The sequence below is a fragment of the Lampetra fluviatilis genome, chromosome 3 (assembly GCF_964198595.1).
Source record: "Lampetra fluviatilis chromosome 3, kcLamFluv1.1, whole genome shotgun sequence".
In the NCBI taxonomy this organism is placed as follows: domain Eukaryota; kingdom Metazoa; phylum Chordata; class Hyperoartia; order Petromyzontiformes; family Petromyzontidae; genus Lampetra; species Lampetra fluviatilis.
Window position 1 is genome coordinate 30,596,829 of NC_136277.1, and position 242,096 is coordinate 30,838,924.

The following is a 242,096-nucleotide window of genomic DNA, read 5'->3' on the forward strand; positions in this document are numbered from 1 at the left end:
TACTCATTCGAGGCTGAGTCGACTTAGGGGAGGCCCAGGAGAGGTTCAAATATTCGTCGCCGATGTTGGCCGTGAGCGGGAATCGAACTCGGGTCGCCGGGTTCGTAGCGCAGTGCTAACCGCGGCACCGCCGCTCCCCCAATACGCACACCACATATATAGACAACCACCGTTCGCCACTAAGTGGCGTTGACGTCATCACGGCGCTTGTGCCACGCTAGGTGCACTTTGACGCCACGTGAAGTGTCGAAGGCCCGCTGGCAGGAGGTCACGGAACAGACCCATGTGCCATGGGTTTGACCGACCGAGATGACTGGCAGATGCATCAACCGTGCTCCCAGACTGTGCCAACTTTCTGCGTTTTAACCGCCCGGCGCTCCGCTCGATGTTGTGAGCGTCACTCGTCAGCCCTCCGCTGCTGCTGAAGGCCGACTATCTCCATCTCCCCCAGCAGAGTCCTTCACGAACCTCCTCCTCCTCTACTGAGGCCGATCTTGACAACTGCTGGTACCGGTCATCAGCAAGTCCAATCAGCTCCACATCCTTCTGTACCACATCAGTCAATCTCTTCTCGAGCCCGTGCCGCGCCCGTGTTAGCCCCGTCTATCCGGCCAAACAGAAGCATCTTGGGCATGCGGTGGATGGTTGGGCATGCGGGCTGCATGATGCAGCCAACGCAGCCTCGCTTGCCAGAGGAGCTCTCTGATGGGACTTTGTACAGATCGCTCAAGGATCTGCGAGCTCCTCACACAATTCGGTCCGGTTAAATATAGCTATGGGATCGTAGGCAGGCCAGCCTCAATGTTTCAAACCGGCGCAGATATACAGACACGCGTATTGACACACACGCGTACACCCCATCCACACACACACGCACACGCGCGCGCGCAATTACACGCGACGCGGTCATGGCAGTGATGGTTACACAGCGGTCATGGGAAACTGTAACCCCACAACAATAGGTGTCAGTTGTCAGAATGTCTCATGTGTAATTATCCACTTTGTCGTCAGTTTACCGGGGGCGGGGGGGGCAAGAGGGGCGGGGGATGGGAGGGGGTGAGAGATATTGGTGATGTGAGCAGCAGCAGGCAGCTTCTTGGAAAATTGTTTCAATTTTCGGCCTCGCGGGACCCCGAACGAAACCCGCACTCTCTCCCCGATGCCGTATCGCCGGGCAATTAAGCCAATTAACCTCGAGTTAAAAAACAAAAAAGTGCGAGCAATTTCCTCTGCTTACTCACACAATTAGGTCAAACTAAAGCCCCTGCGTTATTTAGCAACGCGAAATCCACGTGATGTGCGCGCGCGTGCGCATGTGTGCGTGTGTGTGTGCGTGTGTGTGCGCGCACGTATGTGTGCGCACGTGTGTTGGGGAGCGGTAGTGTAGCGGTTAGCGCGCTACGCTATGAACCCGACGACATGGGTTCGATTCCCGCTCACGGCCAACACCAGTGACGTATATCTAAACCAGTCCTGGGTCTCCCCTAGGTCGATTCAACCTCAAATGAGTACCTGGTACGGTGTGTAAAACATCGCCACTGGAGAGACAAAGGCGGTCGGGCGTAGTGCTGGCCACCCACCCCCTCGTGTACCGTTCCGGCCTTCATAGGTGCTCGCTAACAGCACTTGCTCCTACAGTCTGATAAGGCTATACGGGGGATCTTTGTCTTTGTTTGCACGTGTATGTGTGTGCGCGCGCACGTGTGGGATTTTGCACGCACAGAGCTTTGTAAATTCTGCTACGATTATGATGGGCCATTGCCCGAAACGTCGCCTATTATATATTTCCGTGGTCGCTGGGGGACTGGACGGTGTGGTTAGTTAATTTGGCCACACTCCACCACGGTGCGGGGGTTGGTAAAGGAGCCGAGGAAAGACGCGGGAGCATAGATGTACAGTACAACGATTGTGTTTTTTTCGTTGCCGCAAGACCCTCCCTTTGACCGTTCACGAAGCCCCGCCGTAGCCTATAACACCTGCTATGCATCGTGGGCTGGCGCATCAACGCGCTATCCAGGCTCAATTGCCGGGTACCTTGCGAGATCCGACGGACGAGATCGGGTACATTTCGACTGATGGTGGTCACATGCACGGCTCTTTAACACACCCGCACACCCCCTTCTCCCCCCCCCCCGTTCCCTCCTCACCAGCGCCCCCCCCCCGCCTCCCAAATAATTCAACCAGCTCTAACCCCTGCACTCCATCACCCCCACTGCTGCCACATGGCGTGCGCAATGTGTGTGCCTTATATTTACACAAACCCATCAACAAAGGTCAGATTTATCGCTTGGATGCAATAATATCCCCAGCAACAAAAAAAAGCCTCAGCAAGCTCCATTGGGGGCTATAAGCAAAACACACGCACACACACACTACATACACTACACAGAGACAAAGATCCCCCGTATATCCTTAACAGACTGTTGGGGCAAGTGCTGTTAGCGAGTAGCACCTATGAAGGCCGGAACGGCACATGGGCGGAGTGGGTAGCCAGCACGTTGGCCCGGGCCGATCTTTGTTTCCCGAGTGCGCATTTGAGACCGAGTCGACCAACCTTATGGGAGACCCAGCACCGTTTCAGATATTCACCAAAACCGGTGTTGGTGGTCCTGAGCGGGAATCGAACTCGGGGGGGGGGAGGGTGACGCGCCTCTCATTGCGTCCGTTTTTATTTGTTATTCCGCGTGACGCTTTGTGACTTGCTGACCTGCATGCCCCTACTGGGAATGTGTGATAAAGAGCTTCAGAGCTCATCGGATTCCTCCAGTCTAAGTAAAGATTCTAATTCTGGGATGAGCGTCGTGCGGTTTGTTTTGAAAGGCGAGTGGCCTGGGCTCGAAACGTGAAACTAAAACTAAACTATGTTTTCCCATTTAATCTAAAACTTAATATTTTTGCAAGTGAAGTTTATTTAAAAGCAGAAATGAATATACAAATGGATCAATTGGGGGGGGGGGTCTCAAGACATATGGGGCACCCTGTATAACTCAATATGGATCTATACAGCGTCTAATAGCGACTGCGTCTTAACGCATTTCTTTGAGAAAGAGGCAATCAGTCAGAGAATAGGAGGAACATCTTAAACTATAACAACTCAACTTTCAACTGTTTTTATTTTACCAGGTAAGGCCCACTGAGCTATGTAGCTCTTTTTCAGAAGCGACCTGGCCACAAATGACAGCTCAACGAAGTGGCTTATCATCATCACGTGGAAATGTACAGTGGCAAAAAACACTCTAAACGCGTGATGTTGATTATAAATGTGGAGGGGAAAAAAAAACGGAGGACCCGGAGAAAAATCCACGCGACCACGGGGAGAGAGAGAGAGAGACACGCAAACTCCAAATATACAGCAGCAGGCGTCAGGAGTCGGGGTCGAACCCAGGCCCTCCTGTATACCCGGCGAGGTAGTTAACATCACCCCACGGAGATGTCAACCACCTCGCCGAGTAGCAAAACATCAATCCGTGGCGTCAACGGGCAACCAGGCCGTGGTCAGAAGCGAACACACAATAAATAAATAATAAATAAATAAAGCGCAACAAGGGTAAAAGCAAAGCTTCGGTGTGAGGTGGCGATGACGAGGTGCGGACGTGCCGAGAGCTCTTCTCGCTCATGGAGGGGTCGGTTGTTGGCAAGTTGGTGAGAAGTTCCGGGGTAGTGTGGACGCCGCTGGAGCTTTGCCCTTTTAAATCCATCTGGGTTGAAAAACTCGTTGTTTTTTTGAGAACCGCTTCTTGTGTTTGGTTCGTTGTCCTTCCCCCGCAGCCTCCGATTAGCACGGTTGGCTACGTGCGGTGCGAAAGAAGTTCAACATACATACTGTACATACGTAAACAGTCGGTCCGATACTAGGATCTCTGACAGCGTAACTTTTAAACCAGATGTATGTAACTCACTCCCCCTTCTAAATTGTGGTTTTCCCTTTCGGCTTACATTAATAAATATATTTACGTATCCATATGATCACATGAGCGTTACTTAATTGTGTCCATATGATGAGACCAACTCGTGTGCAGGTGCCAGATGATCGTGTAAATAACCAACCTCCAAAGGAGTCACGAGACAACAGATGGACAGACCGGCCCCTGCTTGGGTGATTAGACAATAGACTGGCTGACCGGTCTCTGATTGGGTGATTCGACAATAGACTGACAGGCCGGTCCCTGATTGGGTGATTAGACAATAGACTGGCAGACCGGTCCCTGATTGGGTGATTCGACAATAGACTGGCTGACCGGTCTCTGATTGGGTGATTAGACAATAGACTGACAGACCGGTCCCTGATTGGGTGATTCAACAATAGACTGATAGACCAGTCTCTGATTGGGCGATTAGACAATAGACTGGCTGACCGGTCCCTGAATGTGTGATTAGACAATAGACTGACAGACCGGTCCCTGATTGGGTGATTGACAATAGACTGACAGACCGATCCCTGATTGGATGATTAGACAATAGACTGGCTGACGTGTCTCTGACGGGGCTTTCAGACGACAGACAGACAGACCGGTGTTTGATGAGGTCGTTGGAACTGGCACGAGTTCTCACCTGGTTTAAATAAAGGAACTAAATTGATGTTTTGCCAACACTATCAAAAACGCACATTTCCCCCCTTTCCGCCGAACTAAATGGTCGCTTTTATGTACGCTCTGTACACACACACACGCGCGTGAGTGCGCGTGTGCATATATTATAAATATAACTTTCAGGAATTTCTTGGAGGTACACAAGGCAGGCCTCGCAGCTCTCCGGATGAACCCATGCAGGGCGTGAGAGAGGAGGGGGTGGTGGTGCTGAGTGCCTGTTGGAAAAAGCTGCGGGTGGCGGACACGGCGGCGGTGGTGGTGGTCGTGGTTGGTTGGTTGGTGGTTGGTGGTGTTTGGTGGTGGTGGTGGTCGGTGGTGGTCGTCGTGGTGATTGGTGGTAGTGGTTGGTGGTGATGGTCGTGGTTGTTGGTGGTGGTTGGTGGTGGTGGTTGGTGGTGGTGGAGCGGTGGCACAACGGTTAGCGCGCCACGCTACAAACCCGGCGTGCCCGACTTCGATTCCCGTCCAGCGGCGAACATCGGTGACGAATATCTCAGCAGGCCCTTGAGCCTTACATGAACACCTCGTGTGCGGTGTGTAAGCATCAGCGCTTGGGGAGACAAAGGCAGCCGGGCGTGGTGCTAGCCACACCCCACCAGTTTCCAGCCTTCATAAGTGCTCGCTAACAGCACTTGCTCCAACAGTGAAGGCGGGAGGGTTAGCGGTTCGCGGTTAGCGGTGGGCCCAGGGGTTTACGGCAACTGTCGTTGATGAAGGATGAGACGCAACACAACGGCGACCACACACAACAAGGCCACACCACAACCTTCCCGTGGCGCTCCTCGCCAGCATTCACAAAGCGTCGCGAGTTACACGCCGCATGCAATAACACTTGCTTTTTTTTCTTCCCCTGCATCTACGTTTATTTATTTTGATCTTTCTGCCTTTCCCATACCGTTACTCCATGCACCATCCAGCTCCACGCACACACACACACACACGTATGTATTTATATACGTATAATCTGCACCGAATACGTATTTTGCTTCAGCTCGCTTTACAAATATTGTTGAGTGCAAGGGCATGTGTGTGCACGTGCGTGGTGTGCGAGCGAGGGTAAGCGTTAGGGGTTACGTTGGGAAGGAGGGAGGGTGGCTTTTTGGGTTTCGTTGGTTCGGTCATTAAATGCTCGCCTCTGGCCATAATGAGCGAGCGTCGTCACCTTTGAGTTTGGTTTCTGAGTCGCAGCCAGAGGCGCCTGAGCCATGTTTTGAGAATAAATGTTGACTCGTCTTTGTTTTTGTCCAAAGCGGTGTCAAAACGTAAAACAATAATTTAAACTTTTGCCGTAATCTGTGAAATCAATTCTCATCTGACACTCGTGGAACGATGGCCAAGTTTCGTAATTCCTTCCTAGCCCCCATCTCTCTATCTTTCTGTCTGCCCACCCAGCGAAATATGTTCAGGTTTTCCTCGCTTTGTGCGGTAGTAGATGGAGCGCCACGGCGGTGAGACGTGAGCTACCTCGCCTGGTATGCAGGCGGCCATGGGTTCGATCTCGAATCTGGCTCCTGTATATATTGAATGTGTAGGGCTTTCTCCTCGTGGTCGCGTGGATTTTTCTCTGGTTCCTCGGGCATTTCGAGGATTTGGCTGCTATACATTTCCACATGATAAGCCACTTTGTTGAGCTATCATTTGTGGCCAGGTCGCTTCTGAAAAAGAGTTATATAGCTCAGTGGGCCTTTCCTGTTAAAAAGGAAACTCGTTTATAGTTTAGATTTATAGATGCGTTCCAAGAAAAAGGTGCACACAGCAAAAATGGCGTAGCGTGGACCTCATAGTCACCCAACCACAGTGCACCGCACGAGACAGCTGCATGCCGAGTAGCGCACACAGTACACACACACAATGTTGTTCAATGTCCGACCGCATATAGCAAACCGCATATACCGAACTTTGGGTAATCGCACACACACCGAACCCGAGGGAAACGTGTCCATGCGGCTAGCCTGTGATCGGAAGGTAACGTGCGGTGCATTGGGTAAAGCCTGGATGCTCCGACCACGAGCTCTGGCCAGATGGAAGAGTAGGCCAAGTAGCTTCTCGAGCAGTGTTTTACACTAATTTTCAGAGAGGGGGGGGGGGCACTTTCGCCGATAAGACATCATCAGTGTGAGGGCCGCCGCACCATTTGAAACCATTGGGTTTTACACAGCACGATGGGGAGGGAGAGGGGTGGGGGGTCACCATCTGTGTATTGTGGGGGGGGGGGGGGGTATGGGCCGCATTCAGCGGCCGCACTAAAGGCCACCAGTGACCACCAGTGGCCGCTGCTCGCAACGGGGGCCTCCAAGTGGGGGGCAGCGCTCGGGCGAGCCCCCCCCCCCCACCCCCGCCCTATCTCCTGACCGCGGAACCGGCGACTCCTTCTTGTGCTGATGCTCGTTCTCCTGCGAGTAGGGAATTGCAGGGCTGCGCCTTTGTCCTTCGCGTTCTGCCAAAATACCGCAAGGAGTGCGTTTGTTGCTTTCTAGCAAATGTTAGCGGGGGCAGGAGGGGAGGAGGGGAGGGGGGGGACTGCGCGCGCAGTGTAAAATAGCCATACTTCGCCGCGTTAAACGCGACGTTTGATGAATTGGTTTTGGCTACAAACCTCGCGAGCGAGCACGGGTAAAAGGGGGGTAATGCATTCCAGGCATGGGACCGTGCGCTTGTCGGTAATAGTTTCAACAGTTCGTTTGTTGTGAAATAAAATAAAGAGGCCGACCCTTCGTTTTAGGAACATCTATCAGCGTACCGATAATGTGGAAAAGACGGCTATTGTCAATGCGCTTAGGTGGGAGGGGGGGGCATTGTTTTGGCTGGCGCTAATCGCCAGGTAAGGCCCCCACTGAGCTGTACAGTTGTTTTTTCACAAGCGACCTGGCTATCACAAATGATAGCTCAACGAAGTGGCTCATCGCGTGGAAATGGATAGCAGCCAAATATTCTAAACGCGTGATGTTGACCTGGACAAAAGTTCACGTGACCACGGGGAGAGAAAATAAGCAAACTCCAAATACAACAGCAGGCGTCAGGGTTGGGATCGAACCCACGACCTCCTGCACACCAGGCGAGGCAGTTAACATCTCCTAGCCACCGTGATGATGATGATGGTGATGGTGCGTTGTGTTCACTTCTCTCTTGGTCCGGGTTCAGCACTGGCTGCGGCTTCGGCAGCAACTCGGTGGATGTCATTGCAATGGTTCGTCCACCCGTAGTTGAGGACTCGGTCCAGCCGACTGGCGGTTTCGTCTCGTCCGCATAATGTAAGTCACAACCAAAGACGAAGATTCCCCCTCGTATAGTCTCAACAGACTGTCGGGGCAAGTGCTGTTAGCGAGCAGCACCTATGAAGGCCGAAACTGCACACGGGGGGGGGGGGGGTGGCCAGCACCACGCCCGTCCGTCTTTGTCTCCCTAGTTGGCGATATTTACACACCGCACCAGGTACTAATTTTAGGCTGACTTGACCTAGGGGAGGCCCAGGACCGGTTCACAACCACCACTGAAGGTCACACCAATTATATTTATACTTCTTCTCTCGCAAGGGTTCCACGGTGGAATCCCCCTCGCTATCGTTAACTTTTTCCAACTTCTGAAAAACCATGCCCTAACGTGTTAACTCTCACACGGTATAGTCAACATGTCACTGGGGCTGTGTGTTGCTGGCCGCTCGGCGTTGTGCTCAGCAATTGCTTCGTTTTGTTGCCTCCAAAGAGAGATGCGCCCTCGAGTGAACGCGGCGCGCTGTTGAACAGAGGGCATTGGCTCGCCGCACAAGTTAAGGCTTGGGCTCTCTGCCGTGCGGATCCGTCTCTGCTGCTGATGCTGCTGCTGCTGATGCGCACAGCAGCATCAGCAGCAGAGACGGACGGTTGGTTGGGACGAGCCAGGGGGAGGCGAAGCTGATAACTCCGAACGGCCCGAATGGCCCGTCGTTACGATCATTGCAAACGCCTGTGCGACCCCCACCACGCTTGGCTTGAGGGCTGCCCTGCTGCCACTGTGCAGTTGCGGCGTGCGGATGATATTGCTGGAAAGACAGCCGAGCCTTTTGATGTGGTTTTGTTGTTGTTGTTGCTGCAGCAGCGTTGATGGTTGGTGGTAAGAACAATAATTTCAACTTGGAACCGCAGCCGCCCAGGATTCTCTCGCTCTCGGAGACAGGGCTGGAACAACTCAGAGGCGCCAGGAGGAGCAACCACAGACAAGCGGGAAGGCAATCAGCCATGCGCTGAGCCTGTGCCAACAATGTCCCGAGCTCTGCGGTCCTCTGTATATGTTAAATACGTATGTTGAACTGCGATAATCAAAGGTGCGGGGTGAGGACAACAAACTCAACACAAAAAGCAGTTCTACATAAATTAGATTTCAATCTACATGATGTAAAATTGCATAGCTCATACGGCTTTCTAATATCCGAAGGGAGAGCGTTCCAGACGGCCACAAAAGCGCATCTGAAAGTGCGCGACGCGGTGACCGCCGTCTTTGTTCGACGGCTAGCAGCCAAAAGTCGCCGCTGCTGCGAGCATGAGCGGAGTTCGCCTGATTGATGGTTCATGCTCCTCGACGAGAAGGGTTAGCGGCAAATTCGTGAGAATTTTCACGTGGCAAGAAACCGGTCAGAGGATGGCTGAGAGGTGGCAGACGCGGCTTGATGTAGGAGGCCTTCATCCAGCAGTGGATTGACCAGGGCAGGTAGTAATAATGACGATGATGATGTTGTTGTTCACCTCCCCACTCTCTGGCGTGGAAGAGGAAGGACGAGGTATTTGTTTTGGAGCAGGGTTGTGTGTCGGTGGTGGCAGGGTGTGGTTGTACGGCGTTTCTAAAAACGGGTCCACTCAAATAGCAGGATGCGTATGCCGCAGAAAGCTCTTTCCGTCCGACAGGAGACCATTCTTCGACAGTGTAACATGCAGGATGCTTTCTCAACCAATATTATCTAACACGTTAAATTAGTAAGGTTTGTCACTTAAACAGAACATGCTAATTCCAGAACATCTACATTTCGGTTACTCGAATTCGAATGCTAGAATTGTAAATATTTTGGGTTTTACTCTCCAACACACCAGTGTGCTGAACTAGTAACGAATTGTAAATTTAATTGTATTTTATTTTATTATCTTTTATTTTTATGTTATTTTCTATCCACGTGACTTTACCGAAAGAACCAATAATATTAATTCCTGCAGTCACAAAAGTTTTAAGTAAAAATGTAACCGCCTCTTCGGGGAGGGTTTCCACATAACCATAAGATATTTTAACAAACTCCGAGACAAGAAAGCTCATAATAAATTTTAATTTATTATTTTATCTTTAGACGTGACTTAACCGAAAGAACCAAAGAATAATTCCTGCAGTCACGAAAGCTCCAAAAATTAAAAAAAATTCAGATTCATCTGATCGAGTCATATTTCTGAAGAGATGCCGCGACTCTTAGGTAATACCCACCTCATTCACACTGCTGCTGTCACATCTTCCAATGCCAAACGAATTTTGTTCAGAGCTAGCTTGGCCCTGATCTCTGAGATAATTAGACTGCTCCGCACTGAACTGGATCATGTAGACAATACACTCTTAAAATCACACTTAACATTTACAGAAAAAAATGTCTACATCTGATTGGGAACATGTAGATAACATGACCGCTTAATCAGCCGCTACAATGTCAGCTAAATGTAAAGATAGTCTTATTTCCAAATTCAACCTCTTTTCCAAAAAGAAACCAGATCCACACATTAAAAAGTTATACGTTGACAAGGTTGTTATTAATCTGAGTAATAGCCCAATTTCCGATGGTCTAAAGTCGGTTTTGGCTAAAGGATTGAACTTCGCAGTCACCCCCAAACACATACCAGTGGATGACTTTATTGCTCATGTCGATGTAGCTCTTAATGGTTTGGGACACATCGCTGCAGACGTGACAAGATCTGAAATCTCTTCAACCCTCAAAAGCGCTAAGATACCAGTCAGCAACATCAGTAAGGAGGAGCGCTTTGAGTTATCTCAATTAAAAAAGAGGGAAGATATTGTCATCCTCTCAGCCGACAAGGACAATGCCACGGTCATCATGGGAAAAAAAACGTGTACAATAACAAAATTCAGGACCTACTTAATGATGGTAGCTACACAAAAATTAAAAGAGATTCCACCAACTGCCTCGTTACAAAAACGATCAGTAGCATCACTGATTTAGCTTCATTAATTGAACAGACCAAACGGTTTTCCTTAAAAACCTTCTGCTGCTAGACCACCCAAACTATATGGCTTACCAAAAATCCATGAAGAAAGTACACCCTTTCGTCCCATCGTCTCCCCCATTGGCTCACCCACCTACAAACTGTCCCGATATGTCTGAGACCTTGCAGTCATTAACTGGTAAGACCACCTCTTCTGTTCTTAACTCAGCTCACCTGGTATCGTCAATTAAATACATCTCACTGTATCCAGGTGATTTGCTCATTAGTTTCGATGTAGTTTCTTTGTTCACCAAGTTCCTGTGCCCGATACTATTGCAATCATTGAAGGTTTGGTCCTACAAGGACTGAATGCTGATGTACCAGCCCTGGTGAGACACTGCCTCACCAATACATACTTCACCTGGAATGGAACATTCTACAAACAAACTGAAGGCACCCCAATGGGCTCTCCCTTATCTCCGGTTGTGGCCAACATTTTCATGGAAAAATGTGAGACGGACCCTATCCAGGCTTCCACTCTAAGCCCGTCCTTGTGGAAGAAATAAGTGGATGACACGTTTGTCATCTGGCCACATGGCCGACCGGCTCTGAAACAATTCCTCAACCACATCAATTCCATACACCCAGCAATCAAATTCACCATGGAGGTAGAAAAGGATGGCATGCTACCCTTCTTGGATGTCTTAATCAAAAAGAGACCAGATGGCTCATTCAGCCACTCTGTCTACAGGAAAGTAACCCATACTGACGCCTACCTAAAACCTGATTCCCACCACCATCCATCCCAGAAGAATTCCCTCATCAAAACGCTACACCATAGAGCTCAATGTATCTCCGACCATGAACACCTGACCAGTGAACTCAAACACGTACACCAGGCTCTCAAGGCGAATGGATATTCTGACTACACAATCCGCAAAGCCATCACCCCAACCGTGAGGAAGGAGCCATCTGAAAATCCAATCAAAACCATCACCTTGCCTTAAATAGCAGGGATAACCAAAAAGATTTCCCAAATTTTGAACAAACACAAGATATAACACAGTGCATAAAATTCGTGACCTGATCCCATCTGTGAAGGACAAGATTCCTGACATGCAATATTCTGGCGTCTACCAACTAAGCTGTATCTGCGGCAGCAGTTACATTGGGGAAACTAAGTGACATGTCTCGGACCATGTTCGTGAACATAAGGCAGATCTGAAACACGGCAGGATCAATAATACTGCCATAGCTGATCATTACTATAATGCGGCTGGCTCACACATATATTTCTTCTTATTTTTTTTATCTTTTATTTTATTTTCTATCTACGTGGCTTTAACGAAAGAACCAAGATGATGTTGTGGGTTTTCCTCTCCAACACACTGGTGTGCTGAACTAGTAACGAATTGGCCACATCTTCGACGACAGTCAAACCCAGACTTCTCACTTTTTTTCTCCCGCTCGGTGTGGGTGTTTTTTTTTTCTTCTTCTGTTTGCACAAACACGGATACAGCCACACCGTGGGTCGATGTAGGCCTACGGACTTAAAAAAACAGTCGATGGATAAGTTATGTATGTCGCTCCCTTCACGCTTCCAATTTAGTTTAGTGCACGGAATCATTGCGAAAAATTGGCACATCCAAAGGTAGCAACAGGGACATCTTTTGTGGTATATAAAATTACATATATACAGGGTGCTTAAAAAAATTACACTTCCGAGAATTTGCAACAATACCACGAGAAATATGCCTTCGGGCTCTGGAGACCACCTGGAGAAGATCAAGGCACGTGTTGTCAATGATGGCGAAGAAGTGGAGACTCTTTGACTTTTTAAAGCTATTAACATTTACATTTGTTATCATGTTACATTGTTCTATCCGTTATTTTCCTATTAAAAACGATAGACCCATATAAGTGTTACAATTGTTTGAAGCACCCTGTATATATTTACACGGCTAATAGGAGTGATTAATCTCGTACATCACCCACTCTAATTGGCCACTTAAGGAAATTGGAAGCGCCAAGGTCGTGCCACCTCAGCTGGGACTGACAAGTTAGATATCTGATCTGGACCGCATCACAACAGAATGTATTCAGAATGAGAATATTTATTTTAGACTGGAGGAGGAATCCGATGAGCTATAAAGTTATATTTCGCAGATGTCCAGTACGCTTTATTGTGGGAGCGTTATTACTCAACCATCGCTCGGTGGGAGGTCGCCCATTCTCCTCTGCTGTGCCCATTGTCAGGACCCCCCACCCCTTCCCCCAGACAGCTGTGCTGTCGACTCCCTGCTCCTACTCAAGTCCAGTGGTGAGATGTTAACTCCCTCGCCTGGTATGCAGGAGGTTTTGGGTTCGATCCCAACCCTGACGCCTGCTGTATATTTGGAGTTTGCGTGTTTCTCTCTCTCCCCGTGGTCACGTGAAATTTTCTCCAGGTCCTCCGGTTTTTCCCCTCCACATTTAGAATCAACAATGACGCGTTTAGAGTATTTGGCTGATGTAAATTTCCACGTGATAATAAGACACTTCGTTGAGCTATCATTGGTCATAGCCAAGTCGCTTCTGAAAAAGAGCTACATAGCTCAGTGGGCATTACCTGGTAAAATAAAACAGTTGAAAGTTGAGTTGTTATAGTCTAAGATGTTCCTCCTATTCTCTATTCTCTGCCTGCTTGCCTCTTTCTCAAAGAAATGCGTTAAGACGCAGTCGCAATTATACGCTGTATAGATCCATATTGAGTTGTACAGGGTGCCCCATATGTCTTGTGACCCCCCCCCCCCCAATTGATCGAACCAAAGCGTTTTTATTTTTTCTTTGTCATTTCTGCTTTTAAATAAACTTCACTTACAAAAATATTAAGTTTTAGATTAAAGACATCTAGACCACCCTGTACAACAGTCCTGTGTATTGCAGAATTGGGTTTCTTCAGGCATGTGAATCAATTACAGGGTGCGGTGTAATTAAAAAAATATGCATTAAAAACACGAATAAAAATCTAAACAAACTGCAAGGGCTTGTTTTGTCTTTCCAAAATACCCAACTTATAAAAACGTGCTTCCATGAACACATTTGTAATGAAATATAATGCGATATAACAACCGCTGTAATATGCGATTCAGGATAATAGAACGCAATTTTAAATGGCATACACACAAAATCAATCTATGAAATGCAGCTCTGCAATTGGCTAGTGCCGATCTCTGCCCCCCTCCTCCTGTGCCCCCCACCTCCCCCCTCTTCGCCCCCCCCCCCCACAACCTAGCAAACGACGTCCCCAGCGCGGAGATGCGGGTAGCTCCGCGCTGGAGACGTCGCCTCTCCCTCCTCCTCCCTCCCTCCTCCAGGACTCGTCCGCGACAGGGCGACTCTTCCATTGGCCAGACCAACGGACAGACGTCCCTAGCGCGGAGCTACACCCCCCCCTCCCTCAAGCTCCGGAGCTACCCGCAGCTCCGCACTGGGGACGTCTGTCCGTTGGTCTGGCCAATGGAAGAGTCGCCCCGTCGCGGACGAGTCCTGGAGGGGAGGGGGAGGGGCGGAGGAGGGGAGGGGCGGAGGGGGCGGAGCAACCAGAGCTCATCGACAGGACGCGCGGAAGAATTCTCGGGGTGAGCGCTTTACCGTATTGGCTTTACCGTATTGGCGGGAGCGACGACGCGACTCTGCGCGCACACAGACACGGACGGCGGGTGCCGCTTGAACGCTGCGAATGAAAACTCCTAAACGTTTGTGCCGTCGATGTGTGAAAGAACGACGACGATTTCAGAGTGCACTCGTTAGCGCGCTTTAGGCCGAAGCCTTACGCGTTTCCTGATTTGGCTGCGGCCGAGGGCTCGAGGGGATCCTTGGGTAGCGATCGGGAACGCGACCCCGTGGATGCAAAGCCGTCAACCCCTTAGGGGCCGTCCATAAATGACGTCACGCGATTTTGGACGATTTTTTACCCCCCCCTCGTCACGGCGTCAGAAATGTCTGACCCCCCCCCCCTCTAGGTGCGTGACGTCATTTATGATCGGCCCCTTATCACAGACCAATTCAGATCTTATTGGTCACCTCGTGCCCTTGTATATACAAAAAAAGTTCCATCACAAGGGAGAAACACAAATAGATAAAAAAAATACACATTTGCCGGTATTGAAACGGCTGTACACCGTATGGACCTGAAAACTAGATTTCCCTGTAAAAGAATACAGGGTAAAACGTGTGGGTTGGCAAGTATTTATTTTATTTAATTCGATTGGAGCTCGTGGTCGCGGTTGCGAGTGTAAATTAGCGACTTTTATTTGAAGGAGTTTCTCATGTTTGCGTCTCAATGTGCGTCTCGCACGTGCGTGATTTTGGACGACCCTCAAATATGACGTCACAAAGCTCTGCCCCCCCCCAAATAAAACATGCTTCAAATCGCTTTAAACTATTGTCATTGTAGTGAGTATTTAATGTGGCGCTGCACTCTGACGTTGTAGGAGAAAACATTTATTAAAAAGTCAATTTAATTAAGTAGAACGTGTTGTCTATATTTATTTTAAGTTGCGCATTTTGATGTGGCGTCACATTTCTCAACCCCCCCCCCCCACATCGTCACAAATGTCTGACCCCCCCCCCACCCCTAGGTGCGTGACGTCATTTATGGACGGCCCCTCGCACGTGCGGTCGTTCTGTCTTGTACCGGCCCTCTCTGTGTAAGCGGTCTTGATAGCAAGTGGTTAGCAGAACGGCGCTATTTAACATTGATTCCACGCCACGGCTGACATCAATCGTGAATGATATCTGATCTGGTTATGCAGCACACCCCCTTACCGCTCCTCCCCTTATATAACCTTCCCTGACCAGCGTGGTGAAATGTTATTAAGATTATAATCTGGCTGCTATAAAGTTACACGTGATAAGCCGCTTCGCTGAGCTATCATTTTTGGCCAGGTCGCCTCAGAAAAAGAAGCTAATATTGGGGCTTTAACTGGTGAAAAATACAAAGTTAATACTTTTTTTAGTTGTTTGCTTACCTTTCGTATACTTTGCAAGCCTGTCGTGTATTTGTATTGTAACTTTCTGACCCGTCCCTACTCGACGTCTGATAAAGAGCTTTACAGCTCATCGGATTTATTCAGTATAAATATGCAGATGAAGTGTGGTCAAAACAGCCCCCAAGACTAACAGTGTGGGGAGACAATAATCAAGCAGTGGATTTTCCAAGGGCTGACTCGTGTTACGCTTATTGAGATATATTTTGAATTAAGATCTATTCAGATTTAGCACTCTGAATACTTAAAATATAGACAGTTATCATCAAGATAGAGACAGTTTGTTTATCTTGTGTATTCAATAACTATTAACTTAATGAAATGCATCAATGTAAAATCATTGTCAATTATATACCATTACCCTGCTTTTATGTACTGGCCATCGTTCCTTAGCGGTGCAAAATGTCATTAAATTGCATGCTTTATGGATGTTGACACTTAAAACGCGGCTTTTCTCGTCTAAACTGCAGCGGCACATGCTGAAGATAATTAAGGAGTGTTAGGAATACTTGCTTGTAATTGGAAACATAACAATAACGTGCACTTTCCTCCGCGCGCTCATTGCTGAGCACCGACAAAGGTTCTCCAGGTTGCACAGTTTACACTGCTTTCAACTCGCCCACGACTCTTTCTGGTGTGGTGACCTTTAAAACAAATTGTTTTGAGTCTCAATTGCGCGGAGCATCTGCTGCCACTCCTTTTATTTAATTTCGAGAACGCGGGGGGGGGGGGGTCAAGCGGCTTTTCATTAACGAGTCCATTTGTTTCAACGTTTTTTTTTCTCTCCTGGTAACTCAAACATCCTTTGACCCTTTATTGCAGACTTGGTGCCACTCGCTGGGAATCATCCGATCCCGGCTCTCTTTTTTTTACCTTTAAAGAGCGGAATGACAAACTGCCAGAGCCCAGGAACGGCCTCTTTTAGAGAGATAATGGGAAAATGTCACATCGCGTGAGGCTCAAGGTGTGCGCGTGCCTGGGGTCTGCAAGGCGCACGTGATCTTCGTTGAGCACGGGGCCTGGAGAATAGAGTAACTGCCGTTAATTTATGATGCGGCGGTGCCCTTTGCTTCCTTTTTCTGCCATCTGTTGTCCTTCAGCAGTGAATTTAATGAACTTGAGTCTTATATATATATTTTTTTTCTTTCTTAGAAGGAAACTTGTCATCTAGGGGGCCTCTAAATTATAAACATTCACCCTTCCAGCGCTGACTTGTGTGCCATGCGCCTTGCGCGACGATACAAATGTTGCCTTTTAAAAGGCTTTTGACAGATTCTCATAACGAATGCCAAGATAAAGAAAAATCAATCCACGAAAGTCCGTTCACATTTCACGTTGGTATTGATGACACATTAATAACAATCGGCATGCATTCTTCCAGCCATTTGCAAAGTCCCCGTGCGTTTCCCTTGCCGGTTAAATATAGGGGTGCACAATCTGATGTGCGCTTTATTTATTATTATATAACAAGATGCAGCATATGAGTAGTGAGTTTCCACGTCGGAAGGGGAAGCGTGCCATGGGCGTTGATTCGGACGCGTTCCCAGGCATTCGTAGCGTCAGATGCCAAGACGCAGTTGGTGATCGCCCATATGCTTCAGTCCGTAAACATTGATCGCTGCGGCCGAGGGTACGACATTTAACTTCGCCCGGCGACAGAGCAATCTTTCCACCCGTCCCCAGCGAGCACAGGGCGTCCTCGGGATGCGTTTGACATTTTTCTGATGAAAAATAAGAGCCAGACGTGCCAGCTGTGGGCAGGCCGCCGGTCCGTGCCTATTGTCCGTGAAATAATTTTTAAAAACAAAAATGGGGTAAAAAAAAACAAATAGATGATATAGCTTTATTTTTGTACTATTATCATCAGCTCAGTTTTGTTTTCTTTACAACTTGTTTTGTTTTAATTGGTTCAAATTTACACTGCGTCTCATTTGTGATCTTTAAATGTCACAAATGGTGATGTTTGCAGTTAAAATTTTTTTGAATGATTTTGACACGTAACGGGTGGAGCAGTGGTTGGTGCACCGCGCTATTAACCCGGTAAACGTGAGCTCCATTGCCAGCCTTGGTTAATATCAGTGGCGAGTTGATATCTGAATACGTCCTAAGACACCCACTCTACCTACCCGGATTAACGAGCGCAGTGATATATGTTCAAATAATCCCCCATACAGCAATTAATCAAATTGTTTTTGCTTGTTTCATTCTGTACCCAAAGTTAACCGACTTTTGGCCTTGTGTGTTGAAACCTATCCCCTTTCGCACAGATGCTGAGGACCCTAAATCACCCAGGGGTAAAGTGTGCCTTTGTCTCTCTTCGGTTCGCACACCGACGCGCTTTCTACCTCCCGTGGTGTTTCGAACATTTATGGTGCATTTTATACACAGCTCACTTGGGCTGTGTGTTCACACACATCGGTGGAGGTCATAGATTTATTACGGGCTGTTGCACTGAGCTGTGCGATAGCCTTTCCCCCTCAAAACGTCTTCTCTGTTTAGTCCATTTTTTTTTACTGTAGCAGAGACGCACAGCAGACCGCAACAGAAATTTTTGGGTTTTTTTTTTTGCATCTTAAAGGCTTCATCCTGTCTTGCCGATGTTTTTTTGTTCATTTGGTCTGCCGTTTGTTCTGCTGTTTGCGCAAAAGAATGAGCAGGGGCACGGGTCGAAGGATGTGACATTGCCACGAGACGATGCCATTGAGATAGCACGGCTTTGAAGACACGCTCTGCTTATAAACTTACCACCCCGCCAGGAACTGACTCAGAAGTGATTCGGATATGTTTATGAGCAGCATTAGGAATTTACGGTGCGGCAAAATAAAATTCAAGCGTAGAAGAAGCGTTATTTTCAACGGCTTAAACAATCCGTGACCGAAACTACTCATCGTGACTCTTTTTAGTTTTTGCAACTCCTTGTCAGTCTACTGTTGGATGAAGGCCTCCTCATGCCATGTCAGCTATGGAGGTTATTTAATCATTCATCACGGGTTGGTGAAGGGGGAATTGAATCTCGATACTTTTTTTTCGGAAGTTTGCATTGGGATATTTGACCAATTCCATGAATGACTTTTTGGTTTCATATGGGAGTAAACCAGAGAACTTGAAGAAAACCCAGCAGGCATATGAGGGGGTGATAGCACTACCAAGTGGACACCGAACAGCCCTCTGACTTTTTGAAGAGGAAGACCCAGGATTGGTTTAGATATGACCCAGTGTTGATGTTAGCCACGGACGTGAATCGAACTCGGGTTGATTGGTTCATAGGTCAGTGCGCTAACCACTCCACCACCGCTCCATTCTAAAATGCTGATGCACAAATGGCTCGGCTGTTTATTCTACTGCAACTCACATCCTCCCGCCATGATTTATAGCCGCATGCTTTCGTTTTATTTCATGTGTGTTGTGGTGCAAGAGCTACGCGTGTGGTGCAAGAAAATACGCTCTCGGTATCTGCGTTCCCACCGTGGGAGCCTTGCGTGTGCTCTTTGCACTCTGCACGACGCTGCAGGTTCGTTGAACGTGGTGCTGGGTTTGGTTCGAACCTGTTTCCCATCTGACGAAGGGCACATGTCGGCCTTGTACCGAGCCGCACGATGCTCCTCATGCCACATGTTTCTCTCCTGGAGGAAAAGAAATATACGTCTTGGCCGTGTTGAGCATTCGCAGTGCAGTGAGTGGGAAAACATGGGCCATGTTTTGATTTTGAGGGTTTTTTGCCAATGTATAGTCTCGGGTTTTTCGATGGCAATGGGATTTCGTGCTCCCGAAGGAAAAACAAACTTTTTTTTGTTTCTCAACATAAAAAAAATGTACGCACACTTTTACACTTATCAATCACGAAACATATGGAGACAGTTTTATTTGCAACGCGTTGAAGTGAGGAAATTTTTTCTAAGCAAAATTCTCCTTTTTTGATGTGGCAAGTAGTGACATCAAAAAGAGTTCCAAAATTCAAGATAAATTACGTAGGCGGTTTCCAATGTTTGCCTTCAGGCAAAGATATTTTCTTTGCAATAATATCCTGAACTAATTGCTTAATGTGGCTTTCCTAGTCGAATACTGTCAATTTGTTGCACACAGGGGCTTTTTGTGCAAAACAAAGCAGCTATATTTTCTAAAGCCCTTTTAGTACAGGCCGGATTGACTGGCAGGTGTGCCAGTTCTCTATTTCGGTGCAGAGTAAAACAAAGACAAACGTGGACACACAAAGATAGAGGTCCCAGGCTGTTGGGGAAAGTGCAGGGCAGCACAATGGCGTGGCTAGCACTACCCCCAGGCCACCTTTGTCTAACCGCTGACAATGTTCACACACCACGCCTGGTACTCATTTAATGCTGAACCAACATAGGGGAGGCCCCACGACAGGTTCAGACACCACTTTGCCATTGATGCCAGTCACGGTCAGGATTCAAACCCAAGAAGCCGGTTTTGTAGTGTAGCGCGCTAATTACCGCACCGCCGCTTGCCACACGCACACATGCTCGTACAGCGCAGGACGTCCATATGGCTTTTTTTTGGGTCGCTGTAGGTGGCTACATGTTTTGCTTTTAAAAGCCGAGCCTGCTCTTTGCGAGCAATTTCACAGATCATTTCCCCATTCTTTGAGCGTCATACACACGGGAGTGGTGTTCAATCACTGCGTCCGTGTTTTATTTGGAACACGCCCTCGTGAAAATGTCTCGGCAGTCGGATTGAAGGATAAGGTTTGGATATGAACGCCTAATAATGTGTATGAGAGTAAAGGTCGACTTGGCACCAACGCTCATTGCAAAGCAGACAAAGCCTCAATCTTTCAAGGTACAACAATAAGCTTGATTAAATTTTTCACAGTACATTCCCCCCTTCCCCCTGCTCCATATACTCTCTTACTTAAGTTCTTGCCTCTCCTTCCCCTCCCCACATAAAAGTACACAAACTTCGCTCATGGTCCCCACTCGGAGGGGCAGCAGCGATCTCAATCTCCTCCCTCCTCGAAATCCAGGAACACGGCGTTCGCGACTTTTGTCCACGGAATTTATGTATTTCTGCATACCCTGCTCACACCCCTCCCCCCCCCAACGTTCGTGCTCTGTACCGGGCTCCTACTGAAATATATATATTTTTTAATGTATTCGCGCGCCCCCTTGCCTGATGCAATACGCCGACACGAGAGGCACTGAGATTTCAACTGTGACCAGGGATTGATGGGATTCGATTCAATTAAATAATCCTTTGATTTTCATCCAATTCACCCCCCCCCCCAGCAACCTCATCTCGTATTTATTGTTTCATGGGTTTTTTTAACGCCTTATTTGCATGTGTGTGTGTGATTTGCGTTAGCATATCATTTGCTGGTGAGATTGACCGTGATGACGATCGTCGCTTATCGCCTGTACACTTTTCTGAGACGCCCAATGAGCATACACATCTTTATTTGCAAGAAATGCCTGCCTATAATAAACAAACAATGTGCTTTTGCACGCACAGGAAACAAAAGTTTTGGTTCTGGGCTGAAAAAAAAATCGTGTAGGTTTTTTTAAATTTTCTGAAAAGTGTTAAAACAACCCAATAAAAAAACCAGAAACCTGTGAAGTAAAAAATAATAATTTAAAACAGCGCGAGGAAATAAAAAAAACCCGCATAAAATGTTTTATTCGACAAAAATCGTAAAAAAAATGTTGAAAAAAAAACCAGGCACCATAATCTCAGAAAATAAATGCGGAGGGGGGGGTGGGAAGGGCCCCTCAAGAACACGGAGCCCTGTGTTGCGCTCTAGGCTTCTGGTTTTCATTGCCGTGGGCGCGGTGCGGGCGCGCGGCTGGCAAACGCCGTACCTCGCCAGGCTCGGGTTCGCTGCCCCGTTGTCAGTCTCGCGCCCGTACGCTCGTCTCCTTCGATCGACCCAGACGTATCTCGTCTGGAACTTGACGTCGCTGCTGACGCCAGAGTACCGTGTCTCATGCGAGTTATTAACTACCTCGCCTGGTATGCAAGAGGTCGTGGGTTTGATCCCGATCCTGACGCCGGCTGTATATTTGGAGTTTGCGTGTCTCTCTTGCCGTGGTCATGTGGATTTTTCTCCGGGTCGTCCGGTTTTTCCCTCCGCATTTAGAACATTTGACTGCTACACATTTCCACATTATAAGCCACTGCGTTGAGCTATAATTTATGGCCAGGTCGCTTCTGAATAAAGAGCTGTATAGCTCAGTGGGCCCTACCTGCTCAGCCCGTATATATTAATCCACTGGTGGATAAGTGCATTTCCACACCATGCGGATCGTGGGGGGAGGGGGCATTTGACCGGACTTCCCAATGCTGAATGGCGCGAGGAACATTGATATTGGAGCATAGTGCAGTACAACTTATTTTGCTGCACTGCCCTCTGCTGACAATGTAGTACTGCAGCACCACATTTATGTTTCGTGGTCACCCATCAAAGCACTATCCAGGCTCAATTCTACTTAGCTTACGAGGTGATGAGGATGCTGATGATGATGATGATGATGAATAATGACGATCGTTGCAGCACACGATGGGCGAGGAGGGCGAGGTCATCAGGCTGCACCTGTCATCTGACCCGGGGAGCACTTACTACGCCCTCGTGACCTGGAAGAAGAACAGCCATCAGGGATTGAACCTGAGCCTCACCGACTGCCGGACGGCCTGGACAGGGGAAGGTTCGGCCTCACCGCTTGATGTTTGCGCATCTCCTCCTTCTCCCCCTGACGCAGCGATCGATCGCTCTGCGGATGCAACTATGCCACCCGTCACTATTGCGTGCCAACAAAACCCACCGATTTAAAATCGGTGTCTTTCCCTCCAAGAGCAGCATCGACCCAGCTTGTATTGTAACATTCTCTTTGTCTTTTAGCTAAGCTCACCCGTGTGGTTTGTAAGCAGCTCATGTCCCCATGGCGAGTATGGTCCACGTATAGGAAGTGTCCCAACCATGTCACCTGTGGATGTTTCAGGACTACGGTAACTTTTCCCATACTGACTAGTTAATCAACCAACAAGCTGACAAGCAAGCCTGTAAAGAGGGCCTCTTGCGTAGTCATTGCATTTAACTGCAGAAAGAAATGTGCGCCTAGGAAAGCACACTGACACGCCCGGAAACATCCGTATCACAAACAGATAGCTTATTAATCTACTCATTACCCACAGCAACATCGGAGAAGACCATCTCGTTATAACTACAATGACCTCTGCCTCGCTTACTGCAGAGACAGCAGTGCAGTGGGGCTCTCGTTCGTGCAATTCGACAATTGACTCGGGTATCGAACCGTCGGAAGTGATCGAGTGCCCGTCGGTGGTGCGCAATCCGCAGTGACCGGCTCCAAACTGGAGGAGGAGGCGTCGGAAGCCGGGCTGTCGCTCGTTGACTACGTCGCTGAGCTCCGGGCCGCCCTCCTGGGCCACTGCTGGGACTCGTCCCCCAACGGAGACGTCTTCCGCTACGACCTGAAGCCCCCCGCCAGCCCCGGGCGCGCTCGCCGCAGGTGTTTCTCCATCTGCAAAGTGCACAGCGACGTCACGGTGAGGCTTGCGCGTCGAGCGTTGCGATTTTTGGGGAATGTTCACGATTATTTTTGTTGACGGTGGCGGGGGGGGGAGCTTCTCTGTTGGCACCTCGGAAACTCCGAGCGTAATTCCCCACCCCCTCCCCTTTGCTCTTGTAACCAAGTATATTATTACTTTTGTTTTGCTAGATTTTGAACCTGCATTTTGGATGCTTTAAAGATGCGGGTAATCTTTAGAGTTATCGGCTACCTGGTTTTTACTTGGGCATATTACGTCAGCCAATTTAGGACTGCAATTTCAGAAAATATTTTCCCCGCCTTTCTTGCTGGGTGACAAATAGTCGTAAAATACCACGCGTGTTGGAAAGTTCCCGATCACACGTACTTATCCAAGATGGGATGGTGGTGATGGTGCACGCGGATTCGTGCACGCGCCATCGATCTATTCCATATCTAAGCCAAATCTTCTAAACATATGGTTAATCATCTTCAAAGTGACACTGCAGACATATTGCTGGAATGATTTTTTTTCTATATTTACAGAAAGTCTTCGCTTAACGCAGGAGATGCGTTCCTGAAAGTGCCGTGTTAAGCGACAAACATGTTGAGAGAACACTATTTCTCCATAAATAACGTGACGACAACGTTTGTCGAGATGGCGGGACAAATCACTGAGTGTACGCCGCCACGGTTCTGTGTCATTCATCGTGCTCTGACTCCGCTCAGCCATGCAGCTCAAGAAAGTGGTTCACCGTCGACCGCTCAGTAACCGCGTTATAACGGTGCGCGTTCCACGTTTTGCGAAGACTGTTCCCGAATGGAAGAACCGCGTTAGAGTGAAAGAGCATTGTAATGTAAACACCGCTACGCGTTCAGCGAGGACTTACCGTACACTTCTCTGTGCCGGTGGGAATTGGTGCGCGGCCGACTGTGGCAGCTCCTGGCGCTTGATGACTGGCCTCTAAAAATGCCAACACGTAAGCCCCCCTAAGCCTCTCTTTGTTTTAGGCGCCAGGCTTCGCATGTTCTGTGTTGACTATCGGTACATTTTTGGCACGATAGGAAGGTGCGTTTTTAAAAGTTGATCATTATACATTTTTCTTACAGGGTCTTTGTTATGACAGACAGTTGTTTCAACTTATACACTTTTCTTCCCTTTTCGATAATTGTTTTGTTGTCCTGACCAATCGTCTTGGGGGCAGTGGCTATTATCACTGGCTAGCGACATCTGAACCCTGTACCATCAACCCGCACTGACCACGTTTCACACAACAGGTGATGTACCCACCATAGGTAGGTGTCTATAGAACGAGACCTGCTGGTCTTTTTTGAGATGTCTCCCGTTAGAATCAGAATCTTTAATTAAACTGGAGGATTCCGATGAGCTATCAAGCTCTCTTTCACAGATGTCCAGCAGGGGTCGGTCAGAATGTTCCAACAACAAACAATACAAATTCACGATAGGAGTGCAAACTATAGGTAATGTAAACAAATCACTTAAAGATTGTATACAAATTAAACGAAACTCTTTTTACCTTACCATGTAACGCCCACTAAGCTATTAGCTTATTTTGCAGACGCGACCTGACCACAAATGATAGCTCAACGAAGTGGCTTATCACGTGGCAATTTATAGCAGCAAAATAATCTTAAATAATCGAAACGCATGTTGATTCCAAATGTGGAGTGAAAAACCGGAGGACCCGGAGAAAAAAAATCCACACGACCACGAGGAGAGAGACATGCAAACCCCAAATATCCAAGCGTCAGGGTCGGGATCGATCCCCCAACCTCAATAAAGTGGCATGTCGCAACGCATCTCTACGTTACGCTCGGGTCAGCCGATGCCACCCTACACGTACAGACGAGACAACGGGTGGCTTAAATTAGGGTTGCTTTCCTCTGGCATTGCTTCCCACTGCTCCAGTAACAGCAGCTCACGAGTCGAACATCAAAGCGTTCCCTTTTTCAAATTAGCGGTGGGCGGTGTTCATCTTCGTTGGTGGTCCCTCGTCCAGTGGTGTTAAATTCCACATCCCTATGGCAGGGTCCAGTCGCTTCATAGCAGAGCTACTGACTTCCCACCAACTACTGCTGCCTCAGCAGGTGGTACTTATTTTACCCACCACAGAGGAATGACGATGATGATGAACATTTCTATGAAATCTCCCTACTGTTCTCTCACACGGGGTAATGCGCTTCCCCCCGCGAGACTTTCGACATTTGCAATATAATGGTAATATACGCAGCGGCGTATCGATCCACGACGATGGCAAAGACGAACATCGTGTCGATAACGGTTACGCCCGATGACAAACTTGCACACCCTCGCGATCACGAATGCAGATTTTCTTACCACGATGGCGACCGCTCGGCACGTCAAACACTGACGGCGTGGCTCGCTATCGCCGGAGAATCGGGAGGAGGAGAAGATACAGGTGCGACGGGAGGGGCATCCCCCGAGCCTTGTTCACATATTTGTTTCGGCCAGGACCGGGCCGGCCCGGCAGGAAATTTGCGTCCAGGATTGTTTGTTTGCCTTGGTATGTGCAGACAGAAAAGAGCCTCCAAACAGACGGGTTAAGAAAAATGGGGAGAAAAAAAAACCACTGCTACAGGCAAGTGCCTGTCCTCTCGTATTTACCCTGCTTCCGTTGTATTTGCAGTCAATACACAATGGCCGTGTTGATGGTGTGCATTCTGCGGGTTTGTGTGGCCGGGAGCCGATGGTCCCCTCCCGTCCACGCCCGCCCAACGACGCCACCCAACCCCAATGGGCCCTCCGCTGTCCAAACAGCTGTCTGTGGTGGTGGCTGGCCGGCGATGGGCGGCAATCGCCTGTGGGGGGGAGGACACCTGAGCAAATATCGGGTATTGTGTGTCACCGTGCGAGCGATTGCCAAGGGATCCCCACTGAGAAACACAAAAAAAAATTCTTTGGCGGAGGAGTTGAGCACTAATTTTGGGGCGGTGGTGTAAATTTGCCTGGCCCGTTTCCAAGGGCCTGGCCGGACCGTAAAACTGTCGCGACTGGATTTGTGACGCGGCCTTAATGATGGACCACGAAGCACACTGCATAGTCTGAAACTGCCGCTAAAACAATGCCTGCCCTTGTTTGCTTTTTTTGCTTTAATTAATGATTTCCTTCACATTTTTTATGTTGCGCGAATTTTCGCACAATTGCTTGCACACAACAACTGCGTGTGTTGTTAAAAAAAATAGCCAGCCTAGCAGGTTTTTTTTCTAGTGGTCCTGAGCCGCAACTTGAAGCCAAGTTTTCAGCCACCTTTACAGCTGTAGCCCACACTGAATTCATCTGGGTGGCTCAGTGCTGAGACATTCCATGTTTTAGACTTACATTTTGGCTTTCGTCTGGGCTGTCATTTTCCAGCCAAATATTTTAGGTGTTTACGTTGTCCGTCGTGCATGCGCGCGCGCGTGTATGTGTGTGCGCTCGCGTGTGCACAACAGTGTGTTTCTCTTCAGAAAAAAAAAACTAAACAAATGTAATTCATCAGAATTGTCACTGGAAGAATTAACCAGACCTGGGAGTGCAATTCGGTGATCAACGTGTGCACGTGTAGCTTGGTGGTCGGCGTGCTCGCAGATATTTGTTTAGTTGTCGTTATTGTTGCCCTTCGTAGTTTCAAACAATAGTTTGAAACATATTTTGTGAATTTGTATCTCCGCCGCTGAATGGAAGATGTGAAAGTGGTTAGGAGGGGGACAGCAGCAGTTGCTTACAGACGGTGATGGGCACATGTCATGGTTTATACCGGGTTCTCAAGTGCGGGGAACTCATTGTGCGAGTCCAGTCACCATCATTGCGCAAAAAAATAAAACCGTTAAATTAAATTTTTCACTCAGTTTGGCATATTCCAATCTCTGAGAGTTCAACATTGTACTTTTTATCAACTCGAAGCCCTTGCAACATAGTGCAATCGTTCTAGATTTAAAGTTTTCGTGACTGCAAGGATTCATACTCTTTGGGTTTTTTTCGGTAAAGTCACCGAAAAAAAACAAAGAGTATAGCGCAATCGCCTGGTCTTCGGAAGGTGATGTCATAGAACTACATCTGAGATCCCTTCTAGTGACCTCTTATCCACACAAGGGATCCCGCACTTTCCCACGCACCCTGCTATGCAGATGTTTGTTGCTTGTTGATCAAACAAAAACCACGTGTCTTTTATTTTTTATTCTCACGGCTGGAATATTTGCCAAATTAAGCAACAGCAGAAAAATCTCAAACGTAAATACGATGGGCGGTTTTAGTCTAGTCGTCGGTGATTAGTCTGCGATCATTCGTTGATTCCGCTCTAGCAATCAGTTTGATCAGGAAACCTAGCCGAGAACGCAGGATGATGGCGGCTCCGGCCCAGCGCTCGGTTTGCCCGAGCCACCTGGCCACCTTCTACGAGCGCTTTTGTTTTCTCTAGGTCGCTCTTTCTTGAACGGAGCGATGATGAGAGAGAGATGCAACGGATGCAAAGATCGAAATCACGCTCTCTTCTCCGTAGTTTGTCCCCGAGGACTGCTTGAAGCTCGGCAGAGTCAGACAGAGACCCCACATGCCGCCTTGCAAAATCTTGGCCCATGCTTGGATTTTAATTGCCATCTTTAGACTCAAGGCTTGTGTCATGTGGCTGCTGGCACGGAGTAATATTGCGGGCTTGATTTTTTGCGCGTGCGCGCGCGCGTGTGTGTACGTGCCTGCTAAAGTTAACTTTAGTCTTGCTTTTTTTGGAAACGGACTTGTGTCTTTGTTTGTCTGCCTTTGTACGATGACATCTGGTTGCTGATCCCTGCATTGCAGTCTTGTCAGTATCTTTGTTTCGTCTGCTTGCATCATTAATCCTTTGAAGATCCTCGCTCCGGTATAACCAAATCGTAAATCAAACTCTGCGGAGGCAAGGAGCATTGAACTCCGGCTGAAACTACGTGGGGTCCAAATCCTTACATCCCTAAGGCGCATGCTTTGCAGGGTTGTGAAACGATATCCGCTAAGCTGGTAACCGTTTTCAGAATCGAGTGCACCGATTGACACGCACAGAACGTTCAAACGGCACGACGGCCCAAGCCACTGCGCGGCACATTTGGCGTTTCTCAGTTAAACGGAAAAGGTGCAGCCTTGCAATTACTCGCTCGCTTACTTGCGCCACTGCCGTTTTTTTTTTACTTTGATAATAAATGAAAAACCTCGATATTTCAAGAGCCGCCAATGCAAGGTGGATGCGAGACGGTGGTCCGAAATAAATAACGCCACAAGGCAGGAGTCTTTAAAGAGCCGCATGCTGCTCCACAATCGCAGGTTGCCGAGCCCCGAGCTGTGGTGTGTAAGGCTGTGGGACATGATCCCTGGAACCATTACAGATGTTGTGTGTTTTTTTTTCTTGTGCAGTCACCTAGTTTTTACTGCCCATTGCTCAGCTAATATAGATGATATTCGTGACTCATCAACATAGCTGGCTGCTGACTGTATCTGCTGATTGCCGCCATTATTTACTCACGTAATACAACATATGACATCAGGAACAGTAAATTGGTGGTGGTGGTGTACAAAATAATGTTTGAGTTCCGTGAGTCGAGAAAGTTTGGAAACCAATAGTCTCTGCTGAAATACATGCATGCACATCTATCCGCGTGTGTGTGTGTGCGCGCGTGTATGCTCCGTGTGTATATATGTCTGAGTTTCACAGAGTGTAGGTAGTCACGCTGGAACTTTGTAGACTGCAGAGCTGATTCGTAGGCTCAGGCTGTTTACCGACTTTACATTGCCACACAGCGGCCATACAAATAAAGTCACAGATTAGAAACCTGTGCTAAGAGCGATGATATGTCGTCTATATTACGCCGTTGGTATACATCTTTTACAGCAAGGCCTCGCTCAATATCCTGCATCACGACGTTTGGCCAGTTCCATTTTAAGGAGCGTATTGCAAGGTTAGGACATGCCGCGGTCCAGGGAGATGGGATCACGATCCCATTTCCTCCACTGCCATTGCTTGGCCACCTTCGCAGGCCTGTGAGAATTTTGTACCTAATCTGGCCCAGTGGCACAGTAATCACAGTACATGGCTCGCAGTTGGGAAGTTGCGAGTTCACATCCCACTCTACGGTTTTTACTCGGTGATTAACTGGTAAATGCTGGCTGGCCATTGTGTTCCATTGTCTTTACCCCAACTCCACGTTTTGAAAATTAACCATAATTATTGTCCAGGTAATTTGAAAACTCGAGAGAGAAAATTATATCAGTGGCTCTTGCATGGTTATGCAAAGGGAAGTGAAATGATGCAATTGATTTGGTCATTGTTTGCTGACAAAGCTGGACGTGAATTCTGTTTTCTAAATTCTTGTACCGTATGCATGTTTTGTTTATCATGGCTTTTGTTTAGATTGATCGTAGTGTTGTAATGGAGAAGTTTAATGTGTTTGCTTCACGTGTGTTTTACAGCTTTCATGTTAGCACGTGTATTTAAAAATGCGCTACGGAAACAAACTTCAATCGACTGATTTTTTGTTTTGTTTGTGTGTGTGTGTGCGTGCATGCACGCACGTGTGTGTGTGTGAGTGAGCTATATGAGGAGCGGTAGTGTCGCGGTTAGCGGGGTGCGCTACGAACCTGGTGACCCGAGTTCAATGCCCACTCACGGTCAACACCAGTGACGATTATCTGAATCAGTCATGGGCCTCCCCTAGGTCTATTCAGCCTCAAATTAGTACCTGGTGTCATGTGTAAACATCACCACTGCGGAGACAAAGACGGCCGGGCGTGGTGCTGGCCACCCACCCCCTCGTATGCCGTGCCAGCTTTCATAGGTGCTCGCTAGCAGCACTTGCCCCAATAGTCTGTTCAGGCTATACGGGGATATTTGTCTTTTTGTCTATATAGGGAGCTCACACACATACATTTGTTAGGAGGCATGAATGGGCACAGCACAGGCTCGTGGAAAGATGGGCAGTTGTGGTACAGGAGGACGTAGAGCTGAGTGGACTTGGCAACCGCTGACATCAGTGCTGTCAAAATTAGCCATGGTGGAAAAGGCCCGTGAAAGATTCTACTGGGTGGCTGTTTAGCAGATGCCCTCCAGCAATAATACGAGGCAGAAGAACGGGCGCTCGGAACAATAAGCAGAGCATCAGGCGGCAGATGACCCCTTGACCTGTTCTTGCCAGCAAGCCTTCGACCCTCCACGTGGTCTCAACATGTATCTAGCCCAGTGCGAGCACGTGTGTCAGCGATGTCGCTGCCGACTTATCGGTGAACGACTGTCTGACGCCGCAGTGGCAAGATGTTTACTACCTCGCCTAGTATACAGGAGGTCGTGGGTTCGATCCCGACCCTGACGCCTGCTGCTGTATATTTGGAGTTTGCATGTCTCTTTCCCCATGGGCGTGTGGATTTTTCTTTGGGTCCTCCGGTTTTTCCCTCCGCATTCAAAATTCACACGCGTTTAGAGTATTTGGCTGCTATAAATTTTCACGTGACAAGCCACTTTGTTGAGCTGTCATTTGTGGCCAGGTCACCTGTGATAAAGAGCTGCATAGCCCAGTGGGCCTCACCTGGTGAAATAAAAAAAAGTGTTTAGTGCGGTAATGAAAGACTTTCGAGGACAAAGCGCATGTCGGATAGCTGCTACGCGAACCCCCACGCGACAAAACGTGCGATTTCCCCCCCCCCCGCCCTCACCGCTCACTCGTCCGTCTCCCCCCCCCCCCCTCTCAATCGCACCGCGGCGCCGCAGTTCGAGCTGGGCACGGTGGAGCTGCGCGAGCTGGACGAGCCGGTGACGTTGGTGCGGCGGCTGCTGGACCGCGGGCTGGAGGGCGGGCGCCGCCTGCGACAGCGCAACGACGACCTGCAGCGCGACAACGAGCGGCTCGCCGAGGAGCGCGGGCGCGCCGTCCAAGAGTACGCGCCAACTCTCGAAACACCTCCTCCCCCCCCAACACTCCCCCCCCCCCCCCCCACACGCGCGTGCCCGCGAGTATCTTGTCTACGCGTGCCCTGAGCCAAATTTAGCGCAATTCCACGTTCCTTTGATGGGGCTGAGTGTTTCCATAGGACGGCCGCTGTTGATTTTGCCACAAAGTGGTGCCCATTTTATCGACACCCACAGCCAGGGTTTAAACCTCTGACCATGAACCACTCGCTCATATGCTGAGCCACTGTTGTCAACTCTTATTTGCGCAAACGTTAACCTCGTTCAATCGAGATTTTAAGTTTTCGTGACTGCAGGGATCCATACTCTTTGGTTCTTTCGGTAAAGTCACGTAGGTATAAAATAAATTAAATTAAATCACGACGTTTCAATCGCAACATAAGCAATACAGCAGGACAACTGCTAGTTATTTTATTTTATACCTACGTGACTTTACCGAAAGAACCAAAGAGTATGTTAACCTCATCTTCTTGGTTCTTTCGGTAAAGTCACGTAGAATGGAAATAATAAATAATAAAAATAAAACATTATTTTATTATGTTTTATTTTTATTATTTTTTTATTTCCATTCTACGTGACTTTACCGAAAGAACCAAGAAGATGAATCCCTGCAGTCACAAAAGCTTTAAATCGAAATTCATGTTAACATCGTTTTTGTAAAAGGTAGAGAATCAAAGGTTTCTTTGAATCAATGCATACTATAATTCTTCATGAATTAAATCCTGCACCCTTTCCTATCTCTCATCTCACTCCACTCTCCACTCCGCACTCTCCTACCGCTCACCTCTCATCCCACTCTACTCCCCTTCTTGCGCTGTCTCTGCTCCCGCAACCAAGGCGTTCTGTCAAAATCTCCAGTCAACCTTCGCTCATTGGCAACTTGCTGATTGCCTTAGTGGCAAGTTGCTCGTTGCCTCCTTCCAATTCCCTGCAACTTATTGCCCTGTAGGTGGGTGTCTCATGCACACCGTATCACTGTGTGATCCACAAACCCCAACTCCCAAGTTGCCTGCATTGTGGGCGTTGCAACCACGGCGATTTCACCGAGCACTAAAATAAATAAAATATCCCCAAAAAAGGTTTTGTGATAAGTTCCTTATGTTCTGCACAATGTGCATTTAATAAAATCCCGGGTAACTTTGGAGAGCGAAAAAAATAATATATATACATTGAAACTTTCCAAGCATAAATTTCACACAGGTGTCTCGTTGTAATATCACAAACGCTGAGCGAATCGTACGATGGAAATTTAATTTGGAGCTCTCTTTCGCTCATATTACCAATTCCCTAAAAAGAATAATTTTGGGACAGGGCCCAGGGTTAGGGTGGCGTTTCCACGGTCCAGCCGCTGGCAGCTCGTGACTGTTCCCCCCCCCCCGCCGCACATCATCCATCATCGTTACCGCTGACCAACCAGCCTGGGAGGTTGTAATGACAGCGAAGGCTGAAGGCTGCTGGAATCCCTGCGTGTCACCCCACCAAGCGCACTCCCGATTCATTACACACCACCTGCGTTGCTGTACAAGGGCCCCGTTTGACGGAACGTCCGAGTGAGGGGATGTCGAATTTTGAGCGTTGGTTTTATGTGTTTTTGTATTTTTTTCTGTTTCGCCAAGCATGTGCGACGTGGGGTTTGAGCGCAATGTGCGGTGTCGTCCGCCGTCGCACAAATGCTCGCGTACGCACTTGAGTGTTTGTGTGTGTCTTTGTGGGGAGCGGCAGTGGAACGGTTAGCGCACCACGCTACGAAACCGGCGACCCAAGCTCAGTTCCCGCTCACGCCCAACACCAGTGACGGCTATCTGAAGCGGTCATGGGCCTCCCCTAAGTCGACTCAGCCTTGAATGAGTACTTGGTGCGATGTGTAAATGTCGCCACTTGGGAGACAAAAGCGGGCTGGCAGGCGGGCATTGCGCTGGACACCCACCCCCTCGTGTGCCGTGCTGTCCTTCATAGGTGCTACTCGCTCACGGCACTTGCCCCAACAGTCTGCCAATGGTCTTTGCCTTTGTGCGCCTTTGTGCGTCTTTGTGCGCCTTTGTGCGTCTTTGTGTTCCGTCCCGTCCAGGCTGAGGGCGTCCGTGGACAACAAGGATGAGCTGGAGAGGGACCTGTACGGAAAGTTCATCCGCGTCCTCAACGAGAAGAAAGAGAAGATTCGGCGGCTCAAGGATACCCTGGATAAGCACGCCGCGGCCCAAGTGCCCCCTCCCTGCGCCAGGTCAGTGTCCAGCCAGGGCTCGCCCCCCGGGGCACAGGTGATTGAGTTGTGTAGGTCAATAAGAAGGAGTATAGTCTGGTCAGATGATGGGTCGAACCAGGTCAGGGCTTAGCTGGCTGGGTTCCTTCAGCGCAGGTAAAACCTCCGGTTGCGTGAGTTTAGTGTCCGGAGATAATATTATTGCACCTGTTGCCCCCCGGTAAGCAAGGTTGTAATTGAGAGACGAACCAAATGTTTTTGTGTTTAGAATCGCTCGCAAGCAACTTTGCAGGCCCTAATGTCTCTTTTGTTGACATCTGACACTAAAGTTTCATGTGCGTGTCAAAATAGTAAACATTGAGTGTGTTGTGTAATCCACGGTTAACAAAACTCATTAACAGGACCGGACTGCTGATGAGAATCAGAACTCGAAGCCAGTCCAGAGATTTCCTGCTGATACTAAGTGCAAATTACGATTTGGATTAATATAGTTTATCAGGACCCAAATCGGATTGTCACTCAATATTTAATTTTTTTACAATATTCCTTCATCACCGATGTTACAAATATTTCCCTTGCAGAATAGACAGCGAATCTCAGTGGGTTGTTGTCACCTGGTTAAATAAAGAACACTCGAACCAATCAATAGGTAAAGGTCCATTCACCGCGCCACACATGTTTTTAGTTCAACATCCTTTAGGCCTTGTGGTGGATTAGTCCTTCCTTTGAACGTTTTTTCAAGCAGGGACAAACTCTGGATCAATTTGAACTCTTTGAACCTCATCAGCAGAGTCCAGAATATAAGGTGCCGCAGGTCAATGGCCTAAATTGGTGCTTTCTTTAAAGTTACTTTTGCGTGAGGATGCGTGCTCAACTCTCGTCTCTCTGTCAATGTATTTCCCAAAATCCACGGACACAGCTCCGCTAATGGGTTACACCGGGTCAGTCAAGCAGAGGTGACTTGGTAATCATTGCAAGCCGGTCGGGTTTGGCGAGGTCGCGAGTTGCCCGGGCAATGGGCGTGAGAATTGTTGGCTTATCACTTCCGTCCCTGCGAGCGACGGGCGACGCGTTAATCCCGCGGCACGCGCCGAGCGACGATGATAACGGCGGCGTCCGTCCCACCGGCGCTTCTGTTGCCGTTTTCGTCGAAGCACCGGCGGCGTTGTTGGTGGCAGCTCTGCGGCCCCGGCGGCAGAGGAAACGGACGAGTTTGACTACGGGGGCAGCACCGACGAGGAGAGCCAGGCCCCGGCGACCGGAACCGGCCACCGGAAGGCGGCGAAAGCCCCGAGCACCGTGGCCGTAACCCGGCAGGAGGGCGAGCGAAGAGGTGAGTGCTGCTGACAGATGCTCGCTGGTTTCCCACGCTTTCTCACAGCCCCCCCCCCGCACCCTCCCCCCCCGCACCCCCCCTTCCACTTCCCGCTCTACCAAACCTGCGTGCACTTAACGCTCCCTCACACTCGAGGCTCTGTAATAAGTGACCAGGCTGTTTGTTCACAGTGTGCGGGTGGGGGGGGGAGTAGCAGGGTGGTGGGGGGGGGGCAGTGCAGTACCTGATGAGCAGATGTTGGATTGCTGGGGACTGGCAAGTCTAATAGAGGGAGTTTGCTATTTGATTGGGAGAGTCATTAATTGAGGTGGTCTAGTGGCTGGGGGAGTTTATAATGGCCGCATCAGAGCAAGGAGTTCGCTCTGCACAGATCCCGGGTTCAGTTCGGAGGCTGAGCTGCGCCTGATTGAACTGGATTTCTCAAGCATATCGGGTTGATGGTCTGTAAGCCTGGGCAATGACTGCACGGATAAGTCTTATTACATATGATTTGTAAATTAAGCCAGCATAATCCAGCTCTGAGAATATATATTTATTTTTCGTTTAATCTACACGCGGCAAGCATTTTGCTGGGCATATACAAGGTGATGCCCTGAGAGAGAATAACAAGGGCATATCGAAGTGAATTAAGATGCAGTTAATCGATGTTGCGATGCGGTTCCATTCTCGCTGTGCAAACGTTGTATGGAAATAGTTTTCTCCCGTGCCACGACGTCGGATTGCGTGACTGCAATATATTTCGGGGAGAGAGCGCATTTTCTAAGGAGTCCGTAATTGACGCTGCCTTCACGCGCCGTCGCATTTGGCAGACTTGCTGCGTGCGTCTTAATCTGCCCCAAAACGGGGGCCAACAGAGGCCCTCTTCATCACGTGCCGCGGACACGTGGAGATCACGGACTAAAGGGAGACCTTGACCTTGTCAGGGGGCGGTGGAGAGTTTGAGGCTGCGCGGTTCAAACAAAAGAAGAAAGCGGCGGAGGCTGCGGAGGCGTTACCGACGACGTGAACTTGCCGCGAAATAGAAAGTAGGTCCACGTTTCCGTCCGCCGCCCGCGGGGGATGCGTGACGGCTGGCCGGCTTGTGCGTCTCATCCCATCGCCTTCCCGCGGTTCAAAAGTGCGCGCACAGGCGGCCCTTTGTTCGTTTGTGTCGGGGGCGGGACGGGTCCTAGTCCGCTGTCATGACCCACAGTGAGCTGGTGGCGGGGGGGGGGGGTCACGGCTGACAGACTTTTCGGGCGTGCGGGAGTCAGGGAGGGTCAGAGGGAGGTCGACCGGCGGGGGCGTGCGGCATTATTCTTTGGGCGGCAGGAGATTCTTGGAAGGAGAACGCTTTTGAGTGTCTGGGAGGAAGCTTTTCGGGAGGTCACGGTGGAAAAAATGGACAGAGGTCAGAGGAGCGATCGGGACACGACGAAGAGAAGCGGCTGATGTGCCCTGAGCCGCGGTTCGGCTTCGTTGAGATTAATCCTCACGCGTCTCAAAAGGAGCCGTCAATTTTCCGTCCAGCTCTCCTGCAGAAGAACAAAGCGGCGACCTGAATCGTGTGAAGGTCAGCGACGTAAGCACGGCATTGAAAAAAATATCCCCTCCGGCGGGATGATCATTGCGCATCGAACGCGGCACTTGCTGCTCAGCCCCTGTGGCGGCTGCGTTCCTTGTTCTCCGACACGAGCGCGTGATAATTGTGGCATTGTAAGCGAGCGCGGTTTAAGGTTAAAATGAGGACGGCGTCGGAATGAATTCCCACTCGCATTGTCCTGTTTTCTGTCAGCTCTCAACTCTCACCGTTTTTATTTTTTTTCCTTCCCCCCTCCCCTGTAGCGGTCTGTCTGAATAGGGTTTCCTTCCAACTAGCGTGGGGTGAGTCAAACATTTGGATTAAAACAATTTATTCTGTTTCCTTCTGTTATTTGAATAATTTTTGTTGTTTTAGCCACCCATTTTCCTGTGGCTATAACCCAAAGCTGTGTTTGCAGCATTATCACATTCTTGGATGTCCCTCTTGGGAACCATTAGGTTATTTTCTGTTCCATTGTATCCAGGTTCAAGGTGTATGTATAGACACACACACGCGCGCGCGCGTGCTCATGTTTGTTTTGCTGGGATTATGAGTTCAATTGCCCATCTGGGGTGGGGTCTGTGGCCCTCCGCTGCTGGAACAATGCTCGCACGGACAACACATCGCCCTCAGACGGGGTGCAGCTGGCTTCCTTCGCCGGAGCTGCGTGACCCCCATTTCTTCCCCATCGCCGTGTTTTGTGACAATGGGGGTCACTTACACGCTCCGAAAAACAACGCCAAGCAAAATCGCACTATTTGTCGCAGCCGATGAAAATCGTCCACAGGAATTAATTTCAACATTAAAGTTAGCGTTTTTGTGTTTTCTTTGTTTCCCATCTACGTATCTGTTTATCGCTGTCTCTGCCTCACTCGCCTCGATGCATGAAGTTGCGCCAACCTCGGCGTTTGCAGACTTTTACAGACGCATTTGCTCCTTTCTGAGTTCCGCATTTTCATGCCGCTAATTTATATCGCAGAAAATATCCCGCAAACGGCATTGCCAGTCGTCCCTGCTGCCGAATTTGTCCACCGCGTTGCAGTGCGGCGTGGGGCGACGGGCCCACCTGTGTTTTGCGTTCACATGCGAAAAGGGGGAGGGGGGGGGAAGTGTCTAAAAAAAAATATCCCACAACCGCCCTGGAGGTTTGCACATCCCAGCGGACGTCAGCAAAGAAAATATTCCGCGTGTTTTTTTTACCTGACTTGCTCATGGCGAGGAGAGGGGAAAGAGGAACGTTCTCCCCAGGGATTAATTAAATAAGAAAGTACGTTTCTAATTGTTTACCTAGACGGTTTTTTTTTTAGACTGACAAATGAGAACATTAGTCGGGGAGCCTTTGCCACTGTTTACGCTTGGCCCGAGGTGCCCGAACGTTTCCGCGGAAAGCGAAACAACAATGATTCCGCAGACGGGTCAGAATGCGCTGCCAAGGCTGGTGCGCACAACAATAGACATTGCCGCAAAATTATTTAACGAACTCTTCTCTCGCTTGGCTACCCCCCGAGGTCGTTGCCGGCGACACTGCGGCGTGATTTACTGCCTTGGCGTTTCGCAGGTTTTTATTTACGGAATCGCCCCTGGCAACCGATTTTCCCCTCTCTGTTATTATTATTAGTTGCCTTTTAAATGATCGTAATACAAATATTTTTGTTACATCTGGTATTTAATTACTGGAAATATCCGAGGGGGTCGAAGAGGTCAGAGAGAAGAGGTTCCGCTCGCCCGCAGCCGGCGGGGACCCACGTGCCATCGCGGTGAGGGTGAAACTACCCCCCCCCCACTCGCGTCTGGGATATCCTCCCGCTTCTTCCTGCTCCTTACACCCCCTTTCACCCCCGACCCAGCCCCCCCCCCCCTGCCGTGCTGTGAAAATTAACGCCGCAGTGCAGAAGTACAACAACAGCCTCTTTTCTTCCCCAGATTCCCCGCGGCTCGTTCAAGGCTCATTTTCGCACACTCGCTTCTCCGGAGTGACGTTTTTCACTGGGGGGGGTGAGGGGAGGGGGGGAGATTGATTTATGATTTATTTTTGCGTGTCTTTTTGCATTACCCGCAAGAACTGTTCCTAAGTGAAGTGTTCGTAAATGTTAGTTGGCATGCGATGGCGCGTCTATCGGAATCGTTTATTATTACGCTCGCGATGCGTGGATTGAATCGCCCGTGCGTAAGAGTCGATCATTTTATATTCCTGAATAGCAGTTTGCTGGATATCCTAAACTAAAACTATTTGTTTATTTTATTTTACCAGGTAAGGCCCACTTAGCTATATAGCTGTTTTTCAGAAGCGACCTGGCCACAAGTGATAGCACAACGAAGTGGCTTATCATGTGGGTCGGCATCGAACCCAAGGTGAGGGAGTTAACAACTCACCACCGTGGCACCCATACACGCATACCTCTTGAGCAGGCCCAGCTGTGCTTATATCTGAAGTTGTGCTCTTGCATCAGAAATTGCCTCTTTTGTGTGTCCCCCCCGCCACACCCCACCGGTGTAACGTTAGCATGCGTCGCTTATATCAGAACTGTACTCATGCACAGTGTGCTTTTATACAGCTTCTACAGTAATGGATTAATGCGATCCCCACAGTCGTTAAACGCTGCTGAGTTCACCACAATGTAAAAATAATAATCAGGTCTTGAATCACAAACCCCTTAATCGCGTCAATTAATCGAATCGCCGAGGATGAATCGTTGCAGCCCAACAAGATTGGTATGTTATGAATAATAGAATTGTGATGGTTGTTATAATCGGATATTTAGGATTCATGACGATTATCAAAAAAATTCAAATATTTTCCGCTTGCAATTTTGTCCGTATGAATCAAAAGCAAACCAACAAAGGAGAAATCGCAAAACAATGCAAAGCGAGACGCTGATAGAGAGTCGTGAATTGCTCACACGCCCGCATAACCATTAGCGCCAAGTACACTTTAGCGGCACCGTGCAAGTCCTTTTTTTTCCCTGCTTTCCGTGGCGCCTGTTAAACACGTCTTCAAACGCGTCCACCGATAAAAAGTAATAACAGGACCCCATGGCGTAGGGCGCGAAAGCGAGGCGGCCACCTGTGCAGGTGGACGTCCCGGGGCTCGCGATCGGAACGCCCGACCACCGCACCCGCGGGGACGTCTTTCCATGGAAGCTGAGCGACGGGTTGCGCGCCCGCTCGCATCTCGTACTCCAGAAAGAGCCGTCGAACCTGAGACTTCTCACGTCCCACTAGGCCCATCGCAATAACCAATGACCACGTGCACACTGGTCCACTGCAATAACCACTGGGCCAGTACAATAACCAGTGGCTCAGTACAATAACCACTGGCCCACTGCAGTAACCACTGGGCCAGTTTCCACAATTGTGGGCTCTGTGCGCAGAGCCTCCAGGGATTCTAGATTTGAAGCTTTCGTGACTGCAATGATTCATATAGGCCAAGGTTTGTACACGAAGCCATACAAATATACAAACACAGACATAATTTCAACCGTGATGATGGGTACAAACTCAGTAATCACTGGAAAGATGTTATTAACCACGCAAAAAAGACTTAATTACACTTTTTGGACCATCTTATCTGACAGGCACTATTTTAATTTACTTCACCGAGTGTTAACATCCCCAGTTATTTTTAACAGTACTCTCTTCATTTTTCAGCCTGCATTGGTATAAACATGGGCATTTTCGTTCCTTTGTTCTATCATGTGTATCAGACCTCCCCTCCCCCCTTTCTGCCCATTGTGTTGGCGTGCGCAGCAGCCGCGTCCAAGCCGTCGCCAAATGTTTTGTTGGCTCCCTCCCCCTCCCACCCCCCTCCCTCCCGATACGTTCCATTCATTGGCTACCACATTCTGATGAACTCCCCCCCCCTCTCCTCCCCCCCTTCAAACTTGCTTATAAGGGATTACATCTTGAATCATTGCTTCACTTGATGCAGCTAATCTGGCTGTGACGGTCCCACCTGATGACGGAGACTTGTGTTGCCTCCGAAACGTCGTGAATTTTATTTTTATTTTTTGTTTTGTTTTATTTTACTTTCATTACTTTTAATGTTTTACCTACGTGACTTTACCGGAAAAAACCTGAGAATAAGCCTCCAGGGAATTCCTGCAGAGAGGAACCCAAGTGCACGGCCCATCCTCTGCAAAGTGCACTTTAAACGGCCTGTGATGTCATCGTTAACAAAAGTGAGCGGCCGCGTTCCAAAACGACATCTGAGATATCCGCGGTAATATTTTAATTGCAATAACATTGCCTTCTCAGTTGCGTTTAATATGGTTGTAAAATTATCCATGGATTGGCATTATTTGCTTTGCTAGTGATTCACGCATCAAAGTGCACATATCAGTTTTGATGATTTCTGACACATGTATCTTGTACGTAACCGATCCATGGAAACCCTGCTGCCACCCATGGAATCCTACATGATGCACCACATCATCATAGGCCATGATCAGTCCTCTGCTGGATGACGACGGCCTCCCCGAGCAACGTAACGATCCCCTCTAGCCCCCCCGCACAAGGCGTTCTCGTCGATCCGTGTCCTCTCTCCCGGGGCGCGCTGCCTCCCTTGGCTGCCACTCCGTCGTTATTACCGACCACCGGCAGTGTCGCCACGAGGAAGGTGGGCATCGCTTCTCAGCGTGTTCCACGCTCGATGCAACATTTGTTTAAACTCTCAAGCGGCTCCTGGGACTCGGGGAAATAAACACATCACAAGCACGGGCTGTTTTGTTGTCGCGCAGGTTTTTTTTTGTTTTGCCCTGCATTGCTCCCGGGGGGAGGAGGAGGAGGAGGGGTGGGAGTTTCGGTGGCCGCAGTCGGATGAGGAGCAGCCACCAGTGACCCCTAGGACAGGTTTCGCACCATTTTTCTTCTGCCCTTTCCTTCCCTGGGCCCGGCTCTTGATCCCAACGGAGAGCAGACCACCCTGGCTGCGGTGTCGCATCTCAATATTTACACATCTAACAGGACCGAAGAAGCGGTGGGTGGGGGGCCGTTTGGCGGACGAGAGAGGAAAAACAAAAATTAAAACGAACGCGCCACATGGTTTAGAGGATTCACAAGCTGCCGTTGTGCATCTGTGCGATCGCAATTAAAAGAGCGGCACGCGTGCCCCGTGGCCAGCGCTCGACCCATACCTCCCCCCGCCCCTGTGTCTGTGTGAGGCCCGAGACGCACACGTGTGTGGCCCACGTGCGTGCGTACATGCGCGCGTGTGCGTGTGTGTGGGCGCGCAAGCCCGAGCATCCCGTGCCCTTGTGTGAACGACGGACGGACGTGGGGGGGGGGGAAGCGCGCTTGGCAGGTCATCGCGTAACTCTACAAGTCGTTGGACGCGATGGGTAATTTTTTTTCCGCGTTAATCTTTCCGCGAACTTCGCCCACGCCTTTCATCTGAGGGGGCGTCATCCCAGGACACTCTGTTCTCTCCACCGCCTTCGTCTTTGACGAGGTGACCCCTCGTCACCCGCTCCGATCGAGCTCTTGCCGCTTCTGTCCTCCGCAGGTGCCGTCACGGCTTTTGACCCGTATGACGACGACGACGACGACGGCGCCAGCGTCGGCGGAATGGACGCCGGCGCGGGCCCCACCAGGAGGCAGCGCAAACGACGGGGCCATCAGCAAGTGACCGCGACGGAGACGCCAGCAGCGGCGGTGCTGCCGCCGCCCGCCAAAGCCAAGCCGGCCAATGAGTACGTAGAGGAACGCGTCCGTGCGTTCCTTGCATTCAGTGTGTTCCGTGCGTTCCGTGCGTGCAGTCTGCTCAGGTCTTCAGTTAGGTGGGCAGGCGGGGGGAGGAGTGGAAAGAGTACACAGTGAAATAAAATAAGATTCGCGAAACAACCCACTCGAGATGTTCTCTCTCTCTCTGTCCCACGTGATGGTCCCTTGGCATCCTCCTGTTAGGCTGCGGTCGTTCTGCTCCTCGGGATGCGATCGCCTGGAGCGCAAGTTGGGTCCGACGCACCTGGCACGGTTTATGTTTTCCAGCGTCTGCCCACGACGCGACACCCCTAATAAGCTGGCCCACGTTACGAGGCCACTCCGTTCATACTGGCTCATCGTCCCAACACAAACAGCAGCGAAAGCATCTCATCTTCCTCCCTGTCTCTTTCTGTCGTGTTTACCGTTACCCAGATTTTCTGCTGAGCTTGCAGCTGACGACAAAAGGTCACCATATGGCTTTCATTATTAGATTGTCCGGTATTGAACCTGCTTAATACCGCGTCTCTTCTGTTTATATCGGCCTCCCGTATTTGTTGTTGTGCTCAAGGCACATCTCGCGGCCGTGGGTGCCATGGTGGCGACATGTTAACTACCTCGCCTGGTATAGAGGAGGTCGTGCGTTCGATCCCGACCCTGACACCTGCTGTATATTTGGAGTTTGCGTGTCTCTCTCCCCGCGGTCGCGTGGATTATTCTCCGGGTCCTCTGGTTTTACCCTCTCCACGTTTAGAATCAACGTGCGTTTATACCATTTGGCCGATATACATTTCTACACGACAAGCCACTTGGTTGAGCTATCATTTGTGGCCAGGTCGCTTCTGAAAAAGAGTTATACAGCGCAGTGGGCGGTACCTGGAAAAGATAAATAGTTTAGTTTAAAAACTTTAACTTCGCCAGTGGCTAACGTCCCCCTCGCGATTGCGGGGGCTCCGGCGCACGTCGGCTGCTGGCAATTTCGACTCGAGGCCTCTTTAACATCGCTTCACTTCGGATTAATTCCATCGGTGCTTTATATATTCATTTTTTTTAGCAAAGTCTGCTTTTTTGTTGTCGCGATATTGCAGGTGACAGATGATGGAGATTCATTAAAGAATTCGGTTTTGGTCTTCTGCCCCCCCACGCACACGCCAACGCCGACTCTCACCGTGCTGTTGAATAACTTTGAAAGCCAGGTCCTCTCAGCCTGAAGTGTGCTTTTGCGCAAGACCTCGTGGGAACAGGTTTTTAAATCGGTCTGCATTTTTATTTTAAAACACGCACACCCCGTGTGTGTTTATGCTAAGTCATAAACTTGCCCAGAAGCTGGCTGACACAAAGCACGTCACCCCCCCCCCCCCAGCCAACGTGAAATTAGCCGTGGCGCTTATGCGGGCGTAAAGCAAACAAGCAAACAACTGAGGGGGGCATGGACCGAGAAGGATTGTGGGAAGAATGTGCTTCCCATTAGTCTGAGGAAACCGCCCCCCCCCCCCCCCCCCCATTTCCCACATGGCTGTTCGCGAAGCATCGCACACCTGAAAACGGTAAACGAGAAACGACGGCAGATCATTTGCGTTTGCCGACGATGTCTGTTGGACCGGTGATGTCATTTCCAAAGGAAACCCACTTAACGTTCCCGTCTCTTTGAGTCACTGTGAAGGGTAACAGGTGACGACAGACTGATCGCAGCCTTTGATTTGCCCGAGCTGTCGCAAGTTTTCCGATTCTCTGCCCCAGCGTTCATGCTCAGGAGCCCCTTGTTTTCATAGAGCCGGCGTATCGGCCGCTTTTTCCAAGCTGGAGCTAGGTGTTCTTTCTTTCTCTCCTAGCCCTTCACCATCCCACTGCTGGCAAAAGGCATGCCCCATGACGTCTTCCACCCCTCAAGATCTCGGGCCACCTTGATCATTTGCACTACTCCTAATCTTCGGATCTCGCGCCGCGAGATAATGCTCTGTCTTCCTGTCCTGATGTTATCTATTAGATTTGCTGCCAAGCTCTAAATGAATTGTTTCACTTTGCAAATGACATGTGTTCTAGTTTTAAGTATGGCATTATAATTTATAATCGTTTTATTCCATCCTCGTTCCATTAAAAACTCTCCTCTCCCTTGCTCTTTACCATACTTGTGACTGTATCACTTGTTCTTGAGTTAGGGACCAGGATAATGCCGCCTAGACCATTTGCTGGTAAACTACAAGAATCCGTTATTTTTATTTTCAAACCCACTGTTAATTTTCTCTTCGTTACGCTTTTTCAATTCGCACAATATTCTATCCAAGTACCGTTCATTATCATTCGTGCCAACGTGTACAGGCTGGCCAAATTGGCCACTTGCACACTGGCGCAGTGCAATAACCACTGACCACATACACACTTGCCCAGTGCCTTTACTACTGGGCCAATGCAATAACCACTGGCTCAGTGCAGTAACCACTGGCTCAGTACAATAACCACTGGGTCAGTTCCCACAATTGTGGGCTCTGTGCGCAGAGCCTCCAGGGAATTCCTTCAGAGAGGAACCCAAGTGCACGGCCCGTCCTCTGCAAAGTGCACTTTAAACGGCCTGTGATGTCATCGTTAACAACAGTGAGCGGCCGCGTTCCAAAGCGATGTCTGAAATATCCGCGGTAATATTTTAATTGCAATGACCTTGCCCTCTGAGCTGTGTTTAATATGGATGTAATATGATTCGTGGATTGGCATTGATTCCTTTGCTCGTGATGCTCGCATCAAAGTGCGTGTGTGAGATTCGATGATTTACGACTCATGTATCTTGTACGTGACCGATTCTTTAAAACTCTGCTGCTGCTGCTGCCACCACGAATTTCTACATGATGCACCGCATCATCATCAGCCACGATCAATCCACTGCTCGATGAAGGCTCCGTCCGAAGCACTCGCCCACCTCCCTTATGAACTCGCGATGCGACAAACTGATTTCTTCGCCGCATTTCCCCAGTGGGCGTGCTCTCTGGCCTGGTTCCCTCCCTTTGGCTGTCACTCCTTCGTTAGTCTCGACCACCGACCATCGTCTCCTCGGGCAACGTGCGCTGCCCAAAACCCACTTAGTGCTGTCAGCGGGCAACATGATGTCTCCAATGGCAGCGTGTTCTCTGATGTGCGAGTTCCTCTGGCTCTCTCCTGCATCTCTTCACGCTTCTTTGTGCGCTTTTCAGGAAGCTGTTCCTTTTTCTTTGTGAACGCAGACGACTCGATTCGCGAATCGAGTTGTGACCCCCGATTCGAGACAATCCCTCAATATGCGGAGGAGAATTAATATTTTTTAAATTATCAACAAATACAAACGCGTCTGCCTTTTGCTTGAAGCAAATGAGTATCAATTAAGACTGCCATCAAAGCTGTCATCTAGACATGATGGTCACCTGAATTGCAATGCATGCTGGGTCAATAGGCAATCCTATGCAAGGGGAAAACATATCTTGTGCACGCAGTACACACAGACACACGCATACATGCACATACAGACACACGCATACGCACGTGTACACAAACACACAGAGGTCCCTTTATGCCCCGATGGGACGAACCCTTACACGAGGTCAGGATCGGTTTTCAAAAAAACCCGTGTCACGCTCTGCGCGGCTCGGCACTTATTTCGTCCCAAGTTCAGCTCAGGTAAAAGTGGGGAGCCCAGAGTTATTAGGGCTCTCTTTGCGCGAACAGGAGTTGATGTGTCCGTGCAGCCCAGATGTATAGTAATAATAATAGAAAGAATATACAGCCCTTTGTCAATCCACTGCTGGATGAAGGCCTCCCCACGTTTTGTCGAGTTTGTAGCGGTCATTGGGCCGCACCTTATCTTTCGGTGTTTAATTTTCAACGACGACGGCACAGAGACACATTATGAACAGGAAGGGGGAGGGGGGTAACACGTCCTCCAAAAGGGGCGATGCAATCGCGCACGATGCTCGTGATCCCCAGCTGTGGTCCAGAGCGACAGAGACAGACGGTCGGGAGAGGGAGCGGAAGGAGAAGAGCAGAAACCAGAAAGAGGAGGATAAGAAAAAGAAAAAATGGATTGTGGACGAAAAAATATTTTACCATACTTATAAGTAGAAGAAGGAGAATGTGTCTTGATTTAAAGCTTTCGTGACTGCAGGCATTCATATTCTTTGTGTCTTTCGGTAAAGTCACGTAGATTGGTTCAAAGAAAATAACAAAAACTACGACGTTTCGATCACAACACAAGCGGTCGTCATCAGGTGGAGAAGATGATGACAATCTCTTGTGTTGCCATCGAAACGTCGTAGTTTTTTGTGATTTTCTTTGAAGCTATCTACTTGACTTTACCGAAAGACCCAAAAAATAAGGAGAATATGTATTTATACTGGAGGAATCCGATGAGCTATGAAGCTCTTTTTCACACATGTCCAGTGTGGGTCACTAAAGCCAGGGGACAGGGCCTTCGGACAAGTTCAGTTATCACTCTCACCTTGGCCGGGAATCGAACTCGGGTCGCCAGGTTCACGGCGCAGTATACTAACCTCTGCACGACGAACGCTGAACCCCACCAGCTACTACATGGCTGCATGTTTAAAAAGCAAAGAATCCCCCAAAAGCTGGAGAGATTACGTTAAAGATGCAACAGTGGGCTCATTGATTGTGCGCGCGCAACATGCATCTGCGTTGGTGACAGCGACATTTGGACAGCAAACTGCTACCATACCTGGAAACAGGCCGCGGGGGCAGCATGAGAGAAAGGGAGAGAGGGGAAAAAACGTTCAAGAAAAACAAACCTCTGTTCTTCTCGAGTATGTGTTCTCTCCCCCCCAAGCGAAGCCCCCCTTCAGTGTTACAATAAATGCACTGTGTATACATTTCAGCGTGACGCACGGCGTTTAAACAAAAAAAAATTAAACCCAGAGCGCAAAAAAAAAAAACGAAAGAAAAAAATCACCAATCGCTGATCGGTCCGCGGAGGCCGCTCACTCGGAGGAGTTGCACGCCGCGCAGACACGACATAATTGTTTCCAGCCTTGGGGGGGGGGGGCAGCCCTTGTGACCGATGGCCCCCCCTCGCAACCACCGCTGCCATCCCTCCCTTAACACCCCGTCCCTCTCCGCCCCCTTATCCCCCCAATCATCTCCTACTACCCCCCCTTTTCCCGCCACCCATCTCTGAAGTGGGGCCTGCTTCAGATTGATCATAGCAGGAGTCCCTTTGACCTGAGCTAGTCCCACGCCACCCTCCCCCCATTGCATGACGCCCACGCTCCCCTTCTCCTCTCGCTCTCCCTGCCACCCCCTCAAAATCCCTCCCTCACTTCTCTCTCCCATCTCCACCTCTCGCCCTCGTTCGTTGAACTGGGACTCGAGTTTAGGGGCCGGAGATTTTTCACCGCGGAGTGTGACCGGGCACGGTTTGCCGAGCACGTTCTCTTGTTGACATGGCTGGGATGCCCGTGGGTGCGTGTATGTGTGTGCATGTGTACGTGCGGTAGTGTAGCAGTTAGCGCGCTGCGTTATGAACTTGCCCACCTCGGTTCGATTCCTGCTCACGGTCAACACCAGTGACGTATATCTAAACCGGCCCTGGGCCATCCCCTAGGTCGACTCAGCCTCGAATGAGTACCTGGTACAGTGTGTAAACATTTCCACTAGGGAGACAAAGGTGGTCTGGCCTGGTGTTGGCCACCCACCCCCTTGTGTGCCGTTCCGGCCTTCATAGGTGCTCGCTAACAGCACTTGCCCCTACAGTCTGTTAAGGCTGTACGCGGGATCTTTGTGTGAGTGTGTGTGCTGCGCACGTGTGTGCTTCCAGAGAGATTTAATAAAAGTTAGTGCAGTTCCATGTGATAGAGGCGTAAGGGTGCCAGGGTTTTTTTTTGGGAGGTGGGGTGATGTGGTGTTGGAGGTGACAGGGTTCAACCAGTTCATGGTAACAGCGAACGTTGTCTGTGCGTGTGTATATATTCTTTAGTGATGGCCACTTGGGATTTTTAGGTTTTTTTGCAATCACTCATTGAATAAGTAGAAACTTTACTTCATTTAAACTCGGGGAGAACCTACAGAGACTTTTTGAATGTAGACATGGGAAATAAAGTAATAGACTGCGTATGTGAACAGAGACTTGAAAGAGCATCTAAAACCTGATAGGAAAGCAAGTAATTCAGCAATGCAATTATGATGATGTTCAGCGTTTTGTCAATTCAGTGCTGGATATGAAAGCCTCCGCAGACCATGTCAATCATGGGGGTTGTTAAGCCATACTTCACGCTAGTTGCCGATGAACAGTTCAGATATCCCTCACCACCAATGTAAGCCTTGGCCAGGAATCAAACTCATTTCGCTGGGTTCACAGCAGTTCACCGGGTTCATCGCACAACATGATCGCCACTTTGACACCACTCCAGCCCATTCAACCGTAATTTGGTCTAAAATTACAAATTAGTTCCATGTTTTTTTTTTGTTTCCCCTTTTATCACAGCCACTGCCGAGTTCGAGTGATATTCTGGACTTCATTTAAGTTGCTTGTCTCGTGAGGACAAAGTGGCCCTTACGATTAAACACAGCCCCGAGCAGCAGCGACTGCCACAGGTGCGTATCACGTGACTTCCCCTAAACCAGCACGTGAGTCAGCATAGAAAACCATGACCCACATTTGAAAAAACAGGGCAAGTTCAATAAAAGTGTGTCAGTAAAAAAAAACACCCACGCACGGCACCTCTTATTGAACGGTGCTGTTGTACACTTTATTGGAAAATGCATTCGAATTTTACAATATATATTTTTAGCGGGGCTCCCTACATCCCCTCGTTTTAAGTTTGGTTTGCATTAGCGGGCAGTTACTTCTCCTTGCTGTTTCTCATTACTTTACATTATTACAAGCAACTCCTGCGATACATTATCCCATTGTAAACGGTGGAGGAGGGGGGCGTGTAAGGTGGGGTGGGGGGGGGGAAGAGGAGGAAACCCAGTTAATTGCTTCAAAGCCCTCCGCTTGTATCTGGTGAACGCACTGCGATCACTCAGCCTTTGTAAGAAAAGAAAAAAGGCCTGCCGTTACAAAATGTGCCGAGTGAATGCCTGCGGTGATGATGAGGGTCAGGCTTGGCATTGACGGTTGACCACCGTCGTCACCATCGTCGTCGTCGTTGCCGTGAAACTTTACTTACGACGTGCGGGGGTTACGTCCGGTTCGGATGTCGGCAACGAGCGAAATCTGAACCGAGCTTTGGGTGCCCCCCCCCCCCCTCTTCCACCAAGCCGCATTGACCAGCATGGTGAAGTATGGTGGAACAAACACCCCGTGACCAACACGGCATCGGGAGACATTCATCCAGAGGTGACATGATGAAGGGCGATTATTAAGATCGGTGTTAACCTCGGTGTTGCTCTTTGGCGTTACGGTTATCGCCAGTGTTAACCGTAGTCTTTGCATTGTCCCTCGTATGGATGTGTACAGCCCCTTGCCAAATCCACTGCTGGATGAGGCCTCCCCGTGCTGTGCGGGCCGTAGGGGTTAATTGACCGCATTTCACCGTGCTGGTCGGTGCAGGTTAGTGGAGGCGGTGAGCATAGGGGTGGAGTACAACAGCAGATCTCGTTGCACAGCCTTCTGCATCCCACCACTTGGAGCCCCAAAGTAGTCTACAACAACCTGTTTATGCATTGGCGGTCGCCTATGCAAGCGCTATGCAGTCTCAACCCCGCTTAGCTTCCGAGATCTGACAAGATGGGGCAGGCTCTTTGCACTTATCGCCAAGTTCATCGCGAATCTTTTGGACGGTATTTTGTTTTACATTGGATTTACAGCTGGGTTCAGTGTTATTGTTTATGTTGGGGATATGGATTATGTTAGGACTTGAGAGTTAGTGTTTGCATTGTCGTAAGTGCGAGGCCAAGCGTTGGCGTAAATCTCTGCCTTGTTAAGTTTATGGTGGAATTGCCTTGTGTTGTGTGTTCCTGTTCGACAGTGCTCTGGTTCGTGTTAGCCTTGGCATCGGTGTATGGTTAGCATTAGGATCGGGGTCGGTGTTAGCCATCGGGGGTTACTGCTAGGGTCGCACAGTTTGTGGCATAAACTCCGGCAACACCGACTCGTGTTTCCAGCATCCGTCTTGGCGTTCTCGTCAGTCTCGTCAGTATGTGTTCGTGTACGTTGAACTTCTTTTACACCGTACGTAGCCAACCGTGCCCAAACGGTGGAACGCATCGTCAGCTCGCGTCCACTGCGGGTGACCTCCCAGGGCACGACTGGGATTCGCTCGTTCTTCTCTGAAGTCAGCCTCCGTATTTTTCAACTCGGACATCAGATTTATAGTTGCTACACATACAAAAGACAGATTCCGCATGCCTCTGTGTGCAGCGGAGCTTCGTACACACTACGCAGCCCTCGCATCTCATAACCAATCTTATTCTTCCCAGCCAAAAGTCCCCAATATTGCATGGGGTCGACCGCTCGGATTCCCTGCGTCTGTGTACATATACTCCTCCCTCGACACATCCACTATCCTCACTTTCAATTAGCACGGTTGGCTACGTAGGGTGCGAAAGAAGTTCAAACATACATGCATTTCGCTTCAGCGCATTCCTCTATCGTACCCCCGGTCTCCCGCTACTCCTTCTGCCGTGCACCGGTGACACAGGTCAGTGCTCTGGCTCATTAGATGATCCTCGTCCCTTGAGTTCTCTCCTGGTAAAAACACAAACAATCTTGAACCTCAAGTTTAATTCCCATAGCCCTTCCCGTTGCATCTTGGGCAATTGATTCTTGCGGTTGTTCTCAGAGTTAGAATGAACCAAGCGAAACGTAAAAATCCGCTTGTAATGTCGTGGTTGTTCCCTGCAGCCGTTGGTGAGCAGGCTGAAGCTCGGCTTGTCGGGTGACACGGCAGGCAGGCAGGGAGGGAGTCTCTGTCCACTGAACACCGGCCGGGCATCCACCTACCCCCTACCAAACCCTCCGCCACGTTGGGCCCTCTGCTGAACAAAGACCCAACATGACAAGCGACCAGCAACAAACAGCACTTTTAAAGTTGTAATCATGATGTCATCATGGCCCAAGGTTTGTTGACGCCACCCGCGCCTCGTCACCGCTTTCTAGCCTCTGCCAGATCCTGCCCGTTGTTGCACATTAGACACACGCCTTCCCGAGATCTGCCCGAACAGTAATCCTTTGGCAGAGTTGGTAAGGAGTCAACACGTTTCTCTTGAATTGAGCAAGAAATGCAACAACAAAAAAACGTGGGAAATGTGACGATGGGAGGGAATTCCAAAGCGGAGCAGTGCGATGGGTAGACGCAGAATGGGGATGCGTTGTAAGCTGACGTGTGGTAGTGGTTGAACACTGTGTGGATGGGACGAGGCAGTCCGTCTGCAAGACTGAGTCCTCAACGTGTGCAGAGGAATTTAACGAGTGAAGCTCACGGGAACGGCAGCCATGGTAATCGCAGTGGCCGTGATAGCCTGGCTGCCTACGGCATCCTCACCGGCCGTGTTGCGCGCAGCACGAGAGCCCAGGAGCGTCGCCTCCTTCCCGTTGCGAACGATCTCCTGGCCCACCGCGAAAACCCCGGGAGGGGGCAGGGGGGGGGGGAAACCCCCCCACGCCCGCGCCGCAGCTGGCCGGCTCCGACGCTCGTTCGCTCGGGACTGCTCTCTGTGTTCCGTTAGCGCCACACGCGCCGCAAGTACGCTGCGCGGCCACCGCAGGCTGGGATCAATTTCCCACCGTCGTCATCTACCGTGCATTTGCAATAACGGGAGGCTGTGTGTGTTGTTGTTGTCGGTGATGACGGCAGTGGTGAATCATGCGCAGCCTCTGTGCGTCCACTGCCGGCTGCCAGCGCGGGCTGCCGCCGCGTTTGTTACTAGCCGCGCATGCTTGCGTCTCCATGGCTACTGGGAACCGGGCTCTGCCGTGTCCAGTAATTGGGGCAGTACTGGCCCAGGATTGGCGGCAGTCGAGCTTGTGTGGCCTTGGGGCCCCAGTTCTCAATGCACAATAAGGATCTGTGGCTTTGGCCTCCTCCTGTTCAAGCCCTACCTCCCCCCACCCCACCCAGACTCCCTCCATCTCTCCCCTGTCATCTGCAGCCAGTAGATTTAGGCTCCGGGATGAAAGCCTCCTCACCCAGTGTCGGTCGTTTCCGGCTTGTTTAACCATCCTTCACCATGCTGGTCAGTTTGGATTGGTGGGTTTGTGGTGGGGGGGGGGGGGGGTCAGCGATTCTCAAACCTTTTTTTGTCAGAAGGATCCTGTGTTGGATTTTTTTGGTCATATTCCATCAGTGAGAAGTTTGGCTTCACGCGGGGAAGAAACCGGAGAACCGGGAGAAAATCCAACGCCCAAAAAAAGGCGCGACATTCGCTGACCCGCCCATACTGGACGTCTGTGAAAAAATATATTTTCGCTCATCGGATTGTCTACATGTATGTTGAACTTCTTTTGCGTACGTAGCCAGCAGCGCCAATCGGAGGTGCGGGATGGGGGGGGGACAACAAACTAACACACGACAAGAAGCAGTTCTAAAGAAATGACTCCTCTATTCTAAAGAAAGATTTTGATTCTCCCAAACATTCACTACCATCACATGGCCACACCCCACAGCCCCACACCTACACCACCTGGCAAACCCTGGCGGTGGCCACCCATCAACAAACTCACCGGGCATGGTCTCGGCTTAGCTCGCGGGTGATTTGGCCACAGGTGAATGATTATTTTACGCCCCGGCGATGCTTTCCTCCGTATGTTGGTATGAGGCTTTTCGGGGGGGGGGGGGGGGAGGGAGTCGATGTCCGTCGGCCTGCAGCTGACGCAGAGTGCGGCTGCCAGGTTTGCTGACCGCTGCATTCAGGGCCGGTAGCGCCTGCGACCCCGCGTGCCGCAAGGTCGGTCTCTTGACCAATGAAGCCCTTACACGAGCAGGGAGCTCGGCCACCTTGAAGGGTTTCCTTTCTCCCAACCGGCCCCTCGCCAACCGCTCCGATCCACCGAGGAGGGATCGCTCGGCGCCCCCAGGGTGCGATTGCGCACATCTGTGGCGAGTTGTGTCCTGCTTTAAATGCCTCCTACCCTGTGGGATTCTCAAACCTTGTCCGATGCGGGGACTGTCTGACCATCCGAAGCTTTAAAAAAAAAACGTTACCTGTTCGTGCTGCCTGGCATTTACAGATGCGGAGTAGCAAAGCTTCAAATCAAGATTGAGTAGCATAGTGTCGCCAAAGTTATAACCTGATTATTTTTCTAATTGCACGCTTTTGAAAGGTTTACTGGAGAATGACAATTTATGCACAGGCACCTTTGTTTAAGGAAGGTTCATTTTAAAGACGTAAAGTTTTGATTGCTTATTTATGTGCGCAAAGAGACCCAGAGTTCACCCAAGAACTCTGGCATCAGCTTATTGGGATAAAAAAACAGACAAGGTATTGTTATTATAAAACTCGTGCACACACACACACCACACACACATGTACATGTACACATGTACATGTGTGTGTGCGTGTGCGCGCGCACACGTTAAAGGAAGAAGTTCCCCCCCAGTGAGCGATGTTGTGGTTGTATATTTAGTGGCGTTTCATTAATCACAGTCGCCATAGGCAGTCGATAAAGATATGTTCATGGAGGGAGGGAGGGGGGGAGGGTGGCGTTGGCGGAATATTGTCTGCGACAAGCTGCCGTTGTGTTTCTATACCGTACATTTCCCAGTAACGGATTTACAGAATTGAATGCGATAATAGCACCTCCGATTAGCACGGTTGGCTGCGTACAGTGCAAAAGAAGTTCAACATACAATCTGAATTTAACACGATTTGCACTCTTTATCCATGTCCCCAATGCAGTGGGGCCACACACTCGTCACCTTCTTAACGCCGCATTTTCGTATCTTTCACGGATGACACCAGAGTTTGCGTTCTGTTGCGGTTTGCGAGGGCCGTGAGGCTCTCAGGTTCACGTGTGCTGGAGGTCGCACGTCCCCGCTGACTCTCCGCCTCGTTATTTGCGATGCCAAGGCAATTCAAGGAATAAAAGTCGTTAACTTTTTTTTCCTGGCCATAAATATCCGCATTAACGGGCAGGTAACGGTTGTAATCGATTCATCAATTCAAGTCGAGAATTGCTACGGAAGATACTTCAAAAATACTTCAAGCAGGCTTTACTCTTTCTGGCAATTAACCAAAATTATCGCCAAAAAGGGTAAAGCTTATTCATATTTCACAATTTTTATATTGGCAAAAAAAAATACCCTATTCAAGTTGGGGGGCATACTTTCTTTTTCTCACAAGGTCTGCTCATTAGATTGTTGCACGACAGTCAAACCTACGCATATATTTTTGTTTATTCTCAGAGCTATAATATTGACAAATCAAGTGGGGGGGAAAATCAAATGTAATGTCATGGTTTCGTTTGCTCTTGCTGCTCACGGTCATTGATGACCTCGGCTGAGACAATCAACCCTCTGCTACACTTTAGAATAAAAGGTGGCTACCCAGATTCGAACCCAGGCATTCAACAGTGCCGGTTCACCTATCTGGCCACCTCTGAGCCACCTTGCCACCTCTGCAACAGTTGGGATAGTTAAATAGTTGAATAGAGCCACCAGCAATTCCTTTTTGCAAATGTCGAATTGTTAATGTTGTCGGTGTGCTGAAGTCGTAACTAATTGGCACGTTTTGTTTACGTGACAAACCTTAATGATTGTGGATAATATTGGTCGCGAAAGCATACGTGTTAAACCAATAAAAAAAATCTTCGGATGGCGATTGCCCCACGGGCAGATGCCAGGGCCGGCGGAGGTGCAGAGGGATTTACATCGAGCGAGGATGTTTTCGTAGCGCTTTTAAGCTGTATATTTATTTATTTATTCCCACTTCTGTCGTCGTAGTTTGACGGATTAGCAGGCATCACGTCAAATGGAGCTTGTCTCCTCGTCCGGTCGGCATACATCATCCATCAATCGCTCCCCGCAGGATTACGGGTCATAGTCCTGGAGCAGGTCCTGGGCAGCCATGAACCTGCCAAAGGGTCAGACCCAGCAAGGGCCGGGTTGGGGATCTGATTGGGGGTTGGGGAAAGGGTGGTGGTAGTGGTGGTAGTGGTGGTTTTGAGGGCAGCCCAGGGTCAGCCCCTTCTTTATGAGTCCCTTTTGGCTAAATCCAGGTCTCGAGCAGTGGGTGTCAAGTGTCAACGGCGCAGTAGGAAGACTCTTCATGTCCAACAGTAGGGGTGTTGTTAATTAGGGCCCTGTGTCGGCAGGAGGCCTGTGAGACGTGGCACAGAAACGCAAGGCAGCGATGGGCAGCGATGGGCGCCGGCTCTCCTGGAGAGACCTGCAGTGAGAGGCTCACGATAACCGTCGTGTCCCACGGCGATCGTTGGCACGAGCAGAATTTCATTTTCTCTAAATCATTACGTTGGGTCGAGTGAAAACATTTTACAAGTTCCCAGCGTTCTTCCTCGCGTCACGAATACCCTCTCAAATTAAGAGCGTATCGCCACGCATAACAGGAGAATAAAGGCCACATGGCCAGAGACAGAGATTTATGGCCCGTGAGCCATACGTGTCGGCCCTATCAAACGGCCGTCTGTAAATTGACCACGAGGCTGGTCTTCATTAGGAGGTAACTTTCTCTGAACAAAGGAAGTAATTCATAAAAAAAAAACAGAAAAACCCACGCCCACGAATCTTTTAACGGTCCCGCAATTAATGGGACACCGTCACGAGAGGTCTCGGAGGTTGAATCCGAAGGGCCGCGCGTAACCGCGTCGCTGAACATGCCCCGCTCTCGTCGCCGATAACCCCGCTGCGGCTCCGGCTCCAGCGTCGGAAGCCATCGAGTTGTAATTTTTTATTCGCGGCAGGAAGCTCATTAGTGCGCCAGGGCCCGGCCATAAAAATGCCTCCGCCCCCGGCGCTGGGCGGCAGCAGGCAGCTTCGCTCACCGGAGGGAGAGATCACAGAGAGACAGAGAGAAGAGGAGGAGGAGGGGGGGACAGCACTCAGGGGCCGGTTGGGCGACGCGTGTCCGTCCGTTGGGAGACAGCAACTTCGTCGAGCTGTCATTTGGTCCATCGCCGTCCAGTGTTCACAGACGCGCAATTACAGCGCAAAGGGAGATGCACAGTGGGGGGGGGGGGTTCTCGGCTGGCTTGTAATTGTCCTCCGCTGTGCCCGTAAATCGTTCATTCGTACCTTTTTATTTCCGCCCAGGTGAGAGCCAATTGAGACTGTAAGGGTTTTTTCGAAGAGAGTTATTTGACCGACATGTTTGATGTTTGATTGGGAAATCAATTGTGCCAGCGGTGTTTGATAAAAGAAAAAGTAATTTGACACCAAGAAAGTCCTTCTGCACCAGTGTACGGTGTGATATGGCCAGCCTTTGTCACGCAGTCTTCTGCGGACTTCGCTGTTTTATGCCAAAAACTTGGCAGGCGCAAGGCCCTGCTCCATGTCTTTTGGAAGGGCGACTAGATTCAAAAATTGCTGTGAAAAGAAAATGACATTAATTCAAATATGGGTCGCAAAAGATTTATACGGTTTATTGCTTCTAGAAACTTCAGCAAACATGGAATATACGTTATTCATATTTGTTTACAACAGACTATAAAAAAACACCATTAGACATTTAAACAAGCATATTTTGGTGAAGCAAAACATCGTTAAGCATTCAAATATGAAGATACATTTTTGTTTGGCTGTGATGGAAAACTGCTGTTTGAGATTTCTTTAGTATTTTTCTTTCTTTTTTTTACCTAAGAGGGCTTGTTTGAGTTTATTTTAACTTTGATTTAAAGCTTTCGTGACTGCAGGGATTCATATTCTTGGTTCTTTCGGTAAAGTCACGTAGAAGGGAAATAATTAAAATATATATATATAAAACCAAAAATTCTCACGACGTTTCGAATGCAACACAAGCAATCATCATCAGGTGTGAAATCCACGGTAAGAAAATGTATTTAAGCTATTTAAAACTTTTTTTATTTTACCAGGTAAGTCCCACTGAGCTATATAGCTCTTTTTCAGAAGCGACCTGGCCACAAATCATAGCTCAACAACATGGCTTATGTGGACATTGATAGCAGCCAATACTCTTAAACGCATGTTTCCAAATGTGGAGGGAAAAAACCGGAGGACCCGGGGAAAATTTCACGTGACCATGGGGAGAGACACATGCAAACTTCAAATATACATGTGTCCGAATCGGGATCGAATCCACGACCTCCTGCATACCAGACGAGGTAGTTAACATCTCGCCACCGTGGCTCCCTTGATTTGTTACACGGATGATCCCGTTTAGCTAGTTGCCCACTGATTATTATAAAAAGGTAGATCCGTGGTGCGCGGGCACAGCAGCAACAACGAAAACAAAAGATAAAAACATCGATTTTGTCGAGAACAAATGCAGGGTCCTTAAAGAATATTTCACAACTAACAGTTTATTTGACGGACGTAAATTAAACACAATGCGAATCGAATTTGTGCAAATGTTATTCAAGCAAGAGACGCCATAACAGTTACAGGTACCGGTGCATGTAAGCTTGATATTTTAGTCTAACAGTGATGTACCTTGCTGATCTCGTCAAGGAGGATAAACCATCACGCGAGCAACGGTCATCCTCCCAGTGGCTTTTGGCTGCTAGCCATTGAACAAAGGCGGTCACTGCATCACGTGCTTTCAGATGCGCTAGCTGCAGCCGTCTGGAATGCTCTTCCGATATTTGGAAGCCACTGGAGCTATGCACTTTTAAATCTAGATTGAAAACTCATTTCTTTAAAACACCTTTTTGTGTCTAGTTTGTTGTCCTTCCCCCTCACCTCCGATTATAACGGTTGGCTACCTACGGTGCTAAAGAAGTTCCACATACATACCTACAAATTGAAAAAGACAGTGCAAACATGTGGGAGCAAGAGGTGCCAGTAAACAGGCTTGGTGAATTTTATGGCATCAGTGTAACCTCGGCAGTGTGGAATTGTAGCGCACTCATGGAGTGGAACTTGTTTTAATTTATGCCTGCGGTATTAATGTTTATCACGTCGGGAGACAACAAAAAAAAGAGAAATCTGCAACACATTGTGTGAAACGTTGAGCCACTTTCTGGGAAACGCAGTCCATATTTTCCCGCGGGTCATCGTCTTCCCATCGCTGTTGCCAATCTGAGAAAATCTGTAAAAGCAATCGCGGCCAACGGAGAAAATAAAAAGGCGTCGTTGCTTTTTATTTTATTCGGGCGGAATTGACGAAAGCGCACAAAGCGTGAATGCGCGCGCGCTTTCCTCTCCTTCTCTTCCTCTCTGGGGTCGATTCACGAACCCGGAAAACTTTGGTTCAATCGTGTGCCTCCGTTGGACGTTTATGAGGTCCTGGGCCTTTCCTCCCCACCGCCCCCCCCCCCCCCCCCCCGTCGTGTCCCGAGAGAGACACCCCTGGCGAATTGACTTTGAAAAGATTAAAGTGTTCACGGTGCCCTTGAAGGGTGGGAAAGACGCTCGCTATAAAAAATATATGCCTTCGGTATTAAAAAGTGGAGACGTCTCCTCCGCACGCGTGGGTGGGTGGGCGCACGCCGACAGATCATTGAAAATGCGACTATTTTAGAGAATCGGTTTCTGAATGTATTTATATTTATGTTCAACCACGTGAAAATACACCTACTCTCAACCGCAAGCAGGCTGGGCAAACATTTCATTCGGAGACAAGAAAAAAAAAACCCCAGAAGAGACAGCAAGCGCAGTAAAAACACGGTGCATGCACGCACACCTACACGCTTACACACGCACGTGCGTGCACGTACACAGCTAAACTACAAAAAACTGACTCGCCGATCACACTCGGGGAAATGGCCGGCGTTCTGCTCTCTGCGTTCAAGGTGCCGAGCGACTTCCACAGTCATTTTGGCGGTGATTTATAATGATGATCGTAATGAGGGCCGGGGTTCCAAGTTCACCGTCGCGCGCCATGTGCTGCCCTATTAGCTCTAAGTGTGGGCACGTGGGTGTGTGTGTGTGTGTGCGCACGCGCGTATGCGCGCGCGCGCGTGCACGCACGGCCATCCTTTTGACACTGCCCAGATGTCCGTTTTTAAACAAGGCCACGCGGCCTTTGATCACTGAGAGGCTGCAGCACGTGTGTGTCCGACGCAAGGCCAACAAATCCGCGGATCCTACTGAGGTCGCTCCACGCCGTGCTCCGGCTGTTCGTCCGTGTTGTCCGGCGACAATTGGCTTCGCTTCGCTCCGCGATTCTCTCCCTGCCCTTCTTCCTCGCGTCCCAAAAGCTTATGGTTTGGGTTTTTTTTTCTCCTTGGCTGAACCTCCTACAACCCCTAAATCCTGCCTCATCCCGTGTCCTCTACGTATGCAGCTGTGGTCTGTCAGCCGCTGTCCAGAATGAGTGGTGGGGTGCGCGTGTGTGTTTAAAGGAACATGCAAAGTGAAATATGAAGTCCTTGTCCCATAGATTAGAGGCTCGATGCTTCCCCACTCGCCTGACGCGATGAACTTGTCGCTATTCAGGTTCGCGATTCAATCCATGATTTGATTCTCTTCATATTGTTTTGGTGGATGAGTGTAGCAGCCCATAGAGGCTTGCAGGAGTTATAGTATATATTCCATACGACATACATGAGCAGGCATCGCCAACAACCTGTGCAGTACATCTTTGTCCCTTTTTTCCCCTTCTCCTCTCCAACTTTATTCCAGTGGTGCTGTCAGCAGCATGTCAAATGCGGTGTCCCTTCGGAGCTCTCCATCACAAAAAACTTCTGCTACTACTATAATCGTCATCATCACCTATGATCAATCCACTGCTGCATGTAGGCCTCCCCATCAGCGGCCACCGCCCTGCCACCGCCACATCTCACAAAAGCCTACGATGCAACAATCCACCCGGTACCTGCACTCAAACTGATCTCATCGTCGCTCCGCCTTCTCGGGGGAAGCCCTCTCGAACGCGTTCCGTTCCTTGGCTGCCGCTCCGTGAACCGTTCTAGACGGTCGTCGTCGTCATCGTCCATCATCCCTTCTCGCGACGTTGCCCTGCCCAAGCCCGCTTACTTTCACGCTCGCCGTCGTGCAACTTATCACACGGCTCGCATTTTCCGTCGACTCGGAACCGCGGAATCGTCTGTGTCGAAGAGGTGCGGCCGAGTACAGGCGACGAATTATGTGCGTACGTTGAACTTTTTTCGCACCGTACGTAGCCAACCATGCTAATCGGAGGTGCGGGCGAAGGACAACAAAATGTAGTCTCGTTCTTTCCAAACCATTGCAAGCGTGGGGGGGGGGACCCTTTCTGTTTTTTAACCCCCAAACAATAAAGAGTGACTCAGCTGAAGCTTTAGCGAATTCGCAAAGCTTCTATTATTGCATTACCTCTGGCAGAAATGTTACAATGCCTAAGGATAAAAGATCGATTCGCCCCGCTGCCTCGCATTTGCCCCTCGAGATGGGAGACGCGCAGCGAGCGGACCGAACAGCGTGACGCACGGCGGCGTGAATTTGCGCAACGGGACCGGGCGGAGATGAATAATGCAGCGACGGGGTGGTGATGGGTGGGAGGCGGGTGGGAGGCGGGCGGGGGGCGGGGGGCAGCTCGAGGAGCCAGTAAGATGATCGAGGAGATCGGGAGTGGCGGCATCTGGATTGCACATCGGTGGGGGGGTGAGAGGCACGGGGGGGGGGGAGTGGAAAGAGGGGGGGCCGAGGACGTGGCCTAGGGAGCGACATTGGCCCCTGTCGGCCCGGCCCGAGTGGACCATTTTACTTTCTCCAGAAAGTTAAATTGCCACGCCGTGCGTCATCGCGCCAGCTTTTCGCTGCTCTAACGAGGGTCGGGGTCGTGGTTATGCGTGGGGTGGGGCGGTGGCGCACTGCGCTGTGCTGCACTACGAACCCGGCGACCCAAGTTCGATTCCCCCGCCGTGGCTAACCGGTACTGCCTGCCCCCCGACCTGCTGTCACCGACTCACACTCACCAGCGTGGGTGGTGAAGCACGGTGAAAACTAGAGACGAAGCAATCGTTAATTTGAGGTTATTCGGCATACTATACCGTGAGAAGTTGAGCCTGTTCAGAGAAAGTGTTTTGGCAAGCAGTAATTGATCAAAGTGTTTTGGCAAGCAGTAATTGATCAAAGTGTTTGGCAAACAGTAATTGATCAAAGTGTTTGGCAAGCAGTAATTGATCAAATCAGTAATTAATCAAAGCGGTCTTAAAAAGTAACCTTGTATGTATGTTGAATTTCTTTCGCGCCGTACATAGCCAACCGTCCTTATCGGAGGTGCGGGGGAAGGTCAACAAACTAAACATAAAAAAAACTGTTCTAAAGAGTTTTCAATCTATATTTAAAATTCAATTTTCAGTTCAGTTCATTTATTTGGTATAGCCCTGTGAGCCATTCGGCTCTTGAATCGGGTGCAACCGCAACAAACAAAAACATGAACAAGAAACATCTTAAAGTGACTATGCGCAAACAGAAAAATCCGGGAGAACAAAGTGACAGAGCACGATTTGAACGAGAATATTGGCCCAAGTGAACCCAAGCCCACACTGAGCCAGTGATGCTGATGATAATAAGAGTAATGGTAGCTGCCTCCAAAGATACCACTGTTGTAGCCAAAAAGTAACTTGACTCCAATTCTCTCTGAAATTCAAACTTTTGTTCCCACTCCTGGTGCCCGTGCGACGCGTCGATAACAAAACGTCAAATTGTGTTTTAACGGCACGGCCGGTGCGATCGTCCGCCCGTATTGACCACGAGTCACGCTCCTGCCCTCTCATCCTCCGCACGGGACGATCCCCCCCCCCCCCCCCGACATCGATCACATTCCTTGCGCCATTTGGTTTGGCTTTTGCGATTCGGCCGGGCGGCTTCAAAAAGAAAGCACCCGCCGCACGTCACCGCCAAGTGTGGAGGATGCGTAGCGGACGCGACGATAATTTGTACAATCGTACACCGCCACGATCCATTGCACCGCCCCTCCCCCCGCCAGCCCACCCTGGCGGTCCCTCCTTCCTCTGCCCCCCTCCGCCCACCTCCTCCCCCGCCACACCTCGTGTTGCCACCTTTGCAGTTTAAGAAACTGTCGCTCGTCATGCAAAGAAGAACATCTCGCAAGACAGCCAGAGGGAAGAACTGCATGTGCATGCATTGTCTTGTGTGGTGAATTGTTTGATGCAACTGATAACAGCCGCCACTCATAGTCCATCCGGGGAAGGCTTGCAGACTTCCACGGCGCAGCAGCTGTCCCGAAAAGAGGACGATCCTGGGGAAACAACCAGTACAGGTGGCAACCCTAGCCACATCTCCTGCCAACCCGCTGTGCGTGCGTATGTGTACGTGTGGTCTCAATCCCCAGTGGCGATGTTTACACACTGCACCAGGTAATCAATGTGAGGCTGAGTCGACCTAGGGGAGGCCCGGGACTGGTTCAGATAATCGTCACTACTGTCGGTGGCCATGAGCGGGAATCGAACTCGGGTCGCCGGGTTTGTAGCGCGGTGCTAGCCACCCACCCCTCCGTCGACTATCGTTCCGGTCTTCGTAGGTGTCACTTGCTAACAGCACAACACTTGCCCCATAAAAGTCTGTTTAGGCTACACGGGGGGTACCTTTGTCTTTGTACGTGTGGTGTGGCCAAGCGGTAGGTCAGTTCCCGTCTTGTTCACGGAGTTGCAAACGGCAGGAGCTGGCACAGCGAGGCCCCAGCGAGTGCTCATAAACCCCACCGAATTATTCGTTCTATGGAACCTCACGCACGCTCACAAGCCCACACGCGGCGCACAAGGGTGAGAGCATTGGCGTTTGTTGCCAGCGCCCGGGCAGTATGGGACACTGCGTACCGTCCGCAGTGTGTGCCCTCTATAGTGTTTACCATCTATTATAGTGTGTACGGTCCACCTCGTGTACCGTTCACACTGCGTACGGTCCGCAGTGTGTGGCATCTCCTAGTTGGCTGATGGTGGGCCTCTTGCGAAACTCTTCGTCGCAGTCTTTAGACGCCAACTTGAATTTGTTTTATTTGCGGTGTAAAAAAATATAAATTGATCTCATTTCTAAATATTGACGGACGGCTACTGCCGCCGCCGCCGGCACCGTAACAGCCGCCGGCATCGCCGCGGCGGCAAACTCGGCTTGGGGGAGAGACCCCGACAACGCAAATCGAATCAACTCGCTCGGAGACAGGCTCCCGCACCCCCGGCGTCAGGCGGGACGCGGAACGGGCCTTGAGCGAGTGTGTGAACAACGACGAGAAAGAGAAAAAAACAATAACCCATCGCTCGCGAGCTTCGGGGGGGGTGCTGATGTAATTTCACTGGCGGCCTCCGAGGTGGTGTTTACTTGGCGCGTTGAGATTATCGCACGAGCGAGCCAATGCGCGAGAATAAATCCCCAAACGTGCCCGCTGGCAGCGGCAGCAGCAGCGGCCGAACATTTTGTACGTACGTACGTTGAACTTCTTTCGCACCGTATGTAGCCAACCGTGCTAATCGATGGTGCGGGGAGGGACAACTCCGTCAACAAACTTTTACCTCCTTACCCCCGCCCGCCCGCCGTCGCTGGCAGCACTTCGCTGTTGCTGCTGCTGCTGCTGCTGCGCCGTTTGTATTTTAATTTAGTTTCTGTATTATTGCATTTTTTTGTCATCTCGAAATCCAGTTTGTGCACCGCTGTTCGACCGTTCTCCCTCACTCCTCGTCGTGCCCGTCCTTTTTCCCCCTCTTTGTTCCGCTCGGCCTTGTTTATTTTCGCGGAGACTGAGCTCTGCACTTCTGACATAGCGCCCCCCCCCACCGCTTCCCGGCTGTAGCGTGGTTGGGGAGACCGCGAGAGAGTGAACGTAGCATGCGTCGTCTCCCGCACGGCGTGGGTTCATCGCAAGGCGTGGGGCGATTGCACGTATTTTTTTACGCTGTGGGCGGCAGCACATACAAGACACATAAACTACGATAAAGTATTTTTTATTTGTTTTACCAGGAAGGCCCATTGAGCTACGTAGCTCTTTATCAGAAGTGACCTGGCCACAAATAATAGCTCAACGAAGCGGCTTATCACGTGGACATCCGTATCAGCCAAATACTCTTTAACACGTGATGTCGATTCTAAATGTGGAGGGAAAAACTGGAGTACCCGGAGAAAAATCCACGCGTGCATGGGGAGAGAGAGCATGCAATCTCCAAATATACAGGCGTCAGGGGTTGGGATTGAACCCACGCGCTCCTGTATACCAGGCGAGGTCGTTAACATCTTGCCACCGAGGCGCCCTTTGGGCCCCCTCAGTGAGTTGGTATTCGCGTGCCTCGTCTGATACTTCACATGGGCCGGCCTCAGCTCGTCTTTATCCCCTGCCCCCCCCCCACCCCATTAACTTAAAATTGGTTCCCGGCATGCCACATCACCGGTAGCCGCTTTCGCCAGGCAATATGGCACGAGGCGGGCATGGCAGCGAGGAGGCCAATCGCGAGCGAGCGTTCTTGATCACATGACTTATCCGAAACGACGCGCGGCGTGTGTTGGGCTCACCGGGCGATGCGTGTTCCTCACAGCGAACGTGGATTTTAGAAAAATAATCCGCTGCGCGATTGCGCGCGTCACTTCCAGAGGGCCCGAGGGGTTCAGTTGTAAGAGTGAAACAGAACCGATCTGCTGCTCCGTGTGTGTGTGTGTGCGTGTGCAATTGTACCACTGGTTTTAATCGGCAAATGAATGATTTGCTCTGTTGTTACAAAGCTATACGCAGCACGTAAGTCAGAGAGTGATTCACGTGTGATTTAGCATGGAAAATAATGAGCTCATGTGTACGGGTAATGGGTGTGGCGGTGGCGTATTTGGTTGGTGTACCGTTTTACGAACCTGGCAACCTGAGTTTGATTCCCAGCCATTCCTGACGGCAGTGATGAGTGAAATCTGAACCGGTCTTGGGCCAACACACACTCCGCCACCTCCCACTTCACCAGTCGCCTCGACCTGGATGGTGAAATATGGTCAAGCAAGCCTATTGCTGGAGGAATGAAGACATGAGTTGACCCCTAGCAAGGGTATAATTTTGCGACCTCCCAAACAGTGGGTCGCAATTTCTAAACCATGGTGCCACCAAACCAGAATGGAGCGTTAACTGTGTTACCCGCCAACAGCGGTCATACTACGTAGAGACTGGCACCCACCATAGGAATGTGGAATTTCAAAATGACCACTCGGAATGGAGCTCCCTTTCGGGGCTTTTCCAGTAGGAAAATCTCAGAAGGGGGCTCGCTCGGGGGAGCTTTGCCAGGAGGGCCCCCGAGGAAGGGGGTTCGATTGGGGGGGCTTTGCCAGGAGGGCCCCCTAGCCAGGGGTTGGCGCTCGAGGTTGGATGCTGCCACACGCTCTCGGCGAGCGTTCCCACACTCGACTCGGCGTGGGGGCGGTGACTCTTTACGCGTCCTTCTGAACTCGCCCGCTGCCCTTTCCCCCCAACCTCCCCCCCTCCCCATCCACCCTCCGACCCCCCCCGTAGGTCCAGGCCGACCCGTAGGGGCGCGGCTCAACCGGAGCCCACCACCGCATCCCGCCAGAGCCTCCGGAAGGCCGTACGTGGCGGCGGCGGCGGCGGGAACAGCGGCGACACCTTGGAGCAGCTGTATGACTTCTAGGCGCGCCCGAGCGACGGTGAGCGATGATGGCCTTCAGGTTTAAATCTCGCCTCTTAAAAGCCAAGCCCTCGGAAACGCTTGGCATATCTGTAACGCCCACGTAATAGCAACGCGCGGCCCCGCTAAGACGTGTCGGGTTCCTTGCATTAGTGTGCACGCCGGTGTTTTGCCGCGAGTTACCATTGGCGCCCGCTTGGTTTATTTTCTTTTTTTGGGGTCGGTGGTGCAGACGACGATTATGATGATGACGACGACGATGATGGCGATGATGAATTTGGGGTCGAACGAAAGAGCTCGTAACGTTCGAGCTGCGCGGCGACATTCCTCTTTGCGAGCCTCGCGTCGGAGGGGTAGCGGTTTGTTAGGGGTGTGTACAGCCGGCGGGGTGGGGGGGGGCGACGTAGATTGCGAGACGCAAGGTAAATGTAATTCTGCTGGCTGAGCCGTGGTGCTGTTAGCGAGCACCTATTAAGGCCGGCGTGAGGCACAAGGTGGCGGTGGTGGTGGTGGCAGTGACGGCGGTGGTGGTGGAGTCGGCACAACACCTGCCCCCTCTCGCTGCGGATGTTCACGCATAGTGCCAGGTGTCCACTTAGCGTCTGAGTATATCTACAAATGCCACAAGCCGCGATAAATTACCAACACTGACGACTGGGTTCGTAAGGCAGTGGGATGATCGCTATACCACCACTCGCCTATCTAATGACCATCGCCAATGAGCTATCCACTGCTGGATGAAGGACTCCCCCCACACACCGTTTTCTCCTTTGGCTGCCACGATCGTTAGCCCAACTCCCCTCCACGTACGTGAATGTAACTCTCGGGGGGTGAGGAGGGGTGGCGCAGTGGTTCACGCACTGCGCCACCGACCTGGCGACCCGAGTTTGACACCCGGACACGGCTAACATCATCGACAGCTGCTGCCTGAACAGGTCCTGGGGCTCTCCCTTCACCAACCCGCTCAGAACCATGATGGTGAAGTATGGTCAAAAAAATCCCCCACTCCGCCCCGCCCACCGTGACCAACAACGAAGCCCTTCAATCAGCGTCAGAATCACACGTCTGCAATTCAACGATTAAACATTGGTATCCACAGTTACATACTTTACGTGCACTCCCGCGGGTGCAGTTTGGCATGTTTACATATGAAGAGAATATGTTTTGTCGTGAGTCATGTTTCTGTCAGGCACGGCCACCAGCGAACTCCGTGTGTGAATCGTTTGTCTTCTGCCTCCGCTGTGACCATGTGCCCCTCCCCCGGCGTCCCTCCCCTACGCTCCCCCAGCCCCCTCCAGCTCCCCCCACGTGTGCGCCCACGTCTCTCCGCAGCCCCCCAAGAGGAGTGTTGGGCGGCGGCGCGGGTGTTCAGCCGCTCGGGTGACGGCGGCCCTCGGGAGCGCGCGCCAGCGCCCGTCCATCGCCATCGTCGCCGGCAGGTAGCCGGCTGAGGGCTACGGCGACGGGAGAAGACACGAAGGGTGGCGGGCGGGCGGGGGGGGGCACCCTTGTGGGGGGTCTGACTGGGGTTCTTGGCACGGGTGTCTGAATGAGGTTGTCCCTTTATATGTTTCCCCACCCACACCGCCTACCGCCTCTTCATGTCTCCCCCGCCGAAGGCTCCCTTCTCCGGGTTCGCGTACCAAATGGTGCCCGTGGGTGGCGGTCGGGGGGGGGGGGGGTCGGTAGAGCGCACGCTGCCTTCGGCCTTGCCGCACGGCCAGCGGGCGAGCGACGTTTTGTTTCCCGTCGGCCGACCGGATCAACCTCTCTGTGTGTTTGTGTGAACGAACGAGGGTGCGTGTGTGCGAGTGTGCGTGCGTGCGGAAAGTGTGCGCGTGAACGAACGAGCGTGCGTGTGTGTGTGCGAGGGTGCGTGCGTGCGGGAGCGTGCGCGTGAATGAACGAGCGTGCGTGTGTGTGTGCGAGGGTGCGTGCATGCGGGCGTGCGGGAGCGTGCGTGTGATTGATGGAACGTCGTCTCGGTTCTCCGCCGGAGGTCCAAGCCGGGGCAACGTAGCCCTCCCGTGAGCCGTGCGATCTGGCAACACCGCCGTACGGTTTTATTGGTGGAGCGCCACGTTTTATGCACACGCGCACGTACACGCGCGCGTACACGCACGTACGCACGCGCGCGCACGGCCGACTGCACGCGGTGAATGAATTGGCAAAGTTCATCTGTCAGCAAGCAATAACGTGTTCTTAACCTGCCCTCCCACTAAATTGTTCTTGATGGAGAGGAGCCAGTGTTTGTCTGAGCGCGGTCTCGCTGACGGTTATTGTGATTATTACTTTGCGGTTTTTGCTTTTCTCCAGGAGAAGTTGGTTCAATGTCGACGGGTGAGAGGGGTGAGGTCGACATAGGAGAGGGGTGAGGTCGACCGACCGATGAGACGCGAGGTAGACGCGAGGGCAGCTCCAAACCTGGCTAGGCTGAGCGTCTGCGTGCCCCGCTGAGCAGCGGTGCCGCTCCACTTGCGCTGGCAGGGCACGCCAGACCGCCGCTCCCCACGTGTCCCCAGGGGAGGGGGGAGGGGGGAGGTGGAGGAGTTCAGAGGTCACCGTGGCTAATCTTCCTTATTGCTGGCGTCGCAATGACAGGCAGAGGCGATCCGTGTGCCCTGCCAACTGGGCTCATTGCCTTTGTCTGCACGCCGAACGTGCAGACTGAGAGGGGCTTTTAAAATGCGAGCGGCTCGCTGGCATCGTGGCTCCCCTGGCATCGCGTTGCCTTGGCCTGCTGGCGCGTACCCGCGTGTGCGTCTCTTTCACTTCTACGCGAGACGGTTCGTCGCACAGCACTGGCGGCCGTGGCCCATTCTGCGTGACGTTAATGAGCCAGGGTTGACACAACAGTTTTGACCAAGCCGCTAATTTCGCACACTGAGACGGAATTATTTCTCTGCCTTTCTCGCGACATTAGACGCGCGGTTTTCGTGTTTCTTCTTCGGCGGTATGGCCACAACTGACGTGTTTTCTTCACGTGGCGAGGTTAACGTCTCTTTCGCAGCGGTGTCATCCGTCGCCTGCCGTACATTGCTGTTGGTGTGAGCGAGCTGCTAATAGTTGGTATGTGAACAAGACCTGGACATTGCCGAGGTGAACTGAGCCCAAACCGCCATAGCTGGTGTATTATGGGAACATCAGCCCCAGGAAGACAAAGGTTGCTGGCCGTATTACTGGCCCACTTGTAGAGGTGCAACAATTGACGTGCCGCTCACGCTCGCGATTAATCATGGTCAGGAATCATCCGTCGCGATGTTGATTGTTGTTGTTTTTTTACATCGTGGTGAGTGGTAGCAGCCTCTCGTGACAACAGGGCTCCCCCATGGACCCCCATCGCGCAATACAACATGTACAAATAGAAAATCCTCGATTCTTACACGCGCAATGCAGTGCGTCGTTATCGTGAGCTTTCAGAATTGAAACCAGTCGGTGAATTGACACTTCGTTACAACACTGCTGGCCAAAACCGCTGACGCGTGTGCCATGCCGGACTTAAGCTAAACTAAAACTATTTTTTATTTTACCAGGTAAGGCCCACTGAGCCCTATAGCTTTTGTCAGAAGCGGCCTGGTCACAATATGATAGCTTAACGAGAAGTATGCTTATGACGTGGAAATGTATTTAGCAGCTAGATACTCTTACACGCATGTTTCTAAATGTGGAGGGAAAAACCGAGAGAACATGCAAACTCCAAATACACAGGGGTCAGAGTCGGGATCGAACCCACGACCTCCTGCATACCAGGCGAGGTAGTTAACATCTCCTAGCCACCGTGATGATGAGAGAGAGAGACGAACCCACGACCTCCTGCATACCAGGCGAGGTAGTTAACATCTCCTAGCCACCGTGATGATGAGAGAGAGAGACGAACCCACGACCTCCTGCATACCAGGCGAGGTAGTTAACATCTCCTAGCCACCGTGATGATGAGAGAGAGACGAACCCACGACCTCCTGCATACCAGGCGAGGTAGTTAACATCTCCTAGCCACCGTGATGATGAGAGAGAGAGAGACGAACCCACGACCTCCTGCATACCAGGCGAGGTAGTTAACATCTCCTAGCCACCGTGATTTGTCACACGGATGATTCCGTTTAGGCAGTTGCCCGCCTATTTTACAAGGGAGACCCATGGTGTGTGAGCACAGCAAATGTTTATTAATAGGTGCTCACAAACAGCACTTGCTCCCACGAGCCTCATGAAGCTCAACAAATTCACCTTCCCTGTGTTCTCATCATCGGACGACGGAACGTATCGCAGAGTTTCGCGCATGATTTCCGTCGGGGAAGAAAATTGATCTGATTATCGCGTCGACCTAAAACCAAAAAAACACGACAACCTATCCTATTAAAAGTTCCGTACATGTTTCCCTCGCTTTCTGCGGATTCGGTTTGTGCGATTTCACGCTGTATATGCAACTCACCTACTTCCCCCCCCACCCCTCCAAAGGTTCGCGACATACGGTTTGAATTCACTCATGCGGCTATGCGGTCGGACGTGGGACAACCATTGTGTGTGTGTACTGTGTCCTGCGTGCATACTGTGTGTGTACTGTGTGTGTACTGTGCGTGTACTGTGCGTACTGTGTGCGCTATTCGGTAGGCAGCTCTCTCATACACAAAGATCCTCCGTATAGCCTTAACAGACTGTTGAAACAAGCACCTATGAAGGCCGGCACGGCACACGAGGAGGTGGGTGGCCAACACCACGCCTGGCTGCCTTTGTCTCCCTCGTGGCGATGTTTACGACACACCGCACCAGGTACTCAATTTGAGGCTAAGTCGACCTAGGGGAGGCCCAGGACCGGTTCAGATAATCCTCACCGGCGTTGGCTTTGAGCGATGCAACATTGTTCGCGTGTGTACCGTGCGTCACTGTGGGTTCGGTGACTGCGCGATCCACGCTACTCAGTTTCGCTTTGTGCGCCCTGCTCTCGTGAACGCGCCTGTCTGGGCAGGGCGGGGAGGGGGGGAACCGGGCCACGGCAGGGAGAGAGAAAAAGTGCGTTTTGAATGTTGTTCCAGTAAGTGGTAATGAGGTGGACAAAGAGCACCGTTGTTAGGCCGGCCCGCTGGGGTTGGATCCGGGGGGTGTGCGGCTGCGGCTGCAGGAGGTGGTGGCGGTGGTTGGAGAAGGAGCCGGGGGAGGAGGAAAGGTGTGCGATGCTCGCCGCCGCTGCCGCCGCTGCTGCTGCTGCTGGACTTCGTGGCCAAGTGCTCTGTGAGGCTGGGGGTTGGGGGGCTGCGGCGGGAGGGGGCCGTTGGGGGGGGGGGGGCTGCCCGAACTTGGGTTGCGGTGCCGAGCGCCATTTCTTACAAACCCAATAAATTAGCAAAGTTTTCCCACCACCACCACCGCTGCTGCCCCACACCTGCTGCTCTCCCCCCCCCCTCCCCGCCGTTACGCGACACGACCTCTGTCACAGCGGAGGGAATCACCACGCCGGAGACTGTCCTTCACCAAGGAGATGGAACCACCACGAGATCGGTTCCCGCGGTGCAGCGGCTGGATATGGAGCGTTGCATCGAGGCTTGACCGTGAGGGGTTGGCGACGGCTTGCGGAGGACTTATGGGGAGATCATGGCTGCTGATGATGACTGTTATCGTCGTATCCTAATTGTGTAATCAGAATGACGTGATGAGATCAATAAATGTCCTGGAATTGTCGCTGCCGGAAGTGTCGTCGCTCCATCTGTTCAGTGGACGTCATCAAAATAACTAAACTACCCCACGGGTCACTTGAATCGGCCTCGCACGTTCCAACGACCTTGTATCTGAGATCATCTTCTGGAAGATGCCTTCGTAGAACGACTTCTCATTACCCTTTAATTGCCCGTTATCTACACTAGGTGGTGTACCTTCCCACATGCCCTGCGTGTACTTCCGATATTAGGAAGCCGCTGGAGCAATGCACTTTAAAATCTCGGTTGAAAACTCGTTTCTTAACACGGTTGGCAAAGTACGCCGTGCGAAGGAAGGTCAACACACACACAGACTCACACAGAGACCCATAGATTGTTGTCCTTTCCCCGCGCCTCCGATTAGCACGGTCGGCTACGTATACGATGGGCGAAGGAAGTTCAATATACAGGCTGTACAAGGTGGGCCAAAGGTCAGGACACACAGGGTTATATTTATTCCAACAACTAACATGGGGTTAACTCGTTTATTTTAAGGCTTGTTCCAACCGATTTACATTAATGCATGAATTATCTTTTTTAATACATTAAGGATTGTTTTTTTTTGTAAAGATAACTCGTGTCAGTCGGAACGGTCATCAACCGTGTTTTGTTTTCTCTTTTCATTCGGGGTTCTTGGTCGGGTTTGGCAAAAACGACGGACTTGAGGAGGCCCCCTACAGGAAGAAGAAAAATAGATATTGATAAGAGATATTATATAATGATATTAGATACAATATTAAAATAAAGCGCAAACAAGTACAAATATTGCAATGCCAGTTAAAATTAAATGAAATAACCCGGTATGTGGCCTGACCTTTGGGTCATCCTGTACAACTAGTTTGATGCTGCTGCTCCATTGGCAGCAGTGCACAAGTGTGAACAACAAAAACGTAACGCTGTCGTCAGTAACACAGCCTTAACAATGGCCCTTCTCATCGACTGCATATTGGTGATTGGGGGGGACCTCCTCGCAATGTTTGGATACGTTTTGGCTGTACACTTTATAGTATGTGCGGTGATAAACCAGCGAAACCCCCCACACACACTAGGGGAGTACACCACTGACATCACAAACTGGTTAGTGGACAACCTGCTTGCTGTACTGCTTTCTCACTGGCCCCTTATAGGTGGTGAGGTGGATGTCTCGAGCAAAATATGATCGTAGCATTATCCACCAACCCCTCTGCATTTACACGTGTGCATGAAGTGCCTTGAAAATTCATCCGATCCAGATTATTTTCCCCACACTTTCGTCACTAACACTGCCGTCATAACCCTTCTCATCATCGATGATGATGAGTGACAGGAAGAAGTCTTGCATCAGATGACAAAACACTCGTTAGGGGGACATCGAAATTGACTTGAGAAAGGTAACCGTGGCCTTTGGAAGGACACAATCACTGCAAGGGATGGGTAGCCGATGGTGGAGCCTGATGACGGAATGGCAGCCAAAGGAGGAGATCAACAAAGAGGGGAGATGGAGCGATGAGGTCAGCGAGGTGGAACGCTGCATCGTGACACCGTGAGGGGATGAAGAGGACTTGGGGAGGACTGCATAGAGCAGTGTCTAAACCATGGCTACTGCTGCTGTTGATGATTCACAACTCTCAACTGCAAAAAAAAGAGAATTAAACTGATGAATGTGAAGAGAGATTTCTAAACCCTAGTGGAATACGAATACAAATCAGAGGTCGGGAGTGGGGGGGGGGCGGTTTGACCTAGAACAAAGTCAAACGCTCACGCATAACTCGCCGGTATTATCCCGCGATTCTTTCCAATTTAGATCAAGTTCTCAATTGACTCATGTGGCGTGGCGCGTGCGCGCGCGTGTGTGCGTGGGATCACAGCGTACTCAGGCCAAGGGCTGTGACTAACCAACCAGCCAGCCGAGCGGACTGACTCACTCTCGCACGTACGCGCGCGTAAGTGGGCACGTAAGGCGGGCATGTACGGCGGGCACGTACGGCGCGCACGCTTTGGCGCGTGTTTTGTTCACCTTAATTATTTTGGCCCCGTCTCATCTGACGAGAACCACGTGCTCCTCCGTTGGGCCGGTTCAAAGGGCTCGTCGTGGCAGAAGGCTCGGGAGGTGGTCACGCCCGCGTGTGTGTGAGTACGTGTGTGTACGTGTGCATGTGTACGTGTGTGTGCGTGTATGTGTACGTGTATGTGTGTGTATCTCTGTGTGCCAGCGTGTGCACGTGTGTGTGCGTACGTGTGTGTCGACGTGTGTGTGTGTGAGAGTACGTGTGTGTGTGTGCGTACGTGTGTGTATGTGCGTACGTGTGTGTGTGAGAGTACGTGTGTGTACATGTGTGCGCGTCTGTGCGATAGTGTCGCGGTTAACGCTGCGCTGCGCTATGAACCCGGCTACCCGGGTTCGATTCCCGCTCACGGCCAACACCAGCGACGATTATCTGAACCGGTCCTGAGCCTCCCCTAGGTCGACTCAGCCTCAAACGAGTACCTGGTGCGGTGTGTAAACAACGTCGCTGGGGAGACAAAGGCGACCGGGCGTGGTGTTGGCCACCTCACCCCCTCGTGTGCCGTTCCGTGCCTTAATAGGTGCTCGCGAACAGCACTCGCCCCAACAGTCTGTTACAAGGCTACACAGAGTGATCTTTGTGTGTGTGTGTCACGGTCGTGTACACGCGGCCAGGGCTCTGAGCTCCAAAGCTGAAGGCAATTAAGCCCCCCCCCCCACCGCGGAAACGCGAGAGGCCATGAAACACAAATTACAGAAGGCGACAGCGCTTCGCGAGTCTAATTGTTTGCAGGAGCGCGTTCGTGCGCCGAGCCTGGGCGCATTTGAAATGGGGAAAAAGCGATGGCAGAGTGGAGCTCCGTGAAATATGGAGCGTATTAATTATGATAATGTCAATTAGGTGTGTCGTGCCCAAAGCCGCCGCCGCCGTAACCCTTGTACCCGTATACGTTTCACTTTCAGTTTCTTTGAGTTTGGTGCCGTTCAGCGTCAGTTGCCCCCCGGGGCTATTTTACACGGGAGGAGCCCAACAGCAGCAGCAGCAAAAAACAAAAAACATCACCATTGCGGAGAACGCGTAAAGCATGGGGGGGGGGCCTTAAGGAATATTGCGCAACTCGCATTTTGCCCATCCAACGATGGGTGTGTTGCAGTAAATCTGAAATTTGCAAGCGAAAAGCACAGACCGCGACGTGATATATTCATTGCATCAATTCGTGTGCAATTTGTAAGGGCGCGGTGACACAGAGCGATTTCATTTAAAGGTTATAATCCCTTGTTCATCGTGCCGTCCTTTTTACTTTGATGTCTCAACAGCGTCACGGAGATCACGTGATGACGTGAGGGTTCTGTCTTTGTAGTGAGGGTTGTGAGTTGACGCCGAGGAGGGGGGAGGAGGCGCCTCGCCCCCCCCCCCATGTGGAGTGACGTCACCCGCTATTAATGTTGGGGGGGTGTCCATTTGGAAGACGTCGCCTCTTTATGATTATTAATGTGGGGGGCTGTTCGATGTAGAGTGAAATAGCTCTGTGTCACCGCGGCCTTACAAATTGCACACGAATGGATGCAATGAATGTCATGTCGCGGTCTGCTTTTCGCTTGCAAGTTCCAGATGTACTGCAATACACCCGTCCTTAGACGGGCAAAAGGCTGGTATCGTAATGAAGAGCGTTCTGGACAGCAGCAGAGGCGCATCTGAAAGCACTCGAAGACGAGAAGTTTCAAACAACGCGCAGAAATATATTCACCTATTATGATGATGATGATTAGAGTATTATGAAACGCTTCCTTTATTCAAGAGAGCCTCACTAAGTCTCAAGGCTCCTTTTTTTCAGGAGGGTCATGCCAGGCTTTCGGAGCAGAGGTGCAGCCTGTCCATCGACACGTGCATCTAACCACCTACGCAACGGCACCGCGTATACACATATTAAAAACAGTTTAACACGTAAGCTTTCGAGACCAGTATTAGTCATAATAAATAAAAATTGTGTTAGATCGCGTTATTTATAAATGTGTCGCAACTCTCCACCACCCGACACGGCCAATCAGTAAAAAACGCGTCACGTTGACAAAAGACAAATAGTTCACTACTTTATCCCACCGGTGTGTTGAAGAGTGAAATTACAACATTTACAATTTGAGTAGTACGACGTTTCGCTGGTAATTACATCCAGCATCTTCGGGCGATTTGCCAGAAGAGTGAAGCGTTTTATTAACTAATACACAACACATTGCAATTCCGTACAGGTGAGTCACATGCTAAGTGGCTGATTACCGATCTATTACATAATTGCATCCCCCCCCCCGCCTCTGATCTCGAAACCTGATGGGGTTCAACAATGATGATGACGTCACCCTGCTGCACGATTTAAGACCGGAAGCAGGTGGATGGCTTCACTATTCTGGCAAATCGCCCGAAGATGCCGGATGTAATTACCAGCGAAACGTCGTACTACTCAAATTGTAAATGTTGTGAAATCACTCTTCCAACACACCGGTGGGCTAAAGTAGTGAACTATTTGTCTTTTGTCAACGTGACACTTGTTTTTTCTGATTGGCCGTGTCGGGTGGTGAAGGGTTGCAACACATTTAAAAATAACGCGATCTAACCCAAAATTATGTATTATGAAATCTTAAAAACGTCTACAACTTGTATCTTCGGTTTAACACGTAGTTATCATAGTAGTAGTATGACTTTCGCGACCAATATTATCCATAATAAAGCTTGTTTGGTTAGATCGTGTAAATATGAATGTGTCGTTAAACCCGCCACCACCCGACACAGCCAATTACTTGTAATTGCTGGCGAAACGTCGTACTCGAATTGTAAACGTTGTGGGTTTACTCTCCAACACACCGGTGTGCTGAACTAGTAACGAATTGGCAACGTTTTTCTAGCGCGACAAACCTTACTAATTGGCTGTGTCGGGTGGTGGCGGGCTTAACGACACATTTATATTGACGCCATCTAACCCAAACACCTCTAATTACTAACTCCATTTTCGCTCGGAGGTCATGGCTATGCCGCTGCTGCACGCGGGCTCTAATCCAGCACTGTGGAGGCAGCAGCGAGGTTTGGAGGATCACACACACACACTCGCACACATGCTGTGAAACTCTCTTCACCCAGCAAGAGTCTGCAAAGCGAATGTGGTGGGGCTCCCACCAGTTCCATCTGTACGGGGATCGAGCGTTGCCTCCTCGCGCGCGTGGGGTTTTTTGTTTTTTCCCAGTCAGCTCCGGTTTACGCCCCCGTGTATAAACAACTCCTTGATTGCCCGAGAACAGCTTCGTACATGGAGGACCGCAGAGCTCGGGCGATTGTGAGTGCCGGCTCGCCGCGTGGTGGCCGCTGCTTCCTCCTCGCATCTGAGTCGTGTTCTCTCTCTCACTATCTTCGTGAGTGAGTGAATTTGTGTGCGGTGCGTTACGAGTGAACATTATTGTAAATTTTTACTATTATACAGTCCATGTATACAATGTCAACTAAAAAATGTATACGTGAACGTTTTGAATGACTTAGTCGTTATCCGAATGGACACCACATGTTACCATTGGATTGTGTATGGCACCCATCATCGTATTTATAACACCTCCGTCATCATTACCATCCTGGGTGTGTGTGTGTGTGTACATAGGATGAGCCGGCCTACAAATTATTACCAGGCATGGTGCGTTTTCAACATCAACAGTGGGGGGGGGGGAGACAAATGCGGCCGGGCGTGGTTCTCGCCACACCCACCCCCCACTCGCGTGCCCGTGACGGCCCTAACAGGCACTCGCTAACAACATCCCTTTGTGCCCGCGACGCGTGATCGCGTCCTGTTTGTTGTTCAACTGAGCATCACGCAGGCCATGATGAGGAGCCACCGTGGGTGGGTTTAGCGATCTCGCGAAAAATCGAGATCGTGGTATCGATCGTAATTGTGTTTTCAGTTGGGGGTGTGTCGTTAACCCACCACCACCCGACACAGCCAATTACACCGGTGTGCTGCAGTAGCAATTCATTGGCACGTTTTGGTTTACGTGATCAACCTTACTAATTGGCTGTATCGGTTGGTGGTGGGTTAACGGCACATGTATATTTACGCGATCTCACCCAAAGCAATCATTATTGGCAAAAATTTGGTCGTGAAAACCGCCTGCGTGTTAAACGTGTTATTGGCTTCGTAAAAAAAACACAAGTGGGCGTTGGACAGACGCCTCTCTTAGAAGGGCACGACGGCCGACGGTGGAGACTGGCGACGGATCGACAGCCAAAAGAGGGAGGGAGCACGCCCAGGGAGGACCACCTCGGGATTGCGATCGGAGCGGCGAGATGGATGGACCGCGTCATCGCAGCGCCGTCAGAGATGGTCACGGCTTGGGGAGGGGGGAGGGATGTCCACAATCCAGCGGTGGAGAGGCCGCGTCCTGTCACGATGACGCAAACGACGATTGCCGTCAATTGCGAGTTGCTCACAACAACAACAACAACAACAAAACAACAACAAAAAACGACGTTGGGTTTACAAACGCAGAGGCTCGCTCGCTCGTCCCAGCCACTCGCTCGCCGACGATGTCCTGTGGGCCCCCGTGTCGCTCTGCCATCGCTGCCGGCCACGTGGACTTCGCTCGTTGACTCAGTCCGCCCGCCCATGCTGATGAACTCGATCCACCCGACTGACCGTTGCGTCTCCACCGCCGCCCTTTGCTGAACCGCGACCGCACTGCGCGGGTCAAATCAGCACATCCACCACTCTCACATTCCCCTGTACATTGAGCAGCCCCCTCTCCTCCGTAACCTCCCGCCGCTCCTCTCGGCGTTGTAGACTAAGACTACCTGGCCGTTATAAATCTCCGCGCGATGATTACGACACTTTGTTGAGCTATCATTTGTGAAGGCCCGGTCGCTTCTGACAAAATACAAATCAGCTATAAAGCTCGGTTGGGGGGGGGGGGGGCCTTAACATGGTGGAATAAAATATAGTTTCGTTAACATTCAAAAAAACTGAACCTCGGGGCCGTTCGCGCTGAGGCCGATGCGAGGTGGCGAGGTTCGTGTGTGGGGGTGTGGGGAGTTGGAGAAAGAGGAGGGGGGGGGGTGTTCTCCAGGGTCGCTTTTGGGAACAAAGAGCGGTATTGAGGAGGGGGAGGCGGTGGTGCCGCGTGTGGTGAGAGCGGCCGCGTTTGTCAAGAGGGGAGCAGGTGAGATACAATGAGAACCCTTGTCATTAGCACACACACACATACTACGACAAAGATCCCCCGTGTAGTCTTTGCAGACTGTTGGGGCAAGTGCTGTTGGCGAGCACCTATAAAGGCCGGCACGGCACACACGAGGGGGTGGGTGGCCAACACCACGCCCGGCCGCCTTTGTCTCCCTCGTGGCGATGTTTACACACCGCATCAGGTACTCATTTAAGGCTGAGTCTTAACACACACATACACACACCGCATACCCGTACACACACGCGTGCACACGAGGCCCTACGCTCGCACACGGGGACCTGCCGAACACAGCGGAGCAATGCTCCTCTGCAAGCCGTGTGGTTTGCGTGCGGGGAGCGGTGGCGCAGGGGTTAGCGCGCTACGCTGCGCTACGAACTCCCCGGTGACCCGAGTTCGATTCCCGCTCACATCCATCGGCACCAGTGACGATTTATCAGAACCGGTCCTGGGTCTCCCCTTGGTCGACTCAGCTTCAAATGAGTACCTGGTGCGATGCCTAAATATTACCACTGGGGAGATAACGGCGGCCGGGCGTGGTGCTGGCCACCCACCCACCCCTTCGTGTACCGTGCCGACCTTCATAGACGCTACTGCCTAACGGCACTTGCCCCAACAGTCTGCCAAAGGCTAAACGGGGGGATCTTTGTCTTTGCGCGCGGTCAACAAGTTTCGAGGATCACGCTCTTGATTTAGAGCAGTCACAATCGTCACGATTGTCGTCAGCCCTTCTGTCAGTTCCCAATCTGCACGGAGGTCTCACGTCGCTCACGATGGTCATGATCGAATGGTTTATCCACTCGCGGATGAAGCCCCCAGCAGCCCCTTGTCCCCCAACTCCGCCGGGTCGGTTGGGTGGAGGAGAGGCGTGACGTCGGCACGCACCAACTCGACCTCAACGCCGTGGGATGCGCGTGACGTCATCACGCAGACGTACGCCGTGACGTGGCCACCCAGCGCGCCCAGCCAGGGCCAGCCCAGCCAGGAAGGCCGCCAACCAGCCAGCAAAACTTTTTTTTCTCTCCCGAATATTGTACAGGCAGACCTCACTTAGCGCGACTCCATAGAACGCTGGGTCGTTCATAGTGCTCTTTGTCCTGGAGACATTTTTCGTATGTACAAAAATCAAATTATTTAAAAAAAATCTTAAAATCTATAAAGCGCTGGCCGAGGAAACGTACCCACCCCCTCCCCCAATCATCCTCTCAGCCAATAACACCGACGCACGCTTTGAGTCAGCCAGACCAGATCACCCCCCCCCCCGACCCGCGATTCGATTATCACGATTCGTAAAGTTGGACGTGTGCGTGTGTGTGTGGGGGACGGGGTGCTGCTCATCGATAGAAACACGCGCAACGGATGAACGCTCCCAGATTATTTTTTTCTTTTCTTTTTTAAACCACCTGCCTCCTCGTAAATGCAAGTGAACACGGAGCGACGAACGTGGCTGTACCTCACGGGCCGAGGGACAGAGATAGGTCACGTCACGCGGTGACCCCAGCGGCCGCGTTGCGACGCGATAATATTGCCGGCAATGACAGCTCCTGTCGGCTGCGCTCATTAGTTGACATTTATCAGCTGCGCTAATTAATTGGCGTTTATCAGCTCCGCAGGGAGTTTACGTAATCGTCGCTTTACGAGGGCGCAAGCGATGATTTGTCCGTGACATTTTTTTTGTCAATAGTTTTTCTTTTTGGTGATCAGAATCAGAATATGTATTCACGCTCCTCCGGTTGGCTACGTAGGGTGCGAAAGAAGTTCAACATACATATAAACATACAATCCGATGAGCTATAAAGCTCTTTTTCGCGTTGGCAGCGGTGGTGCAAAGCCACAAACAACAAACAGCACCTCAATAACCACCGTTGCGGCCTTAAAAGGATTTATATATATAATAGGCGACGTTTCGGGCAATGGCCCTTCTTCATAGGTACACAGGTAGAGATGCCGGACAGGTTTGTCTCTCTCGGTGACGATAAAGCGGTGAGTGGAGGGGGGGTGGTGAGGGGGGTGAGCGGGGTGGGTGGGTGGATGGTGGTGTTACAATGGAAGGAGGTTTCTGAAATAATTCATTCGACAACGAAGCAACGCGTTGCGCCTACGCTCGCTCGGCCTAGAGGTCACATGTACACGCGACTAGTCACCGTGTGCACGTGCCTAGAGGACACGTGTACACGCGCGCACAGCTCCCTCGGCGAACGCACTGCCGGGGGTGGGGGTGGAGGTGACGGCATTCCCCGCGCCGTGCGGCACGCTACGGTGGGAAGCTTCATTTGGACAGACGAAGCCGCGCCGATCCGCGCAGTGCCGGGGGTTGCTGAAGGAAGACGGTGGGGGGGGGGGGGGTAACACAGCCGTGGGAGCATAGAAGTACTGCACAACGGTGGATTGTTTTGATGCTCCTTCCTCTAATGCCCACCACTGCGTCGCTCCCCGTCAGCCTGCAACGCCTCCTGTGCGTGGTAATTGGCCCATGTTTCGTACAGGCTCAAACACCCCCCCCCCCACACACCGCGCTGAGCCTTCTGAGATCTTAACGGGATCGGGTACAATGCGGAGAGACGGAATATCCACGGGTCGGGATATATCACGTACAACAAGAAGAAAAAACAAACCAGTCCATTAAGTGAGCAAGCTTAGACCCGTGTGTAAAAAAAACACACACACACATCCCTACAGGCATTCGCCAATCCCGCTGGTAGGCCAGAATAGCGTTAAACGCTTTTAAAATATTATATTCCTGGTTTCGAGATCCGTTGCCAATGATAATATTTCGCTGGCAATCTTTGGCAAAGGGAAGGGGCGTGGGGGGGGGTGAAAGAACCACGCAGACTTAGGCATTGGTGCTGGAGGGTTCCGTGGTGAGTTGGGCTATAGAGTTGGTGAGCTGTGTGATGAGTCTAGTATCGGTGATGGTGAGCTGCGTGGTGAGTTCAGTATTGGTGTCTGTTGGCTTGTTGGCTTCCTATGAAACGGCACTTGCAGCAGCTGATAGCTGCCCACAGTGGCAACGAGAGGGCACTGGTAATGACGTCTGGAACAAGGAGCCCTCTGTGTATTTTGCACGGCTCGCTCTGCTGATGAGGCCTGGGAAGGCGAAGCCGATGCCAGAGTTATTGCGCTTAATCAAATGTTCCCGGTTAACATAAGCGAAGGCCGATAGGCTTCAATAAAGATCGTATTCATTTGAAGCTTTCGTGACTGCAGGAATTCATACTCTTTGATTCTTTCGGTAAAAGTCACGTAGGTCGAAAAAATAACAGATCACGACGTTTCGATCGCAACACAAGCAATCGTCATCAGATCGTCATCGTCATCACCTGATGACGATTGCTTGTGTTGCGATCGAAACGTCGTGATCTATTATTTTTTCTACCGACGTGACTTTACCGAAAGAACCAACGAGTAAAGGTTGTTTTGCTGAGGAGTTATGGAACAGCAATAACTAGTATCGCCCATAATATCGCGCTATGGATACGGCTCGTGGATGCTTTGATCCAGCGGTGGACTGATGTTGGCTAACGATGCATGCATTCTGAACTTTTTTCGCACCGTACGTAGCCCAACGGCGCCAATCGGAGGCGCCGAACCACGATGATGAATCATCAGCCGGGGTATGAAAAAAATAAGAATCGGGGTTTACCTTTTCTGGCAATAAAACAGTTGTCGAGATGTCAAACACCAAACCTTTACCCAAGCAATCATCAGCCGGGGATCAATCCACTGCTGGATGAAGGCCTCCCCACGCTCCTGCGAAGCACCCAAATGCTGTTGCATTCCGCACTGCAGCCGAATCCATCGCTCCGTCTCCGCGTGAGATTTCCCTTGTCGGCTCGCTCGCTCGCTCTCCCTGCCGCCTGTCCCTTACGTTGTCAATTTGCGTTACTTTATGTTCGTCTGACGCCATTGATTTATTTAAAAAAAACTAGTCACTTATTTTTTGCAAGCAACATTAAATCTCAAAAGTCTCCCTCCCCCCCGCCCCCCGCGTCTCACCCAACCACACCCAACACTCCCCCACCTCGCAACCACCCACCTACCCAACCACTCACCCACCCACCTCCCTCTGCCTCACTCATTCTGCTCCCCTCCTCACCCTTATTCTTAACACCCCCACCTCTCTCGCCCCCCCGCCTCCCCCCTCTCAAGCCACCAGTGGAACGAGTGAGTTTAGCGAGCAATCCAACACACGCCCCATCTCCCACCCACCCACCCACCACTCTTCCAACCCCCTCTCTCCCCCCCTCTCTCTCAAGCCCCTCCGCCCACAAATTGCCGTGACCTCCCATGAATAAGAGGCGGCTCGCCTGTAGGAGCGTGGCCAGTGCACTAGCCCTGCCAGTCCCCCGCCAGGAGAGACAGAGAGAGAGAGAGGCCAGAGTGGAGACCTCCAATTGTGAGCGCGAGCGCGCTGAGAACCGACGAACATCGCCCGACGAGAGAGAGATAGAGAGACGCGGAGAAGACAAAGAGAACGAGGGAGACAAGAGGAGGGAGAGACACGAGGAAGGATCCACGTGGGAAGGTGGACTGGCACGGCACGGCACGCGCGCGCACGCGTCCACGACCAGGGCTCGAGAACGCCCGAACATAACCCGGCAAAAGAAAATCGGTAGAATTCAATAATTGAAATTTCTCATTTTTTTTGTTTAAGTCCAGCGCGCGCGTCCCCTGCACCAGCCCTGCGTCTGCCCCTCTCTGCTTCTCGCGTGACCCAGGTGAGCGCCTCTGTCGGGTGCATCTGTGCGGCTATGATGGTGATGGTGCTGATGATTATCTGTGACGATGTGCAACAGTGAATTATTCAACCAGGTGAGAAAGAGCCCATTCAAATGAGAGTATTGCAAAGGAGGCATTGGCTTGATTGCTGATGATGGGGGTGTTGGCATGTTGGTGAAGTCGTGGTGGTGATAATTGATGGCGTTGTGGTGGTGGCAATGGTGAAAGTGGTCGTGATGACAGTGGTGGTAATGATGATGATAGCGACAAATGACCATAGATGAATGAATGAATGGAGGATGATGGACAGCGATACTATTAACGACCGGTGCTAACTTTCACGTGCGTCAATCAAAACAGCCGTTCGTCTCCACCGATTGTCCCATCAATGAATCATTGCCACGGCCACGCGCCTCGTCGATTGACGACGATTGCTCATTCGCGTTGGAGGTGGCGCGTGTCTCGGACCGCAGGGCACCCCCGGGGGGGGGGGGGGGTCCCTCGGCCGCTAACGAGAGGCGCGTCTCATTGCGATTTCACGGGGCAATTTGGAGAAGCCCCTTCACATCTGGAGAGAGCGGAGCACACTCAGGATGCAGCCCTCTCGATTCCGTCCAGGCTCTGCCGCTTCGCAGCGTTGAACATCTCACGCGGCCCAATAAGATCACCCCCCCACCCACCCACCACCACCACCACCCCCTACCCACATCTCGCGCCAAGTAGGAAAGAAGACGCGTGTGTAGTGATGCGTCTACAATGTACACACGTGCCGAATTCTCCGCGTGTGATTCAAATCGAACTAGCAGCTCGCGCGTTCTTTGGCCGTTCCCGTCCATCGGTGCCTCCATCCCTGCTGATGTGGCGCCGTGCCAGCCAGCCAGCCAGCCGGACAGACAGTGACACGTGTGTTTCTCATGCTGTATGAAGTTGCGGCTACGTCTTTATAATCCGGTAGATGTGTGCGTGTGCGATCAAATTGCGATCGCTGTATTGGACACCGGATGCACTTTTCGGGTGCGTCCAACTCTCCGGGGTTGTCTTATGATCCATAAAATACGATCATGAGGACGTTAGTATTGCTATAATCTACAGTAGAAAACCCCGATGTTAATAGTAACTTTCAACAATTTTCCAATTCCACTGCTGGATGAAGGCCGCCCCACGCTCCGTCGGTCGTGGGGGCTGTTTGACCATACTTCACCACGCCGGCCAGTGTGAGGATTGGTGAATGTGGTCGAAAGAGAGAGAGGGGGGGGCGGATTCCGAGGACTGCCCAGATACCACTCGCTGCCGTTGATGCGAATCCGAGGCCACGGATCGAATCTCACGTGGCCGGGTTCGTAGCGCGGTCACGCCAACCACAGCGCCACCGTCTCCCCACAGTATATCTCTCGCTCTATATATAGGCACACAAACACACACACACACTACACACGATGAGATGTGCAGATTAAATTCCACCGCGTTCCTAGCAAAGAACCCCCCCCCCCCCCCCCGAATTTAATTTCGGAACGAAACAAAGGAAACGTTAATTGGGCGGTGTTTGTTGGCCCGATCCGCGCGTAACGAGGAAGCCGTGCGCCTGTTTGCTCTTCTCGGGGGTGCTCCGATTTCAAAATTTGAAATTAAAACCAGGACGAAACGAGGATTTGTAGAGCGCGCAATTGCGCCCACCCACGCCGCCTCCCTCCTATCACAGGATGCGTTGAGTAAACCACAGCGGTCAGATAGATGTGTTCACTCGTACAGGGAGATCCACTCAGTCAGGCATGGGCAATAGATATGAGCGTGCATTTCTTGAGCTTGGACTTGGAAGGGGGGCAGGTAGTTGACAGCTCGGATGCCTGGGGGAGGGATGGGGGGGGGGATGGAGCTTCCAGGCGATTGGGTGCAGCAAAATAGAAGCAGCGACCTCCCCACTCGTTGAGTGAAGGCTGATTTGGGGGAGCTTCGAGAGAAAGCCTGGGTTGCTGGAGCGGAGAGCACGCGGAGGGGATTGGAGTGAGATGAGAGGGGAGAGGGAGGAGAGTGCGTGGAGGGGAGTGGAGTGAGATGAGAGGGGATAGGTAGGAGAGTGCGTGGAGAGGAGTGGAGTGGAATGAGAGGGGAGACAAAGGAGAGTGCGTGGAGGGGAGTGGAGTGAGATGAGAAGGGAGAGGGAGGAGAGTGCGTGGAGGGGAGTGGAGTGAGATGAGAGGGGATAGGTAGGAGAATGCGTGAAGAGGAGTGGAGTGGAATGAGAGGGGATATGTAGGAGAGCGCGTGGAGGGGAGTGGATTGAGATGAGAGGGGATACGCCGGAGGGTGTTTCACCTTGGTGAGGGTTTGTGAAGTCTGCAACTACTAGGCAGGAACAGTTCACATCGCCGTGGCCTGGAATAGAACTCGGATCGCTGGGTCCATAGGGCGTTACGACAACCACTGGCGATGGCTTTGAGAGGCCTTAACCCAGCAGTAGATAGACCATGGCTGATGATGATGATGATGAATACTCTACCGCCCACGTGTGTAAGCGCTGCTGACCGAGACTCGCACGCACGTTGCCACAATTCATTGGTGATTGAACGAGTCTCAGTGAATGGGTTGGGGTTGGTGGATCAAGCACGGATTTAAGACTACTATGGCTGGAGCGCTGGCGAAGGTTGGCGAGATGTTTGGGGAGATTGTGTTTCTTTTTTAATCCAGCAGTGGATTGGTCATGTTTGATCGTGATGATGATAATGATGCCCACTCGGCTGGACAAATAGTTGGTTGTCTGTAGTAGGCAGTACAGCAAGTAGGTTCGTGACACGTCCTGACTGAGAGGCCGTGGTGCGGACATCGTTTGAGCACGTGTCCCCGCGCATGCGAAGTGAATCGTCATAATCATTGATTCATCGTTAAATCAAAATTTTCAAGCATCAAGAATCATCTCATCATCATCGAATTATTAAATCATCATCACATCATCTTTATTAATATTGCACATATTGTAAGTATGTTGAACTTTTTTCGCACCGTACGTTGCCAACCGTGCTAATCGGAGGCGCGGGGGAGCACGTTCGTTGCTCGTTGCAGAATTCCGCGGTTCCAACCCAGCGGCCGCTCCGATTAATACTGCTGCGGGTGTTGTATTAACCGCAGTAGCACTTTGCGCCTATTTTTTCATCGGTGGACTTTTAAATATCCCCCTGGTGTCATTCGCAAGAGTAGGCCATTGGGTGCCAGGCGCCACGGCGCAAAATGTGGCAACGTTCGAAAGTTCCCCGCAAATTTTCCTAAATTGGGACCTCACGAACACACACAGCCGCAGCAGCAGCAATCAATGCCCCCTACTGGCAGATCCATGCACCCCAGGTCACTCTCGCAAATTCTTTCGTATGGAATTGTGAAAAGCAGCAGTGTTTTTGTCTTAACGATCGTCATAAATTAATGCAAAGGTTCCTCATCCAGTCCAATGAGGTGGTTGACGCAGTGTGGATTTCAGCGAAACCGCCAGGATGTGCATGGATGGAGCGTTCGTCGGTGCATTCGTCGCAAGTGAAACTTCCCCATCCCAGTCTCGTCGCCTTCTCGCCGGTGTCAACAAAAAATCAACTCGAATTTTCCGTAATAAGAGTAATAAAAAAACGCTCGTTTCCCTCCGCAATTTGAAATCAGCGCGCATTTCGAGCAGTGGTTCTTAACCTTGACTGCAGCCTTCACCCCCCCCCCCCCTTGGTTCTCAGAAGAGGCATCTGGCAACCCCAGGTTAAGAACCACCGGTTTAGAGTTGTGTTGTGCTGCTGTGAATGGCCTCACACGGTGAGCCGCCTCGCTGAGCTCTCATCTGTGATCGCCAGGGTCGCTTCTGAATGAAGAACGTCATAACTCAGTGGGCCTTACCTGGTGAAATAAAGCAAAGAATAGTTGTTAGTTAGACGCACTCACCCGCACCTCTCCCACTCCCCCCCCCCTCTACTACCCGCCTTGTGCCCTGACCGCAACACGAGGAAGGGGATTAGGGGGTGTATGGGGTCATGGGGTAGGGCTGGGGTCTCGGCCGCGTGTCGGTGTTTGTGTCGGATATTAAAAACGCGTGCATACTCGTCCAATCCAGGCAATCGGCAATCAAAGTAACAAGAAGAACCATGTTTTTTCGCTTCTTCTTTTTCAATTTTCCGCACGAAACGCAAATATTTCAAGAGCCGCGCAACGCACGTGGCGATTACGAGACGCTGACGTTCCTTCAATAAATCACCGTCACGCAGCGGTCCTTGAAGAGCCACACGCGTTTCCCGAGCTGCAGGTTGCTGACCCCTGGTGTCGACCCCCAACTTTGGATCCCTCTCGTGCCCCCTTCATCCTCCTTCTCCTCTCCGACCCTGGCTCTATCTCCCCCTCCCTCCACTGTGGCTTAACAGACGCGTCGATTCATCGATTAGTATCGATTATAAAAGCTCACGTCGCATCACGTGCATGGGGCAGCTTGCGCAACGAATCGCGCATACAAGTACGGTGCAGAGACTCATCTACTTACGAACACTCGACTTACGAACTTTCAGAGATACGAACAAAGCTGTCCGTATGTCCAGTTGCCTGTTCGGACCGAGAGTCGTAAGCTCAACCGCCGTGCAATAGACGGCGGTGGTGGAATCTACATCTGCAGAACACGAAGAACCTGTGGCATCTATATCTACAGAAGATTATGCAACTTTTAAATCCATTCCTCGTGTTTAGTGTGCACGTCGTACAACACGTTTTAGAATGGACGGGAGTAAAGTTGGACTCAGGAACACATCGACTTACGAACAGACCTCTGGAACCTAACTCGCTCGTAAGTGGAGGAGTCCCTGTATTTATTTCAGCCTCGTGTGCGTACGTGACGAGTTTTTATGACGTCAATCCGCCAGCCACGAGAAGCCGCTACATTCATCGGAGTGTAGAAAACCAAAAAAACGAGAATCATCTGCGTCTCGACCGTCCGCCAGTAGAGGGCCGCTACGTTCGCCACAGAGCTGCGGGGGATTTCAATCGACGTTTCAATCGAATCGGGCCATCTAACGGAATGAGCGGGGCGTGAAACATGACAGACGCGTTGAGTGCTCCACAGCCTCCTGCCTCCTCTCCCCTCCCCGCCCCTTGCGGAACCTCTCCACCTCCTCTCCTCTCCCCCCACGCCCTGCCAGGATCCTCACCCCGACAGCCACCGGGCTGCCGTGTCGTCATCAATCTGGCTGACTCGATAGGGCACAGTCACCGAGCTCGGTCGTGACGCGTTCCCTTCCCGTAATTATCACCCCCCCCCCACTCACCCCACTCCCCCCACCCCTCTCTCGACCCCCCCCCTCCACCGTTCCTCAACCCCCCCCCCCCCCACCATCACCATTACCCCCTCATCTCGACTCTTGCATCCATCTCTCCCCCGACCCGCGGAGCCAGCCGCGCGTGTTAAAGTGCGAGGTTTGCTTGCGGCTCCACTGAGCAGCGGTGGTTGCTGGTCAATTGGGGGGGGGGGAGGAGGAGGAGGCTAAGGAAAATCCCACTCCCCCCTCTCCCCCCACTTTAAACGTATAAACTCCTAGTGAGATGACATGACGTCAAAGTGAGTTCTCGCTTCAATTGAAGCGAGGCTCGTCTCTTTACATGCGCTGAGCCAGCGGGTGAAAATTCCGCAACAAAGTGGTACTAACTTTATCGACCCCTAACCCTCCCATATTGATGATTGGCTGAGTCGATGCCCTAGCAGGATTTTATTTGCAATCTTGGCATTGCGAGCCACCGCCTGGCCTGTGAGATGACAGAAGAGACATCGACAAGCGGTCCCCCCCAAGGGCAACAATCACAACTAAGTACACGCGAAGGTCCCCAAGGAGCTCAAGGGAATTTAATATCGCTCTCTCTCTCGCAATCCCCATCTCCTCTGTGATTTATTTTCGCTCGTCTCAATCACATATCGCGAGCTTTTGTCCACATTTCTCAAGACTCCCTACATTTCTTTCGTCGCAATGCATCACTGCCTCGTGTCTACATCTCTTCTGTCATCTCACTGCGAGTGTGTGATATCGAAAGAGGCCCCACCCCCGCCCGCCTACCCTCCCCTCCCCCCCAAAAAACAATTGCTGCATCCAGTGGGCCAGCACCACCACCACCACCGCTGGTAGAGAAATGCGCCTCTAAATCCTCACACGTTTTGTCCCGAGGCCGATGTTTGCCTTGTGCCAACATTTGCGTGCATTTCCAGGACCCCGATTGAGTTGACCTAATGACCCCTGCACGGGAGGGGGGGGGGTGTGAGGGATGTTGGGAGGGAGGGGAGGGGTCACACTCTGTCCACATCACGACGCCAGGCGACGGTGCCGCGGTGGCGCAGTGGTGGTCTAAGATGTCAAAAGGTTAAAGGCGCAGCCCTGCAATTGCGCGTGCCCATACCACTGCTGGCGGGAGGGCCTCCACTTAGAGCAGTGGTTCTTGACCTGGGGTGCACGCACCCACTGGGGGTGCGAGACGTGGCCAGATATTTTTTAGAAGGTAAATCATCGAAAGACAAATTAAGCACGGACACGTGAGTGCAACTTACTTTGTTGCACCAAATGCTACGTATTTATTAACATTATTTTTCTTAACGACTGAGAATCAAAGGGGTGCAAGGCTGCAGTAAAAGTTAAGAACCTCTGACTAAAGAGGGAGCATCCAGACTGTCGAGAACGCATCGCTCTAGGGTGTTTATTATTTTTGTTGCCTACTTTACCACGCTGGCCGCAGTGGTTAGCACGCAGAGAAAACAAACTCGTGAGACGTAAAACAAAGGCACGAAAAGCGGAACGAACCCACTTGCTGTACTGCCATCTGCTAGCTACCTCACATCCCAGTTACTTCTATTCACTGCCACTGTGTTCATCCACTCTTGGATGAAGGCTTCCCCACATCGTCAAGTTACCGACCTTGCCTAGTATACAGCAGTTCATGGGTTCGACCCTGACGACTGCTGTATAGTTGAAGTTAGCGTGTCTCTCTCTCTCCCCGTGGTCGCGTGGATTTTTCTCCGGGCCCTCCCGGTTTTTTCCCTTCCACCATTTAGAATCAACATCACGCGTTTAGAGTATTTGGCTTGCTGTTAATGTCCACACGACAATACGCCACTTCGTTGAGCTATAACTTGTGATATCCAGGTCGCTTCTGAAAAAGAGCCATGTAGCAACAACGGGCCCTTACCTGGTAAAATACAAAATATAGATCTAATATACATTTAGGGATGCTTGACCATATTTCACCGTGCATACTTTGGGGTCAGCGTGGTATGGTGATGGTGGGTGGGGCGACGGGGGGTGAGAGAGAGCGGGGGGGGTTTACCCAGCATCGGTTCAGATAACATTCGGCACTGGCACGAGCTCTGGCCGGGATTCGGCCTCAGATCGCACGGATTATGAACCAAGTGTACCTCCGCTAAGGATGCTTATTATGCTCACCACAAATTCCCAGTGCTCCCACGCACGTGCCACGCGGCCCCTTTAAAATAATACGTAATTGCCCGTAGAGCTCGCAGCATTCAAAGCCTCTAAATTGGAATAATTTTCCTGTCTAGTTTTCTAGGGATTTTTTTTTGTTGTTGGCTAAACGCGAACAATGAGAGCACTGTTGTTACGACCCCAGGACTATATCTCCAATTGGCAACTTGCGTGGAATGTAACGAACAATAAGCTCTGTTGTTTCGACCTAGGGACCATCTCTAGAATTGGCCACTTGCGTGGACTGTAACGAACAATGAGAGATCTGACTATTTCACAGCTCTTGTTAGGAGTTGGCCGTTTCTTGTGTGCCGATGGCTCGGGTGCAATTCATTAATTAGTTTAGCAGCTGCGTGCATCGCCGAGTCTCGAGACTCAGTCGCAAGCAGGGCCACAGGAAGACGTCTTCACAATTATCGCCAGTCGCCTGATGAAGCTGGTCGTTGTTGTACTCACCAGAGCAACGTCAGAGTACTCGAATTGTGAATGTTGTGGGTTTAGTCTCCAACACACCGGTGCGCTGAACTAGTAACTAATTGACACGTTTTGGTTTTGGCGACAAACCTCACTAATTAGATGTGTCGGGTGGTGGCGGGATTAAATACACATTTATTCTTACGCGATGTTACGAATTTTTTTTATTATAGTGCCACTGATTTAAATGATTGGCCTATGCCTTTTAAAAGTTATATATTGCTATATATTTGTACATTCCTACAGATTGATATCAGGGAGTTTGACTTTCAGGACAGACGTGACGTTAAATAATGACCAGCACAGCGATAGGAGAGCAGCAACTTCCAGCGTGCAAACAATTGAACAATCAAACACGGCAAAAACGCCACCCGGCAATTTGAAATGTTACAAAATAAATTATTTTCATAATAACCTCTGATAGTGTGGTCGGGGTTGTACCGCGTGTTGTTCGGCACATGGAACGAAACGTCGGACATCGTGCCAAACACACACGCGGTACAACCATCGGGGAGAGATACAGCACAACGGCGAATTCCTCCATATCAATTTGAGTAAGTATTACTTTTTTCCACCATTGGAACCTCATTTGCCATTAAAAAATGATAATTGTTTTTTTACCCTTCTATCTGGCAACAAAACTGACACCTTTTTTTACAAGGAGTCATGTTTGCATAGACCACAATACCTGCAGTCATAATGCAAACAAAAAACACAACTCTAATAATGTATGCACTGTCCTTGAAGTTGATTGGTTCAAGGACAGTGCATACATTATCAGAGTTATGTTTTATGTTTGCATTCCGACTGCAGGTATTGTGGTCTATGCAAACATGACTCCTTGTAAAAAAAGGTGTCAGTTTTGTTGCCAGATAGAAGGGTAAAAAAACAATTATCATATTACTTTATTATTTTTTGAGGTTATTAAAGCCATTCATGCTGAGGCTGTTTGTTGTCACCCCCCCCGGCGTTATTGTACCTGTGCCATCGACGTCACGTGACGAACAATCCGTTTGGAATTCTCACGGAAGTGTAGGTGCAACGCCGCGCGTAAAAGAACGGCTCTTGCGGAGGCCACGGAACTACATCCGAGAGCCCACCACGTGACCCCCGATCCACACGCTAGGGGGCAGCACTTTACAAAGTTCGTCTTAGTCGCAGAACCAAATGTACGATCATTATTGTTTTTCGATTTAAAGCTTTCGTGACTCCAGGGATTCATCTTCTTGGTTCTTTCGGTAAAGTCACGTAAAAGGGAAAAAAAATAATAATAAAATAATTCTCACGACGTGTCGGCCACAACGCAAGCAGCCGTCCTCAGGTGAAGAACAGGTCTGTCGGAAAGACAGCGTGTCTTTCCGACAGACCTGTTCTTCACCTGAGGACGGCTGCCGAAATGTCGTGAGAATTATTTTATTATGTTTTATTTTTATTATTTTATTATTTCCCTTCTACGTGACTTTACCGAAAGAACCAAGAAGAATGATTGTTTTGTGTGCAGTCATTGGTGACCATCGGGATGACCCGGTTACACCACAGGCAGCGGCTGGAACTTGGATTCGAACCCAGGATCTCAACGGTGTTAGCTCCGCGCTCCGACCTCTGAGCCACCCGGTCACCTCCAAATCATGAATTATTAAAGGTTATAATTGTTCTTTGTAACAAAAAACTAAATTGGCTCCAACACGTGCGCCCTTTATGTTAATTACTCGCAAATTATATTTTTTGCATAATTGCCAAATTTGACTTCCATTCAATGCCCGCAAGTAAAGTATTAGGGTGGGGGGGGGAACTTAACCCCCCCCCACTCCCCCTGTCATCCCCCCCCCCCGTCCTTGCCCTCTTTCTATCGACACTCACGCGCGTGTGTTCGCGTGTTCGTGCGCAGCGCGCTTGCCAACTCACTGTTGGCTAAGTTGACTCCCCACGCCGTTGCTGCGGGTCATGGTGGAAGGTGGTGGGAGGGGTGGGGGGTTATCTGACCATACTTCACCACGACAGTCAGTGCGGGTTGGTGAAGGGCCTGGGAAGCCATAGGCGGTGGGGCATCGTGAAATACAACAATGGATTGTGATTCACTGCCATCAGCTGTCCACCGCATCGCCCCGCGGTATAAACAATGCACGCTGTAAAACTTTGTGGCAAGTGGGGGTAGTGTGCCTGGTATGGACAGGGAATTCACGATTAACAGGACACATTTCCCCCACTTGTTCCCCAGTGCAGATGCACCGCCTGCACACTCGATAGCGATACCCCCCCCTCCCCGCTCCTTTCCCCTCCCCGACGTTCCTCTCCTCCTCCTCCTCCTCTCCCAGGGCCGCGTCTGGGCTGACCGTCACCATTCCTCTTGAAACGCGACACGGACGGAGGGCGACGGGAAACAAGCGCAATTTTGTTTAATAATGGGGCCGAGATGAAATCTATCCGCTTATCCGACCGCTCCCGCCACCGTTGGTTTGTTCATTGGGCACAGATGTGGGGGGGGGGGGAAGGAGGGGAGTGATCAGGAAGAGGGGGGGGGTACAAAGTTTACATCAGCGCAATTACCGCCAGATCCCCTAAGCCTCCGGAACAACGCGACGCAGCTTGCGTCTGGGCGCGCGTTTCATTCTGCGTGGCCTTAAACCTCCTCCTGATCTTCCTGATCTTCTTCTTTCCTCGTTCTCCTGGCCGGGCCCGAATGTCCTCGAAGGAGATTCGACTGGTTTGTAACACAACACAGAGGGAATGTATCTCTTTGTTTTAACGCCCCGGGGAACCCGTTCAGATAATCGTCACGGGTGTTGGGGGCCGTGAGCCGGCTTCGAACCTCGGGGTCGCCGGGTTGGTCCGTAGAGCAGCGCCGCAACCGCTGCGCCACCGCTCCCCGACACGCACACGCGCACCCCACCCTGGCAGTGGTGAGAAACATAACTTTTTTAATTTTTGGGGGGGAAGAAGAAAAATATTTTTTTAAGAACACAAAATTATTTGCGCATAAGCAAGCGTCGTGTTTTGCCTCGAGTCAGAGTTGGCGCTAACTACCTCGTTGCATGTCTCGTGGTCTCAAATGGGCTCTTACCTCGTTATAAAGGTCACATATTTGTCCAAACACATGCGCGCACATATATCACTAACACATGCGCGGGCACGCACAGACTCACTCACACACACACCACACACACACAGAGACTCGCATATCCTGTGCAACGAGCAGCCAAATGGCAAAAATTCTGTCAGCGTGCATCTATTGAGCCCGTTACGGTGCAGGAAGGGATGAGGTGGGGTGGGGTGTGGTGTGGCCAGTACCACGACTGACCACCCTTTGTCTCCCTACCGCTGATATTTTCACGCCACACCAGGTTCTCATTTAAGGCTGAGTCGACCTAGGAGAGGCCCAGGACCGGTTCGGATAATCGTCACCGCTGTTGGCCGTGAGCGGCAATCGAACTCCGGGCGCCGGGTTCGTAGCGCAAGCGTAGCGCTAACCGCTGCACCTCCGCTCCCAATACCCACACACGCACGCACACGCGTGCGTGCACGCAACAGACTCTTCAATCTGCCATCAGGAACGTGTTTTTTTTCCCCCAAGCTCACTTAACTCTTAATAACAGTTTGAATAAAGTTAACCTGCGTGTGTCTTGTTCCCACCACCCAACCACCTCTCTCTCTGTCTGTCTCACGGTGACATTCCCAGCACCCACCCACAACTCTCTCTCTGTCTCACCGTGCCATTCCCAGCACCCACCCACCTCTCTCTCTCTGTCTCACGGTGACATTCCCAGAACCCTCCCACCTCTCTCTCTCTGTCTCTCGGTGACATTCCCAGCACCCTCCTACCTCTCTCTCTGTCTCTCGGTGACATTCCCAGAACCCTCCTACCTCACTCTCTGTCTCTCGGTGACATTCCCAGCACCCACCCACAACTCTCTCTCTGTCTCACGGTGACATTCCCAGAACCCTCCCACCTCTCTCTCTCTGTCTCTCGGTGACATTCCCAGCACCCTCCTACCTCACTCTCTGTCTCTCGGTGTCATTCCCAGCACCCTCCTACCTCACTTTCTGTCTCACTGTGACATTCCCAGCACCCTCCTACCTCACTCTCTCTGTCTCTCGGTGTCATTCCCAGCACCCCCTCACCTCTCTCTCTCTGTCTCTCGGTGTCATTCCCAGCACCCTCCCACCTCACTCTCTCTGTCTCACGGTGACATTCCCAGCACCCTCCCACCTCACTCTCTCTGTCTCACGGTGACATTCCCAGCACCCTCCCACCTCACTCTCTCTGTCTCACGGTGACATTCCCAGCACCCTCCCACCTCTCTCTCTGTCTCTCGGTGACATTCCCAGCACCCTCCCACCTCTCTCTCTGTCTCTCGGTGACATTCCCAGCACCCTTCTACCTCACTCTCTCTGTCTCACGGTGACATTCCCAGCACCCTCCCACCTCACTCTCTCTGTCTCTCGGTGACATTCCCAGCACCCTTCTACCTCACTCTCTCTGTCTCACGGTGACATTCCCAGCACCCTCCTACCTCACTCTCTCTGTCTCACGGTGACATTCCCAGCACCCTCCCACCTCTCTCTCTGTCTCTCGGTGACATTCCCAGCACCCTCCCACCTCTCTCTCTGTCTCTCGGTGACATTCCCAGCACCCTTCTACCTCACTCTCTCTGTCTCACGGTGACATTCCCAGCACCCTCCCACCTCACTCTCTCTGTCTCTCGGTGACATTCCCAGCACCCTCCCACCTCACTCTCTCTGTCTCTCGGTGACATTCCCAGCACCCTCCCACCTCACTCTCTCTGTCTCTCGGTGACATTCCCAGCACCCTCCCACCTCACTCTCTCTGTCTCACTGTGACATTCCCAGCACCCTCCCACCTCACTCTCTCTGTCTCACGGTGACATTCCCAGCACCCTCCCACCTCACTCTCTCTGTCTCACGGTGACATTCCCAGCACCCTCCCACCTCACTCTCTCTGTCTCTCGGTGACATTCCCAGCACCCTCCCACCTCTCTCTCTCTGTCTCTCGGTGTCATTCCCAGCACCCTCCCACCTCACTCTCTCTGTCTCTCGGTGTCATTCCCAGCACCCTCCCACCTCACTCTCTCTGTCTCTCGGTGACATTCCCAGCACCCTCCCACCTCACTCTCTCTCTGTCTCACGGTGTCATTCCCAGCACCCTCCTACCTCACTCTCTCTGTCTCTCGGTGACATTCCCAGCACCCTCCCACCTCACTCTCTCTGTCTCTCGGTGTCATTCCCAGCACCCTCCCACCTCACTCTCTCTGTCTCTCGGTGTCATTCCCAGCACCCTCCCACCTCACTCTCTCTCTGTCTCACGGTGTCATTCCCAGCACCCTCCTACCTCACTCTCTCTGTCTCTCGGTGACATTCCCAGCACCCTCCTACCTCACTCTCTCTGTCTCTCGGTGTCATTCCCAGCACCCTCCCACCTCACTCTCTCTGTCTCACGGTGTCATTCCCAGCACCCTCCTACCTCACTCTCTCTGTCTCACGGTGACATTCCCAGCACCCTCCCACCTCACTCTCTCTGTCTCTCGGTGTCATTCCCAGCACCCTCCCACCTCACTCTCTCTGTCTCTCGGTGACATTCCCAGCACCCTCCCACCTCTCTCTCTCTGTCTCTCGGTGTCATTCCCAGCACCCTCCCACCTCACTCTCTCTGTCTCACGGTGTCATTCCCAGCACCCTCCCACCTCACTCTCTCTGTCTCACGGTGACATTCCCAGCACCCTCCCACCTCACTCTCTCTCTGTCTCACGGTGTCATTCCCAGCACCCTCCCACCTCACTCTCTGTCTCACTGTGACATTCCCAGCACCCTCCCACCTCTCTCTCTCTGTCTCTCGGTGTCATTCCCAGCACTCACCCACCTCACTCTCTCTGTCTCACGGTGACATTCCCAGCACCCTCCCACCTCTCTCTCTCTGTCTCACTGTGACATTCCCAGCACCCTCCCACCTCTCTCTCTCTGTCTCTCGGTGACATTCCCAGCACTCACCCACCTCTCTCTCTCTGTCTCTCGGTGTCATTCCCAGCACTCACCCACCTCACTCTCTCTGTCTCTCGGTGACATTCCCAGCACCCTCCCACCTCTCTCTCTCTGTCTCTCGGTGTCATTCCCAGCACCCTCCTACCTCACTCTCTCTCTGTCTCACTGTGACATTCCCAGCACTCACCCACCTCTCTCTCTCTGTCTCACTGTGACATTCCCAGCACCCTCCTACCTCACTCTCTCTGTCTCTCGGTGTCATTCCCAGCACCCTCCTACCTCACTCTCTCTCTGTCTCACTGTGACATTCCCAGCACTCACCCACCTCTCTCTCTCTGTCTCACTGTGACATTCCCAGCACCCTCCCACCTCTCTCTCTCTGTCTCTCGGTGTCATTCCCAGCACCCTCCCACCTCACTCTCTCTGTCTCACGGTGTCATTCCCAGCACCCTCCCACCTCACTCTCTCTGTCTCACGGTGACATTCCCAGCACCCTCCCACCTCACTCTCTCTCTGTCTCACGGTGTCATTCCCAGCACCCTCCCACCTCACTCTCTGTCTCACTGTGACATTCCCAGCACCCTCCCACCTCTCTCTCTCTGTCTCTCGGTGTCATTCCCAGCACTCACCCACCTCACTCTCTCTGTCTCACGGTGACATTCCCAGCACCCTCCCACCTCTCTCTCTCTGTCTCACTGTGACATTCCCAGCACCCTCCCACCTCTCTCTCTCTGTCTCTCGGTGACATTCCCAGCACTCACCCACCTCTCTCTCTCTGTCTCTCGGTGTCATTCCCAGCACTCACCCACCTCACTCTCTCTGTCTCTCGGTGACATTCCCAGCACCCTCCCACCTCTCTCTCTCTGTCTCTCGGTGTCATTCCCAGCACCCTCCTACCTCACTCTCTCTCTGTCTCACTGTGACATTCCCAGCACTCACCCACCTCTCTCTCTCTGTCTCACTGTGACATTCCCAGCACCCTCCTACCTCACTCTCTCTGTCTCTCGGTGTCATTCCCAGCACCCTCCTACCTCACTCTCTCTCTGTCTCACTGTGACATTCCCAGCACTCACCCACCTCTCTCTCTCTGTCTCACTGTGACATTCCCAGCACCCTCCTACCTCACTCTCTCTCTGTCTCACTGTGACATTCCCAGCACCCTCCCACCTCACTCTCTCTGTCTCACTGTGACATTCCCAGCACCCTCCTACCTCACTCTCTCTCTGTCTCACTGTGACATTCCCAGCACTCACCCACCTCTCTCTCTCTGTCTCACTGTGACATTCCCAGCACCCTCCTACCTCACTCTCTGTCTCACGGTGACATTCCCAGCACTCTGCCTATCTCCATGCTTCTTTGGGCACATTTCAGGTCTCGCTCAACGTTTGTCGGTCTCCACGTTTCCCGTGTCTGATCGGTGCCCTCGCGGGTACCATGCCCTGATTGCAAAGCTGTCTTATCGCCGTTTTTTCAATAAGAAATCCCAATTCTAAGGATGTAAATGGCAGCGCGTGTTTTTTAAATAACGCAATCGGAATGTTGACAAGTCGAATCCTGGTTAGGGATGGACCCAGACCGTCATCATCGTAGGGTCGATAAAATTCGTACCACTTTGCGGGAAACTCAAAAGCGGTTGTCCTATAAAGAGACTCGTCCCCGTCCACGTAATGTGGAATTTTCCACCCAGAGCTGTAAACGTGAAGTAAACCTTTGCCTTCTTTCGTACTTTTTTTGCTCCAATTCAGGTTCTCGGATGGCGGGTCCCAGGATGAAGCCTCTCCATTCTCCCCACGGCGCGAGCGGCCGGCCCCGCTCCTCTGCCGCCCTCATCATGGCCGTCGCCACTGTCGGCGTGGTCATCTTCAACGTCGCTGCCACGGCGGGTGAGATGCGCCCGATCCGCGTGAGGAAGCACGTGCATCAGCAGCGCGTGTTGCATTGAGTTGTGTGTATGCGTGTGCGCGTGTGTGTACCTAGTGCCTTCATTAGGTGCTCGCTAACAGCACTTGTCCCAAAGTTCGTTAAGGCTATACGGGGGGGGGGGGGTTCTTTATATTTGTACCTGCCACGGTGTGTAAAACGTCAGTGCCGAGAAGACAAAAGCAGCCGGGCGTGGTGATTGTCCACGCAGAATAGGCGCTCGCTAACGGCACTCCATTGGCTACACGAGGCAAGCATCAAGTATGTTACGATGACGTCGATAAAAAATCGATTCCCTGCACCGAACAACACGTCCATCGAATCGATCATGGTTCTAGCCCCCCTCCCCCCCATCGAGCCCCATCATCCCGTTTAAAAGTCTACAACCAATCGTGCGGCAGAGGCAAACCTTTGTCTTTGTCTCGGCCGTCACGTGTCCACGCATACGGGGGGGGGGGGGGCGATGTGAGGGGGGGGCGTGTGCGCACGTGCGCGCGCGCGTGCCTGGGCGCGAGCGAGACTGGTCACGCGGAGTGACTGTGACGTCATCACCACAGTGCCACGTCACCGCTCGCACCGCCTGCCGCCGCGTTTTGCAAATTGCGTAAACGGCCGCCGGAGCGTTCTGGCAATTATTATTTCTTCATCATCATCATCCTGATTGTTGTTGTTGTTGTTAAGAAGTTTGGTTGCAGCTGTCGCTGTAGCGGGGCGGGGAAGGGGTGCTCGCTAACAGTGCTTGACCCTCCAGCCTGTGAAGGCTATATGGGGGATCTTTGTCTTTGTTGTCATGAGTGCGGGTGAGACACGAAGGCGGAGGAGGGCGGATTTTAAGAAACCTGCCCCAGCACTTTGCAAGCGGCTGCGTCGGCTACTTGAATGGGTGCGCTGTGCGACCTCTGTGCATTGGAAGCCCAGCGTGGTGGTGCTGGTGGTGGTGGTGCTGCTGGTGGTTGTGGTGGTGGTGCTGCTGCTGCTGCTGCTGAGAACCCATTCACACCGGCGGCATCCCCTCGTCCCGCTGCTGCTGTTACTCGAAACTCCTACGGACCTCCGCCTCGTGGTCGGGATCGCTTTACTCGGCGGCAAGCTGACGCGGCCGCATTGGCATGACATGAGACGCATGCGCGCGCGCGCGCCCGTGACACGCGCCGCGCTCCGGGGCTGCTGCTGCTGTTGTTGAAACAGCTGGCGCATTACGCGCGTGCTCACAAACGAGCGGCGAAAATTATTTGGGGGGTGGGGGGAGTAGGTGGGGGGAGTAGGGGGGCAGGGGCACACAACTACATTGACAAAGATCCCCCCCCGTGTAGCCTGTTGGGGCAAGTGCTGTTAGCTCGTAGCAACGTCATGAAGGCGCGGCAACCGCGGGTGTGTGGTGGTTCTGATGCTCACTACACACCGCACCAGCCACTGCTTTGTTTTTTCACCTAGAGGAGGCCCCGGACTTGCACGAAGACTTCGTCGCCGATGTTGGCCGTGAGCGAGAATCGAACTCGGCTCGCCGGGGCTCTGTTGCGCTGACCGCCGCGCACCACCGCTCCCCACGCATCCAGAACGCGTCCAGCGCAGCGTATACAAAGACAAAGACCCCCCGTATAGCCTTAACAGACTGTAGGGGCAAGTGCTGTTAGCGAGCACCTACGAAGGCCGGCACGGCACACGAGGGGATGGGTGGCCATCACCACGCCCGGCCGCCTTTGCCTCCCTAGTGGCGATGTTTACACACCGCACCGGGCACTGATTTGAGGCTGAGTCGACCTAGGGGAGGCCCAGAACCGGCTCAGATAATTGTCACCGGTGTTGGCCGTGAGCGGGAATCGAACCCGGGTCGCCGGGTTCGTAGCGCAGCGCGGCGCTGACGCCGCACCGCCGCTCGCGCTCCGCTGAGTTGTTGTGCGTCAACGCGAGCGTGGCAACGTCTTGGCAACGTCGTGGAAACGTCGCGGTGCTTTTATTTAATTGTTGCTGCCGGGAAGCAGAGGGAGGCACGCGCGCACGCACGCACGAGCCGCCGCCACCCACGAGAGTGACGGACGCAGAGCGGTCGGCGGCTTGGCGGGGATTATTGCAAACACGTGGTGGCCGGGCGCACATCGCTCGCTCATCGGCCATCGTCACGCAGACATCGCTGATGAGAAGAAGAAGAGTAGAAGAAGAATAGGCTGTAACCATTCCCGGCAATGGTGCAGGTGTTAAGGTCCTTGTTTTTTTCTCATCATCATTTTGATATCGACCAGACAAAATGGGGGTCTCGTTGATATCGAAATCGCTGTCTCTGTGCCTTGGTGATACACTCCATCATCATCATCATCATCACTACGATAATCATAATCGCCATCAATACATTTGTAATCCGCGCATTCTGTCATCGATGATTATGGTCATTGGTCGTCATCATCACGACCTTGATTCAACTTGTTTTCATCGTAGTTGATGACGATAATGATGATAGTCGTCATCATTATCATCATTGACTCAATTCTACTTCGTAAACAGAGAACGCTGACGATGACTGAAGGGCGAGGCGGATAACGCAACGATCTGTGTTAACACGTGCTATGATGGTGATGGATGGATGGTGATTATTAAGACCATCACGAACATGTTACTGATGATGATAACGACGATGATGCTTTTGACGTTAAAGATGCTGCGAATGATTCCTCTACCGCTGATGGTGATGATGATTGTTGCTGCTTCTGCTACCGCCACGGTTGTTGCTTCTGCTGACGTTGCTCCTACTTATGATGACGACGCCCACCATCATCATCCTCATCATCATCTTCGTCTCACCACCATCGCCCCCTTTCTCCTGCAGCCTCGGGTCACGTGCCCACACCGAAGGCCATGAAGGTTCGCGCGGCCCGGCAAGCACCGGTGCGCGGCGTCCTCGCGGGGACGGTGACCCTCCCCTGCAGCTACGCGCACAACCCCCACGACGACGAGGAGGAGGTGGCGGCGAGCCACCCTCCTCCCGACCGTGACCACAAGCACCACCACCACCACAAGCACCACCACCACAAGCACCACCACCACCACCACGGGGACGACCACGTCGACCGAGGCACCGTGCCACCGACGCCGGCCGGCACACACTCGCGACCGCGCGTCAAGTGGAGCAAGTTGGGCGCCGATGGACACTGGGCGGACGTGATCGTGTCGCAGAACCTCCACTCGCGCGCGGGTCCCGGGTTCGAGAGCCGCGTCTCCCTGCCGCGGTTCCTGGCGCCCCACGGTGGCGGAGACGCGGCGAGCGGAGACGCCTCGCTCGAAATCTCGCTCCTGCGCGACTCCGATCGTGGCACGTATCGCTGCGAGGTGATGGCCGGCATGGACGACGAGAGGGACGTGGTGGAGCTGCTGGTCGATGGTGAGCGGTGTGGCCGTCGTCGTCACCCTACGAGCAATTGTCGTCATCGATGTTGTCATCATCATCGACGTCGTCATCATCATCAGTCGTTGCGATGTACCTTGTCTTACCCTTTTAACATCACAATCTCCCTCTCACGCTCATCATTTATCCTTCCCATCCACCCCTCTCTCTCTCTAGCTCCCTTCTCTCCTCCATTTCTTTCCTCTCCATCCATCCATCCTTCCCCCCACTCTCTCTCACTCTTACATCTCTTTCCTCTATCCTCCCCCACCCACAGCCCTCTCCCCTGTATCCCCTCCACTCTCCTCTCTCTCTTACATCTCTTTCCTCTATCCTCCCCCACCCACAGCCCTCTCTCCCCTGTATCCCCTCCACTCTCCTCTCTCTCTTACGACTCGACGCTATGTGCCTCCCTCTCAACTCTCTCCCCCTCCAATCTCCAATCCTCTCTCTCGCTCTCTTACATCTCCTCCCCATGGCTGCCTCCCCTCTTCCCCTGCCCCTCCGCACTCTCGTCTCACCAGCGCCACTTCATGTTTCTGTTATCATAGAATATTTTCCGAGCCCCCATCCTTCCGGACCCCCCACCCGCACACCCAACTACCCCTCCCCCCCTCTCCCCCCCTCTCCCCCCCCCAATCATCATTCCATTTCTCCCACACCAACGGGGAAAGGCAGAGGGCAGCATTTTTTTTTCACCGGGTAAGGCCCGCTTAGCGACGTAGCTCTTTTTCAGAAGCCACCTAGACACAAATGATCGCTCGACGAAGCGGGCTCATCACGTGGACATTTACAGCAGCCGAATACTCTAAACGCGTGATGTTGATTCTAAAATGTGGAGGGAAAAACCAGAGGACTCGAAGAAAAATCCACACGACCATTGAGGAAAGAGAGAGAGACACGCAAACTCAAAATATACAGCAGCAGGCATCGGGGTCGGGATCGAACCCACGACCTCCTGCATACCAGGCGAGGTAGTTAACATCTCCTAGCCACCGTAGTGCACAGCCTCTCCCTTCCCCCCCACCCTGCACACCCAACTCCCCCCCCCCCACCAACGACGAAAGGCGGGGTGGGACAACATTTTCCAGAGCTCTGCCCCGGGACAGCTCCGGCTGGAACGAAGCAAGCCCCTGTCGTCTCCCCCCCCGCGTCTCCCTCCCGCTCCAGGTGTGGTGTTCCACTACCGCTCGGCGCAGAGCCGCTACACCCTGGACTTCGCGAGCGCGCAGGCGGCGTGCGCCCAGAACGGGGCGCGCCTCGCCTCGCCGCAGCAGCTGCAGGCTGCGTACGAGGACGGCATGGACCAGTGCGACGCCGGCTGGCTCTCCGACCGGAGCGTGCGGTGAGAGACTCGCTTTGCATCACGGCGCGCCGCCCGTCCGGCCAGTGGGCGACGGGTCGCTCGGTTGGCAGAGTCGTGCGTCTCTCAACTCGCCTGCGCTTCGCTCCCCCCCCCCCCTCGCAATGCCGCGTGCCTCTCACCTAGCGTCACCTGCACAGCCACGTGGCATGTCCTTAGTCTGCAAAGTCACGCATCGCTCGCCGAGCCTCGCCTGCAAAGCCACGTGGCATGTCGTTCGCCTGCAATGCCGCGTGTCTCTCACCCCTGTCTCTTCACCTGTTCAGCCACGTGTCTCTCACCTACGCCCGGCATGACGAGCCACGTCGCTCATCATGGCTTTCTCCGAGCATTGCTCGGATCTGGAACTCCCTCCCCGCCATCTCCCTTTGCAGGTCTCTCGATCGACCGACGCGGGCGCGCGTGAACTCGCAAGCGTCTTATCGCACCCTCTCTAATTCGGCGCCCGCTGTTCTCCCTGGTGCCCTCAACCCTCCACCCCCCCCCCCCCCCCCGTTGCCACCCGCCTCTCGCAGGTATCCCATCATCCGGCCGAGGCCCGGCTGCTACGCGGACAAGAACGGCAACCCGGGCGTGCGCTCGTACGGGGAGCGCGCCGCGCACGAGACGTACGACGCGTACTGCTTCACCGAGAGGCTCGCAGGTTTGTGCGCGCCCACGTACGCGCGGGTTCAACTTCTTTCGCGCCGTGCGTAGTCGACCGTGCTAATAATCGTGGGTGCGGGGGAAGGGCAACGCCACTCCCCCGAAGTCCGTAACGACAGCAGCCAGTTCGCCACTAAGTGACGGTGAAGTCACCACGGCGCTTGTGCCAGGATAGGTGCGCTTTGAGGCTATCGCTTGAAGCTGTTGTCAGGAGGAGGTCACGGGAACAGACCCAGCAGATGGCATGGTGTTGACCGACTGAGATGACTGGATAGATGCACCATCTGTGCCCCCCGTTGTTGTTGTTAGAGGGCGACTGACTCCAACTGTCCAGTAGAGGCCTTCACGAACCTCATCCACTTACTCTCACTCGCTCTCGCCTCACCTACACACACTCATCACTCGACACAAACACACTACGATAAGAGACAAAGATCCCCGGTATAACTTAAACAGGCTGTTGGGGCAAGTGCTGTTAGCGAGCATCTATGAAGGCCGGAATGGCACGCGAGGGGGTGGGTGGCCAGCACCCATGCCTGGCCGCCTTTGCCTACGCACCTCGCCAGGTACTCATTTGAGGCTGAGTCGACCTAGGGGAAGGCCCAGGACCGGTTCAGATAACCGTCACTGGCGTCTGTGACCGTGAGCGGCGATCGAACTCGAGCCGCCGGCAGTGCCGGATTAAGCTAGTGCGGGGCCTGTAGCATATGTTATAAATGGGCCCTAAATTAAAAAAATATGCATAAATATGAAAACACAATTTTTTACTTGCACAGTAAAATTATTGTATTCTTTAATTTGCTATACAGACAGATAATACGACAAATCGCTAACCTAAAAGTTGAAGGCGGTATAGTACTATAGTAATAGAGCAAGTGCAGAATCACTGATCCGGAATTGATAGCTTGAAAGCATTTAGCGCGTGGCCCTTGAAAGTGCGGGGCCCGTAGCTACTTCATATGCAGCTACTTGTGCTACTACGATAATCCGGCACTGGACGCCGGGTTCGTGGCGCAGCGTCGCGCTACCCGCTGCACCACCGCTCTCCCTACACACGGCGCCGCGTATCGACGCTCGCGCTCTCCCACCCACCCACCCCGTCCCGCCCCTCCTAGTCGAGGTGTTCCACACGACCTCCCCGGGCCGCCTGACCCTGAGCGAGGCCCGCAGCGTGTGCGAGGCCCTCGGCGGCGGCCTGGCCACCGTGGGGCAGCTGTACGCCGCGTGGAAGTTCGCGGGCCTCGACCGCTGCGACGAGGGCTGGCTGGCGGACGGCAGCGCGCGCTACCCCATCGTGTGGCCGCGGCAGAACTGCGGCGGGCCCGTGCCGGGCGTCCGCACCAAGTACCGATACGCCAACCAGACGGGCTTCCCCAGCCCCAACTCGCGCTTCGACGCCTACTGCTACAGAGGTGAGGGGTGTCGCGTGTGCGCGCGCGTGTGTGTGTGAGCGTGTGTGTGTGAGCGCGTGTGTGTGAGCGCGTGTGTGTGCGCGCGTGTGTGTGCGCGCGTGTGTGTGAGCGCGTGTGTGTGAGCGCGTGTGTGTGTGCGAGCGTGTGTGTGTGAGCGTGTGTGTGTGTGAGCGTGTGTGTGAGTGTGTGTGTGTAAGCATGTGTGTGTGTGTGAGCGTGTGTGTGTAAACATGTGTGTGTGTGTGAGCGTGTGTGTGTGTAAGCATGTGTGTGTGTGTGAGCGTGTGTGTGTGAGCGTGTGTGTGTAAGCATGTGTGAGCGTGTGTGTGTAAGCATGTGTGTGTGAGCGTGTGTGTGTAAGCATGTGTGTGTGTGTGAGCGTGTGTGTGAGTGTGTGTGTGTAAGCATGTGTGTGTGTGTGATCGTGTTTGTGTAAGCATGTGTGTGTGTAAGCATGTGTGTGTGTGTGAGCGTGTGTGTGTAAACATGTGTGTGTGTGTGAGCGTGCGTGTGTGTAAGCATGTGTGTGTGTGTGAGCGTGCGTGTGTGTGAGCGTGTGTGAGTGTGTGTGAGCGTGTGTGTGTGAGCGTGTGTGTGCGTGTGTGAGCGTGTGTGTTTGTGAGCGTTTAGGGGGCACCTGCGTATTTTGCGCTCGCGTGCCACTGCCGAGCACAGTATCACCACGTAACTTGCAATTTCAAAGTGGGTAAATAGTTTGGCAATAAATGAACAACGACAAAAAGTGGGTAAATAATCGCAAGTTAATGCATTCCCCCCCCCTCGTCGAATTAATGCCGCGTTCCAAATGCGTGTCAGGAAACCAACCCACTCTGCCGGAGCCAGCGCTGGCCTCTCGGGCCGAGGAGACGCAGCAGGCCCAAAACGTGGCCCCTCCAACTCCTCCTGCTCAACTCGCCAGCGACCCCGACCAAGACAAGGAGGTGACACCGCCGATGAGCTCCTCCTCTTCGAAGGAGGAGGTGGAGGAGGTGGAGGAAGAAGCCAGCGTGCAGGCACAAGCACCGCCACTCGCGGTCGAGCAGCAGCAGGAGGAGGCGACATCGCCACGAGATGAGGTCACAGATCACGAAGAAGAACATTCTGCTACTTCAGAGCCATCATCTCCGTTACCCGAGGAGGAGGAGGAGAAATCACCTGAAGTCGTGCTAACTGGTCATGAAGAACTGTCGTCCGCGACACCTGAAGAGACGTCGCCGGGACACGTGGTCGCAGATCATGAAGAATCTTCATCTCCTATACCCGAAGAATCGGCATCTCAGACACCTGAAGAACCATCACCTTTGACACATGAGAAGATATCGCCAGATGTGGTCACAGATAATGAAGAACCGTCACGTCTGACACCTGAGAAGACATCACCTGAGGGTGAGATAACGGGTCATGAAGAACCTTCCTCTCTGACACCCAAAGAATCGGCATCTCAGACACCTGAAGAACCATCACCTTTGACACATGAGAAGATATCGCCAGATGTGGTCACAGATCATGAAGAACCATTACCTGTGACACTTGAGAAGACGTCACCTGAAGGTGAGGTCACGGGTCATGAAGAACCTTCATCTCTGACACCTGAAGAATTGGCACCTCAGACACCTGAAGAACCATCGCCTCTGACTCCTGAGCAGATATTGTCAGATGTGGTCACAGATCATGAAGAACCGTCACCTCTGACACCTGAAAAGACATCACCTGAAGGTGAGGTTACGGGTCATGAAGAACCTTTATCTCTGACACCTGAAGAATTGGCATCTCAGACACCTCAAGAACCATCACCTCTGACTCCTGAGAAGATATCGCCAGATGTGGTCACAGATCATGAAGAACTGTCACCTCTGACACCTGAAAAGACATCACCTGAAGGCGAGGTCACGGGTCATGAAGAACCTTCCTCTCTGACACCTGAAGAATTGCCATCTCAGACACCTGAAGAACCATCGCCTCTGACTCCTGAGAAGATATCGCCAGATGTGGTCACAGATCATGAAGAACCGTCACCTCTGACACCTGATAATACATCACCTGAGGGTGAGGTCACGGGTCATGAAGAACCTTCATCTCTGACACCTGAAGAATTGGCATCTCGGACACCTGAAGAACCATCACCTCTGACTCCTGAGAAGATATCGCCAGATGTGGTCACAGATCATGAAGAACCGTCACATCTGACATCTGAAAAGACATCACCTGAAGGCGAGGTCACGGGTCATGAAGAACCTTCCTCTTTGACACCTGAAGAATTGGCATCTCAGACACCTGAAGAACCATCGCCTCTGACTCCTGAGAAGATATCGCCAGATGTGGTCACAGATCATGAAGAACCGTCACCTCTGACATCTGAAAAGACATCACCTGAAGGTGAGGTCACGGGTCATGAAGAACCTTCATCTCTGACACCTGAAGAATCGGCATCTCAGACACCTGAAGAACCATCACCTCTGACTCCTGATAAGATATCGCCAGATGTGGACACAAATCATGAAGAACCGTCACCTCTGACACCTGATAAGACATCACCTGAAGGTGAGGTCACGGGTCATGAAGAACCTTCATCTCTGACAACTGAAGAATTGGCATCTCAGACACCTGAAGAACCATCGCCTCTGACTCCTGAGCAGATATCGTCAGATATGGTCACAGATCATGAAGAACCATTACCTGTGACACCTGAGAAGACGTCACCTGAAGGTGAGGTTACGGGTCATGAAGAACCTTCATCTCTAACACCTGAAGAACTGTCGTTCCTGACATCTGAGAAGACATCGCCAGGAGATGTGGTCAAAGATCATGAAGAACCATCACATCTGACACTTGAGAAGACATTGCCAGAAGATGTGGTCACAGATCATGAAGAACCGTCACCACTGACACCTGAGAAAACATCACCTGACGGTGAGGTTACGGGTCATGAAGAACCTTCATCTCTGACACCTGAAGAACTGTCGTTCCTGACACCTGAGAAGAAATTGCCAGGAGATATGGTCAAAGATCATGAAGAACCATCACATCTGACACCTGAGAAGACATCACCTGAGGGTGAGGTCACGGATCATGAAGAACCTTCATCTCTGACACCTGAAGAATTGGTATCTCAGACACCTGAAGAACCATCGCCTCTGACTCCTGAGAAGATATCGCCAGAAGATGTGGTCACAGATCATGAAGAACCGTCACCTCTAACACCTGAGAATACATCACCTGAAGATGTGGTTGCAGATCATGAAGAACTGACACCTTTGACATCTGAGAAGACATCACCTGAAAGCGAGGTGATGGGTTATGAAGAACCTTCCTCTCTGACACCTGAAGAATCAGCATCTCAGACACCAGAAGAGCCGTTACCTCTGACACCTGAGAAGACTTTACCTGAAGGTGAGGTCAGGGGTCATGAAGAAGCTTCATCTCTGACACCTGAAGAACCATCGTTCCTGACACCTGAGGAGACATTGGCAGGAGATGTGGTCAAAGATCATGAAGAACCATCACCTCTGACTCCTGAGAAGAAATCACATGAAGATGAGGTCAGGGGTCATGAAGAACCTTCGCCCCTGACACCTGAAAAGACATCACCTGAAGGTGAGGTCATGGGTCATGAACAATCTCAGATACCTGAAGATCTATCACCTCTGACACCAGAGAAGGCATCACCAGGAGCTGTGGTCATCATTAATCATGAAGAACCATCACCCTTGACACCTGAAGAATTGTCGTTCCTGACACCTGAGAAGACATTGTCAGGACATGTGGTCACAGATTATGAAGAACCTTCGTCCCTGACACCTGAGAAGACATCATCTGAAGGTGAAGTCACCAGTCATGAAGAACCTTCATCTCTCACACCTGAAAAACTGTCGCCTCTGACACCTGAGAAGACATCGCCAGGAGATGTGGTCACAAGTCACGAACAAGAAACTTCCACGCCACCTTTGCCATCATCTCTGATACTCGAGGAGAAGACATCACCCAAAGATGACAGCGAACATCATGAGCAAGAACCTTTCCCCTCAGAACCATCACCTTCTACACCCGAGGACGATAAAACATCACTTGAAGACGAAAATCCTTCTTCAGAGCCACCATTTCCAATATCAGAAGAGCAGAGGACACCACTACCCGATGACGATGATGACGATTCACCTCCTCATTCAGGGCCGGAGGTCGTCATTGCGGGCGATACGCCGGTGGAGGCCGAACCTCCCGTCGAAACGTCGACGGGCCCAGAAACGGCCCTCGTGGACGTGCTGACTGAAACGGAGCGACCCCATGACGAATCTTCTCCTCCTCCTTCATCTTCGGACGTGGCTGAACACACCGAGGCAACTCCCTCGGCAGCGTTGGTAGAAGAGGCAGTCAGCCACGTGGAGGGAGACCTCGCAAATGACGAGGTCGAAGCTACGACCGTCAAAGCTCTGGGGAAAGTTGAAGCGCCAGGAGGCGATGAGCCAACGCCGGCGGAGCTTCCCGAAACCTCGAACTTGGCGGGGGGAGTAGAGTCGCCCGGTGAAGGCTCACCAGTCGCTCAGCCGGACGTGCTTATCTCCCAAGACTCCGGGGTGGAAGAAGAAACCACGGCAGGGCCTTCGCATGCCAGCTTGCCGGCGTTGGCCGCCAGCACGGACGGCGAAGGTAGCGGCGTCGCGGTCGAAGTGGTGGACGGGGACGCAACGACCGAGCTGCCGGAGGAGTCGAACGCCATTGTCTCACTCGCCGAGCACCAGCAGGAGGATGACTCCGGCGATGCTGCTCCCGCTCCCTTGCCAGACGAGGCCAAGGGCCACGTGGAGGAGATGGTGGCGCCGACTCTGTCAGCACTGATGACGACCGTGCAGAGGCTGCCTGAGTCAGTGACCGCGAGCGACGACGACACGACCGAAGGCTCGGGAGGCCACGTCGACTCCGCACCGATATCGCCGCCAGTCGTGGTCAAAACCGCGGAGCCCGAGGCGGACGAAGAGGAGGGGCCGGTACCGGCGCCCGCGTCCGAAGTGGCGGCGGGGGCGACGGCGGCAGCGGCAGCGGCACTTTCGGAAGAATCGCACGAACCGGAACGATTTGCGCCGGACGCCGACACGGAGGAGGCGCCGCTAGGCTCCGACGCCGATCACCCCACCACGGCGCCGGCCGGTGCTCACGCAGCAGCGGCCCCGGCGAGCGGCGAGACGCATGGTGCCTTCCCCACGCTGAAGGAGCAAATCGCAGCGCAGGCCCGGCTGCTGGACCCCGGCCGAGACGACTACGCCGGTTACGCCATCATCGCCGAGTCGACCGCTGCACCGGTGGACGGCGATGAGGGACGCCATCCATCGTCGCCACCAGAGACGCAGGACATCGACGAGGGCTTCGTGCAGGTGCTGCCATCCGTGGCCGTCAAACCCACGCCGTCTGGTGCCACGTCTTCGCCGGCCGCTCACGTAGAGATGCCAGGAGAGGGGCCGGCCGGGAGCGAGACGTCTCCGGACGAAGCTCAGGAGCCGTCCACACTTCCCAGCGCCCTGCAGGAGTCTGCCCCCGAAGGTAACCGCCGCCCCCCCCACCCGCATCCCTCTAACCTGCCCCCTCCCGCCCCCCCCCCCCCCCGTCCACCGCAGTAAAGGACTGGCGTTGTCAAATAACGAGGGCGGCTGTCTCAGTGGTGCGGTTGCTGGGCAGATTCTCGCATCGCAGGAGAAGGACAGGTGGCCGGCGGTTTGGGGGGGCGTTTATCCAGCAGTGGATTGACCATGGCTTCTTATGATGATCGTGGTGGTGACAGTTAGTCGTGTGCGGTGGGGTAAAGTGTAGGTTAGGTACGCCCACCTCCTTAAGATGTTCGGCAAGACGCGTGACAGATTGGGCCATTTAATTAGATGGGGGGGAACTGCACAACACGAATGGGCGCACACGGCGTAGGCTTGCGACCTGCTTGCCCGACCGTCAACTTTTGCATCCGCACGTACGTTGACAATTGATTGGACCACAAAAGTTGTTGCCTCTGATAAAAAGTTAAAACGACAATAAAAAAAGACCGCATTTCAGCAACGGCATGCTCCATCCATCGCGGCGATCGACTCGGCTCTGCCGACGCGCCCTGGCGTCGTTCTCGCACCGCGACGCTTATAGGAGAAGGAGCGAAACGTCGGACATCATTGCCCGAACCAGACGCGGTACGAGTCGGTGCGGCGTTGTAATGTTTGGTGAGGGAGAGTTATCCTTTAGTTTGTTTTAGTTTTCTGGGCATGGGCGGGGTGGGGGGGGGGGAGGTTGTTTTTTATTTTTTCCCAATTATTGTTTTTTTGCTTTGGAAAACCGCTCGTTATTATTTTTAATTAATGCGCATGGCACATCTCATGGTGGCTGTTTGTTTCAATCTGTCAGCCGAAAGACCGAGAGGGGCTCCGCATAATCCACGTGGGAATTTAATGTTTCTCCTTCTGCAAAGCGCTGTCAGTTCTCTCTCCAAATAAACGGCTCCCGGCGCTGCCACGAACGGCGAGCCCTGCCGTCGGTTCACGCGCCGACCTCGAGAGGGAGAGGCGGGGGGGCGGGACACTTCTGAAATCTCAGTCACCGGATAAACGAAGCGTCGGCGTGGCCATCCTTGTGGAGCACGACTCGTTCGCGACCGCTGTTTTATTCGCCGGTGAACATTGAATCGGCGTTTCCTGTTCCGTAGGTTCCGGAGACGTGGATGGGACGAACAAGGAGGCCGAACCTCAGCCTCCGTCGTCCAACGAGTCCAAGGAGTCTGAGGAGCTGTCTCCTCTTCTGGAGGCTTCGCACGGCGTAGAGAGCATCGTCCTGGCAACCCCTCCCACCCCGGTGGAGCCTCTTGCCCCAGAAGCTTCTGCGGGGATCGACCTCAACAGCGACGTGGCCACGCTGCCACCCGCGTTGCTCGCAGAGCCGGCGAGCAGCGGCGGCGACTCTTCTTCTTCTTCCGAAGAAGAAGAGAAGCCGGTGCCAACTTCACCGTCCGGGGAGGAGCAGGAGGAGAAGCAGGAGGAGGAGCAGGAGGTCGCATCGACGGAGTGGTCCGGTCTCCCTGAGCTGCAGCCGGGTCCCCGCATCTCCCCCGTCGCCGATCTGCCCGACGAGAAGCGCGCGGGCGAGGGCGGCGAGGGGGGCGACAACGATGATGACGCTTCGAGCGAAGCCTCCACAGGCAAACCCGAGGTGACGATGCCAGAGGACGGGATCATAGTCACTCCTCATCCGGAAGCCGCATCGGAGGCGTCTGGCGCAGAGTGGCCACACTTCGCGGGAGAGTCGGGGGCCGAGGGAGGCGAGGGAACAGACGTCGCCACGGCCGCAAGTGACGTGGAGACGTCGCCCGAAGGCAGTGGAGAGTCGTGGACGGTGGCGTCGCCGCAACTCGAAGATCCTTTCGTCGAGCCTCGGGTGGAAGGCGCCGCACCTGCCGATGACACGGACGTGGGCGCCCTCGACAGAGAGCCGTCCCAGGCGTTGGAGGTAGCTTCGCTGACGCCGGAGACACCGCAGGGCCTTTTCATCTCGGCTAACCCTCCCGCCGAGAGGGGCAGGTCACACGCCGATGAGGAGGAGGAGTCGAGCGGAGAGGGGGCCCTGCCGAACGTGCCGCTGGTCCTCATCGCGTCGTTCACCACCCCCGTTCCCGCGGCGCCGATGGAGCCGAACGGCAACAACGGCAACAGGAACGAACCCCAGGAGGCGGTGTCACCCATCCTGTCCCAGATCAAAATCCCCGACAAAGAGCATCCGGGCGAGCAGTACCCGCAGAGCGAGCAAACGGAGGGGCGGGCCGACGGTGAGCGCTCGACCAACGAGCCCCCTCCCCAAACGTCGGACGACGTTTTCCCAGAGGGAGCGCCGCACGACCAGCGGCCGGCCAAGTGGGTAGAGGAGAAGGCCTACGAAGGTTTTGTAGAGGAGGCGGATGAGAAAGAGGCTGCAGAGGTCGACAAAGAAGCGGACGGACCCGCCGGCACCGCGCCGACTGCTCGCTCCGACCGGGAGCCGGGTGGCGTTGATGGCATCACCGTTCCCGGCGAGCCGGAAACGACTCCGGCAGAAGAGCCCAGCATCTCCTCTACGCACGGAACGTCCCCGAACGCGGCCGCGAAGCTTCCCGAGCACGCGCCCGCTGACGACAAAGAGGAAGAGGAGAAGGAGGAGAGGGGCGATGGCATCCCGTTTGGAAGGCCAATTCCCGCGGACGAAAACAACGCACTGGCGAACGAACTGCCGGGAGAGACCGCCCTAGCTTCCGCGGTCCCGTCGGCTGGACAGCTGTCTACTCAGTCGAGCGTAGACAGCGACGACGATGGCGAGAATGAAATTGCTGCAAACTCACCGGTCACTCCGGCCCCTCTGGGGGACTTCCACGAGCCCTCGAGCGTCGACGAGCGGCCACAGGGAGCCGAGACGGACAGCAACGCGCCGGAGGAGGAGAACTTTTGGAACTGGCCCTCCGTCGTCGACCCCGAGGCCGGGGTCGACGACGGAGGGGCGTCTGCGGAGGCCGCGGGCGTCCCGGCATCTGACACGCCGGCCGTCGGAAAGGACGAGGGCGAAGAGTCGGTGGAGCCATCGTCAGCGACGACCGCCACCGGGCCTCCGGTGTCGGGCCACGCCGTGGGGCCCTCGGAGGAAGACATCGCAGTACCCCATGCCTTCACGCCATATTCCATCGTCGAGTGGGAGGAGGACAGCTCGGTTGCCGGCACGCCATTCCCCGACGAGAGCCTGGTTCTCTCCCTGCCGGGTGAGCGGGGCGGCGTTCGAGAGGGCAGACACAGCGCAACCTCACAAACGACCCGGCGAAGTCGGTCACCCTCACTCGGGGGCCTCTCACGCGGCATCGGAGCGGTCGGCGCTGCTGGCGAACGTCGAATTAATCATTGGCACCATATCCCTCTCTCTTTCTGTCGCCTCCGCTAGACTGCGAGCAGAACCCGTGCGAGAGCGGCGGGCGCTGCGTGTCCTACGAGGGGCAGCACCACTGCGTCTGTGAGCCGGGCTACTCCGGGGACCGATGCGAAGTCGGTGAGTCGATGGGGGGGGGGAGTTTAAAAAAAGTTAATAAGTGAATTATTCTATTTAAAATACATCACAGTGTCACTCACGCGACTCAGCGGCTAGAGGCTGCTACGTTTCCTCTGATTAGCACGGTTGGCTACGTACGGCGCGAAATAAGTTCTACATACACACATACTCTGAGTTGAAACAATTGATTGAACGGGCGGGTGATTGTTACTGCGCTAGTTTAATAACAATAAAGACAAAAGCCCGATCGCCCCTGCAGACACAGAGCCTTGACCTCGTAGCACTTAGAAGAAGGCAAGATTCACTGTTGGACCCGTTACCAACAATGAGTCCAAATCAACAACCAAGGGCAAACTCGCGGACTATCGGTCCAATCGCCAACGAACAGGCCAATCGAGAACGATCGATAACTATCGGTCCAATCACTAACGATTGGTCCAATCGCCAACTATTAGTCCAGTCGAGAACAATGGGGGTCAATCGTCAACCGAGATGTTCATCTGGCCGAGCGAGGCACCGGGAATGGCGTCGCCACGTGGGGTCCCCCCGCGCGCGCTCGCACGGCGTGCACGCGCAGACGATCACTCAGGAACCGATCTCGCTGCGTTCACAGAGGTGGACGAGTGCGAGTCCAACCCCTGCCACAACGGCGGCACGTGCGTGGACCACGTGGCCTCCTACTCGTGCCATTGCCTGCCCAGCTACGCCGGCAAGCACTGCGATGAGGGTGAGTCCGAGATCTCTCGTGGGAGATTTTCTTTTTTCACAAAGACTGGCGCGACTTGAGTCCCCGCGCGGAAGGTGACGTTGAGAACAAACAAAAAAAATGCTCTATCGCCCCCTGCCCCTAACTCCCGTGAACGCAACACGCGTACCCGCAAGCCTTAATCGCTGCACTCGAAACCTGGGACTCGGGGACGGCACAGCGAGCCCGGGCAATGAATCGGACCGCTGCCACGTGGAGCGCGAGCGAGATTTCTGGCGCCGCGTGACCTCGGGACTCGCCAGGGGTGAGATTGCGCTCGACCCTTGCGACGGCGATCGGCACCCCCGCCCGGGACGCCGTAGCGTGACCAGGCCGTGATTCTGCAGCTATCCACATGACGACAAGGCACTCCGTTGACCTATCATTGCGTGTGGCCAGGTCGCTTCTGGGAAATAAGTTGATACCTCCAGTGGGCTTTACCGGGTAAGACAAAAACAAGTTTGGTATTGTTTGTACTTTTTTAAGAGTGATTTTGTATTGTTCTGACCACGTGCCCCTACTGGACATCTGTGCTGGGGAAAAAGTTTTATAGCTCGTAGGATCCCTCCGGTATAAATAAAAATTCTGATTCTGATGAGCCATGGAGCGGAGGGGGAGAAGGGGGGGGGGTTCACTCGGGCGCGGATCATCGTGACTAACGCTGCCGCCGCTGTCTCTTCTCTCTGTCCCTGTTCGCTGTCTCTGCTCTACTGTCTCTGCTCGCTGTCTCTGCTCACTGTCTCTGCTCGCTGGCTGTCTCAACTCTGCTGTCTCTGCTCGCCGTCCGTCCCACGCTCACTGTCGCCAGACACGGAGATCTGCGAGCCAGGCTGGCAGAAGTTCCAGGGCCACTGCTACCGCTACGTGACGGAGCGTCGCGACTGGGAGCGCGCCGAGCGAAGCTGCCGCACCTTCGGGGCCCACCTGGCGAGCGTGCACTCGCGCGAGGAGCAGCGCTTCCTCACCAGTACGCCTCCCCGGGGGGTCGGCGGGGGTCAGTCGGGGTCGGGGGGAACGGGAGAGGGGCGCTCGGTGTGTGGGTCAAGGAAGGGGTGGCACAGGGCGGAGTGGTGGTGGGGGGGTCACAGTGTGGGGGGCGGTAGTGGTGTTGCGGTCTGTTGAAGGTCACACGTGGGCATTTTTGTCTCTTGCTGTGTGTTTGCTGCACTACTGAACCCGGCGACCCGAGTTCGGTGATTTGTACCTGGTCCAGGGCCCCCACCAAGTCGACTCAGCCTCAAATGAGTACCTGATGCGCTGTGTAAACATCGCCACTGGCGAGACAAAGGCTGCTGAGTGTGGTTTTGCCCCCCACCTCGTGTGCCGTGCCGTTCTTCACAGGTGCTACTCGCTAACAGCACTTGCCCCAACAGTCTGTTAAGGCTATACGGGGGATCTTTGTCTTTTTTTGGGAGGGGGCGGTCACAGTGGAGGTCGGCGGTCAGGGGGTCACAGCCACCGCCGATAGGCTCTTCACACGGCTAGCGCGAAGCCAAGCCGCCACTGCCCGCCAATGGAAACGCTCGCTACCCCGCCCGCCCGCCTTTGTTTCTCTCTCTCTCGACAGGTCTCGGCCAGTACCAGTGGATCGGCCTCAACGACAGGATGTACGAGAACGACTTTCACTGGAGCGACGGAAGCCACCTGGTAAGGGACTCCGTCTAGACGGACTGCGCGCGCGTGAGAGGCAGCGAGCGGGGAGAGGGGGGGGGGAGACACGTGCGGGGAGCGGGGAGAGGGGGGGGAGTTGAGGGGGAAGAGGGGGGGGGGAGACACGTGGGGGGAGCGGGGAGAGAGGGGGGGAGTTGAGGGGGAAGAGGGGGGGGGGAGACACGTGCGGGGAGCGGGGAGAGAGGGGGGGAGTTGAGGGGGAAGAGGGGGGCGGGGAGACACGTGGGGGGAGCGGGGAGAGGGGGGGGAGTTGAGGGGAAAGAGGGGGGCGGGGAGACACGTGGGGGGAGCGGGGAGATAGGGGGGGGAGTTGAGGGGGAAGAGGGGGGCGGGGAGACACGTGGGGGGAGCGGGGAGAGAGGGGGGGGAGTTGAGGGGGAAGAGGGGGGCGGGGAGACACGTGGGGGGAGCGGGGAGAGAGGGGGGGGAGTTGAGGGGGAAGAGGGGGGCGGGGAGACACGTGGGGGGAGTGGGGAGAGAGGGGGGGGAGTTGAGGGGGGAGCGGAGAGAGGGGTGCGGGAATGCACGTGGGGGGGGGGAGCGGGGAGAGGGGGGGGGAGTTGAGGGGGGAGCGGAGAGAAGGGGGGCGGGAAGACACGTGGGGGGGGGGGGGAGCGGGGAGAGGGGGGGGGGTATTGATGATGGTGGTCGTGGGCCCAGGTCGAAATTTCGGCGACGGCTGGAAGGGTCCCCGTCGCAGCGGCAGAACTAAGTGAGGGGCGTGGGGTGGGGGGAGGGGTGATTGCCCCCCACCCCCCCCACTACTTGATCCCCACAAATGGAGTACTGTCTTATTGATATTTGTTGAAATTCAGGGGGATGAACGACACCGAACATGGCCTCAATCTAGACAACTACTAAAACATTGCGAGTGTGTTCACATTGAGCTGAGCCTACGCGTCAGGCGAACGGCGACGAGTACGATGATGTTGGCGATGATGGTGTTGATGACGACAAAGTTGATGGCGACGATGATGTTGACGATGATGATGACGATGTTGATGATGTTGATGATGTTCATGGTTTTGATGACAAGGATGATGATGTTGATGATGTGCATGGTTTTGATGACAAGGATGATGATGATGTAGATGATGTGCATGGTTTTAATGATGTCGATGATGATGGTGTTGACGATGACGACAAAGTTAATGACGATGTCGATGTTGACGATGATGATGACGATGTTGATCATGTGCATGGTTTTGATGATGTCGATGATGATGGTGTTGACGATGACGACAAAGTTGATGTCGATGGTGACGATGACGATGTTGATGACGTTGTGCCACGTGGCTGCGCCAGGACTACGAGAACTGGAGGCTCAACCAACCCGACAGCTTCTTCGAACCCGGCGAGGACTGCGTGGTGCTCATCTGGCACGAGAACGGGCAGTGGAACGACGTTCCGTGCAACTACCACCTCACCTTCACCTGCAAGAAGAGCGCAGGTAAGCAGGCGCGCGCGCGCGTGTGTGTGTGCGCGCACGTGTGTCTGCACGTGCACGTGGACGTGTATCACCGGCCTGTGAACACGTGTATCACCGGCCTGTGAACACGTGTGTGCGTGCACACGTCCGGCGGGCGGTGTGGGTTCGCGGTAGTGTAGCGGGTTAGCGCGCCGCGCTACGAACCCGGCGAGCCGAGTTCGATTTCCCCGCTCGCGGCCACCCACCGACAACCAGTGACGATTATTCTGAACCGGTCCTGGACCTCTGCTTAGGTCGACTCAGCCTGAAAAGAGTAAGTACCCGGTGCGGTGTGTAAGCATCGTCACCGGGGAGACAAATGCGGCCGGGGGTGGTGTTGGCCACACCCACCCGCTCCGTGTGCCGTGTCCAGCCTTCACAGGCGCTCGCTCGCTAGCAGCACTTGCCCCAGGAGACAGCTAAAGGCTATACCGGGGTGGGGGATATTTGTGTCTTTGAAGACGCGTGAAGTGCGCGTGTGCATGGCAAGGGCGTGGGACTGTCCACCCAGCATCTTCCTCGTGCCTTGCCGGCTTTACAAAGGTGCTCACTCGCTCACATCACTTGCCCCAACGGTCCGCTGCAGGCTATCCGGGGGGGGGGATCTTTATCATTGCCTCTGTCTGTGCCCCCCCTCCCTCCCCTCCCGCCTGGCTGCCAGTGTCGTGCGGCCCGCCCCCCATGGTGCCCCACGCGCGCTCCTTCGGGGCTCTGCGCGGCCGCTACGAGCTGCACGCCCTGGTGCGCTACCGGTGCCGCGAGGGCTTCGTGCAGCGCCACCAGCCCAGCGTGCGCTGCCGCGATAGCGGCCACTGGGACGAGCCGCGCATCACCTGCGTGCGACGTGCGTGCCTCGGCCGACGAGCCGCTCGCACACACGCACGCACGCACAGCCCACGTGTCCCCCAAGCAGCCCACACGCGCACGCACAGCCCACGTGTCCCCACGCAATCCACGTGTCCACACGCAAACCACGTGTCCCCACACAATCCACGTGTCCACACACAACTCTCATAACGGTCATGGGACCTCCTTTGCCAGTAGCAAAATACGAGAGAATGTTTTCCCCTTTTTTCTGGCAACAAAACAGGTGTTAAGATGTTAACACACCAAACTGAAACCTTTCACGAGGAATCATGTGTGCATTAACCACAATACTTGTGGTCGGAATGCAAACAGAAAACATACTCTCATAACGATAATGACCATCATGACGATGATGAGTTGACCATGACTATGGTGATGACAATGATGATGTTCCAGCCCCCCCCCCCCACAGCAGGAACCACTCACCCACACACCACGTGTCCCCCACCCACCCCTCTCATATACAACCCACTTCTTACGCACCCACCACACAAACCACGTGTCCACCCCCACCACCTTCCAGCCCCCCCCCCCCCCCCCATGAAGGATGACAATCATGACGATGATTATATTAACTCATAACGATGATCATGACGACACACGATCTACGTACGTTGAACTTCTTTCGCACCGTACATAGCCAACCGCGATAATCGAAGGTGCGGGGGAAGGACAACAAACTTAACACACGCAAAAAGGAGTCCTAAATAAATGAGTTTTCAAACTAAAAATGATTTCATGATGATGATGACCATCGTGACCATGGTGATGTTGATGATAGTGGTGGTGTCCCCCCCCCTTTCCCCCCACAGCCGGCACGATCGCGAGGAGCACGAGCCAAGGTCGTGACCCCGCGGCCCCCCACCAGCACCTCGCGTGGTCGCGCCTGCCGAGGCGTTCGCCGCACCGGCACCGCTTCCTGCACTGAGCCCCCCCCCCATACCCCACGTGCCCCCCCCCCCACCCCACGTGCCCCCCCCCCCACCCCCCGTGCCCCGCCCTCACCCCCCGTGCCCCAGAGCCTCAAACTTCTCTCACCCCCCCCCCCCTGCAAACCCAATCACGACGGCTTCCAGGCTACAAGAGGAACGCATCGACTAAAATCATCGATATTTCCTTTTTACGACACGTCCGATTGAAATCATCGATGTTTTTTAATTGATCGATTTTTATCGATCGATTCCTAGGAATACGACACGCGCAAATGAGTTTCGTGCGTTTGAGAGTGGTGCATGTTTAATGTTCGCGTGCTTTTCGTATCTCACAGGGAGCGCGTGACCTCTTCCTGCCGCCACTAGAGGCGCTACATTCACGACGGTCGAGAATTTTTTTTTAAATAATTTAATCGTGACTGATAATCGCTACTATGCAATTCAACGCTGGGTGGGGAGGCGGGAGGAGTGGGAATCGTTACACGCCTGCTAAGATATGCAACGGACGATGACGCATCGATTCACATCGATTATTCGGCTCACGGACACACGCATCGAATCGCGCGCGTTCGGATCTGCCTAAAGATTATTATTTTACGATCCGCAAGCAAGAATGCGTAAGGAGCCGGTGAAAAAATGAGACTAAGAAAAATATTGCTTGATTGAATTCCTTTCATCCCGAATTGTGACATTGTCAGGGCCCTTGCATCGCGGCGTCGTGAGCCGTGGGCGCATGGTGCTCGAGAACATTGGGTGCCAAACATTATCAGAGTTGTGTTTTTTGTTTGCATACCGACCGCAGGTATTGTGGTCAATGCAAACACGACTCCTTTGTGAAAAAAGGTGTCAGTTTTATTGCCAGATAAAAGGGTAAAAAAACAATTATAATATTTTACTACTGGCAAAGGATGGTTCCAATGGTGGGTGCCATACTCTTTGGTTCTTTCGGTAAAGTCTCGTAGGTAGAAAAAATAATTAAGATCACGACGTTTCGATCGCAACACAAGCGTTTTTTTTCCTTTTCCGCCTGAGGACGATCGCTTGTGTTGCGATCGAAACGTCGTGATCTTTTATTATTTTTTCTACCCACGTGACTTTACCGAAAGAACCAAAGAGTATGGATTCCTGCAGTCACGACAGCTTCAATCTATATTGGGGTGCGGCACGTAATTTGCAGACTAGCACGGAGGGCGAAGTAGAGAGCACGACATGTCCAAAGCGCAGAACAGACTCGCGGTTGAGACGCGACGGATCACGAGGGATGAAAATATCTGGCAAATAGTTTGTCGTTTTACAGCTCAGCCGTCGCTGCCACGACGCCAGTGATTTTCAGCCAACGCCTGCAGAATGTCCAAGTTTCTGCGTCGGGAAGAGCTTCGGTTTCATTCGTAATCGCTCAGCAGTCTCGTTTAGCGAGGGAACACTGAGAGTTTTGAATTTTCACGGAAATTTCTTCAGTCACGTGTATGGAAAGAGTACCCGGATATACCAATCGGTTTCGGGTTTTTTTTAGTGACGTCGTGAAAAGTGAAATGTTCACGAATGGAATTCGTCAACCATCTTAAGTGTGGCAGGACCCTCCCGATAAACATCCCTGAGACTCAGATGAGGCTCTCCTCGGATAAATGAAATCACCGTATTGTCCGGATTATAACACACACTTGTTTTTTTTTATATTTCTTTATTTTAAAGAAAACGTTGGTCACCGTGTGTGTGTGTGCGCGCGTGTGGGAGTGTCAGGCCATATCCTCTAGATCTGAATAATACGGCAATACCGCAACACTGGGCCGATAGCCCATCGATAACCAGAGGAAGTGACACGTGACTGCCGCTTTATGACGTAAAGAGAACGTGTCTCGTGTTCACGGACGAAGACAGCTTTAAACTTCAATTTTTATATACCTTACCGTGGCTGTGAGTATATGTGTATGAATATTTTTATATATATAAATACACAGTATATATATTTTTTTGAGAGAGAAGAGGAATGGGAAAAAAAAATAAGTACATTTCATTGTTGTAAATCTGTTTCTTTTGGAAATGTCAGAGCACTTATCATGCTTGTCCGCAGGAGGGCGCTGTGTCGCTGTGTTCGACAACGTGAACCCTTTGTCCAGACTTAGGCCAACGTGGCCAAAAGTCACCACCAAGAGGGTGGGGGGGGGGGTTGATTGAGATCTCGTAGAATGTATTCCAGCCCCCCCCCCCCTAATTCCCCTGGACCCCCCCCCCCCTCGCCTTACTCATTCCCCCGTCAACATGGGCGGGCTGGGGAAATATTTTCAGGAGCTCAGCCCCGGCTAGCTCCGGCTGAAAGGAAGCTCTGTTTATTACGGACGGAGAAGAAACACCACAAACCCATGGCTGTTCCGCTTTGTTTAGAGGCGTTTTGTTAGAAAGAGAAGAAACAATAAGGTGGAGTGGTGGCGCAGTCGTTAGCGCACTGCGCTACGAATCCGGATACCTCGGTTCGATTCCTGGTGGCTACGGCTCACATCCGTGCCGAGCGATATCCGCGGCTCCCACACCCCCCTCCTTTTCCCAATTCGTACGGCGTGTGTAGGCCATCATCCAGCAGTGGAGTGACACTAGACTGTTAATTGATCATTAACTTTTAAGGGAAGTGAAATCGACCTGCTCGAAATGGAATGCAATTTTTGTTACATCGTGTTCAATGGGGTCACGTGATTTCCACAGCCACTAGAGACCGCTATCTTCATCGCGGTGCAAAAAAAGACCTCTTTTTGAATGGCGAATCCTGAATTCATATTGAATCGTGGGGGAGGATGAACCGTCATATCCCTTCGCCACGCGATTTATTTTTGTTACCCTGAAGAAGACTAAGTGGCTGAAACGTCGGCTTTTTTAATCTTCCTCTCGGCGAAATGACTCTTTTTTTAAGTTGAAATGTTGGGGTTGTTTTTCGAGTCCAGTGCAAAAGGCCCCTAAAATATCGGGACACGTGTTAAGGGGCATCGTGTAATGTGCCTGTACGTTGCGTGTACGTGATCATGTGTGTGTATGTCTTTGTATCTTTGTCTTTGGGATGGGACCGTTGGAGCAGTGGTTAGCGCACTGCACTACGAACCCAGCTGGGTTCTTAATACACAGCCTAACATCAGCGACTTTTGATGTAAACTGGTTCTGTGGCCCCAATAGGTCGGCTCGGCCTTAAACGAGTACCGAGTGCGGTGTGGAAAAACATCAGCAGTCGGGACACAAAGGCGGACGGGCGTGGTTCTGACCACATTGCTCCTTGATGTTCCGTGCAGGCCTTAATAATAGGTGCTCGCTAACAGCATCTTCCCCAACAGCCTCATGCGGCGGTACGGGAGATATTTGCCTTTGTGTGTGCGTGTGTGTACGTGCGTATACGTGCGTGTGTGTACGTGTGTGTGTACGTGTGTGTACATGCGTTTACGTGTGTGTACGTGTGTGTGTGTGTGTGTCATTTGTTTTGGTTAAAGATATATCTCACGAGGTTTAAGTGTCGGTATGCATAGGATGTTGTTACAAATGAACGTACGCGTAACTTTCAATTGCGTACATCTGTGGATATATCGTGGCGTTGTGCGGCAGCGGTTGGTAGCGCACTGCGCTATGAAGCCGGCGGTTGAGTTCGACTCCCAGACACGGCGACGTGAAATCTGAACAACCCCTTAGCTATTCTTCACCAACCCGCGCTGACCAGCGTGGTGAAGTATGGTCAAACAACCGCTACCCTCCTCCCACCCACCCCCATTGCGCTTGGCGATGGGGGTGGGGGAGGGGAAGGAGTTGCATCCAGCAGTGGATAGACAAATGAGTGTAAATTAATTTCAAAAACGGGCTTTTAAAATAACCTTTTTAACTAACACGTTACAATCGTTCCACGTGTGATGTTGCTGAAGGCATCACAGATAATAGTATTATTATGATCAGTGTCCAAATCTCAACAGCCAATGAGGAACCTAAATGCTTGACTAACTCTTTATTAGTTTTTGTTATGATTTTGCTTCTAAATGTTATTAAACAAAATAAGAGGGTTGCAGCGTGGGAATAGCTTTTGACTTTTGTTTGGGGAAAAAATTGCTCTTTAAAAAATATATAAGGCATGTAAAATGCATTAGCGTGTATATTATGTATACGGCATGTTATCATAATATCAGTATTATTATATATTATATATATATCCGCTTTAATTAAAATGCGCTTTTACCAAAGAAACCCATCATTTGCCTATAGCTGCCGGTTCGATATTGGGGTGAAATATTAATGTTTATATAATTCAAACGACAAAGTTGGACGAAAAACAACAACAAAACTAAACTATGTGCAGTCTATAGTTCCAATTTTGTTCATGCCTTCTGCTTTTCTTGAAATAACGTGTACATTATCTTGTAAGTCTGATATCCCCCCCCCCTACCCACATGCACACCCATTCTCGTACCGCCTTATATACGTTACAAAGCAAGAGTCATATTCCTAATCGCCTCGTCTTACACGTCATGCCTTACGTTAATGTGTATGGTGTATTGACTGCAAGACGCACGCTCTGAAACGCACATGCTGGGCAACGCATGAAGTCTGTAGCACTCTCCTCCCCCTAATATCCACGTTAAAATCGGACAATATCTTGAGTACGTCTGCCGGATTGGCCCTCCCAGACTCCCCGTGTCATTCGTTCAAATGCGACAACTCCGGACCGGTTTCGCCCTCTACAGGGACTCATCAGCGGGGTTTTGTCTGGACTGGTTTCTGTTCTCGTTGCGACTCTTCGGCAGTCGGCCTAGACATGGTTTCATCTTTCTACGTCTTATCAGCAGAGTCGCATGGACCAGTTTTTTGCCTGCATGTGTCTCATCAGCAGTCACATGAGCCAGTTATGACATACACGGGGCTCATCCAGCAGAGTCGCGTTGACTTTTCGTGATGAGTCTCAGAAGGGTGGAAACCAGTCCATCGTTTGCCTCGTGTAATTTGCGGAAGTCGTCGTGAGTGAAACTACTGCCACATGTTAAGATGACGTCCCGACCCAACTGTGGTGCACGGCGGCGAGAAGATGATGGATTTTGATGCGGTTTGAAATCGTCGAATGCAACGTGCTTTGGTCGATTTGGTGGGCAAGGGGGGGTGGGGGTGAATGAAATTATCATTCATTATTTTATGTTAGTTCATTCATTCAGTCATTCCTCCGGGACGCTTGTAAAAAAAATAAACGAGATGTTTTAGCTCACAAGATTTGTGTTTTTTTTCCTGGTTAAATATTTTCAATAAACAAAATCAATTGGTTAAAATGTTTGTTGTTATTTCTTTTTTGCCGTCAGATTCATACGTATTTAAGCGAGGCCCCGTTCAGATTCAAAGCGTCGTCTTGCCGTGGACTACGAGCGTGTTCGCGAGCTTCGTGGATGGGTGTGATCACGCTGTTTTCGTGACGAGTCGCAGACTGCACTTGTTTACGCCATGGGACTCGATAAATAATTAAGTTAAACTAAAAATCAATTACATTTAAAAATGCCACTCGCCAATGGTATCCCAAGCAGAGCCCTCTCAGCGTCGATCTTGACTTAAAGCTTTCGTGACTGCAGGAATTCATATTCTTTGGGTCTTTCGGTAAAACGCCTGAGTCACCGGGTAATCAACATCATCAGCAGCAGCAGCCATGCTCAATCCGCTGCTGGATGGAGGCCTTCCTAACCCGTCGTCATCTCTCGCGGTCGGTCCCACGATGCAAAGCGATCGGCACGGCACCTTCTGCGCCCAGCCGATTTTTGTTTTGTTATCGCTCCGTCTCTCCGCCGGCGGTTGACCTCTCTCTCAGACACGATCGAAGGGCTCACAAAAATCGATCAATAAAGTTTATTCAAAACCAGGTGGGACAGCTGAAGTCACATTGATTCATCTATTCGACGAGATACAGCTCTTTTTTTTCCACTGGCCACATCCGAGCCGAGCCAGCAGGAGGCGCCCCCGCAGCACGGATGGTTTTCACAACTGGCGATTCCGCAGTGCTGTGCCGCAACCTAACTATGCTAATCTGGCCCCAAGGGCAAATGTTGAAATTCTGCATCTAGGTCAAGCAGCGCCAGCACGGCCCGTCGTGACGACGTGCTCACCGAGCCTGACGGTCAGCCGGCACACGAGCCGAAGGCGGCGTGTAACGTTGTCATCACTGACCCACAACGCGTCTTCGAGTGGACAAACAAAACCTGGGGGGCCCCCGGCTCCTGAAGCCGCGCAGGGCTGGGGCTGGCTCGGCACGGCCCCGTCGTGGCTCGGTTATCGGGGGTAGTGGAGAAAAGAGGAGGGAAAAAAGAGGCTAAGAGACACCGAGGTGGCCGGGAGTCGTGCGTAAACATCCTGTCCGCGTCCCTTCGCGTCTCAAACAAACCAACAACAACAACACAACGCTACTGCTGCGGGGGACAATGCCACGTTTGCGTTTAAAACTTCACAGTAAAGTAGACGGCTACGCGCGCCTGTTAAAAACACGGCGAACGACGGGAATGACAACACTGGCGGCCGCCAGGCCGTTTGCGGCATTCCGCCTCTCTATCTCTACAGGAACAGTTAGGCACTGTGGTTGAGTGTTTGCGGTGGACGATGGGGTGAGAAGCGGTGATGTCTGCTACGGGATTTGTTCATTGGTGGGGATCATTTGAAATGGGTGCGAGGGGGTGCGACGTGGCTGCGAGTGTTTCTGGGGGTACAGAGTGGGGCCGAGTGTTTTCGGAGGTGCGGCGTGGATGTGAGTGGTTTTTTGGGGGGGTACGGCGTGTGGTTGCAGGTGGTTTTTGGTTGTACGTCGTAGGTGCGAGCAGTTTTTTTTGGGGGGGGTACGGCGTGGGTGGTTTTTTAGGTGGTATGGTGTGGATTAGGGTGGTTTTTGGGGGGATACGGCATGGGTGAGGGTGGATTTTTTTGGGGTACAGCGTGTATGGTTGTTGGGGGGGGGGGGGTAAGGCGTGGGTGCAGGTGGTTTTTGGGGTGGTATGGTGTGGATTAGGGTGGTTTTTGGGGGGGATACGGCAGGGGTGAGGGTGGATTTTTTTGGGGTACGGCGTGTATGGTTGTTGGGGGGGGGGTAAGGCGTGGGTGCAGGTGGTTTTTGGGGTGGTATGGTGTGGATTAGGGTGGTTTTTGGGGGGGATACGGCATGGGTGAGGTTGCATTTTTTTTGGGTACGGCGTGGGTGGTTTTTGGGGGGGTACGGCGTAGGTGCGGGTGTTTTTGGGGGGGTACGGTGTGGGTGCGCGTGGTTTTTGGGGCGGTACGGGTTGGGTGCGGGTGGTTTTCGGGGGGCGAGCGAGCGCGCCCACTCAGAGGGCAGTGTCCTCGCTCTCCCGCGAGCTGTCGAAGAGCTTGGCGGCCGTGGCTTTGCCGTCGTACTTGGGCTGGTTGCCCCGGAAGTCCTCGGGCAGGATGTCGGCGTCGAACTCGGCGTAGTACTGCACCAGATCCTCGCCGTGCACGCGCACCTGCGGGAATCCCAAAAACAAAGGATCCCCCCCACGGTGTAGCCTCCGCAGGCTGTTGGGGCAAGGGCCGTCGTGGGTGACGGCACCGCAAAGAATGGTGGCCGACACCACCAGCGCCCGGCCGCCTTTGTCTCCCCAATGATGGATGATGTTTTTGCACACGTCACCGCGTAAGGGGCCGTCCATAAATGACGTCACGCGATTTTGGACGATTTTGACCCCCCCCCTCCCCTTCGTCACACGGCGTCACAAAAATTCAGACCGCCCCTCAAATTTGACGTCACAAAGCTCTGCCCCCCCCCCCAAAAAAAATTAAACATGCTTCAAATCGCTTTAAACGATTGTCATTGTAGTGCGTATTTAATGTGGCGCTGCACTCTGATATTGCAGGAGAAAACATTTATTAAAAAGTCTATTTAATTAAGTAGAAAGTGTTGTCTATATTGATTTAAAGTTGCGCATTTTGATGTGACGTCACATTTCTCAAACCTCCCCCCCCTCGTCACACATCGTCACAAATGTCTGACCCCCCACCCCTAGGTGCGTGACGTCATTTATGGACGGCCCCTAACTCGTTTTATGGCTGAGTCTACCGAGGGAATTGCGGTTCGGATAATCGCCACTTAAGCTGGACCTAGCCGGGAATCGAACTCGGGTCGGCAGGTTCGTAGCGACGTGCGCTCGTCACAGCGCCACCGCTCCCCATTACGTCACACAAAGATCTCCCATATAACTTTAAACAAGCTGTTAGGGGCAAGTGTTGTTAACGAGCAAAGATAAAGATCCCCCGTAGCTTTTAACAGACTACTATGGCAGGTGCAGTTTAGCGAGCATCCCACTCTGTCTCACACATAAAAACAAAGGTCCCCTGTATAGCCTTTAACAGACTGTTGGGCCAAGTGCCGTCTCGTACAGAGGCAAAGATCTCCCATGCAGGATAGCCTTCGACAGCCAAACGCCTCCCACGATCCTCTGCAGTTCTGGATTGGGTGTTAAGAGATTTCAGTCACCCTGCGCCTCCGATTAGCGCGTTTGGCTACGTGCGGTGCGAAGGAAGTTCAGCATGCACACGTACAACACGCGATTGGGGGCAAGTGCTGTTGGCGAGCACCTATGTTGGGCCGGTGAATGTGCGTACACGCGGAACGTGGACGCACATTCACCTATGCACCTATGTTGTAATTACGACGTCCAAGCGGAACGTGGACGTCGTAATTACATTATTGCAGTGACGTGCGGTGAGGTCAATGGCTGGGGAGGCACTGGCTCGTGTCAGAGCCAGATTCACACACTGAGGGGGGCGTGTCCTCGCCGAGGGGGCGTGTCCTCACCGAGGGGGGCGTGTCCTCACTGAAGGGGGCGTGTTAGACACGCCCCCCTCAGTGAGGCAGATGTGATAGCTGCCTCCCCTGGTGATTTTTCATTGCAGTTTCATGACGAGACCAGCGAGCCTAAATATATCTATACACATACGTGAAAAAAGTTACCTGGAGTAGGGAAGGCGAGGATATGAAATGAAGGGGTCTACAAACATTACATTGGTGACATACTGAGATAGTAACAGGCACGCGCTTATTCCCCGCGCTCCATCCAGTTACTGAGGGGTTGCGCAATCAGAGGGGAGGCTGAGCTCGTCGCTGCCTCACCTCTCGTCTCTTCCTGTATTTGCAGCGGAGCTCCGCAAATTTGGCCATTTTGACGATACAATTATTGGAACCGTACAGAAATGACATTTCTAACACAGATCAGTGGAAAAATCTTAATATTTATTTTATTTGATTATTCTTTTTTTTTACTTATCGTAACAGCTATTTTCATTGGAGTATGGCAGGTGAGGCTCTGCCTCCCCTGCCTCCCCTGACCGCACGTCCCTGGTTGTCAGCTCAGCGGGTGCCGGTACAATCGGTCCGGTGGGGCCCCAATATTTAATTTGTCTCGTACGGTCACACCCCGGCTTATTATGTATCTCTCTGCGGCTCCTCCTGCCCTAATCACATCGTCGTTACGCTCACGGTCTCGCACATTTAGCGCTGTGGGGGAGGAGGGGGGGCGCTCCATCCCCGCAGAAAATGCAGCAACGACTGAATGAAAGCATTTTCATCCAAAATTTTAAATTAAACCTGATCTTTTAAATACTTTACTGTGGTTTTTTTTTACACTGCTGTCGAAAACATATGGTGGTTGTCAGGGGGGGGGGGGGGAGGTCCAACTCGTCGCTTTGGCCATCATGGGCCACGGAACCCCCAGGGTGCCCCCAGGTTCGTTACGCCGCTCCTAGACCCCAGCACTTACCCTGTCCAGCAGCTTGGCCTTGAGGAAGGGCTTCACGATGTTGTAGGTGGTGGTGAAGTACCACGGCTGGTTAATGAAGTGCACGGCTTTGAACCGCGCGGGGAAGGAGTCCTGTACCGCACGGCGGCGTGTGCGAGGAGGAGGGGGAGGAGAGAGGTGTTGATGTGCGATGGAGGTGTGTGGAGGTGGTGATGATGGGTGGAGGTAGGTGGAGGTGGTGATGATGGTGGTGGTGGTGATGATGTGCGATGGTGTGTGTGGAGGTTCTGGAGGTGGTGATGGCGTGTGATGATATGTGGAGGTGTGTGCAGGTGTGGTAATGGGGTGTGGTGGGGTGTGATGATGTGCGTTGGTGTGGGGGGAGGTGGTGATGGTGTGTGGAGGTGGTGGTGGTGGTGTATGATGGTATGTATGATGGTGTGTGCTGGTGTGTGGGGGTGGTTCTGTTGTGCCACAGTTGGGTTTTGCGCGTTGAATTGCGTCGTGGGTATTTAAGTGCCCCTATCGGTGTTCACGTTACACGTTTATCTTCAGTTTAACACGTAGGCTTTCGTGACGAGTTGTATTCATAATCAAAAATGTTTGGATTAGATCGCGTGATTTATAAATGTGCCGCAACCCTCCACCACCCGACACGGCCAACCTTGCTTGACCAGGGTGAGAACTCGGGAGACCAGGATAGAGTCTCATTAGCAAGAGAGCCCTGGGGGACAATGATGCAGTCTCTGCAGCCAGTATGCGGCAGCTGGCCTGTACCACAACACATTCCGGTGATGCCAATGACAAAGAGCATCCCAGCTCCGACACCGCTGAGTCTGCCGTCTTCCTAGTGGCGTAGTTACGATATTTTCAGCAGCTCAGGTTGGTGCAGCAATCGGTCAGGGGGGGCCTACAATGTTTGATTTGTCTCGCACGGTCCGCAACCCAGGCTATTATAGATCTACGGATTCTCTTGCCCTGGTCACATCATCGTTATGCTCACGGTCTCGAACGTTTAACGCTGTCGGGGGGCGCGCAATCTTCGCCTAATATATAGCCACTACTGTGCCGTGCTTAACTCGTTGCAATAGAATCAGCGCGTATCCAAATTCAATAAATATCCCTGAAACGGAGTGCTATGTCCGATTGTCATTTTAACTCGAGTTACCGTCGTTCAAAGCAACATACTTTTCGTTACGTTACATTTACGTTTCTTTACTCTGTTGCTTCCAGTACTAAAACTGTTGCAAAATATATCTCATCGTGATTGTCTAGAGGAGCCTCCAACTCGTAGCTTTGGCCACCAGGGAGCGGGGGGGGGGGGTGGAAGGCGGGGGGGGGGCAAGGCACCCGTGGCCCCCCACGCTAGTTACGTTACTGCGTCATCCCAATTGGATGCAAAACAACAACAACAACAGCAGCACGGCCAGCCTAGAGACCTGCAGCATGTCCACCATCTTCTTGAGCTCCCAGGGTTTGATGCCGGAGGCCTGCTGCATGCTGAAGCCGGTGAAGTTTTCGATGATGCAGAAGCCGTTGATCTGGGTCTCCTCGTTGACCAGGAGGTCTTCCAGGATGATGCAGTATGCGCGCAGGATCTGCGGAGAGCGACGTGAATGAAAAAACAACAACCATCAACAAACTCAACACAAATAAGAAGAGAGAAAAAATATAAAAGAGGAAGGGAATGATGCGAGATGGACGCTGTGGTGGTGGTGGCAGTGCCATAGATCAGTTCAGACGTTAATGGGAGCGGTGGCCTAGCGGTCAGCGCTACGCTACGCTTCGAGCCCGCGACGACCCGAGTTAGATTCCTGCTCACGGCCAACGCCAGCGACTATTATCTGAACCGCTCCTGAGCCTCCCCTAGGTCGATTCAGCCTCAAATGAGCACCTGGTGCGGCGTGTAAACATCGCCACTACAAGGGAGACAAAGGCGGCCGGGCGTGGTGCTGGCCACCCACCCCCTTGTGTGCCGTACCGGCCTTCATAGGCGCTCGCTAACAGCACTTGCCCCGGACCAACAGTCTGTCAATGGTTATACGGGGGATCTTTGTCTTTGCCATACATCAGTTCAGAAGTTTATTTCCCGAGTTTTGCTGCTTGTCGTACGGCTTGCTGGTGTTGATGGCAGCGCGACGGCTACAGTCTCACATGCAGGTGGGCAGTGGAGTGGCATCGTCGTCTCTGTGATGTCGCCTGCGTGTTTGTGGATCGGGGCATTGCGTCATTGCACGTTGCACGTTCTCTGTTCGGGATGACCGCCATCGCACACGGGAGAGTTGTTGATTTTCACATTTCATTTCACAAACTTAATTTCACATTTCATTGCACCGACTTAATTTCACAAACTTCAAATCTAGATCTTCTTGGTTCTTTCGGTAAAGTCACGTAGAAGAGAAATAATAAAATAATAAAAATAAAACATAATAAAATCATTCTCACAACGTTTCGGCCACAACGCAAGCAGCTGTCCTCAGGTGAAGAACAGGTCTGTCGGAAATACAGCGTCTGAATGGGCACCACCATGCTTGGCAGCGTATATTTAAGCTGGGTTGGAGGGGGGAAGGGGCGCCTTGACAAAGGAATTTGCATATCAAGAGGAATTTAAATCGAAATTCAAATCTAGAATTTAACATTTGTGCAACAGGTATCCGCATCTACTGCCATGGTTTGTGCAGTGGATGCGGTTTGGGGTGGATCATGAGCTTAGTGGAAGATCAACCCCAGGGTAAAGCCCATTGAGCTAAGAAGCAGGCAGACAACATCAACGCATTCCACGATTACAGGCGTAAAATAGAAGCAATTATTTCGTAAAATTGCATTCACGCTTAAAGCGTAGCGATATTAACAAGAGAGTCAGTTTAAAGTAAACTCCCCCGCACAGCCGCTAACCGGACTGCTCCCGCTGAGATCAAACACCGGTGGCTCGAGTCGGCCGCAGTGGCCAATCACCTACCTCGTCACCTACCTCGTCTCGTCACCTACCTCGTCACCTACCTGGTCATCTACCTCGTCACTCACCTACCTAGTCACCTACCTGGTCATCTACCTCGTCACTCACCTACCTCGTCACCTACCTGGTCATCTACCTCGTCACTCACCTACCTCGTCACCTACCTCGTCACTCACCTACCTCGTCACTCACCTACCTCGTCACCTACCTCGTCACTCACCTACCTCGTCACTCACCTACCTCGTCACCTACCTCGTCACTCACCTACCTCGTCACCTACCTCGTCACTCACCTACCTCGTCACATACCTCGTCACTCACCTACCTCGTCACCTACCTCGTCACCTACCTCGTCACCTACCTTGTCACTCACCTACCTCGTCACCTACCTGGTCATCTACCTCAACCACCTCCCTTGACGACCTACCTCGTCGCCCACCTCATCACTCACCTACCTCGATAATCACCGACCTCATCACCTTCCACGATCACCTACCTCGATCGCCTACCCCGATCACCTCCCTCCGCAAACACCCACCACGTCGCCTACCTCCATCGCCCATCTCGTCGTCGATTTCAGCACCTGCGGTGGGTGATCGCCCCCACACCTCGTCGACCGCCTCACCTCGTCGAAGGTGATCTCCTGGTAGTCCCAGTGCTCGATGTTGAAGAGGAGCACCACGCGGCCCTCTTTGTCCCTGGAGGGCAGCACCCCCGGGTAGCCGGCCTCGATGGTGCTGCGCAGCGCCTCGGGGCACAGGTTCTCAAACAGCTCCGGATATTGCTCCCTGAAGTGCACGTAGCCTGGCACGGGGTGCAGATCGAGGGGGGGAAGGGCGGCACTCGTGTGGAAGGGCAGTCGGTCACGTGTGCGTAAGAGGGGGGCGTGATTACGCAACGGCAGTCGCGAGGGCATTGTAAGGGAGTGTTATGGGAAAGGTAATTCATTTAAATTACGGTGGTTAGGAGATGTTCACTACCTCGCTTGGTATACAGGAGGTCGTGGGCTCGATCCCGACCCTGACGCCTGCTGTATATTTGGAGTTTGCGTGTCTCTCTCTCTCTCATCATCATCACGATGGCTAGGAGATGTTCACTACCTCGCTTGGTATACAGGAGGTCGTGGGTTCGATCCCGACCCTAACGCCAGCTGTACATTTGGAGTTTGCGTGTCTCTCTCTCATCATCATCATGGTGGCTGGGAGATATTCACGACCTCGCCTGGTATACAGGAGGTCGTGGGATCGATCCCGATCCTAACGCCAGCTGTACATTTGGAGTTTGCGTGTCTCTCTCTCTAATCATCATCACGGTGGCTAGGAGATGTTAACTACCTCGCCTGGTATACAGGAGGTCGTGGGTTCGATCCCGACCCTAACGCCAGCTGTATATTTGGAGTTTACGTGTCTCTCTCACCCCGTGGTCGCGTGGATTTTTTCTACGGGTCCTCCGGTTTTTCCTTCCACATGTAGAATCAACGGGCGTTCAGATTATTTGGCTGCTGTACATTTCCGCATGATAAGCCACTTCAGTTGAGCTATCAGTTGTTACCAGGTCGCTTGTAAAAAAACAACTATATAGCTCAGTGTGCCTAACCTTACTCGGTCAAATAAACAAATTGTACATCTTTTTTTAATCAGGGTTTTATTTCGTACGGAGCTGTCCGGGGCTGAGCTCTGGAAAATATATCCCCTGTCCCGCTCTCTGCTGTCGGGGGTGGGCACGGGGAAATTCCTTCACTGCCGTGAGCGATTGACACATAAAGCCGGACAGTTAGAGATGACCACGGTAGACCTCCATCCAGCAGTGGATATGGCCAGGTTAGGTATATGCACCTTATGGCGGGACCCCGGGGTCCCATAAGCCCCCGGCTCTCGCACAAACTGCGTTGCGACGTCATTTTATGTCTGTTGAAGGCGAACGACACGGCAATCTATTCCTCTTGACGGGCTCTACACGATGCGCTAATTGAAGTTTAAAAGTTTTGTTTCTTCTGCGCATTCTTGCTCGCTGCTGCGCTTGGGCACGACGTGACAACAGAACGATCCGCGCCAGGCGGGTCGCGGCGTTTGTGTGCGCGGTGGGACGGAGTCGTCAAAAGTAAATAGATTAATTACGATTTTGACTTCCGTTTATTCGGGACCCCGGGGTATCCGCCACGAGGTTCATGTGTGTGCTGCATGTGTGTGTGTGTGTGCCGCGTGTGTGTGTGTGTATTGATATCGCTAATGTACGTGTGTCAGGCTTTGTGCGTTAAAGAGACCACGTGCGTCTCTAATCGGATCTCGCATCTGCCCCAGAGATGGCTGAGTGGGCGGGGGAGTTGGTGGGGGTGGGGGGGAGGTGGAGGGGGATGTGGGGGGGGCAGTTGGTGGAGGGGAGGTGGGGGGGGCAGTTGATGGGGGTGGGGGTGGTGGGGGGGCAGTTGGTGGGGGTGGGGGGAGGTGGGGGGGGCGGCTGCACCCCCCCCCCTCTCCTCCCCACGTCGCACCAACAATTCCGTAATTAGAGAGTTGCTCATTACGAGCCCAGCTCATTGTGGTACGAAGAGGTGTGTAGAGATGCCACCAAAGACAAAGATCCCCCGTATAGCCTTCAAACAGACTGCTGGGGCAAGTGCTGTTAGCGAGCACCTATTAAGGCCTGCACGGGACACGAGGGGACGGGTGGCCAGCACCACGCCCGACCGCCTTTGTCTCCCCAGTGGCGATGTTTACACACCGCACGAGGTACTCATTTGAGGCTGAGTCGACCTAGGCGAGGTCCGGGACCGGTTCAGATAATCGTCACTGGTGTTGGCCGTGAGCGGGAATCGAACTCGGCTCGCCAGGTTCGTAGCGCAGCACTGACCGCTACACTACCGCTTTGCCAACACCTACCTACCTACACACACATACAACGCCGTATTACTCTCTCTGTTAGCGAGCGCCTATTAAGGCTGACACGGTGCACGATGGATCGTTGTGTTGTGGCCAGCACCAACCCCCGGCCACTGCTATCGCTTTTGTCTGCGGCTTCTCGCGGGCCGGGCTGCCTGATAATGATGGCAATGCTTTGTGTCTTGTCTCGATGAAGCAAATTTCTTCATGACGAAGCGCCCTTTGCGCCGAGGCTTCTCAGAGCACCTCCCTCCCGCCCCCCTCCACCCCCTGTCCCTGTGCGGAATACACCGTGGGCAAGGGAGCACGTGCCTCCACGTACCCTTGACGAGGTCGTACGCGCGCGGAACGTCGAACTTGCGCGCGCGCACGAAGCGCAGGAGGAAGGCGTCGTCCTTGGCACGCATCTTTGCCGCCACGGTCATGCAGAAGTCCTCGTCCGTGTCGGCCCTCTCCATGATCATCTCGCGCAGCTCCTGAACGGCAGAGCCGCGGCGCTCGTCCGTCTCGTTCAGCTCGTCGCGAGCCTGCCGCCGACGGTACCGGCGTCATCAGCGTCATCATCAGCAGCAGCGGCAGCATCATCAACAGCAGCATCATCAGCATCATCATCAACAGCAGTGTCGTCATCAGCAGCAGCAGCATCATCACCAGTATCATCATCAGCAGCATCATCATTATCACTAGTCGAGTATCGTTATCATCAGCAGCAGCGGTATAATCATCAATCATCAACAGCAGCAGCAGCAGCATCATCAGCAGCATCATCATCAACAGCAGTGTCGTCATCAGCAGCAGCAGCATCATCATCACCAACATCATCATCATCATCAGCAGCAGCAGCAGAATCATCAGCATCATCATCAGCATCTAGCATCACCATCATCAGCAGCATCAGCATCAGCAGCAGAAGCAGCATCACCATCATCAACAGCAGCAGAAGAGGAAAAAGAAGCACCATCAGCATCATCGCAAGCAGCGTCTTCAACAGCGGTGGCATCAGCAGCATCAGTAAAATTGGCAACATCAACAGCAAGCATATTTCACACATCCCATCGGCCGCACGGCGTTCTGATGGGCGCATCTCATCAGCAACATTGATTCATTACAAGCAAACTCTGCACCGGTTTCGGCATTCGATATCTCATCAGCAGAGCCAGGGACTCACTTCAAGAAATGCCAGGTTGAACTGCATGATGGTTACAGGCAAGGGCCCTCCTCTGTAAGAAATGTATCCCGACCTCGAAGCAAAATCACGCCACCATGGGCGCCACGGTGGCTAGGAGATGTTAACTACCTCGCCTGGTGTACAGGAGGTTAGGAGGTCGTGAGTTCGATCCCAACCCTGACTTCTTCTTCTTTAGTGCTGCCTAACGGCGTGTGCGACTTCACGATGATATTGGTCCCGGTCTAGCACGGCGTGTAGAGTTTGTGCTGTTGTTAATTGTAGCCATGTTTTGATGTTACTGAGCCATGTCGTTTTTGGCCGTCCTGGTCGTTTTTTCCCTTCGATTTTTCCTTCCAGGATTAGCTTTAATAGCTGGTATTTGTGGTCGTTTCGGGCAATGTGGCCTAGGTAGTAACACTTCCTGCTAATGATGGTCTTCAGCAGTTGCCTGTCAGTGCCCATATCTTGCAGAACTTGTGTATTGGTGGTTTTGGCTGTCCATGGGATTTTCAGCATTCTTCGATACAGCCACATCTCGAAAGCTTCGAGCCTTTTTGTTGCTGTTGTTGTCAGTGTCCACGTCTCAACTCCGTACAGCAAAATTGACCAGATGTAGCATTTCAGTGTGCTCAGTTTCAGTGATGTACTCAAGTTGCGGTCTGCAAGGAGTGTTTTCCATTTAATAAATGCTTGCCTTGCTTGTTCAATTCTGCTCTTGATTTCGACTTCATGGTTCAACTGATCGTCAATGATTACACCAAGGTATTTAAATCGGTGTACTTGTTCCAATTTTTCGCTACCAAGCTTGATTGTTATTTCGCTTGTAGTTCGGCTGACCTTCATAACCTTTGTTTTCTTTTTATTAATTCGTAAGCCCCATATTTGACTCTCTGTGGCAACCTCGTCCAAGATTTGTTGTAGGTCTTGTTCCGAATCGGCCAGCAGTGCAGTGTCGTCGGCATACCTGATGTTGTTGATGTATTGTCCATTGACTTTAATACCAATGTTTTTATCTGCTAGTGTTCGATCAAAAATCTGCTCCGAGTAGATGTTGAAAAGACTGGGTGAAAGTGGGCAGCCTTGTCGTACACCTTTTTGTATTGGTGTTGGGTCTGTCAATTCGTTGTCATATCGGAGTTGGGCTGTTTGCTTCCAATAAAGAGCAATGATGAAGTTGATGTCGTTTTTATCTAGTCCCAGTTGTTTTAATAGAGCTGCTAGTCGGTCGTGGTCGACTGAGTCAAAGGCTTTCTCGTAATCTATGAAGCAGATGTACACTTCTTTCTGATGTTCGTAGCATCGCTGTAGTAGTATCTGTAGACAGAAGATTGCTTCTCTTGTGCCTAGTCCTTTGCAGAAGCCAAACTGTGTGTTCTTCAATGCATTTTCGCATGTGGAGCGTATGCGCTGTTGGATCACCTTCAGGAAGACTTTCAGCACGTGGCTCATCAAGCTTATCAGTCTGTAGTCCTCGCATTTCCGGCTTGTTGCTTTCTTTGGTATGGCCACAAAGATGGATTGTAGCCAGTCGGATGGAATTTTATTGCCATTGTATATTTGATTGTACCAATTAGTCAGTTGTCGTATGTTGTTACTGTCTAATAGTTTGAGCAATTCTACATGGATTGTGTCGGGCCCGCACGCTTTGCCTGACTTAGCTGTTTTGATTGCATATTCTACTTCTGATGTTAAAATGTGTAGAGCGTCTTTCGATATCTGTTGGTCTTTTTCTGCAGGTGTTCTAATGGCGCCATAGAGCCTGTGTATATAGTTTGTCCAGGTGTCCATTTTTTCTTGTTTATTTAGGATTGGTTGGTTGTTGTCCGCATACAAGGTAGCTGTTGGGGCTGGTCTGTAGATGTTACCAGCTTCTTTGAGCTTCTTGTGCAGAGTAAAATTGTCATGTTTTTTAATTAGTTCTTCAATCTCGGCGCATTGTTCTTCCATCCAACCCTGACGCCTGCTGTATATTTGGAGTCTGCGTGTCTCTCTCCCCGTAGTCGTGTGGATTTTTTCTCCGGGTCCTCCGGGTTTTGTCCTCCACATTTATAAGAATCAACATCCACGCGTTTAGAGCGTTTGGCCGCTACACATTTCCACGCGATAAGCCACTCTGTCGAGCTGATCATTTGTGGTGGGCCAGGTCGCTTCTGAAAAAGAGCAACATCGCTCAGCGGTGCCTTACCTGCTAAAAATAACACACATTAAAAACGAGTTTTTCAGTTTTATCACCACGAATTACACTCCTGAACGCGATCAGCGCCTGGCCGCGTCACCTTCTGCAGGGTGTGCGCAGGGACTTTGCTGCAGGGCCCGAAAACGGGCCCGTGGTCGCGCGGGGTCAGGCGGTCCATCTTGGAGCGGAGGGCCTGCTCCTCCTCCGAGATGACTCGGAACGAACCCATCTGGGCGGACACGCGCGCACGCATCAATTCCGTACGCGCGCGCGCGCACAAGTTAGCCTAAGGCATCACGTGTGCACAGAGATGGACACACAGAGGGACGCAGAGACACACACACAAAGACCCCCCCGTATAGACTGGTGGGAGAAGTGCTGATAGCGAGCACCTATACAGGCCGGAACAGCACACGGTGGGGGGGGGGGCAACACCACTCCCGGCCGACTTTGTTTCCCCAGGATCGGATCAGATAATCGCCACAGGTGTAGGTGGTGGCCGTGAGCGCGAATCGAACTCGGGTCGCCGGGTTCGTAGCGCAGCGCGCTAACCGCTACACCACCGCTCCCCATACCTCGAGACACACACACGCACGCGCGCGCGCCTAGGCACACGGAGTCACGACACCCACCCACACTCACTCAGCCGTACGTACGCGCGAGACATTTCAATTAGACTCCGCGGCGGCTGGGCGCTCCCTCCCACGCGTTCGCGTCGAGATGAATAACGCGACGCCACGCGCCCTCTTCCCTCCCCAGGAGTGCACGCTGGGGACTCACCACCTCGGACATGGTCGTCTGGCGCGACGGGAGGCCGCGAGTTGCCGCGAGGAGTCAGGCGCCTGCGACAAACACGGAGCAAGCGAGAACGACTTAATCGCATGCGCAACAAGACCGCCTCTCTTCGCCGTGTGTGTCTCTTTCTCTCTCTAACTCCGTGTCTCCTGCGTCTCTGTCTATATCTGCATGCATGTTGGGCTTCTTTCGCACCGTACGTAGCCAACTGCGCTAATCGGCGGTGCGGTGGAAAGACAACAAACGAAACACGAGCAGCAGTTTTAAAGAAGCGAGTTTCCAATCGAGATTTAAAAGTGCATAGCTCCAGTGGCTTTTGATGTCTCTTACTGCGCCTCATAGGCCCTGTCTCCATTTCTGAGTCGCTTTCTCTGTCCCCTGCATCTTGATGCCCTCCTGCCTCAAGTGTCTGTGCGTCCCATGTGTCTCTGTCAATACCTATCTGAGTCTCATCTCTGTCTGCCCACCCCCCCCCCCCTTGTTCGATCTCTTTGTCTCTCTGCCTCGAGTCCGATTCCCGGTCGCGGCTATAACCATCGGTAGCGAAACACGTCAGAGTCGGTCCCAACATCTTCCCTGCGTCATCGACTCAGCCTCGAAACGAGCACCTGGCGCGGTGCGCCAACATACGTCAGCACTGGCGAGACAAAGGCGGCCGGGCGGGGGCTGCTGGCCACCCCCCCCCACCCTCTCGAGCAGATGCCGCGACCCTCAATAGGTGCTCGCTAACACCGCTCGCCCCAGCAGCGCGCGTACGCAACGCTTACGGTGGCACTCAGCGACGCGCGCGTCTAGCACAGAGAGCGCGCTCGCGCGTTCCCAGGAGACGGAGCGGGAATTCGGAACAAACCTCGCGGGGCGGAGCTGAGCGGCACGGCGCACTGGCTGTTGTTAGGGTTACCCCGGGGACATGGCACGGCGCGCCGCTCTGAATGGGGGCTCATGCCGATCGCCTCTGCGCTTAGCGCGCCGTTGCTCCCTATCTCCCTCCGTCTCTCCTCTCTTGCGCGTGTGTCGTTAACTCTCCCGTCACTCTCCCTCCCCATCTCCCTCCGTCTCCCCTCTCTTGCGCGTGTGTAGTTTACTCTCCCGACCCTCTCCCTCCCCATCTCCCTCCGTCTCCCCTCTCTTGCGCGTGTGTAGTTTACTCTCCCGACCCTCTCCCTCCCCATCTCCCTCCGTCTCCCCTCTCTTGCATGTGAAGTTTACCTCTCCCATTGCTCAGCTTCAAACTCCGTCAGCGCCTCTCGTTACCTCTCACTCGCTCTCCCTCCATCTTTCCTCTGCGTGTGTAAGTTACCCATCTCTCCATCTCCCTCGCTCTTTCTCTCTCTCCATCACACTCCGTCTCCCCTACTGCGTGTGTGTGTATCGTTACCTCTCCCTCGCTCTCCCTCCATCTCTCTTCTGCGCGTCTCGTTACCGCTCTCTCTCTCTCTCGATCTTGCCTCGAGCGGAGGCCCTTCCCCCAGCAGTGGAGTGAGCATGACATTTCAGGGGCTGCGACTTCACCCTACTCCAGCTACTCATCCGCAAGCCTGTCACCGTCTGATTGTAGGGTTAGGGAGTCTGTTGATGTCAAAGTTTCAGCCGAGCGAAGACTTTATTAAAGTCTAGTTTTGTTTTAACTCTGCCAAATGACGTATGGCCGAGTTGCAATAATGATCTGTCATGGCGTCATCCATAAATTATATCCCCAGGAGCTCACAAACCAATGGCCTTGTAAGTTAGATTAACCAGATTCGTTTTTGTTGGTGCTAATTTCTCAATTGTATTTTGGCCATTTCAGCTGCCACGCGGCGGCCGCAGTAATAACGCAATACCCCGATTTACGTCGGGGATGCGTTCCTAAAAAGTACTGCACGTGGGGAGACAGCGGCATGCAGGTGGAGCAGGATGACGGTGATGCAGATGGTGGTCTTGATAGTTGAGTGTGCGATTAGGATGATGATGATGATGACGACGACGACTGTGATAGTTCAACGTACATAATGATGGTCATTTTTTAAATCTACATTGCAAACTCGTTTCTTTAAGACTGCTTTTTGTGTTTAGTTTGTTGTCCTTCCCCCGCACATCCGGTTTGCTTTGCACAGTGCGAAAAAGTTCAACATCCATACGTACATCATCATATGTATGCAAATGATTGTGATGATGATGATGATGATGATTTTGGTCATCATCATGACAGGCATGTATGCGAGTAGGATGATAATGACGAGAATGATTAAGTTCATGATGGAATGTTGAAATGAAGTGATGATGATGACAATCATGATGATGATGACAATCATGATGATGATGACACTCGTGATGATGACAATAATGATGATGGCTATCATGATGATGATGACAATCATGATAATGGCAACACTCATGATGATGACAATCATGATGATGGCAATCATGATGATGATGACAATCATGATAATGACAATCATGATGATGATGGCAATCATGATGATGATGACAATCATGATAATGACAATCATGATGATGATGACAATCATGATGATGACAACCATGATGATGGAAATCATGATGATGATGACAATCATGATAATGACAATCATGATGATGATGACAATCATGGTGATGATGACAATCATGATAATGACAATCATGATGATGACAATCATGATGATGAAAATCATGATGATGATGACAACCATGATGATGATGGCAATCACGATGATGACAATGTGCAGGTATGTACGACACGACGACCTCCACGTTAATGGCAACGATCGTGATACTCTGACGTGGTGTGCAAGTAATTGATGATCACGACGACGGTGATAATGACCGGCATGCATGCAATTATCATCGACACAAGATGACACTGATGACGTATGCAATTATCATCGACACAAGATGACACTGATGACGTATGCAATTATCATCGACACAAGATGACACTGATGACGTATGCAATTATCATCGACACAAGATGACACTGATGACGTATGCAATTATCATCGACACAAGATGACACTGACGACGTATGCAATTATCATCGACACAAGATGACACTGATGACGTATGCAATTATCATCGACACAAGATGACACTGATGACGTATGCAATTATCATCGACACAAGATGACACTGATGACGTATGCAATTATCATCGACACAAGATGACACTGATGACGTATGCAATTATCATCGACATAAGATGACACTGATGACGTATGCACTTATCATCGACACAAGATGACACTGATGACGTATGCAATTATCATCGACACAAGATGACACTGATGACGTATGCAATTATCATCGATACAAAATGACACTGATGACGTATGCAATTATCATCGACATAAGATGACACTGATGACGTATGCAATTATCATCGACACAAGATTACACTGACGACGTATGCACTTATCATCGACATAAGATGACACTGATGACGTATGCAATTATCATCGACACAAGATGACACTGATGACGTATGCAATTATCATCGACATAAGATGACACTGATGACGTATGCAATTATCATCGACACAAGATTACACTGACGACGTATGCACTTATCATCGACATAAGATGACACTGATGACGTATGCAATTATCATCGACACAAGATGACACTGACGACGTATGCAATTATCATCGACACAAGATGACACTGATGACGTATGCAATTATCATCGACACAAGATGACACTGATGACGTATGCAATTATCATCGACACAAGATGACACTGATGACGTATGCAATTATCATCGACATAAGATGACACTGATGACGTATGCAATTATCATCGACACAAGATGACACTGACGACGTATGCAATTATCATCGACACAAGATGACACTGATGACGTATGCAATTATCATCGACACAAGATGACACTGATGACGTATGCAATTATCATCGACACAAGATGACACTGACGACGTATGCAATTATCATCGACACAAGATGACACTGACGACGTATGCAATTATCATCGACACAAGATGACACTGGCGACGTATGCAATTATCATCGACACAAGATGACACTGACGACGTATGCAATTATCATCGACACAAGATGAAACTGATGACGTATGCAATTATCATCGACACAAGATGAAACTGATGACGTATGCAATTATCATCGACACAAGATGACACTGGCGACGTATGCAATTATCATCGACACAAGATGACACTGGCGACGTATGCAATTATCATCGACACAAGATGACACTGATGACGTATGCAATTATCATCGACACAAGATGACACTGATGACGTATGCAAATATCATCGACACAAGATGACACTGACGACGTATGCAATTATCATCGACACAAAATGACACTGATGACGTATGCAATTATCATCGACACAAGATGACACTGATGACGTATGCAAATATCATCGACACAAGATGACACTGGCGACGTATGCAATTATCATCGACACAAGATGACACTGATGACGTATGCAAATATCATCGACACAAGATGACACTGACGACGTATGCAATTATCATCGACACAAGATGACACTGATGACGTATGCAATTATCATCGACACAAGATGACACTGATGACGTATGCAATTATCATCGACACAAGATGACACTGATGACGTATGCAATTATCATCGACACAAGATGACACTGATGACGTATGCAATTATCATCGACACAAGATGACACTGATGACGTATGCAATTATCATCGACACAAGATGACACTGATGACGTATGCAAATATCATCGACACAAGATGACACTGACGACGTATGCAATTATCATCGACACAAGATGACACTGATGACGTATGCAATTATCATCGACACAAGATGACACTGATGACGTATGCAATTATCATCGACACAAGATGACACTGATGACGTATGCAATTATCATCGACACAAGATGACACTGATGACGTATGCAATTATCATCGACACAAGATGACACTGACGACGTATGCAATTATCATCGACACAAGATGACACTGATGACGTATGCAATTATCATCGACACAAGATGACACTGACGACGTATGCAATTATCATCGACACAAGATGACACTGACGACGTATGCAATTATCATCGACACAAGATGACACTGGCGACGTATGCAATTATCATCGACACAAGATGACACTGACGACGTATGCAATTATCATCGACACAAGATGACACTGACGACGTATGCAATTATCATCGACACAAGATGACACTGACGACGTATGCAATTATCATCGACACAAGATGAAACTGATGACGTATGCAATTATCATCGACACAAGATGACACTGATGACGTATGCAATTATCATCGACACAAGATGACACTGATGACGTATGCAATTATCATCGACACAAGATGACACTGATGACGTATGCAATTATCATCGACACAAGATGACACTGATGACGTATGCAATTATCATCGACACAAGATGACACTGATGACGTATGCAATTATCATCGACACAAGATGACACTGATGACGTATGCAATTATCATCGACACAATATGACACTGATGACGTATGCAATTATCATCGACACAAGATGACACTGATGACGTATGCAATTATCATCGACACAAGATGACACTGATGACGTATGCACTTATCATCGACACAAGATGACACTGATGACGTATGCAATTATCATCGACACAAGATGACACTGATGACGTATGCAATTATCATCGACACAAGATGACACTGATGACGTATGCAATTATCATCGACACAAGATGACACTGATGACGTATGCAATTATCATCGACACAAGATGACACTGATGACGTATGCAATTATCATCGACACAAGATGACACTGATGACGTATGCAATTATCATCGACACAAGATGACACTGATGACGTATGCACTTATCATCGACACAAGATGACACTGGCGACGTATGCAATTATCATCGACACAAGATGACACTGACGACGTATGCAATTATCATCGACACAAGATGACACTGATGACGTATGCAATTATCATCGACACAAGATGACACTGATGACGTATGCAATTATCATCGACACAAGATGACACTGATGACGTATGCAATTATCATCGATACAAAATGACACTGATGACGTATGCAATTATCATCGACACAAGATGACACTGATGACGCATGCAATTATCATCGACACAAGATGACACTGATGACGTATGCAATTATCATCGACACAAGATGACACTGATGACGTTCAAAACGACGAGTAACCTCTCGTGATCGCTCTCACCCAAAATGACAAGTGATTTCCTCTCTCCACCTCTCTCTCTCTCTCGCTCTCTCGCTCTCAGTCTCTCTGTTTGCGAGACGACCACGTGGCTGGGCCCAGGAGGTTACCGGACTCCGTAGGCGAACGGAACGTCTGGGCTGGAAGAGTGACGCGACGGGGAAGATTCGTTCCAGAGACCTCCGACTTTGTAGGACCTGCCCTCGTGATTGTGACGAGTTTGGGGCGTAGGGGGTCGTGGGGGTGCGTTGTGGTGGGGGGGGGGGTAAGGTGCGGAGGCGGAGGGGCGCTTTGTTTTTGGTTTGGTAGAAGGTGGTGGGGGGAGGTGTTGGGGGTGGGGGGCTCTGCATCATCCAGTCACTGCGGGGATTATCCCATCACACGGCGCGAGGAGGGGGATTTGCCCGCGTGACGTCAAGCACGGCACGGCTGGGCTCCTTACGGCATTGCCACCTCCTCCTCACACCTCCTCCTCCTCGTCGCGGGGAGGATTTGTCGCGGCGCGGTCCTCCGGGGCTCTCTGTAAATGGCCACAGGTGTTGTTGCGATTTGTAATCGGATAATTGCGCAAGGTGCCAACTTGGTAGGAATTTGTGTGAGATGGTTAATGGCTTGCGGGGGGCGGGGGGAGGGAGGGAGGTGGGGGATGAGGCCTTCATCCAGCAGTGGATTGATGATGGCCTATGATGATGATGATGATGTTAATGTCTTCATTTGAAATTGCCTACCTCGTCGTGGGTTCAATCCCGAGCCTGCCCGCCTGTATATTTGAAGTTTGCGTGTCTCCCTCTCCCCGTGGTCGCGTGAATTTTTCTCCGGGTCCTCCGGTTTTTCCCTCCACTGTTGTAAATTTCCACATTTTAAGCCACTTCGTTGAGCTATCATTTGTGGCCAGGTCGCTTCTGAAAAAGAGCTACATGGCTCAGTGGGCTTTACCTAGTAGAATAAAATAAAAAATCCGGTTTAGTTTTATAGAATACAGGCGGATCGCCACGTATATTTACGCGCGACGGACGTATCCTGCGCACCACATATCCCGCACGGTCGGCTACGTACGGTGCGAGTTGAGGTTCAACATACAAAGATCCCCCGTTTGGCCTGAACAGACCGTTGGGGAGATTCTACTTTAGAGCGCTCTCTACGTCACGTGGGAGGTGGTTAGCAATCATCAGGCGCGAGCAACGACTTAATTCGCCTTCAAAAGTGTAACGTCGAAAGTGGCCAGGCGTTCGTACGCACGGTTCACCGAATTCCAAACAACAGGTAGCTTTAGAATGGCTCGTCGCACTGCAGATTGCTCGTGCAATCCTGAAGATGCTGACGTTTCAATTCAATTTAGAAACGTCCGTTTAAAGTTATGTTTACATTTAATTTAAAAGCGTCCGTTTAAAGTATACATTTCCACGTGATAAGCCACTTCATCTTCTTGGTTCTTTCGGTAAAGTCACGTAGAAGGGAAGTAATAAAATAATACAAATAAAACATAACAAAATAATTATCACGACGTTTCGGCCACAACGCAAGCAGCCGTCCTCAGGTGAAGACTCTGTCTTCTCGACAGACCTGTTCTTGGGATTTTTGCACACAGCGTTGGTGTACGGTGTTTTTTCTGCAATATTTTGCTGTCTTTTCTTGGATTTTCTGTTTGCACTTAGTCACATATTCACTTTAAGATGTTTTTTGTTCATGTTTTTGTTTTTTGTTTGTTGCGGTTGCACCCGATTCAAGAGCCGAATGGCTCACAGGGCTATACCTAATAAATGAACTTGAACTTCATTCGTCTCTTGAAAGAAAATTAACAAACAAGCAAAATTGCGTGACACTGCGTTTGCCAGTGGTGCACAAAGCAAAACAACAATAACTGATGGGTCATTTGCCTTATGCTATGAAGGTGGCCCATTGCCTGAAACGCCGCCTACCATATATATTTGTTCCCTATACGAGACAGCTTTATTGGCAAATGTGTTGCGTTTCTAAATAAGACAACACGTGTTGTTCCCGCGTGACCTTCGTGTGCACCTACATGCCCGTGTGTCACTCCACTGCTGGATGATGAGAGGCCTCCCCCATGCCTGTTCGTGTATGTGGCGGGGAGCGGTGGCGCAGTAGTTGGCGCCCTGCATTACGAACCGGCCATATTTTGAACCGGTACTGGCTCTCCGCTGGGTTGACTCGGCCTAAAATGAGTATTCAACAATGCCAAGTGTAAACATCAGGACTTGGGCGGGGGGGGGGACAAAATCAGTTCGGGCGTGATGTTGCACTCACACCTCCCCCGTGTGTGTGTTTACCGCTCTGCCCTTTATCGGTGCTCGCTAGCTGCACTTACCCCAACAGTCTGTTTGGAGGCTATCGGGGCATCTTTGTCTCTTGCTGTGTGTGTGTCACAGCGCGGCAGTGCAATGGTTAGCGCGCTGGCTGCGCCACGAACCCGGCGACCCGAGTTCGATCCCCGCTCACTCCAGTGACGATTATATTGCACCTGGTCCTGGGCCTCCCCTAGGTCGACTCAGCCTCAGATGAGTACCTGGCGCGATGTATAAACATCGCCACTGGGGAGACAAAGACGGCCGGGTGTGGTGTTGGCCACCCACCCCGTCGTGTGCCGTGCCGGCCTTCATAGGTGCTCGCTAACAGCACTTTCCCCAACAGTCTGTTCAGGCTATACGGGGGATCTTTGTCTTTGTGTGTGAGCGTGTGTGTGTCTGGGGAGCGGTGGTGTAGCGGTTGGCGCGCTGCACTACGAACCTGGTGACGCGAGTTCGATTCCCGCTCACGGCCAACACCACGGTGACGATTATCTGAACCGGTCCTGGGCCTCCCCTAGGTTGACTCAGCCTCAAATGAGTACCTGGCGCGATGTGTAAACATCGCCACTGGGGAGACAAAGGCGGCCGGGCGTGGTGTTGTCCACCCACCACTTCGTGTACCGTGCCGGCCTTCATAGGCCCTTCTCATTTAACAGCACTTGCCCCAACAGTCTGCTAAAGGCTACACGGGGTGTGTGGGGAATCTTTGTCTTTGTCAGAGACGCGGCGCGCACGTGGCCCCGCGTGACACACAATGGGGGGGTGGTGGGGGGGTCACGCTGTGCTCTTGCCGTGGAGTTCGCGAACGCCACAAAAAAAACACCAATTAGATGCGGGGCTCCCTGAGCCTCGCTCCCTGAGCCTCGCTTCAGCAGAGGCATTGACCGGGACGTGTCCCCACTGCTCCTCATTACCGTCATTATTATCTCACCCATCCCCCTCTCTCTGTCTCTCTCCGCCTCGCTGGGAACGCGGCTCGCGCACAGCGGAAGATGATGGCGAGTGACACTGACGCTCAACGCTTTGTGTTCGCAGGAATGCTGCCGTTATCCGTTGAATGGTGGTCAGCCGCTGCAGGACTTTGCGATCCAGAGGGCCTCCTCATTAGTTTTTCATCGAGATTAAAAGTGCATTGCTACCGGCGGCAGACTAACGCACAGGGGAAGCTGCCACTGAGGGTGCCCCTAGGCTAAACCCACACAGCAGTAATCATCGCACGCTCCCTACTGGCAGCAGACTAACGCACAGGGGCAGCTGCCACCTACTGCGACTACCGCTGTTTCCCCCCGCCTCCGATTATGCACGGTTGGCTACGTACGATGCAAAAAGAAGTTGAAACATACAAGTTAAACAAGTCGAAACATACATGCGTGCATAGGAGGCCATGCTGCTGCTGTGTAGTCTAAGCCTCCTCCTGTACGATCTCTCCGGTGCGGCTGTTGAATCAATGGGCACATTTATTCAATTACCCCTCCACCACCGCCTCTGTCCACCCGAAGAAATAAATGAATTCACCCCAGATTCGGCAAGAAGGGATGATGGGCGAAGGTGAAGAATAATAACGGAGGATTGGAACCCTGTGTATGTACCATTTCGAACTACATTCGCGACCGTGCTAATCGGTTTGCAATGCCAACCGAACGGCGCCCGATAGGACCGCCACCGAGGAGACGGAGCGACGAACTCAGTTCCCGCGCACGTGCTCGGTGAATTCTTACATCGTGGGATCGCGAGGGGTGATGGCGCTGCCTTTTGTGGAACAGCCATGGCTTCCGATAACGATGCGAGTGAGTCAATCGGCGAATCGGATGTGGTGGGATTGACACCCGTGACTACTGCTGCCTCTTGCAGTGGATCCCGAGCCGAGGTTGAAGATTCGGTTGAAATAGCCTCGAGATGAATGGGATCTCGAGAGAGAGAGGCCCTCTCGAGGGAGGCCCTTTCAGGGCTGCACCTTTACCTCTGCAGTGGTTTGCTGAAGTGGAGACTCGGCTCGACCGCCCCATTTAGCACGGTTGGCTACGTATGGTGCGAAAGAGGTTCAACATACGCACATACACAGTACGGGAGAGTCGTGTTGTGCGCGCCAAAATCTTGGAGTGACATGGGAAGGAAGGAAGAAAATCTTAACAAGAGCAGTCGGATATGTAGTCCGTATTTTGAACTCATTTCGCAGCGCACGTAGCCCACTGTGCTAATCGGAAGTGATGGAGAAAAGGCGAAATAACAATCGAGGTAAGGCCACACGACCCACGGAAGCGGACATCAGAGAGCTACCCGTGAGATCCCTTATTTCAGGTGCTCTGCGGTCCACTTTGCAAGTTGCGTTCATTCCCAGCGCTGTGGTTGGACCAAATTAATTGCAACATCACGTTTGACGTTGTGGCGTTTGATGTTGTTGTTGTGTGCGGTGATGAGTGACCGGGCTAAGGCCATCACCTCCCTTCACCTGGGAACGAAAATCAAAGATGCCCCCCCCCCACCGTGCAGCCTTAACAGACTGTTGGGGCAAGTGCTGTCAGCGAGTAGCACCTATGAAAGCCGTCACGGCACACGAGGGGGTGGGTGGCCAGCACCACGCCCGGTCGCCTTTGTCTCCCTCGTAGCGATGTTTACTACACCGCACTGGGTACTCTTTGAGGCTGAGTCGACCTAGGGGAGGCCCAGGACCGGTTCAAATAATCATCACCGTGGTATTGACCGTGAGCGGGAATCGAACCCGGGTGGCTGGGTCCGTAGCGCAGCACGTAAACTTCAACACTGCCGCTCCCTGAGAACCCACTAGTATACAATAACAACCAGGTTTCATCCCAGGCAGTGGCTCAAATCTGGATTTCGAAACCCAGGTTCAGCTCTCTACGCCCTGGGCCCTTCCCCATCCCGCCGCTGTTCATGATGCACGTTCGTTAATCAGCTGGCTTGGCGAGTGGCTCTACGTGGTGGGGAGCGGGAGGGCCGTGCAGCAAGATCCAACGTTGTACTATACTTCCACGCTGCCGCGTCTAATGCCCCTAGCCTTCACCAAACCCGCACTCGAGCGGCGGTGAGACTTCGTACGGTCAAATCACCACGGTGGCTAGGAAATGTTAACTACCTCGCCTGGTATACAGGAGGTCGTGGGTTCGATCCCGACCCTGACGCCTGCTGCTCTAAACTTAATAACCAGGCTACAGTCTACATTATAGACTGCCAGTACACTTACGCCGATTAAGAACCAGGTTACAGTATTTCTTTTTTCTTTTTCTATCTATGTGATTTTACCGAAAGAACCAAGGAATATATATTAAACTCGTTTTTATTTTACCAGATAAGGCACACTGAGCTATACAGCTCTTTTTCAGAAGCGACCTGGCCACAAATGATAGCTGAACGCAGTGTCTTATCATCATTTGGACATTTATAGCAGCCAAATACTCTAAACGCGTGACGCTAATTCTTCATGTGCAGGGGAAAAACCGGAGGACCCGGAGAAAAATTCACGCGACACGCAAACTCCAAAGGTGCGACTCGCTGAACAGCACTTGCCCCAACGGTCTCTGCAGGCTACACGGGACACCTTTGTCTTTGTTATCACTTGCAAAGAGCGATGTTCCATCTCGAAGGGGATTATCCAGGTAAAATATGTTACGCCACCCCAACGCCCGCGAAGGACGTCAAGACAAGCGATGTCTTTGTTCCTTTCGGGGCAATTAATCCCTCCCAGCGTCGGCCACCACGTGATGGCCCTCGAGCACAATTTACAAACTTGGAAGCGCATTTATTTTTTGTGTTCGAGATTGTTCACGCGCGATTACCCAACCCGCTCGAATGTGCCGCCCGATTACAGCGGCGGAGGCAATTAGCGGTGCATTCCGCACGTACGAGAAAAAAAAGGGCTCGTTGTCCGAAACGTTAGTCTGATTGTATATGCTACGTTTGTATGCTGCTGCAATCAAAACACACACGATACGTGGTCTTTGTAGCAGCGGTTGTGTACGTGGTTGGCGTACTGTGTGTGACGCTACGAAGCCGGGAAACCCGAGTTCGAATCCCGACCACGGCTAACGTGGTGAAGCATGGTCAAACAACATCGCCAATACTTCATCAATCAGCGGATTTACACCAATGTAAATTAGTATAGTTACTCATTATTATTATCGGGATCTCGCCGAGTTGATGAGTTGAACAAGAGAACTCCGTGAACCGAATGGATTGGACTTGGGGACCCTACAAATCGAAGGCCTGGACGCTACTGGACATCTGTGAACTGCTACAGGACATCTGTGAACTGTGCAGGACATCTGTGAAAAAAAAGCTGTATAGGTCATCGGATTCCTCCAGTATAAATACAGATTGTGAGTATGATTGGTCTCACGCAATCGGCAGGGGTCAACCTAAAGTTCTACATCACTTTAAAGTCTCACGATACCTCCCCCCCCCGCGATCGATATACGATCCCCTCCCTCGGTGCACCAAGTAATTCGCCTCCCGTCGGAGTGCGACGTTGAACGCCGGAAAGCACTCCGGCTCTCCCACCGTTGGCCAATCCACTGCTGGATGATGAAGTCCTATCCTACGCTGCGCTTACCCACGCGTGGGATGGTTTGCCATGCTTCACCCACGGTGCGCAATGGCGATGGTGGCGCGAGGGAGTGCCCAGGACCGGCTCAGATGCGACTCGCCACTGACGGTGACAGCCGTGGTGAACCGAGTTCAAGTTTGAGCGGTCCGTGGTGCAGTGCGCTAACCACTGCGCCACCGTTCCATCCACACACGCGCACACGGGTACATCTACAGGTTTCCCTCGCTCCGCGCGGGTTCGGTTTGTGCGAATTCGCTCTGCGCGGTTTAAATTCACTCGCGTGCGGCTATGCGGTCGGACGTGGAACAACGTTGCATGTACTGTGCATGTACTGTGTATGTGCTGTGTGCGCTGTGCGTATGCACTGTGTGTACTGTGTATGTGCTGTGTGCGCTGTGCGTATGCACTGTGTGTACTGTGTACACCACTCGGCACGCATCTACCACATACCGCGTACAGCGAGGGAAACCTGTGGAGTGCAATTTGTCTGTATTGAATTTCGTCGAAATTATATAAGGGGACTTGTAACGCGCTGGGAACAGGCTGGCTTTGTCCACGCAGGCCTGATTAGAGACGGGGGGTGACACACGGATTAATCTTCGCGTAAACCACTTAACGCGTTATGGAATTGACCAGAAACTCACCAAACAACATCCGAGTTTTGTGAGCGGCAAGGGGGGGGGGGCTCTCCACTGCGTTTCCAATTGGCGTCCTCGAATGTCCGCTTGCAAGCAGGCTCCCCGTCGTGTTAAAGATGTGGAGCTGCGGTAGCGAGATGTTAACTGGGGCTGAACGATTTGGGGGAAATATCTAATTGCGATTTTTATTACATTGCGATTTGTTTTGCGATTACATTTTTTTTTAAGTCAAGCTTCAGTTCAATATTCACCGTGTAATAGATTAAACACATGTGATGGAGCATTACCACATGATACCATCAAAATATGAACTGCTTTATATATTCTAATGCAAGGATGAGAACTTAAAATATATTAATTGCTTCCAAAATGTGTTTGTTAAAAAACATGTATTGAAATAGAATCAAACATAGAACAATTGTTAGGTTAAATAAAGAAAGTTATAATTTTAAAAACAATTCCAATAAGTAAACGGACTTTAAAATCGAAAAAAATCGCGGCCTTCGCGATCTTCTAATGGCATTGTTTAAAATTGCGATTTCGATTTGAAATCGATTAATCGTTCAGCCCTTGTTAACTGCCTGGACTTGTGTACAGGTGTTTCGTGGGTTCAATCCCCACCCCTGACGTCTGTATATTTGGAGTTTTGACGTCTCTCTCTCTCCATGGTCGCGTGGATTTTTCTCCGGATGATCACGTGGCCAGGTCGCTTCAGAAAAAAAGAGCTATATAGCTCAGTGAGCCTTACCTGGTTAAATGAAAATATAGCCCAGTTAGTTTTAGTAAATTGTTGGTGAGCGCGATGGACTTGCAGTCCAGGTCGACAATTCTAGTGCATCTCTTGGCGCGGCAGTTGCAACGAATTGAACGTTTTCATTGGCCCGTTGGATGGATGAACCCTGACCCCTGGTGGCACCTCTGGGTAGCGACTTATGCTCAGCTCCACGCACCGAAACGCAGTGGGGACTCTCTCCAACGTCCCGTCCTCCTCCTCCACCCCACGTCTTAATAAAGTTCACTGGGCCCTCGATATCTAGAGGCCGAAAACATCTTCCCATCTGGCACCAGCCGCAAAAGCACCGAGCTGTACGATTCTTAAATTAGTTACTTTGGGCGTAGTAGGTGTCTGTACGGATGTTGTGGTGGCGCAGTGGTTTGCCCGCTGCCCCTCACCACGGCTAACATCAGTAGCAAAGTTTTTTTTATCCAAGGCTGCCCCCCCCGAAACACTACCCCTCCCCCAACCCACATAGTCCAGTGTATGTTGAACTTCTCTCGCACCGTACGTAGCAAACGGTGCTAATCGGAGGTGCGGGGGAAGGACTAGATGGTGTGTGATACTAATTTTCAAATATACAGCTCCGCCATCCAGACGACAGAGCCAATCAATCAAGTTGGCATGCGGGCAAACATGCCAACTGATTTGGGGGTTATTCAGCGAGCCGGGGGGGTTGAAATGCAAGCAAAATTACTACAATTTTGTCCCGACATTTCGCTGGAGATTACATCCAGCGTCATCAGATTTTAACAGAAGCAATCGTATATTTAAAAAAAGGTAGTTTAACTCGAATCGGATACAAATCTGCATGTAGACCTCAAATTTCACATGACCCGCCGAATCCATCACATCTTTAGATTCGTGCCAGGTCAGAGGTTTGTACCTCCAAGATAAGCACCTTGCAGTCGGTGGTGGAACAATGAACGCATTGCGTTCATTGTAAAGAAATGCACATCACACACGCACACAAAAACTGGTCTCTCACACGGCGACTAAAAAGTCCAGACCGTTTGTTATTGCGCACACGTCACAGATATGAAGATTTGTCAAGCGGATAATGTTCATGACACTTTCGCACAAAAAACTGTCGTTGCAAAGTTTTCTTGCTTTAATGGCAATAATTTAACTAAATAATATCATTTTGTTAAATCAAGCAATTCCTGATTCTCAAAACTCATCATCAGTAAAGTCCTGAACTTTGCCACGTTTGGCGAATTCCACCAATTTATTTAAAAATATAAACACACCAGTCGATTATATCTTTACTAAGTCTTGTGCTTTCTTTTCTTGGCAGTTTTGGCCGAGCGTTCATCGCTCCGGGCGATGCTCTTCTCCTCCGAAGAGCGTCCCGCTTTGCGCTCATTCGTCTCTCCCGCCGGCGAGCCTCGCCTCTCCACGTCGTCCTGCCGCTCTCTCGCTCTCTTTTTCTTTTTCTTCTTCTTCTTCCTCTCAGACCTGTCCACCTCTTCCTCCACCTCGTTATTGCTATTGCAACCATCCCCGACACCATCAGTCCCATCTCTGGTATCCAACTCAGCAGCATCACCATCACCACCGTCACTCTCAGACCTCACCGCGGACTCATTCCGCTTGCTCTTCTTGTGCGGCTTCGCGCCGTCACGGTGGCCGGCGTCCCGCGCCGCCACCACGGCCGTTCCAGTCTCGTCCGGAACGATGCCGCGGCCGGGAGACCCTCTCTGCCGCTCGCCCGCCGATTCGCGCCTCCTTTTCTTCGGTCGGCTTCGTGCGTCGCCGCCGCCGCCGCCGCCGACTCCCGGCTCCTCCGTCCCAGGCCCCGGTCCGTCCGCATCTGCGCGGTCGTTGTCGTCCGGCGGCTCGCGTTTGGACTTCTTCCGTTTCCCGCCGCTCTTCAATCGCGCTCCGCACGCAGCCGCAGCCGTCGTCACCGTTGCTGCGGCCGCTACCACCACGGTGTTGTCGCTCGCCGGTCGGGGCGACCCTTGGTCGGTGCGCGCGCTGCCGCCCCCCCCCCCAGCGGCTCAGGAACTCGCGCTCCTGCTGCTCCAGCCTGGCCAGCTTGGCGCTCATGTTCACGCCGTGACGGGCGCCCCTGCGAGACGGGAAGGGAGGCAGAGACACACGTGGCAAGGTTGGGCAAGGTTGGCGTCACTCTCAAGTCGTCGGACAACCAAGCAAATGCACACAAATTGGATTCGGACACCGCTGTCGATAACGTTTGGCTGTAATCCTCTCAACATGAGTTTTTTTTTCCTCCGAAGTATTTAAATGAACCTCATGGCGGTACCGCGGGGTTGCATAGTACCCCGGCTCTCGCACAATGTCGGTGATGCAGTCATTTTTAGTCTGTTGATGGTCGGCGATGCGGCAATCGACTCATCTCGACGAGCTGTACACGATGCACGATGGTGCGTACGAGCGTTCAGGGTTTCAGCGCAATCGTCCTCGCTGCGTTTCGACATCGCGGAGTGTGGCACTGATTTCGGATTGATTGGTACCCCAGTCGCGGAGTTAAGTACACCCCTGGAAAAAAGTAGTGTCCCAGAAATTAAATATTTAATTGCCTCGGCCATTTTGTATTATTTGGTACCCTGGGGTACCGCCATTAAGATTAAATAGCGGTATCAAAAGAAATGGTCCTTTTTGCCCTGTTTTTTTTGTCTTCCAGGTGTTGGGCAAAGTCTTTGCTCACCGTTGCTGCTTTTCAATATAGCCAAGTCCTGAACAGCAACGCAACTTTTACAGCAAAGGGTGGTGGTACGTATCGGATCATCTTAACGACAACGAAATCTCCTGCGCATCCACGCATTCATCCGTAACGTTGGAAAGCGTTCACAAATGCCCGGAATCTAACGTCCGCTTTTTAAATTGTAAACTCCACTTCTCGGGTAGCACAACGCCGCACCCGGCCCCACCTCTGCAAACTCACTTGTGTGCCGTCCTCCCGCCGCACGCTCTCAACAGCTGTTCGTCCGTCATCCTGCGGAGTGAGACGACGAGGACGTTAGAAGCGGCGCCGATCGCAAACCGCGAGCGACACGAAGGTAACGCAATCAAGATCACCCGTCACGGACTACGCAAGCCGGACGCAAATCAAACAACGCTCCCGATGCAGTGCTCTTGTGATTACGGCCTTTGTCAATCCACTGCTGGATGAAGCCCCCCACCCCACCCACCCATGTAGGTGGTGGTGGCAGTTAGATCGCACTTCATGCAAGTCGGTGAATGGGGGAGGCTCACACCAGTTCAGATAATCGCTCAAGTTTACGGTGGTTGGGTATGGAACTTAGAGGCCACTACTGGGTTCGTAGCGCAGTGCATTCACCACGGCTCCAGCTCTGTCGTATCGCCTAAAGTGTGAATTAGCAAAGTTGATCGTTATCCCTTATTTAACCAGAAGATGCAGTAATTTTGATTTCAAGCTTTCGTGACTGCAGGGATTCATATTCTTGGTTCTTTCGGTAAAGTCACGTATTGTTTTATATTTATATTATTTTATATTATTTTATTATTTCCCTTCTACGTGACTTTACCGAAAGAACCAAGAATATGCAGTAATTTGTTAAGTCGATTCTAATGTTTACAATGCAAGCATCAAATCGTGAAAGGATCAATTACTTTCAAAGTAAATTCTAAGCGAATGTTACCTTGAGGATAATGGAACGACTGAGACCACAAGCACCAAGGCAATGCAAACGAGACGGTGAAGTACAACTTAAGACGACAATTCGGCAAAAAATCTAAACCGCCGTTCTTGGGCCACGTTTCAATCTCATGACGGAACCAAGGCCAAGCGTGGGTAGGGTCTACCAGGGTACAAGGCCTGAGGGTGTCAATAAGGTGCACCTATCCTGGCACAAGCACCGTGATGATGTCACCTCCCTAGTGTGTTTACTGTCGAACGAATGAAGCGAGCACCAAACCTGGTGGTGGAAGACAGGTCGAGTTTGGCGTCCTCATCCTCCGAGCTGCTGGTCTCATCCTCGGAGCTCTCCTTCTCATCGCGCACCTCCTCTCCCGAAGTCAGCGTAGCGGCCTGCTCGACGGCACAGGCGCGGCGGGAGACACGTCACGCACCACCTGTAAGGGTATGACTTCACCATCGCCGTCGTAACCACCAGCGGTGATCAATCTACATGATAAGGTCGCACTCATTACACGCAAAGTGCTTGCCACAAATGAACCACAATGAGCGCATCACCCCGTGTTGGCGAACGGCCCACGCACGGAAAGGGCACGTCCCAGAGGTACCTCTCGCCGTCACGCAAAGGAACTCCTCTGGTCCACAGTAGAGGGCAGCACGTGCTCACCCGTACATGAGAGTAATGTTCGTTGTGCGTCTGCCAAACCGGTGCGCAGAACCAAACTAAATGCGATGGGATTTTTCTGTGCGGTCATTGGCGACCGGGTCGATGCCGTAAACTCGTGCCATGGTGGCGAGATGTTCACTACCTCGCCTGGCATCAGGTGGTGGGGGTTTGATCCCAACCCCTGATACCCGCATATTTGGAGTTTGAATGTCTCTCTCCCCGTGCTTGCGTCGATTTTTCTCCGGGTACTCCGTTTTTTCCCTCCAGAAACATGCATTTCAGAGTATTTGGCTGCTATATATTTCTACGTGACAAGCCACATAGTTGAGCTATCGTTTGTGATCAGGTCGCTCTTGAAAAAGAGCTATATAGCTCAGTGGGCCTTACCTACTAATATAAAAATGGTTTATAAATAGAAAAAACTTGTTTTCATTAACCCGCTGCATTCGACAACAAACTTTTAATACCACAGGCGGCCGAAACCTGGATTCCAACCCAGGCTCTGACCTGCGAGGCTGACCTGTTCACCTCGCAGGTGTCGTACCTTGACGAAGTTGCCGTAGAGCGCGTGCGTCGTGCTAAGGTGCGCCTTGCGCGGCTTCCGATTGCTAATTGGCTCCTCCACTCCGTCAGCGCGATTTCCCATCACCTTGGCACCTTCCTGCCGAGTGGCGTTCATTGCGTCAGCAGAATTAGTGGCGAAAGGATTCAGTCGTCGCAACCATTTTTATTTCATTTAAGCCGCCGACGGCAGCTCTATCCACCTACAAAAGCGAAAAAGCTCAAATCTGACGAGAGATTAAATTTACAAAGATACAGGCTAAGAAAATTCAGATAATTCATTAATGTTATTAGAGACAACCGTGCAATGAGGCTGTCCAAAAATGGTAATGGAGTAATTTACACAAAAATATTTACAGTGTTCATCAATTGGCCGAGCTGATAATATACATGCGGCGGAACAAATATCACGCCGACTTACACTAACATTTCATAGCTAACAGTGGACTCAATGTTTTGACCACTTCAGTCGACTAGACTTAAGAGGGCGACTAAAATAAATCCTGCGACTAAAATTTCGTCGGTCGTCGTCGGCGACTCGAATTAAGACAAAAAAAAAACGCTGACCAAATAAAACGGTTGCCAAGGGAACGGCCACAGTTATGGCCAGCGAGGCGCTCATAAAACAGGGCGGATGGGCAAGGTCAAGGGCAGACCAAGGCAAAGTTCACGGAGGCAAGTCTGTCAAGATGGACCGCCGCCCAAACGTCCTCCCCCCATCACGCAAACCAGGTGGCGAGATTTTATCGCCCTCAACCCCTGACGCCTCTTATTTTTTTGGAGCTCGCGTGTTTCTCCCCGTGTTCACGTTTTTTCCCCTCACGTTTAGAATCAACATGCGTTTAGAGTATATTTGGGTGCTGTAAATTCCCACGTGAAGATAAGCCCCTTTCGCTGAGCTACCATTTGTGGCCAGGTCGCTTCTGAAAGAGCGCTACAAATATATAGCTCAGTGGGCCTTACCTGGTAAAATAAAAAATAGCGATATCGTTTAGTTTTAGTTTACCTCTGTGCCCTCCACCTCGATGCTGGCCGCTGCCTTGTTGAAGACGTGGTCCCACCAGTGGAAGGTGAACTGCTCCGCCATGTCATGGCCGATCTACGCACATGCACACACAACATCGCCGGCGAGTTTCAGAATTCTGCCGCGGGTGGGTAAAGGGTTTGGGCTCACTCGATGGATCGGTGAAGTATGTTCAGAAAGCTTTTACGACGGGACGGATGGGTAAGATGGATGGCGTGGCGTGCAGCCAAGCGGGTGTTGGCCTCTTGCCGAGCTCACCCCGGCTGTGTCGTGCTTCACCTTCACCTTGACGGCCTCGGCCCGGCCGTTCTCGAAGCGGCCCAGGCCCTTGCCTGTCTCGGGGAAGACCAACAGGGAATTAAACACAACACGCGCGTTCGTTTAGCAGCACACGCGGCACTCTCCCGCACCCCACATCCTCCTGGCCACACAAAGGCCGTCACACGGATGCGCTAATGTTTACAGGGCGCGCGCATTCCGACGGCAAAAGTGGGCGATTTGGCGACGTGGGTTTTTCGCTCAATGAAAGTAACCCACGGGCGATTTTTTGCAACTCTGCCAAATTTGGAGCGTGACGCCGGCAACACGTGCCCTTACTTTTGGGTACAACGCGAAGGCATTTTTGACGTCCACTGCTAAGCAAACGGCGCGCATTTTTTTATTGGGGTAATACACCGCGGTATTAACCAGGATAGCCGTCGAGATTGAACCGCGAACGGCTCGGCCACGGGTCAAGCAGGGGGCATAGTAGGGTCAACTTGTGCCTCACGGCAAGAAGGACCTGGGTTGGATTTGTGTTTGTTTGATTCGGGTCGTCCTTCCCGTGTGGAGTTTGTAAGCTCTCACACTGTTCTGCAGGATTTCCTCCGCCATCTTCAGTTTCCTTCCACAGCAAAAACATAGAATTTTGAAATTGGTGTCGGCCAAACTGTTCCGTTGTAGCAGGACCCTCCTGAACGTGAGGCGCTGGAGTCGTAGTGGCTTTCCTGGGTAAATAAGTAACTAGTTTACGTTGCGCGCTGTGCCATCTCTTCATCCAGTGTTCAGGACGCAGATTATTTTGAACTGCAGCAGATTAAGAGTCCACGAGATAACAGAAAATGCAAATAAGCATGAGGAGTTTGCCAAGAAGTCCTGGTGCAAAGTGACAACACATTGAGTGGTAAAAACGATAACGACCCTAATTTAGCAACATGCACAACCAAGAACGGATAACAAGAGTAATGTGCATTTCTGTTCACGCAAAAAAAAGGCAAGATTACGCAATCATCATCGCCTAAAGCACACGACACGGGCACATAACCTTGACACTTGGAGAAACCAAAATCTCTCTCTGCTGCACAAAAATATATATTTGTGCAGCCGTTGACAGAAAATCACCCGGACCACACATTCTGACAGAGGTAGTAAAATTATACAATGTTGTTTTAATTAACTTTCCCACCGGGGAGTACTAATGTGGCAGGATTATTTTTTTTTTTTAAACATTCTAGGACATCAATATACTTTGCATGTGTCAATTAGATGCGCCGGGTGGTCACGAGACGAATACATTTCCACGCGAAACTCGGCACCGGCCGCGTGCCAGTAAAATGGCCTCGGGGAAGTAGACACCGCAAAACTACTTCGGAGCGCTCTCCATCCGACGGCTCTTTATTCCACGCTTGGGCGGCGCATCCTCCCGACTGGCCCTGCCCACTCTCTCCCACTACACACGGCCATGAGACGCGGATCATCTCATCATCTGAGCTGGAATACATCCCAAGTGACGGGGTTTTTTTCGTACACGGTGCAGCAGAACGACATCGCTGCGCTGTACTTACGTGCGCCTATAACGCCGTCGTCAAGCCCCCCCCCCCCCCCCCAGTGACCGGCGCGGTGAAGTATGGTCAGTGGAAAGGGGTGGTAAAAAAAACCACGTGCGAACCTCGTGTCCAGCCGTGCTTCAGCAGCTGGGCCTCGGCGAAACGACGGCCAGAGCCGCTCTCCCGTGTCTCCATTGCACACCCCCCCCCCTCCTCCTCGTCGCGGTGTCCCTCGTCTCCGGTGTGCTCCCTCGTCTCCGGTGTGCTCCCTCGTGTCCCTTCTCCTCTGTCTCGCTGCGTCCCTCTTTGTATCCCCGCGGCTCCTACAAACGACAAGGCCCGGGTCGCACTGTACCACGCCGGCTCCACGTGGAGGGGGTAGAATCGGTGACGTATACCGGAACACAAAGAATCGATTCCTGTTTGTTTGTGTTTAATGGAAAATCGAAATCGATTCTCCAGACTCCGTTGACGTGCAACGCAATTTTTTTTCGATTAAAGTGGAATCGATTCTGCGGTACAGGATTCAAAATCTTTCTTTTGCTAATTTCGCCGCCTATTTTTGCTCTGTGTTACTTAAAAAATGTTTAGCAACCCGAATTTATTCCTTGTCATCATTGTGTTCATAAAATGAAATACACTTATATATATAATAAAAAATACATCTTAATTCCTCAGTACTTAGAAGGTAAATATATCGTTACAAGGGTAATTACTGTGTAGGAAATACATATTTTTTGTCACGAATAATCTGGCCACTGTCATGGGCAATGTTGAATTTCCACTAATTACTCAGAACCCTATGGCAATTTTCTTCGTGAGTAAAACGTTGACCTACATTGCTAATATTAGCCTGGGGTAATGAATTACGTAAATATTACTCAGTATCAGGTATTTGCACGCAAATATTACTCTCATAGTATCAAGTACTGTAATTACACGCATTACCCGTATAGTATCATGTAATTGTACGCAAATATTACCAGAGGTGGGACAAAGTCATTGTTATGCAAGTCCAAGTCGAGTCGCAAGTCATCAAATTCATGACTCGAGTCTGACTCGAGTCCAAGTCACATGACTCGAGTCCACACCTCTGAATATTACTGTTATAGTATCAGATAATTGCACGGAAATATTACCGCTGTATAGTAATTATAAGGGCGAGGTAATAAATAACATGTGAATGTAATCTGCATTATCGCAACTGTTCAAGGTGTTTACAGGTTTCTGTGATCCAATACATTTAAGTGTAACGCACTGAAGAACTATGAACAAAACAATGTTGACTATGAGACCTCCTTTACCAGTGGAAACATATAGTAGTAGGTTTTTACCCTTTAAACTGGTAAAGCTGTCAGTTTTGTACCAGTTTAAAGAGTAAAAACCTACTACTATAAAACAATGTTGCTTTCAGAAAAGTGTATCAACCTGTTCAGATGTTTGCCTCCCATTTGAGTTTCATCGCCAATCTTGGACTCGTAACAACAACAACAACCCTTTTGTTGAATCTGCTTGTGGTTGAGGGGAGGACCTTCTCAGGCTGGTCAAGTGTGGGTCAGTGAATGTGGGGAAACATTGGTTGGGAGAAGAGCAAACCTGTCAACCCATTATCAGTGCCCCATCTTATTACAGACCAATTCAGACCTTATCGGTCACCCCGTGCCCTTATAAAGCTCAACGTTCATCCTGCAAAGTCCCATCACAAGGGAGAAACTCAAACAAATAGACAAACAAAAAATGTGCAAGGTATTGAAACGGCTGTACGCCGTATGGACCTGAAAACTCAATTTGGACAAGAATACGGGGTAAACCGTATGGGTTGACAGGTACGAGGCATAGCACAGGACAACAATGTCAGCTGTAGCACCGATGTAGCAGCCTATGACATCGGGTTTTTATCCTAGAACGTTCCAGACGGCTCAAACCTTTGCTTTAAGCCACTGACCTCTCACGAGAGGGTGGGCGAACTGCTGAAGATTTGGCCATGGTTACAGCTAATTTTAATGCGGGACAAAACACATTCCCTAGTTGAATTAAAATACGTGTTTTATTGTTTCTTTGCGCAAACTGTCATTTGTTGAGTATCTTACGTGTCAAATTGTTGTTTTCACAGTCTTTTTCGTAATGGAGGATATTAAAATGAAAACGCTTAGCCCATAAATAAACATTTAACCATGTTGAGGTCCACTGACCTTCAAACAATGATCTTGCTGTATATACTGTATTCTTCAAGCCATTAACTTAATTCCAGCAAACACAATTTATATTGATAAATTCAATTTGTAATAAGTAATATTTAAAAATACTTTTTAAAAAACACGCTTTAATGAAATGTACCGTACGAGTAATGGCAGAACTCCACGACTCCAGGAAGTGGCCCCGAGGCTTGCCATAACGTAAGGGGGGCCGTGGTGATTTACAGCCAACGTCAGTTGAGCGTCGACAATTAGACCCAAGCCGAAATATAACATATAAAAAAGATTGTTGAAAAATATTTGTTTTTAATGATAGAATATAGTATTGTCATCAGTATGATATAAGTATACCAAGTTTGCAGTCGATACCATATTGGGAAGTAATTAAGATTATTATGCAGGAAGGCACCACTCAGACTCTTCTGTGTTAAGCAACTTTAATCTCTAAACAAAATGATAACACTCTAATATGCAAACTCTTATGATAGGAATCTCAACACAGTCCTCCTGGAGATGTCCTCCTCATTGATCCGCACATTTAACCCTCAATGATCAAATTTGTTAAACTGGGTAACAACAATCGGTTTATTCCTCAGAGGAAAGCGAGCATTCACAGCGATGGGAAAACGTCCTTAAAAATCAATGTGACAATATTCATACAAACAGTAATAAAGGAACATGTGCCTAAAGCAAGAGTAGTTATCAATTAATTCATTGGCAAAATTATGCAATTAACGAAAACGAATGACTAAAATACTTCTACACAATCGTATTCATGTAACTCGACGGGCAGCAATGCTTTTCATGATCAGCTGATATTTAACGCACCACCTTGGAATGGCAACCCTTCTTGAAACACAAAGATAACTTTCGATTTAAAGCTTTCGTGACTGCAGGGATTCATCTTCTTGGTTCTTTCGGTAAAGTCACGTAGAAGGGAAGTAATAAAATAATAAAAATAAAACATAATAAAACAATTCTCACGACGTTTCGGCCACAACGCAAGCAGCCATCCTCAGGCGAAGAATGAAACACCCCAAGCTTGGAGCGTATATTTAAGCTGGGTTAGAGGGGGGGAGGTGGGAAGAAGAGCGCCTAAACAAAATAATTTGCATATCAAGAGGAATTCAGCATATGGAAAATGCGTAGGAGGTGGGCGGGGGGGGTTCCAAATCAATACTATGCCCGTGCATTATGCAGGATTAGCAGCATCAAAGGGGGGGGGGAAGGGGGGGGAGCATTAACAAAGGAAAGGAATGTTAATAGTATGTAGCTGTAGTTACTAAACAACCACGTAAAAAACTACAGTATAAACTGCATGACAAACTAAAGTATAAACTACATAGCATCATCAGTAAACTTACTATACTCTACAATAAGCTGAGTTACTAACAGTAAGTAATACATGAAAAATTCTACGTTGTAAAAAATTATATAATAAGCTTCCATCTAAACTTTATTCTCTTACATCACACGCGTCTATACCGTACTATATACTTCCATAGGCAAAACCAACATTAAATTACATACTGTATTGCTATAAACCACCCTATACCTTATACATTTTTAATATAACACTATGTATTATTCTACCCACCCTAATGTGTATCAAAATGGTTTATTACGTCCTTCCAGTGATTGCTAAGCCAGAATCCATCTTCTCGGTTAAAATTGTCTCTGTGTTTGTAAATGTGGATCGCCTCATGTACGAATCTCTCATGATAGCCAGATGGCTTGCAGAGAACCTCTGTCTTGGAGAAGTCAATGTCATGTGAGCCCACTGAGTTGTAACAGTGATCTGCCACGGCTGAGGTGTTTGTCCTACAGTGTTTCAGGTCAGCTTTATGTTCACGGATGCGGTCCGAGACATGTCGTTTGGTTTCCCCAATGTAACTGCTACCACAGAGGCAACTTAGTTTGTAGACACCAGGGTACTGTATGTCTGGAACCACATCTTTTACAGACGGTACCAGATCACGGATTTTATGTACTGTGTTGAATCGGACCTGGATCTTGTGTTTAATCAGGATTTTGGAGATCTTTTTTGTGACCCCAGCAATGTAGGGTAAGGTGATGGTCTTGAAAGGCTCCTCAACAGGATCTTTCTTGGTGGTTGGAGTGATGGCTTTGCGGATTGTGTAGTCGGAGTAACCATTAGCCTTAAGAGCTTGGCGTACGTGTTTGAGTTCACTGGAAATGTGTTCATGGTCGGAGATGCATTGGGCTCTATGATATAGAGTCTTGATGAGAGAATTCTTCTGGGATGGATGGTGGTGGGAATCCGGTTTTAGATAAGCATCCGTGTGGGTGGCTTTCCTGTAGACAGAGTGGCTCATTGAACCATCAGGTCTCCTTTTGATTAGGACATCCAAAAAGGGTAGCTTGCCATCATTTTCGACTTCCATGGTGAATCTGATGGCTGGGTGTATGGAATTGATATGGTCGAGAAATTGGTCTAGAGCAGGCCGGCCATGTGGCCAGATGACAAAAGTGTCGTCTACGTACCTCTTCCATAAGGTCGGGCGTAGAGTCGCAGTCTGGATGGCGTCCGTCTCAAATTTCTCCATGAAGATGTTGGCTACAACCGGAGATAAGGGGGAGCCCATTGGGGTGCCCTCAATTTGCTTGTAGAAGGTTCCATTCCAGGTGAAGTATGTATTGGTTAAGCAGTGTCTCACCAGGGGGGGTACCCCAGCATTCAGTCCTTGATGAACCTTGAAACCTTCTGCAGCCAGGCCACCAAGATTGTACGGCTTGCCAAAGATACATAAAGAAGATACACCTCTTCGTCCCATTGTCTCTACTATCAACTCCCCGACTTACAAACTGGCTCGTTTTTTGTCCGAAATCCTACGGCCTTTCACTGGAAAAACCACCTCTGCAGTACTAAACTCTACTGACCTGGTATCAACAATCAAGGGGATTGCCCTGTCCCCAGACGACCTGCTTGTCAGTTTTGATGTGGTTTCCTTGTTCACCAAGGTGCCTGTGCCTGACACCATCGCAATCATTGAAGACTTGGTTCATCAAGGACTGAATGCTGGGGTACCCCCCCTGGTGAGACACTGCTTAACCAATACATACTTCACCTGGAATGGAACCTTCTACAAGCAAATTGAGGGCACCCCAATGGGCTCCCCCTTATCTCCGGTTGTAGCCAACATCTTCATGGAGAAATTTGAGACGGACGCCATCCAGACTGCGACTCTACGCCCGACCTTATGGAAGAGGTACGTAGACGACACTTTTGTCATCTGGCCACATGGCCGGCCTGCTCTAGACCAATTTCTCGACCATATCAATTCCATACACCCAGCCATCAGATTCACCATGGAAGTCGAAAATGATGGCAAGCTACCCTTTTTGGATGTCCTAATCAAAAGGAGACCTGATGGTTCAATGAGCCACTCTGTCTACAGGAAAGCCACCCACACGGATGCTTATCTAAAACCGGATTCCCACCACCATCCATCCCAGAAGAATTCTCTCATCAAGACTCTATATCATAGAGCCCAATGCATCTCCGACCATGAACACATTTCCAGTGAACTCAAACACGTACGCCAAGCTCTTAAGGCTAATGGTTACTCCGACTACACAATCCGCAAAGCCATCACTCCAACCACCAAGAAAGATCCTGTTGAGGAGCCTTTCAAGACCATCACCTTACCCTACATTGCTGGGGTCACAAAAAAGATCTCCAAAATCCTGATTAAACACAAGATCCAGGTCCGATTCAACACAGTACATAAAATCCGTGATCTGGTACCGTCTGTAAAAGATGTGGTTCCAGACATACAGTACCCTGGTGTCTACAAACTAAGTTGCCTCTGTGGTAGCAGTTACATTGGGGAAACCAAACGACATGTCTCGGACCGCATCCGTGAACATAAAGCTGACCTGAAACACTGTAGGACAAACACCTCAGCCGTGGCAGATCACTGTTACAACTCAGTGGGCTCACATGACATTGACTTCTCCAAGACAGAGGTTCTCTGCAAGCCATCTGGCTATCATGAGAGATTCGTACATGAGGCGATCCACATTTACAAACACAGAGACAATTTTAACCGAGAAGATGGATTCTGGCTTAGCAATCACTGGAAGGACGTAATAAACCATTTTGATACACATTAGGGTGGGTAGAATAATACATAGTGTTATATTAAAAATGTATAAGGTATAGGGTGGTTTATAGCAATACAGTATGTAATTTAATGTTGGTTTTGCCTATGGAAGTATATAGTACGGTATAGACGCGTGTGATGTAAGAGAATAAAGTTTAGATGGAAGCTTATTATATAATTTTTTACAACGTAGAATTTTTCATGTATTACTTACTGTTAGTAACTCAGCTTATTGTAGAGTATAGTAAGTTTACTGATGATGCTATGTAGTTTATACTTTAGTTTGTCATGCAGTTTATACTGTAGTTTTTTACGTGGTTGTTTAGTAACTACAGCTACATACTATTAACATTCCTTTCCTTTGTTAATGCTCCCCCCCTTTCCCCCCCCCCTTTGATGCTGCTAATCCTGCATAATGCACGGGCATAGTATTGATTTGGAACCCCCCCCGCCCACCTCCTACGCATTTTCCATATGCTGAATTCCTCTTGATATGCAAATTATTTTGTTTAGGCGCTCTTCTTCCCACCTCCCCCCCTCTAACCCAGCTTAAATATACGCTCCAAGCTTGGGGTGTTTCATTCTTCGCCTGAGGATGGCTGCTTGCGTTGTGGCCGAAACGTCGTGAGAATTGTTTTATTATGTTTTATTTTTATTATTTTATTACTTCCCTTCTACGTGACTTTACCGAAAGAACCAAGAAGACAAAGATAACTTTTTGGAACAATCTTATTAGTCCCGATATGCGTGTTATGTGTGTGTGTCTTCTTTGCCACTTGTTGACTTGGCGGCTTACGCGGTACGGCGTTCCTTGTGCTGAAAAAACCTCGGGTTCTCAGCAGGAGCTGCTGGGAGGGTGTATGTGTGTGTATACCTGTGTGTGTACGTGTGTGTGTATTGAACACACGGCGCTCTTGCCTGTGCCAACACTCTTCCTCTTCTTGGTTCTTTCGGTAAAGTCACGTAGAAGGGGAATCATAAAATAATACAAATTTAACAATACAATTATCACGACGTTTCGATTGCAACACAAGCAATCATCATCAGGTGTGAAACCCACAGCAAGACATTTTTAAAAAAGTGGCGTTTTTTTCTTAACGTCAGCACCACGGACAGCAACTGGCGGTTGTTCAGACGGACGAGTCCATCTATGCTCGGAACGGAGGAGGGGGCAGAGAAAGAGAATGGAATGCGGTCTGAAAGTCACCGTAAGCGTGAACACAATCAATTAAGACCCGAAATGGTGTATCAAATCCTTCCAATGATTGCTAAGCCAGAATCCATCTTCTCGGTTGAAATTGTATTATTTCCCTTCTACGTGACTTTACCGAAAGAACCAATAATATGAATCCCTGCAGTCACGAAAGCTTTAAATCGAAATGTACTCTTCCTCTTGGCGTTTCCAGCTCTCCCCACTGCTGGTTGGTTGAGTTGGCACGATGCTCGCCGTCGGCGGTGCGCGATGATTCCGTCGTCAGATAGCGCTCGCAACTCGTCCGCTGGTCGCTGTCCCTCACTCTTGTCTTGGTTCCCAGCTGGTGCTTGTCGGTGTGTGTGTGGGTCGAACCCACGACGCTCTTGCCGGCGCTGACACTCTTGCTCACAGGTGGCTGGTTAGGCTCTTTCCCCTGCTCTGTGCTCTTTTTAAATCCTTTATATTAAGTTCGCTTGCTTGCGTGCGTGCTTGCGTGCTTGCTTGCTTACGACCGTGCAAATCTTTCGATCGTTTTTTAACCCACTTCCCGTGATCCAATCGAGCTGACATTTTCCACACAGACTCGTTGTGCGTGACAATTAATTTTCGTGAACATTTTTTTCAAAAATTTTACACTGTTTAGGGGGAAATAAATAAATATTTAATTACCAATTGCTTAATGCTGGCAGACAATCATCTGACCCATAGGTGGCAGCCATCTCAAGCCAGAGGACGAGAGGACTCTAGCCGCCACGTATATAAAGGATTTATAGTGAAAAACTTTGTTTTTACGGGTTAATTTTTTTATCGTGCACCTGCCAGCTTCACACGGACACCCGCCCTTACTTCAGGGCTACGCTGGCTCAGGCTCTTTCCACTGCTCCAGTCTCTCTCCTTTGACGTGCAGCTGCCGGCTTCGCACTGGCATTCAGTAATGCCTCTGCCACCCTTCCTTCAGGGCTTCGCCTTGTGTCGTTGCTCAACTTCCGTGCTCTCCGCCCCTTCCTCCAAGAGGGCTCCTGCTGTGAGCTGCTCGTCGCTGGCTGGTTCACTCACTCTCACAACTTGTAAATTGTATTCGCACACCTCTTACACAACTCTGACAGCTTAGTACAATACAACTTATCGCAATCATTGACTCTGCAAGCGACTCAAAACATCAGGATAAATGTAGAGTACAACTTTCAGCGATATTCTGTCGCTCCATGCCGAACTCAGCACCTAGCATCACCTCGCCCTTCTTTTGTTGATCTCGAGGCCATGCCCCGGAGCCTGCCCGCCGCAGTACTGACTTGCATGATCTGTGTCCTTGCTTAAGTGTGAAATTCTCTCCCCTCTCTGCGCGTCTCTTGCGAGAGAAAAAAAACAGATGCCCTCTGACACCGTTCTCCTCCCGTGGCCGCTGCCCCCCCCCTTTTGACCTTTGATTGGCTGCTTTCGATCACCATGTTTCTGTTTTTGTTTGAATTCCCCCCCCCCCCTCTGCCTTCGTGGTGTTTGCTATATCGAGGGGAGACGCCCTTAAATATATATTTTATTGCTACCCTGTGTTGTGTCAAATTGTTGGACAAAAGCGGCCGGAGAGGCTCTGAATCCGTGGAATACATATTATCTGGTCTTGTGTGTTTGACCTATTTTCCTTGTATCTCTTTTGAGTTGCCCTAGGTCTAATACCTCATGATTATTACTTGGTTTATGTTTAACCGAGATTTGTAATGTACCATTAGTTGTTACCACCGCGATTCCGAGGGTTTTGCTCAGCTTTGTTCTCAGTCTGTGACGCCAGGGATCGGTGTTTTATTCTCGAGTTATATTTTGATATCCTGAGGTTGGAGATATAACTAAGTTTTCACTTTCTTGACTGCCGGAATTCATATTCCTTGGTTCTCTTGGTAAAGTCACGTAGATAGAAAGATACAATACGAAAATATATATATATATGCGGTGAATACGAGTAAAATAAGGGAAGTAATAATAAAGCCACTAATGTAGACTGCAGTCTGGTTCTTAATATGGCAGTCTATAATGTCGATCTTTTATTGTCGCTAAGTTTCGAACTTTTATCGTAAAAACAAAACGCCAGTTGTAACGTCCGATTGTCCCTGCTATGTGCCTGTGTTTTACGGCTCTGGAGATTTGTTTGTGAACTGTCCAAAACGTCCGGGGAGGTCATGTCATATGGTCCTTTGACAATGTGGAGATTTTGCAGATCATCGTTAACCTCCCTTTGCCTCGGAGTTTATTGTTTAATGGCTCTTTAAGGCCTCCTCCCTCGAGTTGTAAGGCAGCTGGGTGTGAGGGGTGGGGTGTGCCTCACCCTTGCATGCCCCATGCTTGCCCCGATCAATTATTTAAAAATATATATTGGCAGAAATATTCTTAATATTAATATTTGGAAAAAAGCCTAAATATACAACACTCATGAAAAATGTTTACATTTATATTTCGCCAAATAAATGCACTTCGGATGCAGTGAATATATTTTTTACACCAAATTATTTATTTGAATAGAAACTCATTGCAGACGGTGAAATATGTTTTGCGTCATCCCGTGGGCTGTGGGCCTCCTATGGGCTGATGTTGGCGATGAACCATTCGCCAATCCGTTTCTCGTTGTCTGCACGCCATTTGATGTTGGCTTTGGTGCGCTCCAGGGCCTGCTCGAGGGCTCGTGTTCCGGACCCGAAGCCGACTTCCTGGTTGTCGACCTTGAACTGCTCGAGCTGAGCAGAGGCGAGAAGGGAGAGGTGAGCTCAGTCGGGCGGAGATAATTAGGGACTCGAAAAGCGTTGTATTGTGCGGTGGCATGGACCCTGGTGCAAGGAATAAAATAGGGCCCCATATCCAATTTTTGCTCTCTTTGTAGCTTGGGACCTAGGTCCCTTTTGGCCCATGGACCCCTGTGCAATTGCACCACCTGCACGCTCGTTAACTCTGACACTGGAATTAACGTAGGCAAAATGTGAGAAACAACTAAGTGAAGGAAGTGATTATTCACTTCATCTGTTCTCATCACACCTCTAAAATAGTAATAGGTTTTTACCCTTTCAATTGGTACAAAAACGGAGACCTTTATACAAGGGATCATGTTTGCAATAACCACAACACAAGCAGTCAAAATGCAAACAAAAAGAAACAACTATGATAATGACAATGATATGCACTGTCCTTGAAGTTTATTGGTCCACACCCGAGACAGCTTTTCTTAGAGCCTAGTCTCCATTAGTGTTGGACCAGATGACGCTAAAAGGCATACAACTCAAAAACAGTGCACTATCAGAGTATTGAGAGCTCGGGATAAGCATTTACACTATGAGATATCTCTTTTACCAGTGGCAAAATATAGTAATAGGTTGTTATCCTTTCAACTGGTACAAAAACTGACACCTTTATACAAGGGATCATGTTTGCAATAACCACAACACAAGCAAAAATAATTCACGTACATCGTGTATGTACTCACTCATACGCACAGTATATGCGTGCACTCACGCAATGAATAACATTGATGGGTATTTCACGAGTCCATGTCACTGTGGCTGAGCGTGTGCTTTCCTCACCTGCTTGAGCTCATATTCTGTGGAGAATCGTCCCGTAACTCCTTCAATGAGGCGTGAAAAGGAAAAGGAGCCTCCTCCGTACCTGCGACCAATCAGAGGACACGCGTACACACATCAACACGTGAAGCAGGAACGCACGAGCCTTGATCTCCGTACACCCGTCTGGCAATGAAAGTGGGATGCAGTGCGCATGAAGTTGAACTTACTCTATGAAGATGTACTTCCAGTTGGCTCGGATGAAGTCCCAAGCCAGAGACTGCCCCACAACGTTTCTGGCAATCCTCACGATGGTATTGGTTGCGTCCTGTTTCCGAATCTTCGTGGGGTCCAGGGTGTACTCCAGATACCTGCACAGTGCACACAAGGACGAGGATCTATAAGATAGCAGTTTACTTTCAAACGTACGCACCATCACTCCTCCATAATACAGGTTTTGTTTTATATATTTTTTATCAAGGGTTATTGTAAACTTTTAACCAGGAGAGTTAATTAATATAACATGTCCTTTTTTCCTGGGAGGCATTGTGTTTACAAAGCATAATGTAATATAATACGAAGACATTTAAAGAAAGTAAAACAAATGGGCAAAAATAGATTTTAGCTTCCTACATTCTGCAGACACCTCACTGCACGTGCTAATGGTTGTCGAGTATGTGATTATCTACACAACTGAATACTACACAACTGATAAAATATCTGTGCTTATCAGCTAGGTCTACTGCCACTATCACATTTTAGCCCAGGAATTGCATCAGTTATTGGCAATACATGGTAAAAAAAAACTGACAAAAGGAATCAATCTCAGATTTAAATAACTGTAATTTCTATCACTTGCAGAATAAGCATGTTGTTCCTTTGTATGACTGGAATGTTTTTTTTTCGCTGCACACTCCTATTATCCCATACTGGAAAGAAAAAAACCTCTGGGTATTCACTAAACATCCCGGGCAGGGATATCTTGAAAAACATTGTTGGGTTGACACGTGTAGTTGACGAATCCTGGGTTACTAAACGTTTCCGAGAGACGTCAGAAGAATCTACGTGTATGTTTGCAGCACCGGTTGAGGATCCAGGTCTCCTCGCTGCAAGCCAGTGCATCCCGGAGTTTATCGGCCTCCGTGGCGAGCGACGTCTCCTTGAACATCTTCCAACCAAAGTCCCACTCGGCCTGCCCACCCGCGGCAATCGCCGCGCAGTAAACCGTCGACTTGAGGTTCGCGTGGATACTGCACACAGCGGCCACGAAGGCACAAACAAAACAAGACAATGCGTGGAGAAAAATCACTTTCCAAAATTAGTTTGTCTTTGAAAGCTATTCAGTTGTCGGTACAGAAGATGTCAGAACATAATGTATTTTCGGGAGAGGGCCACATTTTTTAATTCTTTTTTTATCTATTCGGTTTGAAAGGATTCTATATGCCAACAAACAAAAAGTTGAGTTTTTTACCTTTTCAATGGTTATTTTAACAATACATTGTTTTAATTTAAAACATACATAGAAAAAACTTAATTTGGAGCTTTCGTGACTGCAGGAATTACCTTTTGGTTGTTTTGGTAAAGTCACGTATACAGATAAAATAATAAATTAAATACTAGCATACGAAGTTTTGTTGCAATCGAAACGTCGTATGCTAGTATTTAATTTATTATTTTATCTTTATACGTGACTTTACCGAAAGAACTAAAGAGTAATACATAGAAAAAACAAACAAGCATTTATATTTGCAACCACCTCGTATTATAAATTGAAAACGAATTTCTTTAGAACTGCTTTTTGTGTTTAGTTGTTTTTTTCCCACCCCTCCGATTAGCACGGTTGTCTACGCACGGTGCTAAAGAAGTTCAACATACATACATTCGTACTCTTTGGCTCTTTTGGTAAAGTCACGTGGGTATAAAATAAAATAAATCACGACGTTTCGATCGCAACACAAGCAACCGTCATCAGGTGAAACAAACAGCAGGAGAACTTCTGACACAGGAGAAAGAGCTGCTGCAACAAGAGTTTATATAGGATTTTGGTGGGCCCAACCCAAGGGTAAGTGGGCGGAGCTAGAGAAGTTGAGTTTTTTACCTTTTCAACGGTTATTTTAACAATACATTGTTTTAATTTAAAACATACATAGAAAAAACGAACACGCATTTATATTTGCCACCACCTCCTATTATAAATTGAAAACGAATTTCTTTAGAACTGCTTGTTGTTTTTGTTGTTCTACCAGGTTTAGCTTTCTTCTTTTTTCACACTTTTATTATGTAGGCTAGGCGTAGTCACAAACCGAACCTCTCCATAATAAAGGCTCAGTCTTTTTTTATGCAGTCTATTCTATTCATAGTCTCAAACCGCACCTTACCATAATAATAAAAAGTGGGCCATCCCTGCCCCTTCCCCCCCTTCCCCCCCCCCTCAACCATTATATATACGGAGTGGTATCTCCTGTAATCTCTCATTTACTTGATACAGCTGTCGGGCTGTGACGGTTCCACCTGAAGACGGAAGCTTGTGTTGCTTCCGAAACGTCGTGATTTTTATTTTTTATTTTATTTTACTTTTATTAATTTTAATGTTTTACCTACGTGACTTTACCGAAAAAACCTAAGAATATGAATCCTTGCAGTCACGAAAGCTTCAAATCTAGAACTAGAGAAGGAACTTGCACGCAAATGTGAGAGATTAGCGTGTCAATGTGAGACGGTCTCAGCCACCAGAGGTGGTGGGGATCCTCCTGTGGCTGGGCCGCCTCACAGACATTTAACCTGGTGATGTACTCAGAGAGTCGGAAATAACAGCTGACATTGGCAGTTAGGATGGAAACATCACAGTAAGTTAAGACTTTACCTGGTTAATAACGTCCTTCCGATGATTGCTCAGTTTGTACCCATCTTCTCGGTTGAAGTTCCACAATCAGTCTCTGAATTATTGTTTTTTTCCCACATCTCGGCCGTAAATTCTACTAATATTACCATTCCAATATTGTAGTCTTATCACAATGTTTGTATAATGTCTGGACTGCTTTTCAGTATCATTTACATATACTATTATAAACATATTCAAGTTTTAATTATATTTTTTATTTTTATTAGGCCACTTTGTACATACTGTCTTCATAAGTTACTTGACATTAAATTACAAATTAGCCGTTGGATTTATTTACAAAATGTAGAATAAAGATGGAGCTTTGTGAGTATTACATGACTTACATGAAGGTGGAATCTTGCATCCATGCATGGTAGATAGCAATTGCCTTCTGCTTACAAGGGGCATGGTTGTAGGAGCATGCGAGCGAGATAGCGTTGACTTGGTTATACCTGCACACCGAATGTTGTGGGAAATGAAGAGTACGAAAGGCACACAACAGGCATCATTGCATACAAACACTTACATTTACTAACATCACAATTTTAAATGTTTGCTATTTTTATTGAAATGGAAAAGTTATATATTGGCACTTGAAACTAAATTTCAAATTTGGTCATAATTTACAGGTAAACAATTTACTTGTCAGTACAGGGTCGTGAAGCAAAACGTCCTTTAATCCACATTCATACTCTGTACACAGTACTGTTCATCATGTTTCCAACTTCTGAGCTTAATTATGAAGGGAAATTGCACATACTATATCTGCCAGCACAGGCACAAAGTAATGTTAAATTAATATTAACTTTCAAGTTTCAAACTTTTTGTTATTTTGCTGCCAGACTTGCTTGCATGTACTGTTTGCAAGTGTGGCTGAGAGGTTTGCAACTCACTGGTCAGCATGCCCTGGTGGGACATCGTTCCAGTTGCTGCTCACAAGGTTATCGTAGTGATTGTACAGTGGTAAGACTTGCTGCAGGATGTATTTCTGCATAAGGACCGAGAGTTTTCACACGAAATAGGCTCATCAACATTAACATTCCAAGTCGGCTGAAAAACACACATTTACAAAGAGCCGAATTGGCTGGCTTTTACTATTTACAAAAATGGATGGCATTAGCAATGCTTTTAGATTTTGCATTTATTCAAAGGCTATTTACAAAATGACTATTTACATCAGCTACACTAAGACTGTATGAAGAAAGCATCAAAATGCATATTAAAAAGGTCGTTGGCCGAAGTGATACTCTTATACCCAATTTATTCACAGAAAAATTAGAAGGAAGATATTTTCCAATTATTCGATGAGAAAAACAAAGGCATCTACATTCATGGAGAAAATATTAATAATCTCAGATTTGCTGAAAACATTAATTCAGTGGAATGAACTACAGGAAATGTTATAAGGGCCTCGTAAAAAAATGCAACAAAAATTTGGGCTCAGGATAAATGGATAAATGTCACGTGTGATGAGTTTGCAAAATAGTTTGAGATGTCTTGAGATATACACGAGTGCAAAACGCAGAAGGATATATGTGTACTGACGTGGAATGAGTGACTGGAGCGCGTGCCGCTGGGAGATTGATAGACAGTAGAATTGGGGGTAACAGCCCGTTCTACCAGTTGCACCTGTGGGCAAGGCACGGAGCCCTCTGGGCGATCCAGATGGGTGCAGGGCCGAGGGTGGAGCCTGGCCACGCTGGGCAGGAGATAAAGTGAGCTCCGACTCAAAGTCGAGGCTGCTACGATGGGGAATGGAACTGGTCGTGATCTTTGCCACATGAATGCTCACATTGATAACACTGGTCAACACACTTTTTCTGGCATAAGGTATTCCAACGGTTTTAATGTAATTTTGGGATGCTGATTCCAAATCTGGCATCAGTTTTTGTCTATCACATCAGGCTTTTGAGATATCAAATATTGCATTATCAATAAAAACTGCAGAAGAAAAATATTAAATAAATGTGGATATCTACATAAAATTATATTATAAACACACTATCCTAAAAATATAGCACCATATTTTAACACTAAAGCAGTCACTGACTCGCAACAACTTGCAATCATAAGTGACAGTTAATTTCGGGTAAAATCAATGAAAATGGGGTGTGCCGATAGCATAAAAATGATGTGATAGAGCATAACTGAGATCAGATTTGGAATCGGCACCCTGAAATTAGTCTAAAACAGCTGCAAAAGTCCAGGCCAGAAAAAAGTGTTTTTTTTGTTGACCAGTGTAATGTGTCCGGTTTATTATTTCAAGCTTCATTTGCATGAAGACAATAGTTAGCACATTTCCAGTGTAGCTTTGCATGCTGTAAAAAAATGTAGTTAGCGGGGAGATTTTTTATATTTTTTATTCTTTGGAGGTGTGTCCCAACAAAAACCCAGTTATTTGCATGATGTGGTACAGTATGTCTGCCAATTTTTTTCGAGAACACATTGTTCCTAACACTGTTGTACATTTCGATTTAAAGCTTTCGTGACTGCAGGGATTCATCTTCTTGGTTCTTTCGGTAAAGTCACGTAGAAGGGAAATAATAAAATAATAAAAATAAAACTTAATAAAATAATTCTCAAGACGTTTCGGCCACAACGCAAGCAGCCGTCCTCCGGTGAAGAACAGGTCTGTCGGAAAGACAGCGTCATTCAGACGCTGTCTTTCCGACAGACCTGTTCTTCACTGTTGTACATGTTATGTATTATACATGCGCTGATGCTTGCATCAATCGGCATCGGATGTTTGCGTGTGTTATACCTGCATGTTTCCAAATACCGCAGAGCGGTCAAGCATCTGCTTGAAGTAGGAAATGCTGGAGATGGTCGCCTGCCAGGGCTGGTACTTGCGCTCATTGACCAGGTAGAGTGTGGTTTTCAGAGCCAGCTCCACGTCTATGTGTTTTGCCCTGCAGTGGGTGGGTAGGAGGAAGAGGACCATGAAATAATATTCTGGATTAGGTTTGCTTGTAATCCATGTGTTCCTATTTCTGTCTCTTAAGTTGAATTCCAAGCCTGCACCTCTCTATGCTTTGTGCAAAGCCAAGAGAGATGGCAACAGCTTGGGGGAAGCTTTCATCCAGCCGTGAACAGATCAAGGGTGATAATGATGACTACATATGTACACATTTATTATGCAGCTTTACGTGCTACAACTGTGCTTCTTGTTACCTTATTGTTGTTCTCACCTGGCCAAGTTAAAGGCATCGTCAATGATTTGTGCTCTGTTGATCACGGGTATCATCTGAAAATAAAATGCAATCAATTGTGAAATGTAATGTACAGCTCGGAAGAGTACCTCTTAAATGTCACCATTCCTCTGTATTTTTCTCATTTGAAATATATGACGTCCATAGGTTTTTGTGTTATACAGGGTGATCAATGTATAGATGCCCCTCTCACTGATGTATAATGTATGTTGAACTTTTTTCGCACCATACGTAGCCAACCGTGCTAATTGGAGGTGCGCGTGTGTCTGCTACAAAGCCAAGATATATCAATTACCTCGGTTTATGCATCAATGAATGTTGTAAACAAAATAATACTGACTGTGTTGAATAAAGTGTATCAGGAGCTTGTTAACAGATATAATTCGTGTATTGACGTTAATAGGAGACATGTACAAGGTTTAAAAATCTGTAGTTTACCCTAATGCCTATGATTGGATAAAGCCGAATGCGCCCGATCTCGTGAGATCTCAGAAGCTAAGCAGAGTTGAGTCTGGAATATGCTTGGAATAGGTGACTACCTTGCACAGCAGGTTATTATAGGCTGCTGTGGGGTTACGTTTTGGGTAGCAGAGGGTAGTGCTGTAACATCCATTGGTGGACTGTTCTCTATGCTCCCACGTTAATGCTCCCTGCCTTCACAAAACCACACTGAGCAGCATGGTGAAGTATGGTGAAATAACACGTGACAAGGAGAGTATGTAGAGGCCTTCATTTTGCAGTGGATTCACAAAATTGTTCTAAAAATACATTGTATCTTCATGTTTAGGTAAAAAAAATATGTTTGATTCACATACTTCGAGGTCAGTTTCCAGCTGAGCCAGCAAGCGATTCCAGTTGGCAACATCGTAGTTGACACGGTAGTATCCCTGTTCATCGACGTTGAGCAGGATCCATTTGTCAGTACTCTGTAGCTCGGTAAAGGTAGACTCTGGCATCATGCAGAAACCAATGGATGGCAACAAAGACATAGGTAACAGGGACCAGAGTGACATTACAGCTTGCAGTTTGATCATTTCACAACTGTATGATTAAATGAGAAAATGAAAGAGGAATGCACAGCAAGTTTATCTCCATACATATATTTAAAACAGTACAATGTTGAAAGTAGAATTGAGAAATTATTACATTAGTCGTTTTTCTATTAGCATCACTTGCATTGGACAAAGTATGAATTACTCAATCCCTGTCATAGAATATTTACACAAAAATCAAAACACGATGAGAAAGTGCTTACCTTGAACTCCCAGTAACCACACAGTGTTAGTGGGTCCATCCTTCTTCCATGTGATGGGCACATGCCACTGGTAACTGTAAACATATATTGGTCATTATATTTTATTCACATTTATAATTCAGTTTTTGCAGGACATTACTTTTTTCAAATGTATTAATATGGGATAGATTCTCAGAGACCTATATATAATTTACCCAGTTCTCATCGGAGAATTGTTTTATTGTATTCCATAATACTGTAATCATTGAAGGTGAATTTTACATTGTGAAACTATGCACCATCATAAAACAACATTGGCTTACACTTGAGTTTTATAATGACACAGATTATTTTATCTCGATGAATGTGTACATCCCTTTGTTAATCCACTGCTGGATGAAAGCGTCCCCATGCTGTCAGCCATGGGCGTTGTTTGACCATAGTACACCACGCTGGTTGGTCAGTGTGGGTTGGTGAGGCAGAAGGGATTGGGACTGGTTCAGATATCTCTCAGCAGTGATGGTAGCCGTGGATGGGAATCGCACTTCGGTAGTTGCGCAGATTTATAGCATAATGTGCTAACCACTGTGCCGCCACGGAATACGGTACAATTTCAAAGTAACTCGCCAAAAAAATACCGACCATAGAAACACTGACTCATTCAAACTGGCTCATTGGCTTTACCCAAAGGTCTTAATGAAATGCTTGTCTGGGCTCGCTTGTTGTCTGAGGTTAATTGTACAATGTGTTCATCCTGTGAGCAGGAGGTACATGGGGATACTCACTTGAAGGGTGATGGCCGCTCAACGACCGCTTCGGGGTCGATCAGGAAGTGGTTCTGGGTGACCTTGCCGTTGCTCGTATCGAGCTTGATCACAGGGTAGCCCATCTGAAGCGTCCATGTGTCCATGATCTCTTTCACCGTTTTTGGGAGATTCACGTTGTTTTTGTCCACCGCCTGCATCGGCAATCGGACATTTGCGGTTGGCCAACTATCCAGTAAAATAAATCAGATTCGCGTGCATTGTGACTGAGAAATAAGTTGAAATGAGGGCTACTATTCTAGTCAATGAAACTGAGGACCAAGAGAAATGTCTGGGATAATGTTTTGATGTCACCACACCTCACCTTCATCAACTTCTTTGTACCAGATCTCCCAGCGGTTGTAAAGTTAACCCCTGCTCTTGTAGCATCCCACTTGTTGTCTTTACGTTTTGCGTTAAGTGCAATTCTTCATCTAAGTGCAACTCTCCAGGACATGGAAGCAGATATCAGAGTTACCTCTAAGATCCTTTCAAGTGACCTCTGTTCCACACAGTAGGATCAGCACTTTCTTACCCATCTTCATACTGAGAGTAATGTTTATCGTATGAAAGTTAAATTAATATATTTGATCCTCAGAGATATACATTTTCAAAATTACCTGCAGAACCAAATATAATGTAAACAATTTTTGTGTGTGCACTAATCGGTGATCGAGCTAAGACCATTAAATTCTAGATTTGAAGCTTTCGTGACTGCAAGGATTCATACTCTTAGTAAGACCATTAACTCACTACATTTGATAATCTGGCTGCCTTGATTTAAACTCAGGATCTCAATGGTGCCAACTTGGTGCTGTTACCTCCTCCACTACCCGGCTACCTCATGTGATTTTTATGTTAAGTGCGAGTCCAGGGTTTGATGCCATGATCTGATATATGTTAGTGGAACACTCACGATCCTGTTCAGTACTCTACCTCTGCCGCTCAGCCACCTCTCCTTTGGACATTATTCTCACTTTGTTGCAGACAGGGATGGATGTTGTGTGTGCATCACGGTGCCAGTGTGACTCTTTACCTGCTGCTGGTGAGCCCACAGGTCATCCACTGCTGCATTGCTGAGCTGGTTAGCCAGGAGGTAAGTCTGCATGCACACATGCGAAGCTTCCATCAACATATACTTGGGACACCACACACTGACAATGCACGCGCACATTATCTGAACGTTGTTGCACAAAACTAATTATTGTCCAATAATTCAATGGCTCTTTTTTATTCATGACAGACTTACATTTAGTCCTTCTACAAACACAGGCTCGGTGAGAAATGATGACAACATACGGAGCACAGATCCACCCTGAAATGAGAAATATAGAATACACACTCTTTAGAACAAGGCAGCAGGTAAAATACATAGGAGATGTTTTTCCTAAATTGGTAAATACCTTATTTAGGATCAGGGTTTTGGAAACTTCCACTAAAACTCGATAATCATAAACATTTTAGGCTCTCGAAATCTTTGGAGTGTTAAACTAATTCTGCAAATTTTAACCTTAAGCTTATGCAAAGCATTAAACATTTAAACAAATGTATGTCCACTCATCTAATGTGTATAGCCCAAACGTGTAACAATATCAATTTATCAGTACTGTTTGTAAGGTCACGATACGTGAATCAAATCAACATTTTGTATTAGTATTTTGAATGGAATGTGTCAAATCGCAACCCTGAATAATGATAATTCATTGAAATAGCAAAGAAGAGGAATTATTAAACCCATCCTTATAAATCCGGTGGTTAAAACTAGCTTGAACTATAATCCATCGTTTGAATCGAGTATTATTTTGGGGTTTCCTAAAATGCTATGTGGAGTCAAAACATATCATGCATTCATTGACAATGGAGACCACAAAGCTTAGGAAATTATTGGCCCGGTTTCTTGCTGTCTTCCAGCTTGTCTGTGATTTCCTGCCATATTAATCTATATGGACTGAATTGACCCCCTCTTCTTGGTAACCTGTCTGATGTTCTAACAAAGTTTGTACAGATATTTTGTTCTCTTAAGTTATCTGACCATGGGCAGATCCACGGCTGAAGTTCCCGCAATCTTATTAGATCCTATGCCCTCCTCTTTACCTCTTAACATCACAATCTGTACTTGGGTTGTCAAGGCAAAACAAGTAAAGTATGGTTAATGATATCTGCCCTTGCCTCTAACAGCAGTTATTTTTTAGGTGACACTATCACCGATGCATTTTTTGCATAATATCTAGAATTAATATTACATACAACTGTTTGCAATGACCTGATTTTAACAGGGGTTTAATTATCCACGTAAATATTTAGTATTCTTGAAAAAACAGCTGTCACTATAGGCACTGAGGTGATTTTGAGATTAACACTGGTCAACACACTTTTTCTGGTATTAAGTATTCCAACGGTTTTAAGGTAATTTTGGGGTGCTAATTCCAAATCTGGCATCAGTTTTTGTCTATCACATCAGGTTTTTGAGATATCAAATATTGCATTTTCAATAAAAACTGCAGAAGAAAAATATTAAATATATGTGGATATCTACATAAAATTATATTATAAACACACTATCCTAAAAATACAGCACCATATTTTAACACTAAAGCAGTCACCGACTCGCAACAACTTGCAATCATAAGTGACAGAGTTAATTTCGGGTAAAATCAATGAAAATTGGGTATGCCGATAGCATAAAATGAGATGTGATAGAGCAAATCTGAGATCAGATTTGGAATCGGCACCCTGAAATTAGTCTAAAACATCTGCAAAAGTCCAGGCCAGAAATATTTTTTTTTTTTTGTTGACCAATGTAAGAAACCAGACGGGATTGTACCTTGCTGTAGGAGATGGAGTCGAAAAGCTCACTGATTTCTTCCGGTGTGTTGATGTCTGATTCATCAGAAGACAGAGGATGAGAGGAGGCCAGGCTGTCCATGGAGAACACATGTTGCAGCTCCGATATCGCGAAAAGTTCTTTCTGTTTGTCGCAAACATGAGACATTCTGTTTGTCATTTCTGAACCGTTCACCTTTTTATTTCCTTTGTAAAAAAAAGTAAAATTTCAAAGCGATTAGCTGAACTGCATCATAAATGATATGTTATGCAAACGGTGATATGAATAGGGAATTTGATTGGGTGGATCAGAAGTCAGATTTTGGTTCACGGAGCTGGCACTGCTGAGAACCTGGGTTGGAATTCGAGCAGCTGCCTGTGAGTAAACCGGGTTTGTAAGTGTCGCATGTTGATAATCTCGGCCACATCACCAATAACTATACAAAAGAAACATGTACATTTTTTCGATTTAAAGCTTTCGTGACTGCAGGGATTCATCTTCTTGCTTCTTTCGGTAAAGTCACGTAGAAGCGAAATAATAAAATAATAAAAATAACAATAAAACAATAAAAAATATAATAATATGAAAAAAATATTATTTTATAATGTTTTATTTTTATTATTGTATTATTTCCCTTCTAAGTGACTTTACCGAAAGAACCAAGAAGATGTACCTTTTTGTTTTATACTTTATTTGGATAAATTCCAACCACCGAGAACTGAACATATCAGTTTGACTGTCATGTATCGAACATTACTTTCATATCTGGAGCGAGTTGGAAAGTGTTGCCCACCACCTGTGTAGACCAGCGGTCACATGAAGAGATCTCAGAGGGAACTCTGTGGTATCAGATACCATAGCCTATTCTCTCACATAAGATGTTGCATTCCTAAGCAAGAGGTGCAAATTCATTATTCCTCTCATGACATGACATTGATAACACATATTCTTGGGTTTTTTCGGTAAAGTCACGTAGGTAAAAACGAATAAAATAAATCTTCTTGGTTTTTTTTCGGTAAAGTCACGTAGAAGGGAAGTAATAAAATAATAAAAATAAAACATAATAAAATGAAACAATTCTCACGACGTTTCGCCCACAACGCAAGCAGCCGTCCTCAGGTGAAGAATGAGACACTTCAAGCTAGGAACTTACATATAAGCTGGGTTGGGGGTGGTAGAAGAGCGCCTTAACAAAAAGAATGTGCATATCAAGATGAGTTTAGCATATACATGGGAAATGCGCAGGGGGCGGGGGGGCTTCAAAGTCATACCATGCCCACGCACTATGCAGGATCAAGAGCACCAAGGGGGGGTGCAGGGATTAGCATTAACAAAGGAAAGGAATGCCAATGATATGTAGCTGCAGTAACTAAACAACACCGTAGAAAACTAAGGTATAAACTACATACAAAGACTAAAATATAAACTGCATAGCACCATCAGTATACTTACTATACTCTACAATAAGCTGAGTTACTAACAGCAAGTAATACATTACAATACTACGTCGTAAAAGTTATATAATATGCTTCCATCTAAACTTTATTCTCTTACATCAACCGAGCATATACCGTACTATATACTGCCATAGATAAACCCAACATTAAATTATATACTGTATTGCAATAAACCACATTTCAACATAACACTATGTATTATTCTACCTACCCTAATGTGTATCAAAATGGTTTATTACGTCCTTCCAATGATTGCTAAGCCAGAATCCATCTTCTCGATTAAAATTGTCTCTGTGTTTGTATATGTGGATCGCCTCATGAACGAATCTCTCATGATAGCCAGGTGGCTTGCAGAGAACCTCTGTCTTGGAGAAGTCAATGTCATGTGAGCCCACTGAGTTGTAACAGTGATCTGCCACGGCTGAGGTGATTGTCCTACCGTGTTTCAGGTCAGCTTTATGTTCACGGATGCGGTCCGAGACATGTCGTTTGGTTTGTCCAATGTAACTGCTACCACAGAGGCAACTTAGTTTGTAGACACCAGGGTGCTGTATGTCTGGAACCACATCTTTTACAGACGGTACCAGATCACGGATTTTATGTACTGTGTTGAATCGGACCTGGATCTTGTGTTTAATCAGGATTTTGGAGATCTTTTTTGTGACCCCAGCAATGTAGGGTAAGGTGATGGTCTTGAAAGGCTCCTCAACAGGATCTTTCTTGATGGTTGGAGAGATGGCTTTGCGGATTGTATAGTCGGAGTAACCATTAGCCTTAAGAGCAAAAAGGTACATCTTCTTGGTTCTTTCGGTAAAGTCACTTAGAAGGGAAATAAGAGAATAAAGTTTAGATGGAAGCATATTATATAACTTTTACGACGTAGTATTGTAATGTATTACTTGCTGTTAGTAACTCAGCTTATTGTAGAGTATAGTAAGTATACTGATGGTGCTATGCAGTTTATATTTTAGTCTTTGTATGTAGTTTATACCTTAGTTTTCTACGGTGTTGTTTAGTTACTACAGCTACATATCATTGGCATTCCTTTCCTTTGTTAATGCTAATCCCTGCACCCCCCCTTGGTGCTCTTGATCCTGCATAGTGCGTGGGCATGGTATGACTTTGAAGCCCCCCCGTCCCCTGCGCATTTCCCATGTATATGCTAAACTCATCTTGATATGCACATTCTTTTTGTTAAGGCGCTCTTCTACCACCCCCAACCCAGCTTATATGTAAGTTCCTAGCTTGAAGTGTCTCATTCTTCACCTGAGGACGGCTGCTTGCGTTGTGGCCGAAACGTCGTGAGAATTGTTTCATTTTATTATGTTTTATTTTTATTATTTTATTACTTCCCTTCTACGTGACTTTACCGAAAAAAACCAAGAAGATGAATCCCTGCAGTCACGAAAGCTTTAAATCGGAAGAAGAATAAAATAAAATAAAATTTTTCAATTAATAAAAGGAAAATAAAAAATAAAATGTAAATAAAATCACGACGTTTCAGAGGCAACACAAGCTTCCATCTTCAGGTGGAACAGTCACAGCACGATAGCTGTGACTTTTTTTTTTACCTACGTGACTTTACCGAAAAAACCTAAGAATATGAATCCTTGCAGTCACGAAAGCTTCAAATCTAGAATTGATAACACAGTTGGGATAAAGTTGAGAAGTATCCTTAGAAATGAAAACATAAGATAAGGATAGATAATGTGAGTGGACTGTCATGATCATGATTGTTACCATTTCCCAAGATGGTTCAGCATAGTCTGCTCCCAGGTACTGCACATAGGTAGCAAAGCCCTCGTTTAGCCAGAGGTCGTTCCACCATTTCAGCGTGACCAGATTCCCGAACCACTGCATTCAGCGGTGAACATAAAAATATGCATGTTATCACAAACTCTATTATACATATGTGTGCAATATTCGATATGATATTTTATTCTCCGACATCTGTGTCATGTGATTGGTACAAAGGTCGGGCCCATCAATGTGGGATTCCAAATGTGTGGAGTTGAGAAGGCAAATATGCAATGTGCAAAGATAAGTACACCGTTGTGAAGGCTTGGTGATAGGCATTAAAGATTATTGGCATGAAGCTGGGTTGGCATGATCACAAGTTTGTGTAAATACTGCTGCCATGAGATATGCAGATTGAAGGTCAACATCTCTGTAAGCGTTTGGCCTTGGCCATCTAAGCAAATTTGAACACACCTGTTTTCAAATTTTCTTTCTGCTGAGTCAAGTACCGTAAGGCTTTTTAAAATGCTGCCCATCTCTTTCATGGCCTTTGGAGTGGGAAATGAGTAACCTGTGCTTTATGATGGCAACAAAGGTTTGTTATATCGGCCAAAAGCATTTTATTTATTGCCTGTAGTTTTTTTTAAACAAAATATATCCCAAGTGTACTTAATAAACATCACAAAGTAAAGCATGTTTTTATACTAAAACTCCCATTATGAACGCAGAATGTTGCAATGGGAAATCACCTGACAATTTTCAAGGCCCGAGGACCTTTTTCACCACAACCTCTGAATGTAGCTTTTTCAACTGTATACTCAGCGGTTAAATTTGTATCTCTTTGTAAAAATATCCCTTGGAGTTAGGATACATTTATGTACACATTTATTTTTATTGCCATTTGTGTTCATTTGATTTCACCTATAGTTATGGATAGTATTATTCAGTACAGCCCATTGTCCATCCACTCTTGGATGAAGGCCTCCCCTTGCTGTGTTGGTCATGGGGTTTGACCATTCTTCATACTGAGTCAGTGCGGGGTTGGCAAGCTAGGCTGTCCAGGACTGATTCAGACGTCACTCTCCACTGATGTTATCCGGGGCCGGAAAATGTACGAAGCTATTTGGAAGCAGCAGTCTCTAAGAACAGCAGCGTTGTTCACCACAGTGCCTGTGTGCGGTACCTGATGCGCCAGCTCGTGCGCCACTACCGAAGCCACCCACTCCTTGTTGCCGTTGGACGACTGCACCGGGTCGTACAGCAGCGCCGTCTCGCGGTACGTCACCAGGCCCCAGTTCTCCATCGCGCCGGCGGCAAAGTCCGGCAGCGCGATCTGGTCTGAGGTGCATGGACAGCCGAGATTTGTGAGCCGCCGGCCAGGAGCTTGGCACTCCTTAACAGATATGGTCGATGGGATATATTAACTTGGAAACCACTTGCAAACGAGAATGCCCATCAACCGACTATCCAGGTAAAATGTTTGAGTAAATTACATTTTTAAGTAAAACTGCTTATGTGCCTGTGCAGACTAAGGGTGAAAATCCTATCTTTACAAAACGGCCAAAACACATGACCTGGCAATTTGCTGCACCATGGTTGGTGATTAAGACATTGGTGTGCTGTTGATAAATAGTGTCTCACAATTGAACATCTTTCAAGATATTAATCTTGTTCTTTAGCTTTATTCTAGTGGAATATAGTGTTCCATTTTTTCTAACATTACAATTCTGTGTAGAAATTGGAATTTATGTATTTTGGATGCTCATTTATACGCATTGAGGTAATTCAAAATAATGAATCATGTCATCAAAAACTCCAGTTCCTGTGATCCACCAAGATGCAGGATTCATATTTATCAATAATCAGGTGTTGGGCATTGAAGAAAAGGTTCCGTCAGAAAGTGTTTCAAAGAAATGCTGTATTTGGCCACCTGAGTTTCCATGGTTGAATACCTACGACAGATACCGTACATTCATTTATAGTCCATTATTAGTCAACAACCAGCCTATGCAGTCGGTGGTGTGGAACCGCGCCACCGCGCAATGTCGTGTAATGCACATTACACCAGTGAAGCACGAGCGATACTGCCACAGTTGTCCGTGAGGACTGGAGTTTGAGAAGGACCCTGAGTTGGTGCGCACACATCGTGGCAGTTAGTTAGGTGCCTACCAGACTTGGGAAGCGGGTAGGCCACTTTGTAGTAATCCGCAAAGAAGTTGAGAATGTTGCCGGTGATATTGAGGGCATAGTCTGCCTGGCCATCTTCCACCGCCTGCGGCCGTGCCCAGATGCGAATCTGCACACACACAGGTGATAGAGTAACGTTAGCCGATGATCACTGTCTCGTTCTTCATGGAGTTGAGCACATTGTGGGGATTTTGAGAGACACTAATGATAGCTGCTCTTGTGTTTTGCTTCAGTTTTACCTTCAATACAAGTATAGCAAATCCATTGGGTCCTGATGACAGTGTACTGCACACTACATTACCAAATAAGGATAATGCGTACATGAAATATTCATGTTGGCCATGCTAATGATTTTCAGGTACCTCAATTGGCCACATCTTGTTTGGCGTGAATGCAACACGGAGCAGACAGCACTGTTTCCTCCCAACTGGACTTCTACCGTGACATTGTCATCAAGGGTGTAAATTATATTTACTTTGGGTATTTGACCTGTGGGATTGACTTCGGTGATTTAAGGTGAGGAATGTTCAATACACACCTGTGCGCCATTTTCTTTTTTCTCTATGTTAGTAAATTCACACACGATGAAGGCCAGCAGGTAGGTGGACATCTTGAGAGTTGTGTTGAACGTGGTTTCTCTCCAGATAATTGTCCCAACTGTGATGTTTTTTTCATCTGGAAATGTATAATAGGTTCATCATCATGTTAACGAGCTCTTTGTCTTCGTGAAATTAAATTGCATTTTTTTAAACTTTTCTGTTTTGTTAGTATTTTTCAATGAGCCCAGGAAGCCAAATAGTCCAGTGCTCTCATGGGCTTTGGTATAGGAAATCAGTGACTGGTGTAGTGCATTATGATAGTTACCATATTTTTCTATTCTTGTTTAAAACAATGAAATTGTTTGCGATTATTGTTTGTTTTACCATTTTATATCCCAAGTTTTCTGTCTACAACACAACATTAAGCATTTTCACTTCTAATACGTCCTACTGAAACAAACATTAATTCCGCAAGTCCACTGCACATTCAGTGCCCACACTTTCTTCATACTAGCTGCACTTGTAGTGAAATAATGAATATGTGCAAAGTGGCTTCACGTGTTTTGACTTGGGCCTCGGTGTAGGAAATGAAATGTGGCTCCCTGTTCAATTTCCCTTCCTCTTTGTAACCCAGCGCCGAGTTCCCTGCACCCCACAAGCCCTGGTGCAGTTTCACCGCCTGCACTCTCGATAGCAAGGCCACTGGATGAGCATGACAATAATTGTGATCGTGGGGTTTCTCACTTATTATGGGCATGTTTGAGATGGCCTTGTACTCGGGTTTGTGTCTAATCGTCACGTCAAACGTAGCCTTCATGGCCGGCTCGTCGAAGCACGGGAAGGCCTTGCGTGCGTCCGTGGGCTGCATCTGCGTGGTGGCCACAACCCTGTGAGGGAAGGTGAGGGACAGCATAATAATTTAGAGAGAAGTGAAACATGATCGGTGACGATGGGTCCGCATTCATGCAGTGATGGGAGTGGGTAGAACAACTTTCAGCTCAAATTAGCAAGATTCAGTATTATACTTGAAGGCTTCCGTTTGGAAAGCAACTGCGATAAAATGTATTATGTGCTGCCATGATGGATTGTGGGTAAATGATGCAAAATTAAACAAACAATTTAGCTGTTTCTTTTTTTTATCAACTCCCTACCCCTGTTAAAGGTCAGGCCCTTTCTATACCTATCATCAGCCATTGTCTATCCACTGCTGGATGAATGGCGGTCTACACTGTCGCCATCTGTCACGGGTTCTGCGATCCCCCAATCCATCTCACACCTGGACATAGCTCCGATTCCAAGTTGATTGTCCTCTAGGCAATGTTTATATATTATTATCACTTTAAATTTTACTGATATAACCATTCACAACATATCTTGTTCCCATGCATAATATATATTTTTTAAATGCAGTGCATACCAATACAAGTGTAAGGCCGCGCAGGGGTGACGTACCAAGCCGCCAACGCCTCACACTGGTGGCTAGTGACCACCAAGATGGCGGTGTCAGAGGTGACTACAATTGGTCTCATAATGTCACAATCCCTTTCTGGGTCTTGTGCCTTTCATGCGGTATGGTAAGGGCAGTCAAGAGTTTGAAGCATCAGCAAATGCATGAGACTTTTTAGCCACCGCCCCCTAGTGGCGGCGGGGGAATAAATTGCAACGTCTTCATGGGTGTTAAAGAAGTGACACGTTAATGGGCTGTGAATTGTGAAAGTTGCGTGTGCCTGCGCGTGCAATCGCGAGAGTTGTGTATTGTGCTTGCGAGCGGAAGTGGATTAGGATGGGTAGTGGTGACGGTGCAGTATAGTTGCCCTGAACCTTTAAAATGTGTGTGTGCGTGCGATTGTAATGTGACGGCGCTGGATAGAGTAGCATGGATTAGTGGTGGGCTAACTCCGAGATGTGAATAGAGGTGCTGCAGCCGAGGTGACAGGTCGCGATGTGCCACGGTTTAGTGCACCAAGGTTACAAGGTAAGGAATCTCCGCAGCAGATTACAGAATCATTTTAGTCATGGGTGGAGTTGGGGGGGCGGGGGGGGTAATGGTCCCCCAAACCGGGCACCTTTATTTATTTTCAGTAATTTACAATTAAGATAAAAATAATAATTATAGGCACATTCCTAAAAAAAAAATACGTCATCTCTACCTATGATTTGAGCTTATTTAGCCTGTCCCCTCAGCTAGAGTGGCATTGTCACTTAACCTACTGTAGTACATTACAGGTTTTGATGTTACATTTAGTTTTGCGTGCAATTTAATGATTTTACAGAAATGGACATGCAAATAGTTGAATGACACATTCTACTGGAAAGTTTTAAGTCAATCAGTTTATTCCTCTTGTACACGCGGATTTTAATGATGGGACTAAACTATTTGTGTGAGGGTTAGACTACCTTAAAGTGTCTTCTCCCTTCCCCCACCCCCCAAGTTTCTAAAGTTAAGGGGGGCTAGAGCCCCCTCCATTCCTTGTGAGAATAAATCCGGCCGCACACACACACACGTACTTGCGAACTCCACCCTCCGTGTACTCGCTGCGGTAGAAGCCCGCGAGGTCATCGGCCAGCTCGCCCACGAACTCGGTGGCCATCGTGTAGGTCGCATCCTTTTGCAGCGGAGCCTTCAGCTCCAGCACCAGGTACTGGTTCTTGGGCTCCAGCCAGGAGCTTGTCACCTCCAGATCGTTCCCCGAGGAGTCTTTGAGGAGGGCCAAGCGGTCGCCCTTCGCGGTGTAGTTGAGTTTGTTGCTGTGGATGACGACGACGCTCGTTGGGACCAGACACTGGAACTCGACGGTCGAGTCGCCGCTGAACGTGTAGAGTTTGGTGACGGGGTCCGGTTCTAGCTTTGGCCAGAGCTTCACCTTGTAGCTGATGGGCACCAGGTCCTTAGGGAGGCGAATGTTCTTCCAGGGATCGGGGCGAATGGTCGGAGGGGGCTTCTCGGTGGGTGCAGGAGCAGCTGGCTCTTTGTTGGCGTTCACCTCGTTGGAATAGAGTACGGAAAGAGCGATGATAGCGGAGAGCATCCCCACGGAAAGGACCCCCAGCAAAACCAGCAACAACTTGCTCACTGTGATGGTCGACATTATTTTTTTTGAGCACGCAAGCCTAACTATACATATACAAAACACTGCACGGGGAAGGAGGAGGACCCGTTAGCACACGGAGTCGGTGGGGGTGATGAGTTATGAGCAGAGACGGATTATGTCAGAGCCGGCTGCTGGTGTGACCACCAATAGCTGAGTGCCGGTGTCACCACCAGGAGTTCGAGGTTGCGGTAGTTTTCAACTGATTGTGTTTGTGAGCGTGGTTAATGTTTACCCACACCGATTTCTAGAGCAACCAATAGTGGCCCAGAGTAGGGCTCTAAATAGTCCTCGCGAACACAGATGATTTGCTGAGCCCTCAAAGCATTCTGAGAATGAATTAAATTAGTTGGGGAGGTGCAGGCCTAGATGCTGTGAGTCATGGCTTTGTGGTCGTTTGTATTTATTATCAAGGCAATGTTCCCCACTACCATATCTTGTGTTCAGCATATCTGTTAGAGTATATCTAGAGTTATTTCGGTAAAGTCACGTAGGGCTAAAATAAAATAAATCACGTTTCGGGCGCAACACAAGCGTCCGTCATCAGGTGATGACAGGTGATGACGGACGCTTGTGTTGTGCCCGAAATGTGATTTATTTTATTTTATCCCTACATGACTCTACCGAAAGAACCAAAGAGTATGGATTCCTGCAGTCACGAAAGCTTCAGATCAAGATTATATTTAGAGTCTTGTGTCTTAATGCAGATGCAGCTTTTCTTTGACAGGAGTTTCGTGAATATTCTGCGATCTCTGGCGTGGTCACCAAACATTGCTTAATAACAGATTATCTATGTTTGCGAGAGCGGGTTGTGAAGTGATATATTTTTTATGTTGATTTTAGTTTTTAAGCCTAGCCCTGAAAGTTTATATTGGAGTTTTTGAAGGGCACTAAATCAAAATGGCACGATATAAAAAAAACATTCATTTGAAAACTAGCACTGCCCACGTATTTGCGTGGGATACATGGCCGAGTTGGAGGGTGGATGGGGGGGGTATCCCATCAGCATGCAGGAAAACCGACTCAGCACTATGGGATGCAGTGAAGTCATCACACAGATGGGCACGATAACGTCACCACCAGATGCTTGTGTGCCCATGCGCCAGCCAGAAAAAACTTTTTTCTAATATAGGATGAAAAATATGGTGGTGGAATTCGTGGTGCATTGGTTAGTGTGCCGTGCTATGAAGCTGACGATCTGAGTTGGACATCATTGGTGAGTCATATCTAAACTGGTCTGGAGCCTCCCTTTCGTTGACTCAGGCTTAAAATACACACCTGGTGCAGTATATAAAAACAGCAGCACTGGGGAGACAAAGTTGGACAGGTGTGGTTCTGGCCATACATGCCTAAATAGGTGCTCGTTAACAAAATGTACTTCAACAGTCTATAAAGGATGAGAATAGGTTTTCCCATTTTTTCTGAGTATGAGAGTGCAATCCAAAGGGCATTTGAGCATGAGAGTGCAATCCAAAGGGCATTTGAGCATGAGAGTGCAATCCAAAGTGCATTTGAGCATGAGAGTGCAATCCAAAGGACATGTGAGAGATCTAAGAGAGAGGCATAGAGAGAGAGACACAGAGTCGGAAATAACAGCTGACATAGGCAGGTATGATGGAAACATCACAGTCAGTTAAGACTTTACCTGGTTTATAACGTCCTTCCAATGATTGCTCAGTTTGTACCCAACTTCTCGGTTGAAGTTGTGTCTGTATTTATATATCTGGATGGCTCCATGAACAAATCTCTGAAGGTAGCCGGTAGGTTTGCAGAGTACCTCCATCTTGGAAAAATCAATTTCGTGTGAGCCCACAGCGTTAAAACAATGATCAGCAATGGCAGAGGTATTGGTCCTACCGTGTTTCAGATCTGCCTTGTGTTCACGAACGCGGTCCGAGACATGTCGTTTCGTTTCCCCAATGTAACTACTGCCACAACCACAACTCAGTTTGTAGACACCAGGGTATTGCATGTCAGGAATCACATCCTTTACAGATGGGATTAAATCACGGATTTTGTGTACTGTGTTGAAACGAACCTGGATTTTGTGTTTGTTTAAGATTTTGGAAATATTTTTGGTAACCCTTGCTATGTATGGTAAAGTGATGGTTTTGGTTGGATCCTCAGAAGGTTGTCTCCCCATGGCTGGGAAGGCAGCTTTGCGGATTGTACGGTCCGAGTATCCGTTCATCCTGAGGGCTTGGTGTACATGCTCCAACTCACTGGCTAGGTGGTGCTGGTCGGAGTAGTAAAGGGCCCTATGGTGTAGTGTTTTAATGAGGGAATTCTTCTGGGCTGGATGGTGGTGGGAGTCAGGAGGCATCCGTGTGGGTGGCTAGTCTAGTCTGCTGTGGAAATTAAGTGCTCATCTCGGTTCTACAACTCTTAGCCAGTGGTGGGAATTCCTCCATTCTTATGGTGGGCACAGGTGTGTTCATACAACAACCACTGTTGACTTCCCCGAAGAGTCGTATTTATTTTAAAGACTCAGGAAGGATGATAATTTCGTCATCCTCCGATCAGAATTTGATCTTGCAATATTTTTTTTTTATTGCGGGGCCGCTCACTCTACCTCTTAGCAACAATCACATATGCGGTGGGGTTTTGGCTGATAAGTCAGACTGAGTGAACGTGCAAAGATAGTATTTATCGTCTAAAACAACCTTATATCAGTGTTTAGCAAGTGGGGATTGTGAAAGATATAATCTACCGAACGCACAGCAACAAAAATGCATAGTCTGATACAAAGGTCCTTTGGCCAATCTATTTATTAACTTATTTTTGGACTCTGAGAGAAAATGTTCACGTAGCAGGGATCAACTCTTGCGGGAGAATAGTTCAATGTGTGCCTCCACTGCATATGCAAGAGTGACCTGGGCCACCCAATAACAAAAGCCAACGTGTTAAAACACGTGTAGTGCTGAACTTTACGCGGACAACTTCTTCCTTTTCTGTCGTCACTTTATTTTATCAAACTCAGCACATTTCGCCACCATTCTCCAGCGCGTTCTCCGCTCGCTCGCCGCGCTCCGTTGGCCTTGCTCGCTCCGTTCCTCCCTCGCTCTCTCCATCTCTCCCGACTCCCTTCTCTGCTTCTCCATCCCACTCCAGCCGTCGCTCTCTCTCGGCTTCTCCGTCTCACTCCTGCCCGACTCCCTTCTCTGTCCCACTCCAGCCGTCGCTCTCTCTCGGCTTCTCCGTCTCACTCCTGCCCGACTCCCTTCTCTGTCCCACTCCAGCCGTCGCTCTCTCTCGGCTTCTCCATCTCACTCCTGCCCGACTCCTTCTCTGTCCCACTCCAGCCGTCGCTCTCTCTCGGCTTCTCCATCTCACTCCTGCCCGACTCCTTCTCTGTCCCACTCCAGCCGTCGCTCTCTCTCGGCTTCTCCATCTCACTCCTGCCCGACTCCTTCTCTGTCCCACTCCAGCCGTCGCTCTCTCTCGGCTTCTCCATCTCACTCCTGCCCGACTCCCTTCTCTGTCCCACTCCAGCCATCGCTCTCTCTCTCGGCTTCTCCGTCTCACTCCTGCCCGACTCCCTTCTCTGCCCCACTCCAGCCGTCGCTCTCTCTCGGCTTCTCCGTCTCACTCCTGCCCGACTCCCTTCTCCATCCCACTCCAGCCGTCGCTTATCTCTCGGCTTCTCCATCTCACTCCTGCCCGACTCCCTTCTCCATCCCACTCCAGCCGTCGCTCTCTTTCGGCTTCTCCGTCTCACTCCTGCCTGACTCCTTCTCTGTCCCACTCCAGCCGTCGCTCTCTCTCGGCTTCTCCATCTCACTCCTGCCCGAGTCCTTCTCTGTCCCACTCCAGCCGTCGCTCTCTCTCGGCTTCTCCATCTCACTCCTGCCCGACTCCTTCTCTGTCCCACTCCAGCCGTCGCTCTCTCTCGGCTTCTCCATCACACTCCTGCTCGACTCCTTCTCTGTCCCACTCCAGCCGTCGCTCTCTCTCGGCTTCTCCATCCCACTCCAGCCGTCGCTCTCTCTCGGCTTCTCCGTTTCACTCCTGCCCGACTCCCTTCTCTGTCCCACTCCAGCCATCGCTCTCTCTCGGCTTCTCCGTCTCACTCCTGCCCGACTCCTTCTCTGTCCCACTCCAGCCGTCGCTCTCTCTCGGCTTCTCCGTCTCACTCCTGCCCGACTCCTTCTCTGTCCCACTCCAGCCGTCGCTCTCTCTCGGCTTCTCCATCTCACTCCTGCCCGACTCCTTCTCTGTCCCACTCCAGCCGTCGCTCTCTCTCGGCTTCTCCATCTCACTCCTGCCCGACTCCTTCTCTGTCCCACTCCAGCCGTCGCTCTCTCTCGGCTTCTCCATCTCACTCCTGCCCGACTCCCTTCTCTGTCCCACTCCAGCCATCGCTCTCTCTCTCGGCTTCTCCGTCTCACTCCTGCCCGACTCCCTTCTCTGCCCCACTCCAGCCGTCGCTCTCTCTCGGCTTCTCCGTCTCACTCCTGCCCGACTCCCTTCTCCATCCCACTCCAGCCGTCGCTTATCTCTCGGCTTCTCCATCTCACTCCTGCCCGACTCCCTTCTCCATCCCACTCCAGCCGTCGCTCTCTTTCGGCTTCTCCGTCTCTCTCCTGCCCGACTCCTTCTCTGTCCCACTCCAGCCGTCGCTCTCTCTCGGCTTCTCCATCTCACTCCTGCCCGAGTCCTTCTCTGTCCCACTCCAGCCGTCGCTCTCTCTCGGCTTCTCCATCTCACTCCTGCCCGACTCCTTCTCTGTCCCACTCCAGCCGTCGCTCTCTCTCGGCTTCTCCGTCTCACTTTTGCCCGACTCCCTTCGCTGTCCCACTCCAGCCGTCGCTCTCTCTCGGCTTCTCCATCCCACTCCAGCCGTCGCTCTCTCTCGGCTTCTCCGTTTCACTCCTGCCCGACTCCCTTCTCTGTCCCACTCCAGCCATCGCTCTCTCTCGGCTTCTCCGTCTCACTCCTGCCCGACTCCTTCTCTGTCCCACTCCAGCCGTCGCTCTCTCTCGGCTTCTCCGTCTCACTTTTGCCCGACTCCCTTCGCTGTCCCACTCCAGCCGTCGCTCTCTCTCGGCTTCTCCGTCTCACTCCTGCCCGACTCCCTTCTCCATCCCACTCCAGCCGTCGCTCTCTTTCGGCTTCTCCGTCTCACTCCTGCCCGACTCCTTCTCTGTCCCACTCCAGCCGTCACTCTCTCTCGGCTTCTCCGTCTCACTCCTGCCCGACTCCTTCTCTGTCCCACTCCAGCCGTCACTCTCTCTCGGCTTCTCCGTCACACTCCTGCCCGACTCCTTCTCTGTCCCACTCCAGCCGTCGCTCTCTCTCGGCTTCTCCATCCCACTCCAGCCGTCGCTCTCTCTCGGCTTCTCCGTTTCACTCCTGCCCGACTCCCTTCTCCATCCCACTCCAGCCGTCGCTCTCTCTCGGCTTCTCCGTCTCACTCCTGCCCGACTCCCTTCTCTGTCCCACTCCAGCCGTCGCTCTCTCTCGGCTTCTCCGTCTCACTCCTGCCCGACTCCCTTCTCTGTCCCACTCCAGCCGTCGCTCTCTCTCGGCTTCTCCATCTCACTCCTGCCCGACTCCTTCTCTGTCCCACTCCAGCCGTCGCTCTCTCTCGGCTTCTCCATCTCACTCCTGCCCGACTCCTTCTCTGTCCCACTCCAGCCGTCGCTCTCTCTCGGCTTCTCCATCTCACTCCTGCCCGACTCCTTCTCTGTCCCACTCCAGCCGTCGCTCTCTCTCGGCTTCTCCATCTCACTCCTGCCCGACTCCCTTCTCTGTCCCACTCCAGCCATCGCTCTCTCTCTCGGCTTCTCCGTCTCACTCCTGCCCGACTCCCTTCTCTGCCCCACTCCAGCCGTCGCTCTCTCTCGGCTTCTCCGTCTCACTCCTGCCCGACTCCCTTCTCCATCCCACTCCAGCCGTCGCTTATCTCTCGGCTTCTCCATCTCACTCCTGCCCGACTCCCTTCTCCATCCCACTCCAGCCGTCGCTCTCTTTCGGCTTCTCCGTCTCACTCCTGCCCGACTCCTTCTCTGTCCCACTCCAGCCGTCGCTCTCTCTCGGCTTCTCCATCTCACTCCTGCCCGAGTCCTTCTCTGTCCCACTCCAGCCGTCGCTCTCTCTCGGCTTCTCCATCTCACTCCTGCCCGACTCCTTCTCTGTCCCACTCCAGCCGTCGCTCTCTCTCGGCTTCTCCATCACACTCCTGCTCGACTCCTTCTCTGTCCCACTCCAGCCGTCGCTCTCTCTCGGCTTCTCCATCCCACTCCAGCCGTCGCTCTCTCTCGGCTTCTCCGTTTCACTCCTGCCCGACTCCCTTCTCTGTCCCACTCCAGCCATCGCTCTCTCTCGGCTTCTCCGTCTCACTCCTGCCCGACTCCTTCTCTGTCCCACTCCAGCCGTCGCTCTCTCTCGGCTTCTCCGTCTCACTTTTGCCCGACTCCCTTCGCTGTCCCACTCCAGCCGTCGCTCTCTCTCGGCTTCTCCGTCTCACTCCTGCCCGACTCCCTTCTCCATCCCACTCCAGCCGTCGCTCTCTTTCGGCTTCTCCGTCTCACTCCTGCCCGACTCCTTCTCTGTCCCACTCCAGCCGTCACTCTCTCTCGGCTTCTCCGTCTCACTCCTGCCCGACTCCTTCTCTGTCCCACTCCAGCCGTCACTCTCTCTCGGCTTCTCCGTCACACTCCTGCCCGACTCCTTCTCTGTCCCACTCCAGCCGTCGCTCTCTCTCGGCTTCTCCATCCCACTCCAGCCGTCGCTCTCTCTCGGCTTCTCCGTTTCACTCCTGCCCGACTCCCTTCTCCATCCCACTCCAGCCGTCGCTCTCTCTCGGCTTCTCCGTCTCCCTCCTGCCCGACTCCCTTCTCTGTCCCACTCCAGCCATCGCTCTCTCTCGGCTTCTCCGTCTCACTCCTGCCCGACTCCTTCTCTGTCCCACTCCAGCCGTCGCTCTCTCTCGGCTTCTCCGTCTCACTTCTGCCCGACTCCCTTCGCTGTCCCACTCCAGCCGTCGCTCTCTCTCGGCTTCTCCGTCTCACTCCTGCCCGACTCCCTTCTCCATCCCACTCCAGCCGTCGCTCTCTTTCGGCTTCTCCGTCTCACTCCTGCCTGACTCCTTCTCTGTCCCACTCCAGCCGTCACTCTCTCTCGGCTTCTCCGTCTCACTCCTGCCCGACTCCTTCTCTGTCCCACTCCAGCCGTCACTCTCTCTCGGCTTCTCCGTCTCACTCCTGCCCGACTCCTTCTCTGTCCCACTCCAGCCGTCACTCTCTCTCGGCTTCTCCGTCTCACTCCTGCCCGACTCCTTCTCCATCCCACTCCAGCCGTCGCTCTCTTTCGGCTTCTCCATCTCACTCCTGCCCGACTCCTTCTCTGTCCCACTCCAGCCATCGCTCTCTCTCGGCTTCTCCGTCTCACTCCTGCCCGACTCCCTTCTCTGTCCCACTCCAGCCGTCGCTCTCTCTCGGCTTCTCCATCTCACTCCTGCCCGACTCCTTCTCTGTCCCACTCCAGCCGTCGCTCTCTCTCGGCTTCTCCATCTCACTCCTGCCCGACTCCTTCTCTGTCCCACTCCAGCCGTCGCTCTCTCTCGGCTTCTCCATCTCACTCCTGCCCGACTCCTTCTCTGTCCCACTCCAGCCGTCGCTCTCTCTCGGCTTCTCCATCTCACTCCTGCCCGACTCCCTTCTCTGTCCCACTCCAGCCATCGCTCTCTCTCTCGGCTTCTCCGTCTCACTCCTGCCCGACTCCCTTCTCTGCCCCACTCCAGCCGTCGCTCTCTCTCGGCTTCTCCGTCTCACTCCTGCCCGACTCCCTTCTCCATCCCACTCCAGCCGTCGCTTATCTCTCGGCTTCTCCATCTCACTCCTGCCCGACTCCCTTCTCCATCCCACTCCAGCCGTCGCTCTCTTTCGGCTTCTCCGTCTCACTCCTGCCCGACTCCTTCTCTGTCCCACTCCAGCCGTCGCTCTCTCTCGGCTTCTCCATCTCACTCCTGCCCGAGTCCTTCTCTGTCCCACTCCAGCCGTCGCTCTCTCTCGGCTTCTCCATCTCACTCCTGCCCGACTCCTTCTCTGTCCCACTCCAGCCGTCGCTCTCTCTCGGCTTCTCCATCACACTCCTGCTCGACTCCTTCTCTGTCCCACTCCAGCCGTCGCTCTCTCTCGGCTTCTCCATCCCACTCCAGCCGTCACTCTCTCTCGGCTTCTCCGTTTCACTCCTGCCCGACTCCCTTCTCCATCCCACTCCAGCCGTCGCTCTCTCTCGGCTTCTCCGTCTCCCTCCTGCCCGACTCCCTTCTCTGTCCCACTCCAGCCATCGCTCTCTCTCGGCTTCTCCGTCTCACTCCTGCCCGACTCCTTCTCTGTCCCACTCCAGCCGTCGCTCTCTCTCGGCTTCTCCGTCTCACTTCTGCCCGACTCCCTTCGCTGTCCCACTCCAGCCGTCGCTCTCTCTCGGCTTCTCCGTCTCACTCCTGCCCGACTCCCTTCTCCATCCCACTCCAGCCGTCGCTCTCTTTCGGCTTCTCCGTCTCACTCCTGCCCGACTCCTTCTCTGTCCCACTCCAGCCGTCACTCTCTCTCGGCTTCTCCGTCTCACTCCTGCCCGACTCCTTCTCTGTCCCACTCCAGCCGTCACTCTCTCTCGGCTTCTCCGTCACACTCCTGCCCGACTCCTTCTCTGTCCCACTCCAGCCGTCGCTCTCTCTCGGCTTCTCCATCCCACTCCAGCCGTCGCTCTCTCTCGGCTTCTCCGTTTCACTCCTGCCCGACTCCCTTCTCCATCCCACTCCAGCCGTCGCTCTCTCTCGGCTTCTCCGTCTCCCTCCTGCCCGACTCCCTTCTCTGTCCCACTCCAGCCATCGCTCTCTCTCGGCTTCTCCGTCTCACTCCTGCCCGACTCCTTCTCTGTCCCACTCCAGCCGTCGCTCTCTCTCGGCTTCTCCGTCTCACTTCTGCCCGACTCCCTTCGCTGTCCCACTCCAGCCGTCGCTCTCTCTCGGCTTCTCCGTCTCACTCCTGCCCGACTCCCTTCTCCATCCCACTCCAGCCGTCGCTCTCTTTCGGCTTCTCCGTCTCACTCCTGCCTGACTCCTTCTCTGTCCCACTCCAGCCGTCACTCTCTCTCGGCTTCTCCGTCTCACTCCTGCCCGACTCCTTCTCTGTCCCACTCCAGCCGTCACTCTCTCTCGGCTTCTCCGTCTCACTCCTGCCCGACTCCTTCTCTGTCCCACTCCAGCCGTCACTCTCTCTCGGCTTCTCCGTCTCACTCCTGCCCGACTCCTTCTCCATCCCACTCCAGCCGTCGCTCTCTTTCGGCTTCTCCGTCTCACTCCTGCCCGACTCCTTCTCTGTCCCACTCCAGCCATCGCTCTCTCTCGGCTTCTCCGTCTCACTCCTGCCCGACTCCCTTCTCCATCCCACTCCAGCCGTCACTCTCTCTCGGCTTCTCCGTCTCACTCCTGCCCGACTCCTTCTCTGTCCCACTCCAGCCGTCGCTCTCTTTCGGCTTCTCCGTCTCACTCCTGCCCGACTCCTTCTCTGTCCCACTCCCGCCGTCGCTCTCTCTCGGCTTCTCCGTCTCACTTCTGCCCGACTCCCTTCGCTGTCCCACTCCAGCCGTCGCTCTCTCTCGGCTTCTCCGTATCACTCCGACTGTCTCTCTCGTTCCCGATCCACTGCGAGCCGCCTATCCGTCCTCTCGTCACATCTTCTTCCCTTGCGCCACCGCTACCCTATTCTACCTCTCATACCTTCCTCGTCTCCGTCTCTACTGCTACCCTATACTTCTTCTTCTACTCCACACTTCTTTTTCTACTCCACTGCTACTCGTATACTTCTTCTCGCGTCTTCTTCTTCTGCTCCGACCTTCGTCCAGTTCGCAGCACCACACCCTGTCTCACTCTGACGTTCCCGTATTTATCCCCGTCGCTATTAATTTCCAATTAATTAACTGACCTCCCCCCAACACCCAGCGCCCCCGGCCCCCGCCGCCACCTGTCCCCATTCCCAGACTTAAAGGCGCCACCCTGTCCCTGACAACAACAACCGGCCAATCACTGCTCTGCATCCATAGTTGCCTAGCGGGCCGTCTCCATCTCACCCGTTGTCCCCAAGCAACACCAGCATGTACGACCCCACTGTTCCCAACCCGCACGTGTTTACAATTACCCCCCTTGGCGCGCGTTAAACCACTACACAAGTATAACAAAGAAGCTATTACAAATTGGCACAAAACAACCATGTTATGGAATCAATCAAAAGCGATGCATAAACATAAATCAATAATATAATAAACAGCTTGTAATTTAAAGATTGTTTGGGAAAATTATTTTTAAATGCCATTCAGAGTACAATTACATTACAGAGACATGAATATGTATTAGAGTGATTATTGCACTAGGATGTATACAGACAAGGATATATGTCAAATATAATTGCAAGTGAAGTTATACTGAATGAACATCTCGTCATCAAATTGTGACTTAGGTGGAAGAGTAACCAACTACCTTATCGAAGCAAGGAAATTCTAGATGTTTGGGGCATTAACAAAGAATGAATAAGAACCATGTGAGTGTTTTTTCCTGGTTACAATGCACTTAAGTGTTGTGGGGTGTCTAATATTTCGTTGGGTTTTTGTCTTAAATACATACTTTGGATAGGTAAATGAGTTACATGTATTTGTATTCAAGATTAATTTGGCCAAATGCATCTGACTTGAAAGAGGGGAATAACTGGTTTTGGAGTAAACACACACTGCACAGAGTAATCTGCAGACTAACATATGTAGTAATACATATACAGTAACACAGAGTTGTTGTTTTAATTGATTGTAATTCGTTTTAGTTTTACAGATAACTGGACGAGAGCTCCCACTATTAGTCCTGCTAACCAAGGTTTTACTTTTTGTTATCCATGCATCCATGCCATCAGCATAACCCACACTTATTCGTCTATCGGATGTCATTACAAGTACACGGCTCTTTCTATTGGTTCGGCATCGGCAGCAAGAGTATTCATTGGTGTCTAGCTGTTATCATTAAAAGTATAGGTTTGACTGTCGTGCAACAATCAATACTCAATAGCAAGGTGGGTGCGAGCGATCTACGCCCCTCGTGTGCATTAGAAGTCACTCGTGGGGATTTCAGGGGTAGTTATGTGACATCTGCTTTTTGTCTGTTCTCTTAACGTGGATTGTTGAGCCGGTTCTGCAAGAGTTTGGAATGGATTATTTGTCTCATGACAGTACCAATAGTACAATTGTGATCAAATTCGTGGGGGGGGGGAAAAAGTCCTTAAATATTTTCCATGGCCTTGCTGACTGCCGCCCAACTTCAACACGCATGGCCTCTATCTAGACCAGGGGTCGGCAACCTACGGCTCCGGAGCCGCATGCGGCTCTTTGCGGGCTGCTTCTTGACGATATGTACGTATGTACATAGATGCATTGCGGCTCTTGAAATACTGAATTTTGTACCGAATTGGAAAGAAATGGCTCTTCTTGTTATTTTGGTTGCCGACCCCTGATCTAGACCGTCGCGTGCAGAAACTCTTTGACCTGCCTCGCCCATTGATATCATGTGTCTCTGCAAACTATTTGCTGGTGATTCACATTCAAAGCCAAAACCAAGATAAGTCCAGGACAGTAAATGATAACGATTCCTTACACAATGAGATAAAGGGTTCTTTGAGCTAAATTTGATTACACGATGTCCTTGTAGAGCCGAGTTTTTGTCCACCCCATGTCTAGGTCCATGCGATAAGATAAAACGGTAAAGTTGCCTAATGTGTGCAGCAGATCATGGTTTCGGCAAAAATGTTCACGCGCTCAATTGCCAATGTCCGAAGTCTGTTAGTCACGAGACGGCTTCAGGAGAGAGTTCGTGTCAGTTTTGCGATTCCTTCACAGAAGGAGCGCAAGACGGACGTCGTTTACGAGATGCTTCATAGTTAGGGTTCCATATGCCGCAACCACACTGCTGTGGCTCGCGTCTTTCATTTTGACATTGACGAAGAAGGTGTGTGCGCATCGGCTAGTTGGTTCATGGTTACACAGGTGTCTTCTAGGAATGTCAAAGTCAGCATTCAACCATTTGCCACATTTCCCCTTATCGTCATTATCCGCCATGATCATGGCACCTCCGATTAGCACGGTTGGTACGGTGCGCGAGAAATTCCACGTACATACATGATTCCACTGCTGAATGAAGGCCTCTCCAAGCCACCGCCACGTCTCATGATCTTGTGATGCAACAATCAATTTAGCACATGCATGTACTATTCCTCGGCTGCCACTCCATTAATCTTCTCGACCTTTGTCCATCGTCCCTCCGAGCAACGTGTCCTGGTGTGAATTATGTAATTAACCTGCTTAATGTTCTGTGATGCATTTCCTTAACCTAATTCCAAGCATGTATTTCTCCATTACATTGGCACGGAAGTCGTCCTTATTTTAGTGTTAACATTCTGTAAATCAAAACTATTGATTCTGAGGATCGATTTCTGTGCATGTGCACAGTAGTTGATTAATTGTACTATAATAATTTTATATCCTTCAGTTATTTATAATCGATGAAGTTAATAATTCCACGCACAAACGGCATGTATAAAATTCATTATTCTAAATCCAAAGCCATTCTGATTGTCACCGAACAGTAACTCACCACTGGCATGCTTCCTGCTAACATATTAATTGCTCACCACGGTCAGACGAGCTGCTAACAAATTCATCGCTGGCACCGCTATCCGTTTCTCCACCCACATTAAGTTCCTCAGCGTCAATTTCGACTCCCATCTTATCATTCAATGGCCACACCAACCATGTCATAACATTTTGCAACTACAACTTAGTCAAGACGTAATGCATTTCACGCAAATATTCCATTGCTATCACTTGGCTGAGGTGATAAATTGCACAAGTGTGACTATTATTAGGCTGAGGTCATACATTCCACCTAAATATACGTCGTATATGGGCCGTCCATAAATGACGTCACGCACCTAGTGGGGGGGAGGGGGGTCAGATATTTGTGACGTGTGACGAGGGGGGGGGAGGGGGGTTGAGAAATGTGACGTCACATCAAAATGCGCAACTTTAAATAAATATAAACATCACGTTCTACTTAATTAAATAAAATCGTTATAACAACACTAATTTTGATTAATTTTCATTATTAACTATTTGATTATTTAAATTTACTTAGGTCACCTTTTTTATTCCATGAAGGAGCATTTTGCTTCTCCACGGAAGACTAGAGAAGCATAGATTTTGTATTTTTTTTATTATTATTGTTATTAAACATTTTTTTAAATGAGGGCTTTTCATTCTGTGGAATGAATATGTGATTCTTATAATTGTACTCTCCATTTTGCTTAGTTCTACTACAAAGTTTCAAGTATTTTTTATAGTTATAATTACTTTTAATATTTAGAATTATAAGAGAATTTCAATATAATATTCTGAACATCTGCAGTTTTAGTTAGACGTTGAATAATTTCAAGTAAATTTTATGCTAAATTTCAACTTTCCAACGCCTTTTTAATACGTGTTTTCTCCTACAACATCAGAGTGCAGCGCCACATTAAATACGCACTACAATGACAATAGTTTAAAGTGATTTGAAGCATGTTTATTTTCAAAATGGAAATATGGTTTACGGGAGGGGGGCAGAGCTTTGTGACGTCATATTTGAGGGGGGTCTGACTTTTTGTGACGCCGTGTGACGAGGGGGGTAGGGAGGGGTCAAAAATCGGCCAAAATCGCGTGACGTCATTTATGGATGGCCCCATATGAAAAGTTCAAAGTGTATATAGGATTCATATGGGATCCTGCCATCAGTAATTGTTGAAATTAACTCAATGAAGACACATGAAAGTTATTAAAACGATTTTCAAAACGTTCATATTTTTTAATTTGGAGTGTTACAAATAATGTTGTATGTGTGCATTCCCTTTGTTAAGTACACTGCTGAATGAGGACCTCAAGTCATAGGATACCCTTGGAAATGAGATGTTTAATCTCGAGGAATTTTATTGGTGAAATATTTAAATTATATTTTTCTTTTATATAAGAATTGTTTCATCATGTCTCCATACTTATCGGCGTGGGTCAGTGCAGATGGGGTGCATAGACTTTGAAGGATAGTACAGTATAACAATTTATTCTGCTGCTGTGCACTCTGCTGCCCATGATGTAGCCCCACAGCAGCCTATATCACCCATTTTTTAACCATTGTGGTCACACAAGAGGTTTTTTGGGTTAGATCGCGTTAATATATAAACGTGTCGTTAAAACCCACCACCACCCGACACAGCCAACTAGCAAGGGTTGTCACGTAAACAGAACCTGGCCAATTCGTCACTAGTACAGCACTAACCGGTGTGTTGGAGAGCCAAGCCACAACATTTACAATCTGAGTACGTTTCGCCAGTATTTACAACTAGCTTCATCAGGCGATATCCAGATTTGTGGAGAAGTCCACTTCAACATTATCTGTAACAACCCTTAGTATTTGTGTCGGGTGGTGGCCGGTTTTAACGACACATTTATATATTTACGCGATCTCACCCAAAAAACCTCTATTATGGATATTGGTCGCGAAACCCTACGTGTTACACCATTGTGGTCACCTCTACAAGCACTATCCAGGCTCATTGACTGCTGAGCCTCTTGAGGTCTGATGAGATGTGGCACATTGCAGATCATTTGGCCATGGGCACCACTAATTTTAATACAGGACAAAACAAATGTTCAAGTTGAATTAAAAATGTATTGTATTGTTTCCTTATACTAATCATCTTTTTTGAGAAATGTAGCATGCCATTTGTACAATTGTCATTTTCACATTATACATTTTAATTACAACCGTCTTCAAGTTCAGATGCATTGACTTTCATCAAACAACGAAGTTATTCTCCAAGTCATGAACTTACTTTATTACAGTAACCACAATTACTATTAACGCATTGAGATTTTAAAATACATTTATATAAATGTAATACAATGAATCAATCAGACATGATCTTTATTAAGCTTGGAAAACATCATGAAAACCTTTATTTACTTCTTATACTGCGTGTGCAAAAGTGATCTTCTATATGAAACCAAATGCTTTCTTCACCACCACCTAAAGTATACAAACATTCCACATGTGCAGTCTGAAAATTATATTTTGATTTACATGTTTGGACATTTTAACTTTTGTAGTTCTTGAACATTGGCCAGAGTAAAATGCAACAAAAGACGTTCTCTTACTCATATCGTGTATATTTAGTTGTACGCATTTAAGATGCAGTGAAGAAATATTAAGTTGAAATAATATACAAGTGATGGATTACACCCAATTACAGGTTACAGACCGGATGGAAATTTTTGTAACAATTAATTAATCACAGCACATGTTTCCAGTAGTGCCATTTAAAGGCAATTCTCTCTTCTCAGAATAGAAACTCATTGCAGGCAGTGAAATGTTTTTTGTGTCATCCTATGGTCTGATGTTGGCGATGAACCATTCGTCAATCCGTTTCTCATTGTCTGCACGCCACTTGATGTTGACCTTGGTGCGCTCCAGGGCCTGCTCAAGCGCTCGTGTTCCGGACCCGAAGCCGACTTCCTGGTTGTCGGCCTTGAACTGCTCGAGCTGAGCAGAGGCGAGAAGGGAGAGGTGAGCTCAGTCGGGCGGAGATAATTAGGGACTCGAAAAGCGTTGTATAGTGCGGTGGCATGGACCCTGGTGCAAGGAATAAAATGGGGCCCCATATCCAATTTTTGCTCTCTTATAGCTTGGAACCTGGTTCCCTTTTGGCCCATGGACCCCTGTGCAATTGCACCACCTGCACGCTCGTTAACTCTGACACTGGAATCAACGTAGGCAAAATGTCGTGTATGTACCTACTCATACGCGCAGTATATGCGTGCACTCACGCAATGAATAACATTGATGGGTATTTCATGAGTCCATGTCACTGTGGCTGAGCGTGTGCTTTCCTCACCTGCTTGAGCTCATATTCTGTGGAGAATCGTCCCGTAACTCCTTCAATGAGGCGTGAAAAGGAAAAGGAGCCTCCTCCGTACCTGCGACCAATCAGAGGACACGCGTACACACATCAACACGTGAAGCAGGAACGCACGAGCCTTTATCTCCGTACACCCGTCTGGCAATGAAAGTGGGATGCAGTGCGCATGAAGTTGAACTTACTCGGTGAAGATGTACTCCCAGTTGGCTCGGATAAAGTCCCAAGCCAGAGACTGTCCGACGACATTGCTGGCAATCCTCACGATGGTATTGGTTGCGTCCTGTTTCCGAATCATTGCGGGGTCCAGGGTGTACTCCAGATACCTGCACAGTGCACAAAAGGACGAGAATCTATGAGGTAGCAGTTTACTTTCAAACGTACGCACTATCACTCCTGTTATTTTGTTTAATTTTTAATGTACGGAATTTATTGTTAACTTTAAATCAGGGTAGAGTTCATGAATATAACATGTTCATTTTGCCTGGAAGACCTTGCCCTAACTAAGCATCGTATAATCTAAGCACATCATATTTCATGAATTTAAACAAAAACGAAATGTGTAAAAACAGATGTTAGCTTCCTGCTTTCTGCATACACCCACACTGCACTTGCTAATAGGTGTCTCGTATTTGATGATCTGCACAACTGACTGCTGCACACAAGTGTACTTCTCCTGAATTGAACTTCATTGATTAAATATCCACAATGGATAAAATGCTTGCATCTGTATTAATCAGCTCTGCTTCTGCGATCGAATTTTAGCTCAGGAATTGTACAACTTTTTGGTAATACATGAGGACCATTGTCAAAAAGATATCTTGACGAGCAAGCAAAAGCTATAATTCTCCAATTTTAAGAACTAGTTAATTTACTGTAACTTGTATCACTTCCAGAGTACAAGTCATTGCATGTTTTTTCTTTGTTTTTCTTTCTTGCACGCTAAAATGTTCCCTTACTGGCAAAATTAACTTAAAATTGGTCTTCACTGTCTTGACAAAAAAAACAGCGTTGGGCCATGACACTTTTAGTTGACTCTTCCTGAGTTATACTGGTAGGAACCTCCTGGTTACACCAGCCCACAGGGGACTATTGTGTCCGTCGTGCAGGGAGGGGCTGGGTGGGGATGGAGGGGCTGGGTGGGGAGGGGAGGGTGGGGAGGGACTGAGTGGGGAGGGTGGGGCTGGGTGGGGAGGAGCTGGTCACCCCGTGGTGCCCTTATAAAACTCAACGTTTGACCTACTCACGCCGGCTTGTGCCCGCCCTCACAGTCGGGCATATTTGCGGAATACACCACGCCGCCGTTGACCCTGGCCATTGACCGAGCAACCCAACGTTCCTACCAGCTCCCTCCGCAGGAATGTGTTAAACGATTCCGAGAGACGTCAGAAGAATCTACGCGTATGTTGGCAGCACCTGTTCAGGATCCAGGTCTGCTTGCTGCAAGCCAGTGCATCCCGGAGTTTATCGGCCTCCGTGGCGAGCGACGTCTCCTTGAACATCTTCCAACCAAAGTCCCACTCCGCCTGCCCACCCGCGGCAATCGCCGCGCAGTAAACCGTCGACTTGAGGTTCGCGTGGATACTGCACACCGCGGCCGAGTGGGCACATACAGAAAAAAAGAGAACGCGTCAGGAAAAATCATGCACATGCAGTACGCACGCACGCATGTATGTATTGTGTAATTAATTGCAAGGTGCGTTTGCCTTCGGGAGTTTTCAATTGTCAGTACAGAAGCCGACCGGTAGCTGTCAAAACAAAAAGCGTTTTGCGGGAGGGCAATATGGCTTTCTCTAACTGACCCGGGTGACCCATATTTTGATTTAAATTTGAACCTCTTCAATCCGAATCGATTCAATATGCCAAAAAACTTGGCTGAATTTCGTCACTTGGCGCACATATTTTTTTAACTTATTATTGGTTATTTTAGCCGTTCTTTTGTTATAAACAAGTATAAACACACTATATATTTTATTCTTCTTTTATGGAGATGGGGCACCGACTTTTGTTCCATGACCATTTTTCCCACACCTTGGCCACGAAATTTATAAAATTACCATGCCAACATTGTGGTCTCATTTTATCACTAAGTGGTGGGTGATATCACCAGATTGTTTGTGTAATATCCGGAATTACTCTTTCAGTATCATGTCCAACTCCTCCTGCTCTCAACACATTCAATTACGTTTTAAAGTTTTATGAGCCCACTTTGTCCGTGTTGTGTTAATGAAAAACAATGTTGATTTAAAGCTTTCGTGACTGCAGGGATTCATCTTCTTGGTTCTTTCGGTAAAGTCACGTAGAAGGGAAATAATAAAATAGTAATAAAAATTCATAAAATAATAATAGTAAATTATGTTTTATTTTTATTATTTTATAATTTCCCTTCTACGTGACTTTACCGAAAGAACCAAGATAAACAATGTGACAAGCAGCATGCTTGTCAACAAATGAAATACAATCGGACTTGTTTGCAATTACAAATAAGGAAGAAAGAAAGCTCTGTGAGTGTTGGACGGCTTACATATAATTGGCAGGATTTTCCATCCAAGCTTTATATATTTCGGATGCCTTCATCTCACAGGGGAGATGGTTGTAGGAGCACGCGAGCGAGATGGCGTTGACTTGGTTATACCTGCACGTCAGTTGTTTCAGGAAGTGAAAAGCATGTCGGGTCAAGCATTGCACACAGACATTTCCAGTTACGATTATGAACGAGAGAGATATATTTTTGGCAGTTCAAACTAACTTTTGACATTGGTTATAATTTATAGGTGAAACTGTTTACGTATTTAAAGCAAAGTTATTGGGGAACAATTATCACAGCGCCCATATATTGGAAGATAAGTCCTGTAATATATATTAGTAGTCAATACACAGTGTCTAGTCACCTTGTTTCCATCTTCAGAACCGAACTCTGAAGTGCAATAGTATACGCTACATCTGACACCACAGGTAGAAATTCATGTTATACCTGTAAATTAATATTCATTTTCATGTTTCAAACAAAGTTTGTATCTCTATGGGACCCTTTTGCCAGTATCAGCTTATTGAATGATAAAAAAGGATTAGCATTTTCTGGCATAAAGACAGGTGTTATAATGTTCAAACACCTGTAGTTGAATGTCTTAACACCTGTATTTATAATTCAAATGTTGTTTCTTTTTTGTATGTTGCTACCAGACTTGCATGCTTGAGTGTATTGTTTGCGAATATGGCTGAGAGGTTTGCAACTCACTGGTCGGCATGCCCTGCTGGGACATCGTTCCAGTTGTTGCTCACAAGGTCATTGTAGTAATTGTATAGTGGTATGACTTGCTGAAGGATGTATTTCTGCATACGGATTGAGACGCAACATTCAAAGTCGACTTAAAAACACACATTTAGAAACAGCTGGATAGGCTGGCTGTTACCATTTACAAATATGGATAAATTTTCGATGATGCAGGGATTCATCTTCTTGGTTCTTTCGGTAAAGTCACGTAGAAGAGAAATAATAATTCCTTTGTCAAGGCGCTCTTCCCCCTCCAACCCAACTTAAATATACGCTTCCAAGCCTGGTGGTGTTCATTCAGACGCTGTCTTTCCGACAGACCTGTTCTTTACCTGAGGACGGCTGCTTGCGTTGTGGCCGAAACGTCGTGAGAATTATTTTATTATGTTTAATTTGTATTATTTTATTATTTCCCTTCTACGTGACTTTACCGAAAGAACCAAGAAGAAAAATATGGATCAAATTATCGAGATGCTTTTAGTATGATTTAGTACTTATTCAATACTACGTACAAAATTGCTATCTGTCACACATGTTAACGTGTTGTACCTGCGCTGATGCTTGCATCGGCATTAAAGATGTTTGCGTGTGTTTGTACCTGCATGTTCCCGAATACTGCAGAGCGGTCAAGCATCTGCTTGAAGTAGGAAATGCTGGAGATGGTCGCCTGCCAGGGCTGGTACTTGCGCTCATTGACCAGGTAGAGTGTGGTGTTCAGGGCCAGCTCCACGTCTATGTGTTTCGCCCTGAAGTGGGTGGGTAGGAGGAAGAGGACAATGAAATCATATTCTGGATTAGGTTTGCTTGTAGTTTGAAAATTATGCTTTTTTGGGGGGATCGAACATCCATGGCCTTTGCTCCATCTGCCGAACTGAGCTCATCGCTCCATCTCTGAGTGGGCCTTTCTCTCAGGACTCTTCGCTTCTTTGGCTGCCATTCTGTCACCAGTCTCTTCCGTTGCCCACCTTCCCTTCTCATAATAAAGTGTCCTGCCCGAAGCCCAAGTACATTTATGAAGTCAATATGATGTCTACTTGCATATGTTCTCTCATGCACGTGTCCCTGTTTCTGTCTCTAAGTGCAGTTCCAAGCCTACAGCTCTCCATCCTTCGTTATAAGAGATGGCAATATCTTGGAGGCCTTTAATCATCAGTGAATAGATTATGGCTGATAACGTTGACGTGATATGTACAGGTTTATGATGCAGCTTTATGTGCTGCAGCTGGGCTTCCTGTGACCTCGTTGTTGTTCTCACCTGGCCAAGTTGAAGGCATCGTCGATGATTTGTGCTCTGTTGATCACGGGTATCATCTGAAAACAATCAAATGCAATCGGTTTTGAAATGTCAAGTACAGCTCAGAAGAGTTCCTCATAAACGTGACCATTCCTCTGTATTTTTGCATTTTTTATATATACCATTGTCAATAGGCTTTTGTATGATCCATGTATACAGCTCGAATGGATTTTTTTCCTTGTCATAGAGCACTTGCGTCGGTCAAAACATCCACGATATACCAATTATCTCTGTTTACGCATCATCGAATGTTGTAAGTAAAGCACACTGGCTGTGTGTGAGGAGCGTGTTAACAGATCTAATTAACGAATTGAGATTGTTGGGAGATATGTTGAAGCTATGAAGATGTTTTCTCTATAATTGATATGAATCTACGAGCTTTACTACCCGGCTTCGCCCGAGACTTGGATTCTTGTCTTGGATTAATACACGGCCTACGCGGATGGTTGGGGGGAAGGATGCGTGACGTCAGCAGGCACACTGCGTGACGCTGCCGCATGCGGGTGACATCACAGATGTGACGTCACCGCTCACTTGCCGTGCAAAATATATCCATTATTGCGCCCCGCCCCCCCAAAATACAAAAGTCTATTTTTATACTTGTTGCATTGTGTACAGTCTGGAAGTTACCCACATACCAAATTTCAAGTTTGTTGCATGTCGGGAAGTATACTAAACATTTCGAACAGACACACATATTCCTACATTTCCCTTTCATATATATAGATACAAAGATAACCCGATTTAATGCCGATGGCAAGATCAAACGTAATGCGCCATATCTGTGCATAGTGACCACCTTGCACAGCAGCTTCTTATAGGCTGCTGCAGGGTTACGTTTTGGGTAGCAGAGGACAGTGCTGTAACACCCATTGGTGTACTGTACTCAGTGCTCCCACGTTTATTCTCCCTGCCTTCACAAAACCACACTGAGCAGCATGGTGCAGTATGGTGAAATAACTCTCATGACCAGCACAGCATCGGGAGGCGTTCATCCAACAGCGGATTGTCAAATGTTTCTACAAATACATTGAATCTGTTTTGATCTATATTTGTCGTAAAATCTTGGCACTCCACCGTGCCCTCCTGTAAAGGTTTCCTGGCTTGGTTGGGACGGTGGGATTGTGGTCTGTGAAGTTGAGACTTAATGGACTAATTTCTTTATTTTTATACCTTTTTTTGTTATTTGTGCTTTTTGTTTTGGTGCCATTTGGTAATTTGTTTACTCATTTTTAATTTTGCTTGGTAATAAGGGTTATCATTTGCTTGGTGTGTAGGTGTGTGTTGGGCTTTTTTTGCACCATGTGTAACCAACTTTGTGTATGGGATTTGGTCCTTAAATATAATTAATGTACATCGTTGTGGGATGCTGTTGGCATGAATGACGACGATATAGAAAATGAAGTGTTATTATTGTGCTTAATTCACGTACTGCGAGGTCAGTTTGCAGCTGATTCAGCAGGCGATTCCAGTTGGCAACATCGTAGTTGACGCGGTAGTATCCAACTTCATCAATGTTGAGCAGGACCCATTTGTCAGCACTTTGTAGGTCGGGAAATATAGCATCTGACGTCATGCAGGAACCAATGAGTTGCAACAAGGACATGGGTAACAGGGACCAGAGATATATTGCTGCTTGCAGTTTGATAAAGTCACAACTGAATGATTGAATGGGAAAATGAAAGTGACTGCGCAGCAAGTGTTTCTCCATACACATGTTTCAAACATTTAAACGTTGAAAGTAGAACTGGCTCACACGTTGTAATAGTTACTTGATAAACAATTACAGAACAATTTTTTTTTAAATTAGCATGACTTGCATTTGACAAACTATTAATTACTCAATCCGTGTCAAAGAATATTGACAAAAAAAACCGAAACATGATAGACAAGTGCTTACCTTTAACTCCCAGTAACCACACAGTGTTAATGGGTCCATCCTTCTTCCATGTGATGGGCACATTCCACAGGTAACTGTAGAAACATTGGTTGTTATAATATTTTACTCGCAATTCAGTTGTTACAGAACATTACTTTTTTCAAATGTCTTAATACTGGATATATTCTCAGTGATATATTTAATTTACTTCTCCCATTGGAGAAGTTTTTTTTTCATTTCAAAATACCCATTGTAGGTAAATTTAACATTTTGAAACTTAGGACCATCCTAAAACAAGATGGTTTACACCAGAGGATTATGATGAAAAAGGATATTTGATGTCTATGAATGTGTATCCCTTTGTCAATCCACTGCTAGATGAAGGCCTCCCCAAGTTGTCAGCCATGGACGTTGTTTGACCATAGTTCACCACGCTGGTCAGTGTGGGTTGGTGAGGCAGAGGGGTTTAGGACTGATTCATATATCTCCTCCTTATGGTAGCCATGGCAGGGACTCAGACCTCCGGTTGTAGCACATATTCACAGCGTCATGTGCCACCACTCCAACTCCATCCACAGAATACTCTACAGGTATTCCTCGATTTTCGAACGGTCAGTTTACAAAATTTCGCAAAGAACAGAATTGACAAATTATGGGCACTTTTCGATTGACCAAATCGAATGGCTACGTTCACGAAGTTTCACACGACACGTGCCATGAGACCAAACAAGAACCACTCGGAAGGCTGCGTCATCTATCTGCGAGAGCGTCACGATATCCCTACAGGGCAACAGTAACGCCTCCACATCACCTTGCCAGTCATTCCAACATGCAGATCTTTTGGTGAGTTCCCAGAAAAGGTAAAAAAAATTTTTTAAATGATTATTCCATCGCTTTCATCTTTCTGTTCTTTATAATTGTTGTATTGTGAAAAGTAACATTGGTGTATATTTGTAGATGTAGGAGTAGAGTTGGAATGACTGTGAAACACGTCCCTAATTTTTCGTATTAAATTAATGAGAAAAGCTTATTCCGATTCACAAAATTTAGTTTTACGCGATTTTTTTGAAGAACGCATCCCTTCCGTAAATCAAGGGACACCTGTACTGTTTCAGTGTTGCGCGCTAAGAAAATACGGGCAACACAAGCACCGATTCTTGCAAACTGACTCAGGTGTTGTCTGAGGTTCATTGTACAATGTGTTCATCCTGTGAGCAGGAGGTACAGGGGGATACTCACTTGAAGGGCGATGGCCGCTCAACGACCGCTTCGGGGTCGATCAGGAAGTGGTTCTGGGTGACCTTGCCGTTGCTCGTATCGAGCTTGATCACAGGGTAGCCCATCTGGAGCGTCCATGTGTCCATGATCTCTTTCACCGTTTTTGGGAGGTTCACGTTGTTATTGTCCACCGCCTGCACCGACAATCGGACATTTGCGGTTGGCCAACTATCCAGTCAAATAAATCACATTCGTGTGCATTGTGATTGAGAAATAAGTTGAAATGAGGGCTACTATTCTAGTCAATGAAACTGAGGACCAAGAGAAATGTCTGGGATAATGTTTTGATGCCACCACACCTCACCTTCATCAACTTCTTTGTACCAGATCTCACGACACTTGTAAAGTTAACCCCTGCTCTTGTAGAGAATGGATCATGGAAGCAGACATCAGAGAGCGACCTCTGCAATCCCTTCAAGTGATCTCTGTTCCACACAGTAAATAGCAGCGCACTCCTACCCATCTTCCTACTTGGAGTAATGTTCATTGCATGACGGTAAAACTGATTTCTTTGAGCTAGAAAATGGTCCATTAATTGCAGAGCTAAATTTTACGTGATAGTTTTTTTGTGTGTGCCGTCATTTAGCAACTGGGCTTACACCTTTCGATTTAAAGCTTTCGTGACTGCAGGGATTCGTCTTCTTGGTTCTTTCGGTAAAGTCACGTAGAAGGGACCTGGTCTTCACCTGAGGACGGCTGCTTACGTTGTGGCCGAAACGTCGTGAGAATTATTTTATTATGTTTTATTTTTATTATTTTATTATTTCCCTTCTACGTGACTTTACCGAAAGAACCAAGAAAATGGGCTTACACCATCAACTTACTACATTTGAGAGCCTGATTTAATTACAGTTGGGTGCCTGGATGAAAGCCCAGCATCTCAATGGCGCTGCTCTTACCTCTAAGCTACTCGACTACCTCACGTGATTTTTATGTTGAGTGCAATTCCCGGGATTGAAACCATGATCTAGGATACGTTGGTTGAACACTTAAGGTGCAATCTTGATTTGAAGCTTTCGTGACTGCAGGAATCCATACTCTTTGGTTATTTCGGTAAAGTCACGTAGGTAGTAAAAATAATAGATCACGACGTTTCGATCGCAACGCAAGCAATCTTCATCAGGCCTAGAACTGTCGTGATCTATTGTTTCGATCACAATGCAAGAAATCGTCATCAAGCCTGATGACGATTGCTTGCGTTGCGATCGAAACGTCGTGATCTATTATTTTTCTACCTACGTGACTTTACCGAAAGAACCAAAAAGTACTTAAGGTGCTGTTCAATACCACGGCCGCTTGGCCGCCTCTTCTTGGACGCTATTCTCACTTTGTTGCAGACAGTAGGGCCTGTCAAGGATAGCTGTTTGCGTGCGCATCGCTGTGCCAGTGTCACTCTTTACCTTCTGCTGGTGAACCCACAGGTCATCCACCGCTGCATTGCTGAGCTGGTGAGCTAGGAGGTAAGTCTGCGTGCACACATGCGAAGCACCCATAAACACGTGGTGTAGACATCACATATTGAACATGCACATACGTCATGCGAATGTTGCTGAACTTTTCAAGAACGAATTATCGTCTGGAAATTGAAGGACCCTTTGGTGTTGATGATAGACTTACGTTTAGTCCTTCTACAAACACAGGCTCAGTGAGGAATGATGACAACATACGGAGCACAGATCCCCCCTGAAATTAGAAAGAAGGAACACAGAACAAGGCAGCAGGTCAAATGGACGGGAGATGTCTGTCACATAGGCTCAAAGGGTTGAAAAAACACCAGACATTATAATCTCAAGCATATACACAACACTGAATAATTAAATACATTTGGGTACATCCACTGATCTAAATCTTTAAAAGCCCACACATTCATGTTGCATACATTCACCAATTACTCTATCTTAAGTTCATAATACTTGCATAAAATCAATATGATTTAATTGCTGTATGTAATAAAGTCACATATTCCCTCCAGCAACTTAAGACCACTAAATTGACGACAATGATAATAAAATATTTGATTTAAAAATAAAAACTCAACCCTAAATCATGACAGTTGATTGCATTGAAAATTGTTAAAGCCCTACTTATACGCCCGGTGATTAAAAGGTATTGTGCATAAGTTATCTGACCAATGGAAGGTCGACAGATCAGGTTCCCTCCCATCTTATTCAACCCCTAGCCCTCTTCACCTCACAACACCGAACTTTGTGCGCAAGTTCTTGAGACAGGAACGAGGAAAGGATAGTTGATATCTCCCCTTGCCTCTCTCCGCAGTGTTGTTTAGGTGGCACCATCACCAAAGCAGTTTTTGCGTAATATCCAGGATAGGTATCAAATATAACCATGCGTAATTACTTGATTTTAACAGGTATTTGAACCTTATGGCGGGACCCCCAGGGTCCCGAATAAACGGAAGTCAAAATCGTAATTTATTTTTGGCGACTCTGTCCCACCGCGCACATAAACGCCGCGACCCGCCTGGCACAGATCATTCTGTTGTCATGTCGTCCAAGCGCAGCAGCGAGCAAGAATGCGCAGAAAAAACAAAACTTTGAAACTTTGATGAGCGCATCGTGTTGAGCTCGTCGAGAGGAATAGATTGCTGTGTCGTTCGCCTTCGACAGACATAAAATGACGGCGCAACGCAGTTTATGCGAGAGCCGGGGGCTTATGGGACCCCGGGTTTCCGCCATAAAGTTAATTTAATTATTAATATTATTCATATAATTGGTACCTTGGTACCATGCATCATGTGGTATGTATGTTGAACTTCTTTCGCGCCGTACGTAGCCAACCGCGCAAATCGGAGGTGTGCTCATGGGCCGAGGTAAGGATGTACAAAAACAGCCGTCACTTTAGGTCTTGAAGTTGTTTTGCAGTTATCGGAAGGCCGCATGGATGAGTGTGACTGCTCCACTACCTTGCTGTAGGAGATGGAGTCGAAAAGCTCATTGATTTCTCCCGGTGTGTTGATGTCCTTTTCAGCAGAAGATAGGGGGTGAGAGGAGACTAGGCTGTCCGTGGAAAACACGCGGTGCAGGTCCGACATCACGAAGAGATCTTTCTGTTTGTTGCAAAGGGGGAACGAATGATGTTCGTCATTTCTGAGTGGAAACACTGTGCAGGTTTTTATTCCCTTTCATTTTTTTTCTCATGCGACAGACCATCAGAGAAGACAGAGGAAACACTGTTTTTTCCCAAACCTCTTGCGCTAATTCTAGATTTGAAGCTTTCGTGACTGCAAGGATTCATACTCTTAGGTTTTTTCGGTAAAGTCACGTAGGTAAAAAATAAAATTAAAAGTTAATAAAAGTAATCATGGAAATAAAATAAAATAATAAATCACGACGTTTCGGAAGCAACACAAGTGTCCGTAGCTGTGACGGTCCCACCTGATGACGGAGACTTGTGTTGCCTCCGAAACGTCGTGATTTATTATTTTATTTTATTCCCATTATTACTTTGATTAACTTTTAATTTAATTTTTTACCTACGTGACTTTACCGAAAAAAACCTAAGAGTATGAACTCTTGCGCTAAATTTTACAAGCACTTCAAAAGACAATGTCTCTACATATGCTTGCACCTTGTCACGTTCTCATAATTTGCAAAAAATGTCTCATACTCGAGGTATGTTGGCATTTTCAGGTGATAAACTCAACTCTTGAGTATACTTTCATGCAAATAATAGGGAATGCTGATGAGGTGGCTGGGTGGATCAGAGGTCAGATTTTAGATCATTGAGCGAGCATTGCTGAGATGATCGTGGGTTCAAAGTCAGGCATCTGCCTGTGGTTACACTGGATTTGGAAGTGTCGTGAGTTAATGGTTTCAGCCAATGACCCCCAAAAAAGCGGCACAATAATTGTGGTTCTACACTTAATCTGGCAAGATTCCATTGCTGAAAATTTTACATGTAAATTTGATGATCATGAATTAAATATTACTCAGATGCCATGGGCCATTATCTAGCGTGTGCAATAGAGACGAATCGTTCCGTGAAAATGAACAAACATAAGATAAATATAGATGATGTGAGTAGACTGTCAAGATCGTGAGTTACCAATTCCCAAGTTGGCTCGGCATAGTCTGCTCCCAGATACTCCACGTAGCTGGCAAAGCCCTCGTTGAGCCAGAGGTCGTTCCACCATTTCAGCGTGACCAGATTCCCGAACCACTGCATTCAGCGGTGAACATAAAACATATGCATGTTATCACAGTCTATATTATTTATGTCAGTATGTTGAATGTCTTTCACCAAAGGTCAGGCCCATCAATGTGCGGTTCCAAAAGCATAGAGGTGGGAATAAAATTATGATACGTAGTGTGCCAAGTTGAGTACACCCCTGTGAAGGCTTGGTGATGGACATTTCAGATTATTGGTCCGCAAACTATGAGCTGGGTTAGCACGACCTCAAATCTGCAAACACTGCTGCCATGAGACATATGGATTGAAGGTCAACATTTTTGTAATCGCCTGCCTCAACATCGAAGTGAAATTGAACTGAATTTGTTTAAACTCAGCTTTTTGTTGAATCAATGAAAGTTTTTTTAAAAGCTATCTACCTCTGCCATGACCTGTGTAATGGGAAATTAATGACCTGGGAGTTAAGATAGCAAAAAAGGTTTGTTCGAGTGGTCGAAGCCCTTTAAATATTTAATTTGCCTGCAACATGATATATTCCTATCTACGTTACATTACCGAAAGACCCAAATAATATGATCTATTCCAGTTTTGCATTATGCACATAGTTGCACACTAAAGGATTTTCATTTCTAAAAATGTCAATTTCTGACAGATTTCAAGAGCCTCCAGTGTCTTTTTCACCGCAACCCCACAGCTTAACTCTTAGCTACCCACGTGTATTTTTTTAATCAAATAAATTAGAATACATTTATGTAGCACTTTACTTTGTATTGCCGTTTGTGTCAAATTGCTGTCAAAGTTACGGATAGTATTCTAATGTACAACCCATTGTCCGTTCGCCCTTGGATGAACAATGGTAAGACCATTGTTCATGCTGGGTCAGTGCGGCCTATTGTTCCTGTGTAGCTGGTGCTCTAAGTGTGTAAAAACATTCACAAATAAATACATAATAGCGTGCTTTGCCAAGGCAGGCTGCCCAGGACCAATTCAAACGTCACTCTCCATTAATGTTAGCCTTCGCCTGAAAACGAACGAAGCTGGCTTGGAAGCAGCGGTCTCTTTTTGAGAGCAGCAGCAGCAGCGTTGTGCACCACAGCGCCCGTGTTGCGGTAAAAATATCCCTCGGAGTTAGGATACATTTATGTAAACGTTTATTTTTATTGCCATTTGTGTTAATTTGATTTCACCTCTAGTTATGGATAGTATTATACAGTACAGCCCATTGTCCATCCACTCTTGGATGAAGGCCTCCCCTTGCTGTGTCGGTCATGGGGTTTGACCATTCTTCATACTGAGTCAGTGCGGGGTTGGCAAGGTAGGCTGTCCAAGACTGATTCAGACGTCACTCTCCACTGATGTTATCCGGGGCCGGATAATGTACGAAGCTATTTGGAAGCAGCAGTCTCTAAGAACAGCAGCGTTGTTCACCACAGTGCCTGTGTGCGGTACCTGATGCGCCAGCTCATGCGCCACGACCGAAGCCACCCGCTCCTTGTTGCCGTTGGACGACTGCACCGGGTCGTACAGCAGCGCCGTCTCGCGGTACGTCACCAGGCCCCAGTTCTCCATCGCGCCGGCGGCAAAGTCCGGCAGCGCGATCTGGTCTGAGGTGCACGGACAGCCGAGATTTGTGAGCCGCCGAGCGAGCAGGAGTTAGAACTCGTCAGAAGAGGATGTGAATTTACAACAGTCATGTGCGGCATTCGTCGACTCGGGACGTGAATACGATCATGGTTAAGATTATTGTAAGTTTTATTTAGTGTTATATAGTGTCGTTCATGCAAATTGATTATCACAATTGCTGAGGAACACATGCGAGCTAGAAGGCAGCGAGGCAATGAAGTTTTTTGATGGTGATTTTTTTTCGTTCTGGAGAATGCATATCCATTAGTGTTTTTTTTCATTTAAAAATGCGAGAACACTAATGCTGAATATCAAATTAGAGTAAGTTTCCATTTGTTTTTTGTTATATTTGCAGTTTTCAATTACATTCTGTACTAAGATTTTCGATAGCATTGTGTATTTTTTTTCTCCAATCCTATACCCCCTGGGGTAACCTGTGAACAAAAGCTTTTATTTTTTCTAATACGGCCTATCCTGGGTGAGCAATAAATAAACCAACGACACTCGCTCAAGCTCTGTTGTCCTCTACATATACAATTAATATGTTTTCATCCAATTAATAAGTTGTTCCACACGTGGGAGAAAACCAGAGCACCCGGTGAAAACCCGCACGTGCGAGGGGGCAATACTCTAGCCCACACAGAAGGGATTTGAAATTCCTCCGCGTTTTGCTGAACCGCCTTTTGCAGGAAAGCCAGGGTAACGGCACCTCGGCACGCCGGGCGAGGGAGTTTCGCAACACTCGTGTGAGCCATCATACCTCTCGCCTCCACGGTGCTGGATTATAGGCATGCACCACCACTGCCTGGCTTTGGCCTGGTGAGTTGCCTCATTGCCCAAATTTGGTCAGTCAGCTCCTGGTTGCACGTCGTGGGGATTATCTTTGTACCAAATGTTACCACACTGGGCAGTCCACCTTGGTGAATGTGGGGAGCACAGATGTTGTAGTGTGTAGCACAGTCCAATTGAACTTTCTGCACTGCATACAAGGTAAGCCCTAGTGTGGCAATGCAACGTCTGGTCATGCATTAAACGTTATCCAGCACTGGGCAATTACTTTATATACTGTGTGTGATTTTATAGTATGTTCTATTAGCAGTACCCAGCATATAGACTGCACAGCCATGTGGTCATCAGTAAAATACTGCACAAGACGACCCCAACTCGTACAACAGTCGTACAACAATCCTACCCCAAGTCACACACCACCACCAGGCAATCAATCTCACTCGGCATACATTGCACCATTGGAGCACTGGCGATGGTTGTCCGTGAGGACTGGAGTTTGAGAAGCACCCTGAGTTGGTGCACACACATCGTGGCAGTTAGGTGCCTACCAGACTTGGGAAGCGGGTAGGCCACTTTGTAGTAATCCGCAAAGAAGTTGAGAATGTTGCCGGTGATATTGAGGGCATAGTCTGCCTGGCCATCGTCCACCGCCTGCGGCCGTGCCCAGATGCGAATCTGCACACACACACACACACGCGCGCGTGATAAGAGTGACGTTAGCCAATGATTTGTGTCTCGTTTATCGACTAAGCACAATTTGTAGATGTTGAGAGACACCACTGTCTCCTTAGGCTATAGGTTAACATGCAATGCAAGTTTGGCGAATCCAGTGGGACCTCATGGCAGTGGACTGAGTGATACATTATCACAAGAGGATCATGTGCGTATGTTGCCTCGATTGATCTCATCTTGTGTGCGGTTAATGAAACACGTGGCAGACAAACGCTGTTTCTCCCATAATGGGATTTGTACCTGGACAATGTTAGTTAGAATCTAAATAGTTTTTCTGCTTTTGGATCTTTGACCTTTGTGGGATAAAGAAAGGTGTATCTTTATTTGTGCCGTTGTCCACTAGCCATCTAGTTAGGCATAGATAGTTAGAAATTCCTGTTGGGGTCAAGGAACGTGATGGAGAAAGAATTTTGACAACGGGCATAATGTTCTCGCTCCTACCCCTTTACTTACCCAGCTCACAGCAACTAAGCCTCGCTGGGTTTTTTCTGCATCTTGGGACAAGCCACAGACAGGGTTTTAGCCATAGAGTATGTGATTGCAGTCGAGGAAATGTTCAATACACACCTGTGTGCCGTTTTCTATTTTCTCGATGTAAGTAAATTCGCACACGATGAAGGCCAGCAGGTAGGTGGACATCTTGAGAGTTGTGTTGAACGTGGTTTCTCTCCAGGTAGTTGTCTCAACTGTGATGTTTTTTTCATCTGGAAATGTATAATAGTGTCATCATCAAAGTTGGAAGCCAATTGATGGACCATCACCGATATAAACCAGCTCTGCATCTCCGTGAATTTAAACTGAACTCGTCTGTCGGAAAGGCAGCGTCTGACGCTGTCTTTTCGACAGACCTGTTCTTCACCTGAGGACGGCTGCTTGCGTTGTGGCCGAAACGTCGTGAAAATTGTATTTTATTATGTTTTATTATTTTATTATTTCCCTTCTACGTGACTTTACCGAAAGAACCAAGAAGATGAATCCCTGCAGTCACGAAAGTTTTAAATCGAAATTTAAACTGAACTCGTTTAAACTTTCCAAAATGTTACCGTGAGTCCAGGACAGCTTTTAAAATTGGTCCAGTGCTCTCGTGGACTTTGGGAAAAGAAATCAGTGACTGGTGCATGATGACAGGAACTTTTTTCCTATTATTGAAACAATTTCATTTTGTCGTGATAATTGTTTGCAGTTTTTTACCTATATTCCAATTTTGCTGTCTAGAACAAAAGCACAAAGTACTGCATTTTGACTTCCAATCAGACCTACTGTAAGCAGAATCTGCATGCAACATGAGGCAATGATCTGGAAGTGACATTGTAAGCCTTTAACTGACATTCTTCAATGGCTGCGTTGCCACAACCTCTAGGCTCAGACCTCTCAAGTGTGCGCACAACTGAAAAGGCTTTTGAGAATCATGTTTCGTTATGGAAATTTCATACTGAAACTTAAAGCCTTGCCAGATGCCGGGCCCGCCGTTGATTGTTATCATTCCCGCAATAAGTCTACATTGTGAACATAAAGACAGAAAAAGAACGTGGATTGCCCAAGTCCACTGCACAACCAATGGCCACACTTTGTTCATATACTAGGTTCCCTTGTGAATAAGATAATGGTGGACAGGGTCGTGCTGCTGGGTTGGAATGGGCCCTGGTTCAAGACATGAAATGGGGCCCCCTTAATATCCCTCCCTCTTCATAGCCGAGCACTTTTCCCCTGGTGCAGTTTCACCACCTGCACACTCAATAGCAAGGCCACTGGATGAGCATGACAATAATGGTAATCGTGGGGTCTCTCACCTATTATGGGCATGTTTGAGATGGCCTTGTGCTCGGGTTTGTGAATAATCGTCACGTCAAACGTAGCCTTCATGGCCGGCTCGTCGAAGCACGGGAAGGCCTTGCGTGCGTCCGTGGGCTGCATCTGCGTGGTGGCCACAACCCTGTGAGGGGCAAGGAGAGTGTAGTGGTGCGATATCATCAGTGAGGATGGAACAGCATGGAGGCAGTGATGGGAGTGGGCAGAATAACGGGCAGAAGAACGCGCAGCACGGATTAGTAACATTGAATATCGAACTCGAAGCCGTACTTTTGGAGAGCAACTGATATGATTCATTTTGTGCTTCCATGGTAGATTGTGTGTACGTTTTGTCCACTTCCTACCCCTTTTCGAGACTGGAAAAATTCTGAACATTAGCAGTAGCCTACATGTAGCACCGAGACGGTGGTGGCAGTCTTTATAACCATAATTAGCCATTGTCTATCCACTGATGGATGAAGGGCTCTACACACTGTCGCCATCTATCCTCGAGTCCATCACACTGCTGGAAATTGAGCTGATATCATCACTAACATTCGGAGTTGGTTCCACCTTTACTGATATAACCATAATTTTTCCCATGCACACTTAAAAACAAATGCGGTGCGTACCAATGCAGGTGTAAGGGTGTGCAGGAGCGACGTGCCAAGCAGCCTTAGTGTTCAACACCTTGCACTGATGGCGAGTGACCACCAACTTGGCTGTGTGTCAATTACAGGTGCGAACAATTACAGCATGGCCAGAGGTGAATATGATCGGTCTCATAATCTCACGATCCCTGTCTGGGTCTCGTGGCTATTTAAATGCGTGAGGGTTGTGTCGTATGTGTACGAGTGTAGTTTCCCCGTGTTAGTGTGATGTGAAGGTGCTGGGTGGTGTGCACGGGAAAATGGGGTGGGGTGGGACGGCTGACTCCGAGGGTGCCAGTTACCTTCGTTCACTGCGCTAAGGTTACAAGTTGGAATCCGCACCTCTGATTACATAATTCTTTGTTTTTTTAAACCGCACCTTCATCAAGTTTTTTTGTCCATTGGTCGATGATGTTATTAGCTTTTTCGTACGTAACATTTATTAACCTAATCTTTTTTAGTTTGTATGAGTGTAATGATGTACCAGTAACCAACAAAAATGTGGTCAAATTCTAATTACACATCTTAGTGTTAATTTGCTTTTCTCTCCTTGTGCACAGGATTTTGAATGGGTGTGCAGTTAAACAATTGAATGGGGCTTAAAGTGTTTTATGTTTCTGGCATCAACCCCCCCCCCCCAGTTTTCCATGTTGAGGGGGGCTAGAACCCCCTACCGGGGACTACATCCTCCACCCCTACATTCCCTGTGAGTATAAATCCGGCCGCACACACACGCACACACACACGTACACACACGTACACACACACACACGTACTTGCGAACTCCACCCTCCGTGTACTCGCTGCGGTAGAAGCCCGCGAGGTCATCGGCCAGCTCGCCCACGAACTCGGTGGCCATCGTGTAGGTCGCATCCTTCTGCAGCGGAGCCTTCAGCTCCAGCACCAGGTACTGGTTCTTGGGCTCCAGCCAGGAGCTTGTCACCTCCAGATTGTTCCCCGAGGAGTCTGTGAGAAGAGCCAAGTGGCCACCCTTCGCGGTGTAGTTGAGTTTGTTGCTGTGGATGATGACGAAGTCCGTTGGGACCAGGCACTGGAACTCGACGGTCGAGTCGCCGCTGAACGTGTAGAGTTTGGTGACGGGGTCCGGTTCTAGCTTTGGCCAGAGCTTCACCTTGTAGCTGATGGGCACCATGTTCTTAGGGAGGCGAATGTTGTTCCAAGGTCCGGGGTGCATCGTTGGAGTGGGCTTCTCGCTTGGTGGTGCTGTTGGCTTCCCGCTAGGTCTCGCAGTTGGCTTCTCAGTTGTAATGTCGGAGGGCTTCGGAGTTGTCTTCTCGGTGGGCACAGGGGCAGCTGGCTCTTTGTTGGCGTTCACCTCGTTGGAGTAGACTACTGACAGAGCGATGATGGCCGAGAGCATCCCCACGAAGAGGACCCCCAGTAAGGCCACCACCAACTTGCTCATTGCGATGCCGGACATTATTCTTTTTTTTATTAATTTTTGAGCACGAAATCCAAATTCTTTAGATCTAGAAGAAACTCCACGGGGAGGGAGGAGGAGCAGGACCCGTTAACACACGAGACGGTGGGGGGGGCGATGAGATATGAGCAGAGACGGGTTCTGCCAAGAGCCGGCTGCTGGTGTGACCACCAATAGCTGAGTGCCGGTGTCACCTCCAGGACAACCAAGGTTCCCGTCTTTTTCAATTGATACGTCTGCTCGCGAGCGTGGTTAATGATTACCCACTCGGGTATCGAGAACAGCCAATAGGTTCACCAAACGCGGGCTCTAAATTGTCCTCACCAATGTCGGCGATTCGCATTCTGAGAAAAAAAAGAGTTTAACATTTTTTTTTTGATGGGGAGGTGCAGGTCTGTGTGCTGTGGGTCAAGGCTTTTGTCAATAAACACTTAAAATAGTGTTATATCATTTGAGTTGATGACCCTTGCTGGCATATCTTGTGTTTTAGATATTTCTTTTGATGTTAGGATACATTTAGTGTGGTTAAGAGTACTATATTTTATTACAGTCGCAGTGTCGATTTTATAGGAGTCTCTTTTGTGATATGTGTATGTATTTTGAACTTCTTTCGCGCCATACGTAGCCAACCTTGCTATACGGAGGTTTTTGCGGGAAGGATAACAAACTATGTGTCTCTGTGCGAGTCTATGTGTGTATGTACGTTGAACTTCGTTTGCACTGTACGTCACCAACCGTGCTAATCGGAGGTGTGGGGGAAGTACAACAAACTAAACACTGCAGTGGTTACCAAACATTGCTTCACGCCTTTTGGCGTCCTCTGGTCTAACACCGTTTGAGACTAGGCTCAAAAGAAAGATGTCTCTGGTGTGGTCCAATCAGTTTCAAAGACAATGCATATATTACACTGGTCAACACACTTTTTCTGGCATAAGGTATTCCAACGGGTTTAAGGTAATTTTGGGGTGCTGATTCCAAATCTGGCATCAGTTTTTGTCTATCACATCAGGTTTTTTAGATATCCAATATTGCATTTTCAATAAAAACTGCAGAAGAAAAATGTTAAATAAATGTGGATATCTACACAAAATGATATTATAAACACACTATCCTAAAAATACAGCACCATATTTTAACACTAAAGCAGTCACTGACTCGCAACAACTTGCAATCATAAGTGACAGAGTTAATTTCGGGTAAAATCAATGAAAATGTGGTATGCCGATAGCATAAAAATGAGATGTGATAGAGCAAATCTGAGATGAGATTTGGAATCAGCACCCTGAAATTAGTCTAAAACAGCTGCAAAAGTCCAGGCCAGAATTTTTTTTTTGTTGACCAGTGTTATCAGAGTATGTTTTTTGTTTGCATTCTGACCACAAGTATTGTGGTTAATGCGGGCATGATTCCTTGGTGTTTTAGCATCTTAACACCTGTTTTGTTGCCAGAAAAAATGGGAAAACCTATTCTCAAACATTGCTTTGTAGCAGATATTTTTTGGGTGAGGGTTAGGTGGTGACTTGTACATGTTCGTCTTTTTGTTTTTTTTTTGCACTTGGCTCTAAACGTTTGTATCCGGAGGTTTTGAAGGGTGCTAAGCACGTTAAAATACACCAGATTTCTAATTTGAACAATGTTAATATCTGAATTCTGGAATGGCGAAGGCTTTTCGATTCGAGGGCAGCGAACAGAGATCCAGGTGTTAGTGGAGCAGCTGTTGAAGGCTGTCCAACAGATCACTGGACTGCGCTATTGATTTAGTTTTGATTAATGAAAATCGATACTGGCGCCCATGATGGGTTCGTTGAATCTTGCGTGGAAGAAACCCAGAATTTTATATACATGCAAATGTTATCCTACATTATTGTCACACAACTTTATCAGTGTTTTGCAAGTGAGGATTGCGAAAGAGAGATAATGAATTATCTATCGCACAGGAACACAAATGCATAGTCTGATACAAAGGTCTGTTGGCCAATCTCTTAGCAGTGAATATGTAAAATGCACTCAAGTGTCGTCTGGATGCAAGATGTAAATGTCAACACTTGCAAGAGAAGTATATTTTATGTGCGAGTAACATAATAAATAAACACAATACGCTTCTCTCTCCCTATAAAAATAATGACAGTATAATTGAAACATCCCATCAAGGCATTTCTGGGAGCGCATAATTTTATCAGCATTAATTCAAATACAAGTGAAGTATTTGCCTGTTTCGGCGTGCAGTGTCTCATCAACAGTCAGACTTGACTCTGGAGCTCTGCAACCTATAAATGTCCATGGTGGCTATTATCCAAGAATTGTCCAGGCTCAAGCCTTCTTAGCTTTCGAGATATGATCAGATTGGGCATATTTCGTGTGGTTTAGTCATTACCTAAGTACCGTGGGGAAAAAAAACATACTTCTTGTTTTCTCTTGTGCAATCGCACAGTGAGATAAGTATCCAGATATAATTTGATAAAAAAAAGAAATAACACGTGTCAAAGTACACAGGGGCAATATGTATATTATTTCTTATTTAAGGTACATTCATAACCCCAAACATGCTTTCTATAGTGCAATATATGTTTTACCTTTGACCACCTCACCTAGTTTATTATTATATTATGCAATATATAAGTTGACAGCAGTAAGTCATTGAAATTGATAAGCATGGTACACACAAAGTTTTACTCTGAAGAAATAGTGGGAACATGAGGTCTAATGGAATGGAGTTTGATTTCGCTCTTGTTTTGAAAATTGCCTTAAGTTTGTGTGTTGATGTGGTTGTCATTTTCGGTGCTTCACTCTGCCAGAGGAATGTGGAATTTCCACAACTGACTGTGGACTGTAACCGGTTGGCTTGTAATGATTTTCTCCTCCAGGAATGTAATGAATTGTCATGATTCAGGATCACAATTCGATTCACGATTCCATTCTTTTGGTCTTAGTGTTTCCGAGTTCTTTGTATTGTCTGTCTCGTTACTGTCTTGGTTGTTGTCTCAACTCGTGTCATCGACCGAAAGCGACATTTATATGAAGTGAAATGAATCGCTTCGTATGTGGATGATTCGATAAAAGTTACTGAATGTATTTGAATCAACGTACAAATGTTTACGTGCCTTGTAACGAGTGCATGAGCATTGATCTGTACCTTTTGACTCGAAACCCACATCGTAATTTTCACAAGTGTAACTATCTGATTGGCTGATTGTATATTAGTTTAACTGATTATATATCTTGCATCTGCATACAGACCAGTTTGTTTAATAAAACACCCATTATTGAATTCAGAATTTTACTTATTTTTGCCTAAATTCCAGCTCTATATCGAAAATAATGGTTTGACTGCCATGTGCAGTTCAGAACTCTGTGACAGAGTGGGTGGGAAAGTGCTGACCCCAAGTGTGACTAAGAGGTCACTTGAAGGGTTTCCAGAAGTAGTTCTGTGATGTATGTTTCCACTGACCGTTCTCTGACACGGGGTCGGTGAGCTGCTCTGTCGGAGTTCATCGTGGAGTATTTGTCTCGTGACATGATGCCGATATCACTCTACGGATAAGATTTGGGGCAAAATACATTAAAAATTACCAATCAACTTTCTGACAGCCACTCAACTGCCACTCGCATGGACCCTACTCGAGTGTCGCGTGCATGAACTCTTTGACCTGGCTTGCCCATTCATTCCTTGCAGGTGGTCAACGGCAACATCGAGATAAGCCCTGCACAATATGTGTTGAAACATTGCAGTGTACTATAAAGATTATTTCAGCAGTAAGATAAAGTGTTACCTGGGTCCACACGATACGATAACACTGGATAGCCTGAGTGTGTATTTCCCTTGTGTGGCTTTCTTAACCGATCCCAGAAGATACGTTTAATGATACTAATGTACATTTAATTTGATGTGGTGCAATGGTCAGCACACTGGACTCCCGATACAGAGGTATCTGGTTCTATTTAATCTTCTAGCATGGCAGTTGAAACAATGGCAAGTTTATATTTAAAACCTCTCCCCACCTCTGTCCACCCTAGCAGTGTAAAATGGGTACACCACAGCCAATCAGCAAAGCAGGTCGTGTATAGAACAGCAGATGGAATGCCTGCGAGAGCTCGCGCCAGTCGAGGCCCTTCCACCAGCAGGAGCTTGAGCAAGCTATTACAGGGCTGCACTTTTATCCTTTTTGTATTGCACCACAATTCGTACACCAGTGAACCATTTATGACAATTCCTCTTCTCATAAATGGTACAGCAAGCCAATATGGCGCACATCATGATACCACGCTTAAACTAGCTATTAAAGATAGTCACGAACCACAACAGCTACGATTCATAAGCCATGCAAAAGACAATTAATGAAAAACTATCCATATTTTGATGCTTGAATTAAAACTAGACAAAAAGGACACGAATTCAGTTGTCATGGACTTCTGTTCCTCAGTGTGAAAGATAATGTTACACAGGCCCTGACCGGTCACCGGCCAGATGGCTTGGCAGGTGTGAAGCTGCTTCAGTAGTCATTCCAATTTTGTTTTTAATTCTTCAGCATTTTAGTATTCCTATGAGGTCACTCGCGCAACATTATGAGATTGAAACGCTTGTTTCATTTTCTTTCATTTACTTCAAGTAATCCACGAGATATTTAGAAAGAAATGCACTTTACAGGATCACGCCGTGAAGAGGCCAGACCTTAACAGGCAGCACCAGCGAAGGGAAACGTAAACATGGGAGAATTGTTTGGCAATTTTGTGTGTGTGCATTTCGCTTTAATTTGGCCAGCGGTGGCGAGATGTTGACTACCTCGCCTGGTGTGCAGGAGGTCGTGGGTTCAATCCCGAGCCTGATGCCTGCTGTGTGTTTGGAGTTTGCATGTCTCTCTCTCTCCCCGTGGTTGCGTGAAAAATTATCTGGGGCCTCACGGTTTTCCCCTCCACATTCAGAATGAATGTACGTTTTGAGTATTTGACTGCTATACATTTTCACGTGATAAACCACTTCGTTGAGCAATCATTTGTGGCCAGGTCAGATGTGAAAAAGGGCTACATCGCTCAGTGGGCCTTACCGGGTAAAATAAAAAGTTTAGTTTTATAGTTTAGTTGAAGTGAGAGGTCATCATCATTATTGTCATCTTCAGCCATTTTCAATCCACTGCTGGATGAAGTCATCCCTGCACTGTTGCCAATGATCAACATTCCGGGGGTGACAGATCACCGAGACAAAATGTCACTTTTGCGAAGAAGACCTGGGAAATAGAAAATTAAAGAAAACACAACCAAGTCCCGGCAGGAAAAGGGCAAAATCTTGTGGATTATTTCATGATAATCGCAGGTGGTAAAACGATGAGTAAAAATAAATTGGCAGGATTGTGTTCTTGGACACACAAACTCATTGTTCTATCTGTACAATTGCCTCATTTTCAACGCTTTTACAACAACGAGGCACCGTAAGATTAATAGCCACTCTACGTTGATGATTTACGGAGTGTACTGTTATTACGTTTATCTCACACCACACCCTACTCAAGTCCGTACCCCTCATAAAGCGCAACCTCTTGGAATGTTCAAGGCCTTCAGGTAATTGCAACACTAATGATGATTATGAGAAGGATAAGCCTATGACCAAATCACCTGGCATGTGCCAGATCTTAGAAGCTAAGCAGTATTGAGCCGGAGGATAGTGCTTGGTTAGGTGACTACCAAACTTAACAGGTGTTATAGGCTTCAGGGCGATGTGATGGGCATCAGAGGCCAAACAGCAAAATCCATTGTACTATCTAAGTTCCGTTTACAAACCTACACTGACCAGTGTGGTGAAGCATGGTAAAAAAACGTGGATTGTCAAAATGGCTGTACATTTAAAAAAGGAATGATCAGCTGCAATACGAGAAGAGAGTTTTGCAACATTTGTGTGATCCACCAATCCACACCTCCACGGTGCTGTGGGTTACAGACGTGCACCGCACCACTGCCCAACCAATGTCGCTGACAGTGCTAAGAATGTTGCAATGTTTACCTGGAGGATGCTAAACCAATGTTATAGCCACATCCAACATCACAGAGAGTGGCTGGCATAGCTTCAAAATCGTGGTGACAAGTCCTCGATAATGATGAGTCGGGAACGACGAGCAATAAGGTGCACGCAATTATAGAGACCAAAAAGACCCACGCAACAATATAAACAGGTTTGCAAAAATGAGACAAGAACTAATGCTTGAGTTGAATTGGGATCTTGAATCATCACACTTTATCAACTTGAAGCTATCGGTAAAGTCACCTAAAAGAGAAATAATAAAATTCCTCTGTTGATATGTAAACTCCTTTGTCAAGGCGCTCTCCTCCTCCCACCCAGCTTAAAATACGCTGCCAAGCTTAGCAGTGTTTATTAGGACGCTATCTTTCCGACAGTTCTGTTTCTTCACCTGAGGACGGCTGCTTGCGTTGTGGCCAAGACGTCGTGAGAATTTTATTTTATTATGTTTTATTTTCATTACTTTATTATTTCCCTTCTACGTGACTTTACCGAAAGAACCAAGAATACGAATCCCTGCAGTCACGAAATCTTTAAATCAAAATTCAACTTGAAGCTGTTTTCTGGCTAATTAATCTCGACATACATACACGTTTCTATTCATCCAAGAAGCCACGTGCAGGAAGATGCATGGAGGCCACGCAAAATAGCAAACTCTAGACTCGAGAGAGGAGGCCTCCATGTGATATTGGAAAGGCCATTCACAGTCTGAGATCCCATTTACTGATGATATTTCAAGGACATAGGATGTGAATGCCATGATGGAAACATGATTATATATTGGTCAAAAGTTATTTAGGATATGCCAAAAGACCAGCTGGACGGATCATTGAGCAAGCGGACCATTGAAAACTCTGCTACATAATATTCAAGGTGAGGTGAGTGCATCGCTGGAATGAAAAATTGTAAATATGAGATGTACCCACAAACTAAATTATAAAATAAAAAATATTAATTGCCTTTAACTCCTGAGGTAGCAGATTTTTATTGCTAAATAAATCATGAACCTCGATCCACCCTGAGTTGGTTAAATGTTACTGAATGTTCCTCAAATGTGCGTGTCCAGGATCAGCCTCCCCCATTAGTCTTCTCTTGTAGGTCCCAGATCCCTCTGCAGACCACGGTCACCTGGATATATGGAGACACACTTTAGGCTCCACTCGCTATTCATTTCACCCATGAGCATGTTTAGGCCCACCCAGCCGCATTTGTTTAATGGCCCACAAATGCTGATGTGGCTCAAGGGAAGTCAAAACCGACCCATGGTTTTCATTGCCTAAACCCACGCTTTTGAGAAACTTTGATCTAGAAGGCTACAGTTGCTGAATTGATGAAGTCTGATTTGGTTGTAATTGCTGGCGAAAAGTCGTACTCGAATTATAAATATTGTGGGTGTACTCCACCACACCGCCAGTGTGCTGAATTAGTAACTAATTGGCATGATTTTTTTTACGTGACAAGCCTTACGAATTGGCTGTGTCAAGTGGTGGCGGGTGTAATGACACATTTACGTAATTTAACTCAAAACACCTCTTGTGGATAACATGGATAGTGTTCCCACTCTGGGTTTAAATGGAAGGTGGGAAAAAAACCCCGTCACTTTTCAAGGGGCAGAGCAGTGACGCAGTTATTAGTAAATCCAACCACCTGAGTTTGATGTCTGCCCAGGACTGTGATCAGTGGATATGATACCCGAACTGGTTCTGGGCACCCCCTTTTACAAACCCGCACTGACCAGCTTGTTCAGCGGTCGGCAATCTGCGGCTCGCGGCCCACCGTCTAGTGTTCGCATGCGTTGCGGCTCTTGAAATATTGCGTCTTTAAACCGAATTCGAAAAAAACTTGATCTTTTTATTTTGGTCGGCGACCCCCCTGAGCCAGTTAAAAAATGGTCATACAGTCTCCGATGATTGACACAGTGTGGAGAGGTGGTCATCCAGCAGTGGAATGGCAAGGGGCCTCTACATTACTATTGCTTTAAATTGAGGGGTCCTGCATTGAGATATTTGGAAAACTACTTTTTAGCGAGTGTCTTTGCTGGTGAGAGGGTGAAACAGGACTACCCAAGAGAAAGCTCCGATGTCAGCCTTCCACAGCTTTTCGTGATGTTTTTCCCCAATCTCCTTTGCTAATTGGCCCGCCTTCGGGATAGGACAGCTGTGAATATTTATTCATCGCTACATTCAGCAGCCCTTATCAGTAGACGGCACCAAGCCCCCCCCCCCCCCCCCATATGTACACAACGAATGGAGTGGTGGATTACAGGTCTTTAAAATTCCACAAAGTAATTTCCCTTAATAGATGTACTTGAGCGCATTGTTATATGGCCAGAATTGTGCTTTTCTCGGACAACCTTACCTCTGGTGCGCCATATAAAGGGCCATCTATGATAGGTCACTGCAGCAACAAACCAGAGTCAATTAATCGTTTGGCTTTGAAGCGTTTACCATCGGAGTGGGCTTGTGACGATAAGGGGACGATGGCCGGTGGTCGAGACCAACGAGATTAATGTCACGAGTGGTGGCCAAAATAAGCGAACGTGCCTTAGAGCAGGGGTCCCCAACCCCCGGGCCGCGGACCAGTACCGGTCCGTGACCTGTTCGGAACCGGGCCGCACAGCAGCAGCAGCAGCAAGAGGTGAGAGCGCTGAGTCCGCGCGTGGATCCCGCCCCCATTGTTTTATTATTGACCACTTCCGTCCGCGCCTCTTGCCCGCACTGCGCACTTGTCTCAGTCACGGTGTTGGTGAGCCCACAAGCTCTAGCCCCTAGTAGCCAACATGAGCAAAAAAAAACAAACGTTGCTGGAGAGCTGCTTTGAAAAGAGGGAAAGACTCAATGATGACCCCCCCCCCCCGGTCCGTGAAAAAATTGTCTTCCACGGAACAGGTCCCAGGTGCCAAAAAGGTTGTGGGACCGCTGCCTTAGAGGCCGTCGACCGTGGAGGTGGAGGTGGAGGTGGAGGTGGAGTGGGTAACCAGCTGACGCAGGTCATAGGTACATCGCAGGACTGAGCGATAGCGAGATGCTAACCGAGTGTTCACACACCTATCCCGAGTCCCACCTTCACCAACCCACAACCCCAATGATTGACGAGTGTGATGAACTAATAGGGGTTTTCACCTTTTTTCTGCCAACAAAACTGACACCTTTTGCAAGGAATCATGCTTACATTAACCACAATACTTGCAGTCAAATGCAAACAAAAAAGTATTGTTTTTTGTTTGCATTTGACTGCAAGTATTGTGGTTAATGTAAGCATGATTCCTTGCAAAAGGTGTCAGTTTTGTTGCCAGAAAAAAGGGGAAAAACCCTATTAGTATATTTTGGTACTGGCAAAGGAGGTCCCATGATAGAGTGTGATGAAGTCTGTCAAAGCTGGCACGGTGGTGGGGAGGCCTTCATCCAGCAGTGGCTTGACAAAGGACTGTCATGATTATTTCTGTACGTTCATATTTCCGTAAATGAATATTTCTCATGATCACTTACGTTTGTCTTTTGTTCCAATTTCAGTGTTAGGTAATTATCACATCACGAATTTAAGTGAAGATGACAAGCAATTCGTGCGACTGTGTTACAAGTTCAATGTTTGCGATGCACGTTCCTGTAAATGACGGACTCTCCTTCGTGGCTCTGCGTGCGTCACCCAAGTCGGAACATTCGAGCAATGTCCAAGGCTCCCCCTCGGGTTCAAGGGGGTTCTCACTTTACACCGGCTTCACAAGTGCTTCTTTTTAAATCCTTTATATTAAGTTCACTCGCTTGCTTGCGCGCTTACGACTGTGCAAATATTTCGGTCGTTTTTTAACCCACTTCCCGTGATCCAATCGAGCTGACATTTTGCACACAGACTCGTTGTGCGTGACAATTTATTTTTGTGAAAACAAATTCCAAAATTTTCCACTTTTTATGCTTTTTTTCATATTTAATTTAAAATTCCAATGTGATAAAAATGAAACTCTTACTCAAGAAAAACAGAAATGAATAATAAAATAAAACCAATGCCACGCATATAAAGGATTTATAGGGAAAAACTTTTTTTACGGGTTAATTTTTTAAATCCAGGTGACCATAATATGGCTTGTTTATGTTAATTCATTATTTTACCTTCATGCTTGTGACCCTCATGATTATTGTGAACTGTGCATGGTGTACTTTCATAGTGCAGTTTAGCTTAATGTATAACCAAGCCTCTTGCTTTGGGACCTTTTATAGATATGGGAAAATGTATCCATTTCCTGTGAGAACATGATTTTCATGCTGTCAAAATAGCGTCCCATAGCTATAACTGCTCAAGCCGAGCTGTAAGTGTGTTGATACTTACATTGTTTCTGTGCTGTTCACCTTTTGGCGTTCTCAAGTCTAACACCGGCGAGACTAGGCCATAAAGAAGGCTGTCTTTGGTGTAGGCCAATCAGTTTCAAGGACAATGCAATTATGATCGAGGCATGGTTGCATGTTTTGCCACAAGAACGCGTGGTTAATGCAGAATTAATCCCTTGCAAAACGTATCTATTTGGTGCTTGAACACCTTAACACATGTTTCATTGCCAGAAAGGGTAACCACCTATTCTGATGTTTTCATCATTTTTATGCTCGCAAAAAAGTTCCCATAGACATGCATATAAAATGCTATGACAAATGGATGAGAAACAAGGATATTGTTCACAAAGAAAATTTGACAAAGTCTGAAAAGTGCCCAAGCGTGAAGAGGTTCACGCTTGGGAACGTACCGAGAGACAGGACAATTCGTGATCGAGAGCCGTGGTTCTCAACCCATGGTAATTGGTCTGCAGACTGCTGCAGCTCCCACGATTGGATATTTTTTTTTTTACAAACGTAACAAATTACTACCGAGTGTATAACTTCATTTGGTTCATTCGTCAATAAAATGCAAGTTCATTGCATTTACGGCTTCTCATTTGACATCTTACAACACTTTCAAAGTCGTTTTAAGTATATACTATTTTTTATTGCGGCATGGTGTTGATGGTTGTTGGCAGTAGTCAGCGGGTCTGTGAAGGTTGCGAAACGCTGCTTTAGTGAACACACATGTGACGGACAAAATAGATTCTTAAGAAAGGTGGGTTTGGGCAGAAGACGTCGCTGCAAGGGAGAATGCCGAGTGGTCGAGTGGCACCCAAAGTATGCAAAATGATCGAGGGTGCGTCCACCACAGAGATGGGAGTGATAGCATCTGCCCATACGTGGCTGCTTTATAAACTGTTGCATCAGAGGTCTTCGCCCAGTAGTGAATTGATCATGGCTGATGACGATGATACATTGTCAATTAAATAACTTTGAGGGTATATTAAACAGCCGGAAGCTTCAACCACAGCTAATCAAGGTCTAGGTCAGGGGTCGGCAACCTACGGCTCCGGAGCCGCATGCGGCTCTTTACGGGCTGCTTCTTGACGATATGTACGTATGTACAGTATGTACTCAGATGCATTGCGGCTCTTGAAATACTGAATTTTGTACCGAATTGGAAAGAAATGGCTCTTCTTGTTATTTTGGTTGCCGACCCCTGGTCTAGGTATAAACCAGAGAAGCGTGATGAAATCCTACACATAATAGGACACATATGTAGTGGCATAGCACTGGCTGCTGGCAGAATAGGGGATCTGCTGGCGTACGGCGGTCCTGACGTCAGCAGGCCAGGCGATACACGAGAGGGGGATCTAGGGGGGGAAGGTCACTGAAGGGGCCCACCAGGAACCCGCTGGTAGGTTCCAGAAAGGGGGCGTGGCCGGGAGCGGAGCGAGGCTGTGCTGAGAGTATAAAGGGGGGCCCTGTGGGGGCACTCGGGCTGTCGTTGGAGTGGGACCCCCGTCGTGCTGCTGAAGGTCATCGGCACCGTTCTTCTCGTCGTCTTCACCATTCTTCTTCTTGTCGTCGTCTCCGTCTTCACCATCTCGGGGCGCCGCTCGTCAGGCAGCCTACCAACTGTCCTGGCTGAGTAGCGTAAGCCGATAGGAGGCGGACTAAACACATTCCTGCTGCGGAGGGAGCTGGTAGGAACGTTGGGTTGGGTTGCTCGGTCAACGGCGGCGTGGTGTATTCCGCAAATATGCCCGACTGTGAGGGCGGGCACAAGCCGGCGTGAGTAGGTTAAACGTTGAGTTTTATAAGGGCACCGCGGGGTGACCAGCCCCTCCCCACCCAGCCCCTCCCCTCCCACCCCCCACTCAGCCCCTCCCCTCCCACCCCCCACCCAGCCCCTCCCCACCCAGCCCCTCCCCACCCTCCCCACCCAGCCCCACCCTCCCCTCCCCACCCCCTCCCTGCACGACGGACACAATAATCCCCTGTGGGCTGGTGTAACCAGGATGTTCCTACCAGCAATATTAAGTGTGTTAGATGGTGCTCACTTCTGGTTCTTTCGGTGAAGTCACGTAGAAAGAAAATACGTTAAATAATATAATACGACGTTTCAATTGCAACACAAGCAGTCGTCATCAGGTAGAACTACATTTGAGACAAAACACAGACACGGAGACACAGACAGATGCAAGCAGAGTGTGTCTGTCTGTGTGTCTCCGTGTCTGTGTTTTGTTTCTCTCTCAAATTTAGCTCTACCTGATGACGAGTGCTTGTGTTGCAATCGAAACATCGTATTCTATGATTTAATTTATTTTCTTTCTCCGTGACTTTACCGAAGGAACCAAAGAGTAATTCCTACAGTCACGAAGGCTTCAAAACAAGTTTAGATGGTGCTCGTTAATAAAGTACCTCCAAGTCTTATCGTCTCTGAGTTAGTCATTACACATACACTGATCACCTATAGTTGCCATTAGGAATAAAACACCACCACACCAACGGCGCTCTGATGAATTGCCACGATTCAGAGGAGCAACTCGATTCAACAGTAATCGACTGATCAAATTTTTGCCGCCGTCTCATCTGAACAGTTTTGTTCCATGAGAATGAATGTAACATGAACACATTTGCGTAAGTGATAAAATAATCGATTCTCAAAACAGGCAATTCGATGACTTTATTGAGTGTAGGAATTGATTAAGAAGTGAATGCGTTGTTAGATCAACTTACGTGTCTTCCGACACCATCAGGTTTGGTGACGGTGTGCGATCCTTGTGCGATCCACCAACCCCAACCTCCAAATTACGAGATTGCTGATGTTGGTCGTGCTTTCGCTGAACAGATTGTGTTTTTTTGTGCACTTGCGTGCGTTGCGTTGTTTTTCGTTGTTCCTCAAATCGTCTTCCAATCAGAAATGCAGTCGTTCTCGTTTCTTCACAACCTCTGGCGAAATAAAACTCGTTGCACTATGCACGTAACTCTAACCTATTTTTTTGCACCGGTCGTAGCCAACCGTGCTAATCGGAGGTGCCGTATAACACTCGGAACAGAACAAGTAGGAAACGCAGGCCTACTGGTTACGGGCGCGTGCAGAGGATGCAATGATTTCAATGGATGGATAGGGTAAGCAACTTTGAGGTCTCAAGAAGAAAGCCTCGTAGATGTCATGGGGAAGAGGAGGTTGTGATGGATGCATGGAAAGAGCGTGCAGGCCACCGACACCCGCATTGGAGTGGTGTGGAGAGATCAATGATGGAGGGGGAAGACCTCGAGCCAGATGATACTGTGTGGAGCAGTCCTTGAAGGTCTGGTGTTGACTTAAGACAAGATCCAGCCAGTGGTTCTTAACCTTTACTGCAGCCTCTCGCACCCCTTTGGTTCTCAATCGTAAAGGAAAAAAAACGTGTTA

At 49.3% G+C, this 242,096-nt stretch overlaps 6 protein-coding genes across 16 annotated transcripts; 2 read left to right on the plus strand and 4 right to left on the minus strand.

The window, feature by feature from the left end:
* The first annotated feature begins 14,324 nt into the window (after positions 1 to 14,324).
* On the plus strand, positions 14,325 to 70,851 carry XRCC4 (X-ray repair cross complementing 4). Of its 4 annotated transcripts, none has more exons than XM_078854849.1 (9): positions 14,325 to 14,376; positions 22,295 to 22,445; positions 23,096 to 23,304; positions 31,031 to 31,197; positions 33,297 to 33,449; positions 34,583 to 34,761; positions 41,826 to 42,012; positions 65,486 to 65,637; positions 66,907 to 70,851. In XM_078854849.1, the coding sequence occupies exons 2-8, from the start codon at positions 22,301 to 22,303 to the stop codon at positions 65,619 to 65,621; spliced, it is 1,176 nt and encodes a 391-aa protein (XP_078710975.1). In that variant the 5' UTR covers positions 14,325 to 14,376; positions 22,295 to 22,300; the 3' UTR covers positions 65,622 to 65,637; positions 66,907 to 70,851. The 4 variants fall into 4 exon arrangements, with proteins under 4 accessions (XP_078710975.1, XP_078710977.1, XP_078710978.1 ...); XM_078854851.1 differs by having other exon boundaries at positions 66,951 to 70,851; XM_078854852.1 differs by having other exon boundaries at positions 34,607 to 34,761.
* A 12,028-nt stretch (positions 70,852 to 82,879) lies between these two features.
* LOC144930991 (brevican core protein-like) lies at positions 82,880 to 120,568 on the plus strand. 2 transcript variants are annotated; one of them, XM_078854830.1, is made up of 13 exons: positions 82,880 to 83,215; positions 98,896 to 99,033; positions 101,892 to 102,443; positions 103,617 to 103,791; positions 104,325 to 104,452; positions 105,570 to 105,875; positions 114,783 to 114,887; positions 115,501 to 115,614; positions 116,441 to 116,599; positions 117,200 to 117,279; positions 118,609 to 118,753; positions 119,433 to 119,615; positions 120,451 to 120,568. In XM_078854830.1, exons 2-13 carry the CDS (start codon positions 98,904 to 98,906, stop codon positions 120,564 to 120,566), a joined length of 2,193 nt encoding a protein of 730 aa, XP_078710956.1. In that variant the 5' UTR covers positions 82,880 to 83,215; positions 98,896 to 98,903; the 3' UTR covers positions 120,567 to 120,568. The 2 variants fall into 2 exon arrangements, with proteins under 2 accessions (XP_078710956.1, XP_078710955.1); XM_078854829.1 differs by lacking the exons at positions 82,880 to 83,215; positions 98,896 to 99,033; positions 101,892 to 102,443; ... (1 more) ...; positions 104,325 to 104,452; positions 105,570 to 105,875 and adding exons at positions 109,360 to 111,398; positions 112,537 to 114,606.
* A 5,828-nt stretch (positions 120,569 to 126,396) lies between these two features.
* Positions 126,397 to 146,586, minus strand: RLBP1 (retinaldehyde binding protein 1). 7 transcript variants are annotated; one of them, XM_078854834.1, is made up of 8 exons: positions 146,507 to 146,586; positions 140,260 to 140,321; positions 139,580 to 139,708; positions 136,458 to 136,662; positions 133,882 to 134,060; positions 131,741 to 131,899; positions 130,323 to 130,433; positions 126,397 to 128,030 (listed from the first exon to the last, which is right to left on the minus strand). In XM_078854834.1, exons 2-8 carry the CDS (start codon positions 140,269 to 140,271, stop codon positions 127,872 to 127,874), a joined length of 954 nt encoding a protein of 317 aa, XP_078710960.1. In that variant the 5' UTR covers positions 140,272 to 140,321; positions 146,507 to 146,586; the 3' UTR covers positions 126,397 to 127,871. The 7 variants fall into 7 exon arrangements, with proteins under 7 accessions (XP_078710960.1, XP_078710963.1, XP_078710961.1 ...); XM_078854837.1 differs by lacking the exon at positions 146,507 to 146,586 and adding an exon at positions 141,653 to 141,673; XM_078854835.1 differs by lacking the exon at positions 146,507 to 146,586 and adding an exon at positions 141,484 to 141,587.
* Positions 146,587 to 155,799: 9,213 nt separating this feature from the next.
* On the minus strand, positions 155,800 to 162,833 carry GPATCH4 (G-patch domain containing 4). Its single transcript, XM_078879739.1, has 7 exons — positions 162,591 to 162,833; positions 160,922 to 160,995; positions 160,646 to 160,738; positions 159,623 to 159,739; positions 158,692 to 158,804; positions 157,698 to 157,748; positions 155,800 to 156,860 (listed from the first exon to the last, which is right to left on the minus strand). The coding sequence occupies exons 1-7, from the start codon at positions 162,661 to 162,663 to the stop codon at positions 156,407 to 156,409; spliced, it is 975 nt and encodes a 324-aa protein (XP_078735865.1). The 5' UTR covers positions 162,664 to 162,833; the 3' UTR covers positions 155,800 to 156,406.
* A 9,719-nt stretch (positions 162,834 to 172,552) lies between these two features.
* LOC144949801 (aminopeptidase N-like) lies at positions 172,553 to 193,481 on the minus strand. The gene is made up of 20 exons (XM_078879747.1): positions 192,901 to 193,481; positions 191,137 to 191,279; positions 190,392 to 190,528; positions 189,836 to 189,962; positions 188,850 to 189,004; positions 187,670 to 187,783; positions 184,473 to 184,616; positions 182,898 to 182,963; positions 182,685 to 182,750; positions 181,631 to 181,803; positions 180,867 to 180,940; positions 180,427 to 180,560; positions 179,591 to 179,646; positions 179,164 to 179,311; positions 177,296 to 177,390; positions 176,747 to 176,854; positions 174,604 to 174,771; positions 173,752 to 173,892; positions 173,546 to 173,627; positions 172,553 to 172,708 (listed from the first exon to the last, which is right to left on the minus strand). The coding sequence occupies exons 1-20, from the start codon at positions 193,479 to 193,481 to the stop codon at positions 172,553 to 172,555; spliced, it is 2,868 nt and encodes a 955-aa protein (XP_078735873.1).
* Positions 193,482 to 208,782: 15,301 nt separating this feature from the next.
* Positions 208,783 to 228,361, minus strand: LOC144949812 (aminopeptidase N-like). Its single transcript, XM_078879758.1, has 20 exons — positions 227,697 to 228,361; positions 226,273 to 226,415; positions 225,050 to 225,186; positions 224,299 to 224,425; positions 222,788 to 222,942; positions 221,255 to 221,368; positions 220,113 to 220,256; positions 218,810 to 218,875; positions 218,593 to 218,658; positions 217,154 to 217,326; positions 215,936 to 216,009; positions 215,468 to 215,601; positions 213,997 to 214,052; positions 213,340 to 213,487; positions 212,706 to 212,800; positions 211,992 to 212,102; positions 210,884 to 211,051; positions 209,653 to 209,793; positions 209,447 to 209,528; positions 208,783 to 209,094 (listed from the first exon to the last, which is right to left on the minus strand). Exons 1-20 carry the CDS (start codon positions 228,359 to 228,361, stop codon positions 208,939 to 208,941), a joined length of 2,955 nt encoding a protein of 984 aa, XP_078735884.1. The 3' UTR covers positions 208,783 to 208,938.
* Between the last annotated feature and the right edge of the window lie 13,735 nt (positions 228,362 to 242,096).

Excerpts from the sequence above, each read along its gene's own strand:
- XRCC4 (XM_078854849.1), top strand. The coding sequence starts at position 22,301 with ATGGGCGAGGAGGGCGAGGTCATCAGGCTGCACCTGTCATCTGACCCG. Across the intron at positions 33,450-34,582 it reads GTGCCCCCTCCCTGCGCCAG|CACCGGCGGCGTTGTTGGTG; the intron begins GTCAGTGTCCAG and ends TTTTCGTCGAAG. Across the intron at positions 34,762-41,825 it reads GCAGGAGGGCGAGCGAAGAG|GTGCCGTCACGGCTTTTGAC; the intron begins GTGAGTGCTGCT and ends TGTCCTCCGCAG.
- LOC144930991 (XM_078854829.1), top strand. The coding sequence starts at position 109,469 with ATGGGTCATGAACAATCTCAGATACCTGAAGATCTATCACCTCTGACA. Across the intron at positions 111,399-112,536 it reads GCAGGAGTCTGCCCCCGAAG|GTTCCGGAGACGTGGATGGG; the intron begins GTAACCGCCGCC and ends CCTGTTCCGTAG. Across the intron at positions 119,616-120,450 it reads GCGCATCACCTGCGTGCGAC|CCGGCACGATCGCGAGGAGC; the intron begins GTGCGTGCCTCG and ends TTCCCCCCACAG.
- RLBP1 (XM_078854834.1), bottom strand. Across the intron at positions 134,061-136,457 it reads CGCGTACGACCTCGTCAAGG|GCTACGTGCACTTCAGGGAG; the intron begins GTACGTGGAGGC and ends ACCCCGTGCCAG. Across the intron at positions 128,031-130,322 it reads AGGCCAAGCTGCTGGACAGG|GTGCGCGTGCACGGCGAGGA; the intron begins GTAAGTGCTGGG and ends GGATTCCCGCAG.
- GPATCH4 (XM_078879739.1), bottom strand. The coding sequence starts at position 162,663 with ATGGAGACACGGGAGAGCGGCTCTGGCCGTCGTTTCGCCGAGGCCCAG. Across the intron at positions 160,739-160,921 it reads TGAAGCACGACACAGCCGGG|ATCGGCCATGACATGGCGGA; the intron begins GTGAGCTCGGCA and ends GCATGTGCGTAG. Across the intron at positions 156,861-157,697 it reads GGCGGGAGGACGGCACACAA|GGGCGCCCGTCACGGCGTGA; the intron begins GTGAGTTTGCAG and ends CCCGTCTCGCAG.
- LOC144949801 (XM_078879747.1), bottom strand. The coding sequence starts at position 193,481 with ATGTCGACCATCACAGTGAGCAAGTTGTTGCTGGTTTTGCTGGGGGTC. Across the intron at positions 190,529-191,136 it reads CTCAAACATGCCCATAATAA|ATGAAAAAAACATCACAGTT; the intron begins GTGAGAAACCCC and ends ATACATTTCCAG. Across the intron at positions 179,647-180,426 it reads AGCTGGAAACTGACCTCGAA|ATGATACCCGTGATCAACAG; the intron begins GTATGTGAATCA and ends TTTTATTTTCAG.
- LOC144949812 (XM_078879758.1), bottom strand. The coding sequence starts at position 228,361 with ATGTCCGGCATCGCAATGAGCAAGTTGGTGGTGGCCTTACTGGGGGTC. Across the intron at positions 216,010-217,153 it reads GAGCGGCCATCGCCCTTCAA|TTACCTGTGGAATGTGCCCA; the intron begins GTGAGTATCCCC and ends ATGTTTCTACAG. Across the intron at positions 209,794-210,883 it reads CAGACCTGGATCCTGAACAG|GTATCTGGAGTACACCCTGG; the intron begins GTGCTGCCAACA and ends TGCACTGTGCAG.